The following is a 223,013-nucleotide window of genomic DNA, read 5'->3' as shown; positions in this document are numbered from 1 at the left end:
TTTAAAAGGCAAGGAAAATTCCTGTTACACCACTGAGAGTAAAAACAAAATCATATACATCAATAAAAAAGAACTGCTTGTTTCTGGTTTAGTTTCTATAGTACTTTCTCCATTCAGACAATGTGTCAGAGCCTTTCATTGCTACAAAACAGAATGGAACACTGAAGAAAAGCTGCAAATTGAAAGAAAGATTTAAGGGACTGAAGAGTTGGTCAGATTTTGTTTTTCCTCTCCATTGCTTTCACACATGTTTATGGACTCATATTTGGATTTCCTCAAACAGGAAATTCCACAGTAATTATCATTAGTGAGCTATAGTAACAACAGTCCCGTAAATCCACAGGCTCTTTTCAGTCCTTCCCTTTTGAAGAAAATAAAAGCTAATATGGGCCAAATTCTCATTTGCTGGGTTAGCATCACTGAATTTAGCATCAAACCAATTTTACTCTGGCAAATCGTCCATACTCTTGTTTCAAACAAGCTTATTATGAGGCACAGAATAACAGCAAGAGTAGTGTGGTATGACCTACAAGTACTACTGAAGTACTACTGCTGTACAAATACATTTGTTGCCTTAGTAGATAATGTAAACAAAAAGCAAAGTCAGCCTGCCTGGTAATTCTTGGAGGACAGAGATAAGTAAGAATCAATGGAGAAAGATTACAGACATGGATTTTTCTGAGAAATACCTTCTGCAACCACAGGCTTCAGAAAGAAGCACATTGCCCCAAGCAGTGATCCACCCAGCGAAGAAGTGGCCCCTGAATGCGTACCAGATCTTTCTAGAAAATGTATGACTTTTTTTTGACACAAGATACGAGAAACCCTGTCTCTCATGAAGATTTTAACAAAATGCATAAAAAGATCTGGTTTTCAACCAAAGTGTGCAGTTTATACCCCTATCTAAATTCTGTAACAACTTCTAAAAAAATTTCAAAATCAAGGGGTTTTTTTCATCATTTTCATCAGCCCTTGTCCAGAAACCTGTTCATGAGTTTCTTTCTACCACATCTTTAGCACCTATCTGAATTATGTGTAAGGTGATGGTTTAAACTTTGCTTTCTGATATGAGTTCATTAACCAAAATTTGTTCCCAAGTTATGGACCAAGAAGATTGGTTAAGGTGATGAACTGCTTTGATGTGAACTTCTACCAAAGTTTTGCATCAGTTCACAAGAAGAGCTCGTCTCAATAAGCACAACTTACAAGTACAACTGTGAGTGCAGTTTCTGTATAATAGGACTTTATTGTCATTAGAACAGAACTGAGAACAGAGATCTTCCCAAATCAGTTTCCAATGCAAATAAAATGGCAAACTGTAGAATCAGCACATATGGCAGTAGATTTTTATTAATTGGTTAACAGCTCCAATAACATAGATGCTTACACATCAAAGTCATGTAAACAGAGCTCAATCACCATATGGAACTAAGACCAAGATGATAATGGGCAACAAAGCAAGACAATCATATTCATGTTCCATATGGCTTCTGTTGACTTCTGTCTATTATGCTGAAACTTCACTGTATACTATCATGGAGTGTAGTGTTTTGCTTTTCAAAATGGATGTGTAAAATTAGAAATGGCCAAAAATTACAGAGAATATATAAAGACAAACTGTATTTTTTAATATTATTTCTTTTATGTATCAGTGTCATGCTTGCTTTAACCCTATTTACTTTTTCCTGTTTGATGAAGATGGTTCAACTAAGTCTTACTCCACTACCAGGAAAGCCCCTTCTACAGTAATGAAACTGGTCCTTCTGTTATAGCACAACTATTGCAATATTGAACCTTGGGAGAGAAACACAAAGTCTGCTGGCAGCAAATACCAGCTAAGGTATCTACATACCTTTCTTTATACACATTCCTTTATCTGCAGCATTCCAAGTGTATAGCACAATGTCGATTATTTCCCTTTCTAGCAAGACAAATGGACTTAGATTTTTATTCCAATGAAAGGGATAGAAAGACATAGATACTCTGAGGAACTGACTTGGGAGAAACAAATCATTATTTTGAAAAGCCTAATGCTTTTCCTGCTTTCAACTTGAATGGAAATATCATTTGGAGCTAATAATTAACAGTTTGGATTTTTCAGACAGATGTGCTAAGTACACGTTTTGAAAATCAGACATAGAAGATGGCTGTTGCAGAGTGAATTGCCATTGAAATATAAGTGCTTTTCCAAGTGACATGGAAAAGTACAATCAAAGCACAGTAGCCTTCAGCTCCAAGACTCTGAGCAGGGGGAAGAGATGAGGAGAAAGCAGAAAGAATAGCCTTCCATCTAGTGGAAGCTTTGTTTTTTACTAGCTAATTCAGAAATTTATGCAATTCTAACAGCAGTACAGTCCAGTAACAACCACTTGCAGAGCCCTTTGCTTCCATATATTGTAGCATATAACTACAGATTGGAATGCTTCAGTGATACACAGTACAGCCTCAAACCACTACCTGGCCTTTCCTCGCACACTCAAAACTCTACTAAAGAGTCAGTGTTCAGGTCTAAATTATTTCAGAAGTGAGATGTGGTAAGAAAGGTATTGCCTTTATATTTCTTCCTAAATTGGAAAGTGATTTGAACTGCAATACCTGTTTGAACTTGGAGCTTTCCTTCAGAAATTGACAAGGGCCTAGATGCTGTCTGTTAAACCACATCTTTATACACTACCAGACATAAGTCTCATGAGTTTAAGTGCTATTAACCACAGTTTCTGAATTGTGACTGGAGTGTTAGTGATTTTTTAGCTGGACTAAAGCAATTTTGATATCTGGTGTCCAGCGTGTGAGAAAAAGCAAATGAAAATGGGGCAGCTGCTGTTTGGGAATCCACTATCTTGCAAAATGAAGTGAGATGACAAAACTTGCAGCATCAGGAATGGCTGGTGGTGCAGAGTGAAAAAGGCACAACAGCTAGTCTTGTTTCTCCATAAATAACTAACTGCTTGAACAATCAACATTAGTGCCCTGCATGTAATTACTTTTGACTCAGATCTGATGCCACTTCTATGGTCAAGTCAGAAGAAAGTAGTGCTACTTGTTTCCTCAGCGATCTTGTAAACCTGAAGTGTCTGCCTGAAAAGGATGACCTCTGTCTGGCAAAGCACAAAAAAGAAACGTGGTCTACACCATAAAACACACACTAGTGGGATTTTTCCTCTCTCCCATCAATGCTAGTCTTATGAATAAAAGACAGCTGAGAACTTGCATGCTTCATTTTTCTAAACAGATTTATAAACCACAGCAGCACCCTAGCAGGTGCTGAGGTTTGAAGTCTCCCATTTGCTTTTTTTTTTTCCCCTGAGCAAAGGCAGCTGGTGAACTATAGGGAAATTGCAAACTTTCTTTAAAAGGGCTTAATCCACCATCTGAAATTCATAGAAGCATTAAGTCATTATTCAAATGAAAAGCTGCTTTTAGCCATTAACATATTTTCGTCAATAACAAAAAAAGGAAGATGCTGATATGAGAGGAGATATGCACATTCTTATTTATATGGTAATTGAATGGTCAGGGAGTTTGCCTGTTATTTTCCTAAGACATGGTATGCATCAATTAAAACTATGTTGCACTACGCTTCTAATAGAACCTGGCACCATTAAGAAATCTTTTCTTCTTCCTGAGATGTGATGGGGAAAGAGGCATTGAAAATCAACCAATTTATGCAACCTACTTTGTAACATGATTGCTGGCTTTTGCCTTTCCACAGACAAAGCAAAATTAATAATTCTTCTCTGTAACAAGTGACAAGAGAATTATTTCTATCAAACCCATCCTAAATAGGAGTAAGAATATTGCTTCCCCTCCCATAAATTTGCATATTTAGAGTGTTCTTAGTAAAATCTGGCAAGTTGTAATTCAATGGCTCATATTCTTCATCAATCAGGCTTCTTTCAAGAGTGAAAATATTTTTAAAAGCCAGTGTACAACTGCAGTTCTCTTCAGTCCAAGCAGCCCATGTTGCAAATGACGGTGCAAAAAACTTTGGCTTCATTTAGATGGGCAGAGTTCCACTGATGCTGGTAGTGCTGCAGTTTGCCTGAGCTAGGTCCAAGAAGTTCAGCAAGCTCCTCTGCAAATGCATCATTAAGAAATAATTGTCAGTGCTGAAGAAACACCATGAAAAGACAACTCTTAGTGTTGTATAAATACGATTTTACTGCCCTCGTTTCATTACTCGAGCTAACCTAAACACCAAGCAGCAGCTCCAGAGGAGCCATTCTTTACATTGTACACTACCCTGTCCCTCAATGTATGCAAATTTCTCAGGGCCTCACCAAAAAGATAAGTTACTGTCCAGTGGTGTGGAATTATTAGCATGTTTTGCTGAACATGCTTACACACGTCCCATTAGTTTTCCTACCTATGAAGCCTCAACCTGAAAAGGGACAAGTTAAGGTAAATACTTCAGTGCTATCAGGAACTACAGGGATCAAACCCATCATTTAGAAAAGGGTTGGAAAGGGTTGCTGTTGAGAAAATATGAACTGCTCACTAGAAATATCTAAAAGGTGAATTGCCTAAATCTCAAAGTAGCATGTCTAGATAAAAAAGATAACACAAAAGGACAAAGCTCAGACATGCAGGCTCACCAGCTCCCCTCTGCTCTCAATGAGTTTCTGGTGTCCCATGTGGAGGACACATCAAAGCATGAGCATGGAAGACAAATTGTATAAACACTGTGCATGCTAAGCACAAGACCAGTCCGTAAACACAGACTGTAATTCTGAAGGGAAGAATAAAATATCTTCCCAAAGATATATGTGCTAAATCTGTATGATGCCTTTATCCTATCATACATTTTGGCCCTGGATTATCTTTCTGCAAGTGTAATTTGGAGAAAGTTTTAGATTAAGGAATAATTGGGGTAGGGTGGCAGTACTGGTTTTCTAGTACATATGACAAATAATGTAGTATTTACAAATCCCAGTGATGCTGTCATACAGGTTCTCAGATTTGGATCCCACCTGCAGAGCCCTAAAGTATATTCATTTTTCATTAAAAAAGGGGGAAGGTGGGATTTAGAAGACAAGAAGCATTAATAAGCCAATGAAATATATGTACTTAAAGCTAAATAACATGAGTTGCCAAAGCAATGCTAGACAGTCTAATGATCTTGGAAGGGCAGCTGAGAAAATGGGGAACTTAAGTGTGCAGTAAGCAGTTAGACTAGCATGGACAGTAACTATAATTCCTAAGAGAAAAAAAAAAAAAAAGAACCAAGAAAAAGCTATACTGGACCCTGTGGTTTTGTAGGACGAGGTGCAGCAGAGGAAGTCAAGATATTTGCAGGTTGATTTAGAATGTCCAGAGTGGTTAAAGAACTCTGACCTTAGCTGAACATGTGACAAGTGGAGTAAGGACTTCCCATAGGGATGAGGTAAGCAGCCCATTAACAAGTGCCTATAGAAGATGGTGGTTCTACTAGGGCTCTTTGCCTTAAGAATAGGAAGCACATAGTACATGCCCCAGCTTCAAAGGCTTATGGTGTTTAACCTTTTTAAATACCTAATTGGCAGAAATGAATCCTAAGAAAATGACATGTAACAACTTGCTAACACTAAAAAAACTTGCACTGCTTTAGCTGTATTGATATTGCAGAACAAGTACCTATAGAAATGAGTGCTGATCCAAATAGGAATAATGTATTCTGCCATTTTCACCAAGAATCAGGATTTCCACAAAAGTATTTAGGGTTATTAAAACAAATAACAACAACAACAAAAGAAAGTCAAACAAAGGCTTAGACCAGATTCACATATTGTAGTTTAGACCAGATTCACATATTGTAGTTGTACATACTCAAGAGCACTACTGGTAACCACATGTACCAAAAGGCAAAAGTACAGATTAAAGATAGGCAAGTTATTAGGAAAAAAAGAGATATTAAAAATAGATGTTGCACAGACTTGCACTGGGATTGGAATTCTCCCAAGTTACAGGACTGTAAAAGTTCGTAACTTTTAAATTTTTAAATCATAATTCATTCAAAAGCAAATGGGTATTGTGCATTATTCTTGAAAACATTGATTCAGAGTTGCATGCTATTACAGAAATATCCCACTTTCCAATACCAGAGCTTTTAATAAAAAAATTGATTTGAAAAGCATTTAATTTCATCCATTTAGTCATGATCTGAAGATAACACTTGGGGGAAAAAAAAAAAAACACAAAACAAGGAAAACCCAAGAACAAGACGAAAAAAAAAAAAAGGACATTTTCTTACTGAAATTATATTTTTTTTTATCAGAAAATAGAAAACACTAGCTGCAATTCTGCCTCCCCTTCATTTTCTGAGGGAAATCTCTTTGTTATATACCCCCTCAGAAGATAGGGTCTATATGCAAAGACAATGTTGGAGCTTAGAACAGAGTTGGATGTTAAAGCTGGATGTTAGAGCTGATGTACTGGAAATAAGCCTGCTGACAGCTAGTGCTCGTCATGTGTGCAAGGGGGGGGTGAGGAGGTGACAGGAATATAACAGCAGAGATTGTGGGCATCCACTGAAGCTTTATATGGCTGAAAATAATTCTTTGTAACCAAAGAGCTGATGAGGAAGAAGGAGTTTCTGGACCAGAAAAATTATAGCAGTTACAGAGCCTGGCAGAGCAGTGCAGGGGCTACACTTTATTCCTAGGAAGGCTTGAGAAATCAGTGAAAAATAACAGAGTCAGAGAAGACAAAATAATGCTACAGAAGAACTGAGTTCTGGAAACAAGGAATTAGTGCTTTTTCATGGAGTTTTCCATTTTCATGCATATTTTTGCTCTGAGCTCTTGCATGTACTCCTAGAAATCTGCCAAGACACAAGAAAATGGAACAGACCCCATTTTCCCACTTCACCCCTCTGCGAGAGATTTTTTCTGTCCCTTCTATTTTAACCCCAGGCTTTCCTAATGATTTATTTTTCTCATTTATCATGTATACCGTTCTGCCTGCCTCTGGTACGTTTATACATCTCATTGTGCGGCACGCCTTACGGGATACAGAGGTTCCCAGAGTGACGATGCATATTTCAAGGATGACAATAGAAGTCATTCATTTAAATAACACACCAAAACTTGTGCTGAATATTCCCAAACACATCAGTATTTGGCAGATAATAATTCTCCTTGACAGCCTCTTCCTAAGGATGTACCAAGTGAAAAATATTCAGAATAGGCTGTAAATGCAAAACTGAGTTGTGTTTGAAAACCACCAAAGTTGAGGCAGCTTGACAATGTATAGTTTGGAGCTCCTGTAGTTATAAAACCCCATAGATCAAGTTTTTGAATCCCTGGTCCCATTATAAATTCCACAAACAATATTCTGCTCCTGGATGCTAACATGCTGAGTGTAGCAAGGAATCAGTTTACAGAAGTCCCTGTAGAGAGGGCAATGATATTACACGCATCTGTTGTATTTTCAGAAGCATTATGCTGCCTTTTCTCTTAGGGGTTATTACTATGAACAACCACTGCACATGAAAAAGCCAAAAGCTGTTGTAAATAAAGCAGAAAAAAAAAAATCAAGAAAAGTGTATAGAGCTTAGAAATTCCTTGAAAATCTCTGTATACAGAAACTTTCTCCAGAAAGTCCCAAAACTACAACGGGAAATTCTACATATTCTATAGATGGTATTACTCAGCCTCTGGGCTATAACCTTTTATTTGTTTATATGTATTGGAGAAACTCAAGCCTAGGGCTTCTCTGTGCTAGGATCTTCACAAGTGCAGAACAGAAGGGAACCAGGCCCCCAGGAATTTACAATCTAAGTAACACACAGGAATCAAGCAGAAAGGCAGGGCCAGCAGTGATACAGGCTATCTTAATAGAAGGTGTTCCAGAGAGTGCAGGCCAAGTACTATCTTCTAGTTTATCCTACCAAGAATCTCAAAACCAATAAAATTATGAGGAAGTAACTTAAAATAATTTTTTTGGCGCTTAAAGCAAGATTAATCTGTGTGTCATATTAATATTCCTTATCTTATACGCGTGCCTGCATTTTAGTGTATGATAGCAGTTTATTTTTTTTATTAAGGTTGATTCTAGCAATAAAGATAGCTGGAGTTTCCAGTGATAGCAGATAACAACAAATAGCTTTCCCAGTAGTTGAATAGTATGTCTGATGAAGATCTTTGCATCAGAAGAGAAAGGATTTTGCAAATCCGCTTACTGCCATTAGAGGTAGTTTTAGAACCCCTTATACAGTGTCTTTAGAAGCTGTAAGCTAAATAAATTCCTTGGCACCCAGGAAAAAAGGCCAAACAAAAAGCAAGACTCCAAACCTGAGCAAATAAGCCTTTCACTTTGCACTAAAATCTCTAAGCCTATGCAGATAATCAAGCACTGTATAGTGAACTTCAATTAGATTTTAATTCAAGATTTGGCTGGTAGGCTTTGCTTTTTTTCCTCATGTAACTTTACATTTGATCCATCCTTGCCAAAAAGAGAGGGAAATTTTGGGGCACAGTGTATACTTCATACATTTCTATTACATCTGTGTAAACCCATCCATAAATATCTATTGTATCTATGACCAATTAGGTATTACTGCTAAACAATACATGCACATTAAGCCCTCCATTTGGGATGATCAAAAGTCTCCAGATCTGGAAGCAGCGCTGCAGCAGCTACTGCCCAGGAACTTTTATCAATAGAAGAGAATTGATACTTCAGGTATTTTGCCATCTCAAACAGCCAAAGAGCCAGTGCCATGTGTGCTTCCACAGAGAGCAGCTGAAATCTTAATGGAAGTAATTGGTAGCTCACCAGTTGAAAGCTTAGGTCAAAGTCAATGGTACTGCCTGCTGGCTTTCTACGAATTGCTGTTATCCATTGCTGTAAATTATTATCGGTCACCTTGAGAAAAGCACTGGAAGAACAGACCAAAAGCCTACTTAAGTAACTCATCATCAGTTATATTTAGACAAAACCTCCTGCTCTGAGTTCACCCATCTTTCAAGTAATTTAAGTAACTATGAACAGAAAGGGGGCTGTAATTATTTAAACCTGAAGTGCATCCATCCTTCATATGTTACACAGATTCTAGTGAAATATTGGGCTTGTCCTATTCATTTATGTTAATGCTTTGTCTCTCATTAAGGTGAAGATCCCCAAGTCTCTGAATCTTTTCCATGTTTAAGACGAAATGTGATTTGCTGAGCACTCCATAGTTTGTAGGAAAGAGCACACAGGGCTCGAAATGAGCATTTGGCAAGAGACGAGTGTGCTATCATTTCCATACTATCAATTTCATTTAGCTTTGTTATTTTTTTGGCAAGACACAGGCATAGTTGAAGTGACTTGTCCCAGTATGTAAAACATTAATCTCTGTTCATATATTGCTGTTCTAGGGATATTTGTTGTGCAAAGTAATCTTTAAAAATCGAGGAGTGAGTACAATGAAAGCCAACATTATTCTGAAACCTATTTAAGAACAGCAAATTTCTTTGCTGGAACTCATAATGCATCATTACCGTGATCAAAAGTTAGAGGAGGTTTTCTGATGATGTTGCAAATGCCTTTGGCAGATGCGAGAGGTTGTACAAAGATGTTGCATGAAGTGTCATTACAAATAGAGTGATTCTTAAACATTGGAGACTGTCAATTGCCCTCACGTAAAGTGAACGAAGCCAAGTTACACCAATTAGTGCTACTAGTAACATCCTCAGCTGACATAAAGTTTTTAAATGAACATTAGGATAGCAGTGCCTAACAAGCACTCAGGGACAGATCCTTACCAATCTCCTCGGCAGGGCACATTTATAACTCACTGGGCTAAACAGAGAAGATGACGGCAAGTATCAACTCTGTGATTATTACTTTTTGCTCTTGTGGGTTTACTCTGGAGGTGAAGAGCTATATGGAAATCAAAGCAACAAAGAAAGGGAACTCTGGAGAAATAAGTATTAGGAGAATAGGAGATAGGGTTTGAGCAACAGTCAGGTAGCATGAGATGAGAGAAACCTGAGCAAGAGCTGTTAGGTGTTTGTGGGCTCCTGCTTTCCCTATTTCTGTTCACTGAAAGTGCTGACTGGCTCTCACCTCTAGTGTTTCACCACCACCACATGGTTGAAGGGAGGGACTGTTGATTCAAATTACTACCAAGTGCTCCGATGGGTGGTAGCTGGATGGAATTTTGCTCGATGGAGAGGCGTGGCACCCCTCATGCTGTGCTTACCCCATGCCTTTTAGAGCAGTTCCAGAAGACAGTAATAGAGGGATTGCTGTAATGCTGCTGAAGTCTCACCCTAACATTGGAGTAACAACCTCTGGAAAAAGACTACTCTCATGCCATCCAGACTGTCTGCATTTTACTCTATCATGTGGCAGGTGGCCTCAGTACTGCAAGGTAGAAACCATCACTCAAAATTAAATAGCTTTCACTGGCATCTTACTGGACTGAGCTCAATTTTGCTTTATAGGAAACAAAGCCAGATAAAATTAGAAGTCAAGCAGATCTTGGCCTCCAGCATAATCAAATAAAATAGACTACATGTAGCCCATCCTACAGTGGGGCCAGTAAAAACAAAAATGTCAATCAGATGTTAAAGTAATACATGAAGAAGCAATCTCCAAAACTGAATTAAGAAGTTAATGCATGTGTTTCCAGGCATGGGAGTAAAGGGTTTCACTGAGTAGTCCTGAACTTCCAGGTAAGCCCTGGAATTCAACCAGATCTCAATTTTCTAACCACATTCCCCATAAAATCACATAGCATTAATAAAAAAGTAAAGTAATAATAATATTTGTACTGTGCCTAACATCTCAAGATCTAAAATCCACCATCTAAAATTTTAAAATGCTAATAGCTTTTTTATGCCTTAAAAATGTATTTTGTTTTGTGTCATTATTATCTATTTCAGAAAACATTAATTGAAGATTCTTTCTGTTAATTCATATGACATTATCAAATTATGTCTAGTCTGAGATTATTTCAATAGACAAAATTCTGCTTTAGCTTTTTAAGTAAATATGCCTCTGTGCAAGATCCACTAGGTGAATGTAGAGTTAATATATTGAGCTGCTAACAACCAACAGCATGCAGAGAGCGTCACTGTGGCAGTGAATGTTGCTCAAAGCCCAACATACGAATTTTAAACCACCACACAATTCTGTCCATGTCGGCTGTCAATGCAACAAACTGGAAATCCAGAGTCTGACATGCATTAACAGCCTGTACTCTTTCTTTTGATATGTGTGGATGAACTGCTATCACGGCTATTTGGAGAAAAGGAAGAATAATCTGCTGCTCTCAGCACCGCAGCTCATTGAATTTCCTCTCACATGCATACATTCACATACCCCAACCTGACAAAGCAGAGTTAACACTCTACTTATTAAACAAAAAGATAAGGACAATTGAACTGATCTCAGTGTTTAAATACACCATAATGTTTCCATGTCTATAAATCTTGTAAAACAAAGCTGAAAAAAATTAACAGTGCTGAATTCAGCTATTTACACTGAGGCTAAAAAACCCTCAGCTGGTATTTCCTGAATGCAAGGGCAAAGGCTATGTGGCTTTGGAGGAGGAGAAAATTTGCAGGAGTGGGAAGGAAGCATCATTTAGTTGCAAGACAAGAATATACAGAAAACACTTTCTAGTAGGGAAAAGGAAACCCAAAACTATTTATAACAACCTATGTTATAAATATATAAACTGGATCCTTCTGTTCTAATTTTCTTCTCAGCTTTTTGCTGCTGTGCTTTTAGCTTTCCTGTCTGTAGCCAGGCCTCAATACTGCAGTGAAATCCAGACTCCAACTTCGGCTCAGGCTTCAGTGTCTCAGTTAAATAAGGTCTACCAAGATGTGTGATTTTAAAAAGATTCAGTCAAACCTGTGCAAAAGGCTGCCTGGGTGCTTATTTTGTCTTATTTTAGTTCAGCTGATATGAGCTAACAACAGTTTTGCTCAATTTGTCTTGGTCTGGCATAAACTAAACTAATGAAGTACAGCCAAAATCAGAATTCTAAGTGTTAGGAAAAATTACACACTTTGAGCAGTAAAATTTTCCTTCTGGTCCACAAGACTTTGATTAAGGGAAGAGTTGGGTCTGTGTTATAAACAACAGCAAACAGCAAAAAAATCTATAGAAAAGCTGTCTAGAGGTAGAAAACAGTCGCAAATACAGTGTCTCTCGAAGGTGAAGAAATCTGCATGAGTAATAACAGGCTATTCCTTTTGCTAGTCTTTTCAGTGCTGTAGCATCTTTGAGATGCCCTTAATGCTCTGCAGTGATTAGGAGAACATGCACTCCCATCACCTACCGCCAACCAGGTGTTATGTATCCTGGAAGACAAGCTCCACAGTAATGCAAATACAGAAAAAGAGCATCCATGGCCTCACTGAAATACATCGTTTAGACCAAAGAAGTTGAACATCTGCACATGCCTTGACATTTTAAAAAATATTCTTTCAATGTGGAAAAAGGAAATTGGTGCCATCCCCTTTGTTACAATCGTAATTCCACAGCAGTATTGTGTGGTTGGTCTCTTTCTTTCTTCCTTTCTTTCTCTCCTGGGGGTAAAACAAAATAATTATCAAAGTTAGGAGAATTTCTGTTACTTTCGTGTCTTGAGAGATTCCCTGCTTTGCCATTTACATTCTTTTTTCTGCAGGTAATACATGGTGAAGGCCAATACTGAAGAGTATATATGTATCCTTGTGCTTCCCGCAAGCTGAGAACAAATATCTTATTCCATCCATTTCAAATCAGAGGATTTATCCATTTCCTTTCAGGAGACAAAGAGACACCAAAGGCAAAGAATTGCCTAACAAAGTTCTGAACGCAGTTGTACTCAATGATCTTAAAGGTCTTTTCCAACCTAAATGGATCCATGACTCTAAGTGAGAGAAGTATATCTAGAAATAGAAGGTGATTGCATCTTTCCTGCTTTGGTGATGAAAGAAAGATACAGCTTAAGAAGTTTCCTGGAGAGGAAGAAGCATATTAAGAGAGATAAATATTTCTTTACAAAAAGCCACAACACAAAGATCAAAAACAGGCCTGCCACTTAGAAAACAGAGTCCATACAGGCAGGGAGCACTGGAGCCTTGTCCTTTGAATAGATTCTTGGAAGCTTATGTTAGTGCTGGCGTGTTACTAGTGCTACTTAGGTGGAATGAATTAATGGAGTAAAGGACAAAGTTTCCCAAGTTTCACCTCTGGCCTGGGCTTCTTGCACAGTTCTTTGCACAAACATCACAAAATGGGATTTTCTTCCTCTGCACAGTGGCCATTTAAATCCTGCTGGTTTCAAGAGAACCAGCACAGGACAAAGCCCAGATCTTTTTGAAACTTCCATTGTTATATGCTCTGGGTCATGACTGAAGAAAAGCATAAAATAAATTTTTTTTCTTCTAGATGTTATACTGTCCATTCAGACTCAAGGCAGGGGTTTCATTTGGTGGTTTTTGTGAAAATACCTCCCACCCTAACATGTTGATTTACTTTCTCCTCTTAACAGAGCAACATAACCCAACACTATGTGAAAATTATGGTTTGAACCCATTTCTGTTTCTGCTTGTGCTTTCTCAAAGGCTAACCTCAGCCCACAGCTGCCACGTTTTCTGTACTTCTGATGATTCATCTGACCATTTGGAGGAGCCTAACAGCTCTGAATAGAAGGTAAACGGCTGGTAAATCAATTTCTTGTTTCCATGCACAATAAATAGTCACTTGCCTCAACTACAAAAGTCAAGTTGGCCATAGCATCTGAAAGCTTTGGCTCAGGGACTAAGTAATCAGTATGATAGCAACTGGATAATTAATACATGTTGAACATAATCTCTTATGGCATCAATCCAGTTATAGAAGGCTACAGTCTATACCAGGAGAGCCACGACCGACAGTTACTGAAACCACCTCAGCAGGGTGGTCAAAGGGAAAAAAAGGCCTCGCACGCTATATTAGGCTGATAGAATTTGGGCAGTGGAAGTGAGCTTGCCACTCTGCTTGTCCTCCTTGGATAGAAATTTAAGTTTGCTTCTTCCTCCCAAAGGAAAGAAAAAAACACCCAAGCCAAAAGCCACAACAAACCCCCCCATATCCTTGAAATGATTGTCAGCAAGTTCTCTGTGGTTCTTTGCTTGGCATTTAATGTAATGCTGATGGAAAATAATTTCCCCTTCCCAGTCATTGTCAAAAATCACTAAGCCTTTTTTACGGTGTTTTCTACTGGTACAAAAAAGTCTGTGTGCAAGAGTTGTCCTTACACAAGGATAATCTCAACATATGGTACTTTGCTGCCAAATATTTAAAGGGATGGAGGAAGGGCTGTGTAGCACATAGCAAGAGACAATCCGAAAGGGAATCAGGATTTGATATTATCTCTCCCTCCTTGCAGTCTGTCTCCCACACTGTCAGTTCTTGACAGTGTTATTTTATCTTTATAGAGAGCTTTTCATTTTGTGCAGATGAATGCCCAGAGACAAGCACCAGTGAACTCAGGGCACAAGGCACCAGGCATCATCATTTAACAGCTAGAAACACCGTGACATTGATCTGTAGCTGGAAGTAAATGAGTCAGCACGTGACAGTGTGCATCTCAAAGCCACACCTGTGCAGCTACAGCCTGGAAACTAGGGGAAGGTCTCTAGAAAGCATGGCATGTGTGGGTGCTTGATAATACTCAAAGTATAGTATGAGACATAACACTCAAAAGGGCAATGCTTTTTTGCTTAACATGGTAGCTATTGAATGCCATATCCTCTCCATTCTGAAGCATCAGGCGATGCTTCTAGCACCTTGGCTTCTGGTGAAACCTTAATAATTTCAGTGCTAAGCCAAAATAAATCCCACAAACCAACCAACCAAAAAGACCCCCCCAAAACCTGCCACCAAATACAACACCCTCCCCTCCATCGCAAAAAAAAGGAAAAGAAAAAAAAAAGAGGAGTTAAGGGCAATCCAACTTGTTGGAAAGCTTGGAAAAGGGGAAAAGAGAATGGAATTGCAAGAGAATGGAAGAAGAGAATGGTATGGAAGAGGCTCTAAGGCTCTAAGCAGAAATGTGCTCCATGCAGTAATTAACAAAAGACTAAAAGAAAGTATTAAAATCAAATGGTTGTACCTGCTGTGGAAGTCTCTTGTCCAAAGGTGATTTTGGTTTTAGTCTTCACATGGCTTTTTAGGAAACATTTGCTGTCAGTAATTAAAAAATCAGCATGCTAAAATAAGCTGTAGAGATATTTTTGTGGTAAAATGGGCTATGTAGAAAGATTTGGAGGAGAGGTGTGTGGCTTTATGGATCCTGCATCTCATTTTGAATTGCACTGCGATCCCACAGAGCCCACCACAATCTCATGGGGTGTCTCTTGCCCTCCTTCCGCTTCTTGCTCCACTGCAGAAAGCTTATCCTTCAAGAATGACCTAGAAAGACCTTCGGCTGTTTCTGGTGACACCCCTGTCTTGTGAAAGTACAGCTATTAGCAGAGTAGGATGCTGATTGAGAGGAAGGGGATGCTTTGGAGAAATGTGCTTGGAGAAACTCCCCCCAGAATCCACACCTGTCTGCAGCTGGTGTTCCTGCCTCAAACAAAATGTGGACAGACATACATTTTTCTCCTAATTAACAGCCAGTTTGTTTTTACAAAGCCTTTCATGGTACTACCCAGCCCCTGCCAGATATGATAAACACTGAGCGTATGATAAAAAAAGTCTTTTCTTTTCTGACTTAAAAACCAGATAATGAGATGGAAGAGCTTTGAGCCAGTGCTGCTGAGGAACACAAATGATTTGTTAGTCGGATTCTTAGAGGTGGAAAACACAGCCAAGCCCTTCATCAAGCACATGACACTTTAGAAGGCTCTGAAGGCCAAAGGAATGAGAAGTTACACATCGTGTTCCTCCCCCATATTCAGCCATCAGACACTGACCAGTTTCTGCTTCAAAACAGCCTTCACATCCGTAAAGAGAAAATAAAGCATTCTGCTGGCTTTACCCACACATCTCCTCTCTGTTAATGCTCAAGTGAAGTGGAGAAATGAGATCAAACCCCTGCAGATTAGAAACCCTAGAAAAATCCTGAACTGAGACTGTTAAACACTGCCACTCCAGCCTGGTGAAAGCCATTTGTGAAAGGCTTCATCCTGTACTCTTCCTAGTCGTCCTCATGTGGCACAGGGCAGAAAAGGCCCTGAAAAGGCTGTCTGCAAAGTGAAGGGGCCACTACAGGTTTGGACCATTTTGCTTGACCCTGAGTGCAGAAACAGTGCAGGCAATAGCCGAGGTGCCCAGACCCTGCAAACATGTGGAGCTGGGAGAAGTATATGGCACCACCTGATGCAGTTATTACCTTGATGTGAGCCTTCAGCACAGCCAGAAAAAATAAGGACTCGCGAAAGGGTAGAGGACCAAGATCTGGTTTTCTAGGAATGAGACTCTCTCCACTGATGGGAGTTCTGTGTAATTCCCTTACAAGTGTCCTCAGGCTTTAACTTCTCAGTCTCATTTGTGTTTCCCAGCTCTCTGCTTCATACCTGAGGCTGGAGGACTGTGTGCTCACTGGACTATGAAATGATCTGCTCAATCATTAATTTAGATAAGTTCTTTTTATAGCCTTGGACAAGCCCTTGAACTTCTGGATCATTTGTGCTGGTTACCTAAGAAGAATAATAGAAACTCCCAAAGGATATGAGTAATAATACAGTCTGCCTAGGCCACAAGAATGCTGTCCCAGGTTATCTGTAAATACTGTAAAATGACAGCAGATATCTACCTCTCTACCCTTTCCTTCACCTATACTTTCTTTCCCCTCATGCCTAAAGATTTAAAAAACCTGAGCACAATATTCACGTTCACAGTATATAAAATGTGTTGATCCAGCAACGCCAGCAAGTTAAATGTAGTTTTGTCTTTTAAACTAGGTGTGCAATCCAAACCAGCTACTATGCAATTTAATATATTACCACATTAACGGCATATAAATAAAAGCACAAAACCTATTATCTCAAGCTCTAAGATATATATTAAATTCAGGCTTTTGTCAGACAAATATCATAGGCCTTTCTTTGTAACATAGGAGGAATAACAGCATAGAGCTTTTATCAACAACAAACTGTTAAACCTTCTTGCAAGCATAACTGAATCATCCTAAGCATCCCTGAAAATGACTGAAAAGTTACATCAAAGAATCTCAGACAATCACAGCTATTTGTCAACTTGTAAAGCTGGGTTACTTCCTACCTATATTGAGGATATATTTTTAAGATACGGATTCTTTCTGAACCCAGCATTTCCTTAGGGCATCTTAAATTACAGCTCAACAATGACTACAAAGCTTAACTTCCATGTTCCCACAATATATCTGGTTTTCAGTGAAATAAATACGTACTCTGCCTTGTTTCTTAAAATACCAGCGCTGGACTGTATTGTACAAATAATCATTCCTGCATTCTCTATACATACAAGTATTCCACTGACTTTTACTGAAGTTCTTTTTAATTTAGTCAAGGTCTTGGGGCACAGTGATAAGGCAATGAATATGTCTTGTAGACATGAGTTAAGCACCTCAGTCTGAATTTGTTTTTAAGTCTGCCTTGCCTTAAGACCAGCTACACAGGAGCTAAACAACTAGATGCAATGATAATCACTCCTCCTTTTGAATGCTCTGTGAATGGGTGTCCCTTAGCTCTGTTGGCCCACTGCACCACCTGAAGCGAAGCAAAGCAATTTTCATGATTTCAGTACCACCTCTTCTCCCATGCCCACAGCTGTACTAATTCTGTGCAAGTAGCTTTACATCTTCCTCATACCTCAGAAAAGCCACCAAGGTGGCTCATCAATCATAGGCTTGTTTAGGTTGGAAAAGACCTTTCAGGTCATTGAGTCCAACTGTTAACCCAGCGCTGCCAAGTCCACCATTAAACCATATCCCTAAGTGCCACACCTGCAGATCTTTTGAATACCTCCAGGGACGGGGACTCAACCACTTCCCTGGGCAGCCTGTTCCAATGCTTGACAACCCTTCCAGTAAAGACATTTTTCCTACAATGGTAAGGTTTTCCTCATCATTAAGGTTTTGCTCAGCATTTCAGGGTCTTTGATAGTGACTGCATTCTCTGAAAGGTTCTCAGTTAACATCACAGATTTCAGACACAAGCAATCAAGTTAATACTCATGAGAGGAGCAGTGTGACTGGAGGAAAATGGGTCGTATTCCGTGCTGAGCTGTGCAGTATAAGCAGGGCACAGGTGAGCTGGGAAGATACAGAAAGCCCAGCCTAGACGTCCAGGAGCAGAGAGAGCACAGCTCTGGCACAAGCACACGGAAAGAAAGAAGACTGAGCACTTGGCTGAAATGCTGTGCCAGTCAGAAAGCTCAACACAGATCACTGAGCCTCACATACACCATTAGTAGGTGCAGAACAATGCGTTTCAAGTAAAAATGTTGTGAAATGGACAAGTCAGCTGCCTTGTGGCTACATTTTATCTCCACTGCTTACAGGAAATACATGTCATTTGAACCTAGGGAAAGCAGGGGAGGCTGCCTCTCAGAGGCAAGGTGCTTCTGAGCTTATTGACAGTATTGTGCATCCTGAAAACCTCACACACAGAAAGGAACAAGAGACTGCTTTGCTCAGGATACCTTGGCCCTCAGTTCTTGACTCCGTGCCAGCCTCTATGTAACCTGCCCATTCACTCTGCCTGGGACCTGTGAAGGAGGCTGGAGGGTCTTCCCTAGACACCTTGATGTGCCAGAGAAATGCCTAAACTCTGGCTTTCAGGTGAACAGCAGGATAAGAACTATGGCTGCAAGGCAGCCAATTGAAAGTCATCACAGAAAGTCATGGTCTACTGGAAACTTGCAACAACTGAATAGCACCAAGGCAAGACAAAGAAGGATCTAACAGACTGGATGACCAGAGATCTCCAGTATAAGCACAAGCTGTGGCAGGTCAGGTCTGGGGAAGCTCCCCCTAAGACCTCAGAGGAAACCTACTGGTGGACCTAGACAGTGATGGTAGAGGTTCCTGCCTTGCAGAGTACCTGAGGCAGAGTTGCTGTGTGGGAACGCAGGTCCAAATCTGTAGAAGGGTCATCTGATCTCTGCAGAAATGGATCTTGTAGTTATCGAGCTTTGGCAGCCCTGTGGCAGTGGCCCAGTCTCAGGCTGCTGGCTCCTGAGCTGGGGCATCGTGAAGACATCAGCAACTCCAGGCACACCTAGGGTTAGAAAGATGATGTATGGTATGAAAGCAAGACAGCTATTGCAAGAGCCATTTGCTCCAGCTCATTAAAAAGACCTTCTACATCCCAGCTCTCCACATCTCAGGAAATGGCCCTGCTATGCTGGCTGTGATGGGCAGCCTGAACTCTGCCTTTCTGCTGCTACCCTGCTATCCATCTTCTCACCAATGTCTTTCAAACAATCAATTCTTCAAGTTGCTCAAGCTTCTCACCTTCACCATGAGATGAGAGACCATGGAAGGGGTGTTCTGAAATGCCACACAGCACCTTTTGCCCAGCTCATCCGCATACTGTGTGTGGCTGAGTATGCCACAGGAACCAGGTCCCAAGGAAATAAAAGGGTGCTAAGGTTGTCAGGTTTCTCAGTTCCCATCAGCTCTCAAATCATAGAATCATAAAATGGTTTACGTTGGAAGGGACCTTAAATCTCATCTTGTTCCAACCTCCCTGACATGGGCAGGGACACCTTCCACTCGACCAGGCTGCCCAAAGCCCCGTCCAATCTGTGGATGGGGCAAACACAGCTTCTCTGGCCAACCTGTTCCATCCAGTACTTCACCACCCTCAAAATGAAGACATGAGTTTGATCAAAGACTGATCATCTTATAAGATGCAAGCTCAGCATGTTGCTGCTGTTCTCTCAGAGGGACTTTGGAAAGTGAGAACACGGGGCATTTATATAAAGAGCTGTCTCCTCTGCTCTCAGATGCTACATTGGTTTCAGATGCATTTATTTGGAGCAATGGTGCAATCCAGTGGCCAGTTGGGATAGTAGCACAATAATATTGTACAAGCTCTTAACCACTGCAAAACCAGGAAGCACCTAAAGTGAGCTGTGATACCACTAAGCCTGCAGAGAAGCAATGATGCATATCGATCAGCAATCTTAAGATGTACAGAAGATCCATGTTTCTTGGTAAGGCTCAGGAACAAGCTATTGGAATCAATAAATGGACCTGTTGTTCTTTAGAGGCAGTAAGGCCCATCCTCAGAAAACTGTACAACCCTCACTTACACTTTTTCCTGAATACTGTTTCCCTGCGGTGCCAAGCACAGGTGCTGTGCACGCTGACACCAGGACATAGAAATCCTGCAGGAATAGGCTGTAGAAAACCTTAGTCTGAAGGCTGACTGCTACACAGCCAGTTGTGAGAAAGGATCTCCCCTCTGAGAATTGCCTTTAGACTCCTGAACTGGGAAACATTGGCTTGTGGCAGTGATCTGAAAAAAGCTTCCACTGTGCACCCCTCCTGAAAAACCTCTGCTGGAAGGGGGAGCAGTTATGCTGAGTAGACTACTTATTCTGTGTAGTTTTTACACATGCTTTGGTCTGGAGAAGAGAGGGGAGGAGGTGCTGCTGGAGGAAGCTGTTCACCACTTCTGACCATGTAAGGGAGAAATCGTCTTCTGCAAGTCAGGCTACAATACAAGTACCTCCAAGGAGCTGCTCAGCTTGGTGCATCTCCTTGCCATCTTCACCTCCCTCATCAACAGGCTTCTTGGTCATACCAAAAGGAGCCTAAGAATCAGATCTTGAAGCCCAGGAAGAGTGTTCTGGTGTTTTCCTTTGTAGCTTGTAGAGTCAACAAGATTGGCCTGAGAGGCAACAGCAATTAGGTTAATGAGGGGAAAGTGAAATTCCAATGTAAAGAGTAAACAGCATTGCCATTTTAAGTCAGTGCTGTTTACAGTTATGTTTCCCTTCTTAAACACACAGCCTAGCCACTGGCACATCTCCTTACATGAACCCAGTGGACAGCTTTCGTCAGAGTATCACAATGAGCTGGCTGGCAGGGCTACTGCACAAAAGAAGAAATAAAAGAGTATAGCCATCTGTATTGGAAAGACAGAGGAATAATCCTGGCATGTGCCAAGAGCAGAAAAGCAGGAATTCGTGTTTGATTTAAAACATCCTCTGGGAAAAACAAACAAGTAAAAAACCCACCCACCACACACACAAATCGATAAGATCTACTCTAACCAGTAAGAGGGAAAAAATATGACAGTTTCAAGAGTAAGGGGAGGAAAAACCCAAACTTATATCTTTTTATGTATGAGACTGTTTAACAGTGACTAGGTGCTATATTTGAATACTCCTACAACCTGAACCAAGACTGACACGTTCACTGTGAGTGTTTAAAATTAAGCATTTGAACTGCAGCCTTATCAGCCAAGAACCCCCCCATACAGAGCATTTAAGGAACAGCTCTTGGAAGATGCAAAAGATAGGACATCAAACTAGTTCTTCAACATGAGCAAATCAAGTGAGTCTTACTGACAAAAAGTTGGATTCACTTGGCTCTGCACAGTAACCATGTGCTTGGTCCTTTGGGACTGCACATGCAAACATGATGTGCAGCTTCTTCCCTGCTAAGCATGGCATCAGATTTTCTGTTTCTTCATCATTTACCAATTCCAGACTGACAGGGCAAGCTCCTCAGCTGCTCTGAATGCTTGCAGTCTCTGGTTGCAGAATGGTGCTCCATGGATGAGCTTAAAGTATCCGGATGGATCTATACAGTACAGATGCACCTATAGTATCTTTCAGGGCTTGACACATGCAAGACCAGTTCCAAAATATTGGAGCAGTTTGTAAATAACCAACAATTACTTGCCTTTAGAAGTCAAAGAAAAAGAGGAGGCAGGCGCACTAGCGCTGCCACAGATATGTTTGTCTGTGTCTAGATCTGACAGAGTAAAACTCCAGATGCCACCTTGGGTCTTGGCAGCCAAATGCCATTTTCTGCATAAATAGAGTCCTTGGTGTTTGACCCAAGGAGGGGAGAAGTCAATCTGGAAAAGAACTAATGTCCCAAGCTTGTTTTTCCTTGGTGATGTTCATCATGTCCCAGGGAGTGCAGCTGATCACCTTCCCCCCCAGCAGCAGCTGGGGAGTTGCAGGAAGGTTTGTGCAACAAAGCCTTTTCTTCCTCCTCTCAGTCAGCCTGCCTTGGTAATCTGGACCTTTCTTCAGAAAGCTTTTATCCACTTGAGTACTGCCTGGTTTGCCAGCAGTACGACGTACTCGACTGCCACCGCTCCTCACTCTGGGAGCGGGTGACACAAAAGGCAGTTAAAAATAATTTTAAAAGCAGTTTTACCAAAGATTGGGAACATTTGTGTGGCAAATCAGAACTGAAACTGAACCAGTGAAACTGAAAACACTTTCCACTCTTACCCTGACAAACGCCTCCCCTCACAAGACTTACAAAATTCTCTGCTCAGAGCTGTGCACAGCCTTTTTCTTCAGAATAATTTCTGTTCTCTCCTCCCCCAGAGAGGCTTGAACAAGGCTTAAGAATAGTGAAATCACAAAGCTGCTGGCACACAGGTGAGGAGAGATCTTTGCTGCATTTGAAGTCAGTTCAGTTTTGCCTTTAAATAGGTTACATCTTTCGCCTGCACTCACATGACATTCTGCTCCCAATTTTTAGGTGCAGCATTTCCATTTCTACTATTACTACTCTATCTTACTGTGCAGAGAGGTTGCCTGTGGATACCCCAAGAGGTTACCGACTTCTTCAGCTTTCTGCAGTGTGTTACCATCCAAGATGACTGCATACCTATGAGGTTTAAGAATGAAGTAGCTTAATAATTCACAGCAAATAATAGAGTATTTATGAAGGACAGACATTGTCGCAGAGAACTAGGGAATGCAAGTACCATACCTGTATTTTAGTATAACCCTGAGGGTATCATCCAAACGCTTACAAACTAGCAACCTTTACATCTGTATCTAGGAAAAAAACAGTTTAAGTGATCATGAACTGCATGATCTCATTTTTCCACAAAACTATCGCAAGTGGGAAGATAAATTTTCCTCTTTGGAAATCAAGCCTAATGCCTTCCAGTTTTTTGATTGAAAGAGATGGATGAAGTGTGAAGGAGAGGTATTTGCTCCTGGGGATTACTAAGTATATTCAGGACAGAACATGAAGCATTTCGGAGGGATCTAAAATATTTAGAGTAATGGGCAGTAAGAAGCTTGATGCTGATAAGAACAAAGTAACAAAGGCTGAGGGGAAAAACCCCACAAGGTGCTCAAAGCTCACAGAGTATTAGAGGTAACATCAGCTAAAGAAACAGCCTAGTGTAATTGTAAACATGTCAGCAAAGATTGCTGCTGAGGAGAAAAGCCAAACAAAGCATGTAGGCAGACAGGGAATGGATCATAAATAAGAATTAATTATCATGTATAGACCTAAATCAGTGATGCAGCTACATTAAAAAATATGATTGCAACAAAGTTAAATACACAAGAATTAGGGTTGTATTGCTAATATTTGTTCAAACATTCTGTAATAGACTGCCTCCTCTCCTCTTGTCATGCATGCTTTATCACAAAACCTTCAAGCAACAGACAATCCACTCAGCAATTTAAAATGTAGGAAAGACGGATAAGAACATTATCCCCATGTTCTGAAGAGATATAGAGCTATTATGTGACTTAAATCTATGCAAAAACCTGTGGAGGACATGGAATTAAGCCATCTCAGTTTCTGAGTTACAGCGCACCAACCTGATCCCAAGACTGATCTTCACTGTAAAGACACCAGTGCCCTAAGAACTCCCTTCAAATCCTGACTTCCAAACCCACAGTTCAGAGGGCTAGGACTTATTTTAGAAGTCACAGAATAATTAGGAACTAAATATATTCTGAAACAGTTAGCAGCCTGAGGGTGAAAATGCTGATGCAGACCCTCAGTAACAGAAATACAACTTTAGCCTCCAATACCTAATTTTATGAAGGTAACTAGCAAAAACCTCTGGGAGGTTATTACCCCAGCAGTCCCATGGCTGTTCACACACCCAGTTTTCCCTTCCCTCTCTCCTCTGGCTTTGGCAGGGCATCCTGGCAGTTCCTCACTCAGGTAGGCAATGCTGCTATAAGGAGGCAAGCAGCCAACTTGCTAATCCAATTATGCAACACAAGACCTGAGGGGTGCACCCTTTGTGAAAGAATAAGCTATTTTCATTATTTAATTACCAGTCAAGTTACTTGCCTGAAGAATATTAAAATGCCAGTGTAATTATGACATTAAGATACTCAGTCAAAGCAAGCTCCTTTCTGCTGATCACCCCAAAAAGTGGCTTCTGAGAGTGATGCACAGGAGTAAGCAGCAGCTTTAAACCACATATGTGATTCAGGGAGATGATGCATTAGCTTGACTCTGATGAAACCAGTGAGTTTAAACATCAGTTTTGATGGAGCAACTAGGCCAACATACAGCATGTGGAAGAGTTCATGTCCACTTGTTTCCAGTATCCTGGGGCCATAAAAAATATTTGAACCACTGTCTGGGCCTTCTCTCAATAGCTTGAGGAGTTCAATCAGTTGGTATAATCTCCATCCCTCAGAGATAACTATTCTGTCTGATTTTGCCAGAAAACAGACAAGAGCCTGACGTCCTTCAGGCCTTACGTAGGGACCAGGAGCCACACTGGATGACTACAGCAGGTGTTCCCTGGCAGCTCTTCTCTGCATCATGCTCCTGGGAAGGGTAGGCTGGCAAGTGAGCCACAGCAGCCCCAAAAAACCCAGGTGGTCTGTGGTTTCCTGAGGCCTGCTGCCAGTTAAGGCAAACTGTCTTGAGCAGCTCTAATCCAAGTTTGATTTTAGGGAACACAATGGCACCGCTGCTTTCTTGGCACTTTCCACCCTGTGCCCAGCTCAAGATGCTGGCCTGCTCTTCCAGCCTCAAGCACCTTCTCCTCCCTTTGTACAGGAAGAGTAGTCTAGGAACTTCCAAACCACTCAGCACAGCAATCTGCTGCTGTTGCTACCACAGCATGTGAAGACAAAGGGATGTTAGAAAGCTCTTCAAGGCAAAATATACTTATTGCCCTCTTAGAAGCAGATTTTCCTTTGTGCAAAAAAGACTCCAATTGTAAAGCTAGCATTTTATTCTCCTGGAGAGCATGGTAGCAAGGATTTCTGTATTATTAAGATAGCTGCATATGTTATTTGCAGCAGTGCCAGTTCAACTGATATCTGGCTTTTCGCTCCCCACCTCCAAATTTTGATACTTTGAGAAAAGTTCTAGAATGACAGTCACACCTCTGCAGACCAGAGCTCAAAAAAAAAAAACACTAAGAGCTTTCCGACATCTTTATTTCCAAGGTGTTCTCACAGCATATTATCCTAATAAAGAGGTAATCCATGCATCTCTAACCAGAACTTGAGAGGTATCCAGTATTTTCGTATTGTCACATGTCGACATGGTGGCCCTAGGAGAACACAGCCCATAGTCTCTCTCACCACAGCTTAGTGCTTCAGATGGTATGGGCTTGTGCATTTATTTTAGTCAAAAAGCACTACCAAAACCAGCCTGCCAGGAGCTAATTGAATAATGTAAAGTCATTTTCCCCCTTTCTTAGGAAAAAAAGCCCTGTATTTGGGCAGCACTATTTGCAGCCAATTATTCCGTTATCTCCAGTTGTGCTCCAGGGAGCTGTATTACACAGAGCTCAGAAGCTGTTCATTAGGTTAGTCTCCCAGTTCCTTTTGCTTGCATAATGCTCACCCTGCAGTGCCATATGACAGGAGCTTTAAGTGCTATCTGTTGCTCTGTATTATCTCTCGTAGGATTTTGGAAGCCATCCCAACCAGGAAAATTGCAGAGAGCTTTTGATTTTTTTTGGATTAGAATACAAAATGCCACAGTTTATCATAACAAAGAAAGGGTGGAGAGGAATAACTGGCATACAGAGAATGGAATAACTAGCATACAGAGAATGCCCCTTAGCAACAAAGCTTGAGTACCACTGGTGAATTGGAACACTTCATGTAGCAGTATTTGAAAGCTGAAAGCCATCACTTCATAAATATATTTTGGCAAGAACCTGCGCTATTCTTTGATCCACATATTTGTAATGACTTCATGATTTGCCTCTTAGACCACCCCATCTGGGACCTGCCTGCATTGGGATTACTAATAGATGAATCACAAATCAGGTTAGTCTCATGTCTGTGCAGGATTTAAGTCACTGAACACTGGGCTTTGATTGCCTGCACACTCCTGGCTCAGCATCACTCGCATGATTGGTCCTCCCAGGGCCAGGTCTGATTACACCACTCCACACCTTGCACATTCACACACATGAGCTCTTGCAGCTACAAACCAGACATACCTCAAAGCACAGAGGTAAAGCACAGCTGCACTTGCATCTGCCTACGGAGAACACATTGCCCCAAGTCATGCTACTTCTTGGGGAACAAGATGATGAGAAACATCATCTCTGAGGACAATGGAGATGGTGGCTTTCACAGGCATCAGATAGACCATCACACCCAGTTTTTCAATTTACAGTTGTATCTGCCTACATATTTTAATATAAACTTGAAGGACAGACAAAATGCCACCCTATCACCATTGCAGTAAGGAACTTAACTCTTGACTTCAGAATTTTAGGCTCTTCATAAGCAACCCCACCAAGATAATAACATTTTCTTTAATTAAAAAAGACCCCTGAAACTTCAGCTGCAACCGCTAAGTTGGAATTCATTTGCTCCTTCCTTAGCATTACCCCAGTATGGGAACTTTAGCATAGCAGACAAAACACTTGTGATACCACATTTGCCAGCAAAGACAAGCTTAGTTCAGCAAGCTCTAAACCACAGCAAGAGCAGAGCTCAGCGAGCTCCATTACACCATCATCAGGTTAACTTACTTTAAGCCAATTTAAAGCCTCTTCATCCCCCAAAATACAACCCTTTTACTTCAGCTCAGCAGCCCTCACAGGACATCTCAACATCAAGTAATGAATCCTAACAGGTCCGAACCCAACTTCCTTAAATACTCATTTAACCCTATCATAGCTGGTAGTCACAGTTCTGTGGGTGGGGTGAGGCAGGACTAGGTTTGATTTGGTTTTGATTTGCTTTTCTGCCCTTCTCCAGTGCAGTCCTGGACCTTGGTCTGTATCTTTTGAAGGGTTTACATGCTGCTGCTGCTGCTGCTGCTGCTGTTGCTCCTGAAAGGTTACAGAAGATTTTTCTGCTGCTTGAGCTTTGACCCTAAAGAGCCGACTTAAGGGATGCCATACAGGCATCCAGGCTGCTCTTGCTGAGGGCGTGTTCTGCTGCACCTGTGTTTCTGCCAGTTGCTGTTAAGTCCCTCCCCACTGACTTTGCCCCACATCCAATGGTCTCATCCAAGAGTGTTCCCCGACTGTTAGGTTTGAGTCTGTTGGAACATAGAAGCAATTATCTCTGTCTGAAGGAAACTATGAAATATGACGTAACTTATGTGCCTACCTGTAGGGGAGGCTGCCCAGCTGAACATGCCAAACACAAAGAAACGAAGCAGACACTAACCCCCTGCCTCATTTACGGGGCTCCTTCCACAGCTGGATTCCGTAGTTCTCAAATCTCTGTGTTATGCGGAGCCTGCACATCTCTCTGGAAGCTGAAATCTGCAGCAGTGAAGTAGGGTGGTTGCAAAAGATTGAGCTAACACTTTCCGAAAGATCAAGTAGCGAGGCCAAAAGAAATCAAGTATCAGAAGTGGGGCCCTGAGCCTAGAAATGTAATCAAAGCCTGCGGAAGAGTTTGGCGAATGCTGGGGTCAGCCATGCAAGTGTGGAGCAAAACTGGAGAGTCCTTGAGCACCTGAACTAAGCAGCAGGTGCTGCCAGACTGAACTGATGATGAGTCTCTGCTGAGCAGCTCAGGAGTTACCACCAGACTCTTTCCTCCGGAGGAGATGCCTAGGATGGAGTGATCTGAAGGAGCTCTTTATTAACTGGAAAACCACCTAATAAAAAAATCTATAATGCATCAGGATTTCTACTTTACCCATGTATATCAATCTTCTGTAAAACCATTGACACCGCTCTTACAACAGCATGTTACTGTGAGGGAGGATCAAAGAGCTGGGAGTGCTCAGGAAGAGAAGAGCTCCAAGGTTCACAATCCCCAAATATCAATACATAATTGGCAATATATGCATTATTGTATTTCTTTAAGAATATATAATGAGAATTTCCACCAAGAGGCCATATTTTTATTTATTTAGGAAACAAGTTGAATTCTGCTGGAATTGCTCCATACAATGGATGTTCCAGGAGTTAACAGTGCACAGATTTCTTCGAAGTGCCACATTCAGAGCAAATTAACATGGTCTTAAAAGCCAGTTTCAAGACAACTCTCCCACAGACACAAGGTATTGGCTGTGAAACAGAACATGAGACATGAGGCATCGCGTGACATCAGGTAGCACATTTCTGTTTATTTGCCTTAATTCAAGAAAACTCACCATTAGGCAAAGGAGTGCATACAAGATGTACTAGATTAAAATAGGCTTCTTTATCACTGGATTCTGTGGCATGAAGGCCCACAGCCTCTGGGCTTTTTTGTTTTTTTAAAAGGATATTTTTTTTACTTTGGCTGAGGTGTTACAGTTCAGAGAACAACCTGCCGTCTACAGGAAATCTCCTGAGAAAATTAAAAGTGAACACAGCTATTTGCTAGGCTGTTTTACTGAACAAACACTGCCAGCTGTACTAATAGCTTTTCACCAGACACTTGTCAGCTTCTGAACCCCTACGTTTATAAAGACAACAGGAAATCCAACTGCAAAGTGATGGAGACAGGGAGAAATGGCACTGAAGTTTCTTCCCTCTTGCAGCAGATTCCTGCCAGCTGTCAACTTGTGTCTGCGTACTTCAGTACAGATGTGATGACCTACAACAGAGGTTCTGCCCTAGACATACATAGCTTGCCCATAGTCCAACTCAGTGCGCTAGTAACTTTCATATATTATATTAAACTCCGAGGTTTGTCTCCTAATGTCCTTCACATGATGCTCTGTCTGTTCACGTCCACATTGTACGCTGATGAATTGGAGCAGCCTCGGCCAAAATCAATAAAAATGCCTTCAGAATCAGAGTCAATTGACTCCAAAATCTGATCCACTATGTTCTCAGGGCTGGAAGAGGGAACTGGAATCAAGGAAGGGTCCCTGTCCAGCTCAAAAGACCTATGTGGGTCGTCCATTGAGTGGAAGTGTCCTTTCTGTTGCTCAGCTGTGCTGAGTTTGCTAGAGCATTGCACTGGCCCGGTGCTGGGCCTCTCCTGGTCTCCTGACAGCGAGCTTTTCGTGGCTGTCATGGAGCTCTTGGAACCGTTGTCCATGATGGTGGTGAGGTTGGAGTACCCCTGGAGCTCCAGGCAGGAGGTCATTTCCGAAACAGAGTGCCTTCGGATGCCTGTTCCATTGGCAGCCATGCCCTCGGTTTCATACTCGGCCACTGGTGTCAGCAGCGGATTATTGTAGCTTTTCGATCGCACCACGGGGTTCTTGGCAAGGATGTCACCTGATTTTGAACGCCTGAAGAACCGCTTTTCTGTGAAGAGAGAAAGATCCAGAGTAATATTTTCAAAGCTGCCTGTTATCATGGTAGTAATAATTACCAGTGTTAAAAAGAAAAGTCATATCCCTGAGCTTTTGCTGTCTGACAGACCCCTTTATAAGAGAATACATTTTCCTAGTTTAGTAGATCAATGGGCTTCAGATTTCCTAGATTTCTTTAGCATATTGAAGACCTCAAACCTGTCTTTACAAATAATAGCTGAGATTTCCTTATATTCATACAACTTCAGCAGCTGGAGTAAACCAGTAAATATTGTGGGGGACCTGACATACAATTGCAAATACTTTCTTCAGGCAAGACCAGAAAGTGCAATTCTGTTCTTATTCAGGCTGTGAAGCTCATCACTAATTTATAGTAGTTGAAATTTTAACTTTTCTACCATCTCAGGAAAATCAGGTGTCTTCAAATCTAGGGCACAAGGATTAATACAGGCATTTTTACTAAAGAACTTAGATTCAAAGCATCATTCAGAGACCACAGAATGAGAGAGCACCAAGAGTGTCTGGAGATGTTAACTGGAGGGCAGTGCCCACAGCAACCTTTCTGGGGAGCAAACCTGCACTCAATGTGGCAGTGACTGTATGACTACTTCTGTTAGCCAAGTGGGTTCTTTCCAAAGAATGAGCAGCAGGTGGCAGCAAGTCAGCACGGAGATCCTCCACCGGTGGTTTAGGGCTGGAGTGCTCTCCAGCAGCTAGACCAAAATGATCATCATGCAAACTTACTGCAGACCTCAATGCTCAGACTCACTTGTACCACAGAAAAAAACAGTGTGAAGAATAGGTCTCACTTTTGAAGCTTTCTTCCTACTATTCACACTTTGCCATTGCCATGAAAGGGGTACAGCCTGGAGAAGGGAACCTAATTACACTCTGAAAGTCAACCACAGCCACTACATACAAATTGCCTGCTTTAAGTCAGGCTGAAACCCACACTATTTCCTTTACAAATGCCAGTATAAATGATGTATAAATTGGACACAAATTCCAGTTGTATGCTGTACTACTAAACCCACCAGTTTCTGTATTTAAGTTTGCATATTGCAGTTGTGTCTGCCTCAGTAGTGAAATCAACTGAGCCAAGTTCACTTTTTGGACTTTTTCTTTGTTAGGAATTTGACCTGGCAAACAGAAAAGGTTCCCTGGGGCTGTCCTGCCACAGGAACACTGGCTTTTTGCTCACACCAAGGCCTGAGTGGAAGGAAAGCCTGGGTGTGCTGGCCAGACAGGGAAGAAAAGAGGTCAGCGACCTCATCAGTCCAAAGGATGGTATGTCACAGCTTTAAATCATTCTACCAAAAGAGTGGGACAGAACAAGATGTGCTAGTTTAAATGCAGCACTTAGGCACTCCACAGTCATGTAATACTACATGTATTTTCTAACAATAAATTTCACTGGGGTTTTATTCTTTTTTTGAGTGCATTTTTTCTGCCCTAACATACAAAAGCTTGTATTCTGAAAACACCAATCTGGGGCTCCTTTTAAATGTGTGTGGCCTTTTAATGGCAAGCAATGAATACAAAGTAGTAATCCCAAGCCATTTTCCATAAATAATTGGCCTCTATTTACTCATGTAAAACTGATTTATTTCTTTAACACCAAATGCAATACAACCATTTTTCCACTCGGCTTCAAGGGAAAATCATCTACCTTATTGACCATTTCTGACAAGCAAACAGATTAAATTGACTGCACAGGAAACACACAATTGAACTTATTTTCCCCTCTGTTTTCTCTATTCAAGCAGGACATCACAGTATTTACACTGAATTACTCAGGGACTACCACATTTCCTTTTTGATTTATGCTGGTAGTGTCCCCTTGCAATTTCAACAGATTTAATTACTGCATGGGATAATCAAAAAACCTTCATCTTCACCAAATCTTGCCTTCACTGAATGCTTCAGAGCTCAAAGAATCACAGAAAATAAGCTGGAAGGGACTCAAGAGGGTCCATCACTCAGCTTCTGCCACCAGGCAGGACCATGTTTCCCCACCTTGTTCCTTACAGATGCCTATGTATGTGACATGTATACAGTGCAGTGAAGATCTAACAGCCTCCAGAGGTGTTTTATGTGGCATTAGAGATTTTTCTTCCATGTAATCTGAATTTCCTCTGCTATGTGTGGTCTACTTTGTTGTTTTATCTCCAGTGGGTTGAAGAACAGCTTATTACTCTGGAGAAAGCTTTTACATGTTGGAAGGCTTATCCGTTAGCCTCCTCTAAGATTATTTCCTGTTTTAAACAGTCTTGTATGATCTTTGAGCACTAATGCACAGGTACTACTCAGTGCTCTAGAAATGGCTTCTTGCTTCTTCTTCTCACTGTTCATAAAGCATCCTGTGTTAAAGCTCTCTCACTAAAAGGAAATGCTAAACACACTCCAGAATCAGATTCATTTATGAGCACTGTTATGATGATCCTTTGTCATTTTCTGCCTCTGTAAAGTTCCACTGTGGCTTTGCACATTGCAAAGAGTATGACCTTAGAAAAGGAGCCTGACCATATTGAGTTATTACTGGCAGTCTCCACCTGTGTGGGCCCTGGCCCTGTGTGAGCCAATGTTTTGGTGAAGCCCCCTGTGCTGTCAGATCAAGCCTCTGTCATTCTTACCCAAGATACAGGAAGAGTGCGTGAAGGGTCCATCACTGGAATACAGACCGTATGTGCCCAAGTAAGGAGAAACGACTTTCTGGATTAGGGATTCCAGTTTCAAATAATCTTCAGTCACACCTTTTGACTCGTGAACCCCCTGGAAGAGAGAAAATACCCAGATGAGCACTGTCCCCTCCAACCATCAGCATTCATTGCTCAGCAGGGCAAACATAATGGCAGCAAGCATTTTCACTGAGTTGTATAGCAAAGGTGCACTGTGATGTGATAATGGTTTGTTACTACAGCTGATTCCTCCTACTGTAAAGGCAAGAGATGTGAGTCAAAACAGAGAGACTCACCACACAGGCACTACACAAATGCTCGGAAAGAGGCAGTAGCTATTTCTAGGACATTTAAATCCAGAAAGGTACATCCTGCTTAGTGCAAAGGCACTCAGGGAGGAAGGAGGATGTGGTCTGTGAAGGTGAATTAAAAACATCCCTGTTGTGTTTTTTTTTTTGTTCAGGACGACTTCCTGAAGAAACCACCGCCGAGGGCTGCACCAGCGGCTGGTACCACAGGGTGTCACTGCCATCTAAGCAATACCAACACTGGTGCTCTGAGACACCCGGAAATGCTTCTTCCAGGATATTTTCAGCAAGAAATATTTATAGTGAAGAGGCTTCTCTCTCTTTCCGCACGTCCTCCCCGGCACTTGCCATTATCCAGGCAAAAGTGACATTATAATTATCATGGTAAGATTCACCCACAGGCAACATCTTTTGTCCTTAGCTGTTAACTCTGCACTTCCACACAAATGGGCTTACAAGGCTGCAGAGGTGACAGGAAAACCCTGTGGAACTGTAGTCTCCCTTCCACTTTTACAGCTGCAGTGCATGCTCCTGCATTGTCTCAGTACAGCCCTGTATTACTCATGTGTAGGATTGTTCTTGCAACCCCAAGTAAATTCACATTTTAGAGTGTTGCTATGTAGGCATATATTTGACATATCTTCTTCAGAATTAAGATCCTAAATGTCATACTCAGCAAGAAGTTTGCTTGAATTTAGCAGAATTTCAGATTTCATAATACGTCCCTGAATTATTGTAAAAAGAAGCAAGCTGGGATGAAAGCCTCCACAGAGCAATGTGCAGATCAGATGAGTAAAATTGCAACACTTCCTTCAGCATGTGAAAGGATCCTGATGTTCAGGGTGTATTCACTGCTCAGTATGATTCACCAACCAGTGTCTGCAGGTGACTATCAGCCTGCAACGTGTTCGTGAAAAGCTTACTTCACCTCTTGGCTGCTGCGATGCCTGAATGCTGCCTGGCGCTACTTGCTGAAAGCTTATGAATGGAAAATAAATAATGGCCAGCAGTGAATGGATGGAATTTGGATTTCAGTTCAGTGGGTTTTAAATAATGAATAACAATCCTTGGAGATGTGCTATGTCCTGCAAAACTTTGGGAGAATCCCAAATATAAATACAAACACAAGGGCATATGCAGTGAATCTGAAAGCTTGCAAACACCACAGTAACAGCAGAATGATCCCATAGCTATTCAACCAATTTAAATCAGACAGAAATAACACAGGAATAATTCAGAACCCTTAGTAAGGATGCATATATTATTTCCAAGTCATTATTGTCCTATATCAGAGAAAATGTTTTAAGTAACAGAAGGAAGGGTCTCAATTTTTATCATGTTGAAATCTGCTCCTGGGTTTTCCCTCATGTCTTGCTGGGATTTAGCCAAGATCTTTTCAGCCCTCAGAAAGGTGACATGCCTGCTACCTTACTACATATTCATGATTGCATCAAGCTCATAACCTACTGGCAAATGCCAGTATGTTAGGCCATCTGCTCCAGGCTCCCATACCAATTACATCTAGAACTAGTCTCCTAAATGTGATACATACTACTAGTGGCAAAAGCCAGTGATACTTAGCATTGTTCATGCTTACACTTCGTGGTAAGGTTTTATTTACTTTTCTGACATTAAAGTATTTTTGATACTTGTGAAATAGGATAACTAAGTATCAGCTGTGGAGAATGAAACCCTGTAAATCACTAGTACCACACTGCCCATAAAATGACTTTTACCACTAGCAGAACTATGACAGTGTATGAGTGATGAAAGTGTCCTTGCCCAGTCGTAAGGCTGATTTCCTATCAGCCTTACATGCCTGAAAAGTTCTTTTAGTTTCCCTCTTGCCTGTGACTTATCTGTTCTGGTACACAATCTTGGTTCTCTGATGAATGCTTCAAAAGCCCAAGCTGTTTTCTGCATTGACTGATGCTCAGGCAGGAATCCATGGAGGCTTTCAGCAGCTCTGTTGGGTTGGGAAAGGTTCCTGGGGTGAGCTTAGAGGATGAAAATTTGACCCCCAAGGTTCAGCTGCTGCAACACTCCCATCACAGGGCACAGATTTGCCTTGTTCCCACCACTGCTGCCCTGCAGTTGCTGTGCCTGGAGAGCCCATCAGCTCAGTGCTCCTGAGGAACATCTTATTCTCTCAAAATCCCAACTCCCTAACCACTTGCATCAGCTTTTTCTTCAGCCTTGCCCTAAACCTTCAATCCTGGTCTCCCAAGAGTAGAGATAATCTCCACCCCACTTTTCACTTCAGCCTCTTTCAGTTCCCACCTTCAAGGTGAAGAGGCTACAAAACATCACCTTTACTATGTACAGCTCCAAGTATTAACACAGTCTGCCATTAGTCTTATTCCTCAGCTCTGTGATCATCAATGGGATGCTTTTCAAAACATACTGAAAAGTCATAAAACATCTGGTGTCCGCTGGAGCCATGGTAACTTCTCTTCTGCCATTGCACCTTGGCACAGATGTGCTGTATCCACCTGTGATATCCTTCCTGTGTTGGCCATTGTTCCAGGCTTTCCTGCAGGAGCCCAATGGGACGGTTCCCTTAAACCATTTTCTCAGTGCGGAGCTCCTGTGAGAGCAGGAATGTAACAAGCTGCAGACCACGTCCTGAACTTGTAAAAGAGTGTTTTTCCTGCATTCCTTTCTGCTGTGTTATTCAATGACAAACATCCTCCAGGCCTCTATTTAACCAAACACAAGTACATCCCAATAGTTAGCAAGGACTTTCTCAGCTTTCCAGACCTAAACCATTCCACACAATAATACCATCACTTATTGATTAATTACTCCAGTGGAAATGGCCCAGAGGAGTGTCTCAGAGCAAGGTCAGAGCAAGCTGGGGCCACCTCTGCCTGGCTGCAGCCCCTGCCCAGGGGCAGAGTAGCACCATCACTGCATGCCACTCACAGAGCCACATGTCCCCTGATCTAGAGCCAGCTGGTCCTCGCTGCAGCTGTGTTAACATGACACGCCTGGGAAGTGTCCTGACCCAGGGGTCTGGGCTGTAGGCTGTCAAAGGTTGGGTCACAGGGTGTAAGGCAGCCCCTTGCTCCTCTTCATGAGCTCTTAAGGTCATGGACCAGGAAGAAGGTAGCTGCAGGTTCACACATCAGCTCACAATAGCTTAGCTGAGATATACCAAAGGTAGTAACAACATCAGGGGTGCTTCACAACCCTATCGAGAATGAGGGGCTTTACAATTCAGTAATTCTTCCAATTTCACTTCTTTAGTGAAACCCAGGCATGGCTGGGCTGCCCTTGGCGCAGCTGAAGGGTGGCCAGAGCAGGGGCTTGCTGTGACACTGGCACTTCTGAACCAACTGGTAGTTGGGCATGAGGAACAGCAAGTGTCTGAAATGGTGACTGACCTGACAATTCTTGTTACCACAGCAGCATGCAAACCTCACTTCAGAGGGTACTGTAATTTAGCACCATATGAGGCTGAAGCAGGCAAGGAGCATCAAGGGAAACGATGAACACCTCTTAAAGCAGACCAGCTGTAAGAGGGTGGGGGAAGCTTTTGCTTTGCTTTAGCTGCCAGCTCCAAGGGTGCATTTAAACTTTTCTCTCCACCAGAGGTTTCCACCCCATGCATTGTGCCATATGTAAAATCACTTGTTCATGTGACACCATATTCAGTGGAAGGTACTTCTGGTGGAAGTTTAGTATGAAGCAAAGCATGGTTATAAATGCTTCATATATCTCTGTTTAAATATATATAGATATACATGTATAGATATCTATGAATCTATCTATATGGTTATCTATATATATTTAAAGATACATGGAGTCCTTTTTAGACCCTTTCTCAAATTTGTAAGCGATTGTGCTTAAACAGGCAAATTAGCTTCACTGTATAGCCAACTTGTGATTGCTATCCATGTCACAATAGTTTCCAAAAAACTGATGGCAAGACTTAAAAGCCACCAACAAAATAATAAAAAGTATTTTCTTGTTATTGTGGCCGCTCATGGTTCTTCACGTACTTACTACTTGATGCCTGACTAGTCTGGCATGTCACTATACAGCAATAAAGCAAAAGTCAAATCTAGCAGGCTGGCTGCTTAGCTTGCACGAAGCTATATCATAATCTGGAGGAAAGAAGAAAACTTGTAATATTACCAGTAAAACAGACTCTAACCTTGCCTTTAATGCAATATTTACTCTTCAGACATGCAAAAATCTTACTTTAAAAGATAACTGTGACCTTTCATGAACCCAATTTCATTTTAGCAGTAGAGTTTCATGCTTCTCTGCAAGTATGAGATGTACCTATTAAATTCCTTTCAAAGGCCTTGCCTGACCTATTTATTTCCCAATTGAGGGACAAAATAGCTCCATATCAAATAGCTGCAAGTATCTTAGTACTTCTGGAGGAATGTAGCTGCTGGATCAAATGCTCATCTTGGTCATGCTGTTTTGAAATGCAACAACAGTCACCTCATTATCTTTGGAAGGATTATAATATAATATTATGACAAGAGTCTGCCCTACTCTCAAGGCATGGATAATGGTGATTTCAGTCCTGAATATGTGAATACCATTGCAAATGGAAAAGGTCTATGCTCAGTATGAAGAGCAGAGAAAGATTATTTCTCCATGTAACACGGTATCCAAGTCCGTTACTTCATTAACCTGTAATTAAATCATTTAGAAACAGAATTGTATCTAGTAGTCTCAAAGCATTAAAAGGACCCTATACACTACTATTTTTGATATGTAAATCTGTACACACTCTCAGAAGGGTCTTATACCCTAAAGACTACTGAGGTAACTACTCTGTGAAGTTACTGTTCCGTCTGCTGCACTTTGGCACCAACCACATGCAAACCCCCCATTACCGCGCTCAAGTATGTTGCTGGAACAAACATTCCTTGTGTTTGGGAACAAAACCCCATGAGTCAAAACTGTAAGTCATTCCAGCAAGAATGGACACACTGAACCACCCAGGTTTCCATCCCTGTTAATTAAGTCAGTTAACCACAACCTCCTTCCTACTGAGTTTTTAAAGGGCACAAGGTTTCTTATAAAAGCACAGAAGAAAAAACACATTTGTCTTTTGGCACTGAAAATAAACAAATGTGTTCAGAAGAATAGCTGGGGTTTTTGTAAACCCATATAAGGCTACAGCCTCCTTTTTCAATATATAGAACTTCTCTAAGCCTCAAAATGGTCCTAAAGCAAAGGCCACGCTAAACAGGCATTTAAGGACTTGATGAGTCCTCCTCAAGCACAACATTAAACATTCCCTGAGGCTAAGGGGAGTTATTGATCTCCCTAGCCTTTTGAATGCTGCACAACAAAGATGAATCACTTTGGCCATTTTTTAATGAACATATGTTTTAACAAAAAATACTACTAAGCCATTATCAACCTCGTATCTAAGCACAGGGTACATGACTTGCAAATCTGACAGAAACTGAAACTATTTTGGTAACACTTGCCACAACTTTTCTTAAGGAAGAAATAAAAAAAGTTAAAAAAAAAAGTATCAAACATCCTTCATTTTACCATGGCAATGAAACAACCACAGTCATAACCCTTGATTTCTGTATCATATCATTTTTTAACACCCTCTTCTCTTTACAGGGAGTGAACAGTGACAGCAGTAGGTAGAACTGCCATCGATCCAACTTGGGGTAAGATGCAAGCCTGCCTGCTGCCTCTCTGCACTGAGATTGGCATTGCTACACGGCCCTCAAGGCTCAAGCTCTGTCTTTTTATTCATTACCATAACTAGAGACCCTTAATTTGTGGTAAAAAAAAAAAAAAAAGAAAAGAAGACACCTAAAATGTAACCGGATAGTATCAGCACTTCCAGACAAATGCTCTGAAATGACCATAAACTGGGCTGCACTGAGCCCAGCCCATCTTGAAGGAATTCAGACTGTGAGTTGCAAAGGAGTGCAGAAATTAATCATCTGCCTTCTACCACTTTTCACCTGGTGTTGGCTACTTCACTTCCTCAGGCTCTGGTAAAAAACCCAGACAAGAAGCGACCCCCAAAGACAGTCACACCACAAAAAACTGTTTAGGCTGCTGTTGGTCTGGTATGTCATTAGACAGCGCAGCTAAATTAGGATCCAGAATTGTTGGCTTCCCATGCTCCTGTGAGCAGATGTAGGACATCTTACAGAAAAGACCTGGCTTGTGAAACCCTGGCATGTGGCAGAAAGGGAGCTTGTGTATCATTTGCTGCTTATGCCTCTTGCTTCTCACCCCAAAAACTGGATGCAAAGCTGAACATCTCCTTTTCACCTGCACTAGGGAGCAAAGAGGTGGCAAACCCTTGCTGTTTCAGTGGCAAACCCCTGCTGTTAACAACAGCCTGCCCAGGGAGATCAATAAAATACAGCCCTAGAAACAGTCTGTTCTTGGGCCACTGAACAGGTTGCTTCATTTTCTATCCCACTGCTCTGCGAATTACAGCCTGCTCACAAGTGCTTGCTAGCACAGTACTAAGTAGAACAAAGATGAAATTTTCTTCCCAAGTGGGAAGAGCAGGCAGCAGAACAATGGTACCTTCACCACTGCACCCAACTGTCTTGAAATCTTGGGAATTGTTGGGTTACATTGACTTAAAAATTATTTACCAAAAAATCCTGAAATGCATCACCCTCTTGATGGCAGGCAAGGCACCAGACCAGAGAACTGAGCACATAAATCACAACAGTTGGATACAAAATTGCTACAGCTAAAACTGTCACGTCCTCTGGCTATCAGGCACACTTCAAGGGGGATGTCTCATGCAGGCCAAGAGGCTAGAAATAAACCTAGCTGCTGGCTGTTCTTTTTGCTACCTACCTGCTTTCCATTGATGCTTGGCTCATGCTATTCTACTTTGGTTTCATAGCTGGATTTCCACATGGCCATCACTCTCTCATGTCTGACTCCTTTTGTTTTAACCCTCTGCTTTGTCCCTTTGACATCTGCTGTTTCATAATACCCCACATTCATCCTGATCTCCTCTTCCAGGCCCTGGGCAAGCTCTCCATCATGGTGAGCTCCTCTGCTGTATGAGCCTCCCTGTATTCATCTTTACCACAGGCTGCTTCAATTCTGCTGAGACAACTGCAAGTTGCCCCAGGTAACTCCCCAGTCATTCATCTGAAAATACTCATAACCCTCTATTAAACACCAAACTGGTTTTAACTGACCAGCAGTAACTTAGGGTTTTGGTGAGTACTTAGAAAAGGTTGTAGGTCCTCTACAGTTATGACTAATGTTATCACTATGTTACCCCTAGTAATATCTAGAAATGGTGCTATCACCCAGTTTCTTTTCACTTGCTTCTTTAGCACAGAGTATTATAGGCACATTTACCTAATAAATTACACATTAAAAGATATCTCCCATTTTTAAGTGTACCTAACAACTGGATGTAACTGGGAACTACTAAATGCCCACCTGCAAATGTAGGTGTGCTGAAGTATACGCTGGTCATTGATCAAATGATGTAGCACTCAACTTTAGCATTGATGCTTCAGCTGATCAGCATGTCTACATGAGTAAGTATTGGTGCACAAGACTGCCTTCTACGTCAACTGACAAACTGCTGGATGGCTTTTAAATGAAAAATAAAATGTAATAGAATGTGAATAAGATAAAACATAAACAAAATATCTCTTCTCTGAGGTCAGGGTGGGCAAAGGAAGCAGGACCCAAGCCCAGCACCCTGCCAGGAGTGGACATGGCACTGAGGGAGGTGCAGCATGTCTTGGTGCTTTACATGGGAGTAGCTCTACCACAGGGGACACCAAGCAGGAACAGCCATGAGCTAGATCCTGTGTTACCAACTTCTAGATTCAGGGAAGAAAGGAGTAAAATCCAGACTTCTGGATTATTTAGTTGAGTCATTTCAGCAATGATTACTCTTGGTGACTTGATGGCCAAGAACAGTGAAGTTCTCTGCCCATGTGACAGGAAGTGGTTGTATACAACTCATGGCCAAATAACACACCCTGAACCTCAGTCTGCTGGGGCATCCCTGATGGCTGGCCTCCACCCTAGTCTACCTAGAAAGGTGTGATCTACCACCTGCTGAAGCAGTCCTGACCTAGTGCTATGTGAAAGAAAACACGCTGCCAGAAGAGTTTACAGGGTCAGACCCAAATGTAAAGTGAGGTCCTGGCCTCATGTACTGCCCTGCCTTAGCCACACAGGAAAACAGCTAAGAAATATAACTACTTCCTGCTTAAAAGCAGCAGATTCCTTGGAGGTAAGGAAAACTCATTAAGAACCACATTTCTTTCTTTAACTGACAACAGGTCAGATCAATACATCTGAAAGAAACACACATGCAATGGTGTTAAACTAACAAACACTAAATAATAATAGCTGCTCAGCTACTCCCAGGTAAAACTGAAATTAGAAGTCACAAGACATACCGCAAGGCAGACACAAAATAATATCTATAGTGAAAACATACATCATTCAGCTAACACTGCTGGTGGAGAATTGGCAAGTGCACACCCTGGTGACCACATAAACAGCAAGATCTGCTTCTTATTTTAGTCAAAGGGATAGCAGCAGCCTTGCTTGTAAGAGATCTGGAAGACAATGTCCTTACAGGCCATCACTATCCCATTTTGGTGCATGGAGCACCTTTCACTGCATCACATCTAGCCTTCCAAAACCTGACCGACACAGAGCAATCTGGTCACAGGGCAGGCATGAAATCACTGTGGGGAGCAACTGAGGACAAAGTCCTTTCCATGTGCACCACTAGTGGCACAGCATGTGCTCCTGGTTTTGATACATGTGCATATTCTGGACTGAGGTCTGCATCCCTCCATCTTGCTTTGCACATACTTAATATCTAATAGCTAACCATCTAATCTTTACTGATATTGCAATGCTCAAACACAAACCTAAGGCAGTGAAGTTATGTTACCATTTGCTTGGTTGAGAAAAGGCTTCAGGGGTGGTCCCCAGGTGTGTAAAAAATTTGTTTTCTCTACACCACTGTGGCACTTTCACTGGCCAAACCCACACAGCCTCATGCTTTGAAGGAGACCACAGTGCTGTTTAGAGCTGCTGCTCTTACTGTACCATGGAGCATCATCGTGGGAGTCTCCCACTCACATTTACTCTAGCTGACATGCACAACACTCTACTGGAAAACTCGAAGATCTTGCTTTCATAACCCCTGCAGGAATCCCCTGAGTTCCAACACAAAATCAGGAAGCCCAAGTAGGTAGAGATATTGGGCCCTTTCACCCCCAATTGCCCAACTATTCCCTGGGAGTCAGCCCTGCAAAGCGAATCCCTAGTATTATACAAATTAATTACATTTGTAGAGCAGCAGAGTAAACCCATGGAGGTATCAGATGTGATAACAGATTCTTCTCAGTCTTTGCAGTCTTGACACCGATGGTAACCCACTGCACAGAATCAGCTGTGCAGTGTCAGACCAAATGTTAACTAAATTCAACATTTTCTTGCTAACAGTGGCAGCAGGAAAAGTGCACAGACAAAAAAAGGAAATAAGGCAGGCTCAGCGCAGGCTTTCCTGTAGAATACACTTGTGCTTCTGGGAAAGAGTGATGTAAAAAACTTGCTGCATGGGACTTTGCAGTAGCCCTTAAGCATAAACAATATGTGCTAGAAATTATTTAACCAACAAGATGAAGATGGTCAATAACTGATAGAATAACTAGCTTCCAGAAATAAGGAACCAACATAACTACCGAGCCCTCTGAACAGGGGAGAAGATGGATTTCTTTCATACTTTCACTAAGTGCTTTTCTTATGTAGTTGCAGCCTTCCAGGTGAGTGCAATGCTGAACCCTTCTGCTGTCTGACAGAGAAGAACTAGACTGTTAGTAACAATTATTCAGCTTAACTCTGAATGCTAATTGCAGTTAACTATGCTGACTGGCATCAGCTGGCAGTCCAGCCCAAACCAGCAAGGGTGGAAACTGGGCGAAAACAGGTCCATGGAGAGAGTGATGAATTTTTCCACTTATACTGATGAAATCCTGATGCTCACAGTACCACAGAATGGCTGAGGCTGGAAGGGACCTCTGGAGTCACCTGGTCCAACCCTGCTGCTCAAGCAGAGCCACCCAGAGCAGTTGCCCAGAACCATGTCCAGGTGGCTTCTGAATGTCAACAAGCATGGAGATGCCTCCAGCTCTCTGGGCAACTTATGCCAGTGCTCAGTCACCCTCACAATAAGGCTGTTTCCTTATGTTCAGAAACATCCTCCTGTGTTTATTTTGTACCATTTGCTTCTGGTCCCGTCACTGAGCACCACTGAGAAGAGCTTGGCTTCATCTTTACATTCCCGTTTCAGGCATTTGTTGGATTAGTAAGATCTCCCTGACCCTTCTCCAGGCTGAACAGTCCCAGCTCTCTCATAAGAGATGTTCCTGTCCCTTCATCATCTTCACGCTCCTTTGTTGGTCTCTCTCCAGTATATCCATGTCTCGTACTGAGGAGCCCAGAACTGGACATACATGTGACCTCAAGAGTACTGAGGGGAAAGATCACCTCCCTTGTCTAACGCAGACCAGCGTATCATTAGCGTTTTTTACAGCAAGAGCACATTGTTAGCCCACGCTCTTCTACTAGCTTCAATGGGGCTCAGCATTTCTGGAGGGCTCTCCAACTGAGAGCTTCAAGTTCCATAAAAACATTGAGGAAACTCTGGCAGCTCACTAAGAGAGATTACAAGATCAGTCAATCCATTCTGAAGAGACATCTGGGTCAAAAGAAACACCCTCCAACAAAGTAACTGGGAGCAGAAAGGGGTCAAAGGACTGGAAGTTTAATCTTCCTGCTCCTGCTTCTAGCCCACTTGTCCATGTTTGCCAGGACAGACTATTTCAGGTACTTCCTCCTGGGTTTCCCTGGTGATTCATACCACTTTCATTCCAAGCAGACAACCTGGTCATTATTTTAACCTTTAGGAAACAGAATCAAAACTGCTTCAAGCAGGGATGAGATTTTGTTTTGTTCAAGCCTGTGTTGACTAAGCTGAACCTGATCTGCTTAAACTACTTGTGCCCTCTATCCTGTGGAGGGTTTCTCTGCAGCAGTCCAAAGCAGAATGAGAAAATGTGCCTGAGTTGGGGGGAAATGGAGGACACATCTTTGCAGACTGGAACAAGCTGGAAGAAAGCAGTTTCCCCTCTCAGAGGGCAATCTCAGTCCAATGGAGGAGGCTAAGAATTCATAATGGACTTATTTTCAATAAACCTCTAAGACTGCACTATGTGTGCCCACAAACAGGTATATCTCACAGTGGGAGGAAATGTGAGAAGCAGGACTTGTACATCAAATTCTCAATTGCTTTTAGGCAGAATAATCCCTGTTAGGTTAACAATTTTATACTGGTTTAGAACCACAGGAAGCTGTGCCCTATGCATTACATGTCCACTCCTAGGCACCAGTATCCTTTTTGCAAAGTAAGGACAGATGCAGCTGCACAGTTCATGGCTGTATTGTTATGAGCCCTCGGTAGTGTTGCCTCACAATGTTTTTTTCCTCTCTTTATTTTATCCTAAGTTGCTGGCACACTGGTAAAGCCTAGAATATCTGAAGGGTTAAATCGTGTCTTGTCTCATCTCTGCTTCTTGTTTTTCTCATAGCAACAACGTTCACGGGAGGGAGAGGCAGAGAAGCTTGCCATTGCCATATTGACAGAAGTCAGCACTTCAGATCCTTGTGACTGCCTCAGAAATAAAGATCTTGTCATATTCACTTTAATCTCCAGCAAGTGCCAAGTTATGTCAATGTCAGCACGAGAAGCTGCTCTGTCTCTCTCTTCCTTTCACTGGTGGCACTCAGACACAGACAAAAGATAAGGAAGACAAAACACCCAGATGCGGTTTGTGTTCCGCTGGTGAGAGAGTTTTTCAAATGGCTTGGCTGCAGAAAGATAGCAATAGGATTTTAGTTTCCAGAAAGGATCAAAGACTACAAACAGGCTAGTCTTCCTGTGACCCACAGAAATCCAATATATTATCTCCCTTTAAACTGTTACTAGATGTTTTATATGAGACTGCAAAAGACAAAGCAGAAGATGAAGACTGAAGATAAGTAAGATATGAAATGACTAAAAGTAAGGAAGTCCCTTTGAGGACTTAAGTACTGTGCTTAAGAACCTGCAGAAGCTGAACAGCCAGTTTGCTAATAAAGATCCTACAAAATAATGGTATGCACTTCTGTCTTTCATAGTTTTAGGGCTAGAGGTTGTCTGCTTCCCAGCTAAGTGACTCCCCTGGGCACAGATGAAAGCTGCAATCATCTCAGTCAAATAAGCTAAAATGACTTTGAAATAACCCACCAAATGAATCTATGCAGAGGTAAGTGTCTCTGAAGAGCAGTTTATGGAATAAATTTGACCTGGAGTTAGTTTATCTGCATTTACAAATGCTTTACCACTGCTACATTGCAATCACAGGCAAGCACACACGTGCACAAAAGTGCTTGTGCAGCCCCATGCAGAGATCACCCTGCGAGTTACCAAATAATTAGATGTGATGTTTAATGTCCAAGAGAATAAAGCGTCTCATTTGTTTTTAGGCTCCCTCTTGAAGTTCTTGCTGATCTATACACATTAAGCTCATCTAACCTTGCTGGGGAATTGATGACTTTGAACTCTGACCATTCAAGTCTTTGACCTACTCTTGGCTCTAAGTGTTTTCTCATTTAACATTTATTATCATTTATTACAAGAAAATCCATCTTGCATCTATTTTCAGGTGGGTACTCATACAGAAAAAGGGATGGCAGAGCTCTCCCTCAGTGTATCCAGGCTCTTTTGAGGAGACACTCAAGAAAGGCTTTTGAAGAGCTGCAAACGTTAACTTGACTGCTGTTGCCTAATTGCGAGGATTTCTGATACTGCCTTTCACAGCCACACTCCCCTTTTAAATCAGTAATGAAAATTCATCCCTCAGCATCCTCTTTGCTGCCTCATCCTTTACAGGTGACTGAATCTACTCCATGAGTTTTCTTCTTTTCTGAAATACCCTTGAATAGACTGAGCAGATGTGTCAGCTCTGCCTTCTGGATTTTTAAAGTATTTGCTATTTCTGACAGCAACACCATTTTCATCACCAGCAACTCATCCCCCTGAGCCAGAAAGCAGCAGATCACCTCTTTCTCCTGGCTTAAGAAGGTGCATGGCTCAGACACCAAACAATGGCTCAGGCAACCAAACTCTCAGGACATCTGCTTGCCCTCAGCCTGCTGCTTGTGTAGGCACAAGTAATGCACCACAGTAACTGGAAAATGAGCAGTGCTTCATGGTAATTTTCTTGCACAAGTAGGTAGAGCTTCCATCAGTCCCACATCACCTAAGTTTTGGAGCACAGGTGCTTGGCATCCTGGGCCTGAGAGAGCCCTCCTGGCTTGCAGCAAAAGGTTTGCTGAAAGCAACACAGTTGTACAGAATGATTTAATTTCAATAAAAATGTCTTTGCCAATTCAGAATACTTGGAAAATAACTGGATCTGGAGCAGAAACCTTCTCTCAGCAACCCAATGAGTAGTGGATAAAAAGAAACAAAAAAATACAAGCATACAAAATCTGAGTTTGCAGGCAGAGAGCACTGAGCAGAGCACTCCCCAGTTGCAAACAGTACACAGATTAGGGATGTGATTGCAGGAGTGGCTCTGAAGGACAGACCTTCCCTCCTTTGTCCCTACCACCCACTAGGGACATGCACTCTGGCAACTCCATGCTCTGGCAAAATTCAGCAGCATTCAGCAAGTCATGGAACAACTGTGCTAGGTCTTTACGTAATGGAAGCCTGTGTGGTTGAAACCAGCAGATGCCCTGACCTACCTCCTGTTGATATGACTCTAATGCTGAAATGAAAGTCCCTTTTTTTTCCTCTCAGTGCTGGCTGGTGCTTTAATCTAATTCACAGAGTATCACACAGCCAGCTTCTCAGAGCAAGCCTTCTCCTTGGTTCTGTTTTAAATGTTAACAACACAGCCACATATGTACCCATGTTCTAGAGCTTTCCAGGCAAAACTACTACGCAATTCCTCATCTACTATACACAGGCTTTACTACAAGCTGCATTAGCTTCATACTGCCTAAACATCTGTCCTCATGACATTCAGACATTTTGAGAAACAGTGGAAATACCCTGATGCTTCTTCCAAGGTTTTATTCTCTTCATCTAAACAAGGAAACCACAAGAAAGGCTCATGAGTGATACAGGAGGAATGAAGGATTTATTTTTTTTTCTTGAAGCCCAACAGGCAACCTACAAGAGGGCAAGAAGGACCACACTGTCTCTAGAGGCCACCTAGACCACTAAGGCAAACAACATATTATATGTCATAAAATCACTTTTAGCATAGAATCATAGAATAGTTAGGGTTGGAAAGGACCTTAAGATCATCTAGTGCCAACCCACTGCTGTGGGCAGGAACACCTCACATTAAACCATGCCTCCCAAGGCTCTGTTCAACCTGGTCTTGAACACTGACAGGGATGGAGCATTCACAAACTCCCTGGGCAACCTATTCCAGTGCCTCACCACCCTCACAGTAAAGAACTTCTTCCTTATATCCAATCTAAACTTCCATGTTTAAGTTTTAACCCGTTACCCCTTGTCCTATCACTACAGTCCCTAGCGAAGATTCCCTCTCCAGCATCCTTGTAGGCTCCCTCTAGATACTGGAAGGCTGCTATGAGGTCTCCACGCAGCCTTCTCTTCTCCAGGCTGAACAGCCCCAACTTTCTCAGCCTGTCTTCATACAGGAGGTGCTCCAGTCCCCTGATCATCCTCGTGGCTCTCCTCTGGACTTGTTCCAACAGTTCCATGTCCTTTTTACGTTGAGGACACCAGAACTGCACACAATACTCCAGGTGAGGTCTCACTCAGAGCAGAGTAAAGGGGCAGGATCACCTCCTTCGACCTGCTGGCCACACTCCTTTTGATGCAGCCCAGGACACGGTTGGCTTTCTGGGCTGCATGTTTGTCTTCTTGTTTCCTCCTGTTCCCTATTTGTCTGTCCAGATACATCTACCATCTCTGGCATCAAGCTACACAAACTTTAGTGCAGAGACTATTTTCATTGTGTTTATATAGTGCACAGTGCATGAAGGCTCTTGTCTACCCACACTAGAAAGAAGGGAGGCTTGGAGATACGTGGTGGCCAGCAACAGGAGCAGCTGGCAGCTCTCAGCTCCTTAAGGAGAAGAAATGTAATTGGTTTTATGAGAGCCACTCCAGCAGCTGTATTTTGCAAAATACCTTTCTGACAGATTCCAGCCAGGCTAAACAATGGCTTTTCCTCTTGCCAGCATCAGCTGCTTGATTGCAGCATGCTTGCTTTTAGCTTTGCATTTGAATCAAGAGCACAGCAATCCCCTGGCTAATGACTTAAAACCAGAGGCCTTTGGATCCATTGTGAAGAGCACATGAGTGAGGAGCTTGCCCACCACAGCTCTCACCCTCCTGATGGATGGCTGCTTCTCAGCAAAACCATACCACCAAGGCCAGCTGGTTCTCTCACAGCAAAACCATGTTGTACTGGGGATGCTTGGCATGACTGCCCACACGGCTGACTTGCAGTCATGACCTGTCACATAGCTGTCACCTTGCGCTGCAGAAGTTTTTCTGCAACCACCCGGTAGCTCACCAGAAACAGGAGAAGGCTGCCAACAGATAACAGTTTAAATCAAATAAAGTAATCTGACTCCTGCTCTGTCACATGATTAACTGTTTACCTTTTAATTGCTTGTAATAATTGGGTAGTGACAAGTTAATGAATTTCACAGTATGTGTCACATATCACTGTGCCACATGGTTGTTTCTTCCGCAGCTGCAGCAGAGCTAAGGCTAAGTCTGTGAAATTACTGATAGAAGACAGTTAACCCTGTCCACTCACCATGGAAGAAAGGATGCCTCTGAGAGACTCATTCAATCACCTCCCTGTCTTTTCCAGACTGCAACACACAGCCTTTTTATTTTTGGAAGAAATAAACCACAAAGCCCCTTGTACAAGTCCCCATGCCACGAGCATGGTACATGCTGTCCCTGTGGGCTCCTGGTTCTGCCACTATCAACCACAGACCAGGAGAGGAATGGCTTGGGGTAGGCTTGGGTGGCACTACAGAGCAGAAGCTTCCGTACTTTTCACAATTCTTTCCCTTTTCAGTGCACCTTCTGGGGAGAAGGCAGAGGCTAAGGCATTTTATGTAACTTGTTTTAATCACCCTGTCAGCTTAAATAGGAACACATCTTTCCATAATAATAAAATTTTATAGTACAGACAGGGAACAGGCAAGCACCAAAACCCCAGGAGAAATCACTCCTGACTGAAAGCAAACAGCTGCCAGAGTTGCTTACAAACAATTCATACAGGAAATAATTCATTTTGCTCCTCTCTAATTACAGGGGACTCTTCCACGAAGTTGCCATTCACACCAATGTGGGCAAACCACTCAGTGCCTGCTACTGGGGGACACCTCCTTTCTAGGAAAAGGACCTCTGGCTGTGCCCTCGTCTGTCCCCAGACCAGATGGACAGATGGCTGCCTGCCAGAGTATGTAACCAGCTCCAGCTCCCACTGCCTGGATGGCAAACGGAGCTTCACAGCATCTGCATTTCCAATAGCTGCTGCCCACATCTCCATAACTTGCTCAGGTCATCAGTGCTTCCAGGAGGACTCTGCAGTTTGGACATTGCTGAGTGATGCTTGTCAGTTGAGACTGTCTAACAGGCCAGTGGCACAGTTAGTCCTCCATGTGACTAACATGCTTCCAGTTACTAGCTTCTCTGCCGTCTTCCCATGAGAAAAGAAGATGGTGTTGGGAGGAGAAAAGAATCAGAAGGTAATGTATGGGAAGGTAAAAGGTGACACAGAAGCCTGCAAGATGATGGAAGAAGCTGTGCTGCCAGCAAGCACTGGTGTTAAAAATGCAGTAAGCACTTTGGAGCCCCATGTCTGCCACAAGAAGGGCTCAAGGAGCTGAATAAGCACATGGGCTGCCTCTGAAATCTCCTGGTGGGAAGTTTCTCTGCTGCTAGCTGTGTGCTCAGCCAGAAAGCTTTAGGCAGTAAGAAGATGTAGGCATGGTGGTACCTGCACAGGGGACTATCGAAACCACTCCAAACCGAGCTGCAGCTCAGTTCAGATCCAACTGGAAAGTGACGTTGACTCGTCTCCAAAAAACCATGGGGAAGCATATGTATGCAACACTACAAAGAACCCTGCAGCCTTTCTGTTGGACATTACTTGTGTTTTTCTTCTTGTGAGCAGAGACAGGTGAAACCCAGCAGGAAGAACAGGAGGTGCTGCACCAGTGACCCCAACTGCAGAATCGGCTCACCTGGCTACCTGCATGGACACAATTCAGTCACAAAGAGCAAAAAGTCTTCCCCTTTTGTGCTGGATACCATCACTGCCATAGCTGGTGGCACCTGGGATGGCTCCCAGGTCTGTGGTCACATATGACAGCCAAGGAGTGACTTGGGATCCCATCCTGTAAAGCTCTGGGCAACTAAACAGCCACAATTCCTCTGTGGCTTTGTCTACCTGGGGACACTCAGGAAAATGAAATTATATTCACTAAATTAAGAAGAGAAAGCTGTTTAGATAAGTTGTGCTTAGGCCTCTGATGTAGAACTGAAGTGTGATTAATTTGTCTCCCTTCCTACCCCTTTAATTCTCAGAATGAGTGTCCATACAGAGTTTTAATGAGGTTTAATTAATTGTCTTTAAAAGGTAGCTTAGATTAACTTTCTTATATTCCCCCTGTGGACAGCCCATGAATTACAGTATTAAAGCACCATGCCTCAAAGGATTCTTGCACCGTGGGAACCTTTCCTACTCAGAGTTTTTCGATAGTCAAAATTTCTAAGCTATCTTTTATGCCAGTTTTAGTCTACTGGCTCAAATGGGTCCACAAAATATATTTGTACAAATTAATACAATTAAGTTAAAACCTTCCCCTCTTATTTGATAAAATCACAAGTTCTGCAGGGACATTCTAATTCAAGTTAAGAATTATTTTACAGATTTAACTCTGGGTTGTTAAAGATTAAGGATTTGCCTACCAATGAACTTATAGTGGTTTTAATAGGCCAGTTTCATTAATGGAGGCAAATTCCAGGAGACAGACACATACTTTAGTATAGATAACCTGGTTGAGCTGAGGTTCAACATGCATCTAACTGACTTGAGCTGAAACAACTTACACTTAGGTTGCACAAGTAAATTATTACGGGCTAAGGTAGTCTCAGGTGCCACAGGCAGCAGCTACACCAGAACCCTATGCATGCCCACTCTAGCCCCAAGGCAAATGTTGAGTAATTTGAAGGAGGACAAGACCAAAGTGCAAGACAGTAAACTGGCAGTAACTGCAGGGAACCTGATGGATCATGTCAGGGCACTCTAAACAACTGCTGCAGTGTTTGATCAACTCCATCTGAAGCCATACCTTTGGTAACCTTCATACTTAAAGTGAGGTACTCTTAAAATGCAGTGTTAATGTACACCCAAAGGGAGTTTGCACAATGCAAACTGCCTTCTAAAATTATTGTGTTTAATTGACATGGACAAAGTTATGGTCATGTTCCACTGAACACTGTCTTTCTGTTAAAGAGGAGGGACAAGGCACACATTTGAATTACTACACCACAGTGTTCATGAGACTGGTTCATATGTAACAAAGCAAAACAACTACAGTATTTTTATTTTGCTTTCCTGCCTTCCCACTGCTTAAGATTAGAGAAGTGGCAACACACAGCATTGGCAAATATGATGAGAGCTAGTTTTGGAGAGCACCTGATTTCAAAATGAAATCTGTTCTTTTCACATGGCAATGCGCTTCCATTGGCCTTAGTTACAAAAATGATCCACATGAGTGCAGATATTTCAACCTCTGTGGTGCAGAAATGGAGTCTATGTTGGAACTAATACTGATAAAGCCCCTGTCAGTCAGGCTTACAAAATGGTTAAGAGCAACCACACTCACCCCCCAACACTGCCCCTAGAGAAAACACTCTTGTGGTGAGCCATGAAATAAGTGCCAAGTGGAAGCAAACCTAAAAGCATTACAGAGGGAAAAAACCTCTGATGTGGTTTCCTTCCTCAACTATAAGACTACAGCTTGTAAATGGAAAACAGATAGCCACTGACTGTCACTGACTCATGTTCTTACCGCTTACACCAAGGTCCCCAGCTATGGCAGGGGAATTATTCTTGATTGACAATGAAGCAAGTCAGTTACTACTTTGGTTAGTACAAACAGTGCATTTAGTGCTCCTGCCTGGCACCACTGGCCAACCAAAGTGCCAGCCAATGGTTGGTACTTGCTCCCCTTCACTGCATTCTGGCTAGTGCTGCTGTCACTGTTCTGAACTTCCTGGTCAGTTCCCAGCTTCTTGTCTCATACTCATTAACACAGCACATCCTAACCTGCTCGAGGCAATACTCCACAATGTACATGAAATAGTTCTAGCATTTTTGCTGCCTCCATGTACAAATGATTCGCAGCACCAGAAAATTAGCACAACAATGAAAACCACAGGAAGAAATTAAAAATCAAATATGAGTACTCAATAGCAAAAAGGTCAAGACTGTCCTTCAAAAATCTCTTTTTCTTACAACAAATGAATGTTATGCCTTGTTAAAAATGGTGGCAATACAAATTCATTCCAGGATAACAAACCTGTGTCAATTTAATTATTGCAAACTCCACTTGCTGGTAGAGACAGATACTTGCTGGTACTAAGGCAGACGAAGAGAGAGGATATTGCTTAGAAGTGAGTGCTGTTTCTACAAAATACTCTTAAGGTGCAAATCTTGAGGACCAGGTTCTCAGTTTTATGTATGTCAACACAAAGCAATGAAAGACACTTCCTTTCGCGTCAGCCAGTGTCCCAGCTTTAAGATTGCCTACCTGACTCCTTATGTGCTTATGGGGCTGATGCAAATGACACAGACAAGCCACCTTCTCACCAGAAAGGAAGAAAACGCATTCATGCACAATCCAAAGGAAGTGCATGTGGTTTATGGTGATTTATTGTAATTTTTTTTTATTTTTAAATGTATTTTAAAATACATTTATTGGTTTCTACTTTGTCTTATAAACCAGGAATTCAGAAAAAGGTAAAGAGAAATTAAAAGCATGTTAAAACATCAGGCCTGCACTGCTTTGTTCAACCTGTGCTTCAGGTCTAAGAGACTTAGTAAGACAACCTCTCAAAAGCAACCACCAAATTCGAAAGCCTATGGCTATAAAAATTTGACCCCAGCTGACACATATTGTAGTGTTACAGCAAATCTGTTTTCCACAGGCGGGACCCTGTAGTTTTCTCATAGCAAAGGGTGTTTTGTTTTTAACCACTACACTGCCTTCAGTTTGCTATGTGGCTGCTGTGATGGAAAACTAGAAGTCTAGAGTTTGCTTTCAGCTCTTTCAATGGGTTTTTCCACCCCTTTAAAGTACAAGTAGCTGAACTTATATTTAGGAATTTTTTCAGAGATAACAAATTGGTCCCACTGTGCAGTTTTATGTATTTATTTTGTCTTCTTTTACAGAGAAAGACAACAGACAAGGGAGTTCAAACGAAGCTCAGGGAAGCCAAAAAGGAAACCACAGGTTTTATTTTTCTCTTCAGAGCTTATGTTTAGTGAGGCCTCATCCCTCAGCATGAAAGATACTATGCTGTGCTCTTCTAGGGTTTTTAAATACCATGGGTTACCCAGAGAGATTCTGTGAATGCAAATAAACCTGATGGTAACTGAAAGACACAGATAAACACTCTTAAATGCTTCTCCTCCAATATTCTCAGACCTCAGGAGAGATACCTGGAGAAAAGATGTTCCGCTTTCAGTGGCAAAGGTCGTCTTTGACAACATCCTTTGGGAAGTAAGTCAGATTTTTTACCCTCTAGTGGTAGTTTTGCACTCTTTGGTTCGCAAAAGCACAAAGGAGAAAATTCTTTTCCAATCTCTACTTCTGTTTATCCTTCTCCCTTCAGCTTCTTAATTTCACCCAAAGAGAAAGGTCATCAAGGCAAGACCAACTACTTGGCATAGTCATGTGAGCTCTATCTAGAGCCTTGGGCAATGTGGTATAGGGTGAGGCAACCCTGCCCATGGCAGGGGAGTTGGAACTAGATGATCTTAAGGTACTTTCCAAATGAAACCATTCTATGATTCTATAATTCTTTTACTTTACTCAGCCATGACTCTGCTCTTGAAGACCCTGCAACTTAAAACAGGAATATCCTGAAGGCACTTCATCTTATGTTGCCTGTAAAGCTGCCACAAAGGATTAACATTTCAGTTTGTGCATTGTAATTGGGTCAGGCTATGCTGGCCCGTTTACAGTGGACAATAAAAAAGGATACAAAGAAGGAAAAAAAAAAATAAATCACCCAAACAATGAAGTTCAGGCCCTTCTATTCAGGAGGTCTTCGGCAGAGTGCAGCCCGCTGAGCAAGCAAGGAACGTGTGCAACTTGCAATAGGTCAGTAACTTCACAGGAGTCAATGAAATTGCTCACATGCTGAAACCAGTAAAGCTAACACAAGCTCAGGTAAAATGTGTGCTTACTGAGTTTTGCCAAATCAGCAACTACCTCCTGAATTCAAAGTCCAAGGATTGCTGCAGCTTCCATTTCCTCTTTAAAAAAGCTTCCTTTCCACTCCATAAGGAAATTGTCTTTACCTGACAAACTGACAGATCTTTTCCTGTACACTACAAGAAACTAAAACATGAGCAATACCAGATGCACCTTGCATTAGTTACCAAATCTCTGCCACTTTAATCCAGTCTAACAGGACAGACTGGTGATTGTCAGCACGGGCCTTTGTCAACCTGTGACCTTCAGCTGACATTACAACTGCTGTCTTGAAGAACATGGCCTACTCCTTAATTAGGTAATACAGCTGCACGAGGCTCTCCAGGACAAAAATAGTTCAACTTAGCACTAAGTTCAATACTTGGTCCAGGGTCAGCATCACTAGACTCATTTTTCAGCCATAGGAGTCCAATCCAGTGTCACTGAGATTCTAATGGAAGAGATACACAAGGTAGATAGAAACAGGGATTAGACAATGCCCACACTGAGACACCATCTCCCAGTCTGGAAAGTCCCCACACATAATTCCACCATACGCTCTTTGGACAGCTGAATTGTCATCTCTTTTCCAGCACTATTCACATGTTCAGTTAAACTAAGACAAGAAAATTCCATTATTACGCCATAAATGTATAAAACCTGTTTTTGTTTAATGTGACATTTGAGCCTGGGAAAAAGCCTTTGCTCTGAAATCCAATTATTGACTAACACTGCTAAGTATGTAAACAGCTAATTCTCAGATCTTCTTTTGACCTTTTCCTGTAATTTCCATTAGATTTTAAACCACAAGTTTGGCAGAGCTATTGCCAAGAAAGGGCCTTCACCATCCCCACCACATGTGGGTAACGTATGCAGAAATAAACGCCCGGGGCAAACTCCCTTTCACTTCCTTATTGATTTCCATCAGTATATTTGCAATGAGAATGGATTTGGTCTTTTACCCTAAGCAGGCATCCATCTTGTTAACACTTCTGGTTGTTGAAGAAAGCAGATGTGCAAAGCAACAGTTTCTTGTAGCACTGATCCTGCCAAATGACTCCATATCACCTCCTATGAACTTTCTAAATCAGGATGTTATTCAGTTCCCAGCTCACCACTGAATTCATTCGAAGCCGGATCCTGCCCATAGCCAACAGACTCTCCAATAAAGAAACCACAAAAAAAGCCTGTAGATCTGTTAGTAATGACACTGCTGAAGCCTGGTTTAGAATGCATCTAAGAAGGGATGAGGCCTGATAGACAACCCTCCTGGGATTAAGTTTTTTGCGATGGTGCTCTCTCTCATGTGGTGTCTCTGGTGTCTATTAACACAGCTGGGTTCACAGTTCAATTATGTGAATTCTTTGATGTCTCATTATGCAGTTAAAACCATACTCCAGTTTTACCCTGAGGCTCCTCTCCTCTCTCCAGATACTAATTTCCATGAAGCTCCTAGGAATCTTAATCTCTGATACTACTGTCATTGTGCCACAGTCAGCCAGCAGTTTCAAGAAGCATTTGGCAAGATGGAGGGTAGGGAGAAGTGAGACATGAGGCAAGATGGCAGTCCTATCATATATTTTTCTGAGAAAACTAGGTTCAACGCACCATTATACACACTCCAACAAGTATACTGTGATAGCAGGGATGAAATACCATTTCTTCACGCAGCAAAGAGAATCTTACTCCTTGCTCTATTTTCATCACTGAACTTTAGATTATCCTGTTATTTAAAACAATTTCAAACACAGAACTAATTCATATGGAAATGTAGAGCAAAGAAACATTTTAAATGTGAGAAACTATATCCTTTCATTTGCTGTAAATCAAATTGTTTATTAAAAAAATCACCAGCCAAGAAAATCTCAACTTCCTCACTTCCGAAGAATCTGCTTCTGACTTTCTCCCTTCATTCTGCCTTTCTCCCTTCATTCTGCCTCAACCTTTCTTCTCCTCAACACAAACTCATGTTTTCTTTAATTAAGAAAAAAAATCTTAAACTTGCTTTTTGCCTGGAATTCCGCATTTTGTTTCTCCTCAATACTACTACTGAAAAAAAAAATCTAACACTTAAGACAAATAACAGTATCTGGTCTTAATGGTTTTATATCAACAGCTTTGACAGAATTTGGTTCTAGTGACCAAATATGACCATGATTCAAACATAAACTGCCTACTCCAGATGTGAAGGTTCATATCCAGAACTGCTAATGCAATAACACACATTTAATGTAAGTCACGTTATTAACACATACACTGATCTGCTTGCAAAATTTTGTATTTCAAGGCCCAAGTTTCAAAACAAGTCTTTACTCCCAGGCTCTCTGGATCTTTAGGCGTGAGATCTGAACCTCTGCAGTCTCTACTTTTAGGTATCAGGACCACAGTTAATTGCACAGAAGCTCTGTAATTCTGCGTAAGAAGTGTTCAATGAATGCGCAAAATCAGAGACTGCTTAAGAAGGCTTCAGCAATACAGTACAAAAAGATAAAGAAAACAGACTGAGAAAAGTAGCCAATTTACCTGGAGTATTAACAGCATCTGAATAATAGAAGGTGGAACTCTGGCCCGAGAACGTGATAATGCATCTTCCAACTTAATATTGAGGGTAATTATATTCCTAAAGTGCAGAAGAGCCAGCTGTCGAACTGAGGGCTCCTTCCCCTTAGAAACAGAAACAAAGCAAGACAGATTATGAGCAGCGTGAAAATGAGTTTCAATATCCACTGTCAAAATTCCTTCCTCCACTTCTGAGGGATTACAAGAATGGTAAACTAAATGAAAAGCAAAGGAAACATACAAAGGACACAGAGCAGCCCACAAGTCTGAACAGTGAATTTGATTTGGCAGTAATGAATGTTGCACACAATGACTGAGCCTGACTGTGTGAAAATGGCGGGGTGCAGTGTTGGGGATTATATCTGAGCACAGGATATATATGAATATTTTGTACTTTAATGAAAAGTATCATATATGTTTGGTCTGGGGGTTGGTTTTTTTGGGTTGGTTGGTTTTTTTTAAAGCAGGGTTGAAAAGGAGAATTTCTATTGCTTCTAAAGATTTTTAGTACTGTCTGGTTGCTGTCTTCAAATTACAATGGGAATCCCAACTCAGCCCACCTATGGATCCCCCTTTTCTCTACAGTCTGGAAGACTTCACTATAAGGCATGAGCAGAGCTAAAGTTTCATAATGCATTTTCAAAGACATCTTTTTGCAGGTCAGGAATACATTCTCATTGAAGAAAATCTCACCTGAAGAATACAATGCTAGGTCTGCCTGCAGAGATTAACACTGCATGCCTTATGAAGGGCTGTAAAACTGTTCCTGTGTCTCACATCAAGGTTTTTACTTGGGTGCATATGGCTGTACATACATACTGTTGCCTGCAGTTATGAGTGCTGCCAGCCAAATATTAGCACTTCCGGAAAGTCTGGTACGCAGCTAGTACTGACTTATCTTAGTTTGGAATAAAGAAGCCTGACCCAATTCCACTCCACCTCACCCATTCCTTTTCACTTTGTTAGCAATTTATACTGAAGGCCGCAAATTTGCTACAATTTCTAATGAATTGAATTCACAAGAGCACCAGCTGGGCTCTTGGAAGTAACCTCAGAGCATCAGGTACCCGGATCTATTTGAAATTGCATGGGATTTAAGGTTCTTACCCCCTCTAGGCTCCTTTGAAAATTCTAGCAATTATTTCCATCTCAATGGTGAGGAGACTTCTGTTGCTAAATTATTTTCAAAGGCTTCAGGAACACAACAGTGAAAAGGAGTATTTGATGCATTTTTCAGAAATATCTGAGTTCTAATTTAGTCAAGTGCTTTGGAAAACCAGGTTGAGAGCCTACCCATATCTCTAGGTGTTCAAATGCCTTACATTTGAATTATGCGGAACACAAAAACTCCCATTGTGTTCTAATACCATCTTATTTCTATCATTTTTGAAGCTTCTGTTAGTAAGACACAAGTGAATGGGTGAAGTAGCCCTGCCTGTTTTTAGAGGTCTTCCCCTTCAGAATCAAATTCTGTGTAAAGCTGAAGATTTTCCACTGAATTCATGCCTGTATTATCTGCAAATAGTAATACCATTAACATTGGCACAATTGTTTTAGGCATAAAGTCCACCTGGAAAAATGGGAGAAGGTTTCTGAAGTTTCCTCAAATATGTTTAGGCACCAATCTCCTACTAAAATCCTTAGGCATATAGGAGCAACTCCAGAAGGTCACTTGTACCTATCTGGTACAAGGATTTCCTTGGGATTTAAGTGACAAACAACACTCTATGGCCATCACTAAATTAGAAGATTGGTCCTTCATCTGAATCAGATCAAGTACCTATTGTGCACCTAAAATTACCAGGGTCAAATTCTGTGCTCATGTAAATTGGTCTTACTCCACTGACTATTGCTGTGCACTTGCAATAGCATAGAGTTCAATCTCGGAAATACAATTCCTTTTCAAAAATGGAGATTCTTCCAGTACAAATTCATATGCAGATATTTAAGTCAACACAGCTCCACTTACTTCACAGTGTGCATAGTAGACCTTATCATTCATAACCTTTTTTGACTTTTAGTGTCAGTTGGCAGAAGGAATCACCATCCTCTCTGCAGTCCACTTTGGTTTTCAAAGTTCCCCTTCATCTTTTTCACACAAGCACTTCAAACCTGTTTGCATAAATAACTTATTTGCATGACATGGCTATACAGAACAGCTGCACTGGGAGGTTGGCCCAAGGAGAGAGACTTAAGGATTGCATCAATCTGTTGATGAACCAGTAAGGCTGCTTTTTCCAGTTTTTCAAGATTCTATAGTAACAGAGTGAGTTTTCACCTGCACAGGATAGAAAATAGCCTGAAGCATGGGCAGGACATCACTGAAAAAAAAGTCCCAGGTTTCAGCTAAGGTATCCAGTAGTTTCTGCCCTGCAAAAACACAAAACAAAACAGTGAACTATTTATGTTGCAATAAGTAACTGTGACAACTAAGACATGTAGGAAACAACCTGAGTATGCTACTATACACAAAGATGAATCATGTAACAGCTCCTATTAGCAGTATGGAAATAGTATTCCTTTTGTGTATCAGATCATTCAGTATTTGTGTCTTTTCAGGTGACACATCTGATGTTCTTAGTAAACTCAAAGACTTTCAGGTTAGAGCTTACTCAAATTTTCTGAGTATGAAGAACAAACAGTAATAGCCCAGGTTGCCTCCTCCTCCTCTTCTTGCAGTTAATACCTTGTGAACAAGGAGAGCAGTAGGAGGAGGACACAGCAGGTTAAACATGGAAGCATTCCTGCAGAGAAATCCCTCCCCCACCACTCTCCCCTCTGTCCTCCAAGCAGCAAGGCAGCAGAGCAAACCACTCTTTGTGGAGATGCTCTACAAAGCAACCCCTCAAATCAACCCCTTAAGTTCCCTGTATCTCTGGTTACACAGAAAATCTCACCCAAGATCTATGGAAAAAGACGGTGTGTTGAGGCTCTAGTTTTTACTGTAACTTTCAAAGGATGCAGTGAAAATCTGGATTCTGGCTTCAAATCTCTGTTCCCCAGAATAGCCTGTGTGACCTTGGGCAAGCTCTTTAGCATCACTGTGTCCCTAATCCAACTGTGAATGGAGAGCAATGCCACTGCACCTCCACCAGCAAGTATTATGGAGATATATGCATCAATGATTATGAGGCATTCATAGAAGACAATATGGCTTATCAGGAAGCAAATTCAACAGCAACCAATCAATATTACTATTGGTGTCAGAATCAGATACTATTCTTAATTTCTGTATTACAGCATTACTTAGGGTCTCAGCCAAGGAACATTTTGCCCAGAATTACACACATATCACAAAGAAACTATGCATGAAAGCATCTCCTACTCAAAGTTAGCCAAGTGCCAATCTTTATTATGGGATACTTGATCTCCCTGCATTTTTAAGTACATGACAAATAGCACCAGCTCTGGCCCATCTGCAACTCCTGAATTATTCCTGGGTTAATGACTTTAAGTGCTTTCAGTGACAAATGTGGATCACCATGCTATACTGCAGCTGCTGGCGTGTGAACCACACCAAGGTCTTTGTTTCTGTACCACCAGGCAGGAGTTCTCTCTGTCCTACACACTTGCGCACAAGACTGAAAAGGGTGTTCTTGGTTTCAATTCTTTCCTAAATTTGCCTTGCATTAATTCCAGTGAAACACAGCAGGGAATCTGGTCCAAAACTGCCTAGCAGCTGTAGCAGTAATAATAATAATTAATAAGAATAATAATAATAAGTACCTGCGCTAGTTTTGGCTGGGATAGAGTTAATTTTCTTCGTAGTTGCTTGTATGGGGCTGTGTTTTGGGTTTGTGCTGGAAATAGTGTTGATAATACAGGGATGTTTTAGTTATAGCCCAGCAGTGCTTGCACAGAGCCAAAGCTTTTTTTTCTGCTTCTCACCCCACCAGCAAGGAGGCTGGGGGTGCACAAGAAGCTGGGAGGGGACACAGCCAGGACAGCTGACCCCCACTGACCCAAGGGATATCCCAGACCATATCACATTATGCTCAGTATACAAACCCTGGGAAAGAGAGAGAAAGGGGGGGGACATTCGGACTGATGGCATTTGCCTTCCCAAGTAACCGTTACACATGATGGAGCCCTGTTGTCCTGGGGATGGCTGAACACCTGCCCGTGACAGGAAGTGATGAATGAATTCCTTGTTTTGCTTTGCTTGTGTGCACAGCTTTTCCTTTACCTAATAAACTGTCTTTTCTCACTTTTACCTTTCCAAGTCTCTCCCCCAGACCACCAGGGGAGAGTGATTGAGTGGCTGAGGTGTGCTTAGTTGCCAGCTGGGGTTAAACCATGAGAATGCTGCTGCATTATAACCTCCATACTAGTGTCTGAAATATGAAGGTGTTCCAAAAAGGTAAATCTGATTATGAAGGAGAAGCCAAATCCCTCTATGCCTTGAGGGCAGAGTTTTAAAAAGAGTTAAATATGCTAGTTACCCACAAGCTAAGGTTAAGTGGAAACTAAGCCCTTACAAATCTGGCTGTAGATGTGGGTGTTGAACATCAGTCATTTTCAAATCTCACTGCTAGAATCGCATGAAATCAAATTACCCTGTTGAGATAAACATGCATTTACTATCGTACATTCCTTTCATCTTGTGGCCAGCTTACTTTGTGAACTGATGGATTTCTGTACAGTGGCTCAGAAAGGCTGCAGGATGAAGTGCCTTTGCCAGGCAGGCCTTTTACAGGGGGCTCTGGAAGAATTCCTGTGGTTTGTTGATGAACATCTTTCACATGGAGGAATGTGACTTTTACTTCCATTCAAGGATATGTTTGTTTTGCCATCAGGCAAAGATCCCTACATTTACCAGAAGCATTTGCCAGATTTTAGGAACCTGAGTTACTCTAAATGCTCATTTCAGTGATGCATGATATAGTCACTTTTGTATGACATAAAAATACATGCAGTACTTTTCACAGTGCTTCTAAAAGCTGAGACTCCTGTAAGAAATACAAGAATAAAAAAATCATTGTTTCAAAACCCACTGCAGGACAAAAACCCTCTAAAGTGTGCTCTGAAGTGATCATTTTTCACTTTTGAAAACTTCAACACCAACCGGATAGGGAAACTCAAACCCTGGGATGTGGGACAACCTGAGATTTGAGGGCAGGACTGCTGCTGCTGCTGCTGCTGCCCCAGGAAGGGAGCCCTGCTCAGGATGGAAGCTCCCAAAATTTCTGTGCTCCCAACTTTGTCTTGGGTGTTTTTGGAGCCATCACTGACTACAGGATGGACTCTGCAGTGCTGCTGCCTCTGCTGCAAAGAACCCCAAATTCAGCCCTGGAAACTCACATCCATCTACAGCTCCCCAGGCAAGTTACCAAACAGCTGTCTGTCAGAAAGACCTCTGCCTCTTGCCAGTTTTAGTGAGCTCACATTTCTGAGGGTGGACATGGAAAAAACATGACTGATTTAATCGTCACCTTACCAGGATTTCTGACCATATTTTAAGGGGCAACCACAAAATGATATATTAAATTAAACCCAAAATAAACATAACAGCTTGATGAATTTTTTTTATTTGCTAAACATGCTCCTACATTTGAAAACTATTTAGTGGTCTCATATTTCAGTTTTTCATCTCAGCTTCGATCTCAAACTTTAGAGATAGTATATTTTTGATTTTCAAACTAGTAAAACCAAAAGAAAAATGGGTTGGATTTTGGTAGGTCTCCCCATTTAATTTGCTGATTTGATACTTTAAACCCAGCTTCCTTTGTGATTTATACAGAGCAGCTATGAAGGCCTTGACATCCTTATAGCTCCCCTTATGCTCTGGAAGCTGGTATTTTATATAATGGAAGAATTCTGTATTCAGCTAAAGAGTGCGTACTCTTTGGGGGTATTCTTTTAATGTGAAACTTGTTGTCTTTTTGCAGTTTAGGGCTACTGTCTTCTCATCAGAAAAGCTGTGTCCCATAGCAACATCTTAATCTGACCAACTGTACTGTCAGTGATGAAAGGTCACATCTAGAATTTATAGATAGCTGAAACTAATGGAAATAGTTGTCTCTAGGATAAATATACTGCTTAAACAGCATATTTAGACTAAGTGGTATTATGACTGCATCTTTGGAAAAGATGCACTTCTTTAAAATCGCCTCAAGACTCCCCAGAGATATTCAGGCTGTTTACATAGCAATAATTCTTCAAGATATGCCAAAACCATTTCATCCTTTGATGATGTATAGAATCAAAAAATCATTTAGGGTGGAAAAGACCTTTAAGATCAATGAGTCCAATCACTAATCCAGCACCGTCAAGTCCACCATTAAACCAGGTCCCTAAGCGCCACATCTACACATCTTTTACATACCTCCAGGGATGGTGATTCAACCACTTCCCTAGGCAGCTTGTTCCATGGCTTGACAACCTTTCTGGTGAAGAAATTTTTCCTAATATCCAATCTAAACCCCCCTTGGTGCAACTTGTATGCCCACATCTAGGACAAAACAGCATATTTAAGAGCACATCTAAATGCCACACAATAGCATAAGACATGAAATGAGGGTGATTGTAAAATGACACTTCAGGTGGAGGTTATCACAGAATGGTTTTGTTTGGAAAGGACTTTCAAGATCATCCAGTTCCAATTCCCCTGCCATGGCAGGGACAACTTTGACTAGGCCAGGTTGCTCAAAGCCCCATCCAGCCTGGCCTTAGATGCTTCCAGGAATGGGGCAGCCACAGTTTCTCTGGGCAACCTGTGACAGTGCCTCACCACCCTCACAGTAAAGAATTTTTTCCTAATATCTAATCTAAATCTCTCCTCTGCCAGTTTAAAGCCATTCCGCCTTGTCCTATCCCTACATGTCCTTGTAAAAAGTCCCTCTCAGATTTCTTGTAGGCCCCCTTTAGGTACTGGAAGACCTTATATTGTTATAAGGTCTTTCGGAAGCCTTCTCTTTTTCAGGCTGAACAAGACCAACTCTCTCAGCCTACCTTTGTAAGAGAGGTGCTTCAGCCCTCTCCTTGATGTTTACTTCCATAAGGTGACACTTAAAGAAGGTGCAGACAGACAAATGGCTCCTTGACCTGTCTGACTCCATTAGGTATACATGAATCCAGAGTAACTCTTAAAAAAACCTACAACATTATTTTGGACATAGCCAGGCACTTCAAGTAACTGGGACCTTAGTGCTTAGTTTTTGTTTATTAAGAAATTTTAGTCTATTTTTCTACTTTTCCTTAATTGAGCAGGCTATAACTGAATGAGAAGGAAGCATCCATGCTGCAGTTAGTCTTTCCTTTACTTTCTTTCTGCTCCTCTAGGCAGTCACCTCTCCTTTGATGAAAATCAATGGGAACACCAAGGCAGGACAAAAAACTGCAGGAACAAAATGATACAAACTAATCCATAGTCCCAGGAAGATAGCAGAATGCATCACACTGCCTCCAAAATAGAATCATAGAATCATAGAAAAGTTAGGGTTGGAAAGGACCTTAAGATCATCAAGTTCCAACCCCCCTGCCATGGGCAGGGACACCTCACACTAAACCATATCACCCAAGGCCTTGTCCAACCTGGTCTCGAACACTGCCAGGGATGGAGCATTCACAACATCCCTGGGCAACCTATTCAAGTGCCTCACCACCCTAACTGGAAAGAATTTCCTCCTTATAGCCAATCTAAACTTCCATGTTTAAGTTTTAACTCACTACCCTTTGTCCTATCACTACAGTCCCTAATGAACAGTTCATACCCAGAATCCCTATAGGCCCCCTTCAGATACTGGAAGGCTGCTATGAGGTCTCCATGCAGCCTTCTCTTCTCCAGGCTGAACAGCCCCAACTTTCTCAGCCTATCTTCACACAGAAGGTGCTCCAGTCCCTTGATCATCCTCGTGGCCCTTCTCTGGACTTGTTCCAACAGTTCCATGCCCTTTTCATGTTGAGGATACCAGAACTGCACACAATACCCCAAGTGAGGTCTCACAAGAGCAGAGTAAAGGGGCAGGATCACCTCCTATGACCTGCTGGTCACGCTCCTTTTGATGCAGCCCAGGATACAGTTGGCTTTCTGGGCTGCAAGCGCACACTGCCGGCTCATGTTCATTTTCTCATCGACCAGCACCCCCAAGTCCTCCTCTGCAGGGCTGCTCTGAATCTCTTCTCTGCCCAGCCTGTAGCTGTGCCTGGGATTGCTCCAACCCAGGTGTAGGACCTTGCACTTGGCATGGTTAAACTTCATGAAGTTGGCATCAGCCCACCTCACAAGCGTGTCAAGGTCCCTCTGGATGGCATTCCCTCCCTCCAGGGTATCAACCAAACCACACAGCTTGCTGTCATCAGCAAACTTGCTGAGGGTGCACTCAATCCCACTGTCCATGTCAGCGACAAAGATGTTAAACAAGACCAGTCCCAACACCAATCCCTGAGGGACACCACTCGTTACTGGTCTCCAGCTGGACCAGTAACCAGCCACTGACCACAACAATTTGTGTGCAGCCATCCAGCCAGTTCTTTATCCACCTAGTGGTCCATCCATCAAATTGATGTCTCTCCAATTTAGAGACAAGGATGTCGTGTGGGACAGTGTCGAACGCTTTGCACAAGTCCAGGTAGATGACATCAACTGCCCTAGCCCTGCCCATCAGTTCTGTAGCCCCATCATAGAAGGCCACCAAATTGGTCAGGCAGGACTGCCCCTTAGTGAAGCCATGCTGACTGTCAGCAAGCACCTTGTTGATTTTCATGTGCCTTAGCATGCCTTTGCTGCATGCTGAAAAAATGCATTTGCTGAAACTCCTGTGACAGATATAGGTAGCCATGCCAAAATCCAAGTTACCTTCATAAAACCGGATCTTGTCCCTTAGGATCACCATGCCTTTTGTGAGCAGCTGATTCTGTAAAATAAAATACAGACTACCTTTACTCAATTCTGTACTTCCTTACAGCCATCACATTACACATTTTGTTCTTTCTTAACTTTTGACAGTGAAGGGGGTCTTTTAATGATCACTCATCAAAGGACTCCTCCTGTGTCCACCTTGCTTAAATCACTTGGGACACTTGTCAAACACTAAAATAATCACCTGCTGATTTCAGGATACAGTACATATTCTGCGCAGTACAAAGTGCTTCTCAAACTTCAAATGGCTTACCTACAAAGCATGTACTGTCTTAGAGAAGCAGAAAAATACTGCTTCAACAGATGGCATGTACTTATTGCTAAATGTCTTTCCTATTAACTATACTACAAGGAACTTAACTGATTTATTCAAGAACTTACAATTTTAAGCTAAAAGAGAATGTCTGAAAGTCTACTGAAAGACAGCAATGTCATCCAGCAATACAGGACTGAATAAATCCATTCCATGGTTTGGGCTTCCACTATCTAACTAGATATACATATATATAAAATTCAAATCTCATTAGTCCATAAATAACACAACACAGAGAAGTCAGTGAACATCTCTGAATGGTTTCAAGGATCTCCAAATCAGCATTTAGAGCGGGTGAAATGGTTTTGCTTAGTAGCATATTAGGAAATCTGATTTAAATTAAAGAAGACACATGCCTACCTGTAGATATTCAGTAAAGAAGGATCCCAGTTCTGTTTTCAATAATTGCCTGTATTAAAAGAATAAGAAAAGACTCTGCATAATTGGCAAATTGTATTAGTTATGCAATGCATGGAAAAGGTGAGGTCACTAATAGCAAAATATTTTCATATGAACACAGAGCCTGTCAACAATGCCTAACTACAAATAGAGCAAACAGGTTCAACAATACCAAGACTCCCAACCAGCATTCTATGTGATCAAAAACATCTGTTGTGCTTTTAGATGGCTCAGTTCCACAAATACATATGAAAGAAATTAAGATTTGACAAAAAGAGGATGCTTTCCCTCTCACATCTAATCCTTTTACAAATGCTGGAATTGTTTTCCTGCTGTGCTAGGGCTTCAGTGGTGCCTGACATTGCAGACATGGGAGAACTCCTGGTGCTCTCTGCCCATCTGTGGGTCTAGGCCAAAAACTGAGCATGTGACTTGATGGCATGTTCACAGCCAAAACATCCCTGTCCTGCTTGAGGCTGAAAAAAAGAGCTGTGCCAAAATATTTAGAGAGAAACCCAAAGCAGGATGACAATTCTGTGGGTTTTGTTGCGGGTGTGAAACTTGGCCAGTTTCCACTGAAAGGGTCATGATTTTCCACTCAGGAGACTCAGAACAGCTTAAGTTTCATACATTTTCAGTCAAAAAGCAGGTAGGAATTTAACAGCTTAGCTCTGCCTATTATGACTCCTTTACACTAAAACCTACAAAGCAAACTCACTGAGCAAACCAAACTCATAAGCAAAAAAATTCCCACAAACAACCCTCAAATTTGAAAACAGAATTCAATCCGATTCCCAAGCCCAATGTTTGTATCCAGATAAAACTCACTACACATTGCTAAAAAGCTGTATTAATGTCTCACACATTGGGTCCTAGATATACTTCTCTGCACTCAGGTTGCTATTTAGATGCATAAATGAGAGGCTGGACCTCATAGAAGTGTAGTCGCAGCTGGGTTTTCTAAACACATGAAAATCTGGCCTGGAGCTCCTTTGAAAACCTGACTCTATGATCACCTCAGGTCTCATGAAGAGTGATATGAAATTCAACTTAAAATCTAAATGCCTACTTCACTTTGGGTAGTTCTGTAAGTTATAGTTTCAGTAGCATGTTATAATCTATCTCTTTGGGTTATGTCTTTAACAAATAACTAATCAAGTTTTTTAAGTAGTAAATAAATACACGTGGTTTAGTTAGTCCAGCATATCCATACGCTCCATGAAAAAGTCTGCAGGAGCTGGATCTGATGTTTTTAGCACCACATGCTTCAGCACAGCCTCTTGAGATCTTCTGAAAGTTCAGGGAAAAGAGAAGGTGGTCAATCTCTAGGAGGCTGAAATACAGTATCTTATTTATTTATCTATACTGCCTCATAGCACCTTATGTAAACACTCCAGGCATAAATGAAATAGAAAATAAACAAAAGGAAGGAGTTTTTCAGATGTTCTTAAGCATCAAAATCCTTTTCAGCTAGAGACAAACTATATACAGACCAAAATTTTCAAAGCCAGCTCAGGCTTTAGCCATAGACCTTTCCACGGATGGTCATTGTATAGCTAGGCTCCTTGGCCTGCTCTTACAACATACGGGAGAGAACAACCCCTGCAGTGCCCAGAGACTCCATCCTCAATGTTACTCACTGATAACCTCTTAGCAGGGGTTAAAACTCACTTCCCCCAAAGACTGTTAAAGTCTTAAAGCCTTAAGAGTACGTCAGCGAGTACAAGAATGTTACAGACAAATTGTAGTAATGCTCACCCAAAGTAAAAATTTACTGTCCAGGTGGTGTGATTTTTTTTTCTGGATCAGAAGCAATGGCAATGAAGGTTTTCCTCACTTTTAACATAAATAATAACTATTTTTAGGGTTAAAGTAACAAGAAAGGTTTTTTTGCAGTTTTGAGTTTTCCTGTGATAGAGACAATTTATTCCCATACATCTCTTTGTGCCACTGATTCAAAAAAAATCTTGATACTTTATACTGACAGGTTTTGCTTAATCTTCTACCCTCTCCTCAAGCTAGCAACTCACTGAAATCTAGTCCCAGATTCCTCATTGTCTTGAACAGGCAATTTGCAAATACCTTAGCTTTTCATATTTTAGGTTCTACTGATAATTCCTGGTATTTAGGGCAGGAAATACAGAATTATGTTCTACTTGTCCAATAACTAGTCCTCTGATAAAATCCCACCACATTTCCATTTTTTCAACTGTAAGTGAACTAAACAACCCCCTTGTAGCTAATTATATGCACTGGACTGCATCACACCAACCAGTACTTAGCTACATTAGCATCTCTATTTACAGGGTAGAGGAAGAACTGACAGCACAATTAATGTGTCTTGCTTTGTGAATCCCTAATAACACAGACACTTCATGCTACTTAATTAATTTCTAGTGAAATAGTGAGGCCCTCAGGCCACATCAGAGCACTGGTGTTTGATGTCCTCTGCACCCAGATTCATCTCAGATTCATTTAAAAGAGATCCACAACAAAACTGGGTCCAAGACATTGCTTGTAATTTTGTTTTTTCAGCCTTGCAAAATTTTTCACAACAAAAATCAGCTAGGTTGTCACCTGTCAGATCTTGGATCATTCAGATTACTGAATAATCATAGATACATGGGCATCATGATAGAATCCAGGTAAAAATCTGATTAAACCTAAATGAGATCCCTGATCAGATAGAAGACCTCACTTCAAGCACATCTGATTTTGAAGCCAGTCAAGGGCTCTTATGAAGCTTTTCTGTCATTGGTATCAGGTGTTTGCCTGAAGTTTAATAACTACATAAATTAAGATGATAATATACATTCACACAAAATATGATAAAATAGCTCCTGAGTTTTCTGCAACCTCCTGCTGCTGCTTCTTTGGTTTATTTTGAAATTAACTCTTGCAACATTACTCAGAATAGAAAGTCTAACACTGTATAATATCTGTTAAATAAAATTAAATGAAGCAAATGCAAACATGCAATTTTACTAGATTTGAACTCTTGCTGTGAAAGAGGAAATGCCACTAAAATGTGCTTTGTTTGCATCAAATCAGTATCCTGAAACTCAGAAAAGAGGCAGCTATAAATATGTATTAGCTTAATACAGGACATCCGGCTTCCACTGTGTTTCCCTTTCCTTCTTTTTCTTCCTTGATTTACAAGTGGTGTAAATAAACACTTTGAAATGACATAAGGTACATGAAATGAAAACGGAAAAAACACTATACAATTCCTATACAATTATAATCACATGCACCAAGAGAAACACTGAACAGTAACTATATGCATATAGATCATGACTTTTGAATCAATCCCCTATTAAATCACCTAGTAAGGGCTCATAAGAAGTAATGTACAGGCCATACACTGGCGATACTCCCAGTTACTGGAGTATCTTCTCATCACTTCACTATACTTCATTAGCTTTAGCAGTTATTCAGGAGTTACAGTAATATGAGAGAGACACAAATCTCACACTGTTTTTCTGTAGTAGGGCTTCTGAGAGCTATGAAACTCCATATTTAAGGCCACTTTCTAATTCCAGAAGAGTGCAAATGGTGTCAGAAGACATTGGTGTACAAGTGGCAGCTTTTGAGAATCAAACCTAGAAAAGTAAATGGTATTGTACAATTTGTACCCACTGATATTTTCTTAAATAATTAGTGCATACATAACCAGGGTTCAAAGCCTCGAGATGTGTGTTCAGAAAAGGAAGTTATACATATTTGTTTGCATGTATGTGACATGCAATAGTTGAATATATGTGACATTCCTGAGTCAAAATGGTGATGTGCAAATATTGCAGGTTAAGCTGTTTATAAATATTTACACCTGGTCTGTGAGTCAACTTGGATATTCATGGTTTAATTATGAAAGTATCCCAGAATATGCTGTAATTAAAGTGGTAAAATAAAATAACTTCTTTTATTCCTGTTATTGTTGGAAAAAACAGTTGGAAAAAAACTGTTTACCTGAATGCTTCTGCACTCAAATTCTGCCCAGCGGAAATAATGGCTATTTGTTTCTTTGCATTTATGTACTTGTGGGAAAAATGCATCTAAGGCAATCATGAGGCAAAATACACTTGTTCCAATTCTGAGGTCATGTTTATCAATCAGGTATTTTTGTATTCAATAATAACACTAACCCAAAGAAAGTTATTTTGAATTAAATAACAATAGCAGTAAGCCAGATATTTTTGGCTTGTGTCAAATCAGTATTTCTTAGTTATGCTTTGAGCTGAATTTAAGTGAGGCAAAAGGGCTTTGTATGCAAATCGTTAGGAGGCCCTAAAATGTTATTGACTGTAATCAGCAATAAAATGAAGCAAACACCAGGAATGCAGTAGCTTCTGGCAAGAGGCCATGGCCGAGCATGTGAACAGGCATACTTAAAAAATACCACTACTATGCTCTCATTTACAGACAGATCTTCTGGCTGTTGCATCCTATTTGCTCACTCGTAGTTTTCTCAGCTTAACTTTTCTATGAATGAAGCAAGCAGGACACACATGAAAACACAAAAACAAACTCAGAATTGTCTCTTGAGAGGGTGGACAGCTTTTGGCAGTAAATTAGAAGGCTGTTCAGGCCAAGTTGGACACGAGAGGGAACAACCTCAAAGCAGCAGTAGAAAAGAACCATCCCTGAAAGCCATGCTGCATCTCTCCACTCACTCATCCCAGGACAGCTACGCTGCTGGTGCCTCATTTATGACAGCAGCTTGCTAGCTCAGTCTAAATTTCACAGTATTTTGTGCATCAGTTCAGGTAAAAGTCACCAGGCATTCCCCCAAAGTGAGTGATCAGCTGAGGTAACAAGAAAGCAGTGTTATCCTTACCCTAACAAAAAGAAATGGGTCTATCATGTGGAAGCAAAGCCTATCATAAAATGGAAAAAAAGAACAGTCTATTTGTAATGTCTGTCTTCTGTTTGTTGGTTCATACAAGACTGTATTTGTCTCTGTCACATCAGCAGATAATTTTTCCTCTTCTCCCTCACCAGCAGATGAGCATCCTGAGGCAAATGCATTGGGCCAGGAAATCTCAGCCCAGAACCATCTTTTTTTGTCATTCAGATAAAGCTAAAGAATCCTAACTACACTTCCAGTAACAATGATTAACTATTATTCCAATAACTAACTTGAAATGATTGATGGATCATGCTAACTGACAGCCATCCTAGAAAAGCTATTCTTTATGTGTCACTTTCTCCCCAGAGAAGCAAGAAATAGCTGGAGAGTAAGTTTCTTTTAATTTCGAAAGACAGAGAGAGCAGGAAAAAGAGAAATCACAGACTAAATGTCATTTGCCTGGATATTTCCACAAACAAAGGAACCAGACAGGGCCAGCTATTCCAGACTGAGAACCAAACAGGGAGAGATAATCCCAGAATATCTGGATATTCTATGGATATTGTCAGATTCTGGAACATGGATTGATTGGGAATAAGCAGTAAGGGAAAGGGAATCACTGAGGCTCTTATCTGAAGACAGCTAGGAAGGTAAGAAGCTGTCTGTCTTTTGGAAGTGCATATTCTTTCCTACCTTTATTCTACGGTGTTGGGCATCGGGCCAAATTTGTAAAATGAAATCTGCTACACATTGCCCTTGTCAAGGAGAGAGGGTTTAGTAAGCAACTAGAAGTGCTAGAAAACGTAGTAAAAAGTGAAGTGCTGTAAATCCAGGTATCAGCTTATCTCTTGGTAAGCTTATCTTTACAATTATAATGTAAATAATTGGAATGGTAAGATTTTCAGCTTCTCTCTTGGGGGTTTTTTTGGTTGGGTTTTTTTTTTTGGTGGGGTTTTTATTTTTATTGGTTGGTTAGTTTGGTTTTGGGTTTTTTTTTCAGTTTAGTTTTTCAGGAAGAAGAGTTCCCATTATACATCTCACTCCTATTTAGTCTGTTGCAAACGGTATGATCAAAGTATGAGAAAGAAGTAGGAACCTTAAACTGTGTTACTAAGGTCACTGTGTTGAGAAGACAGCTTTATAACACAACATATTCAGCTTGTGCAGAAGAAGCAGCTAGATGTTAGGGACCACCAGGCTTTACACCCTTTGCAGATGAAAGGGAAGGACTTCAGAGCTAGGCCTGACACCTATGGAAAGGCCATCGTTGTTGCAGCAGAATAGGGCTGCATTACTAGAGGGGGTCCCCATTTTCCTTTCCTTAATTTCAATCTGGTATGTCAAGATAGACTAAACCAATCCATCCTCCACACATCTGAGTATCTCTCTTGCAGAAGGAGGAACTCAGTTCCTACTGTGCAATGAGGTGCTGACACACACATCAGCAAAAACTATGCACTGAGGCCAAACTGACAATACTGGTTGAAACTACCACTGGGAAAAAAACCCGCTGTAATACTGCTGTAGGAGCTTTCTAGCACAAGTGCCAGCAGACAGTTCTGTGCACAATGGCTAAAGACATCTTGTGTAAAGGCAAGTCTCTTACCTGACTCCTTCATTGAGGTTGTAAAGTTCATGGTCCGGGAGACCCTTACGCTGGAACACCGATATTACTCCATTGTGGATACTGAAAGAGGACATCAGGAATCATTAGCAATCAATCACATTTTAGAAGGGTATCACTTCCATAATAAGCCTAACATCTCTGCGTAGGCACTTCAAGACCTTTTAAAAGTCATAGATGACTGCAGGTACCCCATCTCAGATGCCTTAAAGGGAATTACTGCCTAGAAAATAGATGGCATCTTTAAAAATCAGTTCTTTTTTATTTCCTCCAACTTCAATATTTGCACATCTGAAACCACCAATTTCAAAAAACTTAAGCTTATTTATTTATTTTAGGTACTTTAAGCATATTAAGTAAACTTCTTACATATATATTATGTTAAGCATATGTTAAGTATTTTAAAGTTTATTTTTGTCCCTATGGCTCACTACAGATACAAGTAACAGCTTCACTATGAGATCGGTGATGGTATTCCTGCAATTGTCGGCATATATTTGAACTATGGTTACTTGATTTCTTTGTCAACAAATCAGCATTTATCCAGGCTAGACACTATACCTGAAGTTTAACCCACAATACAGAATCAAATTACCAGAAAGCAATCTCAAGAATGGTTAGTTCTTAAAAAAAGAGTAACAAAGAAACACTGGACAATTATGAATTTTAAGTCAATTTAACCAATCTCTCATTTACTTTCAAAAATGAAACAAAAGACAGTGGATAATTGGTTACAAAGACTGATTCCTATCACTGCTAAGTCATTTTTCAAAGATGCATACTCTTGCTTCAGCTAAAGGAAAGGAAAACCAAGTCTGTGCTAAAAGAACAAGTCTAAAGTTCCTAACGCAGACAGCAAGAGAGGCAGTGATATGCTCAGCATAGGCCAACCATCTGTCCTACAAAAATGTTCCCTTTTCATTTTCAATGACATTTTAAACTGTTCTGCAAGCAGGAGTTCCTTAGAGGTGATGACTTTCTTTTGCAATCAGATGCAACCAAAGACAGGATTGAAACCACAATATTCTCTAGCTCAACAGAAAGTCACATACCCAACACTGCCTGTTTCTGGGGCACGTAGTCACCAGCCCTGTAAATTCAAGGATGCTCAATGGCAAAAGTCTTCAAGGTACTCTAGGTATCTGGCAATCCCCATGCTTAACAGGGGTGCTTACCAGTCCCGTGAACTCAACAAGGCTGCACCTCAAAGTGAGCATGTGCTTCAAGATGAAGGTCTGAAATGCTCCTGAAATACACCTGACACAATTAGTGTGATGACACACCAGCCTAAATCACTAAGCTTAGGTCTGACGACAGTGGTAAAGAAATGCCAGTGAAAGGTGAGACCAAACCTGTTTCCAGCATTAGTAGAAAGGAGCAGAAGCCTTACTCCCCTTCCTCAACACGGTGCCACCTTTCATAACCTCACAACTTTGACTCCAAAAGGAAAGAAGATTCATGTGGTCCCTCCATCAGCCCATCACCACTCCTTCACTCTTGGAGCTGCCTGGGAACTTCTACCACATTTAACTATGGAATGGAAGCTCCAAAACCAGGTCTTTAAGGTTTCAGCTGGCATAGAGGAGCATCTTTCAGTGATCAAGAACGTACTGCAAGATAAGCTCAGCCTTTATTCGACATGCACACAGATGCTTCAGCTTCCCGAAGATAGCACACAGCCTTCATCCACTCTACTGTTCATACTACTGCTACTCAATTTCCAGTATGCCAGCCTTTACTAAATTGACCATTCCCACTGCTGGCAGTGACAGCAAGTTACTTCATTTCTGTCTGACTCAGTTACCCCATGTGTAAAATAAAAATGATGGCACTGATCACTAAAGGTTATTTTAAGATGTATTCAAGAAAATCATAACAATGAGTGTGATTACCAATAGCAGTATTAGATGCCATCATTGTCACTGTTTTTCCTTCTTCACTCACAATCCTATCTGCAAAGGGAAAATTGACATTTTTGGCATGTGGCTCTCCCTATTCAAGGCTGCAACTGAGGAGATGACATCTTAAGGCATATTACAAAAAAAAAAAAAAAACAGGGAAGAAGTCTTCCTGCTCTGTGCCATTTCTCATTCTGTGTCTCTCATTCTGCATGCCTCCTCCCAGCCTGTACTCCACAGTAGCAAGGAACAGCAACAACAAGCCTCAGGGACACTTGGGGAGATGCATTTAGGAGCCACTGAATTAAATCTTACCCCAGAACATCTACTGAAAATAACTTCCAAGAATGAGAAGCTACAGCATGCATATCCCTCCTGGGGATGCAGTTTTACCAGTGACTCCACAGTGTCCTTTTTCTGAGCTTTGCATCTGACCCCCCTCTGCTCACACTGCACTGGAATATGGTGCAATGAAGCAGCAACCAACTTTGGAGCAATGGAAAGCAAAACAGGGACCAGATTTGCCCATCCTGGAGGTACCAGGATTTGGGGTTGCCCAGTCTTGTGAAGAAGAGCTAAAGGTGGCATCTGTTTATAAGGTCTCCAGAGGGAGGAAGCCTGATTCCTCCTGGTGAATGAGCTTGGTCAGCTCTGCCTGGTGTCAGCTCCAGGGCCAGATCCAGCCACAAGCAGCTGCTCCTACTGCAAGGGGATGTCACTGCAGGCACTATGCCAGGCAGCAGTGGAGTGTGCCTGGGGACCTCAGGTGCCCACATTAAACCTTCCCAGGTCCACGGTAAGACAGCTCCTTTCAATGCTTGCTGGGAGCAGAAGACTGGGCTGGAAGGTAAACCCGATGCTATGCACTGAGAGATGTGAAATGCAGGCACACAACAATGCTGAAGAGCAAAGAGATGCACTTTTAGACAAGCTCAGTCACATTCATCTGTGGAAAAAGGAAATTAAAAGTGGCAGGTGAAGGATATGACCTGCTGAGCAGAAATGCACAGGCAGATAAAAATAGGAACCACTATCTTCTTTTTTGCTCCTTTGACAACATTTCCAAGGTGTTAAGCATTCCTTCTGCCATGGCAGTCCCTCTTTCCCTCCACACCCCCATACTCAGACATACATACATTTGTGATCTAACCCAGATTATTTTGGCTGGTTCAAACAGACACACTCAATTTACGACAATCTAAAAATTGGCAGCTAAATGTCCCTGGTATACGGTGAAGTGATTTGGGTATTTTAGTATTATGAGTAATATGTAAAGTACAATTAATGTAGTGAATAAAACAAGCAGTCTTTACACACTCTTCTGGTTCGGAAATGAACTTTGCAATGTTCCCTGCCAGCCTTCCGCAGAAAAGAATGACTAAATATCTCTTCTAAAAGCCAATGTGCTCTCTCTCCTTCTCTCTGGCACTCCTTTCTAACAAGGGGGAGGTTTTCTCTTTCCAACTTAACAGGGCCATTATTATTCCTCGAAGAAGTAAGAGAGAGCAAGCTTTTTTAACAAGAATGAAGGGGATAGGTTGTGAGCATTTAAGTTATTGCGTGTGTAGTAGAACTGCACCTACATAAAACATCCCCACGGCGATCTTTCAATCTGCCTGGGATCTCCCTTGTAGTGAGGGACAACTTCCTTGTCTGGAAAACAAGTCTTGGCTCCTCTACATTGACTGTCTGCCTGTCTTTCCTTCCCATTGCAGACAGCAACGCTTGCATGCAGGGTGCAGGCATGCAGTCCCAGGCTGCAGGTGATGTGTGAATGCCACTGTAATCTGGCCCTCCACACTTGCTGAAGAGGCAACAAAGACGAATTGGAATAACTGGAATGCATTGGTGGCATAAGCTGGTGTCAGGGTAATAACTAGATTAAATCTTCCTAGTTACCTTAAGCTAATGAAAAACACAAACCCAGCCCTTACTTAAATCAAAGTAATGCTATGGTTTCTATAATGAGTGATTGTTTAAAAGGGTTTAGTCAGAAAGGCAAAACCTTTTGGTGTAAAGAAAATCTGAGCTGCTGCTTACAAACAGAAGTTCTGCAAGATGCTTGAGGTGGGTGAATCGGCTTTATTTGTGCCTGTGACCAACCTTCACTGAGGTTTAAGTCAATAATGTATGTAATTAAACTTTCATTTTAATAGTTAACCTGAACTAAAAATGCCTTGTAAACTCCCCTCTGTAACTCTTTTACAACATGAAAGTTAATAATGGGTGCACTCATGCACTGATACTATGCTGAACAACTTCCCTGTAACTGCTGTGTGTGTAAATGTTTGTACATGAGCACAGCACTTCAGAGGAGATAAAAAAAAAAAAAAAAGCCCAAAAAGAAACACTCCTCCCAAATCAGTTCCAGAAATGCCCCTGCTCAGTACTGAACAAGGTTCCCGTCTCCACTCAAGGACAGACCTTACACTGTATGGCCAGGGTTTGCTGGATTGTACCAACAGACACGTCTTCCACAGAAGCGCAGATGTAACCTCCTACTCCTGCAGCGCTGCACTTCCTCCTGCTTAAGAAAACGAGCAGTTTCTAATGTTTCTCCCCCCAGTATCTTCTGCTGGAACATGGCACACTGGGAAGAAATGAGCATCTGAGCAGTGCACCTTCACAGCCCCCTTCACACGGGAAGGAAATGCAAACCTCCCAGTCACGGGATTATGGTATTTCTTGAAAGCACAGAACCAGTTCATTAGCCAGCTCCTCAACTCATATGAATAAGGTAAGTTGCTATGAAGGTATTACTTAACCTGAGTCCAAGCAAAAGATATGTTGTGCAGGCAGCTTTCCATCAAAACCTATGTCACAGGTCACTCTTGGTCTGTAGACTATAGCTGGAAGAAGACACTTTGACAGACCAGGAGCGGGGGCATAAAGAAGCCTTTGAGGAGGCTTCCACAGGCCACTGAGCAGGCAGGGAAGAGATAGCATGACTAAAGCAGGCTGGCTGTAGGAAGGGAAATTAGGATTGGAAAACTGCAGATACTAGGTTTTTTTGGGGGGGGGTTGCCTTTAGAGTTAAGACAAAATGTCAGGCAGCTCCAGCAATGTATTGAATTTATCCATCCCACAGTGTCCACAGATTGCCAGAAGAAAACTACCTACAACCAAGAAGGCACTCAGAGCAACAAAAATCAATTCAGCAGCTTAAGAAACTTCACCTCTTTGGACACTCATTATAGATTTGCCTGATACTCCAGAGGAGGTGGTTGCTCCAGGACTTACTATTCAGCTGCCTGAAACATGGGGAATGGAACTCCAGCATACCCAGTGCAGACCTTCCCCACTGTTTGCCTCAGCATTAAGGGATCTGGGAGATGTAAATCCCCCGAGCACAAAGTTGGATGCTCACTGAGGGCACTCCCAGCCAACCTAACAGCATGAACAGCAAGACAAGGAAGGTGAGAGTTATTATTCTGATTTTTGCATAATAGAAAACCACTGCCTATTTAGCTCAATACCACCAAAACACACATTCCTCTTGAGCATCTAATTGTACACCTGGACACCACTGCCTTCTGTGGATGGGAAGCTGGCTCCCTCTAGCACTAAAGTACCACCCACCCTGGTTCTTCACTGACCTTTTTAAGAAGCCAAGAAGGAAAAACTGCTGTGAATAAAACACCGTTTTCTGCCAGGTCAGAATCAGTTTGTCCACAGAGTTGAGGAACAACTAAAAAGTTGAGCTCACAAGTCTCTGTCTGAATCCTGACCTTATGGTTTGCTTTGACCATGGTCATGGTCCTCCCAGCTCAGCATTTCTTGGCAAAGCAGGAGGAGCAGCCCACATTTTCATTTGTGCACAACACACAGGTAATGTAGGTTGTCTAAAACACTCACTACATTTGTATGCAAACAACAACATGGGTAAAAATATCATGGTGGTTTTTATTTTCTGTTTGCAAATTCTCCCCTTTCCAGAACTCCAGGTGAAGTCCATGAGCAAAAACAACGCTGTGTGAATAGTCACACCCTGTAAGTACTGGGTACTTAAAGGCAACATTCTCATTTTCAAAAGGGACTAAGTGATTTAGGCCTCGTTTCCTCTGAACAGTTATGGGAATAGCTAATTAACAACAATTAACCTGATATACTTGCATCAAAACGTCCTTGAAGGCACTCTTTTTCCAGAATAAAGCCTAATTTTTCTGAATTAGCTTAATCCGATAGGGAAGACACCATTTCCAGCACAGCTTCAGGCCAGCTGCAACTCCACAGGCTTTCCATGAGGCCCTGACCCTTTCAAAATCAGCTTGCAGCTGCTAGATCGGTTATGTTTCTGAAACTTCTACCCAAGGTAAAGCAATCTGCAATGAGGGATAAGCTGCAATTATGCACTGGATCATGCAAGTGAAAATAAGCTGGTCTGCAAAACTCCTGTCTTCAAAGAGTTTGAGAGGAATTAGTTCACTAACTTCACCAACTATAAACACTACTATTGCAGATGAAGAAGTTGAGAAAGACAGGTAAAGGGACTTCCCTGAGGTGTTACTCAGAGTTAGTATATCTACAGAGCGTAGGACTAAGGACATTTTGGCTTCCAATTACACCTGCATTCAATCAAGTATGAATATGTCTGGAGGGCTATGGGGAGCAGCAATTCTCCACCACCACCACCACTTCCTATTACTGCAGTCGAGGCTGACATGTTCCATGGTGCCGCGGTGGCTTGACCAGCTAGTAAATCCCCTTCACCCCCCAACAGCTCAGCTCTGTTTGCCCCCCATGCACACATACAGCCAAATTTTCTGAAAAGAGAGCCAAATTAAGGGTGAGGAAAAAGAATGTGATCCTGACACAGGCAGAAGTACTTCAAAATATTTAGAATCATAGAACCAACTAGGTTGGAAAAGACCTTTAAGACCATCTAAATAAACACTAAATATTGGAAGAAAGAAAATTTCCAAGTAGAAATCACAGATAAATATTCTGGTCTGGAATGTTTTTTTCCACTAGAAAAGCCTCCCTGTGATCTAAAGAAACATTCATTTTTAATTAGAAGATGAAATGTGGCTCCCACGACTGTAAAACTTACTTTACAGAAAGTTGTTGTGCTTATCAAAACACTGTAAAAATTAGCCCAAACCATAAATCCATATGCCTCCTTAGATTTCCCGCTGATCTCACTAATGTCACAGGCATCTTATTCTTCACCTTTTCTTTGCTATCTCCTACTCCATGTTTCTGTGAATTTTCCCCACTTTCTTATACCGGAGAGGATGGAAGTGCCTTTGACTAGAGGCTTTGCACAGCACAACTCAGACGGTATCAGCTCCTGATTAGGCATCCTGTGCTAGCTCAGTCAGAATGAAAACCTCACAAAGGATTTTATTTGCCCTGAGAAGGGCCCCCCTGGCTTGCAAGCTCAAGATTAAAAGCCCTGGATTTCTCAGTCCAATTGGTTTAGTCAGCATTCAGCCCTCATTTTTTTGCCTGAAGCAGAAAGGGGAGGGGGGGGGGAGAGAGAGAGAGAGAGAAGGAATTGAAGACAATGCTAGTGAAAAAATCTAAGCTATTTTAATCCAATGCAAATTCTGTGAGCTGTAATGAAACTGTATTGTTCCACTATGTTGCTGTTGGTTGCTAGTTAATGTGCTCTGCTGGTGTGTTGCTGTACAGATCTTTTGGGGTTCATGGGAAAGCAACCTCAGAAAAAGCTGTGATATCTAATTTGCATAGTAGCAGACAGAAGCTCACCACGGATTGATTTCCTTTTGATCTAACAGTGTCAAGAAGCTTCACAGCAATCTAGTTTGGAGGTGAAGGAAAGGAATCGGGGAGAAAGAGACCTTCCTTGCTAGAACTGAGAGCTACGTGCCTCTTTCACACCAAACCCCGAGATTAAGCCCCTGCAGTCTGCCCTCCCCTGCTGTCAGAAAGCAGCAGGCATCCTCTGCTATAAACAGTCTGAGGGCTGAGACGGGTCTGAGCAGAGCGGAGGTGGTGGAGAGGACACTGGCAGCCAGACTGCAGCCACACACAAACCAACTGCAGAAGGGGAGCCACATATCCCATCCTCCTCAAAGCCCACAGTGGCAGAGCTGCTACCTTAGAGAAAACCCCACCAGAGCAAAACTCTGGCTCTGCAGCGTTCCAGCACAGTCCCCAGCAGGACAGAGGCAGCATCCTTGCTCATCCTCACTCAACCTCACATCTGAACATGGGATTGGCAGTCTCATGTGGGGCAGGGCCTGCCATGCGGTTGTGCTTTAACTCTCCCCACATCAGTTTTGGTGAATTTGGTTCAAAGCCTCTTTCAAAAGCAGATACACACACGCCACATCCAGGCACAGCTGCTAACATTGGGCAAGAAACCAGCAGACATTCAAATATAGAACAGCTAGGCTTGGTGATAGGGAAAAGCTCTGCTGGTGCATCTCGACTTCCTTGATCAGAAAGCTCTTGCGCTCGATACTGCACAGAATGAAACAGCACAGGCAATCCCTTAATTTGGAAGAACAAATGTTCCCATTAACCAAAGTACAGTATGCTAGTCCTCTCTTGGGAAGCTTTAATTTTGCAGGGTGAAAATAAAAAGCCTTCCACAGCCCGAGATTTCCAAAACCCACCAGGTATTTCTGGTGAATCAAAGTTTAGACATCCAGTTTCCAACACTGACATTGTGGTCTCACCAGGAGAGCTGAATATTGACTCCCCTCAAGATAAGATCCTGTTACACATGCCAAGATGGGCATGCTCTGGTGATAGGCAGGAGCTACAGTGGATAACTTCTTAATACAACTAATCCAACGTCACTTAAGCCCTGGCTTTCCTGAGGATAAACTCCAATTTTACATACTGTAGAATATCTGAGTTTCTTAAAACCAATAGAGGATACAGGCATGAAAGAATTACCCTCACTCTCTCTTCCACTCAGGACAAAGGCTTGCACTCTCAAATAAGTAATAAAGGGCCTTTGCCCATGCCCATGTTTACAAGCATGTTGCTTGTAATCTGCCATCCTCGCCATAGCTTTAAGCAACAGTTAGTGCTGCAGTACACAATGCCCACTTGACTTGCCACTGCAGGCAGCACCAACCTGCCCTGCCAGCACTCCCAAGATGTCTTGAAGGCCCATGCCACCAAACAGCAGGGATGGCTCAGCGATCTCTGCACAGGCAAAAGGCAACCCGTGGCAGGAAAGCACAGTTAGGCCTGAGTTCATACAGACCAGTGACAGGATGACTTGCAGACACCTATGTCAGAAACAGGCAACAGGAGAGTTGTCTAATCATCTGGATGAAACCTGCAGATGTCTAGCTCAATAACTGTCAACTATGTCTAGCCAGAGCTATACCTGACCTGTCCAAGTAAAAAGTAAAACCCGTACTCCAGCTCACTTAGGAAAACCCTCTGGTTTGACTGCCTGTAGTTCTCCCCTCTCCCATCAAGCCAGGTAACTGACCTACTCTCCATTCACATCTGTCTCCACGGCTCCCTCCCCACAAGCAAGACATAGAAATGCTAATCCATGCCAATAAAAGCTGTCAGCCCACCACCACAAAAAGGTTTTGCGGACTATATTTTGTCACCTTGGTTCACACTATGGAATATCATACACCCTGTTGTTTTACATCAGACTACGGATCAAGTGAAGTAACAACTGGCAAGAGCCAAGGTGGCCCCAGTCCAGCCTTTAATTAGCACCACCATCCAGATCTCAGGTGCAACTCCAGGTCATATAAACTGCAGATATTTGAGCAGAAACCAAGTCTCTTTTGTGACTATTACACAGTTTCAGTGCTTGGTGTGCTGCCTGCATTCAACAACTAATTCATAATGAAAACATAAAACCATACATTGAGTGGTGAGAGGGACAGAGAGGTGATTAGTTTATAATTCTATTTTTTCCCCTCGAAGCTGAAATATCTTTAACAAATGCGTCTATAGGTCACTGTTGGTTTTCTTCCTACAGCTCTACTACCATACAACTATAAAACATTACAAATGACACTTTCCGACCTGTGACCAAGGGGGGATGACATTCAATTTTCAAAAAGGACATAAGAATATAATTCCTAACGACTCAGACTCATCTTTAAGAGTGTCACCAAATAGTCATTAAGATGCTTTCTGAGTATCTGTGGTAAGTGACAAAACAACAAAATGTTTGCATGTGTTTTTTTTTTGTCAAACAGTAATAAAATTCAAATGTATAAACACAATAAAGGAAACAATCAGGGCTTATTTCTCTCTGTCCAAAGTGTGTGTGCTTGTGTCTGCACATACACACACACATATTTGCATTAACATAAGAAGACTGAGTAGACTTTGTCATATCTGTATCAACAACCAGCAATATATATAGTTATGCAGATAATGTAATTTAATAGCTGTGTATATTTAAACCTTTTATAACTAAAATAAACCAAATCAACCTCGAATGAGAGTATTTAGATAGACACAAAGACTATTTGTAGCAGGGCCTTTTGAAATAAGTCCTTATCCATCACAAGGAAGAGGAGGCTGAGCCATCTGCAGGAAGGGCTCTCTGCTATCAGCCTTGAAGAGGAAGGTTAAGAGCAATGGGGAGAAAAGCCGCTCCCATCTTTTACTTGAACACAAACTCTGATATGTGGAACACACAAATGCAGAAGCCTGACATACTGTAACCTTTCTGAGCTGGGGGCAAGGCAGCCTAAATAATCACAGAGAGGCTTCAGGGGAGTTGGCACATGGTGTGAGACCTTACCTGTTCCAGGTAGCGTTGGAGCAGGCCCGTCGCTGCTGGGTCCCCCGCTCATCCAAGGCTGCCTGCTCTCTCTTGCCCAGATCACTGAGGCTGGGCGAACTCATGAACTTCAACCTGCGAAGAGTCCTCATGGTCAAATGTGTGTTTGCGCGTGGCAGCTACAGATACACCATCCTGTTTACACACACACACACGCAGCTGGAGCAGCAGCAGTGGCAGCAGTGCGAGCAGTTCCCTCCGTTTGCTGTTCAAAAAAGAAACTTAAAAAAAAAAGAAGAGAGAACCAGTCTCTACGGAGCACACCTCTGCCAGCAAGAAAACAAACCTTTAATCAGATCAACTCTGACGTCATCAACTGTGGTTAATAATTTCTCCAGTCCTTTCAAAAAATAAAAGTCAAACTTCTGGCTGCTGCTGCAGCACTTGGAAGGGGCCCCTTGCAACTGCAGCTGCCCCAAGTGCGAGGGCTTGCCCTCCCCCTGTCCCTGGGCACCATGACCTGGGAATCTCGCTCAGAGCCGCGGCGGCGTGCTCCACCTGTCGTGGGAACTGCTCGGCTCCTCCAGCAGCGTGAGGGGCTCCGCGAGCATTTCTCGCCCTTTCCCTCCCTCTCTCTGCACTCGGAAATGAAACTGGAGGGCAACGGACAGGAAAAAAAAAAAAAACACAACACCCAAGCAACCAATACTGACGCACTGAGAGTATTGGAAAGTTTCATAACTGCTTGTGCCCTGCCACGTTACGACACTGCACACACGCGCTCTCGCTCCCTCGCTCATACATATACATAGGCACACTCCCGCACTCCTGCTCTCCTGTACGCACTCAGCACAGCCTCACGGCTTGCCTGAGAGCCTGTTTCCGCTGGAAGTGTCACATAAGCCATGAGATGGGAAGCATTCGCAAACGACACAAGTGCAGAATGAAAAGCACTGGTTTGGGTTTTAGTATTTTGAGGAATTTTTGGTGATGCATGGAAGAGCCAGACGCTTTGTCTTTCTCTGCCTTTTTATTTTTAAATCAAGATACCAGCTGCAAAACTCGGGGCATACTTGGTTTCTACAAAAGCCCCAGGTGTCTTATCTTCAAAGGAAAAATCTCTCTCTCTGACTGCAGCACTGGAGCTGAAGGATATGCTGCTACAAGACTCTAGCCTGTGCTTAGCTCGCTGTCACTCACTTGTGGTTCTGTTTTAAATTCAGGATTGCCTGGCTCATCTGCTGGGATGTAATGCAACAAAACAGCGATTAGCTTTCTCGGAAACAAAATTGTTTCCAATAGACTGAGCCAGAGCATAAGAACTCTTCTGTTGCTACTTCATTGGTCTGCAAATTAAAAGCCACAAGGGCTCCCTGCAGAGTAACCTTGCACTCACTGGAAAGGGGGCTACAATACAGAACTTACACCTTCTTTTTTTTTTTTTTCCCACTTTCTACTTACTGTTTTCATCTGATCACCTATTGTCTAGACTCAGGCTATAATTGGATTTGTTTGTGTCCAAATAATATGGCAAAGCTTACATGACAGGAGAACTGAATTTCTCACAGCAAGATCTGCCCTATGTGCCCTATGTGCATCATTTACTGATACATCTTAGTGAAAACTGATTCCTCTCACTACTCACCTAAACCCACCTAAATTTACTGCATATAAATATTTACGTCCAAAATTTATAATTGGTATTACCTTCACTGGAACCAGCTGCAGAACCACCTAGAACTAGATGCATTTTAACCTTCAGCGGCAGTAGTTTTACCCAGCCCCTTAGATTAGCATCATATTGATTGTCCTTCCCACATCAAAACCCTCAAATACACAAATAAGCATCACAGTAGATGGCACATAGATACCACTTCACTTTGGAAGGGACCTGCAGATCCACATCTAACCTATGCACAAAGACATCACTATCCCTGGTCTCTTCCAGATGTTTAAATCCCTCAAACAAACAAACAACAATCCACTATGTATACAGCAGCAAAAGGAAAACAAACATAACAATATATGGCTGTATTCTAAGGAATGAGACAGCTTCTACAGCATACAAATCAGTACCCAAAAATAGATACAGCAGAACACTGCTTTGTTCAAATCGGATGAAGGGCACTCCATTTCTGAGGATAATACAGCCAAGGAGAACAAGGGAGCACAACCGGGTCTGAGCTTCTGCTGCGTGCTCAGATAAACGTGTGTCTAGCCTGTTAAGTGAAACAACTAGCTAGATAAACCTGTGGCAATATAATTCCATCTAGCTTCATTTTCCAGCTAGCTCAGTTGCTTCTCTGCTTCTTAGTTACTGCAAACTCACAAAATATTATTGAGACCTCACAAAATATTATTATACTGGATTAAAACCTTGGAATTTTTAACTCCTTGATCTCTCAGCAGCACCAGAGATGGTACAAACCATACCCTCATGATATCTCTATGTCAGCAGCTATGTAATAATATTTCATCTGCTTTTTTTCCTAAAATCCTCCACTAGCTACTTGACTGAACTCAATGAGCTGCTGTATCAACCTTGGATATGCCAGACAACAGCTGCAAAAAGCAGTACTTCACTTCCTCATAAAATGCCAAATCCCAAAAGATGAAAAAAAAAAAAGGACCTCTTTCCATCTGTACATTAAAATATTACACCTTTAGAAATCAGACTATTTTTATGCCACTCCATCAATCTCAGCAACCAGTACTAGATTCAGAGTCGACACATGAACGAAACACGTGGGAGAGGCAGCATTCCAGCTTCCTAGCTTCCTGAAAAATTTTAGATTGAGGTAAGAGAGAACAGGCTTTCTCTACACTTCTTCCTTCTTCCTATGATTCCACCTAATCAAATGTTGATTTATGATAAAATAAATAATTTTCAACAAGGTTTACCTCTACCCATAATTACAGAGTAATACTTCACATTTACATTGTGCTGTGCATCCACGGGCATCGCTGACTTCACAGCATTCATTAATTCAGCTTGAATAGCTCTTGGATATGAAGGTAAAAGATATGATCCACACTTCAGCATTAACAGTGAAGAAGAGAAAGGCAATGTGACTTGATCAGGCCATCCCATGAGCAGGCAGCAGAGATGACAAGAGATTCCAGGACCTCTGCCTCCTGTTCCAGCACGTTACTGAGGGGATGTGGCAGTGATTGGGTAGCCAGGGACACCTTGGGCCCGGGCAGCTGCAGGGCGATGCAGAAGACAGAGCTCCTCACCAGGGCTTGCGGTGCAGCCGCTTTCAGCAGCCACTTGTGAAGAGAGTTGTCGCAATACAGCACTGCTTCAGGATCGAGAGGCTAAGTGCAGAGATTGCTCACTATTGGTCATGGAGAGGGAATAAGAGCACTGACCGAACTAATTGGGAGGGAGGGGAGGACAGGGGATTGGTGGGGGCCCTCCTGTAGGCTCAATAACGAGCACTTCAAGGTTCTTAAATAGAACAGCTGCACTCAGCACATTTACAGATCTGAGACTGTAAAGTACTATTACGTTAATTCATTTAATCCCAGCATGCCATACACAGTGCTAATACCACTATTTCACTCACTCGAAACCTGCAGCTCAAAGGTTAAGTGATTTAATCAAAGCCACACAACCACCTCAGTGTGGAAGGCACATCCAGCCCTAGCTCCTGCTCCCTCCCTTTCCTTTCAACATCTCTCCTCATAAAAGCAGGCCTGTCTCTACTAGACACCATTCTTTCATCTGTGGGGCCCACATCCTGCGGGTGACTGCATGGTAAGTCCTGGAGCTGCCACGGTGCAGGAGACGGAGGGGAATTCTGTTCACCTAGACTTACTTGCTATCTTGAGGCCTAAACCAAAGTACAGGTACACGAATATAGGCTGACAGCCCAAGAGGATTTATGCTGTTATTGCATGAAAATATTAGCATATAGATCCAGGACCTTGTAGCAAACATGGCTTTTAAAATAATCACCAAAGGTAATTCCATAGTTACCTCCTGGTATGCTGGTAATGCCTGCCACGTTCTCACTGGGAGCTGTGGTTTAAAAATCATGTTGCTGCTCCTAGCAAATGTCAAAAAAATCCAGGCAGACCTCCCCAGGCATACACTTGGTTTCAAAAGAATGAGATCTGGGAGAAAAAATAAACCAACCCAAAACAACCAAACCCAAAACAACAACAAACCAACACCCTGTATTTTATCTACATAATGCTATGTTAATTTTGTCAGTAAAATCATATTGTCTTCTTACAAGTTTCTTTCTGACTGTGATAAGTGGGGAAAGGAAGCAAAATGTATTGTTCAAGAATGAGACCATTAAGAAATTCACAATATGTAAAATTTGTAATAAAACTGCCATTGCTGTGACTGCTACAGGTCAATTTGTCTTTGGCTCCTCCATGCTGCTACTGCAATGATAGGTTAACACTGCAGCATTATTGGTGCCAGTGGGAGGGTATAATCAGCTAGGGAATTTGCCATCTCAGCTTTACTCACCAGAGCTTTGTTGTGTAAAAAAATAACTCAATAAATATAAATTTTAATTAAAGGAATAATAAAAAAAGGCCTGCTACTTCACTTTATCTCCCCTCCCCTTTCGGAAAAGAGAGCAGAAGTCCCTATGGAAATGCTGAATGGTGAGCATTCTGCAAGCAAAGAACAAAGAAGTAAAGTGTATCTATGGCAGAAAGGAGTTAAAAACCTCCTTCAACAAATGCACTTCAGTTTTTCATAAACCACACCACAAAACTTAGGGCATGCCTTGACACATGCCAAAGCTCAGGAATTAGTCTTCTGAAAAACTAGGCTTCTTAAAGGCACAGCACGTCCTGCTGAGCCAGCAGAGGAGGGGCAAGGCAGAAAGGAAGAAGGAGATGCAACTATAAGGAAAAAAACAGAAAGGGCAGAGGGGGAACTGAAGTTGCAAACCTTATGACTCACCAATTCCTTTGCTACAATATCTACATAGAGCTCCTTTATCATCAGAAAACAAAGAATAAAGAGAATAAAGCAAGCATGAAACTAAACAGGCACTATTTACACCCTTCCCCCTCCATCCCACTGACTGTTTGCAACCTCTGGAGATAAAGCCACTCTCAATGACAGTTTCTGGATGTTGTTTATTGAGACTGGTTACAGGGCAGCCTTGGTTTTGCTAGTCCTTTGCTTTATTTCTGCCCTCACTGTGGCCAAACACCGATTTATGGGAGGGGACGTGGGCTTACTAGGCCATCTCCCCAACCTCTGAACCACCTCCTGTGTATTTCCTGTACCTCTGCACCCTGTGTCTGCATGACCACAGTGCCTCCCTTTAGACAGAGCTGGGCTTTCTTCTCCTTCAACTGCATGTACAACTCTCACATGAGGTTTTTTTTTATATATTGTCAAAAAGAAGAAATGCTCAAGATAGTATCTCCTTCCCAGGCAAGCAGAAGGTGAAACCTGAGTCCTTTGACTACCACTAGAAAGGAATGCTCTGTCCCCCTCACCATTCCTGCAGTACCACCTGCAAGTGCAGCCCATCCTACAAAGTTTCAGACCTGATCTGCAGGCAGCCATGGCTGCTGCAGTTCCACTGCCTGCCTTGGAGATAATGCTGGCTTGCACCAAACATGGACACCCATAATCACTGCAAGCTGTAGAGCATCATGGCCAATTTCCTGGACCTTCCTTTCCCAGTGCTGTTTGGTGAGAGGCAGAGCAGCATGAATATGCCTAGAAGCCTTTCTCAGCAGAAACAGAAACAAGCATCTGACCAAAAGGACCATGCAGTCTGCAGCAACCATCTGTGTCTAGTTTCTTATTACAGTTTTTTGATGGATGACAGTTCTTATCTATTCACTGTCTGTTTGAGCTTCCCAGCCTCCGTACCTTGCTCCCTCCCTGCTCCTCCATCGCCCTTTGCTTTTCTGCTCCCTCTTCCTTTTTTGTTTTTCTTTGGCAGCTAATTCTTCCTCAGGTAAAGTTTTTAAATATAAAGGAAAGGGAAAGGAAAAAGGAGATCAGAATGCTGGTGCTAGCAGTGTTTGCAAACCATTATTCAGCTGTCTGTAAGGGAATCAAGTCTTTGTGTTGCCTGCCTGGACTGTGAGCTTTTCTTCAGCTCTTCTTTACCCTTTCTACTTGGTGTTTATATTCCAACTAGCAAAACAGGGCCCCGAGCTCAGAATAACTCCCCATTCACCAGCCTAATCTAATACAGGTCATAAATCTAGCAACACCTGTAAGGAAACCTTAGCTCAAAGCATGCATGAAATACTGTCCCCTTTGTGAGCAGCAGGTTTTGGTCTACAGAACATAACGATAGAAGCAGTTCTTAAAATACAGTATACAGCTAAATCTTTTGTCCTTGAAATTAGGAGAGAATTAGGATGGGAATAGGCCAGTTACACCCCCATCCAAAATATCAAGCTTTCCATCAACTGGCATTTCCCCTAGCTTGCAGTATCATTCCTCATTATGTCTTTACAGGTTCTGGGAATTAAAGACAGTGATCTGAATAAGCGTGATGGTTATGCTGGAGTAGGAGATGATCAGTGCTCTGGATTATAGGACCTGCAGCATTATCACCTTCCATTCACATTACTTCCAGGTAAGGAGGTGCATTTCTGAGCACCAGACATGCCTGTTGCAGCTTTCACTGTTGGCTACTCACCAAATTCACTACCCACTGCAACCAGCGTATACTCCAAGGCAAGCCCACAGCTTTGCTGTTAAATGGAAGTCAAACCCATAACTGTGATTTAGAAAGCAAGGTCTCAAAGAGTTCTGATCAATAAGCAAATCAAGCATTTAAAATGCTTTGTGCTCTTATTGCAAGATCATGAGATAGTGGAAAATTAATCTTACAAAGTAACTGAGCTCATAACACATACAATTTTTTTCCTTCCTGAGCAATATGTGAATTCTTTCCTAAATTGCCTATCTTGCATAATTTTAATTGGATCCTAGTACATCATGACCTTGATACAGCATCTACAGTATCTCAGTGCTGTCTTCTACAGTTATATATGGTACAGTGCCTTCCAACTCTGTGAACCCTGGGAGATCAGAATTGTGTTCTGCACAGTGCTATTTTTCTTACATCCAAACATTTCTGATTCAAGGTCTTCCAAGAAGGCTTTGATTGCCTTGGAAGGTCACCAAGATAAAGAACCCAGTTTGGTAGCTAGCTTGAGTTTCTAATAAACTGCACTGGTGGCCAGCTGTTAGTTACGAACGATATCCTGACTTCACTCTCAAAGCCAGGATATTACTTGCGTGACGTTCTCTCTAAGAACGTGAGCATGGCTGGAAACATGAACCATGTCTTGAGATTACTGCCACCTCCTCTGTATAAGTCAGGGAGGTCACTTCAGTAGTGAAAAAATGCAATACAAGGAACAGCTCTGCAAATCTGGGGGATCCTTCACTCTGGTGGTTCTATGCTGCTGTTACGTCACATGGTGCTAGAGCTCTCTGGCACAAATCGTGTAGTATTGTAAAAGTCACAAAAGCTGGCCTTCACTACAAATGGATTCTTTCAGAAAATTTATCATTCTCCCTTTGTATCACAAGGCTAAATTTCTGAATGGAAAAGCTGCCAGAAAGATTTTAAAGATAATCCAAAATAGCAACATCTAATGGTGCAGTTGGACTCTGTAGTGTTCAGCATGGTGGAACTTTTGTTAGGAACATAAAAGTGGGGACCTTTTGCCATCTTTGCATACACACATGCTGAGACACTCCCTGAGGACTGACATACCAGGAAGTGGAAACAGCAAGGATAAAAAAAGACTTCATCACACAAATTATTTTACACTTGTACTTTTCAATCTTCACCAGGTCAGCGGGTCCAGTGCTATGACTTCACAGTACGTATCATGCCAGTATTTTCTCAGGATGCTCTGGGAAATAACTTATCTAGAAGGGCAGAGTGCTGGAATTATTTAGACTCCACAGCAAGGTTTGGAAAAACCTTTGTTCTCACTCCAGCTCATTAGCCAGTCTCAATCTTCAATAAGACATCAACATGACATCACCACTGGAGTTATCACCTGGGAGAAATGCCTCATTATCAAGGAGGTCAGGCAAATTCCATTACATTTCCTTCCAGAAAACATTTTCCTTCCTCCACAAGGTAGCAACAACAATGCAACTAGTGGAGGTAGTCCTCCTTCTCTAGGTCAGCATAAACAACAGTCTCCTCAAGCTACCAAGAGGTGCGGTGGAAGAACAGAGATAGCATTCAGCACGTTTGTGCATCTTCAGCAGCTTTGTGGTATCTTTCCTGTTTCCCTTTCCTGATGGGTCCTGCTGCTCCAGCTTTCTTGTTCACCAGGCTTTCCTTTAGTCATTTCAAATGATCTGTTCTCCAAACTCAGGCTATATTGCAGAATACTTCAAATTCTCTACATGTAAGGAAAACAAAAATTCCTCCACGCCCATCCTCAGAAAACTGCTGGGACAATAAAGGTTTCAGTTTTCGGCTTCATGGCATCGAAAGCCATGAGCCATCCATGGTCTTTCAGGTTTGCTGCTCTTGGGCCCGCAGTTTGAAAGCCCATGCAGACTGAGCTCTCGCACTCCAAAGCCGAATAGTTGAAGGAATTATCTCAAGCAAGACTCCCAGATGCTCTGCTGGACCACTGGGATCTTGGTACCAAAAGTCATGGACCCTGTTTCTAGGATGTATGGCTCCTTCACAGAGAAAGCTGTAAGCCAGCTAGACCCAGGCTTGCAGCCAGCACTTGCTTGAATCACTCCCTGCAGAGAATACTCCATTTGGGAAACACCATTAGGAAAAATTAATGTCAAACCTCTTGTGAGCAGGGAAGCTTGAACTGTGCTGAGCTCCATGCTCAAATCTGTCCCATGCCCTTTTAAGATTCTTTAGTCTGTATGAATAGGTTGGTACCAAACTTCACCAACTCGATGTTTTCACAGTGAGAGAGGGTGACCGCTGAGGGGAGAATCACAGGAGGATGGACAAACTCAGGCTCACAGAGAAATTCCAGCCTTTGCTCAGCCTGACCCTTAAAATCTTACAAACTTATTTGTGTCAGCCAGCTAGTTTTGGTAATTATTTATTTATTTCAGGCCCATCTGAGCCACATGCCAGGTTTCACCCTGATGATACCTGAGGGGCTGAAGACCTGAGGTAATGAGGATACCTAGGAGGCCAGCCAGGCTGGGTTGGGCTTGGGTGTCCCCCTCAGATGCACCCCTCAGGGTGTGTGGGGAGGAAGACTTGAAATCAGCCATGTAAAACACGCACACACAAATGCACCATAGCGAAGGCATGCTCCCAGGCACGTTGCTTTCAACCAGATTTTAACTTGCTGACAGAGCCCCTCACGACTTGTTCCGGCTCCTTCGGGCGGGATGCACGTTACCGCAGCCACCCTGAGGAGGAGCTGCCAAGGAAGAGGCGCCGCCAGCCGAACCGGGAACGGGCACCGGGCAGGGCCGGCCGCTGCTGCGCCCCCTGCCGGCCGCGGCGGTCTCAGGGAAGGGCACACAAAATGGCAGCCAAGGTGGTCGGCTGAGACCCGGCCGCCCCTGACTGAAACAAATTCACCCTTGCAAACACCTAGAAATGGCCCACCCTTCCATAGAATCACTGGGTGGTTTGGGTTGGAAGGGACCTTAAAGATCATTCAGTTCCAACCCCCTGCCATGGGCAGGGACACCTTCCGCTAGACCAGGTTTCTCAAAGCCCCATCCAACCTGGCCTTGAACACTGCCAGCGATAGGGCAGCCACAGCTTCTCTGGGCAACCTGTGCCAGCGTCTCGCCATGCTCACAGAAAAGAGTATTTTCCTAATATCTTATCTAAATCTCCCCTCTGTCAGTTTAAAGACATTCCCCCGTGTCCTGTCACTACATGTCCTTGTAAAAAATCCCTCTCCACGTTTCTTCGTGTCCCCCTTTAGGTACTGGAAGGCTGGTATAAGGTCTCGCCAGAGCCTTCTCTTCTCCAGGCTGAAAAAGCCGAGCTCTCTCAGCCTGTTTCGGTGGGAGGTGCTCCAGCCCTCTGATCATCTTCATGGCCTCCTCTGGACTCACCCCAACAGGTCCTGTCCCTCTTGTGTTGGGGGCCCTAGAACTGAACGCGGTACTGAAGGTGCAGTCCATCATGTGTGGGGTTTTTTATAAAAGATGTCCAACTTTTGGTTTTTCAGATGGCATGAAAGAGGCCACAGCAGCAGGGCAATACAACAGGCAGGGTCCATCCCTGGTCCCCTGGTACCTGAGGCAGCTTGCGGGAGCAGTGGTGTGTCACCTCCTGTTTAAAGGGGGACAAAAGACTTAGGCCACTACCCTTCCCTGGCAGGAGATGCTTCCAGTGGGACACATTCGTGTCAGGCAAATAGAACTTCCTTGCCGTGCACTTTTGCTCAGTTCTCCACAGCCCAGCATCAAATGGGGGGCAAAACAGCATGATATTTCTAAGTGCTGTTTCTAATGTTTCCTGCTCTTTTGAGTCCCAGCCACCACAAGCTGTGGTGGTGAGGTGGGTTGGAGTGGCATAGCATCCCAACAGCTTCAAACCAGCCAGGGTATCTGGGCATTCCCAGGCAGATGCAGGAGCTCCCCCACCACAGTGGACCCACAGTCTCGGGGTGTTCCTAAGAAGTGGGCATAGCCCTGGGAGTCTTCCAGTTTTGCCACTGTTCTGCTTTTTACCAGGCCACACATTCATAAAGCCTGTGTCCCTGCTGAGATATTTTGGTGCTTGCAAATTGTAGGCACTAGTGAAAAGATAAGAGACACACAACCTTTTTTCTTTTCTTCCTCTAAGACTCTCAAAGGTCAGATTTGGAATTAACTTCATCCTGTGTAATGTTTTGGCTTGGTTTGTATTTATTCGAAATGAGTTCACCCGTTTCTAGTGCAGAAATAAAAGGTCATGAAACCAGTGAATTCTCTTTCTCCTAAAAGGGGTGAATCCCTGTTTGGTTGTGAATCACCAGTGAAGTGTAGCAAAAGAAAAGAATCCACAAAAATATATTCTGTGGGACTGTAATCACAGCTGGGTACAATTAAAAAATACACAAGGGCACATTGGATGCCATTTGTTTGCATCAAGGTGGGGAGGGAAATAAACCAAAACTTTTACCTTTCTGCTAAGGAGAAAAAAACAAACAAAACCCACGAAAGAAAACCAAATCATTTTCTTTTCTGCAGTTTTTGGCTATGCAACAGTAGCAGCCAGCACAAACATTTGGCCAGACTGGAAGAAGGGAGGACAGGGAAAGGAGAGTTGAATCACTTTATACATAAAATAGATCTAAACCAATCCTGCCCCTCAGCTAATTCTCCGCATGTTAAAAAGGAGAGGTGCGTGTGTATATATGTGTGTGTCATTATGTTAGTTTTATTAGCCATCTGTTTTAGATATTGGATTTTAACAGAAAGTTTTGGATCCAGATTTGAACACTTTGAGGAAGGAGTGTATCCAGAACTGAACTTTTGACTCAGACTGGCATAAAGATAAATGGCCTTTTGAATTCAGGTTTTTGGTTCATTAACTCCATTTGAGTTTCCTTGCTTTGTTTAGTACAAGAATTTAGTGTCTCATATGGAAAAAAGCATCTAAACATTCTGCTGGAATAAAAATGAAAGTTTCAGTGTTTGTTTACTGTAGTGTATTGCTTCCTTCCTAATGCTTTCAACAGAAAATCTTCTTGGTTCAAATGTTTTGAAATAATTTTTTTAAAGGCAAAAGGCTTTCCAACTCTACTGCTGGTACTTGAGTGCTTAAAAAAACCCAAAACTATAGCAGCAGCACAGTGACTTGGGAGGTCCGAACGGGAAGTTGCAATTTAGACGCTCTTGTGCTAAAGTTCACTTTAGCCTAGCCTTCCATTTTTAAGCTCATTCAGCACTACCTACTAGGTACCTAGATACGAGGTATCTTAGAAAATCTTAGAAATATATCTTAGAAATAAGATAATGGACATCAGGAGCAGGACATATACATCTCACAAGCAGATGTACAGGAAAATCTGGACCTGATTCTGTAGTTGCTGGAGAAACCTGGGCATGTCCAGGGGGCACTTCATCACATCCTATAAGAGATATTTAAACCTGATCACGAAAGTCATGCTGGGAATGTGCCTGTTCTCTCCACTGACTAGAAAGAGAACATAATGTGAGCAGTTCAGATATGGATACGGTATTCCAAGCTGCAAATATCTAAAATTAGATGAGATGAATGTCATCCCCAGTCTCTGATTGCCTTATTGATCATGATACAAATGTAAATAATCTGGCATCCAACTAATGAATGTTTCATTTCCTCAAGTACATGCTCTGACCCTATATGAAGAGACCTCCGGCAGCTATCTTTGGTTTACAAGCTCAGTTGGTATTTCAAGTAGGGAGATATTAAATAAGGAGTATTTCTAGGAGAGTCTGCTGCTGACCAAAGGCATTGAGGGAAAAGGAAAGGGAAAAGGACACAGTTCACAGCCTTCATGGGACAGCCTCAATAGAAAGGCAAATCAGATTTGCTGGCTAAGAGCATCTTCTGGCTAGGGAATCAGCTCAAGTTTTAGGGAAGAGATGAGCTGACAGTAACACCCACTGCAACAGTGGACAAGGAGAATTAAACAATAAATAAAAATAGTCAGGTTCTTCTGTTTGTATTGGAGGACTAAAAAGGGGGCAAAGAGTTACATCTTCGTCAGGAACTTCTGTAATGCTAATTATGAAAAGACTGAGTGCTTATCAGCTGTGACACAGTAAACATCGCTAACCTCCTTTATTATCTCAACACTCTCCTACTGACTTCTGTCTCCCTGTAAGTGCAGCAAATGTATTATTTTGCTGCTTCTGATTAGGCCCCTGCCATGCCAAGGTTTCTGTATGTGCTGGATTTGAAACCTGTGACATTTCTATGGGCTAACAGGGGAAACTTCCAGGAAGTAAAACCTGTGTACAATCATTTACATAGGCTGTGGCCTGCAGATGTAAATTAATGGGGAGCTACAATCTTCAAGATGTGTTTCCTATGGTCCCTGCTAGAGTAGGACTAAACTCCGAAGACCTTTAAACTATACCATACCACAGTGAAGAGCAAATAATAAATGTAACTGAAAATATGCACATTGTTGGAATATAAAATTTGAATACAATAAAACCATAAGCATAACTTAAAGTCTGTTATATTACCAGCAAATTATGGCTTTTGCAATGAAAAAACCCAGGTGGCTATAAAATGCTGGGTTAGGAGCCACTAGGCAGCATTTTTTCATTTCATTCATTAGTATTTTCAGTCAGCAAACACCCAATCAGTGTGGTGGCAAGTTCCTCAAGGCCTACTGTTTAGCCTCCTTGTGTGGTGGAACATTTGATCTGACTGTCCATCACAGTAAGGTTACAGATTACTCAGTAATCTATAACTAGTTTACAGTGAGATAGTTTTTAAGTGCTCTGCTAGAAACAGAAGGCATTCACGTGTGTCTCCGTTTACTCTGAGGGGCAATTATTTAGAATACCAAGAATAAAAAGTTTAACAGAGTGTTCACAGTGAACTTTAAAGTATTCCAGTGAAGCATTAGAGCAGCTTTTAGTTCTACTGGCAGTGGCTGAATCCTCCTAGCAGCTGTATTTGGAGCTGCTGCTGACAGAACTCATGTTTGCTAACAGATTAGTTGGTAGACTAACTTAGTTAACAGCAGGTGTATTTGTTTTACAGAAGGTTCCAGAGCAGAAATTTTCTGTGTATGCGTGAAATAACATGGGCAGAGGTAGTAGGGATTTCCTAAATTATATGCAGATTCTCCCCTCAACTTTTCCAGAGGAATTTCTTATACAGAGAAAAGCAACGCCCGTACCCGTACTCTCTTCATGACCTGGAATTATCAAGTTCCCATTTTACAATACTCCCTTCTCTGCTACAGATACCACTAACTCACTTCTCAGGGAATCCAGAGAGGCAGTAGCTAACATCCTAGAAATTCTCAGGGAAAGACTGCAGTGCAAGTGAAAATGATTTCTCTTACTTTCAAGCATCTGTGCCCAGTTTACAAAACAAGCTAAATTCTGCTGGAGGTCCCAGCCTTGCACCAGGTTATGGTGCGAGGCCCCAGTGGGAGCTGTAGATTATAAGAAACCATTTCCCCCTGTAGCCTAAAATGAAACTAAGTAACCGCTGCAAGCAAAATCCAGCTACCACTGCAATGAAGCTGCATGGAATAAGCATTGCCATCATTTACCACTTGCTACAAATTGGGAACAAAGCATGTGTTACTGGCAAGTAAATCAAAACAGAAGTTTCCAAGAGCAAACCCTTTAGAAAAATTTACTTAAAAAACACAGGAAAAATAAAATGAAGCCATAGCAGAGGTTAAATTCTGCAGCTTACTGATAAAGTACATAAATTTTGAGAGAAAATAAGTATCTTAGTATGTTCAGAAAGAAAATTCTTTTAGAAGAGGAAACCCGCAGTTGTCTTCTGAGAAAATTTCTAGGTTGCTTTGAAAAAGAGCTACTACATGCCACGATAATGTTAAAAGGAAAACTGAACAAAGACAGATTAAGCGCATTTACTTTCCTTTCACATAAATGCACGCACACAACCCCATACACACTCTCCTTTAATGACTAGCATTTACTGAAAGTGATTTCAAGAAATCTGTATAAAACTCCTCCTTCCTAAAACCCCTGAATCTCAAACGTGGATCCAGCTCTAGCAATGAATATTGTGGAGGAACTCTAGAAGGTTGTGCCAAGCACCTCAGCAGAAATAGCTGCAGCTGTGCAAGATACTACTACCGCTCAGCTGTCCAGTGCCACTTCTTGCCACACCCACACACACATCAATCATATATAGGTCATTTGAGAATTCCTCATATGCTTCAATACACTGTCAGCCAGGGTAGATTAATCTGTTTCTGCAGTGGTTGCCTGACTATGATCTTGGTGAACACTATCTGAACCCTCTCATTCACCTTAAGGTTGCCATGATGGCTAACACCCATCACCAATTCTGGCTCCCTGCTTCAGGGCTTTTTTTTTCCCCAAGGACATAAAGTTATTTAGAGACTCCTCTCAGAGAGCAGAAATTCAAGCAATTTTCTACATTGCATGTGTACAAACCTGATTCAGCTGTAAATAGATTCACAGCTGAAAGTTCCCGCATACCATTTTTTAAGCTGCACTAAAGCTAGAGGGATGTAGACTGACATGAGCTGATGTTAAAATCCCCAAAGTACTGCATTGTTACTCAGATATTTTTCTATGGCAGTAAATACAGTAGATTCTGTGGAAAATTTTGGAAGAGTGATGTTAATCCTACTGAGTCCAACAGAATGAACTCACGAGGTATTTGAAATTGGACACATTTTCCACTTGCAAATAGCATTGCAGAAACATGTGCTTACCTGCTACAGGGAGAAGAAAACAGGACAAAATAGCAAATAGGGAAGACTCTGCACCAGGTTTCCAAGAGTCACGTGAACATTCTTGACAGGCGATATAATTTGGTTGAAAAAAGCCAGCCCTTGCAAATAAAGCACCTCTGTAACAGAAGATGAACAAAAAGTAGTATTGCAAATATTGCTATTCTAGCAATTGTTTCTTAAGAGTGAGCTAATAAGCCCGTACATGACACACACAGAAGTAAAATAAGCACAATAACAAATGCTGTTCTACCTCATCGCTGACAGAATTAAACATTTCTTCTTGAACTTTTCCCATTTCTGTTTTATTTTCTTCTGGGGGAAACAACACCAACACCAAGAGCTACACTTACCACTAAAGGCTCTAAGAGAGTTTCCATGAGCAGACATAGTGAAAGCAATTCTATGTTCAGCACTAAAGAGGTGACAGAAGAAGGTTTTAAATATGCTGCATGATCTGCAGTGATGACCTTTGGAGAGCAGCTGTCCTGTAAGGCCCAGGAAATTCTGAAACGCATAATTTACAAATAGGGAAATTCTTTCATCATCTTCAAATGATGGCCATAATATTGCCCGGTCAGCTCTTGAAGTGCATCTACGAGATGTCTGTTAACACAATAAACAACCCCAGAGCGGATATCTTGGTGCAGCACAGAATTTATATGACTTCTAACCCCAATACAAACATCTTCAGAATGTAAAGATTTTAATTTTTTTTTTAATCACTTGTCAATAAATATAAAACAGTATTAGGAAAACATATACATATACACATACAGATAGACACACCGTGGTATTCACACACATTCGGATCCACATTCTAAGAATGGTTCTTCATACCTTGCACTTTGCAGAGTCATTAGTACCAGCTCTAACACACTGCTAAAGTTAACTAGGAATATATAGATGTCCTTTTTGGCTCAGTTTATCCTGGGTACAAACTGCTCTTGCTTTTGTTTTGTGGCATTTCACACCCACTTTGCAAGGATGTAAATAACTACATGTGTTTAAAAATACACATTTTAAGGTTAATCTTTCCTGTGTTTGACAGAACTAAATAATCCCCTTTTACTCCCACCTTTTGTCTGCTCTAGGGGTGTGAGCTTCATTCTGTTACCACTTATTTTAGTCAAAGTCAGAGGTGTTAGTTTAAATAACAGTGTGGTGTGAAGTCAGTGCATTTTGACTGCAATGCGTTAAGAAGCGCACACATAAGCAGCTCAGCAGACAGCCTGCAGAATGGGAGAAATTACCTGCAGCTTGTAGGCTATAGAGCCACGAACTGGTATTTTGAGTACAAGGCAGGGAAAGCAACCTTTTCGGTGACACATGTGCATCCTGCAGATGACACATGATGAAATGTGAACTGAGGGATGTATAGCAAAACCACAGGATATGAGCACAGGACACTGGACATACCAAGAAAAACTCCTGTGGACACAGCTAGATGTTGTACTCCTATGTGAAAAAACGCTGTAAACAAAGCAAGCAGTATCAGAGTACAGCTTTCCTGATACAGCTGGATTTATATTAAAAGTGTCTGCCAAAACTGCCAGAGTGGTCAGGACACTGAGGTCTTCTAAAAGCTCAGCTGGAAGTAGATACTATTAGAGCACATATCTAAAATAATAGGACTTGTAATGAATTCTGGCCTTTTCCCCCCTCCCTGTTTAAAAGGCACATTGAAGAAGATTCTTAATCTTCTAATGTAAAGTATATGAGAAGTCCCACTGATTTTAGACAGATATTATGGGCAGAAAATGTAATAGTAGCTATTTGGTTCTCAAAAGATTATGGGTATGAAAATAGTGTTTTGCTTAGAGATCAAGCTTTGACATTTCTATGTGAGCAGACAAAAAATAAAAACAATCTCCATTTTGCCTATAACCTGTGATAATTTGATTAGCTGGAACAATAAACCAACATCACAGTGCTATTCTTCAGGACTTAAGGGGGTTACTTCGTAATAAATCTCCACTGTCTTTTTTACTTAAATCAACATAACTGATGATCAAAGCTCAGTTATTTCACCAATGCATGCATGAAGTATAAATTATTTTTTTAAAAAACTTCTGAATGACATTTACCTTGCTTTCATCTAATATCCTGTATATCTTAAACTATTAATAGGTTCAGGGAAAAGGAAAAAAAGAGAATGCCTGAAAATAAGAAAAACCAACCCAACCCATGATGCTGTTGTCCAGAAGTTCCAGGAGACTGTAGTTAAGCATTTACCTCACACCAGCTGAGCAATCAGTATGTTATTTTAGCAGGTAAAGCAAAACAAGAAGTCATATAGACTTTTGTTGTAAAATATTGATACCATGCTTTAAATCAGGCATTTCCCAGAGACAGAATTTCAGAACTGCTTTACCATTTTCTCAGGCACATGTTACTTACCCATCCCTCCACCTCATCAATAGGGAAAGCAGCAATACAAGTCTGTGAGGAGAATCACTGTGAACAACCCAGACGTAACAGTCATGTTGCAGCTTTAGAGACATCCTCACCCTCATAGAAAGAAACATCACTCCACAAGATTTTGGACCCCAAAGCTGCCAGAAATTCAGATTCAGCTCAAACTGCCCTGAGCTGCAGGGCAATGTGCCTTCCAAATTCTGCATGCAAGGCAGAGGAGGGAAGGGTGCAGCATGGCTGGTGATGCTGCTTTTAAAAACAGGTATTCTGGAATTTGTTCAACACCAAAATGTCACTTCTGTCCAAATGCAAAAGCCTGTTCAGAAATCTAGGGTAAATTGCAGGATCATGCATTGCAAGTGCATTATAAATAATACATTAATGCAACTACCCTCTTTTTCTAAGTGACTGTACTTTAAAAATATTTGTGAGTGTGGATGAAATTAATTTCTCATACAGCATGAACTTGCTCAGGGAAGGGAATGACAGTTCCTCCTCAGGACTGACAATGAAAGCTGCTGTAAATCAGTATTTCAGTGGAACTGACACAGTTGCCCCACTTAAACCTACAGCTCAGACAGCTATGGCCAGAGAACTCAGTCACACGACTCTAATTTTGGGTATTACTGCACGTCTTTCAATTCAGCTGTGAGTGGCCAGCAAATAAGCTGGATCATTTCAGTGACTGCAGTCTACTAAGGTACAAGCCAAGAATCAGCACAGTGGCTGGAAATGGCGATTGCAATCAAAGTGCTATCAGCCTGTCAGGCTGATGTGATCAAAATCTGACATGTAAAAACCCACAGCAGCACCATTATGGACCTTTTTCTACTGGAAGGTTTTAATTTGAGACTGCTATGACTGAGAAGCATACTGATGGCTGGAAATTGCAAAGGCTTCGTCATTACTTTCTGACTTTTGCTAGCTCAGCTCAATCAACCAGAAGTGTGGAAAAAAGTGCATGGGAAGAATGACGTGAGAAGACATCAATGAAAAATGCACCATCTGTATTCTTAGCTTTATTCATCGAGTTACACACATGTAGATTTTCCTTTGGGCAGGCTAGCCTTATTTCAGCCTATGAAGTAAGCGTCCTTTAGAACTTTTGGCCTTCCCCTCCCCAACCATTAAAAAAGCCATTCTACAACTGCTCCCAACAAGCAAAACCATGGGCTTCAGCCTATATTATACCTGGCTTCCCAAGCATCTTGATTCACTCTTCTTTCAGACCTGTAAAAGATTTGCAGGTTTAAAACATTTTTTCTTCTTTTTTGTTTTGCCAGAGATGAAAAGATGGCAGTATGTCTTCTGGGTTGTATGACCCTGATCTTCCTCATTTAAAAAGACATTTCACTTTAATCAAATCTAAGCTCATACTTTAAATTATAACCAAAGGATGAATTCTGATAAATTCTGTCTACAGAAATGGATAGGAAAACCCCTGTTGACTTTGAGGCAACATTGTACCTCAGACAAATAAGAAGATTGTTTTTAATGCTGACTTCTCATAGCTGATTTTTTTTCCTGACAGTCTGTTTCTGTTTCATGTATTGCTGTTTCTTTTCTGCTGCAATAGTGACATTTAATCTGCTTTTATATCTCTGGGGACATAAACTTACAAAGATAGAAACCTAAAGGCGGTAATTTCTCCTGAAAATCCTTGGTGTTACTCTTAAAAGAAGTTGGATGCAAAACTTACAGAAAGCTCTACATTAAAAGGTATCAAATTGTACTCCATGGAGACAGAGAAAAAGCTAGAACCTTCCAAAACCAAACATGTAACTTTAAGAGGCTAATTACAAGTTTAACATAGTCTAAAAGCACCAAAAGTTCTCCCCTCTTAGATCATGACTTTCTCCACACTCTAAACTCCAATAATTCATATTTTAAACCTCTCCCATTCCGTAGACCAAATCCTACGTGTAAGGATCATGAGACCAAATGGGACACAGATTACAATTTCAGCAGGCAAAGACTGGAAAATCCTATTCATAACTTGCATCATCTTCAGCTAAATTCATATTTGATATATTAGTGCCTTGGTTTTACAGGCCTCACATAAAAGTCAACAACAGTGATTTCAGTTTAAAAAAAAAAGCTTCAGGTAACTCAGGGAGAAAAGTTCTTGGGTAGGTAAATGCAGCATAACTAAATACTTAAAGTTCCCTTTGAACTTTCCACAGGCTCTTTCAGGACAAATCAGAAAAGTCTTTCATTTGCTTCCATTAAAGCATGCAAACTTATGAATTTTTGAAGCAGCAATTGAAGGCTTTTACTGGGAAAGGATGCAGTGAGTGTAAATGAGGACATTTCGGAAGAATTTCACTTCAGCACCTGCTGGGTCTCCTTTGCTGACTTAGTCACTTCTGGCAATCTCATGGACAGGGACTGTCAACTCCTTTACTTTCGTAAGTAAACCCAGACAGGATCTTTTGTACAGCAGCCTGGCACTATATCTGCAGCAACATTTCCCAGAAATATAATAATAACAAAATAAGAGGCCTTTCCCTTCAGCTGCCTTTGCTTTTCACTAAAATGCCAACATTTCTTGCTGGCCTCCTTCCTTATTCCCAAGAACTGTGGGAGGTGGAAAAACAAAAAGGGAACATTTCAATTTGTTCTCCTATTTATAAGTAATTCCTGCACTGTGGGGAGGTCCTGCCCACAGCCATCCTCACCCCAGCCCCTCTCCAAGACCAGTGCTCAGCCGCTGCCTGCAGAGGTGCCAGACCACATTTAAGGCAGCTGCTTCTGAAGCCTATGTGAAAAACATCCACCATGAACCTTAGCTTCCTATTAAAAACAGCAGCAACCCTCTATGGAGAGATTAACAGACTGATGGATCCTGGGCAACTGAGACTCATAGCCATCTTAGAGAAACAAGTCACACCCTTCTCATCTGATCCATCACTCCTGGCAGAGACAGCAATAAGCAAGCTTTGGAAGAAACAACAGAAGAAGGGGAGAGAGGCATCTGACAGCAGAGCAGAGACAAAAGTTATTCTAGTGCAACAAGAATTTAAAGTCTGCATGGCAAAAAGGAACGACAAGGTCACAACCCACAAGCCCCTTTGGCAACTTCATCTGTCTCTCTTCACAGATCTGTAGAGTTTGAACATGCTCCAAGGCCCACCAACATTAAGGTGGACATCTCCACTTAAACCACCATACTTCTGGGTCAGCACCTTCCAGCATACACCAGAGCAAAAAACCCACTCAGATTTCTTTATTTTTAAAGTAGAGCTGGGGTTACTTATGGCCACAGCAGGGATAACTAAGCCTAACAATGCCAGCATTGGCACCAGATTAGAGGCATATGCAAAGACTTGTAGAGGAGCTTTGGAAGAGATGCTCACAAGGCTCTGGCTGCAGAAGAAACTTTTGGTTGGGTGGCATCGGTTGGGCAAAAGGAATGTGAAACATTGTAATTCTCCATTTACAGAATCACTGTGACTGCAGGGAAGAAAAAAAAGGGAAAAAATAAAAAGAGTCCAGTCCTTACATGGGTAGCACTCTGCAGTCATGCATCCTGAAAACAAAAGTAATTGCCACTTGCATTTCATAACGAGGGAAAAGGGGAAAAAATTTTAAAAACCAGTAAGAACAGTAAGTGGGCAGCTCATCCTAAACTCATTACTGATGGCTTCCAAGTCTGCAGAGAGAAATGAAAGAAATTATAACATTACTACCCCTTTTGCCCCTTCTCCTGCTCTACCAAAGGGAAGCTGGCAGAGGAGATAAGTTATGCTCTCTTTCTGTGCAAAATCCAGTGTTGTCAGCTCTGCTGCCAAGGAAGGTGACATTCCGGTCAAGCTGCCAGATGCAATACAGAGATACTTTCTGCTCTGCCAGCCTTGCAGATTTTGAAGAAAGGTAGAAAATAGCTGGAGGCAGTGACTTCTCATATTTCCTTTGACGTTTCTACTACACCCAGACTCAGCTTCTCACTACGCATGAGACAGCAGCTGCTTAGTCAAAAGCTTCCTGAGGAAACTCGGTAACACGAGAATACAGCTCCACCGCCTAACATCTGCTGCCATTCTTAGAGCAGGTACTACTGCCTGAACCCTCTGAGAGTAAAAGGAGAAAAAATATAAAAGTTTTTGACTCCTCTCTAGTGAGGACAATATGCCTGGATAACAGAGGATAAAGTACTGTTCAGAGAAGACAGACCAGATCTCTGATCTCTCAGTTGCCAAAGTTCAGGGAGATGTAAATGTTGGGCTTAAACAGATGCCGGCATGTTCATGCCTCCATCAGTCCTCCATCACTAAAACCAGCCAGAGGCTAGGTAGACTGTGCAGCAATGTCAGGACTTTGTGTGCTGGAGGTAGTAAGTAGGGAACGGTTTTGTGGAAAATAAACTGACTTCAAAAAAGAAGAGGTAAATAGAAATAGCAGCAATTACAGGACCATCACAAAAAAGCACTTTGATTCAACTCAGCTTTTTTTCACTCCTCCCATCAATAATTTAAAGTCCTAAAGTGCAAATACTAGTCGTGTAAAAACTGATATCCCATCATCACCTCTCTGAATAGTTGCGAGATACACCTTGAGCCTCTGAACAATACCCAATTTTTCAGGAATGCCTGAAGTGCAGACCTATACTTAGGGATTAACAACTGCCTGAATGGACCTTCAGGCTCAGGAAGGCACACTTGCCAGTGACTATCTCTGGAAAATCTCTAGGATCATTAGTAATCAGGACAGAAAAAACAAAAAACAGTGTTGTGCTGGATTTTATTATATTGAATACACAAGGTATTTTTCTATTGATGTCAACAGCCACGGATCAGAACCCAGGTGGCTATGAGACCACGTGAAGAGCCTGCGGCTCCTGAAGTGGTGGACTCTATGCACCTTGCCCTGAGGGAACTCCTCAGACCCCTCTTGAGCGCCCAACTCAGTTTTCGAGAAAGATACCTAAAGACATTCAGAAAAGCACACTACACCCTTGATATTGCTGTTTAGTTTTGAGAATGTGCTACCCCTAAGTCCATGTTTGCCTGTTTTCCATATCCAAAGCTATTGATGCAAAATACATATTCTTCACAAATAAAAGAAGGGCATCTTCCACATGCCCCTAGAGTTGGGAACGTCAGAAACTGCTCAGCCCCAGGTAGCAGATGGAAGCCCTAAGCTAATAAAGCATTTAAGCACATCCTTAACTAATTATAAGCACAGAAGTACTCCTGCTATAGCTCCAACTGGTCATTACCCTTTGGTTCTACACAAGCTTTTAATGTTCCAAAACTGATGGTGCTGCATTCAGAGGCATGGGACTTGATCCAGAAAAGGCATGTGTACTGAATTTATGTTTGGCTTCCAAATTCTGGGAAAATCTTCTGTGGAGAGAAAGGAGAAATGAAGAGAGGAGAGAATAGCTAAGGTTTTTGAGCAGCTAGGTGCTCTGCCTCACGGTACAGTTTATTCTGACCAGGCTACTTACTAGCATTAATCTTTAGTGATTTGTGTTCACGATGCAAGTCATTTGGCTGTCTGCACTGGGTGGAGAGACAGCAACCTGTCAGTGGCAGAGCAGCTGCACAAGTCCAAGTGGACAGATTGCGAGAATGCAGCTCAATTCTTTCCTCTCTGTATTTCCCTCCTATCATTTTTCCTTCCTTCCCTGCCTCCCCTCAAGCCCCAGATTCTTTCAGCAGGGGAAGAGAGAGCTACTTGGACCTCCACGTGCTCTAAGAGCAAATTAAATTTGCCTTCTAATTACTTCCTGAGTCTCTGTACCAGCAATCTGTCCTCACTCTTGACAGATGGCAACTGCTGCTGCACAGCTGGTCTGGCACCGGCAAAGCCAGCGGATGCACCCACACGGCAGGTGTGATGCTGGTTTGGCTCACAAGATGCAAAGAAATCATGGAAGAAAACCCTGCCTATCGGCCGAGGAAAAAAGTATTTGGAAGCTGTTCCTGCAGGACGGCTGGTAGTTAATCAGAGAAAAATTCAGCCTGAACAAGCCTGAATACTACAGCCTCCTTCAATTTTCCCGAAGGAGGCTGTAGCATCCTCACTGGAGCTGGCTCTAGCTGTCTTCTCATTCCAAGGAGTTCTTCACAGACCTCTTATTTGTTATTAACTTAGAACACATTTAATTATATGCGCATTTGAAGTGTCCACTTCCACGAACTTATTCAAAGTCTAATATAGTGGTTCTGCTAATAAGGTGCTTAAGTTGCTGAAGTACAATCATGTTTAAATAACTGCAACAGCATTGGTATCACTAAAAGTCTACCTTTAGTCAATCTACAGCCAGAATACAATATCACTCAATCAACCATCATGGCACTGCTTTGTCCCAACTTGCCACTATTGTGAGCATACAAACATGAAAGCCTCAGTACCATCTTGAGGGCTAAACTGGTATCAGCTGAACTTGAAAGAAACATCCTTATTCCAAAAAACAAGGAGGAGGAGAAAAAAAGAAAAGAACCCTGATGCATCAATAAAAAAGGAAAACCTAAAAGCTCTTCCCCATTCTCCCCTGTTTGTTAAAAGCAGTGAGCTATCCTGAACTACCCAACTAGTCCCCAGCTGGGTTCAAGTTCTACAGAACTTTAAACTTTTTAAAATATGACCCTTTTCAGCCTAGGTGGTGGTGTTTTCTCCATTTTAATTTGCCACGTTATCCTGAGAGGCTTTCATTGTCATGTCTTCACTCCTACCAAAATTTCCATGACTGTTGAGGTTTCTGCAAATGAACGGTTGGATGAGTTTGTATCCAGCAAAGGAAGAGTTACCACCTGCTGAGAGACCAAACACAGCCTGCTACCTGCACTGCTCTCCCTGAGCTTTGGGAGCATGTATCAAGACAGGTGGACAAAACCCCCGCTCATAAATGAAAACGTCAAGTGTTGGCTTCTCACCAGGCAGCGAAGAGGAAAAGAGCTGCTAGAAAAAACAATACTGGGCAATTTCAAGTCAAAACTAACATGTTATCCAGGCTCACAGGAACACTCTAGTTCTGCCAAAACATGATGGCTGCACTTGTGTTAAATGGATTTATTTCAACTAGTCTAAGCTTCTTCTGAGATACTGTCACACTGTGCAAACAGATCCCTTTGTGGATGCAAGTGAGAGGGTTAAAGCAGTTGCCAGCCCAGGGATCCCTCCTGCCTGGGACAGAGGAGGAGCAGCCACCAGCACTAAGACAGCCATCCTCATTTAAGCATCCCCTATTCCCAGTTTAAACTGAGGTCTCTGTGCCTGAAGAGCTCCCATGGTCTGTTCTGTTAAGCAGACACAAGCAAGACTAACAGCTGGCAGAGGGGCACAAGCTGTATCAAACAGCTGGGACAAAGGGTACTTCTCCATATTTCAACTGGAAACAGCTGTTTGCAAAGTGGACAGCAACACAGCATTTTTGCTATGCTTTATCACAGTCATCCAGCAAAACCCCCAATGAAATTTTATTCTGGTGCAAGGAGAACACAAGCCTACACACTTTTCAAACGCTATTTCCACATTTTTATTAGCAGGTAACAACCCTATGCAAGCAGGAGTCATTTAAAACCTGAACAAAACTGCTTCCTCAACAAAAGATAATACAGTTGGAGAATTTTCAAGCTTCCATGAAAGCAGAGAAAGCACTGGAGATCCAGTATCACAAGCAGTTGAAGGGCAAGATGATTTAGATTTCAGATCCAGCAGCACAACCCAACCAGATCTTGCTACACATGAAACCAAATTTTGAGAAATCTTATGACGTTACAATAGCTAAAGTTAGGCAATAACCGGTTATCAAGGCATACTGTGGAGCTTGTTCAGTCTGTGCTGGCGGGCAGTACTGGCTGGTAAGTGTGTTGATGAGAAATTTCCATGGAGTCTTGTTTGTCACTGTTCTGCATTATACAGAGACAGAACCAGCTATATAGCTTTTACAATGAAGGGAGAGAGAGAGACTTTTGCCAGGGCCACAGTATTTACACTGGAGCATCACTTATTCCACTTATGCAACAAAAAAAAAAAAAAAAAGGAAAGAAAAATACGAAGAAGAAAAAGGTGATTCAGAAGAGACATCCTGAAGAGCAATGACCAGCTTTGATAGATAAGAAGAAAGTAAGAAACAGGCATGTACAATAGGAAGAAACCACAAGCTGAGGCACATGAGTGGGTGGGTGACTCTGAACCTCCCCTCAGCTGGCATCTTTAACCTTTACCAAATGCTATCACTCAATCTCTGCTGAATTAGAGGCAGGAGAGCACCACTCTGACACTCCTTCACAGCAGGTCGGAGAACAATGCTGGAAGGCTGCCAGGGGTTCAGACACAAAGAGAATAAAGAGGGGGAAACCCCCAAGAACCAAACCCCAAAGCTGAGAGGTGCTTGAGAGACTGCACAAGCCTAAGCATCATTTCTCAGACTTTTTAGTCAGGGGAAAGTCTCCTCGAGCTTCAAGGGCAGTTGCACCTTAATGAAAATTAACTACAGTAGGACAATTTTTCCTCCGAGCGTTATCAAGCAGGCTCCTAAGCCTCTACAAAGTAGCATAAAAGTAGCTGTATTTAAAGATTTCTAATTTGTATTTGTTGGTTTTTTTTTTTGCATTATTCCCAAACTCCAGAGCCTCAGAACAAAATCTGACTGAGGTAGGTGCTGTGGGAAGGCAGCACAGAAAAGGATAATTAAACAGAAATGAGCAGAAGCATATGTTCTCTCGGGACATGTTCTAGGCACAATCATTCATGGGTAACTAAAGAGCAGTGAAAGCGTTTCCACATAATCTCACAGCAGCATGCCAGACAAAAACAAACCCCAAGATTCCTCCTCGTTTCCTTCATTTGCAAATGCTGAGGGAGTAAAAAGCTTTACAAGACACCACAAAAGGCTGTTGGACTCCGTTTCTTTCACATCAAGTTGGTATGTGTCTGAATGCTGAAGACCTCACTGACATGACTATAAGGTAGCAGTCCCCAGAGAAAGACGGTCCGGGTTGTTGGTGCTCCCTTCCCCATGCAGAGTCAACACAGCTTTTTTCACTCCTCAGCATTCCATTTAAAGGTAATTAAAAATTACTTCCCTGTCTCAAAATTAATTTGGAAGCCTCAGAAAAGGTTGAAAGCCTACTATTAATATATATGGCTGCTGTAAAATCCTGGGGCTTTTTCCCTCAATTTACCTTATGTATACACCAGGAACATCTTGGTTTTGTCAAAATGCTCTTCAGATGATGTTTGGTAGCTCTCATCCACTAATTAAAGGCCAGGTTAGTTTCTAGTAAGTTAGTTTCCAACATGACAGTGATGCTCAAAAAAGAGAAAAAAAAAACAAAACACACAAATAAAAATAGCTCTCAAAAGTGAAAAACAAAAATCAGAGACAAGAGAAAGCTCCCCTCTCCTCAAACCCCTCCATGCATATTTTCTTCAGTGATGGAGCAGTCTGCAGGCATGCTTTCAAAAGCTAACATAATTTGCTGCCTTTCTAATTAGTGGGAATTGACCAAAAGTCTACAGGTTCTGCTGGGCTGGATCTGACTTTCTATTAGAAAAATAAACAGAAATTAAGAAGGGCTAAAGTCCACTTGGTTTCCTTCCACAGCAATTTTCAAGACTTGAAGACCTGGGTCGATCCCCCTTATACATATTTGTTCCTTGTTTTTACCAAATTTAACTTCCACCTTGGGAAAAAGGCTGAGGAGGCAGCCAGAGGCTCAAGAGAACACTGAATCGCCTGGGAAATGAAAGATTAACACAGATGCCTTTGTGTTCACCGAAAGCATACAATGAAATGCGACAGTGGAGAGCACTGCCAGGGAGCCACGAGAGCACAGCAAATAAGATGTTGCAGCAGTCAGCCTTCAAACACACTGGAAACAGGGATTTTGGATTATGTAAAGGCTCTGCTTGTTTTTATTGGAATATCAATGTCTTCTATGGAGCCAGAGGGCTCTCCAGGCTTGGTATCCCCTGTGAAAGGAAGGCTCTGCCCCCCCAGGAAGGCATTAACCAGACTGGCTTTTTAAAATAAACAGCTGGAATATCACCCTAAGGACCAAATACAAAGGGGCTTTGGTGGCTGGAAAAGATTTAACTGAAATGAAGACCAGATTTCTGCTCTCCAGCAGGGGTGGTGGGTTGATGTGGTGAGGTTTTTAACTGCTTTGGCTTCAGGGTAACTTCATGAGGCTCAGATTTTCCTGGGAAGGACAGGAGAAAACTGGAAGGTTGCTTCTCTCTTGTTCCTCATTCCCTGCTGCCACTGTCCCCTGTTGCACAGACTCACAACTTGGGACAAGGCACAAGGCACAGCTTCATGAAGCTGTGCTCTGCCAAATGTCCATCTTCGACTTAGCTACCAGGATGCTGCACTGCATTTCACTTAGGTGTTCTGAGATACAGTAGGGCTGGCAAATCTGCATCCTCCTCTGAAGTTATTCCATGCATAGAAGCTACAGTATTTCCCTTGTATATTTTCAAGCTTGCAGTATCTGCTCTTCCACTTGGCAGAAACTAGAAGACCCCAACGTGACCTAGTATCCTGATTCACAAGGTCTTAACTTTTAGGCTGTTACACAGCTCCAGTCAGTAAAATCAGCAACAGAAACATAACCGCAGAGAGTAATAGGTTTAGTGTAGCAATTTACAGTTCTTATATAGAAGAAACCAAAAAGTAATTGGAGGAGATGGGGAAGAAAGGAAAGATGGGGAATAGGACAGCACCAAGACTTGGCTGTCAGTGCTGCAGGCATCAGCTACAGCACAAGACAGCACTGTTTGCATGGAAACACTCTAAGGAAGGGGGCACGTGGTGCTGCATATAGACAGGATTCATAACTAAAAATTCAATGCAAAATTAACTGCATTTGGCTGCTCTAAATACGCAGGCATTACTCAGCTTCTCTGCACTTGTTCATTTAAATGCTGCACTTGGATTTGTTACCCAAGTGCTCTCCCAGAATTCACCTAACTCTCTTACACAACACTGTTAGCCCCACTTATCAGCTACAAAGCAAGCTATGAGCACCCAGATTTGTTTGCAACAGCACTGGACTCACCATTCCCAGACACCTTCTCCTACCACCCAAAGTGCCGCAATCTCTTGGTAAACAAAAAACTATGATAAATTAAAAACTTAACTGAGTGTTGGTCTATGGGGGACCTGCATCACCAGCATGCCAAAGGTTTTGTTCTTTGTTTCCAAAGTAGAAAGATAGGGGCTTTGCTGTAAAGTCAGCAAAAAGTGTATTCAACAACAAAGTGTTTTTAAAACATAAGCAAAGTGAATGGCTCTTAAATGACTTTGGACACCCTGACCAAGGACACCATCCTTCAGTTTTATTCCAGCACACCATGCTGTGCTCCTCGAAGGAGGTCAGCACTGTCTTCAAATGCCATTAAATCCACTGTTATTTCCTGTTCTCTATCAGTTTAATAAATGTGTGCCACCAGTGCACCATTTGTAGAGGCAGGCAGGCGACTGTGCAACACAGCAGATGCAGGAGTTAAAAAAAAAAACAAAAAAAAAACCAAAAAAGCAGAGGGGAACTGAAGCAAATGGCTTTTATTACCTTGTACCTGGGATCTCTCAATGCATGCATGGAGCTGCTGGGGCCAGCCAAAGCAGTACCAGTAGTTGCCTAAGCTCCCCGTACACTTCCAAGAAGAGTTGTCCCGATCACTGCGGCCATCTTAAACACACCTCTAGACTTCACATAGGATCATACAGTGATAGAGCATTGGGTCATACCCAAAGACTAAGTGACAGGGGATCCTGCCCCAAGTTATGTAAATATCGCTCAGTAGGACTTGTGGATAAAAAGCTATTCTGAGCTCTTCAGCACCAGACATTGGAAAGCTCAGGTTGAAAGAGCAGGAATCCCAAGAGATGTGTCAGCTGTTTTACTGGTCTTCATGACTATGTAGTATTCCCCCGTAAAAGCATGAAACAAGGAGCATTCAAGGGTATGTCCTAGCAGCATGAAGCCACATCAATCCTTCAGGGTACCTGCTGGTGACAGGATCACCACACAGAAGCTGGCCCCAGGCCTGTCTGGGTATGCTTTCTCCTGGGTCAAAAGGATGGCAAGCCCCAGACACTTTTTCATCCAGGTGTGTCAGTACCAGGAAGGCTTAATCTAGATACACAATGTATCTTTCAAGGAGTCCTATTCCATTTAATTCCCCAAACAAGGTTACACAGGGCACTGGGGAGATCATACTTCAAAACCTGCAAAGTAGTGCCTGCTGTTTTAAGAGCAGGTCAGCCTTTATGCTTGGTCTGTTAAACATGGTGTGACTGCAGCTCTATCTATATATATGTATGTGTACATATACATACCTGTATGGGAAACTAAAAGAAAGCCAAGCAATACTTAGAAAAGAACCTAGTTCGGTTAACTGCCCTGACATCCCTGCCTTTGAACCTCTGCTGCCTATAAGATCACACTCCAGGCTGCAGTCTTCCCAGGGTACAGAGTGCTCCACATACAAAAAAGAATTTGCACTCAGCAATGCAATGATTTGTCATTTTCAGTGTGCTTTTACCATTCTTATTGCCATCACAGATTTAAGGGCGAGCAAGGAACCTTTCTAGTTTGACCACTTCTGAATGAAGCAGAACATCCTTCTTCACAGGATTATACAGTAATAGAATATCTTAATTTTTAGTAGTGTTTTTCTTCTCCTGTTGTTTAAAACTGAACAGAGAAGCTGTTGAAAGGTGGCAAGCAAACAAGACAGACAATAGGAGGGGCACATTGAGCCTAACTATTCATCAGCCTATTTGCTTGAATGAGAGAAAAAAGCAAGGCACAGAAGAAAGAGTAACACATTTTTGCCTAAGCACACAGATGATAGGGAGGCTTTATGAACTTGTATTTTTACAGCTTCCAACAAGCACAAGGCTTGTTTTTGCAACAGTGGTGCTCAATTTTAAAATGTTTTCCATAAGGTGGAGATTTACTTTCTAGGATATCTAAATGCTGCTAAAGTAGCAACTGACAGTCCGGAGAGGTCCGAGTACAGACCATTTAAGAGGAATCTCCCTCATTTAGTCATAAAAAGAAAAAGTTACCATGCAGGGCAAGGACTTAGGTTTGTGTTTGTCCTCTGGGGTGGTCTTAGATCCTCAAACCAAGGGTTTAAAGGAAAAAAAATTAATAAAATCACCCATAAACAAACAATACTAAGGCAGTTAAATGAGGGAACTATTTGTTAAGTAAGAATGACAAAAGCTTCCAGAATTAGCACCTACAGGACTTTCCATACGCTACAGAATAATTATGAGGGCCAGGATTAAAATGTGAATGATCAGAAAAACCTTCACGGGAATTCCAGACCTCAGTGTATTCAGGGGGAAAGAACAGCTCTGCAATTCAGTTGCGTCTCTCATTAAAAATTGTTAAAAACTCCACGAAAGGGAAATGAAGTTAATTGAATTTAAATCGGCTAATAAATATTCTTTTGGATGCTTTTTCCCAGCAAAAGAGTAAAAAGGGATAATGCCGGTAGTTTATAGCCAATGTTTAAAACTCAGCCCTAAAAACAGAAAGAGGAATTCGCTATACATAAGTATGCCAAATATAAACCTTGTATCTTGTTCCTGGCAGGGACCATTCTTCAAATTAAATCTTCTGGTAAATTCTGAGAAATCTGTGATGGCTGTAACAAGGTCTACACAGTGCTGTATATGGCAAAAAATTATTCTCCAACCTGCATTAATGTTTTCTGTCCTGTCTGTATAACCACAGACAATTCTGCTAGTCATACAAACACATACTTAAGCCTGACTATCTCCAGGAAATTGTTTCATAATGATAAATGCACAAAAGTCACGCAGAATAAAACGGAGAACCGACTCATGATGGAATTACACATTGCAGAATTAATCTGGGAAGCATGCTGCAATGCCAAATTTGATCCACGCAAGCAAATCTCCCACATCTGGGCTAACATCTGACTTCTTATCTGAACTTTCCAAGATGCTTCTCAGTTATACAAAACTGCCTTGGATATTTTATGGAGAACAAGCTCTTTCTCAAATTTTCCAATACTTCCTATCTTCAGGGATGCCAGAATTACCACAAGAATGTCTCTTTCCTGGCACTTTGAATTGGACTGATTCAGGCCTCACTGATAGGATACAGTACAGGATAATTTATACTACGAACAACACTTTATTTAGGAGTAGAGGTTTTGTTATGCCAAGCCAAACAAATCATCTGTTAAATCCAATAACATGCTGACAGAGGCCTTTGCCTCATCCTCCAGAGCAAAAATGGAAATAAATTTAAACAAAACAAAACAAATAAATCACAAAACCCCACCACAAGAACAACAAGACAAACAAGCAAAAACATGACTGCAAAGTCATGGTAACCACCAGTGAAGGGGTCAGGAGCAAATTGAGACTCTCTTTATGTAATCCATAGTGCCTGCACTTTAAAAAGTAATTGATATTACAAACCATACCTATGAATCAGTGAAGATAACAGTGTGTGTTCCTTTTACAGGGACAGTTGGTTGTGAAGTTTACTCACTTGTTAGAATAAATGAACATTACCAAATTTAACCAGTTTGCTGGTTGAATTTCTCTGGATCAGGATATAAGTGCTTAATCAGAGCAAAAGAAGTAGCCCTCCATTCTACCTGGAGAGAACTTTAACAGAATATTTTACAGAAAGAAAAATTAATACAGTGGTGAAAAGAAAACCAGCAGCACTGGCTTACAGAGGGGCTGGATGAGTACATTTAAGCTGGAAGAACACTTCTCTCAGCTTTCTGAATTCCTTTGCAACCAAGACAACAAAATTTCATAGTTTCTTTTCTTCTGACTTTCTACTTCAAATGGACAATGCAGGAAGTAAAAACCTGGTAGCAAGTCACCAGATAAGGCAATTTTGGACTCAGGGTACACTTAATTAAAGGAGAGTCATCCTTAAGCCAGTGTTATAAATGTTTCTCAATGTTTTCTCTGCCTGCCTTCCAATAAACCATTCCTGCTGAAGGCAGTCAAACCATCTCCCATTTTTAAAGCAGCCACTAGGAATCAGAATAAAAATATTCCTCCTTATCCAGCAACAACATACCATCATGTTGGAGCACTTAAAACTCCACCTGTTCTGCACTAAAAGCATGTCTAATTTATATAAACTCCGGTTTATTCTTGGAAACAACAAGAAATCCAGTAGAGGAAAAATTATATGCTAAACCATCCAACCACCCGGGAGAGGTATGTTATTGTACTATTATACATCATACTATTCAGTGGTCTCTTTAATCACTCCTCATAAACTGACCCACCTTGTATCTCAAGAGAGGAACACAGTATCATGAGTAGACAGTAACACCATAAAACTAAGTAAGTTCAAAATTGCAACCTCTTTATATTCTTGGAACCACATTCTAAAAAAATACCTTAATCCGAAAAAAATTGATTAAATCCAAACATAAGCAAACACGAGCTCTTGGACTGAGGAACTGCTGGAGCTGATCCAAAGCAGCAGGCTCCAACTGTGGTGCATTCTGAATCATGGCCATGGGCCCTTCTAATCTCTTTGTCCATCACCTACCACTTCAGCAGAGCTGAGCACACTTTTGAAGTCGCTCTTCACATTTTGGCAAGTATGCAATGTTGTGTCTACTACAGGAGTCAGCAAAGGAAAAGGTAACTACTGTCAAAGGGCATTCATTTTTGCCAATAATGGCTAGGACTTAAAGCAGGAAAACACTCCAAGCCTGTTGCTTTCTAGCTTTTCCTCAAGAGGAGGATTCAACATGGGCCCAAAGACTCAAATGAACAGAATCAATGTAAACTGAGCAGTATTTGTAGCCTGACCTACTGTGCTCACTACAGGAAAGCATCTTCCACCACTTCCCTCCTCCCATCCTTCCTCGCTGCGTGATCAGAAAGGCATGCAAGATGCTATAGCATTTGTTTTACAGCATAACTACATGCATGACAGTTGCCAGCAAGACAAGCACACATGTATTTTCTGGATCACATGCTAATGATGGAATAAGATCTACGAATTCAACCAGTCCATCACCCTCCCTGCAGGCATCTTATCCAAGCTAGCAAAGGATGACTTTGCCCCTTCCAGCAGGCCACACAGGATTGTTGAGAAGTTGATTCCCAGCAGAAGAGCTGGCCTGCTATAAAGAGCCTTGTCTCCAAAACCTCCAACCTAATCACCTTCAGCCAGAGGAGATGTGACCCTGAGCTGCCAACCTTACAGAACATTGCCCAGAGCTCTCTATGAGCTGTACAAACCCCCAACCAACAATGCTACCAACATTTTTCCATGGAAGATTCTTTAGCTTCATTACATCAGGGAGCTTTTTTTGATGTTCAAGTTACCATCTCTTTTGCAGCCCACTAAGTCTATAGTTGCACACTCTTGCAAATGCTAAGTGATTATCTCTTGAGTATCTCCCACCTGAAATTGATGGTATCTTTGCTTCTTGGATATCTATACTAAGCATTTTTAATCATTCCTCAGAAATCACCCCCTTTGCTCTCCTAAATGGCTCTCCTTTCTCAAACTTTCAAAGGCAAAGCCAGGGAGTCAGACACATCCATGCTGCACATGCAAAGCCTGTTATTCTTGCATGCATAACCAGGATATCACAGATAACTGAGCTGCCTTGTTTCACTGCTTCACTGCAGCAGCAATGCCTGACCACAGGCCCTTGATTTGTTCCAGTCTTTGACTCTGCACGTGCTCTTTCACATCCAGTACACATGTTAACCTATCATTCATTTTATTTTCCCGTTTCCATCCCTCAGGCTCCACAGATTGTTCTGCACTGTCAAGTCTGTGTGCAGAAGGACAGTTCATTGCCAGTAACTGCAGATACCCAAGTTCTATACATAGAATATATCATAATCATAGAATATATGAAGTTGGAAGGGATCCATATGGATCATGAAGTCCAACTTCCTGCCTCTCTCAGGACAACCTAAACCATACAACCAAGACCGTTGTCCAGACGCTCCTTGAATATCAATTCTGCTGTCTGCACCCTACCAGTGTTGTGCTGTCAGCTTCAGTGACCCTTACTGCTGTTTGAACTATGAATATTTTTTCTTAATTTGGTACCATTCAAGTATCAAAGGCCCAGAAATTCAGCTCAAATGTGAGTGCTAACAGCCTTGCACCTCACTTAACGCTGTGAATTATGAGGTTTAAAGATGGCAGCGAGAACTAAACTGAAATCAGACCCAAGTACAGGTATCATTAAGCAGATGAAAAGGTAAAACCCACCAAGCTCTTCTGATGCCTTTTACATTCCTTCCTCGGTTGTGATCACCCTGGCTTCTACATCACCCCATCAACTGAGCATTAAATACGTTTTATTCTTGGAAAGGACATGCATCACCAAGTTCCCCAAAGGAGTTGCTGCTTTGTCTGCTTGAAAAAGCAGCATAAAGGTTACCTCTGTGGTGATACTCAATATCTTTCAGACCACAACTGTGCCCCGAAGGACTCATCAGCCTCCTGAGCAGATTGAATTTCAGCCTAAGAGACACAAAGGAGTATATTGTGGCTAGCTGATGGGCAAGAAGGATTTGGGGTTTACAGTTCCTGCAAGTCTTCCAGCAGTCACAAAGTAATGTGACAGAAAGTAAACAACTTCCAAGTGAAAACAGCCTGGAATGAAACCAATGTTCCTTTTCTTTGCTGCACCTGTCTTTGTTTCAGATCCATAATCATTACAAGAAATAATCTTCAAGGCAGTTGTCCAAGCAAGGGAATGCCCAGCATCATTATGTAGAGTTTCCCGAGCTAGCTGTCAGGTTTTGTTTAGCATTCTGCACTGGTCCTACAGTTTGGCTCGCCTGGAAATTTTAAATGCAAATGTATTTGCAGGGTGGCACAAGAGAACAGTATCAGAATTTTACCTCACACCACAGCTTCTCGCTCGGCTCCATTCGACTCCTTTTTCCTCCCTCTCATATACACAGATTTTTCAACCACCAAAAAAAAAAAAAACCCTAAAAGGCTTAAACAAGAAAATCTTTACCTCTTATTTCTTCCTAAGACTTTCCCTAGCCCTTCTGCTTAAACACACCAAAACCAGAGTTTAAATAATGCTTTAAAATTGCTTACGACCCCAACTTGAGTGGAGCAGGCAAGTAATTTCTTTAATAGCAGGGAGTAACAGCACTTAATTCAAATGATCCCCATACAGTATTTTCCACCTTCTAAGGGCTAGTTGTGCACTAGTTAATTAACCACTGTCTTCTCCACACCCCAAACTTGCCAGTCTTGCCCTAATAAACCAGGGGGAAAGCAACCGCCACCAAGAGGACATACTTCTGGACAAGCATTTGTCATTTTCTTCTCTCCTTTGTGCTCAGCGTCAGTGAGTCCTGAGCCACAGATGTAGGCAGATAAATAATTACCAGCTCTTATAATTCAACAGCTCCTTGAGAGGCCACAACCAGGGCTTTCAAAGAGGCAAAATCTTCATTGACCTTAATATGAAAGCATTCATCTAGCAGTGATGTTGAAACACTACAAACACTGTTAAAGGATGAGAACCAGACCTAATTCTTTTCTTTCTAGTGCACGGATGCTCTTGCCCATGTGCAAGACCAACCCCTTGTGTAAATCTAGGCACAACCTGAACACAGCTCAGCAGCTTGCATCAAGCTACAAAAGATCAGGATACATTTGAGGAATTACAGTACCACTGTGCTCTAATTTTCCCTTTAAAGACTAGCTTTTTGGTTTGCATTGTGGTTTACTGTCAAAAACACATGCAAGAGTGATACTTTAAAGGAAAATAAAGAAATAGGCCATGAGGTCAGCAGGTATAAATGGTCAAAGCCTCTAGCTCTGGACCAATCTACCTTGTTGCGGTTAATATCCATTACAATATTTAACTCTATTGTTCAAACAGGAAAAACTATTTTTAGCCATTACCTATTACGTTTGTCTAAAGATTAAGTGCCCCTTACAGTTCTATTACCAATCTTGCATTTTATCATGCGTATTTATAGAGCTGTTCATTAATCCCGCTGGCTCCTACATTGAAAAAAATCCCAATTAAAGTAATTTTACTGGCTTGCTTTATTGTGGCTACATTTTACAGCTATAATTCTATCTGCTGTAAAAATTAAAAGAGCCTCTATAATGGAAATAGGGGGAGGTATGACTGTAACTCAAGGATCAAGGTTTCTGAAGTGCTCAGGGACTCATTTTCTTAAGTGTTGAAGACTTAGAACTTGTCTTTCACAGACACATTTCCCTCAAGGTCCCCCAAAGAACTGTGGTTATAAAAGTCTGAGAACTGAAAAGAAAGACCTCAAAAATCGAGCAATTTACTCTGGAGCCTAAACACAAGGTAAGAGTGTCCAAAATGTGGCTCTGCCTTGTGTGATGAGCATTTCTGGAAATTCCTCTTACACTGTCTGCTTTGCAGTGTCTTTTTCACTGTGAATCCACTGGGAATTTGTCTCAATTCCATATTCCTTCCAGAGTCTTCCCCTAATTAGATTATTAATGAGAAAAAGAAAGATGAAGCATTAAGTCATTTAGTCAATGCTGCGTATCGTAAATATGAAATCCTTGTCAATACATGTTTCATAGCAAGTCATGTATGAATAGTCTACCATAGACTAACTAGAGATACGCAGTATTCATGTGACTCCCAGAACTAAGTTTTAGAGACGCCATGCTTTGGCTATGACAGAAGTTATGAACAAAGAAGAGTTTTGCCAGGCAGTACCACAGCTCCACAGCCAGCTATGCCCTCCATACCAGGCATGTCCATTTTTCTACAGCTGGCCTATACTGAACTATTTCTTTTATTCAAATTGTAAGAAAGCTGCCTAATCATCACCTAATTGTCACCTTTTTCCTGAAAGCTAATAGGTATGGAAGACAGAAGGAAAAGTGTTTATTTTACACGAAGCATCAAAATTTAGTGTCAGACTTCTCTTTCCATCATTCATCAACATGCTGGTAAAGACAAAACCTGATTGTTTCCTGTAATTTAAAATGAAATGCTTAAAAGTATGCTGGCTGGAAACGACGACCATCACAAAAGCTAAATCATTTCCTCGATCTTTTCTCCGAGGCTCTTGCTGCTTCTACAGTATTAAAACACTGGCACGCATCCCACTTCACGTATTCTTGAAGAAAAGGAAGACACCGGACCTTTACCAGTGATCACTTACGAGCTGCCAAAATTCACAGTGACTGCACACACGCATATTGATACGGACAAGCCCATCTTCTGCCAAAGACACGAGAGATTATGCACTTTGGGGTGGAAACATGCAAAATCATTCTGCAAAAAAATTATCTTACTCATGCACATAGATCTTACTTGCGTTGAATAAGGCTTAGAGCAGTCAACCCACAGGAATCACATTTAGAGTCAACTCCAGTTACCTGAGATAGCTATTTCAGACTGTAAAAAAAGGAGATGTCTGCACGAACGCTGATCTCACATTCTCCCAGGGTGCAGAAAATGCTACCTCGAGGTTTAGAATTAACAGAGAACCCCTAAACAGCTACAAAAGCTGCTATTTCATCGCACTTCGCAGGAAAAGACAAAGCCGGAGCCCCCTCGGACCCCGTCCCTGCGGACTCGCCCCTCTCGCTAACCCCCTCCGCCCCCCAGCCCCTGGGGGACAAAAGGAGTCCCTGGGGCCGCCCCCCAGCCCCTGGCACCGCACGCCCCTGCAGCTGCTGCGCGGGGACACAGGGGCAGAGCCGCCTTCCCTTCCCCCAGCTTTCCGGGCGAGCCCTGGGCTGAGGCGCGCAGTCCCCGCCGTCCCCCACTCACCGTGTGCAACCCCGGCCGGCGCCGCCCGGGGCGGGGGGAGCCGGAGGCTGGGGAGGGCGGTGGGATGGGGCGTCCGGCGGCTCCGCAGCGGAGAGCAGCCGGTGCCGGCACTGCCGCCCGGGGCAGCAGCGCGGTGCACAATGCGCGGCCGCGGGAGCCGCGCCGGCGGGGCGGGACCGGGCGGGGCGAGCGGGGCTGGGGCGGGGGGTGTCCGCCCGCCTCGCTGCCGGGAGGGAGGGAGCCATGGGGAGAGCAGGACCTCAGACACCCCGAACCCACCCAGCAGCACCCCGGTGTGCTGATGGGCACCCCCTTCCCGCTGCGGCTCTGTGGGCAGGGACCCTGCAGGCAGGGAGCGGGGCTTGGCCAGCGCTGGCTGGTACGGGAGCAGCGGGCGGTGCGTGGTAGCTCCAAACCGAGCTTAGGAGTTCAGCCCCCGAGAAGCTCAGCGGGGATGCAGCTGGCTGGCGAGCCCCCTCCCTGCGCCAGCGAGGTGCTGGGGTGGGGCTGAGGGAGGGGAAGGAATCGGGGGGCAGAGGGCAGGTGGAGGCAGGAGTGCAGGTGAGCCCTTCCACCTGTGTCAAGCGAAGGTGTCGTTTCCCGAGGAAAGCCGGTGCTGCTCCAGGCACTACGGTGCTGGGGAAGCTGGAAGCCGAATTGGATGCACCAGGCCTTGTGCCATCAGCGCTCGCATGTGCTGAGGTCCCAGGCCAGGGTGGTGTGGAGCGTGTAGTCCCAGGCAGGGACAGCAGCATAACGCTGGCAGGCTTAAGTTTGCTTTGTGGCTGTGTATCCGTCAAAACTTGTGGTTTTGCCTCGTCTGTAGCTGGTAGTTTTGATCTGAGTTATGGGATTTAAAGTGTACCCTGCAGGGATTTAAACCAAAGGAAGTTTTATACAAAGAAGTTTCACCATGACTTTCAGCCACATCAAATTGCATCTCATCTGGGGTATCTGGCAGGCACGCTGCTTTGGTTTTTCTATCTACAGGAACGATGGTGCCAAGAAGCAGACTCGAATGATGGCTGTGTTGGGGTGCTAATGCCACAACATCGTGTCACAACACCCCAGGCTTCAAAATACATGGTCTTCTGATCTCAGAAGGGGTTCACACTTCATTTCTTCCTATTTCCAGAGGAAGCTGGACATCAGACTTTCTATATTGACTTGATCCGGTTTGCATTCAGACTATAATGATTTTGAATGGTATCACTAGGTGGAGGAATCGAATAGAGGAAAAGTAAGGATCATGCAAACAAGTCCTTTGCACTGTTCAGGGCACATTGTTACACTTTAAAAGCTGTTAATAAAGTATACTGTTGCCTGTTTCCTGATTGCAAAGACAACAACAGTGCATGAGTTGTCACTGGGCATTTATAGCCAGTGACAGAATTTAATGGTGAAACAGCCAAGTCCATGACAAAATAGCCCCAGAGTCATGTAATCTATAAAACTATACTCCTGCACAGAAGCAAGCCATGATTTCTTATCACCTTAACTAACCCAGAAATCTGGGGAAGACACCTTTGCCTTTCTAAACTTGCAGTGAGAGAATGAAAGGAATGTCCCCAGTTGACCCTGAACGCAAAGAAGAGTTAATCTGAGGACTGGGAAGCAGTTTCTTCTCCAGAACTGGCATTTTTTTCAAACAGCAGGTCTCTAGGACAAACTGAAGCCCATGGAAGAGACATTTTCATCTGTTTTCCTTCAAGTTACCTCCATTTTAGAAAATCTGAACCACATGATTAAAGCACAGCTAATTAACATGCAAAGGAACCTGAGTTGGGTCTTTGATCCATAAGTGTTACAGAATCACTATTAAGCAATGCTTTGTTAGTAGGAACTGGTATCTGAATTTGTCATCAGAAACAATGTATCATTCGTTTATTTAACAAAGCAAAACCACACGGGTTGCTCTCCCTCTGGAAGTTTTCTGAAAGCTTTGCTTTAAAAAATGCATTCTCCCCAACAAGTAAAAATGAGAAAATTGATACTTACAATGATTTTAACAATTGCTGCCAGGTTTAAGCCTCATCTGAATGAGCAACCTCTCTGCACCCTGCCAGGGGCCAGCTGACTTCCATCAAAACTAGCACGGCCACAAAATTCCTTTTGTTGGAAACATCTTAAGGGATCAGAGACTTGTTTTGCACTGTTAATTTGGGATTACTCCGGGTAGGTGAAATACTACTCCTATATGGCATCTTGATGTGAGAAATAGTTATTTCACAAGAGGAAAAAATTACCGAAGGATTCAAATCACTCCGAGTGCCAGATGGAGTAACATCAGTCAGAATATGCTCAGATCCTTTGCTAACAGCCAACTGCATCCAGTTGTTTCAGAAAGAGAACCACATCACTAACAGCATCTTCCTACCAAGGTCTAATCTGCCTATGTACAAGTTTTACTAGTGTGAGTACAGATGATGTGCAGAGTTTAGGACAGTATAGCTACCCTGGTCACCGTTCTAACATGGATACAGCAAAAGTTCAGAAAAAGCATAATTTTATTGCTACCCATCAGTTCAATATCAATATAAGTACCTCAAGAAGCAGACTAGAAGCGTTAGAACTAGTCAGCCCAGGTACCCTGGGCAGCAAAACTATATAGTTATATACAGCATATATAGGCAGCATAACTGTATAAGTACACAGGAACAAATTCTTAATTTTTTCCCCTTTCTTAAAGGACATAGCCAGAGAGAAAGCAAGCCCTCTTCAGCACCTGGATAAAACTAGAAATGCATGCTCAGGAAGGCAGCAAAACCAAATCAACAGGCAGCTCAGCCCTATTCTCTGTGTTTCAGTTCCTCCCTTCTCAGAGTCACTTTTATATCCCTGTCCAAAATTGTGCTTCCAGCAAAGCAGGAGGTGTGGGGAGCCAGCCAGCTGGGTGGTGATGCAGGAGGATCCCCTCACCACTCTTCACCTCCTTATAAAGACAGCTTTGCTAGCAGGCTGCACACAAGAGCAGGCAGGACACGCTCACACTGCCAAAGCCCAAACTGCTTGCTTGCACATGCAGATGCGCTCTTGATGTGCTGTCAAGGGAGGCAGGAGTTTGTACAGCCACAGTAGGAGGTTTCTCTACCTGAGGGAACTTGTGCAAAGCAGCAAGATAATTAAACCTTATAGGAGGGGCCAGGTCCTCGGGCCTGTCCTACTGACAAGACTAACTTCCATCTCACCTTGTTTTCCTGTACTAGATGACCAAAGGGAGCAGCAGCATCACACACAAGTAGCCTGAGATGTGGAGTGAGACAGCAGCAGCTTTTAAGTTAGACCACCAGGTTCATGAGCTCCTTTTTCCTCCCCTGGTGATGTCACCAAGAAGACTTAACTGGATAGTAAAAGTCAACTGGAATATCTGCCAGGAGCATGGCCACTGCTGCCATTCATGTTAATCACTGGAGCAGCCTGAGTGGCAGCAGTAAAGTCTGAGGCAATTGGCAAGAGCATCTATAAAAGCCACACTGAGCCGGGCTGCCAAGCTCCGAGACAAGTCTGCAAGCGACACGGTCACCCACATGTTGTTGGAGGCTCTGGTGCTCATATTCTCAGGCTGCCGAAAGAGACAGGAGATTGGTAAAGTGAATTTTAAGCAGGCATTTCCTGGTGCCTAGTACGCTGAGGTGGCACGTTTTTTGGATGTCTCAGCTATGGTAGCAGAAAGAATGTGTAGGCCTTTGGGAAATGTAGGGTGTTTGCTGTTAGCATTTTTTTTTTTGTGTGCCCTCAGCAGTTCACAGTTGTCAAAACAAGGGCAAACCTCTTGCCTCATGAAGTAAAAGCTGTACAACAAACTTGTGGATGGAAGGAAATTCTCACTAGAACAAGCACAGGAAACCATAGAGCTGCAGAAAGTATGAGTTAATGGAAAAAAAGGTTGATGTCCTGATACTGTGTAAAGGCTGTGGAAAACTACCAGCTCACACTGTCGAAGTGTAGGACTGCCAGAGAGTGTCCTCAGTTAAGCCGTAGCATGCCCACTCCAGGCAACTTCATTCCACAGATATTACTGAAGGCAGAAATTTCCCTCCATCTGCAGGAACAATGCCTCGCCAACCATTTTTCTAAACAATGAAGTAAGAGCATGAAGAAAGCTCAGTTTTCACCAGCTGGTTAAAATTAATGCAAGGCCGGATTTACTTTATTGCTCACAGTTACGAGCTTTGTGTGCACACTTGTTTTACATGTCCCTGCTGTTGTATCTCCTCAAATTACACAAGGGTTTCTTGTCAGAGAAGCTGAGGATGGGAAGCTCAGGGGAAGTGAAAATGAACCATAATCACAACATTTTAGATAAGGCTTGTAGGACAATGATACAGTTGCAGAGAGTGGAAAAGGAAACCTACCTAAGCAATCAAGGCACAAGGAGGTGATTAAATAACTGTCTCAGCTATGCGGCAGCAAGGGGTAAAGACATCTTTACTTCTGATTTTTAATGGAGCCATAGGAGTTTGGCCTCCTTCATAGCCTAAGCACCACAGAAGTGGGATGCTGGTCTTGGCCTTCTTCTCACACCCCTTCTCTAGCTCCAGAGTAATTACTACCTATTTAACTTAGCAGGTAGCCTTTTCTTTATTGTTGCTTGGCTAGTGAAATTGTTCAGTGTAGATGTCTTTTTCATCTGAAAAGGAAAGATATTCTCTGGTTAAGGATACCCTCAGGCAACTGCATCTTTTTTTTTTTTTTTATGAGTTTGTTAGTTTTTGCTATCAGCCTTAGATAAAGCAAGTATTTAGGAATGGAGTGAAATCTGATTTACAGCATAAGGGCTAATAATTTGGGTTTTTGTAGTGTCTTTTATGCAAGAATACCAAATGCTTCACTAACATTAATTAGCTCTCTCAAAGCATTCTGTTGAGGCACTGATAGCTATTTGGCAAAGTAGCTGCAATAGGTAAAACACTAAAATACATTTAAGCATATTTACATCAAAACAGATGTAAAACCAGGTGTGAGTTCCTCAAGGGCATGTAGCAAATCAGCAGTGTATCACTGATATGTGTCTTAGAAATCCTACATCCCATCTCGTAGTGCTTCTCAGTGGTCCAAGAGCTTTCCAACCTCAAGGTATTTCAAAGTGTTCTGCTAAGTTAAATGTAAGTACATGGGTAGATGGCTGGCACCAAGGACTCGGCATAAACAATGGGTTTGAACATTAGAACCATATTTTGTTTTGGAGTTGTTTGGGCCAACATCAGAGCATATATGAAATAAACCAAGTTTCATCTTGAGAGTCAGCAGAGAAGGGAAAATAACCACAGTTCAGCTAACACTTCAAAAGAGAGCATCTTTGATGAAGCAGTTCAGTCCAATGTCAGCCCTGAGCACCATTACTGGCAGTGGTACTGCAGTGCTCTGCAGAGGTACTGGCTGGGATCTCTGCTTTTGTATACTTAGCATTGCTTAAACACACACTTGGGTGAAGTCTGTCAGGAGCTCGCAGTCCCACATCCTCCATCCCAGATAGGAGATGGCTGTGAACCACAGAGGGAAAAGACAGACACTACCCTTCCTCCTTTTTTTTTATCTTGCCTTGCTAACAAGGATTGGGTAATTTACAAATAAAGCTTTTGTTAGGAAAGAATCTCAAATCCAGACTGAAACTTCTGATCAAAACTAGTGAAGCTTCCCTGAGAATGCATGATACACTGAAAACACTTGTCCAGGATGTCAGGGACTCAAGTTCCTGCTTTGCTTCAACTGTTGAATTTGCAGACGGGTCTTCCACAGCTTCTGTAGGAGTAAGACTACAGTTGTGACTTTGGATGCTTGAGACCTGTCTCTGTCTTGTCTTTGGAACTATTCAATTCAGTGTGAATCACTTGCTATGAAGTGGGCAAAGAAACAGGCTTCTGCCCAGTGAACTTCCTGTTGGATATCAGGGACCTGCACAGTGATGACTTCCATCCCTAGCACATGAGATCTGCCAGCAAAGGGAATCTGTCCAAAAAGCTATTGAACTCTTTCTGCACATCTCTGCTGCAGGTACTGCAGGAAATGCTGCAGGTGGTTTGCTGCTGTCATGCTTCTGAATCAGTAGCTCTGGTCCAGGGAGCTAGGTTACAGGATTTCTCTGCACATCCTTTCTAGGATTTTAGGTGATCAGTAAGTTGGGACCACTTTTTATTTCACCACTGAAACAAATTCAACTACTCCTTCCATTACCATGATGCCATGTAGCACCTTTGCCTTGCTACTGAGGGATTACCACACACCGTGACAGCACTGGCTGTGTTTTCCTGACTGCAAAAGTGATTCTTACACCTCATATCATTAAAAGTTTGTTAAGTGCTAATGGTCTTTGTCAAAGAAGAGATGGTACGTAATTACCACAAATTTCCCAGGGCAATGAGACACTCAGAAGCAAGTGTGAAATGATACAGAGACTTTAAGAAAAACTATTTGGCTAAATAATGTGTATGTATCATTTACAGTGATTTTGGGGTTTTACAAAAATATTTTCGTTTTAATGTTTTTCACTTCGTGTTTTCTGATGTGTTTAAACAATTTGTTTATTGCGCTGCTGAGGTTCTTCCTTAAGAGGGTCCGTTTTCTTTTTTAAGTAGTGTTTTTAATACCCTGAAGATCAAACTCACAGTAGTCCTATGTAACAGATTTTAAATATTAATAGCAGCATACTAGTAATGCCATAGGGAATAATAATATCTTCTTTAAAATATATATACCAAAATGACTTTAATAAATAACATTACAAATCTGATGCTAGACTAAAAGTAATAAAATTTTAATTCATACATATTTGCTCCCTTATGCCCACTGTTCTAGCAGTTCTTTCAGAAACATTACCATAAAAAGATCTGAAATTTCAGTAAGCCTCCAACAGCATATCATATTTGTCTTTTCACAGCCTCTGCTGTTTCCAAATAAAGAAATGTTTGATCTCTCTTAATGCATCCAGATACATTGCACAATGACTGTCTACCCAGGACTCTTTAGATCCGCTCTTTCTCTTTATACTTCGGCTAACACTTGTTTGCAGCAGCAACCATAGCTTACCTTATCTGTGGGTTAGGAGTTTGGGTTTAAGCTGCTGGCCTCTACTGGCTGAGTAAGGCAGTGAGGTATCATTACAGGTGTCTTTATATGACACACCTCGGGGAGAAGAGCAATAAAGGCAGACTGAGAAAAATCCAGCCGTTCATGAGCCTTATCTCTTCTGGAGAATGGCTGAAGACTTTTGGAATTGTATAGAGCAATGTCAGAAGGTAGTTTGCTACTCAGTCAAGATCCCAAGTCTGATGACCTTTATATTTTCAAAGGTCAAGTGGCATATCCACGTAGATAGGTACATACGTAGGTATGTATTGTTCCTGCATTTAAAAGAGAGCTTTTCTATCGCAAGCAACTCAGCTCACTTGTCAAAACATCACACTGCCAAAGAACTGCTCTGCAGAAAGAGAAACATCCTTGATCATGGAGCAGTGTGCAATCATTAAGGAGTTTTTATTGTTGAAACCTTGAAGAAAGACAGTTCCAGTTCAAGAGAAAAACATTTATTAATTCAGAAAGATGAACAACCTATGCAAGTAACTGGAAGAAAGGCTTGTGTGCCACCAGAATGGTTAACACTCCCTGTGTAATTCAGTTCATTTGGAGAAGGCCTTTGCCCCAATTCAGCCCTTAGCAGGCAGTCAAAACATACATGGGTGCAAGTATAATAATCCTTTCTGCTTTCATCTAAACTGGGATTTTCAATCTTCTTTTAACTGTGCAACTGTAAAGCCTTCCAAGTGATTCTACAGCCTCCCACGTGCCAAATGTAAGCCCACTTGCCAGCAGGGTGGCTTTTTTGCTTGTACCTTTGGGTGGACCCCTTAAGATTGGAGACTCTCATAAGCACACACAGACAAAAAAGAGCAAAAGGCACCAATTTAGAAGGCTGCCCGTTAGGAGCAGCTGGAATCTCACTGCATGGAACACACAGAAAAACAAGGTAGAAAAGCATACTAAAAGCAACAGTCATAGATGAATGAGGTGGGAGGAAGCAGTAGTAGGGCATTTGCTGGCTCCCAACTGCTCTGACAGTGTAAATCCTCCATGTACTGCTCAGGAATACGTTGTCCCTGCCACTGAAGGAGCATTACTAGCCATTCACTCAAAAGCAAGGTGTGTTCTAAAGAATGATTGGAACTTTTTTCCCCTTGCACTAGAGATGTTATCTATGCTATGTGCTGCAGTTTCTGCTCTAATAAATACCTTCGTTTAATGAATAATATGGAGGGGAAGATTCCATGATGTAAAAGACTGGTTAGACCAGCTACAAACCTACTGAAGAGTTTCAGAGTGATATCGTATAACAGATTTTCAAGTTCAGCTGCACACTGATGATGTTGGGAGGTATCTATTTTCCTTTTAATGTGCTTCTTTTTCACATGGGCAGTGTGGACTTAATATACACCTGCATATTTGTGAATTTTGGGCAGAAAAGAACTTGCTCCTCCCTAGGAAATTTTCCACTGCCTTTGCCAAAACTTAAGCCTAAACCCAGATTGGGCAGGTTCAGTCCATAGAAAGCTGTGGAGAAGGTGAGAACAGTGCTGCAGAACCAACCTTTGGAGAGGTTTAATATTCACTCCTGCCATGCAGGGTTGACTTGCTGGTGAGTATCTGAAGGAGGCGATATGGCTAATGCATCCACCTGGCTCACCTGGGGCAGCACAACAGCAGTACACCTGATCTGCCAAAGTCAGAGGAAAGAATTGCTCCTTTTTCCTCTTCAGAGCATCTTCCAGCAGCCTCAGTGCAGAGCAAAACCATCAAGGTGCATCTTACAGTCACACAGGGTGAGACAGTCCCTGCACCAAGGTGTGCCAGCTGAACAGAGATGGGCAGAAAAAAAGCCACACAAGGCAGTGTTATTTTTCCATCACACACTTCGCCTGACTGCTAGTCCAAGCCCCTGCCAGTGACCTCTACCCCCAGGACAGAGGAAAACATAACCTACTGCAAAGCATTGCAAAACTTGAAGATACGTATTTGAGAGGCAGTTTCTCAGTGGTAGAGATGCACAGCACCCTGATGAAGAAGGGAATTGAAACATCCACTACTCTGCAAAGGTGATGTCCCTGCAGCCAGGCAGAGGCAGCCTGACTGCACCTCAGAGCAGATCTGCAGAGACCAGGCACAGTGAATGGAAAATCACGTTATCTTCATGGTGATCTGATGATTCAGTCTTAGGATTTTCTGTTAAGTCTGGTAACATGAGAACAAAGTGTCATTTACTACTACTATGTGATTCAACTCAAATCAGGTCAGATTGCTAACTCATTCTATGAAAACCACCGTACTGGGTGACAGAATCCCAGAATAGTCCAAGGGTTGGTACAAATCTCAAGACCTGTTCTTTCACAGGGAGCTCAAAGACAACCTAGAAGGCATTAAGATTTAGGAAAAAGCTGTCTTTATTAGACCAAAAACCTGTTAGATCAGAAAATGCCAAGTGACTATGTAAAAAAGTAAGACAGAGGAGTAGCTTAAAAGGCTTATAAACAAATCTCTCCCTGCCCCTTGTATCCTAGAAAATCAGTCCGTTGCTCTCGAGATACCATTTGGAGTTTATTGGTGGGTTGCAACTATCTGCTGGGTCTCCTCAGCTCTCTAAGAAGTTTTCTCTACATAGACATGGAGCTCAAAGTGTGCTTGCTGCATTTCTCAGTGCTCTCTACTGCTGTTCTACAAATTGTTGCCTTGCTAAAACCTTGCTGCTGCTCCCTCTGATCCACCTCATAATCCAAATGTCTCCTTCCCTTGGGCAGATTAAATTGCTCCCTAAGGGAAAGAGCATCCTTTCTCCTTCCAGAGGTCTCTTCTTACAAGGAGATAATCTATGAAGCAAGATCAAGAAAAACAGATACTGTCCATAATGAATAGCTATCACTGTTAGTCAGCAGATGGCAATCAATATTTTTTACTCTTTGAACTGTCCTAGGTGATCTGGTGACACGACTTGCCTTTCTGGCCTTTGCTTGTGGTAGCACCACAAGTGCCTCAGCTCAAGGGACCTGCTCTAAGGACCAGCACTGAGAAACGTGCTTTGCAGCCTCTTTAGTACACACAGGCCGGCTAGAGGGGCGCATGCAGTGAGGAATCAGTCCTCAAGTCTGTGGGGCAACGGATATGATGCAGATAAAGAAAAAAAGAGAAGACGTCATCAGATCCTCCCACAAGCTAGACTTCGTAAATCTGAAGAGGAACTTTCAGCATGCAAAACTTGGAAAGAGGACATTTCTAAAGAAAACCACTTGCTTTAACAGTATTTTGGGGGTGGTGGGTGTGAGATTCACAGTGTTGAGACACTGAATTTGTCAAAAGATTGGGAAGATTCTTTAGCCAAGAAGCCCCAACGAATATCTGTTTGGAACAGACTCCTTGTCAGATCTGATTGAAGCTATCAAGGGAGTCAACTTTAAAATGGTATCACTCTATCTGTTGCCAGTAAGTGTTCTCAGAGTGATATAAAACTAAAATACATGTATTTAAATGTAAAGAAATACAAGACATTCTATTAAATGTTATTTTCTGTCACGTTGGATGTTAAGAGAAGGCTGCAGAAGCAAACACCGGCACATTCCTCTTTTTTTTTCAGGAGGTTGCATAAATGTGTGGTCAAACATTGTTTGTGTTCTCTGTGTGTATGTGTGTATTATGCATGCCAAAGTAATCGTCAACAAAAGCCTGATGACTGAAGGAGTAAAGACAGGCTCTTCCTTGTTCTGCCAACAGTTCAAGATTTTAGTACTTCTGAGCCCATTTTTTCTAAAAAGCACTTTTTTCTTTTTCTTTTCTTTTTTTTTTTTTTTAACCTATATTGCTCTTGTGCATGAGGAAATAATTCCCACCCAGGCATCCACCTCTTTGTCAACTCTTAACTACGCTATGAAAATCTCTGGAGGACCACCCTGATAACTGCAAAGCATGTGGAAGCAGTTCCCCATACACAGGCTAGAATGTTATTAATGCAGGCAATAAACTCCCAGGCCTGATTAAGTGCTGTGACCTTCCTCCTGCCACTGTGCCCATTTCATCCATTTTGCCTCCTGTGGGTATGCAGTTTTCCAATGGGAAGATCTGTGGTGGTACTTTTAAGGAGGCATTTAATTGTCGGCAGGCCCGGAGCTAAAACTTCCATAACTAAATGAAAATCATCCATGATAGAAACTGGGCATACCCAAAAGTCAGGGAAGCTGGGACCAGGGGCTTCTCTGAGTTCCACCAGTCTTGTTCCTCCAGCATTTTCACCCAACAACACTAAATGAGTTGAAAAAGCTGTGGGAAAAACCTCAGCAGCGCACAACCTCACTGCAGAAAAATATTCCTTGCTCAGCAAAAAAAAAAGAAAAAGGAAAGTGAGTAAAACAATGTGAACGATTTATATCATTCCACTTAAACAGCTTTTCAAAGGGTGGTGTGTGGGCATGCCACAATTATTCATTTTTAAGCTGTATCTCACTACTGTTATGAAGTGGATTCTGTGAACTGGCTGGCTGAGGCACCGTGAGGCTGAACCCACTGGCTCCCAACATCCTCCCCAGCCCTGCCTTGCTGAAAGTCTCTGAGTTTAAGCTCAGAACATCTCATTATATCGTGTGTGCCATTTTCACAGCAAAAGCAACCGCTATCCTAGCAATGACATTACAGCTGAAACAATGACCTGTGGGCGCTTTGTGTGCAGAAGCCTCAGCTCTCACAGCATCCAAATTCAGCTTTTTATGTCAGGAGGTCATAAGACATGAGGATATAAGGTAAAGCTTTACTCTCAGAACTTTCTCAACGTACGATGTACCTACAATGGGTACAACACTGTGGAAGAACAAAAGACCATGGCCTTGAAAAGATCTTTTTCTAAATCTTGTCATATATTTGCTAACTCACACAGGTACAATTAAGCACACACATGTGCAAGTGCCTGGGCCCAGAGGGCTCAGTCCTCAGTAAAACCAACAGTGGAGAATATACACCCCCTTCTGAGCCCCTTTTCACTTTTGGAACAGTGTTTAATAGCCCCAGTGTAAACAGAAGGTTTCTCTTTTCCTGAGTTGCTTGGGCCGTAGGTCACAACGTGTTATGTGAAGTGTGGTGAATACTTAATTTTCCTATATAAAGTCTTGGACACTCATGGGTGCCTCCTCTTGATCATCTGGACTTTCTGGAAGCACCCTCTAATGAGCCCCTCTGCTAACCAGTGCGGTTTAAGCGTACATGAAAGGACTTATCAGAATCTTAAATTTTTGCTTGAGCTTTAACTGATGTTTTGCCTAATTAGAGCATTCTTTCATTTTTGATTCTTTTTTTTTCTAAATGTCAAAGCTGGTTGCTTCAAAGGATCATTTCAATCACCCCTGCAGGAAGAGAGAAAATTGCTCAGAAAGATAAACGAGAGCACAAGAGAGGGAGGTGCAGACAGATAGACGGAGTGCAGAACAAAATATGTAACGAAAGCCTGATCCTACTCCCACTACAGTGAATCTGCAGAGAAAGTGAGAGATCAAATATAATTTTTGCATCTAAGACACATCCATGACAATATACCAGAATAGTAAATGTGACTTTTGTGACATTCATGAGAGATATTTTGGATGAAGCTCCTCTCCTTCAACAAGGCAGATCATAGCAATTCTGTGCTCCAGGTATCATATTGCTGATACACATTCCAGCTCAGAAGTGCTCCACAACAGCTAATTTTAATTCTGCAATCTCAATTCCTTTCTTCTTTCCCCCAGCAATTTAACTTCAATGGGATAGGCCTTATATCACAATACCACAGCACGTTTTTCCCCTAAATACACACCATGTAATGTATTAAATCTTTGTGATAGAAACGTATTATTTGACATATATCTGTAATATTTTCATGCTCTGCAGTCACCTCAGTGTGTTTCTGTTCTAGGTCATACTGACAGAAATGTGTAAATGGAGAAGAATTCAGAAGAGTGAACTGCAGCTGCATCATCCCTAACTATTCTATGATTCTATGATTCTATATCAATCTTGCTTTAGCCTAGGCTGAAGTGTCTTATCTATACATTTTATCTATACAGTGCCTTATCTATGTATTTTAACAAACAAAACTGAGGACCTGATGCTGCAAACAGTCTGTAAATACAGAACCACTGACTTCAATGGGACTCTGCATGGAAATAAGAATATCTATGCAGCACTGCACCATGCCATGCAGCTATAGCCAAAGGGAAAATTCACACCAGCTTCTTCAGGCGTTTAGCTTAAGTTCCTCATTTTCAGAATAATGCTTATGCTGCCTGTGTATCTAGTGAATAACAGAAGCTAGATTTACTGGTGGGGGAAAGGGATGAGGTTTAATACCAAAAGCAGGTGATTTGGTTAGCCTTTCCCAAAACCATCTAACTAAAGTTCTGTGAAGGACCAGGATCTTTCATGACACTGAATAGATACAGATAGGTCCTAGGATTTGGAGGAAGAACTTATCCACTATCAAAAATGTTCTTAGAAAAACATATCTGCATTGTATCACACAGAGACACAAGTAAATCTAAGAACCATGGATATTTCTAGTCTAAATCTGGTATTATCCAATTACCCAGATTCCCGTGTGAAAGAAAAAGAGAAATTCAATGGCAAGAAATGAAAATGCTCAAAGATCGGTGTGTCTTGACTCTTCCCTTTCCAAATTACATGGCAGCAGATTATCTGCCAGTGTCCATATTTTAGAAAAGTCAAAAAAGAAAGTATAAGGATAAGATGGGTGGCTTAAGGGCTGGAAAGCCTGCCTTCATTCCATCACACAAGATAAACACTTGAGGAGACCTGATAGTGATCTCCTAACAAGCTCCATACAGAAAAGACTTGTGATACCAGAGGGATAGTTAAGCTAGTAGCAAATACTACTGCAAGATGCATTGACTGGAAGCTAAAAGAATTCAGAGACAAACAAAAGACATTTGTCTTTTTTTTAACATATCACACCAGTAAAATGCTGACCAATTAGGGAACTACTGCACTGGCATCACCTCCCAGGTCCCCAGTCTGCAGTGGCCAGAGCACACTCCAAACCCAAACACATGATTGGGATGTGATTTTTTTGGCTTACAATTAACTTTCTGGATGTGTTATAGGTGTAAACATACACATGCAGTCCCATAGACACATACACAGAAATGTCATGTGAATCTCACAAGACTACCGCTTTTCTAGACTCTAGCCAAGGAATACAAGAAATGGTCTAAATAAAATAGTAAGTCCAGTAAACATCCTTGCCCTGACTTCTTTGCTCTCTTGTTGTTCTTTAGTTTGGAGCTAGGTCCCCTGGATAGCCAGGGCCTCCTAGTCAAAGCTTTTCTTGTGACCCTTTGACAGTTCTTCTATTTCACCTAAGGATACCTGGCCCTCCAAAGAAGTCACAGGCTTCTTCACTGAGTTGAGAAGTCTCAACTCAGGGGATTTTATTTATTTCGTTCAAACTATTGCCTACTAACAAAAACTTCAGATCATTAATTTATGTAATTAATTTGAGGGAGAAAAAGGAGTGCCAACATTTAAGACCTTTTCTTCTTTCTAGGGGTGGGTGTGCACGATCTGAACATAAACCTATTTATTAGATACTCCACCCCTTGCTCTGGTCAGCTAGATAATTTGGGTTAACATTATCTTAGTACCTACTGCATGCACCTTGTCCCTGTAAAACATACAAGCAAGAACATCAAACCAGTTTAAACTATTCATTGTACCTTAGCATAACAACCATTATCTTAGTTCAAAGATTAACATTACTAGTAGAGATACTAGTAAATTCATAAATCCAGCAGGGCGTTGTCCAGGCCCCAAATGGATTGTGAACACTCTGCATAAGCCTGCACTGAGGGTAGCGATGCACTGAGGGTAGCAGCTCTCCTGGAGCTTGCTCCATGTCCTGAAGCATTAACTGAGCTCTCACCTTGCTTCAGCACTTGCAATCCCTTAACCTTCACCTTTTGAACTGTGAAGGGCTTTTTCTCTCACTTCATCATATCCCCCACCTCCCTTCAGGAATATGTGAATCCCTACACAGTAAAAATCCCTGTCAAACATACCAAAATTGCAAAGTGTTTACCTGCATTTACAATCTCTAGCTAAGGAGAGGTTAAAGAGGGAGCAGCTATGGAGTTCTATTTTACTCCATGTTATCCACTATTAAGATGAACACACTAGAACCACACTTGCTTTATATAGGCTAGGCTCTGTTTCATTTGACATGCTTTAAGAAAGACATGTGCACATTTAGTTGACATTTGAGCTAAACCAAATGAGATGTTGCAGATAAAGCTCTGTAGAAGGCTACCCAAGCAATGCAATTAGGTTTAATTAGGCTTACAGCAGAAGAAAGCTACATAGGCATCACGCTAACACACATGCAAAAAAAGAACAATAATGGGGAGTGCAGGGGGAAGAACACAGAGGGCATGTCAGAAAAATAAATGGGAAGAACTGGTAGGGAAGGGGATGTCGGGGCAGGCCTGGAGCCTTGCCTAGTTGAACAGGACAGGGAGGGCCAGGCTCATTCAGAAATATTCCTAGGGCAAACGTTAGAGCCTAACGCTACCAAGAAGCAACATCTTTAGCTCATCAGGGAATTTGGGGGGCAAGATGAAGACACATTCATGGCTGGGATTCGTAACGTGTAATCTCTACATCTTCTTGGCCTCAGAAAGAATCGCATTGCATGGACAGGACAGGTTTGCTAGATTTTTTCCTTCTGCTAGTCTGAGGGCAGCATGCTTTTCACAAACTGACAAAAAATAAATAGGAGAAGCAGCTGTAGGTTATATAAGTACTAGCTGTGAACTTGAAAAATACTGAGGACTTTTGATCCATCCTCTTGTAAAAAAGTAGGCTATTCTGCTTGGGCACAAGACCTGAAACCATCTGCAGCCAGAGTGGAAATTCTAATGATATTTCAGTGAAATAATTGTTCTTTGCTCCACAGTTACCTGCATTTGTTTCTGCTAAGGAAGGAGACAAGTAATCAGTGAGGGCAATGGGCTTTATAGATCACTTTCTAAAGAAAAAAAATTGACATGGCTGAAAACACAAATGTACCACAGGAGAAGACAATGAAGATATTTGTCCTAAAAAACCCCATAGTTAACAAGGCTGAAGCGCTTCACTGCGTTTCTTTACTTGGCACGCACATATGGCAAGTGACATTCCTAAATCTTTGCTACACTTACTGGTCTTTCACATGTGCCAGCTTTTTGCTTTTTCCTGTATTCATAAGAATTCTCTCTGAGGCAGCCCCATTTCCAATTTACCTCTTTTAGAAAGATTTGCAGATGAAAGGAACAAGGTATATTTTTAGGAGACCTAGGGCTCTTCCAAGCTCTGCTAAGTGAATGTATTCTTCACCTGAGCTGTTTGTCATTAGAGTAGGCAAAAAACAAACTGAGAAAAGCAAAGAAGAAATGTGATTGTGAATGGGAACGCTGACTTTGATCTGCTTGAAAGGTTGCACTGTTCATCCCTTTGGAATATTTAGATGATGTGAGGGTATGCCTACTTATCTGAAGAAAGGCAAGTATTTGAGATAAATGAAATCTAGGTATGAGTCTAGATTATAATAGCAACAATAACGCTTGCTGATACAAAGCTTTCAAGAATCACAAAAGAAAGGACTTCCTACAAAATGAAGAAAGTCTTCTCTTCCCTGCTTGGGACAAAAATCTATATAAAATCTGGATTTCATGCAATGTGCTCTCAAAAAAAAAAAAGCAGGTATACTGTACACAACCTTGATTTGGCAGGGGTTACAGTGAATAGGGATACCTGTATGCATATGCTTGCTGATACACATATTAAGAAGCCTTTTTGTCATACTGCAGTCTGTGACCAAAACCAGCCTTCAGCAGACTGGTACTCTGAGCTACAGCACACCTAGCAAATACGCCAATGAAGACCAATACCCTGTTTTGCGTTGCAGAAATAATGATTGTAACAAATCTGTATTATTGAGGATAAATTTCTTCATCATTCATCTATAAACTGAAATGCAGAATTATGTGTTCAGTCCATTTCCAAGAAGGTGAATTAAAAGTTAATTGCTACAGCTGTTTTATGACTGACTTGCATGTAATATATGCAGATATTTGTCTTTTATTTAAAGCCTTTCTAGAAATGTCTTTCTATTTTCAGACTGATTTTTCTAACAGTTCATATCAGGACAATCTGAAAATAAGCACAGAGGCACCTAACAATGAACAACCATGTGTACCTGATAAATTCTGGCCGATTAACTAATCTGTGACTTACACTACTTCACTTTGCATTGGTCGTTGTTGATTTGCTCTGGAAGATTTCCGGCTGCCCAAAATTAGATCTCTGAAGAAGACAAAGAGACTTCATCGTCTTTTCTTCCAAAAGAAACCCAAACAACCAAAACAAAAAAAAAAATCCCACCTGTGAGAAAGAAAGCAACTCTGGGGACAAGAATCCGTAAGTAATTCAATTTTACTGTCTTGGCTGAAATTCGGATGAATTTTGAGTGGGTTGTCTGCCTGCATGCCACACAATGATGATACTGCATCATGAGGACTTAGTGAGGTATGAATAGCATGCAGTGTATATCAGTGTAGCTGTGATTGCACCAGGTACATGAGATTATCACTGGCACATCTTTCCTGTGTCTGCATCAATGAAAAGAAGTTGGCTGTGAATATCAGAACTTCTGGAACCACCATGGCAATATGAAAAGGCTGTAGAATATATATGAGATGTTCTAAGGGTAAACCTGATGCATTGCATTTTGACTAGTGACAGATAGTCAAGAAACCTCAAATTCTCATGTTTACCTTAAATATTTTGCAGTTTCTGCATGCTCAGTGAAGACAATCAGGCTGTTGATTAAAGTGTTGAGAGTCAGCCGGCGGGATGTAGCACCCTGTTGGAGTTGTGAATGTTACTTTGTTCTGTGTAAAGGAATGGTAGGCTAAAAATTATTTACCCTACCTCTGTTTGGAAGCACAGAACAAAGATGTTAGAACTGAAACTTTGGCTATAGGTTCAGTAAGCCTAAGACAAAAGCCAAAAGAAACACAACACTTGGATCATGAATGGAATGCAATGGATGAGCAAGATGCCTGACTCAACTTGGAGAAAGTGAGGAACGGAGAAGTTCAGTTATAGCCCTATTAAATGAAAATAGACTTCTGTCTAGAGGAAAGGAGAAGAAAATCTGGACTTTATTGGTGCCAAATTTAGAGTCCTGCAATGCAGCACAAGTGTCAAAGCAGTGGTTCTGCCTCATCCTTTTGCTCATTTGCTACTTTAGCACTCCCTTTACTCACATATTTACAGCAAGTAATCAAACATTCCCAGCATTTGGCTGGATGGAGCTTTCTGCCTTTCTGAGGAGGTCTCTGGCAATCATTGGCACTTCCTTCCGAAAATGTTGGAACAAGTATTTGGCTAAACATCAAATTAGATGTCTGTCATCATTAAGACAGTGCGGTGGCTGATGTTTTTACTGCTTTTCTTGACTCCCATGGTCTCACATAATATGTACAGCTGACCTCTACCAGACACGTGGTTGCAAAACACAGACAGATTCATGTCATCTTCTAAAGTGTAAACAGTTATTTGGAAGGTAAAAATGAACAGCAGTAGCAGGAAAAAACAGCCACGTTTGCATGAGTTGGTACGGAAATGTCACTTGAAGCAATAAGATTTGTTCTGACAGAACATATGGAGAAAGAAGATAGTATCTTTGCATCGTACCAACATTAATAACAACTCTGGTACCCTATAATTACACAGTGAAATACTGAAGTAGAATGAGTTCTTCTGAATCACCCATATAAGAGCTAGTCAGCAATACTCAGCAGAGTTGGCTAGAGCAGAAATAGGTGTGGTAAGGGAGCAAGATGAAGCTAGAACAGTGAAAACACCTGACAAGTCCATCACTCTGCATAAACATCAGGAGTATCGCATTGACTGATTTTCCAGAGCCTTTCCCTATACAAAGGCAGGAATCAGTTGCAGAAAGAGAGCACAAGCTGGATAGAACACAGTACCATCAGCTGGAGAGTTTGTAGGAGATAAGTAGGGGCTATATACCCAATTTGCATTTGCTTTATTGCCTCTGGGATGTCTGGCATCTAGCCACCCTTAACACCTCTGGTCATTCTTTTCTGGATAAATTGTTTGAAAACTTGCAACTGTTTAAATACATCCCCGAAGGAAAGGCAATTGTAGATTACATTTTTTAAGATGCTCTCTTAGTACACTTATACAGGCTTTTTGCCAGCACTTCATTAGAGGCAACAGCTGCAGATCAGGTTTTAAAGTATCACTAATACAACACTGGCTCAAGTCTCATCCAGAGATCTAGAGAAGTTAAACTAAACATTCTAGTTCTGATGATTTCATGTTTTATTCAGGAGCCAGTCCTATCCCTCATGCCCCCAGAGAGACCAAGCAGGCTGATGCACAACAGTTTATTTCTCAAGTACAGCTGTAAGGGTCCCAGAGCTCTTTTCTCTGGAGAGACAGCTACTATGATCAAGTCGTTTTCTTTCCCAACTCTACTTGTGGGAACTGCTCTACAGCCTGGGACTATCAAGCGTCACTTGGTATTGAGACCTGATCCAAGGTCTGGTGGCATGAGCTGTTTCTTCAGTGCTGCTCACTCCTATTTTGCTAGCCCATCTCACCCAGGAGTATCTCCAACGGCAGAACCACAGAGACAAGGCAGGTCTGAGGTCAAGCCAGGAAGCCAGTCTGTGGGTTGAGGTCCAGGTGAGTGGAAGGAGAAGCCTGAGACCTTTTATTATGGGATCTTGCCATGCATATGGAGTTGCATAAAAAGATTTGGATTGAAAGCTAATTGAAACTAAAGGGAGCAGCAGGGCTAGTAAGTGAAAGTATTCAACTTCTTGCCAAAAGGATTACCCATTTTTTTGTCTCATTGGAATTCTAATTCAAAGTTTTGTTCAATTCCAATTGTTATTTTTATACCAAAATTCAAACAGCAATTTATCAGTCACTGAAATGTTGAGTGTTTTGTTTTTGTAGGCAAAAGCCATGAGAAGTACCAAATGAATTCCTACTGGTAATGAAAGTAACTCAGATGTAAAGCAGCCAAAGATACTTGGCTGTGACAAAAACGGATGTGTATCATTAGGCGACTATGGATTAGATATATTTTTCCCACCTGAAGGTAGGCAGTCAAAGAGTCCCCTTTCCTTTTTACCAGAGCAGCACAGTACTGATTCAACAGATTTTATTTGTGTGGTGTGGCATTTGTCAAGTTTCTCAGCCAATGCCCTGGGTCCAAAGATTTTGAGGGAATGTCTTTCATTCAAGATCTAGGTCTGCTTATCTTCAGCCATCAGGTGTGACTCTGGTGTGTTCAATCTGTATACTCAAGTCTAACCTCCCTAATTTTGTTTAGTGGTCCTGACTTTGTGGTTCTGTCCTAGACACTACATTTTTGCTATCTAGTACCTTGAGGAGCTATGATCTCCTTTACCTCAGCTGCTGAGATCTAGGCTTCTCAGCTGGTTCTCCTTCTGGGGACAGTTAGTGAAACAGTGGATGATGAAGCCTGTCCTTTCAGGAAAAGTCAAAGGATAACTGAAAATAAGTAAAGGGAAGGAGGGTATATACCTGGAAAAGATATTGTGGTTCAATGGTGATGAATGCTGAGATTCTCTCCAAGATTTTTTACTGTCTGTATTTGACCAAAATAGTTACAGCCACCCTTAAATGTGAAAATAGGGCACTGAAGTAAGAAAATCAAGTCTTTGGTCCAGACTGAAGTGTTTCAGCAAATTGAGAAAAAGCAAACGAATGAGAAAGCCAGTGAAGAGGAATAATTTTACTCCTAGGAACATTAAACATACTTGAAAAAGGCCGTCAAAAAGATCAGGTCACAGAGCTCAAACCATTTACAAAACAAACTCAGCAAACACATTGCTGAAGGTACCACTCCACTGAAATGCCTAATAAGATTGTAATGGGATTAAAAGTGTTTTGCAGGGAAAGATGAATAATTTATTCATGGGTTAAGAAGCACTTTCTGTCTAGGAGTGGAAATATGGCAACAAAGACTTGGGAAGTGACAGCCGTTGTAGACTAAAAGACCTACAGGAACGATAAAATTCTGTCTGGATTTTCCTTACGTATAAAACAAGGGCCTGGATCATGTCTATGCTTTTAAATGCTTATTGAGCTTTTCCTCCCTCAATACCAAACTGAAAGGAACAGAAGGTTGAGCATGGCTCTTGCCATGGCTTCTTTTGTCATTTTGTGTGATGGTTTAGAGGGTTCAGGAACAATTGAGATCACAGAGAATCATCAGGTGAGATTCTCCTTCCCATCTTGGGAAGACCATTGCCTCACTCTGATATAGGACAAGTCTTTGTCATCAGTCTGTGCCTTTGCCTTGAGTCTACTTTTCTGGGAGCAGTATTGAATAAAACCAGGATTGTCTTAGCTGTATTTGCCTTGGGATAACTCACCTGCACAAGCTATTACAATGTAAACGTAAGATAAATGTTTGCTAGTGCTGTGCTAGTGCTGAAGACAGAAATATGAGCTATTGTCATTACAATTTTATGGAGGTACCTTCTGCAACATCCTAAACCCATGTTTGATCTCATAATGTGTAAGGTTGAAGCTCATGCCAGCCTATCTCATTGGGAAAACCTTGCCTCTGTCAACTAAGGTATTAGAGCTGTCTCTAGGCTGTAACACTGAAGCAATATACCCAGTAGGGAAAACCCTACAGCTTTATGGCATGAGGTCTTGGACATTTTGAAAACCCTTCCAGTGTCAGAAATAAACCCACAGCTGCTAGATGTGATAGCTAATGCTACTGAACAAATACAAGGGACTGCAGAGTACTAGGGATCTACAAGGCTCTGCTTGCTGCAGAGGAAAAGAAATAGGCATGACAGTCACAGCTTGTCATAGTTAAGCAAATGAAAGACTAACTGAGAGCAATCAAAAGGAACTGTTTGCTATCAAACACCAACAAAAAGAGCAAAAATAAAACAATCCCTTAATATTTTCTCCAGAGATGGAGGTATAATCTGTCCCATTCTGTGCACTATCACCAGACTTCAAACCAAAATTAACTTAAATTGATCAATTTTCTACAAAAATCTGGTGTCACTGAGATGAGTTTCTTCATCTGTGCCAAGTGCTTATGTTGTTCTCATAAGGTCTTTTTGTTATCTCTGAAATATGCCAGTATCCTACCCAGCTTTGATTTTTCACCTTTAAGGGAATTCAGGGTACAATCTGCCATACTGTGAGACAACTGCCATGCTGTAGGGGAAACCAAGGCAGCACCTCACATTGGTTGCTACCCCAGGCTGAATGCCATCATGGACAGTTGTGATTGTGGTTCTCCAGACTCTTCTAAGGTCTCTTCTTAGTTATTACTGCCCTGCCAATGTCAGCCCTTGTCTTTGTCTGGGGATCATGCATCTTGGCCCATCATGCACTGCTGACACTGTCCTTGGGACCTCCAGTACTGCCAAGCTCCAGTACTGCCAAGCTCCAGTACTGCCAAGCTCTGGTGTTTGAAATACCTCCCAGCCATGGCCCCAGCAAACCTGGCTTCATGGCCATACCAAGCCTGAGACCTCAGCGTTGAGCCCTGATTATTACACAGGGAGGTGAATGCATCCTCTTAGTACATGACAACTGCCCAACACATCAGCTGTGTTACTTTCAGGTTGCTCCTGAACCATGTCCACCCACAGCTCAAACAGAGGACAGGTGACTTTGCCCTACAGCATAGTCAGGGAAAGAGCACTGTGAATCAGTCAGGGTACAAACCTCAGCAGAGCTGCCTAGCTGCACAGAGAACCAGTGCAAATGTTTGAAGGAAGAAAAGAGGATGTGACAGCACTATAATAAAACCAGGGAAGGAAATGTTTTGTGTGCTCACCCCACACAACCAAATATATGACTGCTTATCTCAAGATTAGGGTAGACTAAGTGCTAAGCATTGCACTCTTAGCCTGATGCAGGTATTGATAGTTTCCTTTATTACAGTACATCCCTCTGCTTTATATAGACTGGCCCACACAAAGTCCCAGGAGCTCCAGTCCCTCTTTCTCAGTCCCACTGGGGTGGTATGAGAAGGTCTTCTTTAGGATGAGGCCTTGGACCATGTAGCTTGGTCATGAATAGTGGTGTGTCCTACCTCATGGACACTAAGGTACCTAATGCTGAAGAGGAATGTTTCTTCACTCCCCAGATATTACTCCAGGCCATTTCATTTTGTCATATATGCTTGTGCTTTTACATTTTGTCTTCCACCTTTTCCCTCCTACTGCCCCAGTTTTATTTCTCAAGATGTGCAGAGCTGAAGGCAGTCTGACTTTTGAATTTGAGCTGCTATTGGCAGTGACACAAATATACAGCTGTTTTCCTAATAGTCAGGAAGTGCTGAGGAGCTGTGCTCAAAGGAGAAGTAGATTAGCAGGACTCCACTCTTTCCAAGCCCATCTACTGCTGGAGTGAGAAGCAGGCACTGGAACAGCTTGGTGTTGGATGGCTGCCACTCTGGGTCACCATGCAAGGGCTGTTCTCACCAAGGTGTGGCTATCTTTTTCCAGCAAGGTAAAATAGGACTCACTGCTCAAGTCCTTTTCCAAATTTCCCTCTTTCTGAAGTGATGCAATGAAGTGGCCTAGCATTACTGGCTGTAGCTGGGGAAGCCCTTTCATTCCCATGAACATGGTGGTAGTTCAGACCAGGTGACACATTATGAAGAGACTCAATCTCAATACAAATTGGCCCAGTGTCATACATTTCAGGGTAGTTTCATTTACTGAATATCAGAAGTAAATGGATAGTTATGCTATTTAGACTGGAAATGTACTAAAAAGATGAGAAAATAATGTCAGAGCCCTGATGAGGAAATTTGGAGTCTCTATCACTATTACTATAAAGACAAAATATTATTTTTGATGGTAAAGATCATCACTTTTAGTAACAAAGCAATCCACAATAAAAACCCTATTCTTGTGTTTGCAAACTTCTGAACAACAGTTCTTCAAATGCAAAAAGTGCTTACAGTGCATGCAGTCCCATTCTTTTCTATGCACTCCCACGTGTGTCTTATGATCTGGACAAACAATTCTACACCACTGTTCAGCCAATCTGATTTCAAAAAGAATCAAACAGTATCTGCAGACTTATTTGTTCCATAAATTGAAGTCCATTTTCTTTTCATTCTAATGCTGTTAACTCTTCCTCAGGGGAAGACCTGTCCTTGCATAGCACTGAAGTCAGATGCATGTTGTTCACAACAAATTCCAGGACACAATGTCTAGCTTGCAGGTACCTGAACAAGCATGCTGTCAAAATACAATAAGTAACTGCACACGAAGAATAATACAACTTACTATACATGTGATACATATAGAAAAATATGACCAGCTATAAACTGGTAATTACTGCGTAATAATATATACCGTATATTATATATTGTTAAAATGGCCTTGAGGCAGCAATGGGTGTTGAGAGCCATTCCTGGGCAATGTCTCTGTCCCCATCTGCAGCTGGAGGGGAGACATGGCAGGGTCATGACTGTATTCTGTCTCCCATGGGTAGGTGCCCAAAGAAGTGGTGAATGCTCCATCCCTGGCAGTGTTCAAGGCCAGGGTGACACGGTTTAGTGTGAGGTGTCCCTGCCACGGCAGGGGGGTTGGAACTTGATGATCTTAAGGTCCTTTCCAACCCCAACTATTCTATGATTCTATGATTCTGTGTTGCAGCCCAACTGCAAGAAGTAGGCCAGGGAGTGATACAGGGTTGCCCTGGTGCCTTTGGCCTCATGCTCAGGGAGGTCCATATGCATGTGTTGTGTGGTGGCAGTGGTGGCCGCAAGGAGAGCGGCACAGCTGTCCCAGACAGCTTTCCCATCATCCCTCTTCCTCCGGCTTTGTCTGGCTCATAGTGTGAGCCTTCTCTCACCACATGTCCTGGTCACAACTCTGGGAAAGCAGGCAGAGAAAACACAGTGAAGCCACTGGGGGTGTCGTACCTGGTGTGATCCCCCAACACTAGTGGGATCCTTCTGAACTCTGCCCCATGACGGCATCCTCTGGCCTATGGGTGTCCTTTTCTGGTGGTGGGGGCTGATGGCTTCCCACCTGGGGAACCTTCTCCTGGGCCATGTCACTCCCAGAAGGGCTGCTCCCGCACCAGGAAAGTGCTCTTGCCCCCCCTGTGGGGGTCATGGGCTGCTGCCTAGGGTGCACCCCCTACTATCTTGAAATGATGACCAAGTCATTAATGGGTACAGGCCAGAGGACTGACCCTGAGGGGATCCTGGTGTGGGGGGCTGAGTGCAGTATAGGCCATGTCGTACCCTCACCCCTCTCAATGTGATTTTGGAAAATACAAAATCAATTTTGTTTTCTTAGTAATAGTCAGACACCTGAAGAAACCAGACGCTTGCAGTATATGCTTCTGCTTAATTTAAAAGTATTTACCTGTCTAATAAAAGTGACATTTATTTCATGCGAACTATTGGCTTCACACTCCTACTCCAATCCATGATAATATCTTTTCAGAGGAGTTTATCTAATCATAACTCTTTTAACTAAATCAACAATGCAGTTGGATAATTACAGTGTAGCTGAGCTAGTTATATCAAAAGCATCTAAAAACAGTTCCGCTGAAATCAGAAAACTGAGATAGTTTCAAGATACCTCCTATTTAGCAGTCAAAAACCAAGTGAGAAAACCTCAGTTATTCTGGGTTCAGTAAACAGCCATCAAACACCATCCTGAAGAAATGGTTGTTGACTCTACCAGGAAATGAATAGAAGAGGGACAAGATTCAGCAGCTCAGAAGCATACGAACATTTCCCATAGTCCTGAAACAAGAGCAGGGGACTTTTTGTGGAGACATTATAGCTCTTTCTATCACCAGTCTTGAGAGACTTGAGTGAAAACATTTCCCACCATGCAACTCGTTCACCTCTCCTAAACAATCCAGCTTTTATAGTATTAGTTCTTTGAAATCACAGACTCCTTTATTGTGGATTTCCTTTCTCCCATCACTGGTGAGACTTCTGAGCACCAAAGCAAAGATAATGAAATGGAAAATACCTGCTCATGCCCCTTGAGGCAGAAGAATCAAATTTTTGGTGTGTTTATGGAAACTCATTTCTGAAATGACACCAGCTAATGATTTTACTTGCGCTTATGCTTCTGGGTGTCTGGTTGTTCAGGTTTCAAAAAAAACGCTGCTCTAAGGCAAGCAAACTCTGATGCTTCAGTTCATTGTTCCCAACTCCAGCCAGCTGAAATGGCTGTTGTGGTGTACAGAAAAATGTTGTATGCTACATATTGAGGATCTAGGGATCAGATGGAAAATCTAGGGACAGATTAGTGCTGCTGGTATGTATCTTTCACAACAGTTTTCTGGAGTAGTCAGGATGGCTGGGAAAAGCCTGCAAAGGGGGAAACTAGTTACCAGTGTTTAGATGAGAACAATACAAATAGGAAAACAAAATGAATGAAAAAGGAAAAAAAAGGGAAGATATTTGGGCAGCATGTCTGTCCCCCTTCCACAGAGGATGATCTGTGAGCTGTGTCTATTGCCCGCCTGTGCATTACTTCTATGCATACTTCTGCAGGTCCGTGGCACAGGTCCTGGGGATGTTAGCCGTATGAAGAGTTTTGACATGTGGCTTATAGGATGAAGAAGGCTGATTGTTCCATTGAACATACCATGTCTGTCCTTCCATCCTTCTTCCTACTTCCCCTCTCTACTAGATATATAAGGACATCCTCCCAAAAGTAAAGTACAATCGCACAAACAATCTGATGGCTCTTTGGGAAGTTGTGTTTTCTCAAACTAGACAGATGGATCTCATTACATACTGTCTTCCACATTTCAAGTACTTGCAGCCAAAATTAATCAAATTAGGAGAAACAAAGATGCTGTCCCAAAAATGTTCATTATAGTCTTCAACCTCCTGATGTCTACAAAATCTCTCTTTTCCTGAGTCCAACCAGTCTACTGTTTTCTTGTGCTTGCTTGATGTAGGACTGCATGTTGTAAAGAAAGGGATATATTTTTAAACTAAGAAGAAAACTTCCTGCTCAGAAAAGAAAGAAATTCCAAATCTTATCAAGGGGTGTTTTTCCACTGACAGCACTGGGCATTTGAGCAGCTCTTCAGTTCCTCTACTATGTTAATTCTGAAAGAACAAAGGTACAACTGCATTTCCCTACAGGCCTACTGTGGATTGATTAACTTCTGCTGCTTGGATCCAAGATCACAGAATAAAGAGAAGGCACTGAAGCAATGTAAAAACCTCACACCTGTAAACCTGCAAATCTAGTTATGTCTAGTATTACAAATGAGCTGACATAACGTTTTCTCCTTTTTACGTTATATATTCATAAACAAGAGCTTGAAATGGCTCCTTTATAAAATCAGTGGCAAACTGATTACTAATGCTTTCTAAGTATTAAACACACACAGAATGTCTTTGAATTTGCAGACTTATACAAAGTGTAGATCACATCCATGAAGCAGTTCCTCCAGCCCTGGGACTTACATGTACCTGAAAACTTGAAGTGCTTAAAAAAAAACAACTTGTGAAAGTGAAACAAGCAGAAACACTTGTTTAGCTGAAATTCACAACTACTGAGGATTTAATGCTCAATTCACCTCAGCAAGCTCAGGATTCTCCATATCCAAACCCTCCCTTTCCTTCCTATATTGCATGGAAAAACAAAATGCAAACTCATTTCCTGGGGAGAACTGGGTTTGAACACGACAGACTGGAAGGTTATAAGCAGTATAACCCAGCAAATAGGAGCTTCCATGAGGAATTATTTTCTTGATGCCACAGAATTCAAGTACAGCAGACTTTGCCTTCTGACAATTTTTCTTCCCACTACATGCTGAGAAGAAAGCCTTCTATTACTCTGCTTACATAAAGGTATTCATTGTAACAGAACTGAAAGTCAAATCTAAACTACTACAGTGAAAATTTAAGCAAATTACAGAGCCCCGCAGTTCATGAGATCTGGAAAGCCACCAAGATTTCATAAACAAATACAATTTATTACTCCTGCTATTAGCAAACAATGCATCATAGTTAATATTGCAAAATACTCAGTAATTCTAACTTCCTGTTTTGACTTCCCTAAAACAGTCTTCAAAGGCTAAATTTCACATTTAATGTTTCTTAAGTTTAACAAATATTTTATCACTTATATCTGAACTGGTATTTCAGCAAATTATAACTTTAAACAATACTATTTTCCAAACTTTATGTGGATATGTTAAATATTAGAAATATTAGAAATAGATGGTTTCTGCAGTTGCTGTTAGCTGTAAAGCTTTGCACTAAATTAGAAAAAAGCAGAAGGACTTCCTCATTGCACACCCCTCAACCAAAGCACATCACTGACTACTGCTCAGCGAAAAAACCTTTAACTACATGAAGTGTATCAAAGGAATTTTTCCAAAAATAGTTAAAAATGGCAGAGATAGCAAAACTCTTTGTTCCTTCAGCCCATTCTAGTGATGCACAGGAGATATACACCAGATGAAATGATGAAGCAGCATGCAAACAATCAGGATGCTGAAAGTACAGGTGTAGTCACATCAAGCTGCAAACTTCCCAGCACAATGCAAAAGAAGAAAACTAAATGTATCCAAGTCAAACCAAGCTAAAATAATGAGGCTGCATGTTCCCAGTATTCCTACAGCAGTTCAGATTGCAAGCAGACTACCTGGAAAAGAGGCTGACATTTCACTCAGTGCTTACAACACAGAAGTTAGCGATGACAGCTAAAGTAAGTGAACTCTTCAATTTGGTGGCACTGAAACTGGCACAAATGAGTCATAGAACGGATGCAGAAGGGAAACCAAAACATGTGCCCTTCACAGACAATGCATTGTCACATCCTTGCAAGAGTTGCTAAAAGATTATCAGGATGTTTTGCATAAAGAAGATAGTTTCCAAATACATTTCAGCTGGGATAAAATGACTCAGATGGTTAAACAGCTGCTGCTGAAAATAACAATTACATGCAAAGAAGTAAGTAATGGGAGTAATAAGGCCAGTGGAATAATTAGAAATATTCCCAAAGTGCTATGGCCAATGTTAACAGTGTATTAGATATTGAGGGGTCAGGAAGCTTCACCTTTGCAAAGATCAAGCAACTCTGAGTTGCTCCTTCCCAAAAGTCAAAGGAGTATTGCATAACTTGGCTCAAACCAGAATATTGCCAGGAGTTCATGCCAAAGAGTGTTATATCATCAAATCTGGACACCACTCGGTACATACAGATGGTTGAAAGTGTTGTTTAGAGATCAAATTGTTAGCAGAAGACTATCAAGAGTTGCCAGGAAGATCTGTTAATAGGTCTCACAGATATCAGCATCATGATTTATCGTATTCTTGTCTAAAGACATAGAAAAAAGGAGCAGAAACTACAAAAGGTCACGATCATAGTACCACTTCTCCCACAGAAGAGCCAGGGGAACTAACCAGAAACTGAAGTGATAAAACCGCAATGAAATGTATAACAAAGCCATTCTGGCTCACTTTAGCATGTTATATTTTAGCCCCTCTTCCTCCCCCTCCAGTTTAAAAACTGCAGAACAGCTCTCTATACGTAATAATACTAAATCAGTTAGGGACCTTTGGAGTTTGTGAATTATCTGCCAACATCTCCACAGTCTCTTAGATGTGTGTGATGACTGAAGCAACCCCTAGATGAAGGTGCTCTGATATAATTTGTTTAAATAAACACAACGCCTAGTAATAGCAACGAATTAGTGGCAAGACCATTTCATCAGAAGCTAAAGAAGACTTCAGTGAGAGGGGACATTTCTCGCAGGGGAGAGCAGATTATACATGTAGATCACTGCTGTCAAAAGAGCCAGTGAAAATAACAAAGGGGTATCTGTAAAAAAGTTGTACACCCAAAATTTGACTAGTATGTCAAAGATGTGATTTGAGGAAAGGAGCAGATATTGTAAATTACCACAGGGATTTTATAAAAGCCATCTCCCACCAGGTGCCTTTGATGTATACTCTTGAGCTGTCAATGCACTGCTTAAGAGCATTGCCACTTCCTTACCAGTAGCTACACGCAGCACAGAAATAACACAGTTGTACAGGTGTAAGATAAGTTTTGTCTGACGCCCTTAAATAAGCCAGTTATATGCCATTTTCATAGCAGGAGTCAGAATGAATCATTTATAATGCAGATTTTCGTAAGTTCATGCCCAGGGTGTCATGCCAGTAGGTCAAAATGCCTATTTGTCTCTCAAGAATACTTGGACTGTTTGAAACAAATTGAGCAAACAAGGCAAAAGTCATATAAAGGAGCTGTGGAAGACAGAGCACTGATAACTCTAGACATCCTAGAGTGTTCCTACAGTTGAAGAGTTTATCCTGAGAAGCAAGTAATGATTCAAGATCCTGGAGAAAAAGCCAAGTGGGGGAAATGCAGGCCAACTAAATAATTTCTCCAGCAGATCTCTGCACAAAGCAGAAATGTTCTTTTCCATTGAAAACTGATTAAGTGATTTCATTACTCTACTTTTGTTCTCAAATGCCTGGGAAACAGGAATTGGAGTGACCATGACTATTACAGTGCTCACTCATTGTGGACAAAGCAACTACATATCCTACATGATGTAATTGTCAATCAATAAAGTTTTTCAAGACAGACAGAGGGATAGCTTTCGGGTAGTATTTTCTAGGGTGTAGGAGATAAGTCAAGTCCTCTCACCCCTAAGGCATTGTCAGTCATCAGGCTAGAACAAAACTAAACTAGTAGTTTTAATGACCTTATTTTAGAAAGCTTTAGGCTTCCTGTAGGAAGATGACCAATATTGCAGATTATTTGGTGAAAAGGAACAAATATACCTTGTTGCCTGTAAGAGCATTATGACTAAAGTGGCATTGATGGCTTGCTTATCAGGGAAGAGTAGCAAAGAGGTCTGTGCTGCACACAGCATGCTAATGGATAAGCAAATATCTCCAAAATCTTACTTTTCAGTTATGTATACAAGCAGAAATAGAAATATTATTATCCATGAAATATATATTCAGTTTAACCTTATCGCTTATTGCAATCCATGAAATATACATTCAGTTTAATCTAACCGTTAGAAAGCAATGAAGAGAAAAAGAAGAATGAAGATACAAGGATCAAATACTGAAGAATTACAGAGCTGTGAATGCCTGCCATGACTGGGGCATAAGCAACTACCCATAAGTGTCACAGCTACCCACAGCTGTCACTACAGATCAAACACATAGATGCGGTTCCTATTTCAGCCTTCCATCATACAAGGAAGCAGTGCCCAGAGACGAAACCAGAGCAAAATTCTTTCTGACTCGTAACACTGTGTAGAGCCCTGGGCCAGGGTATTACACATCCATAATCTTCCGAGCTCTGTTACTATTGTGTTGGATCCTGGAGAGTTGCCTGTTTCTAACCTAAGGAGTTACGCTGGTTTCAAGCATAAAATGCTCTGTTATCCACTGATGAAGAATCTGAGAGTCCCACGTTGTGATTCTGAGTTATGATGGTACAAAAAAACTTATTGTAAAATGCTCTGGTTTTGAATATCCACAGAAATAGAAGAAGATTTAAAGGCTATAATATTCTAAGAAGTTTGTCGTTTGTAAGTTTTGATTTTCTTGAAACAAAACTACACAGAATTTTTTTTTTTTCCCAACTTTTTTTTCCCCCTATACTGCAAGCTCTGTGCATTTTTGTTTGTCTTCCAACTTGTGGCTGCAGCTGGAGCACTTTCCACAAGACAAAAGAGGAAGTCAGAAGCTGTAATGCTTCATGTTTTAACAGGGACACTAGCTCGGCTCTATTGCTCGTGAGAAAATCCATTACTTTTTCATCCTTCTGTAGTGTGGAAATACCTTTTCACCTTTGGTGATTTTTTTTGTGGCTCAGAGGCTAGTTTTCTCTTTGAAATACCTGTCTCTGCTGTAGATGTAGGTATTTCTTGGTGAGTGTTCCAAAAAGTGAACACGTCCGTCTCTCTCAGATGGGGTAGTAATGATTTGCAGCACAGACAGCTTTTCTTTTGCAGAAACTTCAGCTGAATGTTTCCACTTTCTCCTTAGAGCTGCTGCTTCATGCCACTTCTCAGTCTTCATGGCTTCTCTCCAGTGTGAACACTTTTCTCTCTGCTCCAGTGCTAAGGACATGACTGCGCAGTGCGTGCAGTACCTTGTAGACAATGGAGACACCTTTACACTGACCAGCCTCTGACTCTGGGAGAAGTCTGATCACAGCAATGCAGCATTCAGAAGAGGCCACCTCATCAGCATCTCCCCAGGGTCTCCAGCAGCTTTTGCCACTTGTATCCACAGTGATTTTACAGAGGGCAAGGAAAGAATAGGAAGAAGGTGGCACCAGCAGTCTGAGAAAACAGTAGCCTTCACTGGAATCCATGAACCCACCCTTTCTGCTAAATTTTTTTCCAGTTTTAATAAATGTAAAGCCATTTTTTGCTTCAGGTATATCACTGTTTACAATTTAAATAATGTGCTTCGTATGAACAAAATTATCTAGGAGTACACATAAGAAGAAATTATACTAGAGGAACTGTATGTATGTTAGTGGTCAGAGATTTGTGAGAGTTGTACAAGCGATGTGACATAGTCAGCACAAGCAGACTAGCCAAATGATTTGTTAATGTAGCTCTTATAAGAGCTGCTAGAAAACAGACTAAAAATTAAAACCAAAAAGATTCTAGATACTTTCTCCTGCTTTAAAAAAAAATTAATAAAATTGTCATTTCCAAAGAAAATGTGAGTTTATGCGTAAAATTCAATCACAATACCCTTCTGAAATGTAGAAAGAATAAATCCTAAAGAAAACAGGCAATTGACAAAAAATAAAACAAAACTGATGCAGTTTTTTTCTAAGTTTAGCAAAATCATTTCAAATGTGGCAAATTAACACTGCTCTGTGTTGTCTTTCCTCACAGGATTTCAACAGGCTTTCACAAACAGTAAACAATAAGGTGCCTCAGCATCTTAATGAAATTCATAAGGAACTGATAAAAATCTTTACACATACAGTAGAGCTAAATACAGCCATTTCTTGGGTGAGGTATGGCATGCTTTCCTCACATCTAATGAAAAGGCAGAATACCATGTCCTATTGAAATTTAAAAGGAAAGACATATAGGAAGATTACATTCTTCCTTGCTATTATTATGTGTTAGGTAGCTAATGTTAGCATTCTTGCTATTAGTAATGACTACAAAATCTCAGTTCTAGTTTCACTCTGGAAGACTAAACGCTGGCACCAGAATGAATATGTCATTCAGGAGAGACTCTGGTGGAAGCTGCGTCACTGCAAATACATCCTGCAAGAACAGATACTGTCCCAGGACCTCACCTGTCCGTCTCAAACTGCTTGTGCATATCCTAGACCATAGCTCAAGACATGAGATCACATATGCTTGCAGATCTTCCACCAGGAAACCCAGGTCTCATTAGTCTGCCACATCCTTACTCCAACCCTCCTGTGATTGCTTTCATCACATGGTTTGAGTTCTCCCCACTGCAAAAGTCAGGCTTACCTTCATTTGATCATTATTAATGGGTCAAAGAGGGGTAGATATGATCTACTAATCAGGCTAGGAAAAATCTGGGCCAGTTGTCCTAAGGGTCTGCAGCTAAACTTTCCAACTGTGAGCACACAAATGTTGAAGTTCCTTAGACAGATACAATCATCTATTGGTCTCCTTTTCATCTTCAGGAGAAAATGTGCAATTTAGACCTCCAAGCTCACTGGAAATGACAATAAATAGCCATGCTTCATTTCTCACAGCATGGGGACATTCTTTAGTGGGACAAAAAGCAGGGAAGGAGGCATGGTAATGCTTTGTTCCTGTTGTGTTTGAAGATAACGTATATGAGGGAAATACACATACATAAACACATGAACATTGCTAACCTTAGAAAAATAAAGTCTGGATTTGGAAAGCTTCCTGACTTTCTGCAGAAGTGCAAAAGTATCACAAAAGCTTCATCTACCTACGCTGTTCTGGAACAGTGTGGAGGGGATGTAGATAAAACACTCATCTTATTGACTACTGTTGGGAACTTTGTAGCCCTGAAAAAAATGTGAATGTATTTCTTGTCCTCTTTCTGATGCTACAATATACAAGATGATGCCTATTTACAGGTTAGAGGAAGCGTAGCTTCAAGTAGATGGTGAAGCAGCCATGCTGTGAAGCCCAGATACATTTCACATACTCACAATGTTTAGTTGTATGTTATTTTTATATTGAGTTAGAATGAAATCTGTCTAAAAAATCATTGATATGCAGTTGCCATTGCAAATGTAGTAGTATGCTGACAGCATGCTTCAAAATATCCCTGAAAAGGAGCAGAATGTAGGAGGAAGAAGTTAGAAGGATACAAATGGCACAGAAAGGTGGCAGGCAGTCCAAGACAGTACTGAGAGCCTTCATATGTGCTGCAGCATGATTTCTTTAATTGTAATGAAGAAGAAACTTGCAGCATGTGATCTGCTGTGTCCTGACATCTCAGGATGTGATTGTGGCCAACACAAAAACTTCCAATGACTTTAGCCAGATGAAGATTTTATCCCAAACCAATTTACAGGACAGATGAATTTTAAATTAAATGGGACTGAGGACAACATAAAATGACATGTCTCTACCATTAAGCAGATAGAGCGGATGTCCAGCCACCTCGGAAGAACCAAGGAATAACCACCTCCCTTTTACATCAATGTACGTCTTAATTTAAAATGAAGGCAAGAAGAAAACTCTCTGCAAAAAATTAAGCCCACAGAGCAACAAGAGACATAAACAGAACTTTTCCAATTAAGATCTTCTGAATATTTTCTTCTTTCTGGTTTCAGAACCGCATAAATATAGTCTGTCAAATACAGTCTTTTGTCTGCACGGATAAAAACTTAGTTTGTTTTTTTTCCTGTGTGTATGTTCCTATTTAATTTAGCTTGGCATAAATTTAGGATGAGAAGACACAAATTATTTTCAGTATTAATACCTAGAATATGGAAAGTAATCACAACAGTCTTTCTGATAAAAAAAAAAGAAATATGAAAAAGAAATACATGGACAGAATAACATTGGATAGAATTGCTAAAAATGAAAACTGAGAAGGTGTTTGCTTTCATAAAAATAGAAACTATTTTGATCAGAAAAAGGAAATAGTCTCAGCTTTATTCTTGCCTTTGAACTCGTTTTAATATCAGGAATGAAATACTGCACACTCCAAATGGCACCCAAGCACTGCACTGCTTGTTTTATTTTCTCTATTTTCCTCACAGAAAACAGCCCAGAAGCAGCTGAGAAAACAGCATAAGACAATACAGGCAGAAATACCATTTTATTCAGTTAAAATATGAGCTATGAGAGAAAGAAAATTTGTATTTGCTAAGAACCAATAAAAATGGCAGGTACTGTGCAATTATTTGAATGCCTACTGAAGTCTTCATCTTTCTGTTGCTGTTCCTTTTTTTTTAATATTCCTTGATTGATTTAGGCTTTTGTGTCTCATGAGTTGATGCTTAATGAGAGACACATGATGTTCTATATATGTAATGAAATGCATATTAGATTATTTGTATTATAATAAATACTGTTTAGGACAGCTCTTGGAAGAGATCTTTAAAGGCAACACTTCTGAAATCCATGCAGCATATAACTTGATCAGGTCAAAATTACACACATATCTTCTCCCTGCTGTTAGATGGGGCAAATCGGGAGATACTATCACATTAGAAAACAAAATGCTTACACTGGTCTTGTAGCACTCTTTTCCTTGCTAACAGGAGACAGGGGCAACTGCTATGGGGCTTTCTGCTCCTCTACTACTTGCTCCTGCATGACTGAGAGCCCTCACCCACAGCACACATTGGGAATCAAAAGCAGCCTAGATGCCTGCACAGTAAAGATGCAGTGAAGAGGAAGACACTGGAAGTGTGCTACCTGCAAGAAGTTTATTCAGGCCATAAGCAAGTATATCAGGATGCTAAGTTATTTAATGTGGATGCTAAGTGTAGCATGTAGCAGGTTTTGGGAAATAGAAGCTAACCTGTATACCTAGATCTGGGGTGTTGCAAGATCAAAGAAATCTGTTTTTCAAGGCCCTATGAAGTATTTCTTCTTATGATTGATTTAAAAAGAGGATATGTTTTCTGTGGAAGTCATAGTGTAAACCAGCCTTTTCTCATTAAATAATCCCCTTGTGCTTTACTCTTAAAAAAAATGCATGGAGGTATTGCCACTGCCCTCTCACTGGTGATTACATTTTCCTACTGAAAAAATGAAGTTCCTCATTCTTACTTTTCCAGAGGTAAGCTGAGGTATTTATTGCTAACATGAAACTTAGGGTAAACATTAAATATAAATGTCAGTAATGATCCACAGCAGTATAAAATAGGAGTCACAAACAATTTTATAGTGGACTTCTGCATTTCCTCTTATTCTTCATTTTTACTCATATCTCAGATGCAGACCAGAAAAATTTGCACCTCTCTTCAAGTCTTTTGCTTTGCTGCTGTTAATGAAACATCACTGTCTACAATTTGTTAAAATCCTTTTGTTTAAAAAAAACTGTAGCTGGAATGTGATAGAAGCTTATAAATTTATTTTTCATATTTTCTACCATATAATATTCACATAAGTAAGACAAGATATCTCATGTGACATTTTATAGACACTGAGAGGTTAGCAGTTTTTATTTAAAGAAAATAATAAATTGTTTCACTATAAGCCATCATTCATGTAATGACCTAGTTAACCATTTTTTTCCTTGTTTAACTACAGCAAGCTGTTTGCTTTATGATAGCCTTGGGAATATTTACTACTACAAGTTTCCTATTCTTTTCATGTTTCTGTAAAGAACCTTATGAAGTCTGGTCCAAGGAGTCACCTGATGAATTCACTGATCCCACTTCTGCTTGTAGGTCAAATAAACATTGTCAAGGGTAAAAAAGCTGTTTGTCTTCACCAAGCTATTGTGAAGTCTGCATGTTATCCAGTCTGGGGACATTAAACAGCACTTGCAATCTATAAGACTAAAAGATATTGGGAGGATTTAAAAATTGGGTAGCATGAAAATGGTGAGGAAGGATTTAATAGTTTATGGCATGTTTCATGGACATTTAGAAAGAGAAAGAAGGAAGGATGTGGAAACTTCAATCCATAAAGGATTCTTTTGCCAAAGAAAATACATTATTATGTGTTGTTTTTTTCTTGAGGATTTCTTTTTTTTTTTTTTCTTCTGTTATTCAACAGTTCTGCTGTAAACAGAAAACAGACCTTTGGCAAAAAGGAATGGGATTGTGTGGGCTCTTTTAGTGAGGGGGCAAATATACTAATATTCTGATAGAAGTGTTACTACTTATTCCAAATATAAATCCCTCTCTGGCATAAATCCAAGAAAACAATATGTCTTCCAAGCTATGAAGATACTCCCCAGCAAGAAGGTATCAGTTCATAAATAGCAATAGCACCTCATATTCAACCGTTCACACCCAAATAGGAAAGCAAAATAACTAGTAGGAATTACTACATATTGCCAAGTCAAACGATTGAAAGTGTAAAAGGCCTCCTCATAAATAGAATGGAGTCAAAAATGTTTCTATTTAAGGTCATAGTTCTGAGCTTTCCAAGATTTACATTAGCAAGTTCTTCTCTATAACCATGGAAATAATTAGAATATTTTGATTTTAAAGGAAAGTTTGTGTTGCTGTATTAACGGAAACACTACAAAAATATCATACTTGTAAGATGTATAGCAAGGCAGGGATAGGCCTTGCTATATATGTAGATTCTCACATTAAAAACCTTATTGTATCACATATACCCTGCAAGATACGTCTCTTTTATGTCATTGGGAAGAATTGCTCCCACATTCATTGCCATAAATGAAAAATGCATGCTTTGATATTCACGACTCACAAAAAGCCCTCCAACACTAGTATCTGAAAATGGGGAAGGAATCAAAAGTATTTCAGTCCTCTCAAAAACACGTTTATCTTGGCTGCTGTTTGAAGGTGTCAAGAGTCAGACATAATCCACCACTGTGTAGGCAGTCCTGCTGTAGTGGTCAGACACAGTCCATCACTGTGAAGACCAAGGAGGAAGGAGATGAGCCATTTAAGACACGTGATGAATGGACTTATTCAGACAGATACAACCAACCCATATAACTGTTCAACATGTGTATTTGGTCTGAGGTTCAGCTGGTCTACAGCTGTCATACTGCAGCTGAAGGCCCTCTAGAGTGATAGCACCCTTCACAACCCTGCTCCTGCTTCTGAACTCAGCCACCAAAAAGTGTTGCTGAGGTGCCTTGAGTGCTTTTTCCAGATGTGACTTCTATAATTAATTCTTCCTGTGCACCCACCTGAAACTAGGACTACCACTCACATAAGTAAATGAAACTGGTGCACCTGTGAGCAGTTGGTTATTTTGTACATGATGGTGCATGAGAAATTGCTTTGGAAAATGAATCCTTTGCAAAAATTTTGTCTTCAAAATGGTTGTAAAGGCTGAACTAAAGGCTGGTGTTGAATTTTCATGTGTTTAAATTGGTCATGTTCTGGTTCACTGCGAAGATTGTCATGACGAGTTTGCTTTCTAAAACCCATTCTAGTTCTTGATCTTTATGCTTAGTAGGGAATTTGTAGTGATTGCGGAAACCTGAGAACCTCAATTAGGAACAGAATAACACCTAACTAAGCATTTTCTCTTCTTTTTTGCATAGAAGCTGTGTATGTAATATGACTGAAATGAGGCAGCCACTACGGTGTGCAAAACATTACACAGGCATAATTCATATTTCATGAGGTCCTTCACATAGAATGGAATGGTTAAAGGGAAAAGTATGTTATATTAAATATTTAAGAATCTGCCACATCCCAGAAACGCATTAGCAATGCAGTAAGCAGCTAGTAGATGCTTATAGTTGGGTTTGGGCTCTTAAATTACTCTTTAGCTATTCAGATTAGTATGAAAATAATGCAGACAGCAGGAATTGAGGGTAGAATCTAATGATGGAGAAGAATAAGGTCATATCTTCTTAAGAAGGAAGTTTGTTGTTGGGCAAATAATTGCTGTTCCTACATAAAAAGTTAAACAAGTGTATTTTTTTACTTAAATAATGAGATCCTTGACGGAGAATCAAGTCAAAGGATCCCACAGAGATCAAATACTCTACTAAAAGTAATTGACACTTTTGCTTCTATTTCACTTGGGCTTTGTGCAGAATGGAGATGTGACAGGTTCTATGGTGTTTTGAAAATATCCTTGTTTTAACTGAAATACTTTCAGTATCAAAGACCAAAAAGAACAGTTCAGGTTTTAATAATAATTTCATCATCTTCTCCTCTATTGATCAACCTTTGTACTGAATCAATTTTTTCAGATCATGTCTTTTTCTAACTCAGGATGTAATTTAACTTCTTCATTAAATACTTCTAGTACTATCCTACAATGTTTGTTGTCCTTTAATAGTGTGTGTGTTATGAACATCAAACACGTATGAAGAAAAGTATTGGCAACCTGAAAGTAAACATTTTTTAAATGAGCTAGGTATGGAGAAAAATAAACAAATCTCAGATGGGTGATTTTTCACATTTTCCTGTTAAAAAGTAACCAACCTGGAGCTAAAGAAATACACCTTTGCCATTGCCACAGCTCGCATGTATGAAACACAAGGAATTAAGTGGCTACGGTGTTTGTATGAAACAAGCTGCAGGAATTGTACACAGCTCGTCCTAGCAGCCTTGGGATAGTCACCGTGGCAGCTGTGCTCTTCTTTCCCTTATGCTGTTTGTTTGAAACCAGAATTAACTGAAAGCTAGAGCAAATGTCTGAGAAAGCATTAAACAAATTTCACACTCTTGTGAACTTAAGAAATGAATGTGGGATTTTCTAAATGCCAGTTTACTTCAAAATCTGAGAACCTTTCTTATTTCCCCAAAGGGCTTGTTTAGGTTTTTGCATTCCGCAGGTGTCTCTTCACTTGCTTCCTTCCCCCTTCCCTCCCTTTCTGCTTAGGTTACTACCACTCATCCATCTATCCTCCTCTCTTGTTTCCCCAAATCTCACCAACAGTAAACCATATAATTTGTAATAGCCTTGATTTAACTGAATTTTGACTGCAGATAAAGCAATCCAGTATTGTGGGAGCATAACTGAGGTGATTTTGAGAACACTTCTTACATACACATAGAATCCCATCATAGAATGGTTTGTGTTGGAAAGGACCTTAAGGTCATCTAGTTCCAACCTCCCTGCACATCACTTGATTTGATTAGCCCCAAATTCTAGATTCATATTTGTAGAAATAATACCTGCACCATGGTTATGTCAGTATCATAGGGTTAGTGCCACTTATGGCAATATTGTAGCTGGATTTCTAGAGTCACATATCACAGATAACAATGATACAGAAAAAAATTATTAACTGCTTCAGTGCACAAACTGTCATTTCTGTTGGAGCTGTGGAACCTGAGAGTTAATGTAAAGGAGATTAGAAAAGATGGGAATGAGCTAATATGCATTTATTACTGAGATACTGTAAGGAACTGAAAAGAAGGATTTTAATATATTTTTGTCCATATCAGAGATTTTACATTTTCTAAATAATTGAAATTATATTAACATTTTAGAAACTGATAGATGTAGGAAAACATATTCAGCAGTAGAAGTGTAATGTTGTATGATATCTAGGCTGGGGTGAAAAAAAATTTGCACTTACCCTTGCTATTCTGCCCTGAAAATTGCCTGATGTACAATTGTGCAACCATTCACAGCATGAAAAAGTCTTTATAGGCTGAGGCTCCTCCTGCTGACAGGCAGAGCTGCAAATGAAGGAGTTTGTGTCCAAATGCAAATATGATTATATGCTCATTATTTCAATATTGCATGTGTATTCCTGGTGGCAAATGCTTCTTGTGTTTTTCTCAACTCTCAGTAACAGGAAGATGAGATCTCCCAGGGAAAGAATTGGCAGGTTTGTTTAACTCTTTAAAAATCAAGGGAATTTTTTTCCACAGAGATAACTTTTCTTTCTGATGTCAATAGACACAACTCTTCTGTTAACACCCCAGCAGACCTAACCCAACGGGGAAACACACAAGACAAATAATGCAATCAAGGAACAATTAAACCTATGTGACATAGTTTATGTGGAAAATTGAATTTTTTCCAGGTCTGCATTAGAAAGAAAGGTAGAATTTAAAAGATCTATCCTACAGTTGGAAAGGTGAGGCAAATGCACCAAATCATTAAGTCCTTGTAACAAAGGAGGTATTACTTGTTAGTGAGAAACAGACATCACCCTAAAAATGAGAGCAGATTTGACTGTTTTTCTCAGTAGTTCAGAAATGGAAATTATTGATCTCTGTTTTCATGGATGAAAGTAGGTTTGTTTAAGAATTTTGGAAAATACGTTTTAACTCTGCAAGCGTAATATTAAGTGGTGGAGTCTCTAGGAAAATATACTCAAGTAGAAAATCCAGACAAGCCCTATTTAACCATCGTGCTACAGAAGGTGAGAACAGCATTCTTTTAGGACGGGTAACAATATAGAAAAGTCCAGGATTCAGGAGCAGTGCTCATCACTAGATCATAAACTCTTAAAAGGAGAAGAAAAAAAATAGCTGGGAGAAAAGAAAACCCGAAAATTAAATTCTCTCCATCTCCGCCAGGCTGCAATTCGTTTTGCCTGTTTGAAGAGAAGAGCTTTACCTGCAGCGTCAGCTAGTGGCTATGGAAGAAACTGATTCAAGCTTGAGAATGTAAGGTTTGCTTTTCCTGCAGCGAGTACTTTAATGCTGATACCATGGACTTGCACGAGCACACGGCTTCTCATAAACCCGATCCCCTGACTGCAGAGGACTATCACAATCTTCCTTTGCTGTTTTTCACGCAGCCCCTCAGTCATTTCTGTGTAAGGTTTGCTTTCCTGTCGACATTCACTTTCTGATCTTAGGTGAGTCATGCAATCTCTCCAAACAAGGTTCTTGTTTTCATTCCCATCTTTTTAATTTCTTTTGTCCTGTGGCAGTTTTCATAGCTTTGTTCAGATTTTCAGCTAAGGGACCCAGCCCTTACCACAGCCAGCATTAATTTTGTTGTTTGCATTTATGTCAGCTCTAAAGGAGACCAACTAAAGATGAAGACTCCCTTTTGCAAAAGATCTCCCCAGAGCCTTCTCTTCTCCAGGCTGAACAAGCCCATCTCCATCAGCTTTTCCTCACAGAAGAGGGGCTCCAGGCCGCTGAGCATTTCTGTGGCCCTTCTCTGAACCTCTCCAACAGGTCTATGCCTTTCCTGTACTGAGGACTCGAGCTGGAAGCAGAGCAAGCAAAATATCAGAAAGTCGTCAGTCCTTAAAAAGTGTAAGTAATTTTCATACAAGTAATTTATGAAAAAAATCTCACTTTTTCATAAACTTTTCATCTGATTGAGAAGTCGGCTGAAGTTTCTGGGGCAATTTTCTACACTTGCGTGAGAAAACTTGTGAAATTTGGAGGATGCTCTGTAAGCAATACTGGGGATGACTACTAACTCCTGGGCATTCCTGACTTTGACTCCTAATCCCTTATTTCTCTAGTGCCGAAGTAAGCCCTCGGCTTTGATCATCACTGAGGTCATCAAAAAGGGTGAGGAGACCCCCTGTGGTCCTTGGGGTGAGCTTTCCCTTTCCCTGTTACAGAGCCAAGGGCTGGCTTGACCACAGTCATGCTCACGTATGTACATCTATTCTTAGGTCACACGGAACACTGTTCTTCGATCCTTCTGGATTAGATCCTGTTCCTTCTTTCCATTTCACTCCCTCTTATTCCAAAAAACAAGCGTGCGGGTGTGCCTGCGCATGTGTGTGTGATGTGCTGCTGGGCCGGCCAGGCGGTGCCCCGGTAAGCCACCAGGGGGCAGCAGCAGACCTGGGAAGCGGACCGGGGAGAGGGTTGGGGGGGAACAATGCGTGTGAGGTGCCTCGCCTCCCGCCTGCTGTACGGGCAAGGACGGCCCGGAACGGGATGGGTTTCACCCCGGGAACTGACGCTGTCACCCGTGCTGTGTCCCCTGGCCTGCTGACGGCGCGGAAAGCAGAGCTCTGCATAGCAGCATAGAACGGTTTGGGTTGGCAGAGATCTGAAGGATCATCTAGTTCTAATCCCCCTGTCATAGCCAGGGACGCCTTCCACTAGACCAGATTGCTCAAAGCTCTGTCCAGCCTGGCTGGGGGATAAAGTGTTCAGTAATCACTGCCACCGAGAAACAAAATTATTAATTTCAGTTACTTAATCGGTAAGGTTTACAGAGAAGCCTCACTCAGGGTGGCCTGATCCACCGTAGACAGCCTTTGGGCAAATTGCCTACACATCCAGTACTCTGTTCAACTACAGCAGGGGCTATGGATTTGTCTTTGGACATAAAGTGCCCCTAGTTTTCAATTTTGGGGGTCAGTACTCCAATTTACTGACTTGCATGTATACCACCATCTCCCCCTGCCCATAAACACTAGGATTAAATGAGGCATTTGGGAACAGGACCATAGCATTGGAATATACGATGGAGAACCAGGAGAGGTAAGTGCCCCGCCTTCTCTCTTCCCTGCTGCTGTTTTCACACTACATCCATTTCACATCTGTCATCATGAGATGTGGGCTCACCACAGGGCTATGCAGTAAATGAAGCCCCTGAAATGATCTAAGTAATTTTTTCAAATAAATTGATATGCTTTTCCATGATAAGCCATTTCAGAAATGTGACTTACATTTAGAATTGGGTTTTCCTTCAGCTCTGGGGTTTTACTCATGTTATTAAAGAGTTGAAGTCATTTGGGGTGTTCACATCCAGAGCTTTGGGCCTATCTTTATCATAAAGCATCCTAGCAGAACAACTGTACCATTTACTGGAACGTGTGCTCTGCTCCATGGATGCTGGCAGCAGAGAGCACTGGAGTATAGAGAGGAGGGTCTTGGGTGGGCAGACCTACTACACCGACTTGGCAGAGGGCCATGGGAAAACAAGGGGAGGCAAGACTGAAGTGCTCCTTGCCACTAGTGATGTGCTGTCACAGCAGCCACTCAGTCTTGGAACAGACTCTTCCTGCCTTTAGCTTATGACATCCTGTCATGGAAAAGAGCTTAAATATTCAATCATGATTTCTTATTAAAACCCAGCAAAATGTCCTGGTTGATTATATTTAAGGACCGTACAGCCAGACCAGGCAGAACTAAAAGAAGTCCTCAAGACTTTCTACCACCTGTAAATTCACAAGCATCATGTGCTGCAGAACAAAGGCATGTGATTGTTTTTATCTGGCTCTAAGCCTTGTTTCCTTTTCACCAGCCAATTGCAAAGAAATTTCACTGGGAAGAATAATGCTGACCTAGCTGCAAACCACAGTACCTGCTGATAGTGCTGTGTATGCACACAGACGAAGGCACATTCCAGCCTCTGCTCTTCTTCTCTTGCCTCTAGGGCTAACACAGTAAAGCAGACCTCAAAGTACAGAGGGAATTAGCTATGCAGATTTATTTGATTAACTGCGCCTAACACTGCATGCATAAGGATGTTCTGAAAGAGAGTAACATAATTATATGCAAACATATTGCTATTTGACATTTCCTTCCTCTGTGAGGAAATTGTCCCAATGTCTTATTGTTAAGAATCTATTATTTAGCAGAACCTGCTTTGCTGCCTGAAGTCCAAACAGAACTGCATAACTTTAGGGGCTATGTTAATATTGACAACAATGCAGTTTTTGCTATGCAGAAAAAGTCCTCCTCAGAAAGAACACTGAAGCTACAAAATTAAGCTTTTCTAGGCAACCTTGACATGATGCTTTTGTTCACATGTGTCTAATACAGCTTTAGTTAAGCGATAATAAGGCATTTAACCTACTTAAATCCTAATTCCTAAATGGCTCAGAGTCGCCTCTTTTTCCTGTCTTTTCACTGTGGGAAATTGCTTGTTCAAGAAAAACTATTTTGTAAATGTAGTAAATTACATTGACTCATCTTAATGCCCAAGCCCCTGGAGACTGATTTGCTTTAAGTCACTGCAGTCTCACAATGAGTTAATTAATGAAATTAATGAATTTAAGCTATTCAACTTTTCTCTAAATGTCATGAAATACTAAGGAATGCAAAGCACCTGTAGGAAATGAGAACTTAAACCAATTATAGCTAGAAGTTGAAAAACACTCTGGGAGCACCAGTGGTCTAAATTCAGACAAGATCACGAGAGAATTTTGTGCTAAAAATAGTAATTTTGCTATTTTAGCAAAAAAGCACAAAGCTGTATTTTTAATTTTACAAAAAATATTTAATTTTAAAAGCTCAGTAAGGAGTACAGCTGAGAAACAAGGCAAGCAGAAGTATAGCAGGAGAAAATCTGGAACCTGACTTCAAGGTTATTGGTGCATAAGACAAACATGAAGAAGATATTTGACTTCACTAACTTTATTAAATGCAAGAGATAAGTATTCACATTAAATCAAACTCTCTTATTTCTGATTCACAAGGGGTGTGCTGTGAGATACAGCAAACTAACCTTGGTTTTAATCTTAATTTCTTTAGTCCTGTTCTCAGACAAAGCTAGATTTGTGAAAGTTTAAATGCATGAGTGTACTGGGCCTGGCTGGGATGCAGTTAGTTTGCTTCCTAGCAGCCTGTAAGATGCAGTATTTTAGACTGGTGATGGAAACAGCGATGATAACACACCAGTGTTTTAGCTGTTGATGAACAGTGCTCACACAGCATCAAGACCATCTCTGTTTCTCACTCTGTTCCCCAGATTGAGGGGGCTGAGGGTGGGGAGCAGTCTGACAAGGAACACAGCTGGGGTAGCTGACCCAGACTGGCCAAAGTGCTATTGCCTATTGTATAACTTGATGTTCAGCAGTAACGCATGGGTAGTCTTCCAAAGTAGCCATGGCTTGGAGACTTGCTGGGCATCAGTTAATCAGTTTGCTGGTGGGAGGTAGCGATTGCCTTTACTTTGCCACTCTGTAAATTTCTGCAGAATTAGCTGAAGACCTACATAATTTTATAATCCTATATAGCTCAGCCACTAGCAGGGGATGTAAGTCCTTTAGACTTATCTAGTTTCACTGAAGGTAAGGAAGAGCTTTAAAATACACATAAAGCACATCCTGTTTAATCCTTTTGGTTTCAGGCTCAAATGGAAGACCTGCCATTAAAATTAATTCCTTCTTGAAAATATTTTAAAATGTTGGTAATTAAATTGACTACTTAGGCAAAATAACAACAACCCCGTGGGTTACTTGGCAGAACTATTGTTTTCCTCTAATAAAAATGTCTGGCTGTGACATTGTTCTTTCTCTTTTTTTTGTGCCTTACATTTCTGTCCTTTCAGTGATTGTTTTGCATTTCTGAAACAGTATCTCCAGCCTTTAGTGATCAATTTAGGTTTGTTTAATGGAGTAAGAGCAGCCATGGCCAAGTGTCCTTAATAAGAAACTAAATAAACAAATAAATAAATAAAATCTAACTTTCCTTAATCTTACACAAACAGATGCTTTCCAAATGCAAATTTCAGATAAATAATTCACAATGTGTTGCTACTGATACTTTCACTGGTATAGAGCTACCTATTAAAGAAGGAAATAGTTATAACAGTAGAGATTTTTCATCAACTAATATATACCCAGCAGCAAAAGTGCAGACCATGGTGACAATGAGTCATACAGTGCCTGGGCTGTGCAGTAGAGTTTTAGCTATCTAGTAATTACTCCAATTGCTTTGATCTTATTCTCTTATCTATGAGAATTAATATTCCACTTATCAGAAAAACAAAAATGGCAGCAAAGAGGGTATTCTATAAAACTCATCCCAGCAGCATGAAGTTCACAGCATTAAGTCTGTGCAGTCTTCTTCCTTTCAAACTCTCATGGCAATGTTGAAAAGACAGTAGTGAAGTGAAGGATTACTGAAAAACAGAAATCAACACACAGTGGTTACATTTCAAAGAATTAGCTGTGTTATTTAGCACTATTAGCAGTATTCTCCAATGAAAGGTGATCTTATGAGTCACATCAGATCAGCAGATGGTCGAGTTTGAGATCCTCAGGACAGTGAGAAGGGCGTGCGGCAAGCTCACTGCCCTAGACTTCAAGAGAGCAGACTTTGGCCTCTTCAGGAGCCTGCTTAGGAAGGTTCCATGGGATATAGCCCTAGAGGGCAGGGGGGCCCAAGACTCTTGGTTGATATTCAAGGATCACCTGCTACAAGCTCAGGAGTGTTGCACCCCAACTAGAAGGAAGTGCAGCAGGAGGGCCAGGAGACCTCCTTGGATGGATAAGGAGTTGCTGAGGAAAATTCAAAGGAAAAAAGAGGCTTATAAAAAGTGGAAGCAAGGACAGGTGGCCTGGGAAGAGTACAGGGATATTGTCCGGGAAGCTAGGGACCAGGTTAGGAAAGCCAAGGCCCAGTTAGAATTAAACTTGGCTAGGGATGTTAAGGATAACAGGAAGGGATTCTACAGGTACATAGCAAATAAAAAACAGACTAGGGACAATGTGGGCCCTCTCCGGAAGCTATCAGGAGAATTGGCTACCCTGGATTTGGAGATGGCTGAGGTTCTAAATGACTTCTTTGCCTTGGTCTTCACTGGCAAAGGCTCTGACCACAAGACCCAGGTCTTGGAAGGCAGATGCAGGGACTGTGAGAATGAAGACCTTGGGCCCACTGTAGGAGAGGATCTGGTTCAAGACCATCTTAAGAACCTGAACGTGCACAAGTCCATGGGTCCTGATGAAGTCCATCCACAGGTCCTGAAGAAGCTGGCAAATGGAGTTGCTAAGCCATTGGCCGTCGTATTTGAAAAATCATGGCAGTCAGGTGAAGTTCCCGATGACTGGAAAAAGGGAAATATAACCCCCATTTTCAAGAAGGGGAAAATGGATGACCCGGGGAATTACAGACCAGTCAGTCTCACCTCTGTGCCTGGCAAAATCTTGGAGCAGATTCTCCTGGATGGCATGCTAAGGCACATGAAAAACAACAAGGTGCTTGGTGACAGCCAGCATGGCTTCACTAAGGGGAAATCCTGCCTGGCCAATTTGGTGGCCTTCTATAATGGGGCTACGGAACTGATGGACAGGGGTAGAGCAGTTGATGTCATCTACCTGGACTTGTGCAAAGCCTTCGACACTGTCCCACATGACATCCTTGTCTCTAAATTGGAGAGACAACTGTTTGATGGATGGACCACTTGGTGGATAAAGAACTGGCTGGATGGCCACACACAAAGAGTTGTGGTCAATGGCTCAATGTCCAGCTGGAGACCAGTAACGAGTGGTGTCCCTCAGGGATTGGTGTTGGGACCTGTCTTGTTTAACATCTTCATCGCTGACATGGACAGTGGGATTGAGTGCACCCTCAGCAAGTTTGCCAATGACACCAAGCTGTGTGGTTCGGTTGATACCGTGGAGGGAAGGAATGCCACCCAGAGGGACCTTGACACCCTTGTGAGGTGGGCTGATGCCAACCTCATGAAGTTTAACCATGCCAAGTGCAAGGTCCTACACCTGGGTCAGAGCAATCCCAGGCACAGCTACAGGTTGGGCAGAGAAGAGATTCAGAGCAGCCCTGTGGAGAAGGACTTGGGGGTGCTGGTTGATGAGAAAATAAACGTGAGCTGGCACTGTGTGCTTGCAGCCCAGAAAGCCAACTGCATCCTGGGCTGCATCAAAAGAGTGTGACCAGCAGGTCACAGGAGGTGATCCTGCCCCTCTACTCTGCTCTTGTGAGACCTCACCTGGAGTATTGTGTGCAGTTCTGGTGTCCTCAACACAAAAAGGAAATGGAACTGTTGGAGCAAGTCCAGAGGAGGGCCACGAGGGTGATCAGGGGACTGGAGCACTTCCCATATGAAGATAGGCTGAGAAAGTTGGGGCTGTTCAGCCTGGAGAAGGCTGCATGGAGACGTCATAGCAGCCTTCCAGTATCTGAAGGGGGCCTATAGGGATGCTGGGGAGGGACTCTTCCTTAGGGACTGTAATGATAGGACAAGGGGTAATGGGTTAAAACTTAAAGAGGGGAGGTTTAGATTGGATATAAGAAGGAAATTCTTTCCTGTTAGGGTGGTGAGGCACTGGAATGGGTTGCTCAGGGAAATTGTGAATGCTCCATCCCTGGCAGTGTTCAAGGCCAGGTTGGACAAGGCCTTGGGTGATATGGTTTAGTGTGAGGTGTCCCTGCCCATGGCAGGGGGGTTGGAACCAGATGGTCTTAAGGTCCTTTCCAACCCTAACTACTCTATGATTGTATGATTTCTTGAACTTTTGACATCTGATGAAATACTATGTGTAAGCAGAAGTAATTTCACATTTTTCTTTGAGGTCACACAATAATATACCTTCCGCATTATGTATCTATACTTCATTTCTTTACTGAAACATTTTTCAGAAGATAGATGCTTTTAAGCTTGGGATTAGGATCATTTGCATGAACAATTTGTTTAGAGGATATGAAATCTGGAGAGACTAACTCCAGTAATGCTTAAATTCTTAAATACCATTTTATATTGAGTGTTTATCCTTGGGACTAGCTATAACTTCATAGAAACATACAGTATACCTCCCACTAGTGAATAAATTGAGCGACATTTCAAAGAAGTACTGTAGAGCTGGTAACTAATGCTTAGTGCTATTCTGCTAATTAGCTTGCAGCTTAGAGAGTAGAATTAAGCAATTAATTTTTTCCACAGTTAGTGCTTCCAGTGGACAGTGATGTATTACACCATGTACCTATTTCAAGAAGGGATAACAACATTCCACCATCAAATATGTGTATTTTTATTGTAACTTAAGGCAGTTAATGAGATAGGAAGTTGGGTTTATGTAATAACTATTATTAAAAAGATAGAAAAAGCCATCTTGCATTAACTGTCATCTGTGAATTTCCTGCCAATTAAATCCTGATCCAGTAGAAGACACTGAAATCTTTGCTGCAGACTACAGTCTAGGAAGCCTTTGGGCTACAAAAACTTTTCCTCAGTTATACCTTGGGGAAAAGCATCTATAACTATACCACAACCTTGAAAGCAATGAAGCGTAGTAAAATTCAGTGCTTTTCATGAAAGTCTTAAAAACATTGCAAAATAATATTACCTGACGACCCAGAACATGCCAAGTTAAGTTGACAGTAATTCATGTTTGTGATAGCATTAAGAGGAAAGTATGGATTTTGTCATTTTAAAGGTTGACAGCAAAAGGCTTGATGGCTGCAGCTGGGGGAATTAAAAGGGTGTATTAGGAAAGCCAGCGAACGCATGACCCCTGGGCTGGAGAGGCTTATTTGGGAAAAGATTTATTACCACCTCATAGGTTAAGTAACTGACAATATCACAAATTCTGGGGACAAGCATCAGTCACCAGAACAGGAGCAATAAACATTCTATGTGAGAAGCCAAGAAGTGCTGAGCCTTGTACTGGCAAGTTTATCTCATAACAGGCATAAGGAAACAATTGCTAGTGCTCAAGCACCTGAAATGGTAAGAGGAAAAGGGAGCAAGAAATAGTGTCTTCAGTCAGATTTTAATGGCAAACTGGTGGGAGAGGCGATCACCTGGAAAGCCCAAAGAAGGAGGAGAAACACCCCTGTGAGTGGCAGAGCCAACAGATGGGTACTGCCTCACAGGAGGCTGAAAGAGTTTAGTATAACTTGACCATTGGTTTGCATTTAGAATGTTGTAGTTTTGTCAAATTCTTTCATTTCAATGTTTTCCCTCATTATTAGAATTGTCAAAACCAAATAGCTGCCTGTTAAAAGCTCCTTCATAAAACATTTGATTTACTTCTGCTAAATCCATTTAAAACAAATGAATTGTACGTGCATTCATTATTTACTGTGACATCCACTAAAGCCAGATAAACTCTGAGAACATGAAGCATAACAGTTTTAATTTACTGCACACAGGTAGTTTGATGGATAGGGAAAAAATTCAAGAGGCAGTTTTGCTTTCAGCCTGATGAAGCTTAGTTAGAAACAATTAGTTTTATGATTTGGAATAAATGTATAAAGCCAGCAGCAAAACAACATTGATATTGTTCAGTTGCTGAATCTTTCAAGTTATGGCAAACATAATTTAAAAGCCCATGACATTATTTATTGGTCCTGTTCAAAGACAAAACATTTATATTTGACTGTCTAGTGCATTTACTGAGGTGACCCAATGCCTTATGACACCAATATGGGTAGTTTTTAACTCAATCTATCTATATAAATTATTTTATTGAAAGCTTAAATGCACACTGAGAAGCTTTTAAATCAAATAATCATATAATAACTCTATGCTTAATGATGTCATACACTAGCTGTCAATCTTATTCTGCAAATACTTTGGTCACAAAGCTGTTTTGTTTCTTTTAAAATCCCCAGGGAAAAAGAAAGGCAAGAGGGCAGCTTTCGATGATCATACTGTAACAGGTGGTTGATAACTCAAGAATTCTATATCAAATAAGTGTGGAGTAAGACCACATGATGAGGGTTTACTTTCCTTGAAAATACAAAATGGAAGTGATTTTCTTATTATCGATGGAAATGTTTACTACAGAAAAAAAAAACAAACATATGGTAGGAAATACGTGCCTCAAATGCAATAATCCTTTATTAGACTGTTGTTTAGATGTTTCAAAATGCTTCATGGCAAACTGTTAAAACCCTTTCTCTTATGTGTCTTGGTGTCTTTGATTTGTCTCTGTATTTAAAGGGATGGTTTATAGTTGTATAGTTAAGCTGCAGGTGGGCTTTGCAGTTCAGGCAAGTGCTCAATCTCTTTATCAAAGAGGAACAACACAATATATTCTCAAAATTACTAAACTTTTCTCTTTCAGTAGAAAGTTAGCTTAATGAGACCTAGAAAGTCGCCTGCAAAGTTACGGATGAATACTGAAATGTTTCTTCCATCAAAATAAAAAAATATTTTCTAGACTTATCTTTCCATTAAGTAACCAGAGTTTTTGCTCTGCTAAAACTCTGATGTCTTCAGTAGTGTGTGTGTCAAAAGACATTTAGGATTCTGAGTTATTTTTCTAATAGTCTTCTTAACCGAAAACTTTCCTTCAGCTGTACTTAGAAATAATGTATTATGTATTAAATACATCTCAAGAACTTCCTCTTAAACCCAAACAAAACCAGGCTGCATTCACATCTTGCTCAACCTAGTGCTGCGAGAAGACTTCAGTAAGCAGACTTCAGTTCAATCTAAGTTAAATTCCATTTAAACTGAAGTAGATATACCTTTTCAGTGAGCTAATTCTTGCTCTGCTAAATTTGTCTGACTTAACTGCTGTGTGAGTTGTTACACAGTGTTCAGATTTGTACTTAATGAACAGGAAAATCATAAAATTATTGTGATAGTGAACTTCTCTTCTGAATCAAGCATTTCCTTACCTTTCAATTCATCTATCTGGTTTTCCAAAATTGTCCTCATAGCACTGTTTGAGTAGTAACCCAGTTCTTATATCTCTGGAGGAATTGCAGAGTACACATACCAGCCCTTCAATTACATCCAGGGGAGGCTGTTAAATTTTAATAAGGGCATAGTTATCATTTTGATTTTCATGGAGTTTTACATTACTACAACACTGAGCACTGTGGATGAAGTCATGCAACAAGCAGGTTATCAGGCTTTCAAGGTGTGCTAAATTATTTGGAAATAATTGCCACATCTGTGAGATGAATTTGTGAGATAACCTAATGTGTGAATAAAAATCATTTTCTAGTTCTCATTTTAAGATTTTACTGCATTGTACTACAAATCTCTTTACTCCCTGTCATTTAGACAGCTATTAAATTATTCATGTACCATTAACAAACAAAAAAAAAAGTATTCTGCAGGATGCTGTTTATTCTTTATTCTTTGTGCCAAGAACATTGTATCACCTGAATACCATACCCTTTGGATAACAAATTCTGATACGTTGTTCATATAATAAAGGTAAACAGAAAGCACAGGTAATAAAATAATGTTAAACCAGTAGCTTATAGCTAAGAATGCTCTACATTTAAATCTGGCTTAACTGTAATATTGCTACACTGTAGGTTACATGAGGAATTTTTCTGTCCTAAGCCAAAATTGTGCAAGAAATTCTATTACATTCCACTCTGCCTTAGAATAAAGTTCAACTGTAAGACTTTAATCTCATTGCTTCCTGCTCTGCTGTAGAGTTTTCTGAAAATCTGACAGTCTTCTGACTTGCATTGTATTCCCAGAAGAGCTATTTCTGAGAGGCATGACCTATTGGAACAGTGCGTGCATCTGTTTGTAACATCTTCCTGTAGAACTATGCTTTACTTTTTTATTTTAATCTTGACTTACTTCTTCACTTTGACGTTTCAAACTGTAATTTTCCTTTTTGGAAAAGCAGGTAGAAGATGTGTGTTATGGAACTGCAGCAGTGTGTCCCAAGAACCTATAAAACATGGATAGCTTTATTCCTGGAAATCATTTATATGTACATATATTTGTATATGTCAGAACAGAAAAGTACACAGCTCCATTTATTTGTAGAGAGCCCACAGCACAAGAAACAATGTCATTTTTTATTAAAAATATCCTTTAGCTTCTTGTATGAGGTGAACATAGTTTTGTGTTATGAGATGCATCACAGGCAAGGTCTAAGCTGACTGGGGCTCCCACCAGTGTTATGGTCTAAAGATAGAGCAGCAGGCAGGTATGGCTTAAGAGACTTAAAATGTAAAACTTAAAAAGAGGGATAGATGAAGGCAAATTAGAATAGATGAAGAAAAGAGACTTTAGAGGATGGCATAACCAACAAACAACTCCTTAACATCTTTCTGTAAGATCTAGTGTCTTCTCTGATGTCTAAAACATAATTGGGTGCTCTGTCAGAGGCAGCAGTAAAAGACTTCTCTTGAAACCGCTACTGCCTTTGTGAAACTTTAAGGAATGTAATATCTTTAAAGTCTACTCTCTGTCAGATGTGCTGGAATTTGGCCAAGGAAATTCCCAAGTTGTCAGACAAAGTGAATATAGCTGCATAAGCATAATTTCTTAAAAAAAAACACTTGAAGAAAAGGCAAATGACTTACCTGATGTCTCTCAGCGAGCAAACAAGAGCCTTGGGAGGTTTTGTCAGTGTCTTCTGTTGCCCAGCTTCATGCCCTTTCCTGCAGAGCCCTGTTGTACAAAGTCAAAGTCATAATCTGACTTTCCTTTCCAAGTACTACTGTGTCTTGCTTTCTTTAGATTACAACATGCAGTATTTAATTGTATTTTAAAAGACCTGGTAACCTCATTATTTCTTCCCAAGCTGCTGTCTGAATTTAATGTCACTTGCAACTTACTGAGAAACTTTTTCTTTCCTGTTGTTTGCCACCATTAATTAACTTAATTAATTCTGTCTTCTTTTTCTCTCACTTTCCATGTTTCATCCATTTGCATTCTCTTTCATCTCACTCTAATGTAACTTTGAAGGAATTAAGATCATACAACAGTATTGGTGTGAATGGTCAGAAGAACATGGGAAAAGGTCATCATCTAAGCATCAAGAATTATGTTGCATCTGTTAGTTGACCTGTCAGTGTACTGATATGATTGATTTGGTGAGATTTTGAGCACTCCCAAGTAACAGCTGCTGCCATGATTGCATGGAGCAGAACTGAACACAGAAAGTTACAAGTAATGTGAAATACAAAATCCCAAAATGTAAAGTTTGCTTCTCCGTGGCTATTTTTTATTGTAGATGATATTCATACCTGTAAAAGTTTTGTCAAACCAAAATCTTTCAAAGTATTTAACCATAACAGTTTTCTATCCAGACCTGATTGAGATTCATAGGTGTCAGGTGTGAGACAATAGAAGATCACTGTAATAACCTTCATTGGTGGTTTCAGTAGGAAAGAATTTGAATGCAATTACAGAGCCAGTAATCAACCTGACATAAACACAAGCCTTTAATGCATATCCCGTGTCAGTCTTTAATATCTGCAGTCTTTTTACAGAAAGCAGAAGGAGCTAAACTGATTATGTGAAAAGTAAACTCTTACAACAACAAATAAGAAGAAACATTAATCAGTTGCAAGGAAGTAATTGTTGTCAGCAGAGTAATTAGTATCACTAGAGAACTTGACCCTTCAAAGTACTTTCCAACTCTTTAGCCTGTCCTTATACATAACAGACAAAAGGTAAAGCACTTCCTTCAGAGACCCTGAGAACACGATATCCCCAGCTTGCAAACGTTTGCATCAGTGTTATTAGTTCTGATTCTTTGTGACATAGAGCCTAATTATATCTGAATATCTTCTCATAACAGAAGTTCCTGACACTGTGTAAAAACCACTAATCTGCTCTGATTACATCTGGCTGTTTTTTCAGGTTGTCCTGGTTTGGTTTTTTTTTTTTTTTCTCTTCTTTTGAATGACCCTTGCACAGCATAATTGACCATATTTTCTTTCATTTGCTCATGATAGTCTGCTCATCTGGGACCTGTGAAGTTATGTAAATAACAAAAGCAGAAAACTGTGCTCATGAGGACAATTTATCATCAACACTTATGACTTGTTTCAGACACAATCTTCTAGCTTATTGCACTGTAAAAAGAAAGCTTTTCTTCATTAATATTTGTACACATTTTCAGGACAGAAAGGACCACAAAGTTTCTGTGTTTTAAGAGATCTGTGACCACTCAACAAATCTTGATTGCCTTTTCATCATACTACTGTGGCATTCTGGAGCTTGCACTGTGATCAGAGACAAAACTGGGAAAGACAAAGAAGTTGCAGCTGCCTCTGTGAAAGGAAAAGGCTTTAGAAATGTGATGTCCATGGTAGGCCAGTAAGCACTAAACATTTCTCTTACTGACTTCTGTCAATTTACTAGGAATACTAGCAGCACCATGCCAGGAGTTCATGAGCCCTTTTTTGTTGGTATTCTGCTGGTAATCTTTACCAGCTGGGTATCACCACTGGGAGCTGTGTAATGGCACGTACTACTTCTAACAGAGGCAGCATCTCCCTAGGCTTTAGAGGCAGACATCACATTCCTCAGATGGTGCAGTTATTTTAGTTTGGTGCTAGGATTTAGAATAAAAGTCTTAAAGTCTGCAGCATCAGAATTTAGAAAAGCCAGGTTGCATTCCTCATACTGCTTGTGTGACTCTTCTCGTCTGAACCTCCAGTTTCTGTCTGTAAAGAGGGGTTGCAGCTTAAGGGTATTACAAGCACTTTTGCTTGTAGGAAGCATGGAATTCAGGTGCAAAACAGATAATGGCAGATAAGCTTCTGAAATGTTTGCAGTTTCCAGTGAATCTTTAGTGCTACCCAGGCTTCCTCACTACAGATGTAGGTTCTGATTTTGCTTCAACTGCTCTGTCATCCGTATAGCACATCTTCTCCATATCTTTTCCTCCCAGATACTTGGAGGTGTGCCTTACTAAAAGGCAACCAAATCAGCTTGAGGCAGAAGGTGACCAGAACAAAGAGGTAGTAAAAGGTCAATCTGAGGTTCAAAGTATAACAAACTTTGTCAGGACTAGGTTGAGCATACAAAGTAAATGGTTAGAAAGTCCATGTACCTCTGGTGGGCAGTGCAGGTATTGTAATCCCTAGCTCCTGCTTACAAATACAAGCCTTTTAGGTCTGAAAATTCCCTGCTTCATAAATATGGATGAAACAGGGAGGAAGCTCTTGTTTATGCTATTCTAATTATTCAGTTTGCTGCAGTAGTTGCTGGTTCGATGCATCGTAACAGCTCTCAGTCAATACAAGTAGTGGGAATGTTTCTGAAGAAAGAGCAAAACTGATGGCTGTATCTGAAGAAGATATTGCAGAGAGAATCCTTACTCTTCCAGGAATTAGCTTTCCAAGCCGTATTTCAGACTACGTCAACAGTAAGACCTCTTGAAAAATGGCTTACTATTTCTTTGCAAAGCATCTACTGAAATGGAGCTTTGGACATTTTACCTGAAGATTCTGTGTGTTCTTGAAATCAAGCCAGAGGGAAATATATCTTTTCATTATTCATTTGCTATTAGCTGAAAAAATAAATATTGTTTTCCTGTGCTCTGACATCTGGAATGCCCTTCTGTCCCCCATGTACTTTGGTCCACACTCATCCTTGCTGCACCCCCTCAATGCTATTCTACTGTCTGATCTTTTGAAAACAGCAAGCAGCTAGGGATTAAACTCAAAACCTGACATTGTGCCGAGTGAATCGATTAGCAGATAACACCAGCTGCCTTCAGTAACTGATGTACATGAAATTTGTCATGTGCTAACTCCAAAGGATCTGAGTGACAGTAATGAGTTATGTTGCTATACCCTCCTGAAGCCTGACAGTTGCTTTGCAAACACAGTAATTGGAGAGTTGCATATTGAACACTAATGGGGGGGTTGGGGGGGTGGAGGGGTACAGAAATTGACAAGGTTCTTGTGGTTACTTATTTTTCAAAGAAACTGTGTTTTTCTTATCCCTGTCAGTTTGCCTCAGTGAAAGAAAAATCAAATCCCAGCTATGACTCAACAGTAGACTGAATAAATTAGAAATAAACGAATAAATGACATCCTTATCGCTGAATTGCAGTGACTCTGAAGGACTTCAGAAAAATGCTAGAAGTAGCACATAGCTCTCATATTATAGCAGTCCCTTTTTGGGTGATGTGGAAAGTAAAAGGATTTAAGGAAATAATGGCCTTTGTTTACAGTGATGTCATGTTAGCAAATCTTTCAAGTGTATTAGCATTCTATAGGAACTATTTAGGAGAGCAGTTTCCAAAGGCACACATATACATGTATAAATAAGTAAAAAATATATGTTTAAAAGAGTACACTGTTAGTACTCAACCAAAATATTTTTCTCTCTACCAAAAGAATTGTGGAAGACTTGTACTGAAATATGTCTTTAAGCAGATAAAAGGAAATACTTCCATTTCAGAGCATAAAGTCATTCTAGGAGAGATTGCCATAAGAACATATCTGAGACATATTGCGTGGTAGAGTTTTTCTTTAAACAAACAAAGAATAAACTAATTATAGGACAAAGGAGCTCTTGTAAAGTACCAGAAATTATGTTAGAGCAATAACTTTATACTACTTCAGAGCTCTGATTAGTTTTCTTCATTACACAGCTAGATAGGTACTTCTGGTTTCTTGTTTGTTTCAGAAGGATTTCAAAGTCAGTTTATCAAAGACAGAATTTTGACTAAAGTCTGATTATGAAATTAAAAGCTGAGACAAACAGTCTCCAAGTGAAAACAACTCATAATCACAGGCTTACCGTTTTTTCTTGATTTAACCGAACTGACATGAAATGACATTAGAGGTAATGCTAAACACAATCTTCTTGGCCTTGTTCCCAGAGAACAAGAATAATCTCTGAAGAGCACAAGATGACCCCTAAACATTTCCCAGGCAGTATTTCCTCAGAGTCAACAGATTCATGATTACAGACTCCCTGTGATTGCTTTCCTGGGCAAAGCTGGACAAATTCTTTGTATCTGACTATGCACATTTTACTTCTCCCGTCATTCAAGGGCTCCATCTCTTTCAGCCTCTGTTCATCCCTCTAGGAGAACTAACTAGAAGTGCGGACAGCATCCCACATGAGGTTCTCCATGATGTGTGTACTGATGTTAACGTCTCCCTCTCTTTACTGAAATTATATCCCTAAAAACACATCCAGAAAGCACGTTGGCCTTTGTATCACCTTGTTGTATCACTTTACCGTCTGATGCTTTGCCTTCATGAACCTCTTCAGTGCTTTTTGAGAACTCTTGCACCTTCTCTAGGCATCTCCTTAAAGGGATTTGGCTTTATAATATTCTGTGAACTTACCTTGTCGTGTACCAGCTGTTGCAGGAGCTGCTTGCATCAGAGTAATAAAACGAGAAGGAGGAGAAGAGCTGTTGAACCAGCCTCAACCAAGCATGCAGCCTTGCAGGTCAGCAGATGTGCCTCCTTGGTTTGCCTTCTCTAGCAACATCCCCAGTCACTTGTTTATATTAGCCCCATTCCCACAGTTTAATTTGTCCTTCCTTGTTTGCCAGGTCTGGCTGTTTGCATAGTGAGCTGCAAACAGTAGGGTTTGTGCCCACCAATGCTACCTGGCTGCTGGCACATGGGGGCTGTCCCACTGGGGCGTGAGGCTTTTTTTTTTACTAGGAAGCCTATAGGAAGAGTAGCTTCAAAGAACTCTGCAGTTTGGCTGGAGTGAAAAAAAACAGGTAGCCAAGATAAGAAGATACAGGCAGTTTTGCCAGGCACTTACACTTGAATTTAAGTGTGCATATATTAGGCAATTAGAAGTTGCTATGGTGGGATTGTGTGGTACCATGGAGTCAGCACTGGTGGCTACAGTAGTTGATGGTCTTAGCTGAAAGTTTTTTGAAGAAGTAAGCTGGAAATTAAGCGGGTACCTTCTTTCTTCAAATTCCCTGCTTAAATTTGGAATCTTACCCTTCTACAACATGATTCCCAGTCCTTGGCTTCTGTCTCTGACTACACACTGTGTGATACTGTGATGTAGGTGGTAGGGAGTTACTTTCAGACTGGGAAGGTGCTTTACCCTGCTGCTCAGCTGTTTCTTTTATTTTTACCCAGTATTCCTTTCCTTTTTCCTCTCTTTTTTTTTTTTGTTTTGCTTTGTTTTTGTTTGGTTGGGTTTGGGTTTTTTTGTTTGTTTTTTTTTTTTGAGGGAAGGGCTCTATTCTGAGGAGCAGCACAATTTATTTTCTCCAATTCTAACAGAGGAAGGAAATTCCCCAAATGCACTAAGAACTTCCGAGGATTTTAGAGACTAAATGTCCTGTTTAAAATGGGATAGCACCTTTAAGGAAAAGTTGGAATCTGAGGTATAGTCAAGAGACTTAGCTATAAATCCAGTTTTTCTTATAGAGCTAGAAGACTTGCCAAGGTTTTCAGAAATATTTCAGTGCTTTGATTGAGATCCTTTGCAAAATTAATCTTGCATGGGTAGGTTTTGTAACACACAGATACCAGAAGTTCCAGTTATTCCCTTAGATCCTCACTGGAGACTTCCAAACTCTCACCTTCTTGACACTTCTGCTCTAAGAAATGAAGAACCCACCAAACCTCTGGTGCAAGGAAGGAAGAGTTAGACTTTCTGTTTCATGGAGAGGAGTAGCTGGCAGTGTGAGCTCTGCAAATGCCTGTAGAGTACAACTACAGCTGCAAATGCTAGAGACAGACTTTTCTCCACAGAGATAGTTGACTGGCTGTAAGAAGAATCTTACATTCAAGAAGGATCTTACATGTCAGTGGATCTTACATGGCCTCAGACGGCAGCAACTGTAGCAGTTATTCCAAACTACTAGCTGCTTTTCTTTAGCCTTTGACAATAATGACTCTATTTACAACCATAAATAGACGTTTTTAGAAATAAACATGATAAATGCCCCGTGTAAAGTTTTTGGTAGCTCGGTACTCAGTTGTGCTCATATCAGATGCAGAGCAGCTGCTCCAAGTCCAAGCTTCTGACTCCTGTGTGAGTGAAGAACTGACCTTGACCTCTCATCAATAAACAAATACAAGAAAGGCTTTTTCAGTGGATGAAAGCAGTACTGTTTCCAGGTAACCACATCATTTCCTCATTGATCACTATGGAAACCTGATTCCCTCCTTCTGTTTCCTCTAAATGAGAAAGCATGTTTCCCTTCTAGCAGAGAGGGAACTCTTTGATTTCCTATTCCAGTCCTCGACTCCGCAATAGCAGAGGGTCACTTTCAATTCTAATGCAAGGCACTTAAATCTTAGCAATGTTGAAACAAACAGAAACCCCAGGCAGTCTTGCTGCTGCTTCAAAATAACCTGCTCAAAATTCACTGAAAAAGAAATGAAAGCCTTTTTTCTTAGAGAATTGTGCTATTATGCTCAAAGATGTGGAACACAATTCAGATCCACTAGCCCTTTCTGATTGATCAGGCATTTCTGCCTACAGATTAATTACCATCTTCCTTAGCCAATGCAAAGGAGGTTTAGAAGACTTTAGTCATGAACTTGAAGGTCAGGATGAAACTTTGAGAACACGGTTCCCATCTTACAGAGTGCTTTGCAAACTACCTCCTGTCTGCTTTTTTTCAGGTCTTCTCCTTACCAGTTTGAAAGATTATAATATCTGACATGGAGAAGTGGCATTACAAAAACAGAAACACACTTCATCTTTCTTTTTGGTCAAAATACCCTCCAGAGACTACTGATTTCACTCATGCTTCCATCTCCACTTCACATGTAGAACAAAAAAGAAAGGTAGTAGCAAGTCACAAGCTCCCAGACATGATCAGGTGTTTAACTTCTGTTGAAATGCTTTTGACCACAAAAATCTGATTTTTTTCATTTTGTTTCAAAGGTTTCAAAGATTCTGTTTCATGATGGTATTTAAGTCCCTCAATATGGTATTGGCTAAGTACCAATATTTAAGTACCTCAGTGTGGTATTGGTAGCATAAAGATCTGTCATTTTCCTTCCTGTTAACCCCATCATGTGCATGAAACTGTTAAAATATGTGGTGGTATGTCCTATTGGTACTTCAGATGGGTATATCAGCATTTTCCCTACTTGCTAAGTTTGTATACTGAGATCTTAGCTTCCTACACATTTCAGCTTGTACCTTTCTATGTCTTTATACTGGTATCTTTGCAGGTCTGCAGCCATAAAAAACCTAAAGACCTCCAGAGTTTCAAACAACCAAGTAAAACAAAACATCCTTTTCTTGCTATTAGCTTCCATGACAAACTGAGAATTAGTTTCCAGTCTAACAGATTATTTCCAACAAAATAATGTTGCTGGTTTAAATTGTTGCCATTAATGTTGGGTTGGGGAGAAATATGGGCAGACAATATTTTGTCACTTTGCTTCATACTGTTCTAGTGTGAATTTTCATATTGAAATTCCTAATTTCAAGACAAGTCTCCAGTGAAAAACTTGCCCTGAGGGTCAAGAGTTTCAGTGGTTTTGCATGTAAGTATAAAAAATTTAATGTTCTGGCTGGCATTTTGTTGAATTTTCTTTTTAATTTTTTGAGTGATCTAAAAAAAATTCCAAAAAATTATTTTACCTGATCTTCCTCTGGATATTTTTAAGACTGCTTTTTATCTCACTCCAAGCATGCTACAGTTGAAATTGGGAAAGGCCATTACATGCAGTATTGGTCCAATTCTTTTTTTACCCAAGAAGAAGCAAATGTGGCATAAGCAAGAAGCCAGAGCTTTTCCTCCACGTTTACTGGTGGAGACTTTCTCTCTGCTAGAGAAGCCAATCTTGCAGATTCTTGTGAGAGTTAGCTGTTTTGTTATAGACTTCAAAGGGCCAGAATTTCACTCCAGATGGAAACCTTGGAAAAGAATCTCACTTTGGCCACTGCATTAAAGGACTGGAGTGATATACAATTAAAGCTAAAAGCCCCTTTTCTGGTCCAGAGGATGACTCCCTCCAGCAGAGACACGACGTAAACTAACACTCCAGACGCTGTGCATTGCTTTCCTTTGATGAATGCCCATCCCAGTTTAAGAATACCTCCAAGTTTTAGAAAAAGTCACACTTTGAATGTACTTCAGTATAAGATGAGACTGCATTTCTTGTCTCTGGTGTATTTCTACTTCTCAACACAAAGGTCCAGTCCCCAGAATGGTACAAGCTTGTGAACAGCACTACAGAAAAAAGTCTTGTTTTCCCCTAGCCTACAGGCACACAGAATGTCGAACAGGTCTAAGAAGACATTCTAGAATTATACGATCAGATGCTCATTGTTTTGCATTAAGAGCTTCTGCTGTGGTAGTCCAAATTGCTATTTCATATGTTATAATAGTGAACATGTGAAAAAAAAGCTGATTGTATGCTTCCAGTTTCCAATAACTGTCCCTTTTGACAGGCAGCAAATTCCCCTTTGTGATAAAACTAACCATGAGCCAGCAGGAGAGGAGATTAAAAAGGACTTTCTGATTTTCTTATCGACCCCACTTGTTTCACATCAGATTTGGTTATGGTTTTTGTTTTTACACTGAAGTAGCAAAACATGCAGGAGCAGCAGCTTGGAAGGGTTCTTCGGGTTGCTGTCATCTCATAAGGAAGAGCAGTATGTTTATACGGACTGTCTAAACATGGGCCAGGGCTTCTGCAAACTGAATACAGCTGTAGGCTTAGAGAGTTCTTGTTCCAGGTTCAGTGTTGGAGAGATCTCAGAAACCCTGCTAACTGCTGTATTTTGTGTGTAGACATAGATGTACGCATGCATGCACATATTTGTGTTCTGATATCTTGCAGGCACAGTTTCGTGTAATATTAGGATAGCTATAATTGGATTCTTGAACCAGCTACCTAGCTCTTACAATAAATGTCTGCAGGCAGTGTACTCACGCCATGTGGATAAGCTCACCCTGCACTCTCCAGGTAAGCTCCAGGACCAGCACAACTATGCCCTTGCAGAATTTCTATTATATATCCATTATGAAAAACATTGCATTAACACAACAGGAGTGCACCAGGAGTGCAAGGTGCTCCCTTTCAGTGTTTTGAGCTCTGCAGGCACCCTGCCACATTTACAGCAAGCTAGCCCCTCTGCCCAGTGTTGCATAAACAGGGCAATATTCCTTCTGCTTGTTCTCACAGCTGCAAAATAGGTTTCACAACACAACTGAGAATTTTGAAATGCTTTTGCTCATGGTTGCTCCCCCACATATATTTTTAGACCCCAACATTCTAGTTTTAATGTTCCACTGTTTTTGACAAAAGACAAACTAGGGAGACAAAACACAAACTAGGCATAATACGGGCTGTCTCTGAAAGGAAATAGAAGAATTGGTCACCCTTGATTTGGAGAAACCTGAGGTTCCCAATGACTTCTTTGCCTCAGTTTTCACTGGCAAATGCTCTAGCCATGATGGTCAAGTCTTGGAAAAAAAAATGCAGGGACTGTGGGAATGAAGACCTTAGGCACAGCATAGGGAACGATAAGGTGAAGTTCTCAATGACTGGAAAAACGGGAATATAAGCCCCATTTTTAAGAAGAGGAAAATGGAAGACCCAGGAAACAATAGACCAGTCAGTCTCACCCCTGTGCCTGGCAGGATCATGGAGCAGATTCTCCTGGAAAGCATGCTAAGGCACATGAAAAACAAGGTGCTTGGTGACAGCCAACATGACTTCACTAAGGGCAAATCCTGCCTGACCAATTTGGTGGCCTTCTATGATGGGGTTACGGAACTGATGGATGGGGCAAAGCAGCTGACGTCGTCTACCTAGTGTCCTGCACTACATCCTTGTCTCTAAACTGGAGAGACATGACTTTGGTGGACGGACCAATGGACCACCTGGTGGATAAGGAATTCGCTGGACAGCTGAGGCAAAGAGATGTGGTCAATGGCTCAATGTCCAGGTGGAGACTGGTAACAAGTGCTGTCCTTCAAGGGTTGGTGTTAGGACAGATCTTGATCAACATATCTGTTGGTGATATGGACAGTGGGATTGATGTACCCTCAGAAAGTTTGACAATGACACCAAGCTATTTGGTGTGGTTAATACTCTGGAGGGAAGGAATGCCATCCAGAGGGACCTTGGCACAACTGATTGGTGGGCCTATGCCAACCTCATGAAGTTCAAAAAAACAAAGTGCAAGGTCCTACACCTGGGTCAGGGGAACCCCAGGCACAGCTACAGGTTGGGCAGAGAAGAGATTCAGAGTAGCCCTGTGGAGGAGGCCTTGGGAGTGTTGGTTGATGAGAAAATGAACATGAGACAGCTTCAGTGTGTGCTCACAGCCCAGAAAGCCAACCGCATCCTGGGCTGCACCAAAAGGAGCGTGACCAGCAGGTCGAAGGAAGTGATCCTGACCCTACACTCTCTCATGAGACCCCACACAAAGTACTGTGTGCAGTTCTGGTGTCCTCAACATAAGAAGGACATGGAGCTTGTTGGAGCAAGTCCAGAGAAGGGCCACAAGGATGATCAGGGGACTGGAGCACCTCCCGTATGAAGGTAGTCTGAGAAAGTTGGGGCTGTTCAGCCTGGAGAAGAGAAGGCTGCATGGAGACCTCATAGCAGCCTTCCAGTATCTGAAGGGGGCCTATAAGGATAACAGAGAGGGATTCTTCATCAGGGACTGTAGCAACAGGACAAGGGGCAATGTGCTCAAACTTAAACAGAGGAAGTTCAGGTTAGATATAAGGAAGAAGTTCTTTACTGTGAGGGTGGTGAGGCACTAGAACAGGTTGCCCAAAGAAGTGGTAGATGCTCCATCCCTGGCAGTGTTCAAGGCCAGGTTGGACAGAGCCTTGGGTGACATTGTCTAGAGTGAAGCATCCCTGCCTGTGGCAGGGGGCTGGAACTTGATGATTTTAAGGTCCTTTCCAGCCCAGACTATTCTGTAATTCTATGACAAAACAAAAATCATAGGAAGAAGAGCAATAAATCAATTCCTTTTCCTTACAAAAAATGCAACCCAAAAAGATTCTTAAAGATCTTCTGCAGTCCAATAAACAGTGTTGATTGCAAATATGAAGATTTGAAATAGAAAATAAGTTTGCAGAGCCAAAATATATCTTTAAGAAAGCCACAAAAATGATTTGAGGATACTTTCAAAACGTATTTTTTCACCAATTCTTTGTGAAATAACTAACTGATTTGGCCAGTTTTGCTATTGATTTGTGCAGCAGAAAGAAAATAACACAGATGATCATCTAGACAATGAGGTGAATCCCTAGACAATGAGCAGAACTGGGAATCTTAGATGGAAGAGCTATAAAAATAAAAACTCATAAATCCCACAGAAAACCCATTCTGTAATAGGGCTAGAATTTAACCTGACTGGTATGAAATATGCACCTTTTCCAAAATCCAACACTCAAACAGAATCAAAGCAAGTAAATAAAATATTTAAGAACTACCACAAAGCAGTGCACTACATAAACCCCAAAGGGGTCACTTCGACTCTTAGCCATTGCTGCCTTCATAGAAACTTGGTGGTATCATATGCAACTTTTATAATTGCCTGACTCACTTGGAGTGAAATGACTCACTCCTGAAAATGTTAGCCATGAGTTACTGTCCTTGGTCAGAGTAAACATTACTGAGCAACAACTGAAAACATCGGTGTTATCAGCATTGTTTCCAGGCTGAAAGTCTAAAGCACAGCTCTGCACCAGCTACTAAGAAGGAGAAAAATGACTGCTGCTGCTGAAACCAGGACAGTATTTATAAATACTGTCATTTTTGCCATTTTTTATAAATTTACTGTTCATTAGAATATAAGCCAGGGACTAACCCCATCTGTAACAGCCGCTATCAGAAACTTCAAAGGAGATCAATACCACAGAAGGTCTTTAACCTTCCCATGGCCCTCATTTCACTCCCTCTATAAAGTCTGGTTTGTTCCCAACACTCCTATTCCAGGAGGGGTTGCCAGGAAGGGACAGGCCTCTGAGGAACTCAAGTCTTACCTCATGTAACCCCAAAAACTCTGTGAAAATTTTGGCCATTGCAAACAAAAGCTAAATTGTGACTCCTGAAGGCAAACACATAATACAAGAGAAAAATTTTAGCTGTTTAGGTGCATATAATCCTATAATCCTAGGGTGAAATCGGTGTGCTCAGCTCGCTCCCTGAAATGTCTGTACACCAATATGGGAAATAAACCCTGTGTTAAGTCAGGAGACTAAAATTTCTCACATGTGGAATTAGTTTATGTCCTTTTTAGGAAAGACCATGGTGCAAACAAAAGCATTGTTGTTCCAGCAGGCTGGAGTTTGCAGGTTTTAGCAGGGCAAACTTTGGCCTTTTCATTGCTCAATTGCTTGAAGACTTTGGTTTCAGATTTTGTGTGGCTAAATAGGGAATTGCTGGGTAGCTCAAGTGGAAGAGGAGAGTTTACAGGTCATCTGGCCACTTGGCTGCTAGGGGATGTAGGAAGGCAGCTAGGAGGACTGCAAGAAGGGTCAAGGACAGCAAAAAGAGCTTTTTCAAGTACATTAACACCAGAGGCAATGTAGGCTTTGCAGGTTGAGCAGAGTTTCTATCCTTCTTTGTCTCTGTCTACTCTGCTGCAGGCAGAGCTATTGCCTTGTTTTCCCATAAGAGATTGCAGCAGCAGGCCAGCTTTAAAGTCCTACGGGAGAGGTGCCTGAGGACTCTTCCAGGAAAGCAAATGTCAATTGGGCAGAAGGAGGACCCGGGTAACTATAGACTCCCTCACCTCCATCAGCTTTGGACAAGCCTTAGATCTCACTCTGACAAAACAAATGTGGTCCAACAAACAATTAGCATGTACTGCTGAGTCTAAGCTACCGGTATTATTTAATATATTCATAATGATTTAGATGGCTATCACAAGTGAAAAACTAAGGGCTACACACGCCAGAAGGCTGTGCTGCCAACAGGCTGGAGACGTAGATTCTGTACAGGAACAACCCCAGGTTCAAAAGCTAAAGAGCAGTGGAACCTGGGGGTCCTAGCTACACAATCTCACTGTGACAAGGCCAATGGCATAATACTGCCCACAAACAATTACTGATTAAGGGAGTGGAGCATCTCCCTTATGAGGAAAGCTGGGTCTGTTTAAAAGAGGAGACTGAGGGGTGACCTTATAAGTGTCTATAAATATATAAAGGGGGAGTGTCAACTCAGTGGCAAACAATGATAGGACAAGGGGTAATGGGTGCACTGGAACACAAGAGGTTCCACTTAAACTTGAGAAGGAACTTCTTCTCAGTGAGGGTGCCGGAACACTGGAACAGGCTGCCCAGGGAGGTTGTGGAGTCTCCTTCCCTGAGACATTCAAAGCTGGAACATTCCTGTGTAACGTTATTAGGTGTTCCTGCTCTGGCAGGGGGATTGGACTAGATGATCTTTTGAGGTCCCTTCCAATCTCCAGCATACTGTGATACTGTGATACTGTGATATGATATAGACCATTTTCTCATCCTTTTTTAGCCTCTTGGTGCAGTGTCATTTCCCTTTGTTCCAGCAGGTAGAGCTATGGTTTCAAATATTTTCCAGAAAAGCAGCAGGCTTTTTATTCAGGTTGAGCACTATCTCCTCAATTGCAAGACTTTGTGTTTCAGATTGCAGCTCTGAAAAAACAAATCCAAACCAAAGCACAAGCATTCTGCTTGCTCTTCCATAATTGGAAGGAAGCTAAAACTGGGACCCCATCAGCAGGACAAGCCTTAATCTCACTGTGACAACGATAATACTGCCCACAAACAATTACATGTACTGAAAAGCTATGCTAAAAACCTAGCTATCACAATGAAAAAGGTACACTGTGATGCAACATGAGCTGATACGGTGTTCTGTCACAAACAAAGAGCTGGAACATCCGCTTGCTTGAACTTCTGAAGCAGCAGCAGCAAAACTAAAACCACTGATTTTTTATTTTTTTTCCCCATGAAGGGACAGAACGATTTTTTTTCAAGAAGGATGGTAATCCTGCGGATTAATGTATATATGTACTTTTTTATTTATTTAGCTAAGACTCCAAACACAAACCAAAAGAGAATCTGGAAAACTCTCTGGTTTTTAAATCATAGTTTAAGTAGTATTTAGTCTCCCCTCCCTCCCCACCTGCCTCCTCTAGTTTGTCCATGAATTTCCTAAATCAGTCAGAACCGGCTAGCTTAGATAAAGCCTCAGCACGCCCATAGTGCTGTGCCCATTTATGGATTATTTTGGATACTTTATAAGCCCAAAATATTTACAGCTGCTTGGCCAAGCCTTTTCTGAACCTGGACCAGGCCTGCAGTGACTGTTACACAAATGTTTACTGGCTGGAGAAAATTAGATCTCTGGTCTTATTTCAGTTTCTGATGATCACCAGTCTGTACCAGAAAGAGAAACATCCCAAGTACTCCTTCCCATGACAGAGCTCATGCTGAGCATGAAGATTGAATCACAAGACATTTTTTCTAGCCCAGCCCTGAGATGTGATGTCAGACAAGCAAAGAGGTGGATTCTGTATACAGAAACTTCTGCATGCAGGTACACATTGTCTGAGGAACGTATTTGGAGGCTGACTCAATAAAATATCTTGGGATAGTAAATTAACTCCTAAACACCAAGAGACAATTATTTGCATTTTGCTACCCTTTCTGGATTTAACTGATAGTCTTACGATAATTCGTTTTCAATACCTTTTGGAAAATATTGGTCCCACCCAAGGCATAATACTTCCATAGCAGAACTATAATTATTGAGCTGTTTGAAATTGCTTACAAGTCACAGTTAGAGGCTATGCAGGAAAATATGAATATTGGGTATTACAAAGAGAAAGAAAGCCTTTCAGAATGCCCCCAGTGCTGTGGTAAAGAGAAACTGAATTAGTATGTTCTGACATCAGTGAACAGTGGTGTTTTCAATGCAGGCAATGTTAATCGTATTGTTTTTCATGGAACTAATGTGGTAAGTGCAATTTACTGGGGCTGAGTTCTCAATTGGTAGTAATTAGTGTAGTTCCATCAAAATCAATGAATCTATCTTTGCAGAGGCTCAGAGCAGTAGCATTTTGATTTTTTTTTCCCTGCAGCCTACTGATATTATGACATTTTACTCTACAATCTTTCATTATCCATATCAGTTGATAACAGTTCTTAGCATGTTTGGGCCATTCCCCCATTGCAGAGATGTATATGCTGGCTTAGGCAACACCAGAGCCTCAGTATTATCTCTTCCTTAATCCAATATTGGAATTGCCATGGAAACCTCTTAGCAACATAGAAGATGAAAATGGAACAAGAAAGGAAAGATGTAGTCAGCTCAAATGATAGTTCTAGGGGCAACAAACCCAAAACCACATAAACTTACTAGCCTTGGGAAAACATAAGAAACAAAAGTAAACTGCATCTGAGAAGTTCATCTTTCAGATTCCCAGGTGGATTATACCCTCATGTCTTTCACATTCTTCTGCTTATGGTGTTAGTAACCAAAATAACCAAGCTGTTATAATGTCTGCCCTGGACACTGTGTTACAGATTGCGCTGGTGTCCTCCAGTCCTTGCAGAGGCTTGCGTTTGCCTGCTGGGAAATGGCTGGTAACTAGGGTACTTTAAAAGTAGCTCAATGTTTGCCTGTGTCTGGCCGTCCATTTTAGCATGATCTTTTAAGATGCACTGTAGTTCAGATACCCAGCCTATGTTTTAGTTTTAACAACAACCAGTTTTATTAGAAGCTCAGCTTCAGCTCTTGGGCTGTCTTCACTCTTCTTTTTTTTTAACTGTGGGAATTTCCTTCTGAGTTTGTATTGTCCTATAGAATGCACTGAACACTGAGCAATATACATTTGTTTACTCAGTCACTGGCAAATCCTTTTTCTGTGGTTTGACAGATTCTAACTCCATGGGCAACATTTAAAAGATGAAAATAAAGCTAGAGAGCTAGACTGACATATGTTGAGGGTGTCTGGGAAAATGTGTATAACATAGATGCAGATAAACTTCACCTTTGCACTGGTAAGACATGAATCAGATCCATTTTGGGAAACATAGAGCCATGGTAACATCCATGATAATATATGTCTTGACTACAGAATCACATAATCAACTAGGTTGGAAAAGACCTTTAAGGTCATCAAGTCTAATCATTACACCAGGACTGCCAAGACCACCACTAAACGTGTCACTGAGGGCCTCATCTGTACTTTTTTTGAACACTTACTATATATATACCTTTAACATATATTCATTTAACATAGATACATTTACTGGAGCACAACACTGAGACAACATGGGTATAAGGGCATTTCTACCCAGCTCAGGACTTGTGTAAAGAAACTTGAATTTGTCCTTTTCACATCTTGGAGATGCCTTGAATTTCAGAAACCCAGTGTTTAGTGAATTATGACAATACAGCTGCTGATTTTAATACTCACTGTTAAAATTCTTCCAACTCAATTCATATGCATATACACACTTCCATCTCATGCATTCTACCTGTCACCAAATGCACATATAGTACATACAGTGCTGTTTCTCCTGTAAATCATAGAATCATGGAATCATGGAATGGTTTGGGTTGGAAAGGACCATAAGGTCGTCTAGTTCCAACCCCCTGCCACAGGCAGGGACACCTCTCTCTACACAATGTCACCCAAGGCTTTGTTCAGCCTGGCCTTGAACACTGCCAGGGATGGAGCATTCACAACTTCCTTGGGAAACCCATTCCAGTGCCTCCCCACCCTCACAGTAAAGAACTTCTTCCTTATATCTAACCTGAACTTGCCCTGTTTAATTTTGAAACCATTGCCCCTTGTCCTATTGCTACAGTCCCTGATGAAGAGTTCCCCTCTGCCATCCTTGTAGATACATTTCAGATACTGGAAGGCTGCTATAAGGTCTCCATGCAGCCTTCTCTTCTCCAGGCTGAATAGGCCCAACTTTCTCAGCCTGTCTTCATACGGGAAGTGCTCCAGTCCCTTGATCATCCTTGTGGCCCTCCTCTGGACTTGCTCCAACAGCTCCATGCCCTTTTTATGCTGAGGACACCAGAACTGCACACAGTACTTTGTGTGGGGTCTCATGAGATCCAAGTAGAATAGAGGGACAGGATCATCTCCTTCCACCTGCTGGTCACGCTCCTTTTGATGCAGCCCAGGATACGGTTGGCTTTCTGGGCTGTGAGCACACACTGAAGCTGTCTCATGTTCAGTTTCTCATCAACCAGCACACCCAAGTCCTTCTCTGCAGGGCTGCTCTTCTCTGCCCAACCTGTAGCTGTGCCTGGGACCCAGGTGCCCTAGCTACAGATGCTCAAACCAGAGGTAGAACCTTGCACTTTGTTTTGTTGAATTTCATGAGGTTGTCACTGGCCCAACAATCAGTTGTGTCAAGGTCCAGCTGGGTGGCATACCTCCCCTCCAGTGTATCAACCGAACCACACAGCTTGGTGTCATTGTCAAACTTTCTGAGGGTGCATCAATCCTGCTGTCCACATCACCAACAAAAGATCTTTGATATGCTCGTGCAGCAGGCACGTAAGTAGGCTATGTAAATGACTCATAAATTAGGATTTTTATAGATATGGAAGGTGACATCATCAGTTATTGTACAGATAGATTCCACTCCCACTGGAATCCATAAGGGAGACTCATGCAGTGATTAGAGTTGCTTTCAGTAAGACTAACCTCAACGGCTGAATAAATGCTTAAGATAAGCCAAATTACCTGTCTTTTATAGGGGTCTGATGCCATGCTGGAAATCACAGCAAACTACTGTCTTTACTGTAAACAAGGAAAATACATTTTATTTGCCTTTTATAGTAATAAAGACTTATTTTGTTTTGCATTTCTAGGAGAGGTTAAATAAAATTGTCCCAGGGTCTAAAAGCAGAAGGGCAAATGTCTTCAGAGATCAAACACAAACTACCCAACAGTGTCAAATTAGGTTAGAAGGTAGCATTGCACTAGTAAGATATAAAATCAAATATCCTACTAGATGGCCAAAACCTTCAAAAGCAACTGTGCGTTGTGTGAATATTGAAAAAGTAGGCATTTTCTATTACCAACAGGCTTCTGATATTCTTTAGTTTTATGAATGGACATTTATTAATTATTAAAGATAAAAGCAAATTTGTGGAGGTCCATTAAAAAACAAGGTCTGTGAAAACCAATAAAGGAACTTTTACTTAGTTATACTGTTCTTCTGGTGCTCAAATATTTACTGTCAGGTTAAACCTTTGGATATATGCATAGAGTTATCATAAAAAATGATGTCCATTTTCCATTCATAACAGATTGATAGGTAAAAAATATTGTCCTTAAAAGCCATTGCTAATTCTACTTTAATATATTTGCAAGTTATCAATTTTATCTCTTACATCCAGGCATAGTACTATTTTGCATTTTTCTAGGCTTCTGAACTCCAATTCTGCTTTGAGAAAATTGCTAATCTTATTTTATAAAGCATTGCTTGTTATTTATTCATGACATTCTGTAGAATTTCAATCATTAATAAATTACACTATTCTTCTACTTCTAACTCAGTTACAAGCACATCAAAAAGGGTTCCAGTCTTTGCAGGAGTGAAGGTCTGAAACACCCATCAGGAACTAACTTTAGGTGGGGAAAACTGATCACCTATGAATGAGAATATGCAGTGTGGCCGGCTGTAGCAGCAGCAGGAGACTAGACATGATGGCCCAGAAAATCACTATCAGTGTAATAGGCTTTGATTGCCTGACTCTTCAAATAGGGTAACAAGCATTTTACTTGTCTATCTAGAAAGCAGCAAGATAGTAAACTTCTAATATCTTATCCATGCAAAGAAAGAAGCCAATCATCTATTTTGCACTGATTTTTGTTTCTTGTTCTTGCATGACTTCTTCATTCACAATGCAGTCTATATTTTTTAGCATAAAATAATAAACAGACATTGATTACAGAAAGATTCTTAAAATGGAAAAATCCACATAGAGATTAAGCTATAATGAGATAGATAGATAGATAGATAGATAGATAGATAGATAGATAGATAGATAGTTTTTTAAGGGAAGCTAAATGGTGGCTGAATTATTCTCTTCCGAAACACTTTAAAAAGTTACATGGAAAAATAAACCCTCTAGAAATGTTGGTTTTGAAAAGCTACATTTGAACATTATCTTGCTGTATTCATGCCTGTGGTGTTAAAATTAGACCAAATGAGATAGCAGCAGTTGGTTATATTGGCAATTAGGTGTTATAACTCTTCCATCTAATACATAGACCATTTTCAACCTATTTCAATATGCATATAAATAGAGAGCTGTGAATTTTCAGGAAACAAGCTCCCTAAATGCAAACATAAGTAAGTTTACAGGGTGAAAATCTTACAGCTTGATGATAGTGTAACCTAATTATTTTCTCTTTTTGTTTCACATACATATAAAAGAGCTGTTCCCATCAGTGCTTCTGTTAAGCCCTTGATCCACCTGACCTTGTACACTACCTCGACAGGCTTTCTCCAAGACACAGCATAGGTTTCCCACTAAATCCCAAGCAACCTTTCTAGCTGACAGTTCAATGCCTCATTGCATTGGGTTAGTTAATCACAGTGGAGTGGGAGGAAGGGAGAGGATGGAAGGGGATAGTCTGGAAATGGAAAATCTTTGGGAGGATAGGGCAGTTTAAAATGGTGAAATCTGACTATTTGCTTTGACTACATCTGATCCTACCCCAAATGGGGAGAAGAAATTGTCTTAATTTAACTAAATACAGTGAATTAACCTTGATTACTCTACAGAGGTTGTACCGGTACTTTTTCTGAAATTTTAAATTCCACAAAAAGCTAGAAAAAGAGCTGTCCATAAAATTATTTATATGTGTAATTTAGATTGCAGTTCTGCATTTGTTAGCTCGAGATAGTAAGTCAGTACAAATCAGCAATAATGGTGGTTGTGTGTAGTAACAAGAACTCAGTATTGGACCAAGATGAGAGTTTAGTGTGCTTGTTTCAGTCTGGGAATGTGTTAGCTCCACAGATGTTGCTGATGTTGCCGTGTCTAGTGGAGACACAAGTATGATCCTTTTCAAGGCAGAGGGACAGTACCTATTCCTTTTCGATTCATGCTCTTTGGAAAGAAAATAATAGCATTGGATGCATCTGTTTACACAATGTTTTAAGAAACTATGTATAGAAACAAGCACTTCAGGGTGAAATGTCAGAATACCAACAGAGTATAGCATAACAATAGAAGGGAGGATTTCACGCAGCCAAGGCTAGAACTCATTGTATGAGGACGTAGTAGAAAGCAGCTGAATGTCCAGAGTCAGCCCAGCAGCTGGTCTCCAAAACTGACCACATTTCCTGAAAGTGGTAAATTGTATGAAATTGGAATACAGTGCCCCAGAGGATCAATATGTAACCACAGAGTTGGAAGCAAATGTTGAAGAAATCCTAAATGCTGTTATATTCTCTTCTGTCTATCTCTGCAATTAAATTTCATGAACAGGAAAGTATTTGAAGCACAGTTTACTTTGCATTGCTATTACTGACCAAAAATGAACTCATTTCCAAGGAAATCACAGTGTGGCATAAGAATCTGTTAAAACAAAAGCAAAAGGAATAGGATTTGAAGCATTCCAAATACTACTGAATTTTATCGTCATGTTCCTCCATCTGACTGAAAGAACGCTCCATAGAAATGGGTTCCTGATCCAAAACCACAGCATTGTTTCTGTTCTTTTACATTTGCTTTCATCTCCAACTGCTGAAAACATATGAATGTGATAGGAAAAAGGCTGTGGAGAATTGCTTCTCCACTGGTGGGACTCCATTGTGTTGAAAGTTCAGGGAAACAATAAAAGACAGGTAACCTGCAGGCTCAGATGCTTACTTGACAAAACGATTTGATCTATGGCTGAATTCATACCAATTTACCACAGCAAACAGTAATTCTGGTCCCTGATGCTCCATTTGTAGCTGGAGAGCTTGGCACAAGCCTGATCTAGGATTTTAAAATGGTACCCCATCATGAATTCTGTTTAAAAAGCAATGCAGTATAGCAGTCAACAAGGTGCCTCATTAGTTCTGCAGAGATGCTCAGCAGGGGATGCTCTTTTCTGCTCTAAAATAGCCGGAATTAGAGCATAACAGAAGAAAAGTGGCTTTCTCTTTAAACAACATGCAAGCACTTCCTTTCTATCACTCACCCTTTGTTGTTTCATATCTCTTTGTTCCTCTTAGGGGCTCATGTCTTTTAAAGAAAGAAAATATTTTTCCTTATTCTTCTTAGTTATCTTTTGAAAATATGATAGAAAGAATGAATACTTTGTTTAATCTTTATCTTTAAAGTGACCAGATATCGAGAAAGAGCTAACATAGCCCTATGCTTATACCACAGTAAATTCATCATGAAGTTCCTGGGTAAAAAGGGCATGATTATACACATTCCTAACTGGAGGAGCTTGGCTGATACAGGATCACACCACACTCTTCTACAGTGCTTTGTTCATATGTCTGTATATATTACCTGGCATAGAAAAAGTTAAGAAAAAGGAATCCAAATAAATGTCTTGCTTTTTTTAACAAGTAAGAGGTGTCTTAATATATATTAAATACACTGGGTGGCTGAGGGTTGGGTTTGTAGGTTTTTGTTTTGTTTTGGTTTTTTTGTTTTGTTTTGTTTTGTTTTGTTTTGTTTTTTAGATTTATAACAGATTCCATCTCTTAAATCTGTCTTAGTAAATCCATTAGGGAAGAGCCTGACTGACTGGTGATATCTTATACTAAGTCTTTTGTGCACCACTGCTATTTAAAGGGTACCACAAAAGGCCAGGAGAGTACATTCCCCTGCTGTGTTCAGCATTCCTCAAAACAATAAATTGAGACACCATCTGAAGGAGGAGGGTATGAGTGCTTAGCAATGTGCTTTATACACACACTTACTCTGAGTTTGGAAAAATTTTTAAATTTTGTACTTTTTGAAAAACATTTGCTCAAACCAGAAAACAAAGAGAATCTTTTTTTGGTGTCTTAAAAAAATTCTCATGAATTTTGAATACTCCCAGTAAAATAGAAGAAATGCATCATTGCCATCTACTAATCCGTTCTTTCAGTTTAATATTAAAAATAATAACCTTTCTTTAATAAATATTTAAATCATGCTATGTATCTTTGCCTCCAATATAAGACAATATTTCTCCACAATGTATTTACTAAGTTATTGATACGCATGCTAGTGTCACTTGCTCACCTCTTGACTTCTTGTTGCTTATAAATATTCTGAAAGAGCTCCAAAAGTGTTTGCCTTTCAAGAACCCAAATGTCAAACAGGGGCAGTAAGGCTGCTGCTTACTATCAGCATCAGAATTAATATTTATGAGTAAAGGAAAGAAATGGACAGTTTAAAGCTCCCCCCCCCCGCCATTCCTTCCCTCCCCCTGTCTCCAACATGGCGTTTGCTCTTAAACTGCTCAACACAAATCTGGGAGGCTACCATTGAATATCACAAAAGAATACAACCAAAATCACTGAGGAAAATATTGTCAATTATCTGAAAAGACAGAGAATAGATTGAGCAGAAAAGGGGAATCCACACTAAATCGTAAGACTCCAGCCCATCTATTATCTCATGGAGTGTGCATCTTAATTACACAGCTTCACCATAATATACAATCCTATCTATTCTATCTAATACTTGTGGATTTTTTAGCTCCTAAAGAAAATATATTTTATATACATAAAAATCCACAAAGCATAAGTACGTACACCTGCTAAAATATATACTGATGCATATTTCTATCTTTATCCTGTAACTACTTCTCATACTACACAATGTGCACAACCCTGTGCTACCCATCTAGGTAGTGAGAGCTTTGTTTTTTAGATAACTGAAAATTGCCAAAATTGGTGGATTAGCCTGTGCTGCGCTCCATTCTGCTGTAGCTGTCATGGTCTCTGTACCTGAACTATCTCATTTAAAGTTACCTCAGATATATCTACACACTACTTGGAGAGATTGCTGGACTGATGCATATATCATATCATGTGAGTAATACCTTACATTTTGAGTCTAATTTTATCCCAAGTGACCTCCTGTAAATTGAATTGTCATTATTATGAAGAGTAATATAGCCAGGTCAAACGTGGCATTACTGTATGCACTTACAATAGCAACAATTATTGCAATTACAATAGCAACATAGAGAAAAAAATGTTGGCAATTCTCTCCCTTCTACTCTTGTGAACACAGAAACATTTTGAGAAGGTAGCCTGCTAATCTGCTTGAATGCCACATACACTTAGGAAACAGATATGACAGACCTCACCATGTATTTGCCTTTTTTTGTGGAGCTTCTTTCCCAAGAAATGCATTTCAGCACTTGGCTGAACTAAGTCTGAAAAAGGAATTCTTACTAAAGAGAAATGAAGCGTGTTTTTATGCTAGTGTTTCATACTTTCAAGTGGACCAAAAAGCTTTTTCTGATAACTGTGCCCAAACAAATTAACATTGAGATCAAGGTTTCTAAACGTGATTTTCAAAAAGGGCAATAAGCAAAATCTAGGCGTCTTGCTAAAAATTATTCTTGCTGCTCTTTAGAGCAGCTTATACTTCACATAGTGGAAGGCTTGTAGCAGGATGGTTGCCTGTGCCTAGGGGTCTCTAGAAAACTCCTTGTGTAAGGTGGTTTTCATCTCTCCAAGCTCCATAATTAGTAAGACATGGTGGCTACTACATGAAGAGGAGTGCAGGTTGGCCTGCCACAAATCCAAACAAAATTTCTAAGAGACTAGACTGTAAAAAAGTGATAGGAGCATATGAGTGACTTAGCAGCTCCATAAATCCAAAGACGAACACTCTGTCTTTTCTGCTTTATGATTACCTGCTAAATGGATTTGAGTTTCATAAATCCTATTAAAGAAAACCAACCTTCAGGAAGATAAATGCAGTCTGGCAGTAACCAACCATTTTTGGAGCTGATCTCAATGGGGACCTGCCTATGTGACCATGTTAAAGGGCATTTACAATTTCACATACAGTTTGATTTCATAGCTATATGAAGACCTTTATTCCCAAATCTATCTTTGCTGTTAAAGCTCCAAATCAACTGGATCTACAAATGGCAGAAAACTGAGATTACTTGACACCTTTCAGTCCACATACAGAACTGGTATGTGAGGTAGGGGAGGGGCTGAATTACGTAACATCCATCAGTTTCTCTTATTCTACTCTCTTTCTTGTATGAATTTTGAAACTATGTTAAAGAGAAGCAGAAGGAAAGCTAGAGAACCTGTCGTGCTCAATCCATATGCATTAAATAACCAACATGAAAGAGGGCCTCATTTCTTTCTCATACTTCACTCATCAGGATACTTCTGGGAATATTTTTGGTTCAGACTCACTGGCACAGAGACAAATATCACCAAAATTACTTTTTTCATCCTCCTGGTCCACATTTATCTTAAGGATACAGCTTGATTGCTTGCTTCTACCCTGTGCTGTCTCTAAAATGACATCTGGGTTTCTGCCTTAAGTGTGGACTCATTAAGAAAATCAAAGGAAGCAAAGGAATTGGGTAAGTCCTAGACACAATGAGATACGTGAATTTTAGAGGGGATTTAGTCTCTGGGAATCATCTGATGTTATCAGAATCTGTGTCATTTGAAATACACCAGTGTACACACACACATTTACAGAACTAATGCATAAAAAAGTGAAATCCAGACTCCATTAAAGTCAATGACAAACTCATTTTAATTGTGCTGGAGCCAGGATTTCAGCCTGTGAAGCTTATAATTGGAAACTTTAGATGAATGAATTAAGGCTGAAAAGTTAATGCATTCATGAGATATTTGAAGATCCTCATTAACTTCATAATTCTGCTGACCATTTATAATCCTATCTACCCTCTGTAACTGCAATAAAATAAGACTGAGATTTGAAAGGCAACTGGATCTCCTTTTGACAGTGTCCTTTGTTCAGCAATAGCAGTCATTTTTTCTCCTTCTTAGTAGCTGGTGCAGTGCTGTGTTTTTGACTTTCAGCCTGGGAACAGCGCTGATAACACCGATGTTTTTAGCTGCTGCTCAGTAATGTTTACTCTGACCAAGGACTTCGTGAGTCTCATGCTCTGCCAGGGAGGAGGGGAAGCCATGAGGAAGCAGAGACAGGACACCTGACCCAAACTAGCCAAAGAGGTATTCCATAGCACAGCCCGTCATGCCCAGTATATAAACTGGGGGCAGTTACCCGGAAGGACTAGATCACTGCTCAGGTCGGGCTGGGTATCGGTTGGTGGGTGGTGAGCAGTTGTATTCTCTTCCCTTGTTATTTCCCTTATCATTATTATTACTGATGATAGCAGCAGTGATTTGTGTTATACCTTAGTTACTGGGCTGTTCTTATCTCAACCAGTGGGAGTCACATTCTTTCAATTCTCCTCACCATCCCTCTGGGAACAGGGCAGAGGAAGTGGGGGTAGTGAGAGAGCAGCTGTGTGGTTCTGATTTATGGCTGGGCTTAAACCATGACAGCCTGTAACTCTTGTTGCCTTACCAGCGATACCTATGCAGCAATGCAAATTCTGTTAACTCATAACTCCCATTATTTTCAGTTAAGAGCTGTATCCAGCCTTTCTATAATTTAATTAACAACTCTGTTGATTGACAAGATATAAAAGGGCATCTATAGATCTGCAAAGCAAAAAAAGATCAAAAAAGCAGGAGAAACATAGTGGCATGCTTGAATTAAACAGTTATGCTTTGAATTGGATATGGGAAAGTCCAACTTTAAGAGAAAAATTTCCCTCACATGGAATTAAAGCAAGCCAGTGCTAGACTGATGCTTTGTTGTCTAACTTGAATGTATTTTGCAGCCTTAAGTCACTTCCCTACCTCTTTGTTGTGGAGTCTCCTACATTGGGTTGTGGAGTCTCCTACATTGGGGATATTCAAGTTCCTGTGGGATGTACTCTAGGTTACCCTGCTCTTGCAGAGGGGTTGGACTAGATGATCTTTTGAGGTCCCTTCCAACCCTTGGGATTCTGTGAAAAAGTAAGGTGCATTAGCCCACTCCCCACTGCATGTTTATGTCTTCCTTTCTTTAACTATCGTGAAACTGCTTTCTCAGCTGCTTCCAGTGCTTGTTCTGAAAGGAAACACCAGACTGATGATCACAGACTTGCCTTCTTTGCACAGGGTTTAGGCAGGCGAGCATTTGGGCTTTCCTGATGATATTCTTTGCCCTGGAGCAGGTATGCAGCTTTTCATAGATAATCTCAAAGGTGACTCCATTTTTCCTGCTCCCTGTTAGAAAAAGCAGTTTTGAACTCAGGCAATGCTGGAAAGACATATTTGTAGGGGAAGGTATCTACCTTCACATGTTCTGGCCACCACAGCTTACAAATAAAAGGGGTTCTTCTTGACTTTCTCTTCCTACTTTCTGGCCATTCAACATATCAATGACACATCAAACTGCTGCTTCATTGATGTTAAATTTCCACATTCAATTCAAAAAGGGTTTTCTGTCACTTGCAGAAAGTAAAGTGGCATGAGGAATAATCATGAAGCCAAGAGAAGGCAGGCACAGTTTGTGGCTCATGCAATTGTCCTTCAGTAGGGGCTGTTTATTATCATGTTTTACCTGTTTATATAAAGTCTTATGTGTCCCCTGTAGTCTGGGCTGAAAATATCAAAGAATAGAGGAATGTCAAGAACTGCTATAAAAATGATTGTGTGCAGCTACTGCTCTGAACTCCACTGAAAAGAACTCAAAGCAGGATTTCCGTACCCATGTTTTCAATCACTGAAAGCTGTACAAGAGTCTTATACAGTGTCTCGATCTGCTATTTCTCCTTTTGAGAAGTATTGTGCAGGCAAGAATTGTTGCTGAACTGTTCCCACAGTTCTGTTCATGTTTTATCAAAACAGGAAGTAAGCAGCAAGCAGAGGATATTTTTTAATTAAGTGAATAGCACTGCTAACAATTAAGACTTCCCTTGAAGATGGGAAAGGTTTTATGCAACAAGATGAGAAGGGAATCAAAGTCAAGAATATTTCCTAGTGAATAAGATTGATATGACCATCCTGAGGCAAACTGTCATTGGTTGAATCAGAAGCAGCAGCTGTCAGAGGATAGGAATAGTGTCATAGATTGTCTGAGAGAACATGACAACTTGGTTCATAAATAGCTTCTTCTGTGAAAACAGATCCTACAGCAGAGACGCAAAAACATATTGTAAAGGGAATCAACTTTTTGTTGTGCTAGCCTCATTCTAATTAACACATTAGTCCTCAGGCAAAAGAAGCCCTCTTCTATAGCCCACACTCCAGATTGCTGGTGTCTCATATCTTTTAAAACAAAAAAAAAGACAAGGTTCATCTTTCTGGATGAAACTGATCTGTCAAATCAGGATAATCAAAACTACTTCACAAGGACACACGGACTCTGCCCTAGCAGCATTGACTAAGCAGGAACTTCAGCAGAGGCTATTTCTCACCTCCACTTACTGTTTTTTTAAAAGATTGTTATAGCATGCAAGGATATTTCTGAGAAGTGCAAGACACTGCTGGGAACTAGTTCTATAAAAAGGAAATGAAGTATGAATAAAAAATTGCAGTGTATTAGAATGAATATGCACATGCAACATGACTATATCAATTTTTAATAATACTTTTTATAACTGTCACTGAAGTAGAAGGTTATGGGTTTCTAATTCTGAGAGACTGATAATAGAAAATGATATTTTCTTTATGCAAGGTCACCCTTACAGATTGGGCATCTGCCCTGGCCAGCTAGATATTGCTAGTCCAGCGCACACCGTACTGACAGTACAGGAAAATGCTGCATGTGCTTAAAAGCTATGCCAAGAAGGTCAGTAATTATTTAAGGAGAGCTGTTTAATTTTGTGCATAACATTTTGAGCATACAATTGTGCATACCGTGCTACATTATCATAACTGAGGCATTGTACTTTCAGCTTTCAGTAAAGCTGTGGCCTCTCAAATGTCACAGGTAACAGTCATGCTCCTTTCCATTTAATCCTTATTTTTTCTTGGTTTTATTGTAGGTTATATGCAAGAAAATATTACTTAACAATTTTGCAGTGTCAAATAACAGACCCAAACGCTGACAGGGGTAAGAAAGAAAATATTTTGACATTTTATGCGACAGAGGTAACAATCAAAAGAATGATTCCAGTACTTTGTTGCTTCAATAATTTCCAATACCTACAAATTTGTCCTTGATGATGACAAGTTTAGTGTTAAGGTTTAAGATTGCTGTGTATCTAATACTATAAAAGCCTACTCTGCTTTTTATTTGTCTTCTGAATTCATATGAACATCTTTATTCCTCTGTATTACAAACAAACCTAATTTAGTACAGTTTAGATTGTTACTCTAACCAAAACACAGCGAAAGCTTACCTAGAGGACCCTCTCAGCACTGGGCCCCAGACTTTTTACGGCAGCTCTGCCATCAGCCCACCTGGGTACAATGGAGAGGTGCTGAGAGGTTAACCTCATAGCTGCAGAAAGAGCCCCTGAGTGTGTGAGGAGCACAAGGAGAGGGCTGAGAGGTGGGGAAAGGGGAATTGCTAATACCTCCTAGGCACTATCTATCTGAGGAACAGGAAGGAGACTCACGGGGCAAAAGAGACTTCTGATCTGCAGCAGTATGATGTGGGAGCCATTCCTGGACTGACTGTGGGATGCTGGTCCCTGCCCCAGTGAAGCTGTGGTGGTACCTGTCTCCACCTCCCCACAGCCCTGCCTGGCCATGGACCACCAAGCTGGGCCCACCCGCAGGCCCATGGTCCAGCCTGGCTTCGGCATTGGTCTGTCCCCTCAGAGGCATCAGGTGCCCCGGACTGCCCCTGGACTGCCCTGCATTTGTCTGGGGCAGGGGGTGAAGAGACCTGTCCCGCTCTGGGAGAACATGGTCCTGCTGCGCTCCAGCACTGCAAAGAGCTCACCCTCTCCCTGAGAGGTATGACTGCAGCTGTGGCTCCCCAGAGACATCGAGGAGAGGAGGCACCCGATGTAAGGAGATGCTGGAAGCAGCCTAATGTGGGAAAGCCATGCCATTAGGTAAAGTTATTTAACAATACTTTTGTTATTAACCATGAAAGCGACAGCATGTTTTTTTTGGGCAGCATGAAGAAGTTAGAGCTTGGTGGGTGCGGAGAGGCAAGTGAGTGTTCTACCCTGGTGGGCTCATCTACCATGCCAGTAAGATACAGCCAGTACAGGTCATGGTGTGATGGGACACCCGGGTCCAGGACTCCCTCTCTCTATTTCTTGGAGTAAGAAATAGCGCTGTAGAAATGTGACAGCCGAGCTGACAGGACAAGTGCTCTGCAGAGCGAGGGAGCGGGCATGAAGGGGATAATTGAATTCTTCAATGCCACACTACAGTTTTTGTCTGCTGCCCCAGCAGGTCAGAAAAAGGGTGGTTCAGCAAGGCTGAAGCAGAGCAACATAAACGAGGAGGCCAGTTAGCTGCTGAGCTGCCCCTGGGTTGCAGGCTCTCTTTGGCTACCCTACTGCTGGGAGCCCCAGAGTGCTATGAATGCAGCTGCTCCCACCAATTTGCCCAGCAAATGTTCCTTTCAGTTGCAAACTGAACTAACTCACCCACAGTGAAACCTTTGAGGTCTGGAAATGTTGACTTAGTGGCTATCACAATAATATTTTACAGAAATATGTGTGCTTCAGTGCGGGGCACAAGCAAATATGTCAAAATATAGCTGTTCAAGTGCCATCTGTGGGCTCAGCTTTTTGATAAATATTTATACTGAAAATTAATAGACAAGCTTATGTGAAGAAATAGCTAATTAATCTCTCTAATTTTACAGTCATCCAACAGTTTCAATTTAGGACTCCTCTTTCTTTGTATTTTTTCTCTTTACCATTACAAGTCCAGTGCTAGCAGACATGTCTGCTTTCACATAGCTTTTAAAGTTGTTGTGGTAAGCTTATTTTAAACAGAATCTATGGTAGTGTTGCTTGACATGGCAGAACTGTTTGAGTGCTCAGTGTGTTGCACATTAAAGGGTGTACTGCGTGCTCGGCTACATAGTGTAGGCACACTTTGAAAATTTTCTTTTAAACCAAGATCAGTTGGAAGTTTGTGGGCAAGGACTGCACGACTGTTTCGTAAGTCTAATTGCTTGTTTTCTCTATCACTTGGGTTTCTGCATGCAGCCCACCTCACAGGAGAGCTATCGGGATAATTTCTGAGGCCTTTTAAAACAGTCTCATTTTTAAAGACATTTTTAAGAGACTGAAAATTTGAACATTGTTATGAAATGCTTTCAGCCTATCATACAAAGCCCAGATCAGAATACAGTGTTTCAGTTTCTGCTCCCACTGTCTTGAGAGGATCATCTGTTTTTTATAGCAGGAGGAAGGGATGTCAATAGTGGCGATCCTAGTTGGGGAAAAAAAGATTTTTGCTTGTTTAAAAGGTGTTGAATAATACAGTGATTTCTGCAAGAGAAAATAATGATTTTCAATTTTAATGATATTTGAATTAATTAAAAAGACTAATTAAAATCTGAATTTTGGTTTGTTTTTCTTTCTCGGAGAAAAACCTGGAAGCTTGGGACTAGCAATTATAAAGATGAATAACTGCATAATAAATACTAATCTGAGCCTTGGTAATTAGACCCGTCAGCATTTTGATTTTTAAATGAGAATCTGGTTCTGAATGAGTACGTAAGAAAGGCAAGAAATGTATAACAGATGCAAAGAAGTGGCTTACAGTCATCCTTGTACAAAACTAGTGCATGTGTGGTGTGCCTCACTACAGAACTTAAAATGTATTTTGCCATAGGGAACATGATAAAATTTATTTGTACTCAGCTGCAATCTAAAAATTCCTGTCATAACAGATAGGGCTTGGATGTGACAGTCTTGAAAGTAATCTAATAATCAAGGTGCCTAGGACCTAGCCACAACTGCAAAGCGGCTTAGAAATTGGGCCTAGTAAGTCTTGTCACTCAGATCAGGCTGTATACTTTGCAATAAAGTTCAGGGGAACTAACTGTACAAAGTGAAGCTAAATTTGTAGTCACTTGCTGTTTCATACAGTTAATAATGTTAGATTTGTACTACAAATTAAACTGGATTCAGGTGCAGACTAAGATCTGTGTTTTTTTTTTTTTATGAAAACTGATACTCCTAGACTAGGAGGTGGATCACACTGTAATACTAAAAGAACAACATCCCCATCTGAGTTTCTTGAATTCCTAATCCTAGACTTCCAGGAGGGACCTTGACACGCTTGTGAGGTAGGCTGATGCCAACCTCATGAAGTTTAACCATGCCAAGTGCAAGGTCGACACCTGGGTCGGAGCAATCCCAGGCACAGCTACAGGTTGGGCAGAGAAGAGATTCAGAGCAGCCCTGTGGAGAAGGACTTAAGGGTGTTAGTTGATGAGAAAATGAACATGAGCAGGCAGTGTGCGCTTGCAGCCCAGAAAGCCAACCGTATTCTGGGCTGCATCAAAAGGACCGTGACCAGGAGGTAGAGGGAGGTGATCCTGCCCCTCTACTCTGCTCTTGTGCGGCCTCACTTGGAGTATTGTGTGCAGTTCTGGTGTCCTCAACATAAAAAGGACATGGAACTGTTGGAACAAGTCCAGAGGAGGGCCACGAGGATGATCAGGGACTGGAGCACCTCCTGTATGAAGACAGGCTGAGAAAGTTGGGGCTGTTCAGCCTGGAGAAGAGAAGGCTGCGTGGAGACCTCAGAGCAGCCTTCCAGTGTCTGAAGGGGGGCCTATAGGGATGCTGGGGAGGGACTCTTCCTTAGGGACTGTAGTGATAGGACAAAGGGTAGTGGGTTAAAACTTAAACAGGGGAGGTTTAGATTGGATATAAGGAGGAAATTCTTTCCTGTTAGGGTGGTGAGGCACTGGAATGGGTTGCCCAGGGAGGTTGTGAATGCTCCATCCCTGGCAGTGTTCAAGACCAGGTTGGACGAGGCCTTGGGTGATATGATTTAGTGTGAGGTGTCCCTGCTCATGGCAGGGGGGTTGGAATTTGATGATCTTAAGGTCCTTTCCAACTCTAACTATTCTATGATTCTATGATTCTATGTAAGTATAAAATTATTACTCTCTATTATACTACTTATAATATAGATATGTAAGGGAGTATTCTCAGACAGATCTGTTGAAGAGTATTAGAAATAAACTTTCTTCAGCTGGTTGTTCACATAATAGCACCTCAGTTGATTAAATGAGACTTGCAAATTACTGCCTGGAGGCTAAGAAAAATCCACAAACCTAGGTTAAAATTATGCATGAGAGAGTTTATGCACAGCATGGATACCTCTATTTTCATATCCTTTATTGGAATGAATGACTTTCTCAAGAAAAAGAAAAGGAAATTTAATGAGGTATTTATTTTACTGATATGTGATATGCATTTAAGGAAAAATTTTGAAGACAGAAAAAAATAATGAAACTCAATGCAAAAAAGAAAACCCAATGTAAACTATTTTCTGCTCTGAAGCAGCTTCAAGGAATATAGTAAATTCAGGGGATTAAAACTGCATGAGACTTTAGTTGATAAACCTATGATGTTTTCCCCTTGTTTAATGTAGTGTTATTTTACAGCAATTGTACAGCAGATTTAAGTATAATAGAACTAATTATTTAGCTTAATTTTCTATCCTGTCTTTTGTCTTTCACTTTATTTTAGTCTTATTTTTTCCAGTCAGAGTGAAGATCCCTCTTCTGTGGATATAAGCAGCCTCAAATTTTTCAGTATTCCCATCTTTCCTTGGGCCTCTCATCCCATTTGCAAGCAAACCAGGCATCACTGATAAAATGAGCATAGTGACTGCTGTAGTATTGATTCATTATTTTCATGTACTTTTGCCACTGTATCCATGTTCTGAGACTTGATTTAGGCTAGAATTATGTTTTGCAGGAGAGTTCTATGTGCTTGAATGCTCCCTTGAAGAGCAAAGGTCCTCTTTCATACTAACTGCTATAAAACAAATACCATTACACATGTTAAATCCTAGACCATTTAAGTAGAAATATAGAAATAAGATAAAATTTATGGCTTGGCTGAGAACTAACTTTTTACAATTCAAGACCGCTGAGGTATTGCTCAACCTCTTCTCTAGTCAGAGCTTTGTGCAGATACCTCAGTATTGGACAGGCTTACATTGGGTGTGTTTGGTTTGCATTTTGCAAGCTTTGTTTTGGTAAAGGGCTTGTTGACTGATGCAAATCTTGAGATTTTACTCCCTTAAATGGCCTACAGTCGTTGTTTCTAGACTCAGAAAAAAATAGCTTATGTTATGTCTTATAAAAAAATTGCGATTAGTTTGAATCATCACCTGATTTTTATCACTCTTATTTCCATTCCTTATTTGGAAGGATAACAATACACACTTTAGGTTCAATCAGGTTTTTCATCTTTTGCTATGTGCAGTAGGTAACAGATTCCAAAAAAGAAAAGTTCCTCTGGTTTTGACCTACTCCTTTTACCATGTTTAGTGCCCCTTGCCTTCCTCGTAGCTGTATGCTCCACATACAACCTTCTTCTGACCATGTTCTTATTGAGCTGCTTAAAGTAGCTGACCAGACATAAGATTAAATCAGAAAAAGGAAATGGCTGTCCTTTTTCTGCAGTAGCAAGCTGAATCGGCTAACAAAGGGGTTTGAGTGCACTGGTGCAAGGAGGGAGCTGAAGATAGCAGCAGTATTTTCTTCTTACACTTCAAAAAATATGGTCGTTGGGTTCAGTTCCTTTGTAGGATCACAACTTGGATAGCTTCTCAGTTCTTTGACTTGGCTCACTAAGTACCAGGATAACAAAGAATTTAAATGGGGGAGGTTGCTGTGATTGCAACAGCCAGCAATGGGGTCAGGTTTGTACAGAAACCTGGGAATTTATTCTGTTCAGCTCCCTTTCTTGCTGTCATGCTCTGCTCTTTGCTGAGTTAATTCTCTGCTACCCTAGTGAGTTGAAGCCCCTCACAGAAGGATTCACTGAATGCTGGTGCAGGCACTGGAAGCAAGCAAAGGGAAGGAGGCGGCTGTGAAGCACTGGCGTCTAAGTGACACTATGTTACAGATTCAGCCTTCTTTGTACAGTTGAATTATACAGTTTCAAGAGCATCAGGCTGCAACCCTTAGTCTAATAAATAGTTGGGATGATAACAACAAACTGATACATCTTGATAGTCCAGGTGAAGGGAAAAATGGGGGGGGGGACGGACCTCTCACTTGCTTTATTCTTTCTCTGTGTGGCAGTATCTATTGCCATTATGATTCACCCTTTGGATCTGATAATATGCTTAGTAATGGCTGCTAACAGAGGTAGTAATGTAATAACTTGCTCTGTTCTCTATCATCCTAGTTGGTTGTAACAATAAGTATGCTTCAATTTTGGTTTTTTAATTTAACTCATAAGTTGGCAACCATCAAGGCAGAGCTAGTATCTCTTTTTTCTTATTATTTTTTATTTAAAGCACAGAGTCTGAGTTGACTTTGATGGATAATCCAACCCAAAGTTTAAGAACAGAAAATTAAATCTTGAGGATAGTAAATATATTTATTAAAGCAATGGATCTATTTAAACCAGCAAATGTAAAAAGACAATTGGAATGCATTCATTTGCATTCATTTCAGAATTTTTTCCTCCAGCTTTAGAACTATTTTTCATTGATACAGATATTTTGGTAACTCATCTAGATATCTTACCCTGTTCATTTATTTCATATCTTTTATCCTGGCATTTCTTGTTGGCCTTTTGCACATAATCAGTTAAGTATCCAGAACTCTCATGGTACATTAATTTTAAGGTGTATGAGATGGGCTGATCCAATAGGTTTGCTCATTTTTGACCACAGTACTGAATTACTGTCAAAATAAGTTAACTTATTTGCATCTACTTCATGCTACATTGACTAGTAGTATAAAATAGTGTGGTAGTGACCTTACTGTTATGATAAGTGGCAAATGAGCAAGATTATGGGGTTTTATTTTTAAGATAATGTAGTTTTGTGGAGTAACAAGATGATGTGGAATGAGACTGAGCTGTCAAATAGATAATTCTTTTCTATCTTCAGATCAAAGAAATGGTAAGAGAAAATTAAGGTATGACATACCAGTAAGTGATTATTAGTGGTGGGGGATTATCCGTAGCTAAACACACATTTGAAAAAAAGTCTCTCTGACTTTTTTTTTAAGCCTTCTCCTATTGTTTCCAGGAGAAGAATAGGATTTGTCAGCATTCCTCTGGAAATCAATCATTACAGTCTGGGACCAAAGCCAAATTAAATAGATAAAAATTTCTTTGGCTGCCTAAGGAAATAATTTCCCTGAATGTGGTGTGTAGTGCTGGTGATAAAACCTGTTTCATTGCTAAGCTTTTTTTTAAATGCTGCTGTCGCACTTGGATATGGGAGAACCTTCTGAATTGCAATCATGAGCCAACAGACCTGTACTGCAGTGGGGTTCTGCCTTTCTGTCCATACAGTCACACTATCTGAAGCATAATCTAATTTTGGTGTTTGTTTCATATGGTTTTGTTTGGTTTGGTTTTGGTTTTTTCCTCCTCAGTCTTTTTCAATGATTATTTATTTTTATTTATTTTTCGTTTATTATGCTTCCTTTATACTCAACGATTTTTCTTTCTGGCTTTTTATTATGTTTACACAGATTTACTCAAAGTCTCATAGGAATCCTAGGAAACTCTTCCTTCATGTAAAGCATATAAGATGTGCTATGAGGTAGGGGAAGTGTTTTGTTAAAACATGTTTTTAAAAATATCACTATAGACTATTGTCAACAGTTTCTGTTTCACTCAAGTTAAGTGCCTTTCATTGAGAGTCTGCTCTGTTATATAACAATAACCTCTTTTGAGAAAGCAATGCTTGTACATCATAATTACAATGAAATTGAATGCTTCCCACTATCTTTCTAAAAAAAGTGGAGCTACAGCTCTAACAACTAGAGTTAATCTAGCTCTCAGGGTTTTTTTGGTGCAGAATGAGAATCACCATGAGACTCACCAACACTATGCACTTAGTATATACTTGGTTGTCCTTGCAAGAATAATAAGGACCTTATCACATCATTACAGGGAGAGAATCCAATTCAGATGACGAGCCCTACCTCAGTTTAAAAGTAGAACTGCTCAGATAACCCACTTAATATTAATTGGAATCAGAAACAGGAAATGAACAGAATATTCAGGTCTCACGTAATTATATTTTTAATTCTAAGAAATTCAAATGTGAAATCCCATCTCTGCCCAAAGACTGGTAAAGCTGGTTTGGTCCAGTGAGACATTCTCAGTATGTGAAGGTATTAACATCTGTTACCTTGTGAAAATTAGGTTTAGACAGAGCTGACCACTTCTGTGAAAGTGAGATGTCCAGATTTCCAGTAGGACCTAGCATTTGTATCACAACGTAACACTAAAGTCACTATTCTCAACCTAGTATGAAGTGGAAATTATAGTTCCAGAAATTCCCTGAATGTCTAGCTCGCTTCATAACAAAACATTTTACAGATTGTTATGGGAGCTCTCCATGTGGGAATTTCAGACAGTCTAGGAGATTCCCTTCAGGCAGCCCTTGAAGTGTATAGGACAGATTGTAGGTACTATTTCCATGCCTCAATGTATTGCTTACCAACCCTGGGAGGACCAGGGGACAGCTGTATATAAGAATTTGGGAGAACAGCAGTTTAGGGAGGCTTGTCAAACTCAGATGAAGACACCAGGCACCCTTGTTGCCATCCAGACAGCAAGCAACCATTCAGTTCAGGACATTCTCCATGTGAGTGTTACTGTTGCAAAAGATCCCAGTAAATTAGGAGGTGTAATAAAGACTCTATATATTTACAAAAACAGGTAAAAGATGTATCATGGTATGAAGTTATACTAAGATCTGAAGGCTTTGTCTCAGACCTTTTCAGTTTGATTTATGTATTATTTCAGATATGATCCTGCATGTGGCTCCTCTTGAAGCCAAACAATGCAATAGAAGACATATTTTGGTGTAATACATGTCACTGATATATATACATATTTATATGCATCAGTGGAAGAACTTTCATGAATGAATTTTTTTAATCAGTTGCTCAGTGCATGCTAAATAATACTGCTGATGCGCTATAACAAGATTTAATGTATACATGTATATAAATGTATACATGTATATAAATGTATACATGTATATAATGTATAATGTATATAAAGATTCATCAATTTGATCTCTGTTAATGAACCAGGTTTATAGCCAAGTATGTAATACAGCTTTTTTCTTTACATTATTCCTTAATAACTGAAAGTTTTAGAGCTAATTCCAGATCTCATAACTTCCATAAACTATTTGCCAAATTCTACTAAAAGGAAATGTAGTTAATTTTTTTGTTTGTGATCAGGTATTATGCAGTCCTCAGTACAGAAAAGACATGGATCTCTTGTAGAAGGTCCAGAGGAGGGCCACAAAGATAATCAGAGGGATAGAACACCTCTCCTATGAAGACAGGCTGAGAGAGTTGGGATTGTTTAGCTTGGAGAAGAGAAGGCTCTGTGAAGACCTTATTGTGGTGTCTCAATACTTAAAGAGGGCTTATAAGAAAGATAAGGACAATATTATTAGTAGAGCCTGTTGCAATAGGACAAGGGGGAATGATTTTAAATTAAAAGAGGGTAAATTCAGACTAGATTTAAGGAAGAAATTTTTTACAGTGAGGGTGGTGTAACACTGGAACTGTTTGCCCTGAGAGGTGGTAGATGCCCCATCCCTGGAAACTGCCAAAATCAGGCTGGACAGGGCTCTAAGCAACCAGATCTACTGGAAGATGTCTGTGTTCATTGCAGATGGGTTGGACTAGATGACTTTTAAAGGACTCTTCCAACCCAAAGTGTTCTATGATTCTATGCTGAGCTCTGTACCTGTGAATAGCATTCGCCACTCATGCTTGTCTGCATGTAGTTCATCTATTCTTAAATTTTTGAGTTAGGTGAGGTTCAGGACTTGGCCATACTACAAAATTCTGTATTAAGAAGTAAGTAGGTGCAGTAATTAGCTATTGTTCCTTCCACAAATAATCTTTTCAGTAGTTTGCCACCAGTTTGTATGGGGTAGTGAAGAAAAGGTGCTTATGACTGCACCTCTGACTTTGATAGAATCAGTCACAGAATGGCTGAGGCTGGAAAGCACCACCTGGTCCAAGCCCCCTGCTCAAGCAGAGCCACTTAGAGCTCTGTTTACCACCATGTCCAGATGGCTTTTGAATATCTCCAAAGAGGGAGACTCCACAGCCTCTGAGCAACTCATTAAAGTCCTCAGTCACCCACACAGTAAAAAAGATATTTCCTGACAGTTTGTGCCTGGTAACTGGGCACCAGTGTAAAGAGCCTGGCTATGTCTTCTTCACCTCCTCCCTTCAGGTATTTATATACATAGATGAGATTCCCCTGGAGCCTTCTTTTCTCCAGGCTAAACAGCCTCAGCTCTCCCAGTCTTCACAGGAGAGATATTCCAGTCCCTTTATCAAGAGTGGTATTTTGCAGGACTTTCTCCAGTAGTTCCATGTTCGTCTTGTACTGGGTAGCCCAAGAAGAGGACATAATACTTCAGGTGTGACCTGGGTCCTGCCTAGAGAACTGCCAGATCTTCTGGGGACAAGGTTCCTCAGGGAACTCCTGGGAAGGAATCTCCTACAGGGCAGGCAAGAGAGGTGGCAGTTTCTGGGTTGTGCCTAGGAAGCTCTTCTTTCAGGGTAAAAGCATGTTTTAACTACTTATCTATTTCTGGAAAGGGGAAATGATGTATCAGTGTGTTTCTCTGTATGTAGACTCTTAAGCTCTAAGCTGTTTGTGTTACAGATACTGATCTTAAGGATACTCTTAACTCGCTGGTACTCTGCTGTTGCCTGTCTTTTTGTTTCTCAAGATTTGCATCATTTCTCTATTCTCTTGCCTGTTTCTAGGTGGCATCTGTTACATCTTTATGTCAATGAATTCAGAACTCCTAAAAGAAATGAAATAATTATACTAGATTATATTGAACTGGTGAAGCTGCACAGGTCTGGTGGAACACAAGATCCTGTTTATACCATGTGATAATGTGGTCTTATTCCAATTATTTTCTTTAAGGAAAAGACCCTTCAGACTTCAAACATGTACTGAGGACCCTTAACTTATTGTACTATGATATTCAAAACCAATACACTAAGAAAACTACAGACTTAAGTTTTGTCATGCAGAAGGCTGTGCATCGGAAATAGAGAACAAGTTTCTTTGAGATTGTCCTTGCACTCATGTGTGACATGAAGCTGCTTAATGCTCAGTAGTGTTTTCTGTCAAGTATTATAGTCTGGAGAAGCCAAAAAATCCTAGATTTTTTATTTATTTCTTTTTATGGATGCCTTGAGTCTTTCCAATATTGCAGAAGAGCTGATGGTGTCACCATGCCTAGGAAAAAAGCAATGATTTCTTGGGAGATGGCAGCTTCACAATTCTATGGAGATGTCTCTTAGTTTCTTTTCCATGAATTATTAGCATTTCCTACATATAAATAGGTGAGCACAGTCTAGTTTTGTGAAGGTTGTTAGGTAGAGAAGTAGATAATTCAGAAAGACACTGTTTATCCTCTGACAGTTAAGTCTTCTCTACAATGCAGTTATCAAAGCTGATATGAATAGTTTTATAGTCTAGGCATACAGCTTTAACTTTAAACATTAAATAATTTGGCTGCTTTCATTATTTTTGTCGAAAAGGTCTTATGTGCAATTTATTTCTATGCAAGTCGGATCACTTGTATGTAAGCTTTTGCATTTAGATACAATATGCTTTTAAGTAAGGATCTGAATGTATTTGCTGAACATTAGGGAACAACAATCTTATATTACCTCTCATTTCATATAAATAATGATTTGCTGAACCTTAGGGAACAACAATCTTTTCATATTACCTCTCATATTTGCATAAATAATTTCTACAAAAGTTTGCTAGGTAGTGATGCTGTTTTGTGAGCAAGGTCTCCCCTGCATCTCCTGGTCACTGTTAAGAACCTTTCACAAATAACTTTCTCTCAAGGCTTGATAATTGTGTTGAAAGCCTTTTTGTGTGGTCTGTAAAATATATGGCTTTTTCCCCCCTATATTTGTTTTAAGCCTACAGAAACTGCACAGATATGTGCCAATCTGCCTAAAACTAGCTATCCAACATAAAGCTGTGTTTACACTTTTGGTGTTTTGGTTTTCTTTTCTGTTACTTGCCTTGACTTTTCCTCCAGATGATGGAGGATGCTTGTTTGTCTCAGATGTTATGTATAAAGAGAGCTAGGAGGACACAAAGCACATATATAAAATTCTCTCCTTTCTGATAAGAACTGTAGAGAGCTTTCTCCTGAATTTTTTTTTCTTGCAACTTAGAACACTCAGTTGCAAATTTTGAGCTAGAAAAATTTGAGCTAGTTGCAAATTTTCAATGCCTTGGACAGTTCGGATACTTTTATTTGAAGTGTCCCTTGCATTGAGCATTCTTGCCTGAAAGTTTGGCTGTAAGCCTTAACGTCAATGAATAAAGGCAAAGAAATCTGTCAGGTTTAATTATCTGTGCAATATAACACCACTGAGGGAAATATTCTCCTCTGGCTCCTAATCCTCCTTATCTCAATACATGTTAAAGCAGAAAGACTGAGTTTCTTTCATAAATTTCCTGAAGCTAATTATCATGGGAAGCCTGTCACCCATGATTAAATAGCAACGTAGGTCTGCTTTAGGAATAATTACTTTGAAAATGCACATTGGTAGCAAGGTTGCCTTATGCCTCAGGTTTCTCAAACTGATGGTAGGCACAGGGCCTGCTTTCAGATGCTTCAGTGTTGTTGTGCCTGCTGCTTCTGACAAAATTATGCACCAATTTTTATTTTATTTTTTTTAATAGAGCAGTAATAGGAATCATGTCAGTAGTAAGGAATTAATTGTTGCTGTCAGTAGTTATAGGTATAATGTTTATTTTCGAAATTATTTTAATTTTCTTTTTAGATTCTAAACCACTTATTTTACCCCCACAAGTGCAGATATTCTACTTAAAATCAGGAATGGAAACAGTTCTGTTTTGAAACAGAACTTTTCAGGAAACTGTTGCAAAGGAAGAATATAAATGGAATATGTAAACTTTTTGAAGTAGTGCTATCAGCATTGAACAATTGCTAAGTAAGATGCTCTGAGACAACACAAATATAAAAGTGACGGAGTTAAAGCCAGTGCCCATTTCTTTTCATTAGTAGGACACACAGCTTGGATGAAGTTATGATTTCATATTAAAAGGAAATGACTAGACTGTTGAAATGCTTCTAAATATTCTAAATTTTTTCTCCTGTAATGAATTGAATCCTAGCCAGCACTGAATACTCAGCCCTTGAGCACAAATTTGATGAAGATTCAGGAATCACTTGATGAGGGTTCAGAGGAATGTGCTGTTCACCAACCTTGTAAACAGTGGTCAAGCTTCATTCCACCAATATCTATTTTACAACATGCATGAGGAAGCAAGAAAGCCAAAAGTCAAAGTGGCACCTAAAGAAGGTTTACACTTTCATGGTTTTTTACAGATTAGGATAGAAGATCGTTTCCTTTTAAAAGCCAGGCTGGTATTATTTATTTTGATTGTGAATTGCCTTTAAAGCTCACCTCACCCTGCAGACCCTTTTGAAATATTTATCTTTTAAAGAACCAAGAAAAGACACTACCCATGCATCTGTTCCTCTAAAAATGTTGTCCACTAGTTCAGACCTCAGACTCAGCAATCCTGGGCTGTAGCTTCTATTTTGCTTTAACAGGCTGATGGCCATGATGTCAAGGAATGTTGGGAAGATAAATACAGAGATTTTGCAACAGCTATATAGTAAGTCTTGAATTAGAGAACTGTAATAGATAGGGAGAAATTAAATACCTACCATAACATCTTTAGGGAGTTTACATGAGATTAGGCACTGCTTTTTTAATCGCCTGTTAAATATTCCAGTTTGTTGATAACCAGAATTCCAAACTGATATCTGTTTTTAGATATTTACTTGCATCATGAGGCCAAATAATAATGGCCTTAGACAAATAACCCTGGAGACTGGGGTTTACATCCATCTTGATTCATTTGGATTGGCAACTTCTCTGTTTTTAGAAGCAGAATCTTTGAGCTCCTGGAATGCATTTCCAAAGAAAAATCTCATAGCACAGACATTTAAAATGGGAACTGCAACAGGCTTGACAAAGACCTTAGCCAACTGATTGTGCAGTGCACAAGTAATGACTTTGCTGGTTTATTTCTATTTCTGCCTCCCATAGCTTAATGATTGTGGTCCCTATGCCCCTGCTGCTGTAGTTTGTGTGGACTCCTTTTTTCTCTTGGGTGCTGCTCAGAGCAGGGAAGATGGATGCAGTAGTTAATAGCAGGTATAATGCTCTGGTCCTTACAGAATCAGATGTAACTTTGACATTTTTTTCTGACTCATTTGGCGCCTTTGTGTCAGCTGCCTTCATAAGCCCAAGGGCCAAGACTTGCTTCATTACTGTAAAGGGAATTTCAGGTATGTAATTAGGAGGTGCTATGTTGGCCTGATAACCACTGAAGACTAACTTAAGAATCAGCAGAAAATTGAATTACTCAGACATATAATGGTTACAAGGATCTCTTTTCTCACCTGTCAATTGCAATCTGTTTCACTTGCAAAAGCAAACTTTGCTGGCAGAAGAATGCAACCCTTGCTGTTAGCTCCTGTTAGATGACATTGCAGGAATTTATTGCAAAGGGTGTCAAAAAAGAAGAGTCGACCCCTTGCTGGTTTTTAATATCACCCCAGTACATGTATTAGTACCAAGGTACTAATTACAGTTCTCAAGAACACATTTATGCTTTGCTATTTTAGCTGCCTGTTAACACTTACATGCTCTGGTTATTTGCTGCATAACAATTTTGGTGATAGGGACAGGTAGTGCTCAGCCTGTCAAGACATTTTAGATCAACACTTCTCTACTTATTTAAATATCCTTCATCAATGACAGTACTAGGATTGTCAAATTTTTCTGCAACAAAGGCAAAATATGGAAAAGGTGACATTGTGTCCCACCTTGTTTTCTGTGTGTTGCATAAACAAAATAAATAAGCTGTGGGCAAGGTATGCAGGTAGGATGCTGGACTTGTTGTCGATCTTTTTCTTTAGGCTAGGCTTGCATCATATCAATGCTCAAACAAACAGAGGGATCTGAAAATAGACTAGTCACACAGTTGCTGCTGCCTGTCACAAATAATTGTCAGCTAATAGGATACTGATGTTGGGCTATTCACTGTTGTGCATACAGTAACAATGACTGCAGGTGGCACAGACTACAAGCCAAAAGGCATTCATTTGCAATGAAAGAAAGCTTGACAAGTCTGCTTCATCACTTGTGCTGGCGACAGACAACACTAAGTTGGGTGGGAGTGTTGATCTGCTGGGGGGAAGGAAGACTACAGAGGGAACTGCACAGGCTGGATCCATGGACTGTGGCCTGTGGTCTGAGGTTCAACAAGGCAAAGTGCTGGGTCCTGCATTTGGGTCACAACGCTACAGGCTTGGGGAAGAGTGGCTAGAAAACTGCTGGGTAATAGGACAAGAGGAAATGACCTCAAATTATGCCAGGGAGGTTTAGATTGGATATTAGGAAAAATTTCTTCACTGTAAGGGTTAGCAAGCACTGGAACAGGCTACCCAGGGAAGTGGTTGAGTCCCCATCTCTGGAGGTGTTTAAAAGACAGGTAGATGTGGTACTTAGTTTAGTGGTGAACTTGGGAGTGTTGGGTTAATGGTTGGACTCCATGATTTTAAAGGTCTTTCCAATCTAAATGGTTCTATGATTCTAACTGGTTCATCTCTTTTTTTTCAAAGACTCTTTCTGTCATCCTGTTCCTGGGATTTAATGCTTTTAATGACTCATGTTTCCTGCCTTCAGGAAGGGAAAAGAAGATCAGATTAAAATTAAACTCAGATTAAACAATCTTGGAGTCTAAACTGGATTGCACTACGTCATAGTGTGAATGATTTTATGTAATATATTGCAGTTCTGGTGGTAATTTGTTGGGAAATGAAGGAAGGACTTGGAATAGGCTCAGACAGTATGTACATATACCTTGTATTGAAAAGTCTCAGGTAATCTTGTTCAACTAAATACATTTTGTTAAAATGCCATTCTATCTCATGTGACAAAGCTATGTAAAATCGTAATAATGATCTTAGTACGGACAACTCTGTATATATAAACAACTGTCTATATAAATGTGTATATAAACAACTATGTGTATGAATTATGTGTATATGGACAGATGAACTTACGCATCTGAGGGAAGGTCTTGGTAAAGTTCTCAGTTTCATGTACTTTCTTGTTTAAAATTTGCAGGGGGGAGGAAACAAAAATGCTGCTATTTTAGTGAAAATTTCTGTATCGATATTATTTTCTATAGTAAGTAATATCTACATGAGCATTTGCATAGCAGTCAATAGCCTTTTGACAAAGGACAGGAAAAGTAGTAAGATAATGGATGATTTCGGTGGCATTACCAACTGCCTGGGTTCAGAGTTGACAGCCTGCACTAATTAGTTGGCAGTCAAAGTTTTTCTCTTCACTCCCTGAGGTCTGCCTGTGTTGAAGTGTATGTAGGAGTTTGTGCAGGTTGCATGCAGTTTATGAAAGAGAAAATGCTGTTGTTTCTAGCTGCTCAGAGACCAAGCATGTCAAAATGACCCCTTTAAATCAGTATTTTACACAGGGAGTAAGGTTTTTCAAAGGACTGCTCTGCCCAGCAGCAAAGTAGGCTATGGCCCTGAAGGAAAAAGCATTTGTGATCTGCAGGATACAAATCCCTCGTGAATTTGGAACTGGAAAGAAACTCTTTCTTATAACCCAAGAGGCATTTGTTATATTAAGGTACAGAAATGTGGACATTAGGGCTGCCTCACAGTGGTGTTAGGAAAATCTCTTACGTCTCAAATAATTGGTTTTGACTGGATGTGCACCCTAGCCTTGCTGCACAGATTTGCTCAAAGTCCCTGCCTCTGACAGATGGGATCTGGTTTGCTTTTGGGGGAAGTTATTCTCTACTGAGGTCATTTTGAGTCTCAGTTTATCCAAGTAAGGCTGAAATATTACGTACACTTCATAAATAAGCTTAGAAACTTACCACAGCAGCTCTTTTAGTAATTTCTCAATCATTTTTGTCTCTAGCAGTAGGTTGAAACATAGAGGGAGATTTTCTGTTACTAACCTATTATATACACACCTATATTTAGACCAATTATCTCTCAAATTTAGGAAATATATTCTACTCAAGTCCAGCAAAACAAAACTGGAGATTGAGAAATTTAGTAAATGATAACATTAGAAGAATTTTGAAAGGTTAAGATGCCCTCTTTGTAAAATACTTTTTTTTTACAGAAAGACTTATATTTAGATGAGATCTGCCATGAAATAAAGATGTCTACTTGTTAAAAAATTACTATTGGTAGTCTGACTTGTATGTGTAGATACGAAATATGATGTTTAGTATACATAGCTCTTTATTATTTGGTTTAGTCAGGCTTTCTTTTCCTCGCCCTTCGAAAAAAAAGTATTTTAATTAGATCAAAGCTATAGCAATCATCTCTAAAAATGAGTGTTTATCCTCTATGTAGTATATGATAATTTTTAAAGGTAGTGTGCCTCTGAAAAAAACAAACATGGATAGTTTAACAACTAGCTGAACTCTCACAGTTTTCCTTTTGGGGAAAATTCTTTTTTATGGACAAAGACCAGCAAGGTGCTTTATTTTTTTTAATTTATTCCTGCATGCCAGGGTTTGAAAGTTCAGAAAACAACCACCACTCACTCATTCTACTCAAGGGACTGATCTTCCATTATGTTCACCCAGATCTAGACTCAATAATGCAGTGTAAATGGTTTCCAAGGTAAACTGGATTTTTTTCTTTCCTTGGTGTTTTCTTTGCTATACTCTGCAGTTTTTCCACCACTGTAATTCTTTCAACTTGAGTTCATCCCTTATCTGGATCTCAAAGCCTAGCTTCCTTTTATAAACACCTTCATTTTCTGTAAATACTTCCATTTTTGTGTGCAGTCTTTCATAGAACTGCTCTGTCTTGCCTATTACTTGTCACATGTTTCATTTTACTTTGCTGCTTCTAGTCCATAGAATGGTACTGATGTGAGAAGTCTGCACTTAGGAACCAAGTGCTATTGTGAGTCATTGACTTTTTGTACAGTATGTATGGTTAAGGTGCATGTGCTTAACATCGGTGTGAATACAAGCATTGGCATGGATGAAACTCTGCATACACAGGTAAAACTCCACCGTAGTCTGATTTCACAGCTGCTACTTACTGTCCTGTGTGCTGGGATATCCGTTTTGTCATCTTGGCATTTATTTTAAGTCTAGATCAATTCTGACTGTCTTTCAAGCCAGTGAATGGTATCATCATAAATTTAAATGGTGTCAGTTGTATAATGTCATCTACAAAAGCTGAGAGGCTTAAATCTCAACTTATTTAGCATTCTTAAGATGCAGTTTAAGAAAAAAAGGTAAGAAAATCTCTGGTCATTCAAGGTTTTGGCTTATTCTGAACTTTGCCTCAAGCCAGTTCTAGTTCCATTGAAACTTATTAGTCTTGTAAAGAAGGTCTTTGTTCACTGTGTAAGTCTTGGAAATCTCTGCAGACTTGCAGAATGACT

General features: G+C 41.1%; 1 protein-coding gene across 9 annotated transcripts; it reads right to left on the bottom strand.

Moving 5' to 3' along the window:
• Positions 1-28,161: 28,161 nt before the first annotated feature.
• PRR5 (proline rich 5) lies at positions 28,162-121,447 on the bottom strand. 9 transcript variants are annotated; one of them, XM_062634903.1, is made up of 10 exons: positions 121,428-121,447; positions 98,632-98,768; positions 83,293-83,552; positions 72,670-72,750; positions 66,176-66,224; positions 65,440-65,497; positions 58,921-59,012; positions 56,607-56,747; positions 32,167-32,305; positions 28,162-29,525 (listed from the first exon to the last, which is right to left on the bottom strand). In XM_062634903.1, exons 3-10 carry the CDS (start codon positions 83,421-83,423, stop codon positions 28,975-28,977), a joined length of 1,242 nt encoding a protein of 413 aa, XP_062490887.1. In that variant the 5' UTR covers positions 83,424-83,552; positions 98,632-98,768; positions 121,428-121,447; the 3' UTR covers positions 28,162-28,974. The 9 variants fall into 9 exon arrangements, with proteins under 9 accessions (XP_062490887.1, XP_062490885.1, XP_062490888.1 ...); XM_062634901.1 differs by lacking the exon at positions 121,428-121,447 and adding an exon at positions 118,928-119,089; XM_062634904.1 differs by lacking the exon at positions 121,428-121,447 and adding an exon at positions 118,928-119,089 and having other exon boundaries at positions 83,293-83,406.
• Positions 121,448-223,013: the final 101,566 nt, after the last annotated feature.

Source organism: Pezoporus occidentalis, unplaced genomic scaffold (genome assembly GCF_034315485.1).
Source record: "Pezoporus occidentalis ecotype Australia unplaced genomic scaffold, CSIRO_AGI_Poc_V1 ctg44, whole genome shotgun sequence".
NCBI lineage: Eukaryota > Metazoa > Chordata > Aves > Psittaciformes > Psittacidae > Pezoporus > Pezoporus occidentalis.
Note: the sequence above shows the minus strand (reverse complement) of the source record. Positions and strands in the feature narration are given on the sequence as shown.

Bases quoted from the DNA above. Each gene is read 5' to 3' on its own strand.
- PRR5 (XM_062634903.1), bottom strand. From the start codon at position 83,423: ATGAGGACTCTTCGCAGGTTGAAGTTCATGAGTTCGCCCAGCCTCAGT. The intron at 59,013-65,439 runs GTAACTTGGATT...GTGTTTTTGCAG, and splicing joins CAAGATCCGGTTTTATGAAG to GGCAGAAACTACTGGATACC. The intron at 56,748-58,920 runs GTGAAAACTCAC...TCTGTTTCTAAG, and splicing joins CTATTTTCTATCCTGTGCAG to GGGAAGGAGCCCTCAGTTCG.